This window comes from Macaca nemestrina, chromosome 4 (genome assembly GCF_043159975.1).
Source record: "Macaca nemestrina isolate mMacNem1 chromosome 4, mMacNem.hap1, whole genome shotgun sequence".
Lineage (NCBI taxonomy): Eukaryota > Metazoa > Chordata > Mammalia > Primates > Cercopithecidae > Macaca > Macaca nemestrina.
Genome location: NC_092128.1, coordinates 60,154,892 through 60,443,249, shown reverse-complemented (window position 1 = coordinate 60,443,249; position 288,358 = coordinate 60,154,892). Strand labels below are relative to the sequence as shown.

Genomic DNA, 288,358 nt, shown 5'->3' with positions numbered 1-288,358 from the left:
AACATTCAAAGGAAGAAAGCAATCTGATCATTATAAACCACAAAAATCAACATAAAAATTTTGACAAAAATTATGAAAGGATATGTTGAAATAACACACTTATCTGTTTGAAACCGCATCCTTAGCAGATGTTCTGCTACATTTCAGGAGTTAAATAAACATTTGGGAAATGAAAGAGTAAGTAGGCTGGGTGCGGTGGCTCACACCTGTAATCCTAACACTTTGGGAGGCCGAGGCGAGCGAATCACAAGGTCAGGAGTTTGAGACCAATCTAGCCAACATGGTAAAACCTTGTCTCTATTAAAAATACATGCACACAGCCAGGTGCAGTTGCTCATGTCTGTAACCCCAGCACTTTGGGAGGCCAAGGCAGGTGGATCACGAGATCAGGAGATCGAGCCCATCCTGGCTAACATGGTGAAACCCTGTCTCTACTAAAAATACAAAAAATAAGTCAGGCATGGTGGTGGGTGCCTGTAGTCCCAGCTACTTGGGAGGCTGAGGCAGGAGAATGGCGTGAACCTGGGAGGCGGAGCTTGCAGTGAGCCGAGATCCTGTCCTTGCACTCCAGCCTGGGCGACAGAGCAAGACTCTGTCTCAAACACACACACACACACACACACACACACACACACACTAGCTGGGCGTGGTGGCAGGTGCCTGTAATCCCAGCTACTTGAGAGGCTGAGACAGGGAATTGCTTGAACCCTAGAGGCAGAGGTTGCAGTGAGCCGGTATCATGCCACTGCACTCCCAGACTGGGCAACAGAGTGTGACTCTGTCTCAAAAAAAAAAAAAGTTAGTGAACAAAATTTAAAATAACTTGATCTGCTGTTTTTTTTTTTTTTTTTTTTTGTGATTATCTTTCTAAAAGATCCTTTCCAAAAAAAATAGCCACACCATGAAGTGTTAAAAATCCTAATCACAGAAATAACTCCATTTCTATTTCTGGATTTACTATAATTCTGAATACCAAAAAGTGTGAATTTTTCACATGAGCTCAGAGGAATAATGATCTATTACTTTCAATAATTTAATACTTTAATGAATTAGTTTTTAAAAAACATTTGCTTCTAATTTGCTTTATTTTTATTAAAAAAAAAAACTTTCAAATTGCGGGCCGGGCGTGGTGGCTCACGCCTGTGGTCCCAGCACTTTGGGAGGCCAAGGGGGTGGATCACAAGGTCTGCAGTTCTAGACCAGCCTGACCAATGTGGTGAAACCCCGTCTCTACTAAAAATATATATTAAAAAAATTAGCCGGGCGTGGTGGCAGGCGCTTGTAATCCCAGCAATTTAGGAGGCTGAGGCAGGAGAATCACTTGAAACCGGAAGGCAGAGGTTGCAGTGAGCCGAGATTGGGCCACTGCACTCTGCCCTGGGCAATAAGAGCAAAACTCCATCTCAAAACAAAACAAAACAAAACAACTTCCAAATTGCTTTTCAAAAAGATTGTATTTGTTTATATTCCCACAAGAAATGTACAAGAGTTCCAGTTGAGCCAAGGCCTCATCAATACATTGTTTTGTCAACGTATTTAGTTTCAGCCATTCTAGTGGGTGTGTAGAAGTATTTCACCATGTTTTTGATTTGCATTTCCTTAGTGATTAATGAAGTTGAGCATCTTTTCCTTTGCTTACTGACAAGTCACATTTTCTTTGGCTAAATGTCCATTCAAATCTTTTGCCTATATTTTAATTGAGTTGTCTGCTTTCTTGATACTATATTGGGTTGGAAGAGGTGTTTTTGATTTTGGTATTTTGTGTGTGTGTGTGTGTGTGTGTGTGTGTGTGTGCATTTGCATCCTGCCCCACCCCCAAAAATTCTATATATAAGTCCTTTATCATAACTACTTTAAAAATATTTTTTGGCTGTGTGCAGTGGCTTACACCTGTAATCCCAATACTTTGGGAGGCTGAAGTGGGAGGATCACTTAAGTCCAGGAATTTGAGACCAGCCGGGGCAACACAGTGAGAGCCCTGCTTCTCGATGAAAAATAAAAATATAGCTGGACATGGTGGTGCATGCCTGTAGTCCCAGCTCAGGGTCTAAGGTAGGAGAATCACTTGAGCCCAAGAGGTTGAGGCTACAGTGAGCTGTGATGGCATCACTGCACTCCAGCCTGAGGGACAAAGGGAGACCCTGTCTCAGAAAAAATTAGGGGATAAATTATTTTCTCTCATTCTGTGCATGTCATTTCATTTTTGTAAGGATGTCTTTTAAACATCATATGCTTTTAATTTTGACCAATGTTCAATTTATCAAATTTTATTTTACTTGGGACCTGTTACCCCTTTCTTCTTTTCTATTTGTTCCTTTTGAAATGGGAATATCTATCCTATGCCTGTCCTATCGTTGTATTTTGGAAGCACATAACTTGTTAGGTTCCACAGGCTCACAGCTAGAGGGAAATTTGTCACAAAACGAATCATACCTTAAGTTTCACCCATATCTAATTTAGATGATATTCAGATAAGACTGCTCTTCAGACTTTTGAGTTGATGACGGAACAAGTGGCAATAGAGAGCTTCCTGGCCCTTCCATCTTCATGGGAGGACACAGTGTTCAAGGTGCCATCTTGGAAGCAGAGATTAGGCTCTCACTAGACACTGAACTTACCAACATCTTGATCTTGGGCTTCTCAGCCTCCATAACTATGAGAAATAAATTTCTATTACTTATAAATTGCCCAGTTTCTGGTATTTTGTAATAGCAGTAGAAGAGTAACATAGTTATTCTGTGTTTCATATTACATCACATGAGGAACCATACAGTGTTTTTCCACCATCTTAGTCATGCTAACCAACATGGACCATATTCCCTTCATTGTAAACATCTCCATCAATTTTCTACATATTTGTTTTCCATTGAGAGTTAGTTCCTAAATCACTTATTTTACCTGGAGCTGTAAAATGACTTCTTTTTGTTTGTTTGTTTGAGACGGAGTTTAACTCTTGTTGCCCAGGCTGGAGTGCAATGGTGCAATCTCAGCTCACCACAACCTCCTTCTCCCGGGCTCAAGCGATTCTTCTACCTCAGCCTCCCGAGTAGCTGGGATTACAGGCATGCGCGACCATGCCCAGCTCATTTTGCATTTTTTAGTAGAGACGGGCTTTCTCTATGTTCGTCAGGCTGGTTTCAAACTCCCAACCTCAGGCAATCTGCCTGCCTCAGCCTCCCAAAGTGCTGGGATTACAGGCAGGAGTCCCCAAGCCTGGTCTAAAATGACAATTTTAAAAAATGTAATTATACTTTGTTATCATTAGATCAAATATTATAATAAATAATAACTTTCCCTCCCTCATCATCCAAAGCTATTTGGACAGTATGAATTATCAATCATAAGGAAAATTCAGAATAAATTATTGAATATCTCATTTTAGTTGCTGATTTAAGGAACAGGAGTTGGTGCTAAATTTCTTTCAGTGGTGTTCAATGAATTTCTTGATCCCTTCACAATTCCCCCACCACCAGCCCCACATTGTTCTCTCTCTCATCTCTACCTCTTTCAATCTCTTGTCACATAATAAACTCAGAACCCTATTTCAATATTTTATATAATTCCCTTAATCATTCTTTCTTATGTTTAAATTATTCTCCTATATCTGAAAAATGTGAGCTATTTATGTTGGTTTCTGTGTCCTTTTACATAAAATAACAGAGTTTGACAGATGCTTGATTATTGACTCACTGAAATTCTCCAGGTTCATTATATATTTTTTGTTACATGGCTAAAGTCCAGTATTCTTTGCAAAAGCTGTAATTCCCTTTAATGAGGAATGGTATTTTAAGGCCATAATATAGATGAGTAGTGTCTATTCCTATTGGATTGCCATTGCTTCCAGGCATTTGCAATGAACAGAACTGAAAAATAATAATTGTTGTATAATTATATGTTGCAATGTAAATATCTTTGTGCTCATTTTTAGAATTTATTTTAATTGAGATTTTAATTGAGATAATCACATAATTAAATAACATTTAATAAATATATATGTAGAATCTCTGTTTCTGGTGAGAGAAAATGACTTGCCCAACCTAACCCATGCTCCAGTGGGACAGCAAAGATTTGATTTGGGGTTTTCTAATTCTCACGTAGATTATTTCCGCCCCAACTCTATATCCATAAGGAGTGAAATCATAACATATTAGTGATAAATGACTGTTTGGCATATTAGAATGTTCAGAATAAATGATAGAATGAATAAATATATAGAAGTTGACATAAAACATTTACTTTTAATTTAATGGAGGACTTAGAGAATTCATAACCTCTGTAAAATAAGTATTTGATTACATAATACCAAGTTATAAACACAGTTGAATAAGAAATGGAATTACTGAGTCAAAATTTTACTCTGTCTTGAGTGTGTAAGTCACTAATGAGTCAACAGTCTCCACAGCCATCAATATGCAAGCCATAATGGTGAATAAGTTGTTACATCTGAAACTATAATCTTCTCTCCCTGACTCTCCCGATTGTTGCTCTTTGTAGATTAGTGCTTTTGAGATTTAGAATGTCTACAATGATAACAAAACTTTTAATGTTTCTAAAATATGTAAAAAATTGTGACTAATTCCTCTTTTAGAGCATGAATACATGTATCCTTCATAATAAAATATAGTGATATGAAATTTTATATGCTAGACATATTTTAGTTTTAAAGCTTTTACTTCACAATTTCAAAGTAAAATATTCCTAATTGTAAATACTTAATGTTTTTGACACCATTAAAATATTTGGATAAATATTTTTAGGAAAATGCAGCCCTAATGCATGAGATATGAGCATAGATAAGTTCCCCCCTTATCATCTAAAGTATCTGAATATTAATCTCTAAATTTGATTTAGTTATTTAGTTTATATTTAGTTTTATACTAGACCAATCCTGAAAAATTAATACATAAAATAAAGATCAAACATAGGTTTCATATGTTTTAATTCACATCTAAAACATAATCTCATCTGAAAATGATTTACAGGGTTTTAAAATCATTTCAATAGGTTCTTATTCACTATCCTAATTCTTTTTTGGCAAAATCCAGCTGCCTATTAATGCCCTTCGGCAGAATAGAAATGAAACAGTCTGTCCATTGGTAACAGTTCCTGAGCCCCATGGATCTGCAACTTCTCAACTTCTGGTACTCTCTTGGTTGCCATTGAAGCTTTCACTACTCATCTGACCGGAGCACAACCCTATTTCTTACCTCTCCCCTAACTGGAAAACTAGTGAGCAATAATATTTCAGATCTCCAATGGATTGCAAAGGAAATTCCTGTAGTCTATGATCAGTATATTCTTTCTACTCTGAATACTAAGTGACTATGTATTTGTATGTTTTTACCATTTTATATTCTAATATAATCTGTTCTCAGATTCAGAAAAACTAGGATTCCTTTCCATTCCAATTCTTTCAGAAATAAGAAATCTCCCACTGGCACAGTGCCTTTGGGTTGCCTATTTAAAGGATTTCACACATATTGTAGCAAACATATTTTTCATGTTTTTATGGCTTTTATTAAAGCTTATGCAATACTTGTTAAATCACTCAGATTCTGACACTCAAAACAACATGAAACTCTTGAGTCATCAAAACGAATTTACAGGGAATTTCTGAGATGGCTGCAATAGAGTAGCTGACTAACCCTCCCACTGAGAACAACCATAAAAACAGATATAATTACAAAGAGGGAGAGGCTTCGTTTGAAGTCACTGGAGAGTCGCTGAGGTTATCAGGACTTGAGGGGCCAAGATCCCTCAAAGAGGTCAATCACTTACCTGACATTCTGTAAGCAGCTTTCATACTTAGAGCATTTGCTGGAGAGAGAGATTGAGAAACAAGGCAGAAGTCAAAGAAAAAAACCAAAAAGCTGAGAAACAAAATAGCTTTGGTAAACACATGAGGTATGTAGGGAAAATATGGTAGGATCAAGAGACAGAAATTACAGTGAGGTATCTAGAACTTAAAAGGCAAAATCCAAGAGAGACAGAAGACAAAAATGGGCTTACGGTTAGGAATACTTCTCTTAAATTTTCTAAATCTATACGCAGAGAAAGAGTCTAAAAAAAAACTAAGAAGAAAGTAGAGGCCAGGCGCAGTGGCTCACGCCTGTAATCCTAGCACTTTGGGAGGCAGAGGCAGGCAGATCACGAGGTCAACAGATCGAGACCATCCTGGCTAACATAGTGAAACCCTGTCTCTACTGAAAATACAAAAAATTAGCTGGACGTGGTGGCGGGCGCCTATAATCCCAGCTACTCAAGGGACTGAGGCAGGAGAATGGTGTGAACCCGGGAGGCAGAGCTTGCAGTGAGCCAAGATGGTGCCACTGCACTCCAGTCTGGGCAACAGAGCAAGACTCCATTTCAAAACAAACAAACAAACAGTAAGGGACAGAAAAGAACATAAGAAAAATATGGGATGTTATAAAAAGAAAAAAAGTATATAGTATATGTTTAGAGTCCCAGAAGCAGGAGAGAGAGCATAAGGCTAAAACAGTATTAAAAACTTAATGTCTAAAAATTTTCCAAACTTGGTAAAAGCAATTAAGCTAAAGAGCCGAAGATTCAATCCATGGCCTTAATCCAACTATATGAACATGCAGAAATTAAAATTATATGTATCAAGCCAGATAATTTCACCACATTAATAAAGAGGGAGAAAATGATAGGATAATGGAAAAAGATGAAAATTTTATTTTGTTAAAATTCAACACTATCAATAATAATAATAAAACTAAGGAAACAATGACTAGAACAGAACATTTTTTACCTTCTGAAATATCTACAAAGACCAACAGCAAACATTATACACATTAGTGATGTGTTGAAAACTCTAAAGGTTAGAAATAAAATACCCAATATCATGTCTATTCAACATTGTACGAGAAGTCCTAGCCAGTGTAATAAGGCAAGAAAAAGAAATAAAATATATAAATGGTGATAAAAGACTAAAACTGCCTTTATTCACAGATAGTAGAATATAGAAAACCTAAATAATCCAGATTTTTAAAACAGAACAAATTTTATAGACTACAGATTCACATGATCTGTACACAAAAATCATTTTGTATACATTTATAATTGGTTAGAGAATGAAATTTAAGAAAGCTACCATTCACGAAAGAATCAAATATCAAATAACTTAGAATACATTTAATGCTAAATACACCAGCATCTAAACAGAAACTACAAAATATCACTGACAAATTAAAGAAGGCCTAAACAAGCCAAAGTATATACCATACATGTCAAATACTTCATATTGTAAAAATATTTATTCTCCAAAAGTTGATCATTGGAAAAAAATTTAATCTTCAACAAAATCCTGGAAGATTATTTTTTCATGTTTGTGTGTTTAGAAGTTGGAAAAATGTTTTTAAAACTTATATCATTATTCAAGAATAGCCAAGCTATTCTCAAAGCAGAGCAATATTCACTGGTACATATCATTGAATATCTAGACTTATTTTAAACATTCTATTATTGGTGCAAGCAAGACAAATAGGCCAGAATAGAGTTCAGCAACAGACTTTCACTTACAGAGTCAGCGTCTTACAAAAAGTGCCACTGCAATACAATGGAGAAAAGTAGTCTTTTCAATGCATAGCATTGATTCAATTGGATATTCACATCGAAAAATGAAATAAACTTTTATCTCCAGCATACACCATGCACAAAAGTCAATTTCAAATGTTTGCAGACCTTAATGTAAAAGGTAAACAATATGTTTTTAAAATTTTATTAAGATGGGAGAACAGCTTTATTTCTGATTTGAAGTAAGCAAATATTTCTTAAGCAGGACATAAAATCACTACAAATTAACAAAAAATTAATAAATTCAGCCTCACTAAAATTAAATATTTCAGTTTGTCAAAAGATACCACCAAAACTAAAAACGCTTCAGAGTTGAGATGTGGCAATATATCAATCTGCCAAAGGCTTGTATTCATAATGCATATTAAAAAAACTCCCACAAACCAATGAGAAAAAACAACAACAACAACAAAAAAAACAGAATCTCTAGTTTAGAGGAAAAAAGAATAAACGATTGATTAGGTACATGACAAAAGATGATATCCAAATGTTCATTTAAAATATATAAAAAGTGATTTTTAACATCATTACTCATCAAATAATTCAGACTTAAACAACCATGTGTCATCATTAAGCACCTAAAAGAATGGTTAAATTTGAAACAGGCCATGACAAGTTGGTGCAGATTTAAACTACAATACTTTTTATACACTGCCAATAGGGATGTAAAAAGATGGAAATTAGGCTGAAAAACTGGCAATATTTGCTAATACTACAAATACACACACCCAACAATTCCACTCCTAGACATATACCCAACGGAACTGCACACATATATGCATCACACAGTTTGTTCAAGAGTGTTCATAGAAGCCTTATTTACAAGAGCCCCAAACCAGGAAAAATATCTAAATGTATGTCAAAGGTAGCATTGACAAGTAAATTGGAATAAATTCTTTTTTTTTTGAGACGGAGTCTCGCTCTGTCGCCCAGGCTGGAGTGCAGTGGTGGGATCTCAGCTCACTGCAAGCTCCGCCTCCCGGGTTCCCGCCATTCTCCTGCCTCAGCCTCCCAAGTAGCTGGGACTACAGGTGCCCGCCACCATGCCTGGCTAATTTTTTTGTATTTTTAGTAGAGATGGGGTTTCACTGTGTTAACCAGGATGGTCTCGATCTCCTGACCTCACGACCCGCCTGCCTCGGCCTCCCAAAGTGCTGGGATTACAGGCATAAGCCGCCATGCCTGACCAATTGTGATGAATTCTTAAAATGGAATCCTATAGAGCAGTAAAAAAGACAAAACTCATGTTACACCTAACAGCAGAATAGAATCTACCATATTGTTGAGTGATGTAAGCCAGAATATACAAAAGTGTACATATTATCTGATTTACTGTATACTGATATTGTATATTGTACATATTTACTATGTATAAAGTTCTGTACTATAAAGTACTGTGTGTGTATATATATATATATAAAAAATAGGCAAAATCATTTTACAGTGATGGAAATCAGAGTAGTAGTCATCATCTTTGGTAGGGGCAATATTACTGAGAAGTGCTGGTAGTTTCATAATTGTGTTCACTTTGTAATAATTCATTGGGCTGCATAACTATGATTTATGCAAATTTCTGTGTCTGTGTTACATTTCAATGAAAGTTCACTGGGTCCAGGCCAGGCTTGTTGCCTCACACCTGTAATCCCAGCACTTTGGGAGGCCAAGGCAGGCGGATTGCCTGAGCTCGGGAGTTTGCAACCAGCTTGGGCAACACAGTGAAACCCCGTCTCTACTAAAATACAAAAAAATTAGCCAGGCATGGCGGCATGCACCTGTAGTCCCAGCTACTCAGGAGGCTGAGGCAGGAGAATGGCATGAACCCGGGAGGCGGAGCTTGCAGAAAGCCGAGACCACACCACTGCACTCCAGCCTGGGTGACAGAGCAAGATTCCATTTCCAAAAAACAAAAAAGAAAGGAAATTTACTAGGTCCTACATAATACATCTATTTTTATATCAATATCTGTTGAAAATTTGAGCAACTTAAGAAGAGCTTTATATGACTATTCTTATCTCTTGCTGAATGAAATACTGGGCCTCTACAATGTGCCAGTAATTTAATACATTCATATATTAAAAATAGCATGTATAAGAAGTATTTGAGAAAGTTTAATAATTGCTGCATTTAAATAAATACATATTTGAGTTTTAGCTAAATATTTATTTATTTATTTATTTATTTATTTTTATTTATTTTTTTTTTTGAGACAGAGTCTCGCTCTGTAGCCCGGGCTGGAGTGCAGTGGCCAGATCTCAGCTCACTGCAAGCTCCGCCTCCCAGGTTTATGCCATTCTCCTGCCTCAGCCTCCCGAGTAGCTGGGACTACAGGCGCCCGCCACCTCACCCGGCTAGTTTTTTGTATTTTTTAGTAGAGACGGGGTTTCACGGTGTTCGCCAGGATGGTCTCGATCTCCTGACCTCGTGATCCACCCGTCTCGGCCTCCCAAAGTGCTGGGATTACAGGCTTGAGCCACCGCGCCCGGCCTTATTTATTTATTTTTTGAGACGGAGTCTCGCTCCATTGCCCCGGCTAGAGTGCAATGGCGTGATCTCGGCTCACTGGCAGCTCTGCCTCCTGGGTTCACACCATTCTCCTGCCTCAGCCTCCCGAGTAGCTGGGATTACAGGTGCCCACCACCACGCCTGGCTAATTTTTTGTATTTTTAGTAGAGACAGGGTTTCACCGTGTTACTGAGGATGGTCTCAATCTCCTGACCTTGTGATCTGCCACCTCAGCCTCCCAAAGTGCTGGGATTACAGGCATGAGCCACTGTACCCGGCCAAGTTTTAGCTAAATATTTAAACTTAATTTGTTTTCTGTCCTTGTAATAACTTCTATTGAGTATGGAAAGAAATATTACGATTAAACCATAAAGAAAATGTAAAACAATTTTTTAAACAAATGCAAGTGTATGGGAAGCTGAGGCAGGAGAATCACTTGAACCTGGGAGGTGGAGTTTACAGTGAGCCAAGATCACGCCACTGCACTCCAGCCTGGGCAACAGAGTGAGACTCTGTCTCAGTAAATAAATAAATAAACAAAATTAAAAAGCAAGTATAATTCAACCTCTAATTCAGAAAACAAAGATTATATTAAGCATCTGACGTTCAGTAACTGTAAAGGAAAAACAAGTCTGATATTCATATGGTAATTCTAAAGAAGAATATTGTAACTTTACTATATAAATTTCTGCAACCAGTATATTGTTATATGAGGCCACTCTTAATTTACCAGAAATATTGGTTATGACCTTCATGCCTTACAAAATGTTCAGAATCTCTGTCATTTTACTTACTTAACTGTAATCTTTCACTTATTCCTTCATTCTAAAATATTTATTGAGGACCTTATCTGAGTCATGTTCATTACTAGACATTGGGTACATGGACAGTTGTGAAGAAGACAGACATGATCCCTACTTTTGTGGTGCTTAAGGTCTGGAGGAAAAGATATAGAATGTCATAATCACCCAAATAAACATGTAATTGCAAACTGAGATTTAAAGATCTATAATTGAAATGAATATACTTTTTAAAAGACTATGAGGGAGACTCAATTGAAACTGGAAAGTCAAGGAAATTCCTTTTGAGGAAGCGAATTTAGACTGATATGGAAAGGACAAAAAGGCAAAGAATCTCGGAGAGTAGACTATTCCGGCAGAGGACTCACATTTAAGGAGTCTTTGTAGTAGGAAATGGATGGAGGAGCAGTGTGGCTGGCTGGCACATAATGACCATGGGTCAAGTAGAGACATGAATTTGGAAAGGTCATGTTAGTCAGGAAATGTCTGGGTTTTACTTTAAATGCAATGGGAAGCTATTGAAAGCTTTAAAGATGAAAGATCTATTAAAATTTCAAAATTAAGTAATAGACTGGCAACTGAACAATGTTGAAAGGTTGACTGGAGAAAGAAATCGTGAATTTGAGGCTTCTAGGCTTAAGTAGTGAGACAAGCAATGAGGGTGGCTTGGATGAGGGTGTTGACAAAAGATGCATGGAAGCGGGCATGCATTCAGGTGCACCTGGGGAAGTTAGATTATTTGAGCTTCACTTTTATCCACATTAAATGAGAGTAACAGTAGATATTTAATTGAGATATTATTGATAAAGAAGATAATTGTAATCTTAGTTTGTTGTTGTTGTTTTTTTTTTACTTCTTGAGATGGAGTCTTGCTCTATCGCCCAGGCTAGAGTGCAGTGGCAAGATCTCGGCTCACTGCAACCTCCACCTCCCAGGTTCAAGCAAATTCTCCTGCCTCAGCCTCCCAAATAGCTGGGATTACAGGTGCACGCCACCATGCCCAGCTAATTTTTGTATTTTCAGTAGAGATGGGGTTTCATTATGTTGGTCGGGTAGGTCTCAAACTCCTGACCTCAGGTGATCCAGCCGCCTTGGCCTCCCAAAGTACTGGAATTACAGGCGAGAGCCACCGTTGCTCGGCCTAACATTAGTTGTAATAAAAAATCTGTTGGTTGGGCGTGGTGGCTCATGCCTGTAATCCCAGCAGTTTGGGAGGTTGAGGCGGGTGGATCACAAGGTCAGGAGATCAAGACCATCCTGGCTAACATGGTGAAACCCCGTCTCTACCGAAAATACAAAACATTAGCTGGGCGTGGTAGCAGGTGCCTGTATTCCCAGCTACTAGGGAGGCTGAGGCAGGAGAATGGTGTAAACCTAGGAGGTGGAGCTTGTAGTGAGCCGAGATCACACCACTGCACTCTAACCTGGGTGACAGAGCGAGACTCCATCAAAAAAAAAAAAAAAAAAAAAAAAAAAAAATCTGTATCTGTTTAACTGGGAAAATAAGGACATTCATGTTCTGTCCCAAACTTTCCAAGAAGATAACTGCTCTCTGTCTTAGCAGTCAATAGGTCTTGGTCTTGGTTCCTCAGAACTCAAGGTCATCTTGGTACACCACACCACAATCTATCTGTCCTAGAGAATACTTTCCTTTGACCTTGATTCTCCATGGAACAGTATCACACCTTGTACATCTATTCAGTATGGATTTATGAGAATACATATTAATATTTACTGAGCCTCTACAATGTGACAGGTACTAACCTAGATATTTCAAATATATTTAATGTAATTGTTCCCACTTTTGAAATAAACTGAGGCTTAAACACATGAATTAATGTGCTAAAAGCCACAGACAAGATTAAATTCCAGGTCTGTTTAATTCCAGTGCTCATGCTCTTTTCACAATATCAACCTAATTTAGAGATTCCTACAGCGACTGGGCTTCATGTCCTTGTAATCTTCTCTAAATGGCTGAATTACCCACTTTTGCATCCCAGTATCCTAATCTCCTGGTACCATTTGCCTATCTGCTTTTGAATCCTTCCTCCAGTTCCACCAATATTAAAATAGTCTTCATTTTTTTATCTTTTAGACATGGCTAAGCAAAATTTTGGTGCTATCTATGCTTTTTTTTTTTAAGTTTCATCTGGTCCCAGTTTTATACTTATTCAAGTATCCATGGATCCATCACCAGAGTAACAAATCAATGGCTGTTTCTCCATATTTAGCATGTGCCTTATCCTATCTGACAGGTGGAAGGGTATTCTGAAATCATCTCACTTTTTCGCTGCCACTGAACTTCTTTAACACTTACTTTAAAGTCAGGACTATTGATATCTATATAAATTTTTAGCCTATGAAATCTGTAGTCTAGTTTTTAAGAACATTTTAAAGGCATAAGTAAAAATATGCTTTAGTTCAATTCAGTAGTAGTTTACTGAACTTCCATTATATGTAAAACATTCTAGTGTAAAGAAATAGAAAGATAGCACAATTCTTTCTCTCTACTACCTGGATTTCTACATATTCCTCAAAACAGAGTCTCTAGTTGTTCAACAAACTGAATTGAATTTCTACTATGGGAAAGGAATTTTATCTATCCAACTACTAATTTAAAAAGAAATATGGATAAAATAAAATAAAAACTAAGGTTAATTTAAAAATAGCATTTGATTAAATCAGTTGAAACTGTTAAAACAATCTGAACTTTGAGAAAATAGCCTCGATTATTAATGTATTCTGGAAACTTTAGAGAGTGACACTTGAAGCAACTTATCAGTACTGTAATGTGTTATGGTGATGCCTTTAAGCTATATCCTGAATCTTTGGATTTGATTAGAAACATCAGGCTACTGTAAGTTAGAAGAATAAATATGTTCTCTGCTGGAAAATGAAGGGAGTGGCTCCAGTCCCAGTTAGGTCAGCCAAGAGCTAAAGGGAGGAGAAAGAATGGAGCAGGAATCCAAATTTATTAAACCATATTGTACACATTTAAAAAGCATATTTTTTTGTGCTTTCAGGTAGAAAGAAGAACAATCTGGTAACAATTTACACTGATGTTTAGACTCATCCACAAGAGTGTTTGTTAATTTGGAATAATAATAAAGATATCAGTTTTTACTTATTTTATCATTTTATTAATACAATTTTTAATTTAGAGCTGTGACAGGAGCCTGTTTATCTCTATGCAACATGGACTGAAGCCTTATTATTCCAGCCACTGCTGATGCTGTGTGTTGCCATTAACACCAAAATCTCCATGTTCCAAGACCCCCTTGTTTTCCTGCAAGAATATTGATGCCCATGAATCACTTTGACTTGTAATTTGCTCCTGGGAGCGGTGGAGCTGGGATTGATTGGTCCAAGCCTCCTGCAGATCCACAGATACTGTGTTTCTCTGAGGTCATTACCAGGACAGCATTGGTTATTGGTAAATCTCGGATATCAACTTCTACCTTCTTTCTCCTTTTACAAAATAAGAAAGAACAGAGTTTTCCATGTTATGTCTATTTAGGATATCCAATAAAAAACGGATTAGGATGAAGAATATTACATAAATTTTTGAAACTGTTCTTTCAATGCTTACTTGGTGGCCGAGTTGGACCTGTGTAGCCAGTCCAGTTTTCCAAATTGCAATGCTCATGGTTCCCAGTGCATTTTTGTGAGGCCATTTTTGTCACCTAGGATCTGGTGGGGCTGGAAATGTACCACTCCTGAGTAGAAGTATAAAACTACTTTCAGACCTTAAAGTAGATGAGCAATATCCTTTCTAATGAAGTGAGAAAACAACAGTCTCCTGTAACACTCAAGTTGGTAAATAGATCCTAAACCAAAGTTACTTCCATTTTAAAAGGTTATAGTCCTGAGCAGATCTTTCAAATTGTAGACAGACCTCTAATTTCTAGCATTCAAATATGATGACAAGGAAGTTGGGTTGGAATCAGCATATCTCAGCTGGGCTTGGTGGCTCATGCCTGTAATCCCAGCACTTTGGGAGGCCGAGGCGGGCGGATCACGAGGTCAGAAGATCGAGATCATCCTGGTTAACGTGGTGAAACCCCTTCTCTACTAAAAATACAAAAGAATTAGCCGAGCATAGTGGCGGGCACCTGTGGTCCCAGCTACTTGGGAGGCTGAAGCAGGAGAATGGCGTGAACCCAGGAGGCGGAGCTTGTAGCGAGCTGAGATCGCGCTACTGCACTCCAGCCTGGGCGACAGAGCGAGACTCCGTTTCAAATATATATATATTTTACATACACACACACATATATATATATAAAATATATCTTAGCATATCTCATGAATCTGCACTGGGTCTTCCTTAGCTCTTCCAGCTGTCCTTCTCTCTACGTCGGGCTCACCATTCTGATCCTCTTCTTCGGTTAAGTTTTGTCTTGGAAGCACGTTTCTTTCTCCAGGCAATCTGGACTCCACAGAAATAAAACCAGTCTGTGAAAACAGAATATGTTTGTGCTGCAGTTTACCTCAAGCCGTTCGGCCAGGAGAATCATCACCACTAACATATATTAGTGTTGTAGGACTTCCTCCTTCGTTCAGCAGAAGACGGGGTCTTTGTCACACAGCCATGAAATGTTAGGTTCGCAGACACTTTGAAGGGTGAGAAAAATGGAATTAATTTGGTGAAAAGGATAAAAGGGGAAAAAGGGACTCTCGGCAAAGCCCGAGTCCTGCTGGCTGGCTTCCCGCCTCACAGATTGAATCCCAGGTTCCACCCCAGAATAAGAAAGGCCAGGCTCCTCCCTCTTGCAATCTGTGTGAACTTCCTGAGGCTCTACCCTGTTTTCCCAGTGCGCAGGCTGGTCAGAGTTTCTCCCGGGACCCCTCCACTCTTGGCTTTCTCATTAGCGGATGTAAGTAGCTAGAAGCGGGAATGGTGTATCACCTCCTTCCATTCACTTTAGGACATTGGTGTCAGTGTGGTAGTCAGGATTGAAGAGGTATTGCTGCAATACCAGGGATAGATAATGAAAATCACAGGAGCTGAACAATAAAGGTGACACATTAAGATGGGTGGCAGCTAAGAAAAAGATATTTTGGTAAAGAAACACATAGCGATAACAAAAGAAAATTTCATATATCAGGTGAAAAATTAATGTCAGTGGCTATTATAGAATGTGTAAAGAGAAGAACTATTTTGATGTACCTTGCCAAGATGTCTCATTTAATAGAAATTTTTGGCTTCTTTGACCCATGATTTAATAGATATTGATTTTCAGAATGTGCCTATTTAGTTATTTTTTGTTATATTTACATTCATCTTCTTTTCAGCAAAAGGTCAGTCTGTTACTTGATGGAAATAAGAGCTTCCAGGAAGTAAACAAGTTGAGCTTAGAGCGAGAAGTTAAGATCCTTCTATAGAATATTGAAAAGGAAGAAAATATATCTTTAGAGTATTTGGATCCCCTAGGACTGAACACAGGCAGTCTGACTTCAAGTCTACACTCAAAAATACCATACTCCCTTTTTTAAGTCAAATGAAAAAATGTGGGTAAAATGCTGATATATTGTACACAGTAAATGCTCAATCAACATTAGTTAATGTTAAATTGGTAGATTAAGTTATTCATCTGGAGTTTTGACCTACTGAAAGCTGAATATTATAACAGCTTTTGGCCTTGTTTTCCAGTAAAAGCAGTAAGCTCAGAGCTCAGCTCACTTCTATATGTTAAACTGACCACAGTTAATAAGTATGATAGATTGCAAATATAGCTACAGATCATTCCTCTCCCTGGTATCCACAATGTCTTTGCCCTATAATCCTGAGTACTCACCCACTTTAATGCTGGGGTTGGCCATGTGACTTGTTTTAGTGAATGGGACAACAGCAAATGAGCAGAAACTTGGAAATGTTTATGCTTTGGGGTTTGTTTTTTCTTGCTGCTCATGGAACTCTGCAACCACTATGTGAATAAGCCTGGACCAGCCTGCTGGATGAAGAGAGACCCATGACCCAGTCACCACTGTTGTACCAGCCAGCTGCCAGCTATTCACTGGGACTATGAATGAGATCATTCTAGATCAGCCAGCCCCAATCAGTTTCTAGGTAATAGCTGATGAATGCATGAGATTAGCTCAGCTCTTTGGAAGAGCCACTCATGAAATCCAGCCCATATTGCAGCCTGATGAATTGTGAGCCAAAAAATAGTTGTTGTTTTAAGCCACTAGCATTCAGGGTGGCATATCTCTCCCTCAAACTAACAGATAAAATAAGAAAGTGGAATCCAATTAAACTCTATTGATACTATAGTTTGGAGTGGAAGGGAAATTATGTGGAAATTTGGCAATTATTGGATTAATAAGATAGCATGGATACACGTATTGAGGCAGTCATATCCATATTCTGATCTACATTATCAGCTTTGGTACTACATGGGATCATGTCATAGGCAAATTATTAAATTATTTTATTTCTAAAATGTTTAACTGGCTCTGGAGTTTAGTATGCAAATTAGTAATGCACAGGTGACTTTTCATTCTTGGAGTTATTTAAGGTCATCTGGCTTTGTACTCAGTCATACTTTCGAAGCTGGCAGAGCTACTGCTTAATGTAAATTAGGAACTGAAAACTATTAGCTTCAAAGCCTCAGCGAGATTTTTATCTGGAAAAACGTCTCAGTCCTATTCTCAGAGTGAATGAAGGAAAAAAAAAAATGGCATAGGAAATCCTGCCAGTCTTGAGAGAGTAGATGCCTTTCAACATGACAGTCTCAACCCTCTGTACAGGGTGGGTCAATTTCCTTTGGATACACCCTATTTTTAGAGGGATTGTTAAAGACTCTAAAATGTTGACTGCCATGTAATAGTATAATTGAAATGGAGAAAGACTGTTGTATTGGACTAGCCAACACTGTCAGCATTTCAATGTGTTACATATCTGAACATCAGCCAATGATCTTATTTTTCTAGGTGAGCAGGTGATGCTCTTTACTAATGTTAGAATAAAGAATTCTATCTCTGTAACACAGCAGTAGTAAAAGAAAGCAGACTGATGCCTATTTTAAATAATCTAATTCATACCAGTCTAGAGAAACTCACTAAGTTTTTTTTTGTAATTTTTGTAATGCATACAGCAAAAGCTGGATACAATAATTGCCTCTTAGACATTTTAATCATTGATCTAATTTTAATTCCCATAAAAACATGTAATTTTGCAAGATAGTACCAAATGATTTTGTTTTAGTTTCCATTGTGGAAAAATACTTTTTCTGAAGACTAAAGGCATTAGCTGAGGTTTCTATAATACTCAAAACATTCAAGAATAATATGACACAATATGTATGATCAAATAGATTTTTCAGTGTCTTAAAATTTTTAATAATTGTTTATATTTTCATTATGCCTGCCAAGATACCCTCTAGTAGCTCAAAACAATTTTTATTAAATATAATTATATATATTTGTTATGCATAGAAGTAGAACGAAGTCTATTTGACCTGGAAACTGCATGACTTAGGGACTCGTTGGCCAAGGAAATTGCAATTGTCAGTTGGTGAGAATATATTTACCATCTGTCATCTTCTGTGTTTCTGCTTGGCACTGCCCACTGGAACATTCAGAGTGGCTTTTAGCATTAAAATTCTTTTCTGGTTGTGATCTTCCCAAGTCAGTGTTTTTCCAACTATTACCATGCATACCTGTTAAATTGATCATTTCTACTAACATGGCTTTGGTTGGGGTAAAGCACTTGGACAGAATTATTTGCACATAGCAAAAAACATGCCAAGAACAGATGGATAGGTGGTGCCATTGTTACCAGTAAATTTAAATAAACAAAAGTGGAAGCAAACTTTTAAAAAATGTTTAAGGAAAAATAGCAGTTTGTGGACAAGCAGCAGTTTGGGAACCAGCTTTTCATTCACTGAGCTGTGAAGTATGAGTGTGTACAAATAGCCAAACTTTTAGTAAATGAAATTAATGTAACTGTTCCATGAATTAAGTTGACTCTATTTGTTCACTGCTTTGGATGCTTTCATTAATAACAATGTTGATATCTCAATGTTAACATTGCCCAAGGGAAGAATTCCAAGAAGTATCCAGAAAAACTATCAAAAATTACTCTTTGTAATACATTATTATCTTGTGGTGGAGGTGCCGTACAAGATGCGGATTCTATGTTTAATATTCTGTTTTAGGGTTTCATCTACTACTAAACTTGTTAATACTTTAAAAATATGGCTGGGCGCGGTGGTTCACGCCTGTAATCCCAGCACTTTGGGACGCCTAGGTAGGTGTATCACGAGGGTCAGGAGATCGAGACCATCCTGGCTAACACAGTGAAACCCCGCCTTTATGAAAAACACAAAAACTTAGCCGGGTGTGGTGGAAGGCACCTGTAATCCCAGCTACTTGGGAGGCTGAGGCAGGAGAATGGCGAACCCGGGAGGCAGAGCTTGCAGTAGGCCAAGATCGTGCTACTGCACTCCAGTTGGGGTGAGAGAGCAAGACTCTGTCTCAAAATAAAAAAAAATAAAAATAAAAATATTTATCTGAATCATATTTAAACCCAGCATAATATAAATAGATGTTCAAAACCTTAAAGTGTTATTTCGTATTGTTTCTTTTCTCAGAGAGCATTACAAGTATATTTGACTAATACTAAAGTTATATATAGCTGATAAAAATTCATAAATTATTATTTACTCAAAGTAAAGTTGACCCAATTATTTGGGTGCCATAGTTGACATCAACTACCATAGCTAATTTTGTGATGCCAAATGATGTCAACAACTGTGAGAACAGTAGAAACTGCATTGATTACACTCTTTTATACCTATTTCTTACACAAGCACTTCAATTACACAGCACACAATAAGGAAAATAATACAACTAATTATATTATTAATGTTTTTCAATGAGGAAAACCAAATAATTAACAATAATTATTTAAATAATTTAAATTTTAAAACACATAGTTCTCCATATGTCTAAATATCTTCATATAACATTAACATTGGAAACGTCAGAGACCATATGTATATTTACCTGATTAAATCATGGATTCTATTACTAGACTTCCTGGATTCAAATCCAAGCACATTTATCGGTTGCATGATCTTGGGAAAGCCTCTTTTTTTTTTTTTTTTTTTTTTGGAGATGGAGTCTTGCTTTGTCGCCCAGGCTGCAGTGCAGTGGCGTGATCTCCGCTCACTGCAAGCTCCGCCTCCCGGGTTTACGCCATTCTCCTGCCTCAGCCTCCCAAGTAGCTGGGACTACAGGTACCCGCCACCACGCCTGGTTAATTTTTTTTTATTTTTAGTAGAGACGGGGTTTCACCGTGTGAGCCAGGATGATCTTGCTTTCCTGACCTTGTGATCCACCCTCCTCGGCCTCCCAAAGTACTGGGATTACAGGCGTGAGCCACCGTGTCCGGCCGGGAAAGCCTCTTAATTTTTTTGTCCTGAATATCCTCATGTGTAAGGGGGGAGTAATAATATTCCTTATTTCATATAATTGTTGAGATGGTTAAATGTAAAATGCTTAGCAGAGTACATAAAGCTTCAGTTTTCTACTGTCTGTAAAGTGCCAATATTCGTAAGATGAATGTGTATTAGTGAATTCAACACAGCCCTAAGTCTTATTTTTATATTATAGATTTATCACCCATTTTCTTTGTTTCATCCAATAAACTCAAGAATAACTATTGTTACCTGATTTCCCTTAGGATGGTGTTTCCTTTCCTGTAATTGTTTTTTTCAATGTCTTTATGTACTCACTCTTCATTATTCAGAGGTCAATCCCTGATCAAATTGTATTGGATCAACGCATGTCTCTATCATGTTGTGTCCTGTGGCTCTCCTGCATTTTTTATAATACTTATTATTTAAATATGGACCTTCTTTGTTATTTATCAACTAAGTCACTGTTTACTTTGTTTCATACAACCCTGTGTTCCCTGCAACTAGAACAACACCTATAGAGTTTGTGCTCAGTGAGTATTTATGGAATCAACTGAATGACATGTCCACGTCCCCTTGTTGCTTCCTCAGCCCAAACTTTTCTGTCTTCTTTACTGTTCACATGTTTATCATGTCTCTATCCTGTATGGATATTTGAACTGGGTTGATGGAAATTTTATCCTGTTCTGAGTAGCACTTGCTTCATCATCAGTTTTCCCCAAAGTGAAAGAGATTATGTTATATTGTATTATATTATGTCCTTGGAATTGAATAGAACACAGAGGTTCTATTCGAGGATTTTAAGTAAAGATGTAGGAAAGACAGAGAAATGCATAACATGATTTACTCATTCAAAATTACTTAAGCACTTACCAAGTTTTACTGATGTTGGGAAATGGGGATTTTGCTGCTCAATGTCAGAGAATTGCATGCCAGTAGTGTCCACTGGATGTATGCAATATGGTAGCCCTTCCAGGGAATACTGTGATATACAAGACATACAATGCTCTGCCATTAAAAATAAAGAATTTAGAGGAGGGAAGGTAGAGAGATGTGTAATGTAAGTAAAATCCCAAAGTGCAATGTTAGAAGTATAGAGAATTATGAGAACCTGAAGATGGCAATCCTAAGATGCTCCAGAAATGAGGCAATGCTATCCTGGGGCAGCAATGTTTATCCTCATTCCTGAAGGGTAAGGAGGAGAAGTCAGAATTCCTCATCTGTGCCCAGGGCTGGGTCTGACACACTAAAACTAGTGGTAGCTGTATTTCTGAGGGGCCCAGGTGCTAATTGTGCAGTTTTGGGGCACATTGGCTGTGCACATAGAGGGAGAGAGACATCACTCACATATGGTAACTCTGGTGCCTAGCGATGTCCTTGTAAAAAAAATCCTGGGAAACTGCCAGTGACCAGTTGCCTCCCCTGAGGACATTGCCTAGCCGTACCCATTAACAAAAAGAATGGTGTAAAAGAAGCTGAGAACTTATGAGATAGCTCATGAGGACTTCCAGAAATAACTGGCCAACATTTTCAGTCATTGCACATGAGGGAGAGTGATGTCTTGCCATTACAAGTGAGCCTGTGGAATTTGGGCATTAATATTAATGAATCCTCATCTGAACTCACAAGCTGGTGAGGCTGGCAGACATTATGGGTACCTTGATATAACTGAGAAAATGTATTCCTATGACTCTTTAACTTAGGTCTCCCTTGATACAAAATATAATTAACACACCTTAATTTAGGGATGTTTTTGAACATGGAGATTTCTTTATGGCTCCTCAACCCTCATCCCTCCAGGAAATGGCTAATTTCCAGATTACCCTCATTTTATCTAGGCTGCAGCACTATAACCTTCTCTTTCCTGAAGAGAGGCACACAGGTCCCTCTGAATGGTTTTCATTTCGGGGGCTCAGGTAACACTTTCACAACTTCTAGATTACATGGATTGTGAACCTCAGAAATGTAAGAGCCATTCAGGAACAAATTTTGGGCTGCTTCTTTTCCTCCTTGTCTGCCATATCCCCACACCAAGCAATAGAAAAATCTGAAACTCTCCTAGTCTCTATAACACAGAGATTGATTTTGCTAAAGAATTATAGCTTTGACTGGGTGCAGTGGCTTACACCTGTAATTCCAGCACTTTGGGAGGCCACGGCAGGTGGATCACAAGGTCAGGAGTTCGAGACCACCCTGGCCAATATAGTGAAACCCTATCTCTATTAAAAATACAAAACAATTAGCTGGGCATAGTGGCACCTGTAATCTCAGTTACTCGAGAGGCTGAGGCAGGAGAATTGCTTGAACCTCGGAGGCAGAGGTTGCAGTGAGCCGAGATTGCGCCACTGCACTCCAGCCTGGGTGACAGAGCAAGACTCTGTCTCAAAATAAATAAATAAATAAATAAATAAAAGAATTATAGCTTTATTTCCAGATTAATTGTGAATCAAGATATCACTAGGATATGATTTTAACAGTATGTTTATAAAGAAAGATCTATGCAACAGCTATGCCTTTGAGTTTCATCTCTGTTAGGTTATCTGTGTATCTCACTCAGTCTTTATAAAGACAGATCAGAGTTACCCTGTCATGCTGACATGAGGACAGTACATAAAACAAAGACTGGTTGTCATGATTGGCAACATGGACAATGCTCTTCAATGAATTCAATTCGTTTAATTAATATTTATCAAGAGCCCAGACGGAGCCTGGCAGTCTGTGAGGTGCCAGCCACTCCCACCCTCACTGTCTTTATGCCATCTGCTGCACATGTGAATGGCAGGCAACCCGCCACCTCAGGATGAGAAAATGTGTTCCTAGGTCGCCTTTCTGCTGCTTCCAGTTCCCTCTCTGTATCTGGTTCCTCACATGACTTGAGCTTGTATATAAACTATACTCCAAGGTATAGGACTCCAAGTTCTAAAATATGCTTTGTCTATAGCATAGTTGAACATTAAGGTTTTAATTTTTTTCTTTCCTTTGTAGTCTCATGAATCCTAGATTTAATATAAATGGGTTTGCATGTTCCTGATGATTTATGAAAATAACTATGAATGGTTTTTCTTTTTTTGTTGTTTTTTGAGACAGAGTCTCACTCTGTCACCCAGGCTGGAGTGCAGTGGCACGATCTCAGCTCACTGCAAGCTCTGCCTCCCGGGTTCACGCCATTCTCCTGCCTCAGCCTCCTGAGTAGCTGGGACTACAGGCGCTCACCACCATGCCCGGCTAATTTTTTATATTTTTAGTAGACACGGGGTTTCACCGTGTTAGCCAGGATGGTCTCAATCTCCCGACCTCGTGATCCACCCGCCTTGGCCTCCCAAAGTGCTGGGATTACAGGCATGAGCCACCATACTCAGCCTGAAATGATTTTTCCACAGAATCACAGTAATCAGGGAATTTATTATACAAAATGTACTGGGTATAAGAGCATGATTCTTAACCAGGCATCTCACTGAGACATCAAAATCCAAACCTTTATGTCTTTTCAAGTTGTATGAACAGTCACAAAGTTCCGTTCTAAATCAACTGTCAGGTCTGGTCCACCTCCCATCTTTCACTTGCTACTCTATAGGTTCCCCTGATACAGTAACAGGATCCATGCAATCTACAGGTGAAAAGACCATCTCCTCAAATGAGCATTATTGTGTTGCATATCATCAGGCATTTTCTTTTCTTTTTTTTTTTTTTAATTATACTTTAAGTTCTGGGTTACATGTGCAGAACGTGCAGTTTTGTTACATAGGTATATATATGTGCCACGGTGGTTTGCTGCACCCATCAACCTGTCACCTACATTAGGTATTTCTCTTAATGTTATCCCTCCCCTAGCTCCCCAACCCCCACAGGCCCCGTTGTGAATGTTGCCCTCCCTGTATCTGTGTGTTCTCCTTGTTCAGCTCTCACTTATGAGTGAGAACCTGTGGTGTTTGGTTTTCTGATCTTGTGATAGTTTGCTGAGAATGATGGTTTCCAGCTTCATCCATGTCCCTGCAAAGGACATGAACTTATCCTTTTTTTATGGCTGCACAGTATTTCATGGTGTATATACGCCATATTTTCTTAATCCAGTCTATCATTGATGGATATTTGGGTTGGTTCCAAGTTTTTGCTATTGTGAAGAGTGCCACAATAAACATATGTGTGCATGTGTGTTTATTATAGAATGATTTATAATCCTTTGGGTATATACCCAGTAATGGGATTGCTGGGTCAAATGGTATTCCTAGTCCTAGATCCTTGAGGAATCTCCACACTGTCTTCCACAATGGTTGAACTAATTTACACTCCCACCAACAGTGTAAAAGCATTCCTATTTTTCCACAACCTCCCTAGTGTCTATTGTTATCCATCAGGCATTTTCATCGCCCAAACAATGGCCCTCTAACCCCTTGAATTTTTTTCTCACTTTTCATACTCTAACTGTTGAATAAATGGTGCTTTTCACCCAGTGTGTTTCAACTCTGGAATCCTGAGTTAGCACCATCATCTGCTGTCTCCACACCAGCGATGGCCTTTCTGCATCAGATCTGTTGATGTTGTTTATCCATAGTTCTGACTCAGCCCTGAGACTGCCTCCTACTAGGGAACCCTGGTTCTGCCTCTGCCAGAGTTACCTCCCTCCCCATGGGCAGCACCCTTTGCTCCATTGCTTCCTGATCTTCAACACTGGCCCACCCGGGCCATGCTCCTCTTTGTTGTCATTGCCTTCCAAGGTTTGTTCCTCTTTTATTCTGATGAATCATGCTTGATGGGAAATCTGCTTGCAAGATTTATTGTTTCTTTCCCATTTTTCTCACAGAAGAGGATCCAAATGAATTGGATACTCATTAAAGCCATCCCACTGTATATATCTGACTTTCTTTGCTTCATAGAGGGAGGGGCTTTAAGGTCAGGTGGAGGAAAGATTGAAGGTAACACAGTGTCCATTTCCCACTCTCAGCATTTCACCCTCAACCTCTCTCAGGAGTGCGATTAACATAATCATGGCACTGATGAGGAGAAAAACAGTGATTGGACTTATTTTCATGAGAAAGAGAAACAGCAAATTCTCTCCAGATTTTTTTATATTACTACTGGCAGATCCTATTTTCACCTGTCCTACCCTCTGAATCACCCAATATTCTGTAGAAAGAATGTTTTCTTAGCCAAAGTCAATCTTGCCCAGGTTTCTAGGAACCCATGTAAATACCTTTGATATAATCCTTTTCCTTCCATAGCCTCTTTGTCAGGAATCAGACTTTCTAGGAATGAGCAATGCAAGTTTTCACTAAAACTCCATGTTTGTATTTTCATTCATTGGTTGATTGGTCATATTTATTTTACTACTGTGGCCAGTGCAATGTTAATCCCTGTGAATAATTCCTCATAATGTGTTAATGTGGAAAGAAGGAGGGGGATTAATTGCTTATTTGTAGGCACTTAAAGCAGAAAAACATATTTAAAATAAAACCTGAAGATTTTAGTCGAACTTTTGTAAATATTTTGAGAGAAATAACTATTTAAGAGAATTATTTTGGCAATAGTCACATAATCATGTTGATGACTAATTTAATGTATAAATTACTACAGGATTGCTTATATAGATCTTTTCAATCCCAATATCCAAACATCAGCTAATGTATTTTGAAATTAGAATATCTGTATCTGTATACATTTTCTCAAAACTAATGCAAATATTCACCACATGTACTATTAAGAGATCTAAAAATGGTCAATTAAATAAAATTTTACTCATCAGTTTTTCTAATTTGAGTGTCTCATGAAATATTTTTACACACAGAATAAGTGACTGCATAATGATTCTGAATCATCAGTATGAATAAATAGAGTTTTAAGGATCCTTTGGCTAATTGGAATATATCAGTGTTTCTCAACAAGGACTGTTTTGTCTGCAAGTGACCATTTGGGAACTTCTGGAGACACTTTTGGCTGTCACACTAGAGAGCTGCTTTTGGCTTTAGTGGCTAGTGGTCAGGAATACTGCTAAACATACTCTACTGCATAGCGCCAAAGCTGTAAACCCATGGAATAGATAAACTTTAAGATCATGTCTAAAACTGTGATATAAACAAATCTTTACAATAAAGAAACACTCGGCCGGGCGCGGGGGCTCACGTCTGTAATCCCAGCACTTTCGGAGGCTGAGGAGGGTGGATCATGAGGTCAGAAGATGGAGACCTTCCTGGCTAACATGGTGAAACCCCCATCTCTACTAAAAATACAAAAAAATTAGCCAGGCCTGGTGGCAGGCACCTGTAGTCCCAGGTACTCGGGCGTCTGAGGCAGGAAAATGGGGTGAACCCGGGAGGCAGAGCTGCAGTGAGCCGAGATCGCGCCACTGCGCTCCAGCCTGGGCGACAGAAAGCGAGACTCCACCTCAAAAAACAACAACAACAACAAAACACTCAAGGCATCTCATAAAATATTTCAACTCAAGCAAGTACTACATAAGCATTATCTGTGTGGTACAAGTTCATTGGAATTGATTATAAAACTCATGAATTAAATTAAATGCTAATAAATATGTTTGTTTCCTAAAGCAGAACTGATATGCACAAAGTGAAGGACATATCAGGCAGGTGACTATTTAGATGTCATTGATTACAACGTATCAATAATAATTGCTTTTCATTACCAAAATTGGTATTTTTATGCAGATACATTTTTCAACATCATGCTTTAAACAAGGAAAGCAATTATATAGAGAGGATATATAAGGTTATTTAAAGTTCAGATGTCAAGTGGTTTTAAAAATGAGTTTCAATTTGTTATTGTGCCAATAGCTAGAGTTATTTAGACTTTGAGCAAGGTTTTTATTCCACACTCAAGGTAAGAAAATTGTGAACTTCCAGTCAATTTATTTATTATTATTATTTTTATTTATTTATTTATTTATTTGAGACAGAGTTTTGCTCTTGTTTCCCAGGCTGGAGTGCAATGGCACAATCTCAGCTCACTGCAACCTCCACCTCCCAGGTTCAAGCGATTCTCCTGCCTCAGCCTCCTGAGTAGCCGGGATTACAGGCATGCACCACCATGCCCAGCTAATTTTGTATTTTTAGTAGAGACGGGGTTTCTCCATTTGGTCAGGCTGTTCTCAAACTTCTGACCTCAGGTGATCCGCCTGCTTCGGCCTCCCAAAGTGCTGGGATTACAGGCATGAGTCACCGCACCTGGCCACAGTCAATTTAATAACTCTGGTTTTGCCTCTTTACAAACACAACATTTAACACAGAACTGAATTTTTTTTTTTTACCAAATGAAAACATTAAAAAAAATTCAGCAACCATCTTTCTTGAATATATATCCTTTCACCAAACTTTTGAATTGTCTTGAATAAACGGTAAGAAAGACACACAAGACCAATAAATGACAGAAACACAGACTAAAGATAAAAGAAGAAAGAAATGAATTTGGATGTTTGATCTCAGAGGGAAAACCTGATCAAGAACATACTATTTGTAAATAAATGTATTTTATAGGGGAATTAAAGCAAATATGTTTTTAAAAGAGAAAACTGTTCTTATCTGTAATGAAGCGGATGACACAACTTTTAAGAGGAACTTTCCACTGATACTTTAAAACTTCCAAAAAATTAACATTAATGTTATCTTGAAAATAGTGTTAAGATTATGAGTTAATAAAGTTTTCTCTTCATTCCAAAGAAAACCCCACATATTATCTAGTTATATTAAGTTTTTAAAATAATTTACTTTTTTGAACCACTTTCTTTCTTAAAAATGTTAAAAAATAAAATAACACTAAAAGAGTTTGAAAAAAAATTGGTCCCGAGGGACACAACAACAATATCCCACCTAAAAAGGAAAAAATATTACAAATTAATCTAACAGTTCCATGAAATTTGAAAGATATATATTCACACACACACACACACACACACACACACATACACACACACACTCCACAAGAATATCTGACCAACACACATTTGTTTTTCTGAATTGTTCCTCCTTCTTTTGAACTGAATTTATTATAGACTTCAGAAGTTAAAGTGTAAAATTAAATATATTTATTAACACGATTATTTGGTTGGCTTAGTGCAAATTTAAATATGAGTTTTAAAAATCTAAACAGCTAAACAAAAACAAAGAAATAAAAATGTATACAACAGAAATAAGTTGTACCAAAGTATATGGGAGCAAGAAATAGAGAAAGATTGTCCAATGTTCTTCCATTTCTTAGTTTTGCACAGAGTTAAACCCCTAAGTCGAATGTATATGTATGTTTACTACTTTCAGGAAGGGTCCCAAATGTCCTTGTTCCAGACTCTTGGTTGGCCTCAAATTCCCATTCTCAGATGGACCTTTTCTTTATGACCTGCTCAATAGAGCTACTTAAAGAAGAGTCCAAGGCTCCAAATCTGAAAGTGTAAAAGCATTTCAGTTGCCTTAAATATGCTAAAATACAAGTTAAACCAAAATATCTAGTTGCCTTAGATATATGATACTGAGAATGATCTCTACCTTTGCATTAAGAATGTGCATCTACTTAAAATTATAAAAATTATGACATATGAATTATTGAAATGTAACAAAGATGGAGCAGTTAATAATAAAATGTTTGCTTTATAAATCTTATTCTGAATGCAATTTATTTGCATGTGCAAATTGCACATAATCAGAGTATAGAGTTTTAGTTTTTATTTTTAAGATGGTATTTAATCATAACAACAGATACTAAGTGATAAGAGCAGAGAGCCATTGATGAGATCAGTATACTTTTTAGCAGTTAACATCTCTGTGGAGGCAATATATTCTCATAATTTATAAAATTTGAAATCTTATACAATTCAAAAATCTTATTTTCTCAAAGGATCATCAGTATAACAGTACACATTGGTACAGAATATTCAAGTACATTTATCCAAGAAAATATTTTTCACTCATTTCCTAAGCTAATTAAGAAGCTAAGAAATTAAGTTATTGAGGCAAAGAATAAACACAGGATGCTTCTTTTACTGTTTATTTACTAGTGTTAATATAACCATTATTAGTAGTTCAAAACAGATATTTTGCCACATTTTATTAGTTATTTGGCAATTTTTAACTTTTCCTTTCACTGCATAATTGAACTTCTTGAGTTTTAAATTTGTATTGGCTCCTAAACTCCTGAAGAATCCGTCTGTAAAGCAAAGCAGAGCCACAAACTCTGCCCCACCCAGCGAAGGAATTTTTAATATGGCTTTAGAGTGCTTAATGCTTGACTTTGTCATCACTTCATCTCATTGATATATAATATTTGAAATGTTACTCTTTTGAAGAGCTGTAAAGACTCATCCAGACTAATGGATAAACATCAGTATCCCAGCATCCTCTAGAAAATGTGACTGTTGCCTCAATTGCATTTTTTCCCTCGTGCTCAAAGCACACTAGGACAAGATTTAGCAATTCTTATGGCATCCAGTATGAGAACTTGCAATGAGGTAGCAATGTTGGTAATTAAAATATAGTGGAAAGAAAAGTGCACTTAAATAACTGTATGTATGCAATAAAACCCCCATTACTTTGGCCTCCTTATTCATTGGCAATTAGAAAAAATGGACCCTTAATGGGCCAAGAGAAAAAGGATGCCTCAGGAAATATTGCAAAGAGTCCATATCTTAAATTATGTCAGCTGTCAAACAAATAGATTAATTGTTCTCTGCTACTTGATTGGGATAAGAGTAAAATCTGTAATAGATAATAACCACTTGCAAAGTTAACTGGTGAAAACGGAATTATGCCCTTTTTTTTGTTTATTTGTTTTAGTTTTCTGTTTCTTTTTCGTTTTTTCCTCTAACTAGCCTGGTTGCTTAAAGTCCAAAAGTTAATGACCCTTAAAAAGAGGGAAGAGGGCTGGGCGTGGGAGCTCACGCCAGTAATCCCAACACTTTGGGAGGCCGAAACGGGAGGATCACGAGGTCAGGAGATCGAGACAAGCCTGGCCAACGTGGTGAAACCCTGTCTCTACTAATAATACAAAAATTAGCCTAGTGTGGTGGCACGCACCTGTAATCCCAGCTACTCGGGAGGCTGAGGCAGGAGAATCGCTTTAACCTGAGAAGCGGAGGTTGCAGTGAGCCAAGATCATGCCGTTGCACCCCTAGCCTGGCAACAGAGTGAGACTTTGTCTCAAAAATCAATCAATCAATAAATTAATTAAATTTAAAAATTAAAAAAAAAAAAGAGGGAAAGGGAGCCTATGAAGAATGAGCACTCGATTTCTGAGAAACTTCATTCTCATTGCCTTTATAGAGCCTAATGGCACGATCCAAAACCATCATTTGGAAGAGAAATTTCAGATTTTAAAAAATGTAGTCAACATGAATCCACGAAAAGCTATTTAATCTCATAGTTAGGGACCACAGCATGGAGATGGCAAGAATGTGAGATCTGTTGCCACATGACTAGACAGCAAATAAGTCCTATTCAGAAACAAAGAAATCTTCAGTAGGGAGTAGAAAAGAAACTCCTGCTTGTCTGCCTTAAATTGGGATTCACTAATGGGCAAATCAAATCCACAAGTAGTAGTATTACTTTTAAGTCTCTCCTTTTGTTAACAGCAAGACCTTCCGTTATATTTTAGCTAAGAGAATTTAATGACTTTAAGGCAAATATTATACACCTATAACTATATGACTTTAAAGCCCCTTAAAAAAAAAAAAAACCTCACAGAGCATTTAACAAATGGCAATGGGTTTGTAACAGTGCATTTCATATGTCTTTGTGCATCTAGGTGCATTTTATAAGTCATTCTTTCTATATTTTTATGCATTTTTAATTATATGCCTACTTGTTATAATTTCTTAAAATTCTAACAAAGTATTTTGATATTCTTTTTTTTTTTTCTTTTGAGACTGAGTCTCACACTGTCACCCAGACTGGAGTGCAGTGGGGCAATCTTGGCTCACTGCAACCTCCGCCTCCCAGGTTTGAGTGATTTTCCTGCATCAGCTTCCCAAGTAGCTAGGATTACAGGTGACTGCCACCATGCCCAGTTAAATTTTTTGTATTTTTACGTAAAGATGGGGGTTTCACCATGTGGGCCAGGCTGGTCTCGAACCCCTGACCTTGTGATTTGCCCACCTCCGCCTCCCAAAGTGCTGGAATTACAGGTGTGAGCAACCATGCTCAGCCACTATTTTGATATTCTTACATAGCCATAAGAATTTTTTTTTTTTTTTTTTTTGAAAACGGAGTCTCACACCGTTGCCCAGACTGGAGTGCAGTGGCATGACCTCAGCTCACTGCAAGCTCTGCCTTCCAGGTTCATGCCATTCTCCTGCCTCAGCCTACCGAGTAGCTTGGACTACAGGCGCCCATCACCACGCCCGGCTAATCTTTTGTATTTTTAGTAGAGTCGGGGTTTCACCATGTTAGCCAGGATGGTCTCGATCTCCTGACCTCGTGATCTGCCTGCCTTGGCCTTCCAAAGTGCTGGATTACAGGCATGAGCCACGGTGCCCTGCCAGGAAAGTACTTTTGAATGGCTGTGAAATATTTCATTTTGCAAATGATCAATATTAAAACATTAATATATTACTGGACATTTTCATTATCACTTATATTTGCTATTGAAAGCATTACTGCAATAAACATTTTATATAACACATATTTCCTTCCCTGTATTTTAAATTGTTTTGACCTTAGATTGGTTTCTGAGAATAAGCATATTGGTATCAAAGGGCATGTATGTATTATTGCTGTTGACATAACACCAAATATCTTTTCATAAAGTTGTACCAATTTCATCACCCACTAGTGACACATGAAATGCTTATTTCAGTGCATTCTCATAAGGTAAAGTGTTATGGACAGGAACAAAACTGGTTTGGATTCACTAAATACAAAATTCATAATGTACTATTTACATGATATTCTTTTGAAAACATACAGAGTTTTCCAGGTAATCAGGTTTTTTTTTTAATAATAATCATATTATTGAAATGTAAGATCCCCCAATTTTTTTTGGTGGCAAATATCAAAGTCTTGACAGATATGTAGTACTTGGACCTGAATTCGAAAACATCAGCACTTAGATTCCTGAAGGACTTAGAAGCTGATTCGTGATGGGCATTTTAGTAGTGCTCCTAGATGTGAAATTACTCGTGGTTAGGGTTTAACATTGAAATTATAGAAGCATTCCTGTTCCACCAGGGCCAACCCATCCACTTCTATCCCAAGCTAGCTCTCATCTCACTCTCTAGAACATTGTCCTGAAATAATTTCCATGTGTCTTGCTTCATAAATTTCCCCAACAAGTAGCACAATATGTAGTTCCTGATAATAAAAATTAGCAATAAATATGTATGATTTTGATTATGAAAATTAACTATATATATTATTTTGAGTGACTTTAAGCAAAACAGCCAACCACAGGAGCTAAATACATGTTTTACAGTAAACTAGTTTAATTATTTATAATTCCTGTTCATCTGAAATTAGTTTTTAACATTTGTGTTTAAAATGTGACAAAATAGCAACATCTATGAGAAAATATCTTCCTGCACCACTCCCAAAGCGCTCTGATTGAGGTATCTTCCATGATAAACTATGAGTCTATATAGTTAGCTGTGGTCACTATGGTATTAAGCAGTAAAATGTCCATAATAAAGGAATTAAAAAAAACTAAAAAACACTATAACACTTACCCAGAAAGTGATGTGAACTAAAATAACTTGGTATAATTGATATTTTACTAAATGTTGAAATACATGTTTCTCTTATCAAAGGATAAAGTAGTACAAGATTCCCCCACTGACAAACCTAAAAATTCATTTCATTATTATCAGGTTTGGGGAAAGAGTGTACACAAAATCCCCAAACCTAACTTATTAAGACAAAATAAGTCAGAAGGTAGGGGTAGCAAGACGAAGCACATTAGTGACTATTTAAGGTTAACTAAATAGTATTTCATATGCTAAGAATCTGCATCATCTTCATTGGTATATAGCTTTTAAACCTATGTGTTTTTAATGAATTCAGTATTAACTTTAACATGACATCTGAATTCAGAACAATGGTATTCTCACAGAAATTTTGATATTTAAATTAAACATTAATTAAATTAAACATGACTTAATATAACATTTTCAGCTTCCCTAAAGTCCTCCAGTCTTTGGAGGTCCTTGTGTCCCATTATTCATTTTTAAAAGGGAAAACTCAAAACTTCCTTCTACCAATAGTGGGATATACTATCCTCAGTCTCACCAGATGGTTCCTGCATATCTTCTAGTTATGCGTTTCATTCCTTGCTTTGCCTGGAATCGTCTTAGCCTTTCCTTTTATCTGTGCCATGTGGGCCCAATCATATAATATTCTTTTTTCTTGTGTTTCTCAAATCACATTTACACAAGGATACTTTTTGTGGTAGGAACACAACATAAAATCTCTCCTTTAAACAGATTTTTATGTGTGCAACACAGTATTGTTGACCATAGGTACGATATTGTAGCTCTTTAGTTGTGTAGGAGAATTTTACTAAAAACAAAATCAGGAATAGATGCAGAAGCCTACGGTGTAGTGTCCAAAGCATAGAATATCATGACCATTATATATTCTATCATATAATATCCATTATATCATAGAATATAATGTAAGTAAGAATACTGTACTTTCATTAAAAGTTGGACATCTGGGCCGGGCACAGTGGCTCACGCCTGTAATTCCAAGCACTTCGGGGTGCCAAGATGCGTGGATCACCTGAGGTTTGGAGTTCAAGACCAGCCTGACAAACATGGAGAAACCCCATCTCTACTTAAAAAAATATAAAATTAGCTGGGCATGGTGGTGCATGCCTGTAAATCCCAGCTACTCAGGAGGCTGAGGCAGGAGAATCACTTGAACCTGGGAGGCGGAGGTTGTGGTGAGCCAAGATCGCGCCATTGCGCTCCAGCCTGGGCAACAAGAGTGAAACTCTGTCTCAAAAAATAAAATTGGATATCTGTGTTCAATTCCTTTTGGCTATTCACACACCTTTTCCTTACCTGTGTTCCTCATTGATTCCAGCCATTTTCAGGTCCCCAAGCTATATCATTCTCTTTATGAGCAACCTTAAGATACTCCCCAATGTATTCTGATGTTACTATTAAAGTTAGAGAAGAGAAATTTAGTTTTTATGTATAAGTCCTAAGACAGCTCCATAAAATACCTAAGATCTATCTTTTTCCAACTAAACACAGCTCATAGTACGCGTGCTCAGGAAAAGACAGCTCCCTCCCTAAAGAATTCTGTCACCCACTCTCAAACTAACAATCTCTCTGTCACTGCTATACTTACAAACGTCTCTTTTGTTATTGATGTTTATGAGATAAAAATTGGTTCAAATTAAAGATGAACCAAGAATGCCCCTGTAAAATAAGCACTATGTTCTAAAAGAAAAGATTTGCTTACAGAATTTAAAATCAAACTTTTGTTTTTTTTGATCACATCACCACCAAAGTTAAACTATCCAAAAATGCTCATGTTTGCAACTAATCCAAAGATTCATTTATTCTATCCTCTCCCTCTGCCTTCTTTCCCTTAAATGGTGGTTAGGCATACAAGAGCCTTTCAGGGCTATTTGGTTTGACAGTGTGTTGGCAGTTTTTGTTCCTTGCCTTGGTCGAAAATTCAGCTCACTTGTTTATTTTTTGCTATTTATCATACCCGTATGTATAACAAGTTCCAGACCTGAGATCTGGCAGAAGTTTCTAAAGCAACATTCAAGATTGTTATTATTATGAGACTATCTTAGAGTCTATGAAATGTGTGGTTGGTCTTTTAATCTAGGTGTATACTCTGAGAAATTCTGCACTATTATGAATCCCTTAAGGAAAATGGTTACATAATTAAAGATAGAGAAATATATGTGTGTAGGTATATATTTATGTAAGCATAAATGGATATGTATCCATTGGTCTTGTTGATGTATTACTACATAAGCATAATTCTTGTTTTAAAAATGCAGAATAAGTAATTACCAAAAAAAAAAAAAAAAATGAAAGGGGAAAGGATTATCTCTTTGAAAACAAGATAATTCAAAGGGAAACTGGAAGATGCTCATACGTATATTCAACATTTTTGCTATTTATTTATTTATTTAGTTAGTTAGTTAGTTAGTTATTTTTGAGATAAGGTCTTGCTCTGTACCCCAAGTTGGAGTGCAGTGGCATGATCTCGGCTCACTGCAACCTTCACCTCCCGGATTCAAGTGATTATCCTATCTCAGCCTCCCAAGTAGCTGGGAATACAGGTGCGCGATACCATGCCCAGCTAATTTTTGTACTTTTAGTAGAGATGGGGTTTCACCATGTTGACCAGGATGGTCTCCATCTCTTGATCCACCTGCCTTGACCTCTCAAAGTGTTGGGATTACAGGCATGAGCCACTGTGCCCAGCCCATTTTTACTTTTTTTAAAAAATACTTTTATTTATTTGTTTATTTTTAATTATTTAGCAAGTTTCTGTTAGTGTGTTTCAAACTATTTAATATTCTTGGTTATTACATTGACCTCATTACATCAATAAGGTTGAGATTTTTTGTTCAGCTTCATGAGGACAATTGCAATGTATTCTCCATAACAACAAATTGGCAGTTAATATTTGAGTAAATTCGCCAGGCACGGTGGCTTACGCCTGTAGTCCCAGCAGTTTGGGAGGCCGACGCAGATGGATCACCTGAGGTTAGGAGTTCGAGACCAGCCTGACCAACATGGTGAAACCCTGCCTAAAAAAATGCAAAAATTAGCTGGGAAGGGTGGCAGGCACCTGTAATCCCAGCTACTTGGGAGGCTGAGACAGGAGAATCGCTTGAACCCAAGAAGCTGAGGTTGCAATGAGCCAAGATCACGCCATTGCACTCGAGCCTGGGTAACACAGCAAGACTCCTTCTCAAAAAAAAAAAAAAAAGGTAAGACAAACTTGTGTCTAATAATGGCTAATCATGTCCACTTCATATTTTTTTTTCTTTTGGTAAAATGTAACATTGAACAAATAAACACAATCCATTCTACCCCACCAAGTGTTATAAAATTAACATTCAAACTGAAAATATAACACGCTATTTTTTATGGTTACTGAAAAATTTAAATACCATTTATTTAGAAATAAAATTGATAAAAATTCTGTCTTGATAAAAGTTATTGGAATGGTGCATTTCAAAAGCAAATAAGAACATTATGCTGGATGATAAAATTTTCAGACAGAAACAATAGTTAAGTAATTAGCCATGTGCAAGACCAAACAATAGATTTTTTACTTCCAATGCTGTAATTTTTAGTTCTTGAACTTCCATTATGATTCTTTTCAAAACAGTTTTCATGTATTCTTTGACATTCCTCTCTGGTTCACCGACTTTAATGATCATTTCCTTTAAGCCAGTCACTGAACATATTTATCATTAGCTGTTTGAAAGTTCAAGTCTGCTAATTTCAATATCTAAATGATCTCATGATCTGGGTCTATTAAATGTCTTTTCTTTTTAACATTTATCAATTTTTTTCTGTTTCTTTACACATATGTTCTTGGTGCATACTGAACAATTCAGATGATACTGATACTGAACTATTCAGATGACAGTACAGACAATGGATTCTGTTATGTTCCTCTGAAAAGTCATAATTTATCTTCCAGTGTGGAGTTAAATTACTGATTGGCACGCTGAGCTTTTGGAAGCTTGGTTTTGCACCTTGCTAAAGAAGGTGTATTTAGGTTTTCCCTTTATTCATAAGAAAAATCCTTAGTTCTAAGACACAAAAATACGTGAGAGTGTGGACTCTCTTTGGTTACCATGGAAACTCCTCTAACCTACTAGATTTTACATTCAAAATACTAACTTTCCTTCAATGATCATCAATCAGTGTCCCACTCACCCTCTTCTGACATCCATCTTTTACTTTCTGCTGAGTTTCTTATAGATTTTCCCGCTCATGCACAAAGAGTCAGCCAAGGGAATGAGGGGACTTTATATACAATATTGCCAGCTTTCATTTTGTGGCTTCCTTCATTTTCTGAATGTATCTTCTCAATTTCCAGCCACCTGCCAAGTTCAAACTCTGATATCACACCTCAAACCTGTAACACTGCAACTTTCTGCTTCATCTCTGGAATTTGCCCTAGACCCTGTGGAATAGGCAATGCTCAGGAGAAAAGCCATAAAAACATAGATCTTGCCCAGTGAATAATCCTTTTTCAAGGGTCAACTTACCTCAAATTTCTGATTAATTTGTGTCAGTCTCCAGTGTTTTTAATTGCTCAATTTCTATTTTTGTATTATAACACATTTTGTCCATGCTTCTTTTTTTGTTTCTTGAGATGGAGTCTCACTCTGTCACCCAGGCTGGAGTGCAGTGGCACGATCTCAGCTCACTGCAAACTCCGCCTCCTGGGTTCATGCCATTCTCCTGCCTCAGTCTCCTGAGTAGCTGGGACTGCAGGTGCCCACCACGACGCCTGGCTAATTTTTTGTATTTTCAGTAGAGATGGGGTTTCACAGTGTTAGCCAGGATGGTCTTGATCTCCTGACCTTGTGATCTGCCAGCCTCAGCCTCCCAAAGTGCTGGGATTACAGCCGTGAGCCACCGCACCCAGCGCATGTTTCTTAATTGTTATTTGCGGTAGGGTTAGTTTGAAACAAGCCACTATGACATTACTGAAACACAAGTTTAGAACTGGATTCCTTGGAGACCTAGTGGACCCCAGATAGGATCCAAAGTAGTTGAGATGTTAGATTGGTGGGGTCTCATTGTTGTAGGACTTTTCCTTAGTTCAGCTAAAAACGAGCTTCTTTGTCCCACAGCCATGAAAATTCAGGCTCACAATTTAAATGGTGAGTAACACAGGGTTTTATTGGGTAAAAAGGAAGAAAAGGGGGAAACAGGGACTCTTGCAAGGCCAGAGTACATCTGCTAGAGTGCTTCCTGCCGGCAGCTTAAATCCCAGGTTCCACAGAGGAAGAGGAGGGGCGAGGCTCCTCCCCGCTGCAAACCTAGTGAACTTCCCAAGGCTCTACCCTAGTGGATAGGCTGGTTGGAGTTTCTCCAGGGACCCCCCCTCCCACCTGGCTGTCTCATCATCTTCCTCCCTACTTAGAAAGAGATGATCTCCTTGTAATGTTTTATTGTATTCATCATTGTTGTTACTTATAAGATTTTATTTGGAAAATAAAATCTGTTAAGAGTAATTTGGAAAATCACTGCAGCAGACCATTTATTAAGCAGATTTTGAATAAAATCATGACATGTGCTATAGCAGACTTTTAGATTTTGATTTCAGTTAATGACTAATGTTAGGGATTATGGTAAAATTTTTAATAACCCAAAGCTATTTTTATATGTTCAGGCTTCTTTATTCATACTTCTATGATATTGAAACAAACAGCATTTCCAGGCAGAAAAAAAACACTTTTATTTCAACAGTTTACGGAGTGTGTAACTTATATTTAGGCTGTTGGCCAACATAGGAACAAAAATTTTGATTGAAATTGTCAAATAGAGTCCTCTCGTTCCAGATTCCTGGTAATAGGAATAATTGAAGTATTTTGACACTCCTGAAGTTGAGAATACAACAAAAGGAAAAATTATAATGAAGTCACTATAGAATAAGGCCAATACATATTTTATTATATAGTCAACAGTTATATAAGATAGCAGTAAAAATATTATATAGGGCTGGACACGGTGGCTCATGCCTGTAATCCCAGCACTTTGGGAGGCTGAGGTGGGCAGATCACGAGGTCAGGAGATCGAGACCATCCTGGCTAACACGGTGAAACCCTGTCTCTACTAAAAATACAAAAAAATTAGCCAGGCATGGTGGCGGGCACCTATAATTCCAGCTACTCAGGAGGCTGAGCTAGGAGAATGGTGTGAACCCAGGAGGTGGAGCTTGCAGTGAGCCGAGATTGCACCACTGCACTCCAGCCTGGGCACAAAGCGAGACTCTGTCTCAAAAAAAAAAAAAAAAGTGAGCTGAGATCGCACCACTGCACTCCAGCTTGGGCAACAGAGCAAGACTCTGTCTCAAACAAAAAAAAAATGAAGGCAAGAAAAAAAAATGAAAGCAAGAGTGACATCAGGGGATATGGCCATGTAGGAATGTACAAAACTCTGTTCCTTTAAATAAGCTAGCAAAAATTGTAAGAATCAAGTTTTGTGGAATTCCGAAATCTAATTAAAAAAATCTACAACAACCAGGAAAGCACTTAATGAAAAAAGAGCTTCTGAGTTTTGTTAAGAGGGGTCTCTGGCATTTTAACCTACCCTAGTGCCATCCCCAACTCTCCAGCTCTCTCATTCCTTGCACAGGTTACTGGTACCAGAGGAAGCAATAGAAATCTTATTTTTTTGTTTTTGATTGTGGCCATGTGATTTAATCTGTCTGGTGGTTTCCTAGAGGACTGACTCAAGGGTTTGTGCTTGTTTCACCTGCACTGGAGCTTCTCTATGGCAGATATTACTTCCAAGGTGGCAGTTTTTGAAAGCATTTAAAGCAAATGTATTAGCCACTGCCATTTGGGGTGAGCCATAATAGTCAGGGAAAGCAATAGACCAAAAAACCTGGGAAGAAAGAGCCAGAAGAAGAAAATACTTGAGAAAATAAAGGCTTAGAGAAACTTGTACATATTTCAGGGAAACTAGAAACCAACATGCATGCCCAGGCTAACAACATGCTCAGAGAAGACCTGAGAAGATTATAAGCTCTCATCTCTGATTGATCTTCCAGCTTACACAAGCAGGAAGTGAAGACTAAAGTAGAGTTATAAACTGCCTGGCTATGCATTCCAGGAATGTTCCAACACAGAACCAACCTACAAAGGCACGGGAAGTTATTTGTTTTTGTTTTTGTTGTTGTGGTGGTGGTGGCTGTTGTTTTTAATACCAGATATTAAAGGAAATATCTGCAAATCACCAGCTGACCGCAAGACTAATAGAACACAGACTTCAGTGGTCACATATAACAAAAACAATAAAGACTTAATTTTTCAAAATACATTTTGAGATTTAAAAAACTGAGTGAATTTGTTGTCTGTAGAACTGCACTATGAGGCATGCTGAAATAAGTTCTTGGATCTGAAAAAAATGACATATATAGAAACTTTCTGCAGGAGTGAATAAAGAATATAGAAACTGTATTTATGTAGGTAAATAAAACATAAAACACAACGTTTCTATGTTTGTTTTTTAAAAGATAAATGACTGCATAATGAAAAATTTAAAACGTTGTTTACTAGGGGTTATAATATATATAGATGTAAAATATATGTCAACAATAATACCAAAGACACAAAAGAGAGGTTTTGGCAAACAGATTTATACTTGTGTTGGGGTCTTGATCACTCTGAGGTGTGATAGTTTGCTACGAGGTCTCACAGGACTCAGTGCATAGTTATACTCGTGGCTATGATTTACTATAATGAAAGAATACAAAGCAAAATCAGCAAAGGAAAACATCAAGTGGGACAAAATCTGGGGGGAAATCAGGCACAAGCTTCCAAGAGTCCTCTCTTAATAGAATCATACATAACATTGAATTTCTCCATCAGTGAATTGTGACAACATGGGTAAAATGCTGCCAACAAGGGAAGCTCATTAGAGCCCAGTGCCAGAGCTTTTATGGGAGGCTAATGATGTAGGCACCCCCTGGATGGCATGTACCCAAATTCCAGATTCCTAGAGGAAAAGTGGGTGCCCACCCTAAATCATGTTGCTTCTACAAATGATTTAGGCACAGTAAACCACTTTCTTTTTTTTTTTTTTTTTTTGAGACACAGTCTTGCTCTGTTGCTCAGACTGGAGTGTACTGGCACAGTCTTGGCTCACTGCAAGCTCTGCCTCCTGGGTTCACACCATTCTCCTGCCTCAGCCTCCCAAGTAGCTGGGATTACAGGCATGCACCACCACGTCCGGCTTATTTTATTTTTGTATTTTTAGTAGAGACGGGGTTTCACTGTGTTAGCCAGGATGGTCTTGATCTCCTGACCTCATGAACCGCCCACCTCGGCCTAGTAAACCACTGTCAATCAGTTAATTGTGAGAACTCTTCCAAGAGTTAAATTTCCATATACCAGTCAAGGGTGGGACATGTAAACAGACCTTTCAAGGGATAGTAGTGAGGCCTGCTGTGTTAACTCTCTTCTTTCCAGTACTGTTGCAAATTTCTTACAGTTCATATGATGTGGTATAGTAGTGGTTCTAAGGAGACTGTGATAAAATGTATATATAGTATTCTTTAGTGGAACCACGTTTTATAAACAATTACAGTAAAAAAAAAAAAAAGGCAATTTGAAGTATTAAGATGGAATACAAAGAACACTTGATTAACCTAAAAAAACGAGTGGGACAAGGAGAAAAATAATAAAATGGGGTAGATCTAAACTGAATATCATCAAGAAGTACACTAAATGAAAATGGACTAAATATATCAATGAATAGGCAGAGATGGTTAGACTGGATAGAAAAAGTAAAACCTCAAGTTAAAAAAAAAGTATATTCTGTCTACAAGAGATACACTTTAAATATAAAGACTTGGAGAGACTGAATGTAAAATGATATAAAAAAATGTACCATACAAATTTTAAACATATCTGGTGTGGCTATATTAACGCTAGGAAAACTTAATAACACAAGAAGTTATTACCAAGATACAGTCATTTCACAATAATTAAGAGGAGTCGGCCAAGCATGTTGGTTCAGGCCTGTAATCCCAGCACTTTGGGAGTCCCCGGCGGGTGGATTGGGAGGTCAGGAGATCGAGACCATCCTGGCTAACACAGTGAAACCCCATTTCTACTAAAAATACAAAAACAAAATTAGCTGGGCATGGTGGTGGTGGGCACATGTAGTCCCAACTACTCGGAGGCTGCGGCAGGAGAATGGCGTAAATCTGGGAGGCGGAGCTTGCAGTGAGCTGAGATTGGGCCACTGCACGCCAACCTGGGTGACAGAGTAAGACTCCATCTCCAAAAAAAAAAAAAAAAGAGTCCACTCTACAAAGAAAAAGTAACACTGGATACAACTAAGGATAAAAATCAACAGATCCAAAATTGTAGAGATTTTAATACGTCTTTCTGGGTAAATGATTGCAAACTAGAATAAATGAATGAATGAATGAAAAAAGAAAAAGAAGGAATAATGGAAGGAAGGAAGGAGGGAAATATATAAGTTTATAACAATATTGTCAACCCACTTGACTTAATTGACATTTTGTAAAACACTATACCCCTAAATTTGCAGAATAAGCATGCTTTCAAGTACACATGAACTGTTCCCTAAAATAAAACATATTCAATCATTAAATGTTTCAAGAAATTTGAAAAAATTTAAATCTCACGAAGTATTTTCTTCCAAGACAAAAAAATTAAATTAGTCACAATAGCATAAATACAACATCACTCAAGTTATTTCTATACTAATGAGAGATGACAATGTGCTAGCAGCCCTCGCTGGCTCTGGGCACCTCCTTGGCCTAGGAACCCTTCAGCCCAACGCTGCGCTGTGGGGGCCCCTCTCTGGGGCTGGCTGAGGCCAGAGATGGCTCCCTCTGCTCGCCAGGAGGTGTGGAAGGAGAGGCGTGGGCAGAAGCCGGGGCTAGGTGTGGCGCTTGCCAGCACAGGTTCAGGGTGGGCACAGGCTCGGCTGGCCCCGCACTGGGCGCAGCAGGCTGGAACCTGCTGGGCTTGATCGCAGGCTGAGTCCAGTGCGTGGACCGCCATTCCCTGAACCGCCATTCCCTCTTGGCAGGGTTGTTGGCCACAATGGCGGGTCTCCGTCTCTTTCTCCTTTCCCCTCTTTTCCTCTTGCTTGTCTGGGACAGCTTCCTCTAGGCTGCTGGAGTGCCGAGACTAGGTGACGCAAAGTACCATGGTGAGTGCCAGTGAGCAGTGAAGCCACTTGTGCTTCTGGGACAGGTGGGGGACTTGGAGAACTTTTGTGTCTAGCTAAAGGGTGGTAAATGCACCAATCAGCACTCTGTGTCTAGCTAAAGGTTTGTAAATGCACCAATCAGCTCTCTGTCAAAACGGACCAATCAGCTCTCTGTAAAATGGACCAATCAGCAGGATGTGAGTGGGGCCAGATAAAGGAATAAAAGCTGGTCACCCAAAATGAGCAGGGGCAACCTGTTTGGGTCCCCTTCAAGTTTGTGGAGGCATTATTCTTTTGCTCTTTGCAATGAATCTTGCTGCTGCTCACTCTTTGGGTCTGCACTGGCCTTTGTTAGGTGTAACACTCACCACAAAGGTCTGCAGCTTCACTCCTTAAGTCAGTGAGACCACAAACCCACCAAAACTGTGGGCACATTTGAAGGAACAAACTCTGGACACACCATCTTTAAGAACTGTAACGCTCACCGCGAGGGTCCGCAGATTCATTCTTATTGTCAGTGAGACCAAGAACCCATCAATTCCAGACACACTAATAAGTCTTAATTTATTTGGGGAATGAGATTAACACTTCTAAAGTTAGATTAATATTATATGAGAAAATTCAAAATACAGGATTTTTTCACAGATTCTTTGTCACTCTGCTTTATAGCAATTTCAGTATTTTTTTTTTTTTGACAAAGGAATTAGTTATTTGAAATTTCAAAATATAGTAATGAGTTTTGAGTTCCCCTTCCTAATTGTACGGATTGGGCTGCTGAAAAAAGTTATACATTTACTTTTGATAATTAAAATTGTGTTCAAGGGCAGGAACAATCTCCTTTTGATTCCTAGCAGTAAGTTTTGCATCTTGAAGGTGTTCAATGAATATTTGTTGAATGAATGCCTTCATCCTTAATTTGGAAAGTAGTATTTGTCAAAAGAAAATGAAATAACAATACACATGAAAAATTTAGAACTAATACAGTATAAGATTTAAAGTTTATTAGTCAAAATAGATATATGTTATTGAAATAAAGCTTTCATTAAGCAAAATAGGCTTTGGTCAGTTTTTCATCCCACTTGAAGACGAAGACCCCAGTGATTTGGATGGTATTAGAAAAAAATGTATGATAAAAATAAAAGTAAATATCTATATTTTAGAATTCCAATTTACATTATGAAGTCCAGTTTTGGACAATATTAAATTATATTTTCAGCATTCACATCTTGTCTTTCTTTGTACTGTAAGACTCAGAGAACAATTCTTCGTCTTTCTTGATTTGATGACAATCTAAGACCTTAGAACAATGGGCTATGCAAAAAAGTAATTCTATTCATAAATAGAAAAAATCATACCTTAAGCCTTTAGGAAACAGAAATTTGCCAACACACTCTCTGTTCTCCTTTTACCTTTTCTTTTTTACCACGTATTTTGCTCAAACATACTCAGTCACTATCTAGCTCAATACCATTACTCTTAAATTATATACCAGGAAAATTCTTTTTTTTTTATTTTTTTATTTTTTTATTTTTTTTATTATTATTATACTTTAAGTTCTAGGGTACATGTGCATAATGTGCAGGTTTGTTACATATGTATACTTGTGCCATGTTGGTGTGCTGCACCCATCATCTCGTCAGCACCCATCAACTCGTCATTTACATCAGGTATAACTCCCAATGCAATCCCTCCCCCCTCCCCCCCTCCTCCCTCCCCATGATAGGCCCTGGTGTGTGATGTTCCCCTTCCCAAGTCCAAGTGATCTCATTGTTCGGTTCCCACATGAGTGAGAACATGCGGTGTTTGGTTTTCTGTTCTTGTGATAGTTTGCTAAGAATGATGGTTTCCAGCTGCATCCATGTCCCTACAAAGGACACAAACTCATCCTTTTTGATGGCTGCATAGTATTCCATGGTGTATATGTGCCACATTTTCTTAATCCAGTCTGTCACTGATGGACATTTGGATTGATTCCAAGTCTTTGCTATTGTGAATAGTGCCTCAGTAAACATATGTGTGCATGTGTCTTTATAGCAGCATGATTTATAATCCTTTGGGTATATACCCAGTAATGGGATGGCTGGGTCATATGGTACTTCTAGTTCTAGATCCTTGAGGAATCGCCATACTGTTTTCCATAATGGTTGAACTAGTTTACAGTCCCACCAACAGTGTAAAAGTGTTCCTGTTTCTCCACATCCTCTCCAGCACCTGTTGTTTCCTGACTTTTTAATGATGGCCATTCTAACTGGTGTGAGATGGTATCTCATTGTGGTTTTGATTTGCATTTCTCTGATGGCCAGTGATGATGAGCATTTTTTCATGTGTCTGTTGGCTGTATGAATGTCTTCTTTTGAGAAGTGTCTGTTCATATCCTTTGCCCACTTTTTTATGGGGTTGTTTGTTTGTTTCTTGTAAATTTGTTTGAGTTCTTTGTAGGTTCTGGATATTAGCCCTTTGTCAGATGAGTAGATTGCAAAAATGTTCTCCCATTCTGTAGGTTGCCTGTTCACTCTGATGATCGTTTCTTTTGCTGTGCAGAAGCTTAGTTTAATTAGATCCCATTTGTCAATTTTGGCTTTTGTTGCTATTGCTTTTGGTGTTTTAGACATGAAGTCCTTGCCCATGCCTATGTCCTGAATGTATATACCAGGAAAATTCTATTTCAAACCTTTATCTTTACCACTTTGTCATCCCAGCAACAACTCTCTTTTTCCTTTATCCATCTGCACCCAACTCTGATGAGGTGGAGAAAAAAGACAGAGTGTTAGTGTGGAAACAAACACAAGGGACAGAGTGATTTATCAAGAGCATGGATGTTATCAATGATGATGAAAATCAAGAATAGATAAGCTCTTTCTCAATCCCTGAACTCTCGTGGCCTTTTGTGGAAAGTTGAAAATTACATTAGAAACAAAAGGAGTGTTTTAGAGATGTCAAATAAATTGTTTAATAAGACATACAGTAAATATTTAATGTAAATGTCTTTTTTCCCCTGTGTAAAACAACTCCCTAACTGTACAAATTAGTAAATATATTTAGGCCCAAATAAATAAAATGTGTTGAAAATAGACTAGATAGCATGATAAATTCACATGTTATTCTGACTATCCTTAATATTATTATTTTGTTATTTAATGGAAATAGCATTAAATGGGAGTGAAGAAATCTAGGCTGCAGCCAATCAACAGTTTGACTTTAGGGAAGTAATTTCAGTTTCCTGAGTCTCAATTTCTTTATCTGTAAAATAAACTCTAAGGCCACTTTTAGGAATAAAATTCAGGACACTTAATTCTCCAGTTGACAACTAAATTATTTGGATTGAGGATACATGCCTGCATTTTCAGTCTGGACCTAAAGAGAGAAAGCAAAAAAATAATATTGCATATTTTGTCTGGAAATTGATAAGCAGAACCCAAGTTTATCTTTGTTATTGTTGTTTTGTTTCGTTATTTTGACAAACTTGTACCTAGAACAAAATAAACTTTTATTTTCCTAGATCCTTCTAAATAACAAATTCAAATCATTATAAACAAGGAACAATAATGAAGCTATGAGACTGTTAACGATTACTGTTAATAAAAGGGAATCTTTTCATCATTTTTAGTAGGAAATTTTAGTTACATTCCTATAATAGTTACTAAATAGTGATCTTTCTCTAGTTCAGAACATTTTTGTCCTCTATTAATCTAGATTTCAGTGCAGAGCAAAATGATTTGTAAAGAAAATTATATGGCTATGTAAATGTAGAACAATGATAGCTCTTACTCCACAGACCAAGGACCCTTTGTGGGAATTGTGCCAACCACCACTTATTTCTATTTCATTCCAATTATACATTCAGAGGCTGGTGAAATAACCATCATGTGGATCCCATCATCCACAATGCCATCATTGGGCCGAGTTCTGTAATGGCTTCGCTTTCTGGCTTCCAAAGACTTTGCTGAACCCATTCTTTTGTAAAAGTGTACCTTGGGCCCCTCCCACACTAGATTTTCTCTACTCTAACGTTACCACTTCTTTGAGTCTAGCAGATTTCTCAACCTTAGCACTGTTGACATTTTGGGCCATATAATTATATTTTTGTAGAGGCTATTGTGTGCATTGTAAGATATTTAGCCACATCCGGCCAGGCTTGGTGGCTCACACCTGTAATCCCAGAACTTTGGGGGGCCGAGGCAGGCGGATCACGAGGTCAGGAGATCGAGACCATCCTGGTTAATATGGTGAAACCCTGTCTCTACTAAGAATACAAAAACAAAATTAGCCAGGCGTGGTGGCGGGCATCTGTAGTCCCAGCTACTCGGGAGGCTGAGGCAGGGGAATGGCATGAATCCCGGAACCGGAGCTTGCAGTGAGCTGAGATCGTGCCGCTGTACTCCAGCCTGGGCGACAGAGCAAGGCTCTGTCTCAAAAAAAATAAAAAAATAAATAAAAGATATTTAGCCACATCCCTAATCTCTACCCAGTAAAAGCTGCCAGCACCTCTCTAGTTGTGACAATCAAAAGTGCCTCCACACATTGCCAATGTCCTGGGGAGGGAGTGGAAACACAGTCATTTCTGCTTAAGAACTACTATGCTATGGCAATTCTGGGATTGCAGTGTGACTTAGTGTGGGCCATAGTTTTACATGAACACTTGTACAAGTATCCTAGTAGCAAGTTTGCAATATATCCTCCCAATGCTGGGGGAATGTTTATAGATATTAATTCTGAGTGAGCTAGAATGAATACAGATCTTAATTTTAGATTACACTATATTGATAACAGGGATATGATTTGGTATGCTAACATATGAGATTGGGAGTGATAGAAATTGTTTGTCTAGTTGGTGGACTGAACCCAGAACCCAATGGGGGCCCATGTCCAACAAAGCTGAGATGCCAAATTCATGAGCCTCACAGGAAGAGAGAGCTTTCCAGGTGCTCCAGTCAGAAGTTTAATTAGCTTTATTCTTGAGTGCTTATGAACCAATATATTCAAGTAGGTTTAAAGTGTCGAAGGCAGGTAGCTTCTTCAGCAGCAGGCTCCAACAGTGCAGGCAGCTTCTTTAGCACTAGGCTTTTGCAGACAATTAACCCACAGCACTCAGGAGCCAGAATACCTGATGAGCAGTTTCATCGTGGAGGGCCTCTGGTGAGACATCTCGCCGTCAACAGATTTCCCCAGCTACCAAGAGGGTGATTTCTGCCAGTTCTGAAAGGTAGATTTTCTCTTAGCTCCATTGGCAGGGCACTACAACAAATTCTCTGCCTTTCAGTGAGCCAAGGTTATTTTCTTCCCAATAAAACCTGGATCTCAGGCCTGGGCTTATGTGAACTATTCCATGGACAATTATCTCAGTCCTAGGATACTGACTCTTGCTTATATATTCCATTTCTATACTTTAGAGTTCTTTTACTTCTAACCAACCAACGCCTTGTCACTCCAATCTCTTATTATATTTAATAATTCTTTATATTACCCCTTTCCTTTTCAAATTGCTGTGTTTTTAATCTCCTGATTGGACTAAGACTTATACAATATTTAAAGATACATGATTACAAAGAAATAAATGAGTTTCCTCTGTTAGTACATCCAGTAGGTATTAAACTTGTGAGCATTGACCCTGGTATTAAGTGTTCAGCAAATGCTTAGAAAACACAGCTCCACCCCAATACTTAACATACTTATTTGCCTTATGGTATAATTATTTAGCCACTTGTGACAAGAGTAATAAAAATAAATCCTCATTCAGTATTTATATAATTGTTGCTATTTACTTTTTTTTTTTTTTTTTTTTGAGATGGAGTTTTGCTCGTCACCCAGGCTGGAGTGCAATGGCGCAATCTCAGCTCACTGCAACCTCCACCTCCCAGGTTCAAGCAATTCTCCTGCCTTAGCCTCCTGAGTAGCTGGGATTACAGGTGTCCACCACCATTCCCAGCTAATTTTGTATTTTCAGTAGAGACGGCCTTTCACCATGTTGGCCAGGCTGGTCTCGAACTGCTGACCTCAGGTGATCCACCCACCTTGACCTCCCGAAGTGTTGGGATTGCAGGCATGAGCCACCACACCTGTCCTTAACTTTATTAAAAATTATTCTGCACCAAATTTCAGAATCTATGTGTGCATATAGAAAATCAAACTTGTGGGGAGGGGAGCAGAAATCATGTGAAATCCTCATGGGCTGCATAACAGTGTTGGGTATCTGAATGAAAGTCATAATACTCCCAGTAAAGAAAGACGAGATCATAGATACAAGATAGATAAGAAAAATATTTCAGTGAAGACCCATATCACAAAGAAAAAGCTAACCCTGCATGTTAACTTTGGTATGCTTTTTAGTTACCTTTATACCTTAACGAGCTGCTATTCCATTGCGTAACTAAAAACTTGGCCTCAAAAACAGATAATGAGGTCACGTAATACGCAAAGCACCCTGTAGAGGACAATGTTTGTTACAGCCACGTTTATAAATCCTAAATCCAAATAGGAATATTATGGACTTGCTATATTATGGCACAGTTATAAAGTCATTTGACTTTTTCTATTAATGTTCTTCCAATAGGCCAACACTGGGGAGGCCCAGCATCTGGGAACAATTTCTGTAAGAAAAGTACCAGTTCTTTCCTAAAAAAAATTGTTTCAGCATTTTTGAGATATAATTGACAAATAAAAATTGCATATATTCAAGATCTACAACATGATGGAGATATATATATATATCTGTGAAATGATTACCACTATCTAGCTGATTATCATATCCATTATCTCACGTGGTTGCTTTTTTTGTAGTGCGAATATGTAAGATACAGTCTTTTGGCATATTTCAAATATATAATACATTATTACTAACTATAGTCACCGTGTTGGATATTATGTTTCTAGAGATTATTCATTTTATAACTAAAAGTTTGTAATCTAGTCATTCCTCCTTCCCCCAGCCCAAACCCCCACTCATTGACTCCTGGAAAATACCTTTCTACTCTCTGCTTCTATGAGTTCAACTTTCCAATTAAAAGTAAATAAATAAAAATTAAAAAAATAAAAAAAAACTACCATATGATCCAGCATTCCTACTTCTGGATACATGTTCAAAAGGAAGGTATCAATTCTTTAACAGCCTCGTTCTCCTTTTTCTGGGGAAATTGCAATTAGTATCTGTTTAGAATTAGTGTTAAAATTCTATAAAGAAGTTTGAAGATAAAGATGAGTGATGAAACCTTATGAGTTTTATAAACTTCCCACATTATTTCTGCTATTGACAGTCTGTTTCCCCATAGCTATTACCAGTAAAATCCTTTACATAAAAAGGAAAATAAACGAGTTTACACATAAGCCAGATATATCAGAATCTGGAAAAACAGGTGTTAGCTGACCTCAGGATTGTTTCTCCATGTGTGAAACACGAAGCTGTTAAAACTCTTTGTTCGTCAGCCCAAGCTTTCCCTTTCACCTTACCACTCTCCCCATAACTATAAGATTTCTTTGTCATCACTCAGAACATTCCATTTTGGCCCTCATGTATGATAAAAACCTCCTATAAAGGGAAAAACTTAACAGATGGTAATGGTGAAATAAGTAGGCCTTGGAAAAATAAGATCCCTAAATTCTAATTCTAGATTTGTTTCTCACTTACTAAACTACTGAATTTCAATTTCCTATATTGTAAAACAAGAAATATTATAGGGTCATATTATAAGAACATAAAAAGACAACCTTTAAAAGATATTTTCTCATAATGTGAAAAGAACATCTAATAGAAATGCTTTTTTCCAAACATTTGTGATAACCACTTTGAACATTACCCACCAATGATCACTTTTTAGAATAGGGTTGTTGAATAAAACACCTACTTGTTACAGTCATACATTCTACTCAGCCTTAAAAATATAACAAATGGAATATTCCAGAGCATAGATTCTCATTTTTCCTATCCAGTCTTCAATGCATTTTTTTGTTTAGCCTTTCTGGTGACTTTCTTTCTTGGCCAATATTTGATCACAATATCCAATACACTTGAGGTCTATGTTATTGCATTGTGGATAGCTTATAGTTACCACAGTCCCACCCTTATGATTAATTTTATCTCTGTGTACGAGGACCACACACTGAAATGATTAGGCAATTCAGTTTTCCATCTCATTCCTCCTCCACAACCTAACTAAACATCTCATCTTGCTTTCTGAATCCTGGGAATACAGAGCAAGGGCAGGGATTCCTTAAGATGCTTACTAAGGAAGCAAAAAGGAGAATAATTGGGGGATGAGGGAAGCAAAGTGTTTAGAGGTTTTGGAGAGAATCGCAGAGGGAAGCAGAGATTTCATACCATTTGATTTGTTTTAGATGGGACTGGGCAAAACACTTGAAGAGAAAAGAAGCAGATATGCTGTGGTCTCAAGGGAAAAGGAAAGGCGAACTAAGGGTTCTTTTCCATTTCTTACTGATGTCATTAAACAACTTGATCTGTGGTCTCTTACTGACTTTGCAGAAGAAAACAGTTGGTGGCAATTAGGATGTTGGCTTTACCGTGTGAACACATGCTCTAGAAGCTAAGCTCAGAACTGCTTAACTTCAAATATGTCAGTAGCTGTCAGGTGATAACAATTCCAAGCAATTTCCAACCTAAACTGGAAGCAAACCAGGGGCATAGGGGTAAAATTGCTTAAGAATGCATGAAGCCATCACATTACTATTATGTAAGCATTTTGGTCCTATCTTCAGTTCCAGTGTTTTAATTTTAAAACACTTGGCCATCTGTAGTGATATGATTTTGCTGTGTCCCCACCCAAAATCTCATCTTGAATTATAATCCTTGTAATCCCCATGTGACAAGATAAAGACCAGATAAAGGTAACTGAATCATGGAGGTCGTTTCCCCTATGCTCTTCTTATGGTAGTGAGTGAGTTCTCATGAGATTTGATGGTTTTATAAATGTTTGGTAGTTCCTCCTGTGTTCATTCTCCCTGCCGCCTTGTGAAGACGATGCCTTGCTTCCTCTTTGCCTTCTGTCATGATTGTAAGTTTCCTGAGACTTCCCCAGCCATGCAGAGCTGTGAGTTAACTAAACCTCTTTCCTTTATAAATTACCCAGTCTTGGGAGGTCCTTATAGCAGTATGCAAATGGACTAATACACCTAGACTTTAATTTATGGATTATTTATGAAACGACCTTGAGTTGCCACTTTCAGGCATATCATACAGTCTCCAAATGTCAACACAATGTACTTTTGAATTGTAAAGCACTTCATAAAAACACAAGTACATGGCATTTAATGTGCCTTTGAAGAGTTCCCAAGTGTTAATTTTATTGTGAGTGCTTAATACCTAGAAATCTTACATTTTTAGTTGCCAATTGATATTGGGTCTTTTTCCACTTACATCACTCCCCATGTTTAGAGTCCTTCTTTGGCTTCCCTGTGCTCTTAGGGTGATGAGAAACCACACTATGTAAGATGATTAGCAGCAGGCTTGCTATGGTTGCCATCTTTTTCTCCAGCTTCATTTTCCATTCCATTTCTCCTCACTTTCTCCTTTTCAACCACTCTGCTCTTCTTTCAGACCCCGAACCAGCCACGCTTTCTTTTTAACATAAGATTTTTAGCTGTGGTGGAACACTCCTCCTTTCCTTTAGCGAGTTAGTGTCTGCTTATGCTTCAGGGTTCAGTACAAAATCACTCCTTCAGGGAGAATTTGCTGTGATCCCTCTCTAGGCCAATGCCCTGTTTAGGCTCTTACAGTTCCTCTTGATCTCTTCTCCTGTTCATTTGAATGATTATGAATTACTCCCTTTTGCCCCACTAGAATCTAAGATCTGGAAGAGTAGGAGGCCAGATCTTTTTTGTTTACCATTATGTATTTAGCACCCAGAACACTGTGCAATACATAGTTCTTGAAAAAATGAATAAATTAATTACAGGGATGTCAGTGATAGAACATTGTTACAGAAATCATACAGCATGTCTGAGTAAATTGCATTTGGGTCTGACATTTATGAGGTCATCACTTTAGATAAATTTGAACCAATTTGACCAACTTTAATTTTTCTCACAATCATTCAGCAAATGGCTTGTCTCATGTATACTGGCAACTGTATTTTCTATAATATGAAATAAAAGTTCAGTTCATTTGCAAAAAAATGCTTCACAGGGAAGCAAAATCATTAAAACAAAAGTTACTTCTCAGGTGAAATTACCACAGCCTCAAAAGAACAATAAAATTAGAGATAAAAAATAGAAAATAAGATGATATTATCACAATGAAACACAATTCCCTCATTACTATTAAGAATAATAACATTTTATTGAAATGGGGAAGGCTAGATTTTCTAAATCTTTTTATATTTTTGAGAGGGAGTCTAGCACTGTCGCCCAGGCTGGAGTGCAGTGGTGTGATCTCAGCTCATTGCAAGCTCCGCTTCTGGGGTTCATGCCATTCTCCTGCCTCAGCCTCCCAAGTAGCTGGGACTACAGGCGCCTACCACCAGGCCCAGCTAATTTTTGGTACTTTTAGTAGAGACAGGGTTTCACCGTGTTAGCCAGGAATGTCTCGATCTCCTGACCTCATGATCTGCCTGCCTCGGCCTCCCAAAGTGCTGGGATTACAGGCATAAACCATCACGCCTCGTCTTTTTTGTTGTTGTTGTTGTTGTTGTTGTTGTTTTGAGATAGAGACTCGCTCCTTTGTCCAGGCTGGAATGCAGTGGTGCGATCTCGGCTCACTGCAAGCTCCGCCTCCCGGGTTCATGCCATTCTCCTGCCTCAGTCTCCCGAGTAGCTGAGACTACAAGCGCCCACCATCACACTCCGGCTAATTTTTTGTATGTTTAGTAGAGACACGGTTTCACCATGTTAACCAGGATGGATCTCCTGACCTCGTGATACGCCCACCTCGGCCTCCCAAAGTGCTGGGATTACAGGCGTGAGCCACCGCGCTCAGCCTAGATTTTCTAAATCTTAAGCAACTTTCAAGAATATTTAAAAAGAGGAGAGGACAGGTGAAACAGATAGTAAGGAGACTGGCATAGAGGCAGTGGTGAGTTCACACTAAGGAATATTAATAGATTAGATGGGAAAGGCATGTGTGGAATTATTGGAGGAACAGACTATATTTTGCAATAATGAAGAATACAGCCGGGACTACGTTGCTTACAATGGTAATGAACATAAAGAGGCAGATACACAAGATATTTTGAAGGAATAATTGTCAGAAGTTGATAACATATATAGTTAAAGGAGAGGAAAGCAATCAAAACAATACATGTTCAAAATACGTCAAATTTTACTAGATAAAATTTCAGCTATAGGCCAGGCGCAGTGGCTCATGCCTGTAATCCCAGCGCTTTGGGAGGTCGAGGCAGGCGGGTCACGAGATCAGGAGCCAGCCTGGCCAACATGGTGAAACCCTGTCTCTACTAAAAATACAAAAAATTAGCCAGGCGTGGTGGTGCACGCCGGTAGTCCCAGCTACTCAGAGGCTGAGACAGAAGAATCGCTTGAACCTGGGAGGTGGAGGTTGCAGTGAGTCGAGATCGTGCCACTGGACTCCAGCCTGAGTGGCAGAGTGAGGCTCTATCTCAAAACAAAAAACAAAAAAACAAAATTTAAACAATGTACCATGACAAGGAAGTAAGCTTAAATGTTGTCTTTGGCCGGGCGCGGTGCCTCATGCCTGTAATCCCAGCACTTGGGGAGGACAAGGCCGGCGGATCACAAGGTCAGGAGATCGAGACCATCTCGGCTAACACGATGAAACCCGGTCTCTACTAAAAACACAAAAAATTGGCTGGGCCTGGTGGCAGGCGCCTATAGTCCCAGCTACTCGGGAGGCTGAGGCAGGAGAATGGCGTGAACCCAGGAGGCGGAGCTTGCAGTGAGCCGAGATCGCGCCACTGCGCTCCAGCCTGGGCGACAGAGCGAGACTCCGTCTCAAAATAATAATAATAATAATAATAATAAATAAAAATAAAAAAAGTTGTCTTTATTTTTCTGTATGTTCCTCTTATAAAGAAAATTCTTATAAAAGATAAGCAAAGCACATGTGGCAAAATATCTATGAATAATAAACCAATCCCACAATGAATTTAGTGCTCAGTAATCATTTCTGCATTTTAAAAAATTACATGTCAACTATGAAACTGACATACATGTTGTTTAGTTGAATGGTTTTCAAAATTTAAACAAGTTTTATTATGATATTTTGGGGACTCTATAGCTAATTAGAACTTAATATTTTAAAATATATTTTATTTTATTTTACTTATTTTATTTTTTCTTTGAGACAGAGTCTTGCTCTGTCGCTCAGGCTGGAGTGCAGTGCAGTGCCGTGCTCTTTGCTCACTGCAAGCTCCACCTCCCGGGTTCACACTTCTTGTAAAGATGTTGTAATTTAATCAAATGCAGATCAGTACTTTTTCTCGATGTTTTTAAAACTAAATTAAGACCTGAGCATATCTGTTAATGCACATCTGTAGAAAGGAGTGCCTGTATCAAGCTCAATTAGCAAGGCCCCAGTACATCTACTTACTAGTTGTACACATCAGAATATGTGCAAATGTAAAAATAGTAAATGAGATATAATATATTATTACTACTAGTCAACGTGGGGGATTCTCTTTCTGATTTTATATTTCTGATAAGAAATATAAGCAGTACTTCAACATTTTCTACCACAATTCATCCCCCAATCCTTAATAGAAGATTATCCTAAGATTGTGACGTAAACTGGGAAAAAATTATCTTTGCACCTATTTGTCTGTATTGATAAAAATGTGCCATGTATGGTACAACCAAACCAAGTACAGTCACGATGGTTGTTATCTGCAATGGTGTCTTTTAGCCCTTGCTTTCAGTTTATAAAACCTTCATCAATATGGCTCAGAAGCATTTCCAAAAAACAAAACAAAACAAAACAAATCATCAAGACAACTAAACTTTTCTCATTGACATACATTAAAATAAATAAAAGTTTCACAATGAATTGAGTGAAATCATAAGTTAAATAAATTACCTTTGGTTTTATTTATTTATTCATTTGCTCATTTGAATCAAGATCTCATTCTATTGCCCAGGTTGGAGTGCAGTGGCATGATCATGGCTCACGGCAGCCTCAAACTCCTGACATCAAGCTATCCTCCTGACTCAGTCGCCCTAGTTTCTGAGATTATAGGCGTGATCCCCCATGCCCTACTCAGATTGACTTTCAAAGGAGAGCTTTGCCTAAAAATAAAAAAGATAAACTGAAAACCATTAATACATGGTTAACACTGGCTTTTAGAGTTTTACATTAGAGGATGGATATGTTCAAGGCTAGATATTTCTAATAAAGGATATACAATTCTATATTTACACAGTTGAAGAAGATGCACAGTGAAGACACAAGGAGCTTTATGCATATTCTACATTTGAATTTATTGTATAATGCACTAGAGTGTGAGGAGTGTAGCCTTTAGAGCCAAACTGCCTGGTTTCAAATGCCAATTCTAGCACCTAATGGTTATGTGGTTTGGAGCAACTAACTTAACCTCTCTTTGCCTTTGTTTTCTCATCTGTAACGCATTCCTCATCTATAATGAGGTTAACCTATGTTGTTATCTGTAGAGTGCTTAGAAGAGCACTGGTTACTTAGTAATTGGTAAATAAAAGTTATTTATAATAGGGTTTAAAAAGTAAAAACAAAATGAAGGCAGAAATAAAGATGTTCTTTGAAACCAATGAGAACAAAGACACAACATACAAGAATCTCTGGGACACATTTAAAGCAGTGATAGAGGAAAATTTATAGCACTAAATGCTCACAAGAGAAAGCAGGAAAGATCTAAAATTGACACCCTAACATCACAATGAAAAGAACTAGAGAAGCAAGAGCAAACACATTCAAAAGCTAGCAGAAGGCAAGAAATAACTAAGATCAGAGTAGAACTGAAGGAGATAGAGACACAAAAAACCCTTCAAAGAATCAATGAATCCAGGAGCTGGTTTTTTGAAAAGCTCAACAAAATTGATAGACTGCTAGCAAGACTAATAAAGAAGAAAAGAGAGAGGAATCAAATAGATGCAATAAAAAATGATAAAGGGGATATCACCACCAATCCCACAGAGATACAAACTACCATCAGATAATGCTATAAACACTTCTATGCACATAAACTAGAAACTCTAGAAGAAATGGATAAATTCCTGGACACATACACCCTTCCAAGACTAACTGAGGAAGAAGTTGAATCCTGGAATAGACCAATAACAGGCTCTGAAATTGAGGCAATAATTAAGAGCATACCAACCAAAAAAAAGTCCAGGACCAAATGAATTCACAGCTGATTCTACCAGAAGTACAAAGAGGAGCTGGTACCATTCCTTCTGAAACTATTCCAATCAATAGAAAAAGAGGGAATCCTCCCTAACTCATTTTATGAGGCCAGCATCATCCTGATACCAAAGCCTGGCAGAGACACAACAAAAAAAGAGAATTTTAGACCAATATCCCTGATGAACATCAATGCAAAAATCCTCAATAAAATACTGGCAAACTGAATCCAGCAGCATATCAAAAAGCTTATCCACCATGATCAAGTGGACTTCATCACTGGTATGCAAGACTGGTTCAACATACACAAATCAATAAATGTAATCCATCATAAAAAAAGAACCAAAGACAAACTGCATGATTATCTCAATAGATGCAGAAAAGGCCTTTGACAAAATTCAACAGCCTTCATGCTAAAAACTCGCAATAAATTAGGTATTGATGGAACGTATCTCAAAATAATAAAGAGCTATTTATGACAAACCCACAGCCAATATCATACTGAATGGGCAAAAACTAGAAGAATCTCCTTTGAAAACTGGCACAAGACAGGGATGCCCTCTCTCACCACTCCTTTTCAACATAGTGTTGGAAGTTCTGGCCAGGGCAATAAGGCAGGAGAAAGAAGTAAAGGGTATTCAATTAGGAAAACAGGGAGTGAAATTGTCCCTGTTTGCAAATGACATAATTGTATATTTAGAAAACTCCATCGTCTCAGCCCAAAATCTCCTTAAGCTGATAAGCAACTTCAGCAAAGTCTCAGGATACAAAATGAATGTGCAAAAATCGCAGGCATTCCTATACACCAATAACGGACAAACAGAGAACCAAATCATGAGTGAACTCCCATTCACAATTGCTTCAAAGAGAATAAAAGACCTAGGAATCCAACTTAAAAGGGATGTGAAGGACCTCTTCAAGGAGAACTACAAACCACTGCTCAATGAAATAAAAGAGGACACAAACAAATGGAAGAACATTCCATGCTCATGGATAGGAAGAATCAATATCATGAGAATGGCCATACTGCCCAAAGTAATTTATAGATTCAATGCCATCACCATCAAGATACCAATGACTTTCTTCACAGAGTTGGAAAAAAACTACTTTAAAGTTCATGTGGAACCAAAAAAGAGCCCACATTGCCAAGACAATGCTAAGCCAAAAGAACAAAGCTGGAGGCATCACACTACGTGACTTCAAAGTATACTACAATGCTACAGTAATCAAAACAGCATGGTACTGGTACCAAAACAGAGATATAGACCAATGGAACAGAACAGAGCCCTCAGAAATAATACCACACATCTACAACCATCTGATCTCTGACAAACCTGACAAAAATAAGAAATGGTGAAGGATTCCCTATTTAATAAATGGTGCTGGGAAAACTGGCTAGTCATATGTAGAAAGCTGAAACTGGATCCCTTCCTTATACCTTATACAAAAATTGATTCAAGATGGATTAAAGACTTAAATGTCAGAGCTAAAACCATAAAAACCCTACAAGAAAACCTAGGCAATACCATTCAGGACATAGGCATGGGCAAGGACTTCATGACTAAAACACCAAAAGCAACAGCAACAGAAGCCAAAATTGAGAAGTGGGATCTAATTAAACTAAAGAGCTTCTGCACATCAAAAGAAACTACCATCAGTATGAACAGGCAACCTACAGAATGGGAGAAAATTTTTGCAATCTATCCATCTGACAAAGGACTAATACCCAGAATCTACAAGGAACTGAAACAAATTTGCAAGAAAAAAATCAAACAACCCCATCAAAAAGTTGGCAAAGGATATGAACAGACACTTCTCAAAAGAAGACATTTATGCAGCCAACAGACATATGAAAAAATGCTCATCATCACTGGCCATCAGAGAAATGCAAATCAAAACCACAATGAGATACCATCTCACACCAGTTAGACTGGCCATCATTAAAAAGTCAGGGAACAACAGGTGCTGGAGAGGATGTGGAGAAATAGGAACACTTTTACACTGTTGGTGGGACTGTAAACTAGTTCAACCATTGTGGAACACACTGTTGTGGTGATTCCTCAAGGATCTAGAACTAGAAATATCATTTGACTCAGCCATCCCATTACTGGGTGTATACCCAAAGGATTACAAATCATGCTGGTTTAAAGACACATGCACATGTATGTTTATTGCGGCACTATTCACAATAGCAAAGACTTGGGACCAACGCAAATGTCCATCAACGATAGACTGGATTGAAAAAATGTGGCACATACACACCATGGAATACTATGCAGCCATAAAAAAGGATAAGTTCATGTCCTTTGTAGGGACATGGATGAAGCTGGAAACCATCATTCTGAGCAAAATATTGCAAGGACAGAAAACCAAACTCCAGATGTTCTCACTTATAGGTGGGAAGTGAACAGTGAGAACACTTGGACACAGGGTGGGGAACACCACACACCGGGTCCTATTGTGGGGTGTGGGGAGGGGGGAGGGATAGCATTAGGAGATTTACCTAATGTAAATGACGAGTTAATGGGTGCAGCACACCAACATGGCACATGTATACATATGTAACAAACCTGCACGTTGTGCACATGTACCCTAGAACTTAAAGTATAATAAAAAAATAAAAATAAAAACAAAAATATGTTTAACCCACAAAAAAAAGAGGAAAAAAAATGTCATAACACTTCAAATTCTGAGTTCTGGTTTGTAGAGCTACTGAAATGCCTTGTTAGACATTATGTCTCCTTTTTTTGAAACCAATAGTTCAAATCTGCTTTTCTCAAAAAAAAAAAAAAAAAAAAGTTAGACAAATTCTTAGATAACCTTACAAGATTCTCTAAGCACAAAAATTATTGTATAGCCCCCACCCCACCCCCTATCCACATTGCTATCTAAACACCAGGGATTTGGTTTAGGTTCTGCTCTTTGCTGCAAAGAAAGCCAATCACTAAGACAATGATTATTGCCAAGGAAGAAAGGCTGCAGCCAGGGACATGCAAGCTCAGTCTCAAATCCATCTCCCTTACCTAGTGAAACTAGGGGTTTGTATAGCAGGAAAGAGATGAAACAATGTATACAAAAACAGGAACTAGGGAGGGGCAAGGAAGCAATCATGAGGAAGGAGGCCTCTGGCATCTCACTGTTTGGATGTGGTGATCCGGTGAGTTTCAGTTCTTTGATACTTTTTGAGAGAACTGAAGGTCTCTTCCTGAGCAATGAACTCAGATAAAACCAATTTAAGTTTCAAGTTTTATGACCAGAAGGGTCAATTTCTTCCTTTATCCAGAAAACTATCTACGGGACTATTGGGTTGGTTTCAACATGAGCTCCAGGTTCTACTGCCTGATTGGTTTATAACAGAAACGTAAGTTGATGAACATGGTGACATATTTTTAAAGTCTAATGTTTCTATGACTTTGTATGAAATGAGCCTTTCACAGCATTAAAAAAAAAAAAAAGGTGGAAAACTACCATTCTAGTCTAACTTTGCCATTTTGCAGAAGAGGCCAAGAGATTCAGAAAACTTCAATGGTTTGCCCAAGATCAAAAGGATTGTGAGAGAAAACACACACACAAATCTCCTGATCCCAAGATTGTCCTTTTTTTAATTTTTAATTTTCATTTTTATTTATTTATTTTTTTGAGACGAAGTCTTGCTCTGTCGCTCAGGCTGGAGTGCAGTGGTATGATCTTGGCTCACTGCAACCTCCACCTCCCGGGTTCAAGAGATTCTCCTGCCTCAGCCTCCCAATTAGCTGGGATTACAGGCACCCGCCAACGTGCCCAACTATTTTTTGTATTTTTAGTAGAGACGGGGTTTCACCATGTTGGTCAGGCTGACCTCGAGCTCTGGGCCTTGTGATCTGCCTGCCTCAGCCTCCCAAAGTGCTAGGATTACAAGTGTGAGCCACCGTGCCCAGTCACCTCTTAAGGTGATTATAAAGTTGTAGAATTCTAGAGTGCTATTTGTGAAACTAACATGATTTGGGAAGTCTTAATAAATCCACCACGATTTTCTTGTGGGGGGGACACTTTTTAGTTGTATTTGTATTCTGATTTTCAGTCTTTGACCTATATAAGGAACCATTTGTGGGAGGAAAGGAACAATTGATTGTTTTGATTGTCTTTTTCTGTATACCAGGATATCAGGGTGACAGTGGATTTTGCAGCCACTAGCTCCCAGGAGTACTGTGTCAGACAAGTTCACAAATGCTCTGATAGTTTCATCCAAAGGTTGATTCCAAAGCTTCATGTGTATTTTCTAAGCACCTGTAAAATTTCTTCTGTTATCTGAAATGTTATGTCAACAGTCATATCTATTGAGTGTATAAGGCTGGCAGCCACATGATTATGAAGGTATCAGTTCAAATTGGTCAATCAACTTTCTAATCTATTGATTCCACTTATACATTACATTATTTTTCACACAGGCAGTTAACACTCCAAGATTTCATTAAACAATTCAGACACATATTGGCTTATTACATTTTAAAGCCAATATGATTATTATTTGGTTTCATACTGGAAACTCCTGAGTAATTTCCAAAAAGTGTCAGGATTGTGATTTCAAGCCATATGTTGCATTTTACTACCATTCCACTTTGAAAAAGAAATGTCTTAATTCTTTATACTTGGATTTTCTACTTTGTAGTAAACAACTTTTCTCCCCAGTAGACTTGCATAGCATTTTAATTTGTTTTTATTACTGTCTTCTTTGGAATTTTAAGTAATGACTCAAATCACATTCTGACCAATTGTTTCCTGGAAGGTCATTTGCACATGGTTTCAGGCGAAATAATAGGTTTTACAGAAATTCCTGTTATACCCAACTCGTCATCCCATCTGTAACCATTAAAACATAAACTCTGTTTATTTATTAAGGCAGCTTGTGATACATAGATGAATTACGTGAATAGAATTTTTCATTGCAGGTTTAAATTTTAATGTATTTTTAAAATGCCGTTTATTTTTCAACTTACAACTTTAATAGACATAATTATATACATATTTACATACATATAACACATAATGAAACAGATATATAATTCAATATTTGAAATAACTGGCTGGGCGTGATGGCTCACGCCTGTAATCCCAGAACTTTGGGAGGCCAAGGCAGGTGGATCATCTGAGGTCAGGAGTTTGAGACCAGCCTGATCAACATGGCAAAACCCCATCTCTACTAAAAACACAAAAATTAGCTTGATGTGGTGGCACAAGCCTGTAACCCCAGCTACTCGGGAGGCTGAGGTAGAATCTCTTGAATCTGGGAGGTGGAGGTTGCATTGAGCTGAGATTGCGTCATTGCACTCAAGCCTGGAGAAGAGTGAATCTATGTCAAAAAACAAAACAAAACAAAACAAAAAAATGCTGGGTTCATTGGCTCATGCCAGTAATCCCAGCACTTTGGGAGGCTGAGGCGGGTGGATCGTGAGGTCAGGAGATCGAGACCATCCTGGCTAACACAGTGAAACCCCGTCTCTACTAAAAATACAAAAAATTAGCTGGGCGTGGTGGCGGGCGCCTGTAGTCTGAGCTACTCCAGAGGCTGAGGCAGGAGAATGGCGTGAACCTGGGAGGTGAAGCTTGCAGTGAGCCAAGATTGCGCCACTGCACTCCAGCCTGATTGACAGAGTGAGACTCCGTCTCAAAAAAAAAAAAAAAAAAAAGGAATAAATAGATAACAAAAATGAAATGTTTTAATGAATGTTTTAATGAAAACTTAGACCACTAAATCATAAGCAGAAACTAAGAATGTGGTCACATTGTAATGGTTTGGAGATTCAAAGAAAATACCCCATAGATGGCTTGTCAGAGAGCAATTGAGAAGAAAGGAACAAAGAAACCATGTTTTTAGAGTAGAAGATGAATATGATCAGTGAAGAATTGGAAACAATATATACAAGACCGTTTAGGGGGTGGTTCAGGATGACCAAGAATGCAGAATTCTAGCTGTTGTCCGGGAGTACTACACCCTGTTCTCCTGTATTGCTTTTTTGAATGTTCTATTCATTCAAAATTTCCCATTTCCCTATTTGTTTTTTTCCCCAAGATTTTTCTGACAAATTTTTCGACTTTCAAATATCAAGTGAAGAATGACTCCTATTCTGTAAAACCCTCCCTAACCCATCTGGAAGAGTTGAGGATTTTTTTCCAGTAAATTCTAATTGGTTCTAATTATTATCACTGTTCTAAAACACTGATTCTCAATAATTGCTACACACTGGAATCACTTGGGGAATTTAAAAAATATTGATGTCTACAACCCCACCCTCAAAGACTCATATTTAGTACGGGTGTACCCTGTGCTTTGGAATTTAGAAGAAGAAGAAAGTAAAAACAACAAAACAAAACAAAATTCTAATACCAATTCATTGTAAAGTACAGCAGAGTTTTGAGCACCATTGCTATTTTTTTTTAGTTGCAATATATGAGTTATAGTTCATATGAAGCTTCCCCTGTGCTCTATGTGAATCTCTAAATTTGTATAAAAGAGACCCATTTTCCTCATGGTACTGGTTGGAAACCTGAATTGTACATTATTAAAATTAGAGGCGGCCGGGCGTGGTGGCTCACACTTGTAGACCCAGCACTTTGGGAGGCTAAGGCGGGCAGATCACGAGGTCAGGAGATTGAGACCATCCTGGCTAACACGGTGAAACCCCGTCTCTACTAAAAATACAAAAAATTAGCCGGGCGTGGTGGTGGGCACCTGTAGTCCCAGCTACTCGGGAGGCTGAGGCAGGAGAATGGTGTGAACCCGGGAGGTGGAGCTTGCAGTGAGCCAATATAGTGCCACTGCACTCTAGCCTGGGTGACACAGTGAGACTCCATCTCAAAAAAAAAAAAAAAAATCTACCCTATTTAATTGTATGTGTTAAGCATCACATGAATGTTGAAAACATATTTTAGAAATTTAGGTGGGAAGAAATATTTATGTACAGGAACTCAAGACAGACTTCATGGAGGAAGCAAAATTTGAACAGTATTCCCGGGCTGCTACCAATAATGTGCATGGTAATTAGTACACACACACCCCCCACACACACACACCCCTCTCCACCTTATTTAACTATGTATAACAGTTATTCATGCATTGAAGTGTTTTAGGTGAGATACATCATTTTCTGCGAAGATATAAAAAGCAACCATTGAACAAGAATAAATGCAGCTGTGTTTGTGGTCATCAAGTACACTGGATAACTATTATTAAAGAGCACAGGATGCGATTCTATGCTGGAATGAATATTTTAATCCTAGATAAACATACAAAAGGTTTTATGATCCTAAGAAGAGCATTCTCTGTCATCTGGAATACAGTTTTTCTTAAATCACAAGTAAGGATCCGTTCACCATTATTGAAACACTTATAGATTAGTTCTCTTTGAAATTAGGACAGAAGGCTGGGCACGATGGCTCACGCCTGTAATCCCAGCACTTTGGGAGGCTGAGGCGGGTGGATCATGAGGTCAGGAGATCTAGACCATCCTGGCTAACATGATGAAACCCTGTCTCTACTAAAAATACAAAAAATTAGCCGTGCGTGTGGCAAACACCTGTAGTTCCAGCTGCTCGGGAGGCTGAGGCAGGAGAATGGCGTGAACCCGTGAGGCGGAGCTTGCAGTGAGCTTGAAATCAAACCACTGCACTCCAGCCTGGGCAACAGAGTGAGACCCCATCTCCGAAACTAACTAACTAACTAACTAACTAACTAACTAACTAACTAAATAAATAAAATAAAATAAAATTAGGACAAAGGCAAGGATGTCCACTGTTACCAGGACTATTAATATTTTACTGGAATTCTATAAAAAGTGATGGAATACAGAGTAAAGAAAAGCAAGAGTTTATATTTTTCAGTATTTGTAGATTATCTAGAAAATGCAAAAGAATCAAGTTTAAATCTTTTAGAATGGATAAGAGAGTTTGACAAATTGGACAGAATAAAAAAATTAAGTCATCAGCATGAACCTATTAGAATGCTAATCAGGAATAGACTTCATTTGCAATAACATGTAAATATGTACAGTCTTTGGGAATAACTTTAACAAGAAATGTACACAATGTATAGGCTGTACATACAAAATATATATATTATATATATATAAAAATATATGTATGTGAGAGATATACTAGATCACTGAATGGAAAGATGGATTTAGCAAAGCAGTTTAGTCTTCTCTATGAATGCATAGCTTGAATATTCTCCAAATCACAACTTCAATGAACTGTTTTTGGTAACTTGACAAAGTCATTAAAATGTAAAATAGTTTACATTTTTTAAACATGATAGATTTTATTCAGCTATGCAGGTTCATTATGAAATTACAACAATTAAAACACCAGGAGGTTGTTATAAAAAGTGGCACATCGATTAAGAGATTATTGTGAATAGTCCTAAAGTAAATCTTATATTACACATGAACATGATACATTACAAAAGGTACCTTGTGAAGTAATTACAGAGGCATTTATTTTTCAACATATGGTATAAGAAAAGTTGATTCTTTACCTTATCTATAAAAGTATATGTATTTGAATAATTGAAATTAAAATGAAACCATAAAAGAATAATAAGTTCCTAGCATAAAGAAAAGATAAATATTTAAGGTGGTGGTTATTTCAATTATTCTGATTTGATCTTTATACATCATAAGAAGATATCAAAATATCACATGTACCCCCCAAATATGTACATCTATTATGTATCAACAAAGCATTTTTTTAAAGAATAATAAGAATATATAAGTAAATATTTAACTGATATTGGTCAGTTAGATCATTTTTTAACAATTTTTATTTTTGGCTCAGATCCATTTAATAATTAAATGAATGGCTATATAGCCTCTCTTTGGGGAGAGGAAAGGAACGTGTGCACACATAGAATGTGCTGCGTGTCATTACAGATGATGCATAAATAAAGCAAAAGCGATAAATGCGTAGAGGATAAAGAAAAGTGGTTAGTTGCATATCACTGTTCTCCCTCTGTCCTCCAGAAGTTAATTTTCTTTTAGATAGTTTAGACTGGCTTTCTGAATTAATTGAATCCTGCTCAAATTTTGGGATCATAGAAAAAGTAAAGATTGTGGGGAGGTGGGAGGAATCAGGAAGGATGTCAGGGCAGGACTGTTCTCCTCCATTTCCCCTATTAAACTACTCTTCTCTACAATCATATTCTCCAAAATAATTCAAGAGGTGGTAAGAGGACAACTAAACTGAATGGAACACAGATGAGAAAGAGAGATGCCTCTAGGCTTGTAATGCTGCCCACCTTCTTTGGTTAATTAACTCCTTTTATTCCTTCTGACTTGAGTGGAAACATCACTTCTTCTGGAATGTGTCCTCTGACTTCCCCAAACAATATTACATCCTGTGTTACTGGTTCCCACTTTACCTGTCCCCTTGGAACACTTAATTGCACTTATAGTTATACCCTAATGTTTATCTTTTCCACAATACTTCATAGGTCCATGAGAAAAAGAAATGTCTTTTTCTTTAATCATTGTTATCAAGAGTCTGTTCAATACCCACCACATTTCAGGTACAAGAAAAGTAGATATTGAATAAATAGGAAGACAAAAATAAATTAGAATTTTTACAATTTGGCATAGTTTTGCTTTGTCACTCAAAATGGTCTCAACTCCAGCTTGGTACTGATTCCTGGTCATTAAAATAAAAATCAATGTCATAAATGGAGAAAATTCTAAAATCACGTGAAATATCTAGCATGTAGAAATTACAACCATTTTGTCATTGAAGTTCAATAAATCCTCATATGTGACTATATATAGCTTTACTCTCTTTTATGATCCTTTATGCTATGTCATATGAACTGAGTGCCAAACTGTGAGGCCCCTTGGTTCTATCCTGGGAACATCATCTGGGCAGGCATTGGATTAACAGATAGACAAAGTCAAAGAGGGTTTCGTGACAGACCCTCTGGAATTTGAGGATAAAGTTTCAAAAGCCTCAGGCATGCACTGGTGATTCTTGGCAATGATGCACCATACTGAAAATAGGAAAGGCAGAGCCACTTATACTGGAGACTTTAAAAGATAACAGTACTGAAGTTCTGATGATCCTCTGTATTATCAAACTATCTCTCTTCTATTACAGCTTTTCCAAGAGAGATTCTGCACAAAGTTCTCTAAAAATATCCCTGTACGAATACATTTTTGGTAAATGATAGCTTTTATTAATTAGTTTGTTATCAGGCAGGTTAAAACTAATTGGGTTAACAGTATTTCTGTGATAAGTTATTATAGCATGCTGAGTGTGATAAATGAGTAATAATTAAAGGCGGATAACTTAGTTTTCATATCTAGTCTGGTCATGAATGAATGGAATTTAGAATCCCCCAAATTAATGTAATCATCCATTAATTACCCAAACCAAACACATAAAAGGCAGCAAAAATTTCCAGTTATCAATTTATGAGCACTTATTATTTTCTAGACTTTGATATTTATGTGTATATATATTAGAAAGTAAACAGTTCTGTTTTAAATGCCATAAGATGCAGATTTAGTGTTAGTGTGTAGAAATTGAGTAAAAACATTTTATTGTGCCTTTTGACTCTTTTACTAAAGAAATATATTCACTGAGTAAAACTACTACCAAAACGAAAGTGATTCCAGTGTGTTTTCAGGTACATGATAAGAGACAGAATTCATATCAAATAAATGCTAGAAGAATTTAGAGAATAACATTTTAGAAACAGAAAAACTATATAAAATTGCTTTGTGCACAGTACGTGTACTGTGCCAATCCTTTTTTTTTTTTTTTTTTGAGACAGAGTCTTGCTCTGTTGCCCAGGCTGGAGTGTAGTGGCACGATCTCAGCTCATTGCAACCTCTGCCTCCCAGGTTCAAGCGATTCTTCTGCCTCAGCCTCCCGAGTAGCTGGGACTACAGGCTTGCACCACGACGCCCAGCTAATTTTTGTATTTTCAGTACAGATGGAGTTTCACCACATTGGCCAGGCTAGTCTAGAACTCCTGACCTTGTGATCCGCCCGCCTCGGCCTCCCAAAGTACTGGGATTACAGGAGTGAGCCACCGCACCCGGCCTGTGTTTAGTTTTATTGCATTTTCTGAAAGTTTAGCAGAGAGTTTATCCCTGTATCACTCAGAGAATGAGACTAAATATTATATGAGTTCAATAAGTCTGTTTTTTTTTTTTGGGACGGAGTCACAGTCTGTCACCAAGGCTGGAGTGCAGTGGTGTGATCTTTGCTCACTGCAACCTGCATCTCCCGAGTTCAAGCAATTCTCTACCTCAGCCTCCTGACACCACCACGCCCGGCTAACTTTTTATATTTTTAGTAGAGACGGGGTTTCACCATCTTGGCCAGGCTGGTCTTGAACTCCTGACCTCGTGATCCACCCGCCTCGGCCTCCCAAAGTGCTGGGATTACAGGTGTGAGCCACTGCGCCCAGACATGATTAAGTCTTTAATCTATCTTGAATTAATTTTTGTATAAGGTATAAGGAAGGGATCCAGTTTCAACTTTCTACATATGGCTAGCCAGTTTTCCGAGCACCATTTATTAAATAGGTAATCCTTTCCCCATTTCTTGTTTTTGTCAGGTTTGTCAAAGATCAGATGGTTGTAGATGTGTGATGTTATTTCTGAGGCCTCTGTTCTGTTCCATTGGTCTATAAAACCATAAAAACCCTAGAAGAAAACCTACACAATACCATTCAGGACATAGGCGGGGCAAGGACTTCATGACTAAAACACCAAAAGCAATGGCAACAAAAGCCAAAATTGACAAATGGGATCTAATTAAACTAAAGAGCTTCTGCACAGCAAAAGAAACTACCATCAGTATGAACAGGCAACCTACAGAATGGGAGAAAATTTTTGCAATCTACCCATCTGACAAAGGGCTAATATCCAGAATCTACAAAGAACTTAAACAAATTTGCAAGAAAAAAATCAAACAACCCCATCAAAAAGTGGGCGCAGGATATGAACAGACACTTTTCAAAAGAAGACACGTATGCAGGCCGGGCGCGGTGGCTCAAGCCTGTAATCCCAGCACTTTGGGAGGCCGAGACGGGCGGATCACGAGGTCAGGAGATCGAGACCATCCCAACATGGGCTAACACAGTGAAACCCCGTCTCCACTAAAAAATACAAAAAACTAGCCGCGCCCGTAGTCCCAGCTACTTGGGAGGCTGAGGCAGGAGATTGGCATAAACCTGGGAGGCGGAGCTTGCAGTGAGCTGAGATCCGGCCACTGCACTCCAGCCTGGGCGACAGAGCGAGACTCCGTCTCAAAAAAAAAAAAAAAAAAAGAAGACATGTATGCAGCCAACAGACACATGAAAAAATGCTCATCTTCACTGGTCATCAGAGAAATGCAAATCAAAACTACAATGAGATACCATCTCATACCAGTCAGAATGGCGATCATTAAAAAGTCAGGAAATAACAGGTGCTGGAGAGGATGCAGAGAAATAGGAATGCTTTTACACTGTTGGTGGGAGTGTAAACTAGTTCAACCATTGTGGAAGACAGTGTGGCGATTCCTCAAGGATCTAGAACTAGAAATACCATTTGACTCAGTGATCCCATTACTGGGTATATACCCAAAGGATTATAAATTATGCTACTATAAAGACACATGCACACATATGTTTATTGTGGCACTATTCACAATAGCAAAGACTTGGAACCAACCCAAATACCCATCAATGATAGACTGGATTAAGAAAATGTGGCATATATACATCATGGAATATTATGCAGCCATAAAAAAGGATGAGTTCATGTCCTTTGTAGTCACATGGATGTCACTGGAAACCATCATTCTAAGCAAAATATTGCAAGGACAGAAAACCAAACACCGCATGTTCTCACTCACAGGTGGGAACTGAACAATGAGAACACTTGGACACAAGGCAGGGAACATCACAAACCGGGTCCTGTCATGGGATGGGGGAATGAGGGAGGGATAGCATTAGGAGAAATACCTAATGTAAATGACGAGTTAATGGGTGCAGCAAACCAACACGGCACATGTATACATATGTGACAAACATGCACATTGTGCACATGTACCCTAGAACTTAAAGTAGAATTTAAAAAGATAGTTGAATAAGAACAACCCCAAAATGACTAAATACAATGATAAATCAGATAATATTTTGTTGGAGCTTTGGGCAAAGATAAGGATTTTAGGCAGAATATTGATAAACCAATTCTTAAAAACAAACAAAATTCCCTTTAATTTGTATTACAAATATTCTCACATCATAGACAATTTCAACTGTTGGCAAGTCAACAGTTTAATAAATGACTATCAAAATACTGAATATTTAACAATCATGTCCTACTGAACATGACCTGTCTTCACCCTAAACTCACTAGTTTGCCTTGTAAAAACAGAAAGACACACTCCCGTACACATACTCACAAACACACAGTTCTAAACCTATCATTACTTTGACATCAAATGCTTTCAGGGAAATCTAGTAAATAACTGCTTAAAAACCATTTCCACTATAGTCCAATGTACCCAACTCTATTCTAATTCAAGTGGTTTTCTGGTACATATTTAAGAACCAGCTCAGGGCCCAGGCGCAGTGGCTCATGTCTGTAATCCTAGCACTTTGGGAGGCTGAGGTGGGCGGATCACAAGGTCAGGAGATCAAGACCATCCTGGCTAATACGGTGAAACCCCATCTCTGCTAAAAACACACAAAAAATTAGCCGGGTGTGGTGGCAGGCACCTGTAGTCCCAGCTACTCGGGAAGCTGAGGCAGGAGAATGGTGTGAACCCAGAAGGCAGAGCTTGCAGTGAGCTGAGATCATGCCACTGCACGCCAGCCTGGGCGACAGAGCAAGACTCTGTCTCAAAAAAAAAAAAAAAAAAAAAAAAAAAAAAAGGAAAAGGAACAAGTTCAGGGAGATAGATTCCTATTTTGTAGTATATACTCCCACTATTGCTGATTTAAAGCTATTGACGTACTATTAGAGGGCATTTTCACTATATGGAGACAATAGATTTAAATAGTCACAAAAGCATAGGCTATAGTAATACATAGTAAAATAACTAGGAAGTGAGGAGTTTGGGATTTACATTACCGTTGCTTTTAATATAATTCATTGTAAATTTATATAATTTAATTTTAATAATGATTGTGTTTAATAACTGGCTTGCAAAACTGAAAATTTAGCAATCATTTCTACAAGGTCAGTACAAGCCTGCTCTGCATGCTAGTAACTTCCCCCACAATTCCCCCTACACCACCTGCCAATTATGTGACAGTAATAGAAACACTTGGAATCACACACCAAACTGAGACCTTTACACACAGGGACACCGAAGGGTCACTGTATGACTTTGCTAAAACTTGTGCCCAAGGTCACCATCAGGATGTCCCATAACAGTTTTTATCCCTTTCTCTAAACCACAGCAGCAACAAAGTTGTGATCATCTATCATTTTAGGTCCAGAGATGTCATCAAGTTTAAAACCACAAGTAGTGACACTGGATTTAGGAAGAGGGCTGCAAGCCAGGACCAGACACATCCAGATACATTCAGCTCGTTCTTGTTTCTTCGTTCCTGAAAATACCGGCTGGCAAAAGCCAGTCCTGTGAGCATAGCCTAGGATTCAGAAAGCTAAATGCTCTAATAGTTGGCTACAGCTAATTGGAAGCAATTGATAGTTCCTCAACTAAGATTTTGCTCTGATTCAAGTACTATGCTAAGCTTGTAAAAATAGCTATTCTCATTCAGTCTCACTACTTTTTCAAATGTAAGTCTTACATCTTCATTTTTAAGAAGAGAAAACCAAGGCTTAGAGAAATCACATAACATGCCAGGACCCCCAAGGTAATAAATAGCAGAGTGAAATTTGAACTCAGGTCTGTCTAGCTTCAGAAACTATGCTCCTGACAAATGTACTATTCTGCCTAAGGTAATAATGGTGACGTTTATGAGATTACTTGAGTGACTCTTATGTGCTAAGTAGTATTCTAAATTCTTTACGTAGACTAACTCATTTAATCCTTATAACAGCTAGACATTAATTAGCACATTTCCTCAATTCTAAGATATTCTCCATTGTAGAGACACCCTTGACTTGAGAACAGTATTCAAGGAAAAAATATGTGCTATGTAAATGTCATATTGATTATACTATGTATCCCAAATTAATAAATATTTAAAAATATAAAGCTTATGTCTCAGGACTAAGAAAACATTGTATATTGATCCTTGTATTAACAAGGAAACCAAAGGAAGAAAATCTGAGCAAGGAAGTACAAGATGTGAAGGAGAATGGGAAACTAAAATTCTAAATTACTGGAAGACCATATAGTTTCTCAAGGTTCCTGAGTTCAATGGTCTAAGGTTTTGATACTTCCATTACATGAGCTGTATGCACGGTTTGGGTAGAAGAATGTTTTCAGAAAGTAGAGATACAGGGAAACTGAACCCTTTATTATTAGAGGAGAAGGCTAAATTGTAGGTTATTCTTGAGGAATCTTGCCTATATAGATCTGAGAGCCTAGAGCCAATCAAAAAATGAGTAGCACTCATTGAGTTGCTCCTTCGTTGTGTTGTTCAAATGATTTCTTTCAGATTGAGAGGCAATTTTTCTTCTTAAGTAATGTATTCTCTGAATTACCATTTGCTGTGCCTGTTGCACATCAAGAGATGGGAAGGCTAGGACCATATAAGTGAGGACATTCCCAGAAATCATTGTGGAAGTCATTAGATTATTTCAGATTCTGCAGGTATATATGCAGGTTTGGGGTTCCTACCCAAGTGGATAATGTAAGCATCGGTCATGTTGCTCTAAAATTAAGAATATGAAACAACTGCTTTCGTATGAAAGAAAGATATTCTCCATTTAATCTCTCTCTGTCCTTCTCCGTCTCTGTCTTTGTGTCTCTTAACACACACACACACACACACACACACACACACACGGCTGTGAGTGAAAATAAGTCAGCCAAAGTACAGGAAAAGATATTATAGTAATACCAAGTCTACCCATAAAGCAGAAGAGCGCTAATAAATCCTCCAAATTTCTCAAATGTGTAAGGCCCTAGAAGCTGGACAGGTTGAAAGCAATTTTCTCAAAGATGATAATTTGAAGACATTTTATGATTGGATTAATTTATCTACAAAAGAAAGTCAGATAATATCACCGTTAATAGAAGCTTGAAAAGCAAAGAGAGCAGCAGGAGAGTTGTAGTACAAGATCAAATTCATGCCTCTTTAAAAAATAAGAAATCGACTTACAGAATAGTATATATATTTTATTAGACTTCTGCAGACATGTAAAAGTTAAGAGAGTGAATTAATCTATTTGGAAAATGTTTGCAGTTAGATTGGTAGATAAAAAAAATTAAAATAGCCTGAATATAGCACATATTTATAACAGTACTAGAAAGTAACAAATAATCATCATTGTTGAATGTTAATTAAGAATTAATAATTTAAAAACAACTTAATTGTAAAATTGGATTGTATTGGAAAGAATAATCAAAGTGACTGTCTTTGGTCCTAACTAGAAATCTACCAGAGAAACTTTCTTCTCTCCTCCCTCCCTCTCTTCCTTTCTTCCTCCCTTCTTCCATTCTTCTCTCTCTTTCTTCCATTGTTTCTTCCTTCTTCTTCTCTCTGTCCATGCATGTGTGTGTGTGTGTGTGTGCTTGTGTGGCTTTCTTTTTGATGGAATTAATTTATACTGTGTAATTGTGCACAAGTGTCTGACAGGCCCTTTGTGTTGGGTCTTAAAGCTGGTGGTTCTCTAGAAAAATGGCACAACCTCTAGAGTACAAATAGCCATTTGGTAATACAGGAATAAGGTGACAACTTTTCTTTTCTTTTCTTTCTTTCTTTCCTTTCTTTTTTTTTTTTTTTTTTTTTTGAGACGGAGTCTCACTCTGTAGCCAAGGCTGGAGTGCAATGGCACGATCTCAGTTCACTGCAACCTCCACCTCCCAGGTTCCAGCAATTCTCTGCCTCGGCCTCCCGAGTAGCTGAGATTACAGATGCCCACCACCATTCCCAGCTAATTTTTGCATTTTTAGTAGAGACAGGGTTTCACCATCTTGACCAGGCTGGTCTTGAATTCCTGACCTCGTGATCTACCTGCCTCAGCCTCCCCAAGTGCTGGGATTACAGGTGTGAGCCACCGTGCCTGGCCTACTTTTCATTTTTATAAGGTTCAATAAATTTTAAATAATTGTGTTACTTCAACAATCAATAGGATTGGAATTCTTGCCTCTCCAATCCAGAATCCATAATAGTTGCCCTAAATACAAATTACATCGTATCCCTGTTTTTACCAAAAGCCTTATGTATTATGGCCCTAATTATTTGCACATGACCTGGCTCCAAATCAAGACTCTTGTTTCAAAGGATCAGAAAGTCAGTGAGATTAAATGAAAAGTTTTTTTGTTTTTTTGTTAATATAATGGCATGAGTTTTCTATTGCTTCTGTAACAAATACCACACACCTAGTGGCTTAAAGCAACACAAATGTATTAGCTTACAGTTCTCTAGGTCTGAAGCCCAAAATATGTTTTACTGCATGCTATGGACTGAATTGTGTGTCCACCAAATTTGTATGCTGAAGCCCTAACTCTAATTTAATTGTATTTCAAGATAGGCCTTATAAAGAGATATTAAAGGTTAAATTTGGGCATAGCGTAGAGTCTTAATCTGATATAACTGTTGTCTTAACAATATGACAAAAGGACACTAGAGGTCTCTTCTTCTTCCTCCATGTGAACAGAAGAAAGGCATTTGAGGTTATGTGAGAAGGTAGTCATTTGCAAAGCAGGAAGAGAGGCCTCAAGAGACATCAACTCTAATGGTACCTTGATCTTGAACTTCCTGCATCCAGAACTATAAGAAAAATAAATTCCTATTGTTGAAGCCACCTAGCTTGTGGTATTTTCTTGTGACAGCCTAAGAAGACTAATACACTGGGTTAAAATCAAAGTATAAACAGGGCTACGCTCCTTCTGGAGGCCCTCATCTCTTGACTCATGACCCTCTTCCTCCATCTCCAAGGTCAGCAAAAGTGGGTTGAATTATTCTAACATCTCCTTACTCTGACCTCCTCTTCTGTCTCCCTCTTCCACTTTTAAAGGCCCTGTAAATAAATAATCCAGGATAATCTCCCTGTTTTAACGTGAGCAGAGAAGCAAACTTAATCTCATCTACTACCTTATTTTTCCCTTGCCATGTAACCTAACATATTCACAGACCTCATGGATTAAGATAGGGATGTCTTTGTGTTGCAGGGAAGAGGAGACAATTCTATTACAATGACCAAACTGCAGAAAAGACAAAGAAGTGGCTGCCCTTTGTTTCAATTTAAGAACAAAAGTCCTAGAGAAGAATTCCTATTAGCCGAGCAAGGGCCACCTGCCCACTCTCATGGTAAGGATGGATGGGATTGAGAGCTAGGCAACATATGATATTTGGCAGCCCCAAATAAAACCATGTATTTGGAGTGAAATGGGAAGCAGTCCATTGAAAGAAGAGATGGCTTTTCTTAGAAGGAGGGAAAATGTTAGACATTGTAAATGTTAGACGAGCCAAACAACAGATGTCTCCTGTGCTGCTATTTCACTCTACCTACTTGATATTTCCTTTCAGGTACCAAGTGCTCTAGGCAGACCGTAATACTAACTGCTTCCTCCAACCTACATTCATTTTTATATGACCCTGTGTGTCTTTTCTCAGACAGTACAGTCTTACTGTCATTCTCTGGCTGTAGGAATCCCCATTCTTCTAAGTATACCTCACGTGCTAATTCTTCTAGAAGAGACATCAATTTCTGGAACACCCTGACTCACCAGTATTCAAACCAAGTACTATAATATGAAAGATTTTTTTTTTTCTCACTCTGTCACCAGGCTGGAGTGCAATGGCATGATCTCCACTCACCGCAACCTCTGCCTCCGGTTCAAGCAATTCTCCTGCCTCAGCCTTCTGAGTAGCTGGGATTACAGGTGTGTGCCACTACGCTCGGCTCATTCTTTGTATTTTTAGTGGAGATGGGGTTTCACCATGTTGGCCAGGCTGGTCTCGAACTTCTGACCTCGTGATCTGCCCACCTCGACCTCCCAAAGTTCTAGGATTACAGGTGTGAGCCACTGTGCCTGACCGTCCTCCCAAAGTTCTAGGATTACAGGTGTGAGCCACTGTGCCTAACAATAGTATAATCATGATTCTGAGAGCAAATGTTGTCTTTTCCCATTGCTTGAATATTTCAGAAGCCATCTTAACTCCTGACTTGGGGAAAATTCATTTGTCCTGTCTGCCCTGATCTTGTATTGTGCTCTGTTTCAAGAATTACTGCAAATGTTTTCCAGAAGTCCAAGATATTTGGTTTTGATGAGAGTGATTTATGAATGCCAAGTTTACTTTCCAGTCTAAATCTCTTTTCCTATGGCACTAATAGACAGTAATGACAATGCCACACCTCCTGGCCATTTGACTTGTTTCCACAAAGGAAAATTTAATTCTCAAAGAGTATTTTTTTTATTGTAAAGTAATTCACTGGGTTGAAAATTAGATTTTAGTAAGCTACTTTCTAAAATACATAATTAAATTCTGATATAAAAATATTTTTAAAAATTCTGGCCTGTGCTTTGTCATATGTTAATTTTGTATAAAATAAAATTTGTCTTACACATGCATATCAACATCAGTTCACTGCCCTTGCAGGGAGTTCCAAGACCACACATCACGATGCTCTCAGAAGAAGATTATAGGAAGGCAAATTTAAATGTCAACTCATTTTTAGGTTAATGAGATGATTTTAGATATTTGCTATAACAAAATTAAAGACAATGGAGAGTGTCAAAATGTTGATGTTTCGCATAGATATTTGATTTTTAACCGAGAGATTTTATCCTGAGGATAAATTGCTGCATTTTGATTCCAAGGCTCACTTTCTAACTTTTTAAATTTATCAGATGATCTTAGGCACTTATTTTTACATTACTTTTCCAATAATACAATGTTATTCATATGAACAATTCACTAGGCAAATGTTTTTGCTTCTAGTCAGAAAAAAAAATCATACAATATCCATCCATCTTAGATTTTGTGGCATTTGAACCAATCTCATTTTTACAACTATTAGATATCTACTAGTAATTTTTTCTAAACTTTACTTACATTACTTGAATGTGAAAAAAGACTGTTGGACCTTCGAAAACTTTCATTGCCAAGAAATTATGCAATCCTTTTGCTTGGATAATTTTCTCTTTGCAAAAGTATTTTGTCTTTTAAAATCTCTAGCTTGCTAACCGTTCCAGCTGACAAATGACTTCACACTCACTTTCAGTCTGACTAGCTGACACTTCATACTTTATTAAACTTTTAAATGCTGGAGTTCCTCAGGGCTCTCTCCTAGGCCTTCTTCCCTTACCACTCCACATATTTTACCTGGGCTTTCTTATCTTCTCCAATGATTTCACTTACCCTGTATATATGGAAGACTCTAAAATGGAAGCCTCAGTCCTACAACTGTCATCTGAGCTCTGCAAGGATAACCACCTGCCCATTTGACAGCTCTACCCAGACATCCCATAGCTACCTCACATTTAGTGTCTCTAGAACTGAAAGTATGATATTCTCACTGCCCTCTCATGTGTTCCATTGGCAGAGAGGGGCTTCACATCTCCCTAGTTGTTGAAGCCAGAAAGCAGGAAGTCATCCTTGACACTTCCTTCTCATTTAAACTTGATATCCAATCTAGCATCAAGTCCTGTTAATTTTATGCCAATGTATTTCAAATATTTTCACTTCTCACATGCTAACCGGACTCCTCACATCAGCATTATTCATATCCAAGCTATAATTCTGTAGCCAGAAAAATCTAATGAAATCAACGTTTTCAAAATTCTTCCTTGAATGTATTCTACACCATGCAACCATGGGGCATTTGCACAGATTATACCCTAAGTCCCGGGAATTCTTCACCATCCCTTCCTCACCTTAGTAACAACTTCCACCCTCATATCATACCTTAAATATCAATTCCCCATAGCAATTTGCCTGACCCCAAAGTTTAAATTATAGTCCTCCATTCTATACTTTTTTCACCCAAGTCTCAGATTATAATTAAATAATCAACCTATTATTTGTAATTTATGTTATTGCATGTTTGTTATTTATTGTTTTGCTTTGTTTGCAGAATGTAAGCTCCATAAGAGATTATATCTATCTGTTGTCACCTCTACCTAGTACAATATTTTACACAGAGAAGGTCATCAATAAACATTTGTTAAAGAAATAATAAATAGGCTGGGCACAGTGGCTCATGCCTGTAATCCCAGCACTTTGGGAGGCCGAGGCGGGCGGATCACAAGGTCAGGAGATCAAGACCATCCTGGCTAACATGGTGAAACCCCATCTCTACTAAAAATACAAAAAATTAGCTGGGCGTGGTGGTGGGTGCCTGTAGTCCCAGCTACTCGGGAGGCTGAGGCAGGAGAATGGCATGAACCCAGTAGGCGGAGCTTGCAGTGAGCTGAGATCCTGCCACTGCACTCCAGCCTGGGCGACACAGTGAGACTCTGTCTCAAATAATAATGTTAATAATAATAATAATTAATAAATACATATCATCATGCTGCTTAATGTGTTACCTCTTCTAACAGAATTTGCTTTATTAGGGGAATGACTCTAGTGGCTCTGTTTTCTTCTAAAATTATATCAATAATCCACATCCTTTAATCACCTGATGGTTTGGAGTCCTTTTTGAACTCTGCATTCAGTATAATTAATAGCCAGGCCATCCCCAGGTGGGTCTGTGACTGTCACCGCATCTCAGCAGATTGAAAAAGTGATGCCCATTTGGAAAGCTGGGGTAGCAGGACATGTTTCCCTTTAATACTCTGGCCAATACTTAACTAGCAGTTGTAAGGTCCTGTAATGCTCTTTCTTAAGTGTCCATTCTGTTTCCTCCTTGATGCCAATTTGCTTAGGGTCCTCAATGACTTTTGCTTAGACTTTACATTCAATGTTAACAAAATAAATAAATTATGATTTTTGTATTCAAAGAGTTCAGAGTTCAGTGGACCATACAAAACAAGTAAAATATAAAGTAAAATAAAAATATCTTCATAGTCCCCATTCAAACAAATCCTGCAATTGAGAAAAAGTGCAGTGCGTGAGAGAAAGTTATACTAGCTAAAGGGAAGAGCAAATGCAAAGACATAGACGCTTGAGAGGGAGCCAGGTGTTGAGAACAATGAGTGATTTAGAGCCTACCGAGACTGGATCCCATGAGACAGGCAAAGGAAGGTACTGATTAAGGTCCCATTGGAAAGCCATGTTACTATGCTGAGGAGTTTACCTTTTATCCTCTATAAAACAGGGAACCATGCAAGATTTAACTAGGGAAGTGGAATATTCAGATTTTTTTTTTTTTTTGAAAAGAAACATTGTCAGTATTTTAAAGCATGAAGTAAATTAAGGATTAATTAATTTTTCTTGAATCTGCAAGAAAATTTGTCCATTACTGTTCTTTTGTTTTGGTTCAGCAGGGACTATTAATAAAATAGGGACTAAAAGGAGAGCTGCTTCTGCATTCTCTACATTTGACTGCCTCTATCATCTCTTTATTATATTTATTAACTTGTTATTTTTTTAAGATGGCAGTTATTTCAAATTGCCAGCAGCAATTTTCTTTTGGAGGCTATCCTGGGACTAAAAGAGAATATTTGTTGAAAGGAAATGATACAGTATTTGTAGAACCTAATACATTTCATATATGAATCATTATGTTATTTATTACATCAACAATTGACCACAGTTAGTAGAGCAAATAGATTTTAACTTTTTCACCAATTCTTGCAACCCATGGCCACCTAGATACATGCCTCGAAAGGAAATATCTGCAGAAAGTGTTTATCCAACAGTGATGTGTGCCATATGTGAAGATAAGATCTGGTCATGAGTCCAGGAGCATCAACCCAGTGGGTAGCAGGTAAAAGGTTGGAAGGGAGCAGTTTCTATAGCACTGGGTCATTGACAGTGGGGAGCACATGGAGTGCTTGGATTGAAGAGACATTTTAGAACAGTAGTGTGACAACTTGATGAAGATAATTAGGAAATAGTGATATGAAGCAGTTTTCTTGAATCTGCAAGAAAATTTGTCTATTACTGTTCTTTGTTTTGGTGCAGAAAGGGCTATTAATGAAATAAGGACTAAAAGAAGAGGTGCTTCTGCATTCTCTGTTTGCCTGCCTCTACCATCTGTTTATTATATTTTATTAACTTGTTCCTTTTTTTTTTTTTTTTTTTGAGACAGAGTCTCGCTTTGTGCCCAGGCTGGAGTGCAGTGGTGCAATCTCGGCTCACTGCAAGCTCCACCTCCTGGGTTCACACCATTCTCCTGCCTCAGCCTCCTGAGTAGCTGGAACTGCCGGCGCCCACCACCATGCCTGGCTACGTTTTTGTATTTTTAGTAAAGACGGGATTTCACCATGTTAGCCAGGATGGTCTTGATCTCCTGACCTCGTAATCTGCCTCCCTTGGCCTCCCAAAGTGCTGGGATCACAGGCATGAGCCACCGCGCCCAACCAATTTGTTACTTTTTTTTAGATGGCTGTCTTTTTAAATTGCCAGCACCAATTTTCTTTTGGAGGCTATTCTGGGACAAATAGAGAATATTGGTTGAAAGGAAATGATATAGTATATGCAGAACCTAACTAACACGTTTCATATATGAATCATTATGTTATTTAATCAGCAAATGTTTGCTCAGTAACTACTTGAATCATTTTGTTTAACTATTAGCATCAGCAAAGATTTGTTCACTGACGCTATATTACCTAGGATATACCCAGTAATCCCAAAGGGAAAAAAGTAGCATAGCCTCTCCTCTTGAAAAATGTATTTTCCATATTTTATTCAAGCAAAATTGACTACTTAGACACTATCCCTTTGAAGTAGCCCTCCCCAAGCTAACCTATGAACCACTATTTGCTCATAGGAAGGAAGTGGTTCTAAGGCTAAGAGCCAAGAATTTTGCATTCCATTCCATTCATTGCTTCCGTTACTGATTTATTAAGTAATATTAAGTAGCAATTCTGCAGACTTTTCTCTTTGTCCTACTGAGCATGGCAATGCACTGGAAATTCCACTAATGTGGGCACAGCTTGGGGCCTGACAAAGAAATAGGTGGAGACCAGAAATACATCTCTGGCACGTCTTAGGAATGTCCCTACGGATATTTCATTACTGAGTAGCTGAGCAGAGACATGACTCAGCCAGAGTTTCTGTAACTGGCTGTCTGGGGCAGCTATGAGAATGCTGGCAGGAGCTGCTGACTAGCCAGTGTTTGGTGAAGATGAAAAACAGCCTTTGATTTAGAATTGAAATTTCTAAATAGCAATCTGATTGTACAAACTGACTTCAGTTGTTTGTTAGTACTAACAAAGTAAGAGGGGAATAAATTTGCTATCTGTCTGCAATAACTTTCTCAAATATGTCAATGCATCTGAAGCACCTTGTGAAGAATTGTTATTTAATCAGTGGACATTAGAACTTCTATCTTGATGGATTCTTTAGAAAAATACCTTGATTTTTGCAGCTGAAGAGTCAGAAAGGTTCTGTTGATAAACAGAGAACTAAGAAATATGTAAATGTGTTTCTTAAGAAATAAACACTAAATTGAAGATGGAGAAAAGGGGAAAGAAAAGAGATGGAAGGAAGGTGACCGAGTAATAGAGCAAAAGAATCAAGGAGTAGATGAAAATCTATTGAAAAGCAATGCCTAATAAATAGCATGTATATTAATGGTGCAAATTTTCCCTCCATGTGATAATATGTACAGATAGATATATAGTTTGCATTGGGATTTTGATTATTTAATATTTATTTTTAGATTGTGTTCACTATCTCTGATATAAAGAAATCCAAAAACTTCTTTCTTGGTTATGTATCATTGTGTTGCTCATTGGATTTTTTCAAAAATAGAAACTGGACAATTAAGGCCAAGTGCAATCACTCTGTTTAAATTTCTTGGGCAATAGTTGCATGATCTTCAGTTGTGGAATTTTTGTGTCAGGGCTCATATGACAATTCCTCTATGGCACTGAAATAAGACTGTAATCGTTTCTGCTTTGTCCTTTCTGCCTGCCCTTGGTGAACTCCTTATTGCAATGAATTCATATTTCTGAATCTAAAGATGACTAGCTTCTAGCTGCTAAGTTAAATTTAAACCTGCATGAGGACACCAGCTGTCCCTAAGTGAGATAATTGCTATTTTCCTCTGGCCAAAAATTCCAGTTTGAGGTAAGACAGGGCCTTGAAATGCACATTCTCTAAGAGGTTACTTTTGATCCAGAGATCTCTTAAAGTGTTAATGAATTTCCACACACATAAGCAGCCTCCATTTTCTTCCTTTTGGGATAAAAACCGAAGAGGTCTATAAGGAGACTATCTCAGAACTTTGGTTCCCAGAGCCATTATTTATATTCCGCTTCAGTGCTCCTAATTTATTAGCTGGGACCTAGCAGAGCAGTTACAGCAACAGAAAACAGCAGATGGCAAATTTCATGGTGGCGATAACACAATACCTGAGAAGTATGTGGTGAACAATATGGGAGCTCTTCACAAATCCCTTGTTATCCTTTTTTGCTATTTGTATGTGTGGAAGGAGGGATGTTAAGTGTTTTGTGTATATTCTCTCTCCTATAACAATGACACAAGAGTGTCTGATGCTATGAAAACCAGCTCTCTTGCCTCTAGTTGGGGCAACTCTAAGGTGTAACACATACTCCAGAGCTCCCTGCAAAATCAGGCTAAAGTTCTCCTCTCCAGGATGCATGCCTCTGCACTTGCACTATTGCTTGGCTTCCTTCCCTTCCTCCTTCTGCTTTCTCCAACTCCCTAACCTGCATGCCCTAGAGGAATTTCCTTAATAAATCGGTTACACATACATCCTTGGCTCAGGGTCAGCTTGTACTAAACCTCTGACAAAGGGAGGGGTGAATAAAAAGGGGAGACAGGGAAAAGATGAATCTCCAAGAGTGAGATAAAAATAAGAGATTACTGGAAGGCAGGATGGAGAAAAAAAAATCCTGCAAGAAAGGAGGGCAAATAGGGTGAAGGGGGAATCAAGAATTGAGATACTATTGTCTGGCACCATAGTATACGGGACCTTTATTTAGGGGTCCTGAAACATAGTGCTGAAACACAGGGCCCTGACTTCATACTGACTGAGGATAAAATTCCAACTTTTCTACCTCACAAGTGTATAACCTTAGGCAAAGCAATTTACTCTTTAAGCCTCTGATTTTCCATCTATAAAATGAGTCTGAGATTTTAACCCTTAAAAATACCTTTAAATATGGAAAGAACTTTACACTTAAAGGTATTTATTGCAGCATAATTTAGAGATGTGGTCCCCAACTGGGAGTGATTTTGGTCCCTAATGGACATTTGGCTGTATCTAGAGACATTTTTGTTTTCACAGCTCAGGGATGGGAAGTTACTAGCAGCTGGTGCTGTACAACCCAGAGTGCACAGAATAGTCTCACACCCCCTCCAACAACGAAAAAGTATTGGACCAACATGTCAATAGTGTACAGTTGAGAAACTTTAACATAGAGTAACAAAAAGTTGAAAGCAAATATTTTACAAATTTAGAAACAGAGCAAGATTAAATTATAATGCATCCCCTGAACTAAATAATATGCTATCACTGAAAATAAATTATTTTTTTAAAAAATTGTTGACACTTATGACGAGATGATAATGAAGTAGAAAATGCTGCTGGTCTGTAAATTGCATAAATTAATTAATTAGTTAATTAATTCAAGTCATACTTTTCAAGAGCTAATCCATGCCAGGTATTGGACTATTGGATATTATAGTGGTAAAGGAAACACATTTATTGCAGTCATGAAATTTGCATTCTAGTAGAGAGAAAGGACAGTAGAAGATAGATAGATAGATAATAGGTAATATAGATAGATGATGAATAAACAAATGAACAAGAAATAACTCTCTGAAGAACTGATATGTCAGTGGCGATCTCAATTTGTAGAATGTGTGAATCATGGCAGGATGGAAGGGAGAGCATTCCTAGAGAGAGAGACTCATTAGGTTGAAGACTCTAAAGTGAGAACAAGCATGGCAGTTTTGAAGAACAGAAGTGTGAAAAGCCAGAGAAAATTATGGTTAACAATACAAGCTATTGTGGAGAAAGACAAACTTGAATTTGAATCCTTGCTCTGTGAGGTATGAAGTGAAATGTTCACTCTTTCAGAGATTGTTTCTTTTTTTTTTTTTTTTTTTTTTTTTTTGAGATGGAGTCTTGCTCTGTAGCCCGGGCTGGAGTGCAGTGGCCAGATCTCAGCTCACTGCAAGCTCCGCCTCCCGGGTTTACGCCATTCTCCTGCCTCAGCCTCCGGAGTAGCTGGGACTACAGGCGCCCGCCACCTCGCCCGGCTAGTTTTTTGTATTTTTAGTAGAGACGGGGTTTCACCGTGTTAGCCAGGATGGTCTCGATCTCCTGACCTCGTGATCCGCCCGTCTCGGCCTCCCAAAGTGCTGGGATTACAGGCTTGAGCCACCGCGCCCGGCCTCAGAGATTGTTTCTTAACATTGTTTCACGGTGTATAATTGGGCATAAGAAAACTTCTCAGGATTATTGTGAAAATGAAATTAGGTAATGTATATAAAGTGCCAAGCATTGTGTCTTTTACATGATAAGGACTCAATAGTTTGAATTCAATGAAAAAAAAATCAGGATTTAAAAATACATATGGTATACAAACTGGAATAAAAAAGACATATAGAGATATATGTGTGTGTCTACATTACGCCTATGTAATATACATAATAGACACAGTATTAGGGTACAGATGGATTAGATTAGCTAGCCTCCTAGATGCTTCTCATCCTATAATGCCAGGACTTCACAAATTCCTGTACAACGGTAAATGACAATAGCTTCTGCTACATCTACTCATTCGTATCAGTTCTCTGAACCAATGAAGAATGCCAATCTGATTCTCTAAGATATAGAAGTGTGGTGGACATAAAGTAACAACTGAAAGAGCCCCGGTCTGGTGATCAACAGGTATTGGTTTTCTTTTTCTTTTTCTTTCTTTTTTTTTTTTTTTTGAGACGGAGTCTTGCTCTGTCGCCCAGGCTGGAGTGCAGTGGCCGGATCCCGGCTCACTGCAAGCTCCGCCTTCCGGGTTTACGCCATTCTCCTGCCTCAGCCTCCTGAGTAGCTGGGACTACAGGCGCCGCCACCTCGCCCGGCTAGTTTTTTGTATTTTTCAGTAGAGACGGGGTTTCACCGTGTTCGCCAGGATGGTCTCGATTTCCTGACCTCGTGATCCGCCCGTCTCGGCCTCCCAAAGTGCTGGGATTACAGGCTTGAGCCACCGCGCCCGGCCAGGTATTGGTTTTCTTTGAGATTCTGCTGCCTATTAATTTTGATATCCTAACAATCACCAACTATTTTGAGCCCCAGTTTCTATAGGTATAATGAATAAATTAGACAAAACCATCTTAAAGATCCTTTCTAATTCTAGAATTCTAAATATTGCAGATTATTTAGAGATAAAAGGTGGTTTGACTAGATTTGAGTTTAATCAAGTAGAAAACTGTTTTTTAGAAGATAATACTGGTTTCTCTCAGAAGAAAAATTAAAGAAATCTTTTGGTTTAAGGAAAGTATCTATTTATAATTTGTATAAAATTATATTAATTATAACCAAAATACAGTGTTTATAAATTCTTTAATGTATTTCCTTTTAATTTTTTATGTTACATGCAGAAATAAAGATGGCCAGGTTTTTACAATAAGTAGTTCCAAGATACCAGTTAGTCATATAAGGAAATTCTATAAATACCTCCAGTGGAGAAAGACAAGGTGTCCTAGACATCAATGAAATGACCATACATTAGACAGAGGCCATTCCTGACACTGGAAATGGCATCATTTTGAGTGTTAAGCTCAAAAGCACTGATCCAAAATTGGCTTACCCAATTTTTTAGTCTATGATTAAAAATAACTACCTAATCGTGTCATTAATACATGAGTTAAAGCGATTTACAAATATTGTTTTATCACATAACAAAAGGAATAAAAGGCAAGTGAGTCATGTACCAGGTTTGTTTCACACAACTTAAGTGAATAAAGAACACAGGCCTAATGGTTTATGGAAAGTCACATACAAATAAGATAAGGTCAGGGTCAGGATCCACTTAAGATCCATTAAAATGTCATTGAAGTCAACGATCCACTCCACATGAAAAAGTAATTATACTTTTCATTTCTGTTGATAGAAACAATCCTTACAAGAAGATGTAGTGACTTATTACAAGAGGATGAAGACTCATAATGTTCAAGACTCCTGAATGCATAAAAAATTACATGAAAATAATATGTATATTATTTATTAAATTTATTAAATGAAAAGATATAGTGTATAATAAAGCCCATAAGTGGCATTAAATGGGAAAAATTATGAGGGCAAATTCCAAAATATTCTTTTCATCCCTAGATGAAAACCATTTCTGCAAATATTTTATAGAATGCCTTGCAAATGCCTTCTATAAAATATCTAAAAATATAAAATATGTAATATTGTTATCTGATTATACTACTGAGATGTTATTTAAAAATTTGAAAGACAATGGCCGGATGCGGTGGCTCACACCTGTAATCCCAGCACTTCGGGAGGCCGAGGCAGGTGGATTACGAGTTCAGGAGTTCGAGACCAGCCTCATCAGCATGGTGAAACCCCGTCTCTACTAAAAATACAAAAAATTAGCCAGGCATGGTGGCTCATGTCTGTGGTCCCAGCTGCTTCAGAGGCTGCGGCAGGAGAATTGCCCAGCAGGCAGAGGTTGGAGTGAACCGAGATTGCGCCACTGCACTCCAGCCTGGGCCACAGAGTGAGACTCGGTCTCAAAAAAAAAAAAAAAAAAAAAATTTGAAAGACAAACTTTAACACGTGGTTTACGTATAATTTTTTTCTTTAATTCTACAGATGAGAAATTAAGGCCAGAAGTTAAAAATTAAGGAAGATAGCCAGTCTTTTCCATATCACACATAATGTATTTCATTTTTAGAATTGTCTAGTTTCTCACATGTAGTGAACTCTTAGCCCAGCCGGAGCCTAATAAGCATGGTCTTTGGGGAGCAATTATATGAGCATTATGTTTTTCCTGGTAAGCAAATATTCCCAAAGCAAAACAAAATGTTTACCAGTGTTGAGGTGGGATGGAGCAACAGTAATTCCAAACAGAATACAGTAGGGAGGAGGGCAGTGGGAATCAAGTGCTAATTGAAGGGGAGCAGGGAAGGCTTTGTTCAAAATAGTAGCTGGAACATTTGAATTTATATCTTTATCTACTTAACTGTATATTAAAGCAATATTGAAGAGTTTTGTAAAGAGTATAAATTTGCAGCAACAAAGTGAGCAGAATGAGGCTATTCCCAAGCTTTTAACGTGTTTCTAGAAGGCAGAAGGCAGATGGTAAAGTGGCAGTATTGCAACAGGATAGGAAAATCTGTGGCCTAGAGGACACCAAGAGAAGGCAGCAGCTGGTGAGAAGAGAGTCAATACATGCTGCAAAACCACAACAAGGTCCAGGCCTGGAAGCACCAGCCACTATAAAAGGTGGGAAATGCAATAAAAGCAGGTAGAGGGAAGAAGTGGCCTACTCTGTTTCTCAGGACTGATTATAGAACACTTGGAAGACAGCCTTTTTACTTGATAGTCAAAAATTAATCTTTCTTTTTTTATTTTAGTTTTTTGAGATGGAGTGTAGCTCTGTTACCCAGGCTGGAGTGCAGTGACCCATGATCTCAGCTCATTGCAAGCTCTGCCTCCCGGGTTCACACCATTCTCCAGCCTCAGCCTCCCAAGCAGCTGGGACTACAGGTGCCCACCACCATACCTGGCTAATTTTTTGTATTTGTAGTAGAGACCAGGTTTCACTGTGTTAGCCAGGATGGTCTCAATCTCCTGACCTTGTGATCCACCCGCCTCGGCCTCCCAAAGTGCCAGGATTACAGGTGTGAGCCACCGCGCCTGGCCAAAAATTAATCTTTTAAGGGTAGTTCAATGTGTAGAAATAGCCACCCCCAAATAAGACCGTCAATATACTGATATTTAGGGACCCAAATGTTTAGCAACCTGGCCCTCTGACCACATCCTAAGTCTGGCAATCCAGTGCCTCACACTTCAGAAACCTCAAGTCATGAAGCCACATAAATGCATAACTGAAGTTCACAGGACAGTTGAGAGAAGTCTGAAACATGAAAAAGTCAGACGAAACAAAGAAATGACCCCAGGGAAACATTCACAAATATAGTAGGGGTCATTAGAGTTTTTAAAAAGAATATAAAGTATACACAAGAATATGATTTTATGACAAAGAAATCATTAGAGAACAAAAAGTATATCTTAAAAATTAATGATTTAGGCCGGGCGCAGTGGCTTACCCCTGTAATCCCAGCACTTTGGGAGGCCAAGGCGGGTGGATCACGAGGTCAGAAGATCAAGACCATCCTGGCTAACACAGTGAAACCCCGTCTGTACTAAAAAAAACCAAAACCAAAAACAAAAACAAAAACAAAAAAACAAAAAATTAGCTGGGCGTGGTGGTGGGCGCCTGTAATCCCAGCTGCTGAGGCTGAGGCAGGAGAATGGCGTGAACCCTGGGAGGCAGAGCTTGCAGTGAGCCGAGATCGTGCCACTGAACTCTGTCGTCCAACCTGGACGACAGAGAGAGACTCCATCAAAAAAAAAATAATAATAATTTATTGTTCCTCAAATAATTCATTAAAAAATTCAGAAGACAAAGATAAAAGAATTTTTTTGACAAAGTCTTGCTCTTGTCCCACAGGCTGGAACGCAATGGCATGATCTCAGCTCACTGCAACCTCCGCCTCCCGGGTTAAAGTAATTCTCCTGCCTCAACCTCCCCAGTTGTTGGGATTACAGGTGCCCGCCACCATGCCTGGCTAATTTTTGTATTTTTAGTAGAGACAGGGTTTCACCATGTTGCCCAGACTGGTCTCGAACTTCTGACCTCAGGTGATCTGCCTGCCTCGGCCTCCAAAAGTGCTGGGATTACAGGTGTGAACCACCGTGCCTGGCTGATAATTTTTTTTAAACAAATGAAATACACAGAAGATGAATTCTGGGGACTTAGCATTGAATGAATTCAAAAGTTCTGAAAAGCTGGAAGAGAGAAAATACAAGGAAAATAATTCAAAAGGAATTAATAGAGAATCACTTCTGAGAGATACAGGCACAAGTTTACAGATAAAAAGGTCTAATTCAGTTCTCAACACAGTGTTTGCAGAGATACACATTTACTATTCATCTTCTCCTCCTCCCATAACCTTTTTTGCCACCATAACCTGTTTTGCATGCTCGCAGCTCCTATTCTTACTGTAACCTCAATAGGGCATAAAAGCATCAACCATCTGGCCATTACTTTGAGTTTTTATATTTTGTATTACTCCTCTGCACATGTGTGCTCATAATAAAATTTGCTTTCCTTGTTTTTTTTTTAAGATATGCATTTAGCAAAGTATTATGAAACTTTAATATCACAATGAGAAAGAGGAATTCCTAAAGGAGAGGGTGAACTGGTCAACTAGAAAGGAATAGTTATCAACCTGGAGTCAGACTACGTAACAACAAAATCAGATTCTAGAAAAAAATGCTACACAATGTCTTCAGGGTTAACCAATCTTCATCTTGGACTGTGTGGAGAGAATGGTGGACTAAGTATTCACTGGCACAAAATTAAGGTATTTTAATATTACTTTCCACACAGCCTTTCTTAGGAAACTCTTGACATATGCATTCCAGAAGAAAACAAGGAGTATACAAATACACAAGAAGAGGAAGATAGACATATTGAATATGGAAAATGGAGAATCTAACTCTCAATAGTCATGTAGAATTGTACCACATGGTTTACAGAATAATCAGCCCAGATCAAAGCAGAAGAATAGAATGTTAGAGAAAAGAATCATTTCAGGAGGGAAACAAAAGAGGGATATCACAGGTTTGTTATTTTTGAGAATTCTGAAGAACATGAAACATGATATCAGCTACAAGGAAAAAAAAAAGTCACCTTAATATTGCAGAAAAAAAGGAAAAACGTAAATTGATGAAATGAACAGCACTAGATAGGAAAGAAAATGGTATCGCAGTATACCTCTTGGTTCCACATAGACATTATTTAGATGGACATAAGAATACTACTTCCTGTTTTTCAATTTTATAAACTAAGCTATAGAAAAGACCAGAAGGGTTAATTTTGGCTACAAAATGGAATAAAATGTAACTAATTTTGACAACACATGATAAAATGTTCTAGCTACTAATAAGAGGAAGTTTGAGAAGAGCTGAAGAAGTTGTGGGTAGTAATAATATACACATCCTATAAAATGTGTATTCAAGAAATTTTGTTTATTGTTGATGAAATAAAAGTATAAGAATATTATTTATAACATAAAAAACTAAACGAATAAATAATAATCTCTCACAGGGAGAGACGATCAACAGCAAATGTGATATGAGGTCTCTACTTCCACCTATAATTCCATGAACATCAAAGATAATCTCTAAAATTAAGAAATATTAATATAGACCATTATAAATGTTTAAAAGTGGAGAACAGGACTACAGGAAAAGATCCAATGGCCAGAGAAATATTATTTTTCATTGTAAGCCCCTCTCTACTATTTACATTTTTTTAGATTGATGCTACCTTCCAAAAAAACCTATTTTGTAATGATTTTAGATTTATAGAAAAGTGACAGATATTACTGACAGTTCTCAAAACCTTCATGCAATTACCCTCATTGTTAACATTTGACATGGCCGTGATAAATTTATCAGAACTAAGGAACTGACACCATACATTATAATTAATTGAACTCCAGGCTTTATGGCTTTCACCAGGTGTTTTATTAATGTTCTCTTTATGTGCCAGATCCAACCCAGGGTACCACACTGCATTTGGTCTTCATGTCTTCCCCGTCTCTTCTGGTCTGTAGGAGTTTCTCTTTCTTTTCTTTCTTTGCATGACCTTGATAATCTTGAGGAGTGCTGGCCAGGTATTCTGCACAATGTCTTCTAATCTGAGTTTGTCTGTATTTTTCATGAATAGACTGTGGTTACAGGTTTTGGAAAGATTACAACAGAGTTGAAGTCCCCTTTTCTTCATATCACAATGGAAGTATATGGTATCCAGATTATACTACTCATGTGGTTATCCTTGATTATCAGGTTAAAGTAGTGTTTTCCAGGTTTCTCCATTGTGCAGTTACTGTTATTCTTTCTCCTGCTCTATTCTTTGTAAGTGAGTCATTGGAGATGGGGATAGGAATTAAGCTCCACCTCCTGCACTGGGGATTATCTACACATATTATTTGGAATTCTTCTGAAAGAAACATTTATTCAGTCATTTGTTTTATATCAGCATGTATCCATGTATACTTACATTATACTTTAGGTTAGAACCCAGTACTATGTTATATTACGTATTTGTGGTTCAAATTGTAGCTTTGGCCATTGAGAGTTCTTTTAGGTTATTTATGTCCTTTTTAAGTGGTCATTCTTTTGTTTTTGAGTACTTTACTTTTTGAAACTACAAGATGCTGTAGACCCATCTTCTATTTTTCTGCTCATGATACTAAAGTTAGCCACTTTCTCAATGAACCCTCATTACTTTTCACTGGAGAATAGTATTTAGACACCAAGTTCTGGGTGTTGAGTGTGCTTGTTACTACTATGGTTAATCAGAAAATGTTGTTAAAATTATTGAAGGAGTTAAAGAATCATTGACTCATATGTCAGATATTTCATGTTTCTTATTTGGCTTAAACTACACAATTATGAGAGGAAAACATGATTGAAAACATTTGACAAGTCGGGAGTCTGAAGCTCAGAAGAAAGAGAATTTTTCCACTCTGTGAGAACGGAGTGTTAATTTATAATAAGTACTATGATCGAGGGGAAAGATGATATTATAATACAGGGAATAGGGACAGAAAATTAACATTTATTAAATTCTTAGGGCTATCCTAACAAAGTACCACAAACTGAGTGACTTAAAACAACAGAAATGGATTCTCTCAAAGGTCTGAGCTTAGAGGTCCCAAAACAAGGTATTAGTAGGGCCATGCCCCCTGCAAACCCTCTAGAGCAGTGATCCCCAATCTTTTTGGCACCAGGGATGGTTTCGAGGACAACAGTTTTTCCATGAAGGGGGGCAGGGGGGAGGATGGTGGGGGATGGTTTCGAGATGAAACTGTTCTATCTCAGATCATCAGGCACTGGTTAGATTCTCACAAGGAGAGCACGACTTAGATCCCCCGCATGCGCAGTTCACAGTATGGTTCCCACTCCTGTGAAAATCTAATGCTGCCCCTGATCTGACAGGAGGCAAGCTCAGCTGGTTGAGCTCAGGACCTCAATCGGTCCACAGTCGAGGGGCTGGGGACCCCTGCTCTGGAGGAAGATCCTTTGTTGTCTCTTTGAGCTTCTGGTAACCACAGGTATTCCTTGGTTTATGGCAGCGTGAGTTCAATGTCTGCCTCTGTTTTCACATTGCCTTCTTCTTTTAAAGGTACCAGTCGTATTGGATTAACAACCAACCTAATGACCCCATTTTAAATGGATTACATCTGCAAAGACCCTATTTCCAAATAAGGTCACATTCATAGGTACAAGGGGGTTAGGACTTCAACATACCTTTTGAGGGGACACAACTTATCCTATAATCCCTCCTGAGTAATGCTGACATCATTCAGAGCCACTGAAACTATTGTTGAGACAATATGGCCATGGTCTGCCTGCAGGGAGAACATCCCAGAGGATGTGGCAGGGCTAGATGATGTTGACCTGTGTCCGGTTCCCCAAGCCAGATTCCTAATACGTAGCTGTGTGGAAGGAGTGGAGAGGGGTGGAGATGCTCAGTACAGCTTTCTGTCTTCCCTATGTTTCATTCAGATGTGTTTCCTTAGTGTCATGGTTAATACTGAGTGTCAACTTAATTGGGTTGAAGCATACAAAGTATTGATCCTGGGTGTGTCTGTGAGGGTGTTGTCAAAGGAGATTAATATTTGAGTCAGTGGGCTGGGTGGGCACCATCTAACTAGCTACCAGCACGGCTAGAATATAAGCAGGCAGAAACATGTAAAAAGAGACTGACCTAGCCTCCCAGCCTACATCTTTCTGCCTTGCTGGATGCTTCCTGCCCTTGAACATCAGACTCCAAGTTCTTCAGTTTTAGAACTCAGACTGGCTCTCCTTGCTCCTCAGCCTGCAGATGGCCTATTGTGAGACCTTGTGATAGTGTGAGTTAATACTTAATAAACTCCCCTTTATATATATATCTCTATATATATCTCTTTTATATAAATATATCCCCTTTATATATATTCCCTATATATATCCCTTTATATATATCTCCTTTTTATGTATATCCCTTTTATATATGCTCCCTATATATATACACACTTTATATATGTATTTTTATCATTTTTTGTGTATGTATACAATTATTTTAAAATGAAACTGAGTGGTGAAGAAATTTCTTGTGAAGTCTAAATATGGGGGAAATGTTAAGCTTTAAAAGAAGAAGACATATTGTCCATCAAAATACACAGCAATCTTAGAAGATTTTAAAAAATGCAATATCTAGATCTTCAAATTGTTAACCAGTGCAGTATTTAGCCAGTAATTGTTTAAAGTGTTGCCAAAGGCTACTTTCTTCATTAAAAGAAATGAATTTGCAGATACTCTTATAGTATTTTTGTTTTATCAAATAATTATCCACAATTAGAAAAAAAAAGACTGACAAGGAAGGAAGTGCTAAAAGAATAAAAGCAACAGATGGCTATGGGGTTAAAGAGCCTTAAATGAAATTGGGAGACTAAAAGACTTAAATACATATATTTTGTATAAATGTGTCATATGCCTAAACCATCTATACCCAGGTGTATGTGTGAGGGTGTGTGTGTGTGTGTGTGTGTGTACACACATCATATAATGCTAAATTACATAAAAGATAAAGTATATAAAGTATAAAGTGTCATTATATGATGATACTTATTTAATGTGCTTATTTAATGTAATGCATATTTCATGTAAGCATCCAGCAAGGGATGAAAGCATCCAGCAAGGCAGAAAGATGTAGGCTGGGAGGCTAGGTCAGTCTCTTTTTACATGTGTCTGCCTGCTTATATTCTAGCCGTGCTGGTAGCTAGTTAGATGGTGCCCACCCAGTCCACTGACTCAAATATTAATCTCCTTTGACAACACCCTCACAGACACACCCAGGATCAATACTTTGTATGCTTCAACCCAATTAAGTTGACACTCAGTATTAACCATGACACTAAGGAAACACATCTGAATGAAACATAGGGAAGACAGAAAGCTGTACTGAGCATCTCCACCCCTCTCCACTCCTTCCACACAGCTACATGTAAGGAATCTGGCTTGGGGAACTGGACACAGGCCATCTCCATTTAGCCCTGCCACATCCTCTGGGATGTTCTCCCTGCAGGCAGACCATGGCCATATTGTCTCAACAATAGTTTCAGTGGCTCTGAATATAAAGTACCCTTTAATGTTATATGATAAATGTACTTAGGTATATGATAAAGTCTATAAAGTATCCTTTAACATTACATAATAAATGTGCTTACTTCGTGTAATGTTAAAGGACATTTGTTTGTCCATCAAAATATACAGCAATCTTAGAAGACTAAATGATATAATAATAAAGTACTTAAGTACATTTATCATATAATGTTAAAGGACATAAATCCTATGGAGAGGCAATATATTGTGACCAAAGAGCTTATGCATATTTAAGAGACAAATTAAATGGAAGTCAAATAATGAAATATTTCTCAATAAAATATTGAAGAAAGTCTGTTGTACTTTGCAGAGCTTTCCAATGTGGTCCATGATACACAGAGAGACCGATGACAACATCAATAAATGGATACACAAATCTGATGTATACTATCAAAATCAAGATCATGACTTCAGTGTGCCTATGTTGTAATACTATCGAAATTTATTTTAATGTTTTTAATTAAACTTTATAGCATCAGAGTAAGAATCTGTTTTAAAAAAATTAAGAAGACACTTCTTCAAAAATAGAGGTGTGTGTATGGGCATGTGAGAGGCGGGATTTAAAAAGCCAGGAAGAGTAATAGTTTATTTTGAAAGAGGAAGTTCTCTAAATAAAATATTATCCTTGTAGTAACCATAAAGAAGATTTTCCTGGAGTTACAGGTACACATTTGTACTTTCTAAGGGACCAGTGATAAACATAGCCAACAATAGCACTCGACTATATGGCGACAGCGCAATACCTCCCAACAAGGTTTACTTTTGCAAAACTTACATTTTCTATGGTCGTGAAGGACAAATGCTTCTTCCTTCCTAGCTGATATGTGTTATCTGTAGATAAATATGTACAATAAACAACATATTCCTAAACCAATATGCTAATAATTATAAACATGTTAAATTAGTCTATTCATCATATCATTTTAAAACTGTTTAACTGGTATTACTTTTTTAGTTCCTTTCTCATTTAAACCATAGACATTTTCTGAAAATCTAGATATAATTTTTAAAATCTGAATGTATTACGGGAAGTTGCTAATTAAAGGAATCTTTCAGACGAAGAATCCTTTTGTAAAGCAAGTTTTAAAAGTCATGCTGTTATAAAGGCATTAGCTAACTCCAGATTCTTACATATGGATTATCTTAAATGATATCTACCTTTAAAATAAAGAAAAAACTTGAGATGGAAACTTACAGAATAGATGAAAATATAAAAATACAATTAGTAGATAATTTAGGTTTTAAAGAATTATGTTTTTGCTGCCTTAAATTAAGACTTTAGTAGAAGAAATCCAGAATGAAACAAACCTACAGTGAAACGAGAAAAAACAAATTTATATTGAATTTCTGTACTAGAAAACTTTTTTCCTTCCTATGCCAGGAATTGCTACTAGTTTCTTTGTAATCATATTTTCTTTTTATTTTTACTGTGATATGATTTTCAGGGAATCTTATTCTAATCTATTAACAGAAAATTAAAAACGTAATTTCTGATTCTTAATTTTTAAAACTTAAAAGAGAATTTAAGGCTGGGCACGGTGGCTGGTGCCTGTAATCTCAGAACTTTGGGAGGCATAGGCAAGAGGATTGCTCGAGCCCAGCAGGAGTTGGACAACAGCCTGAGCTACATGAGGAAACGCTGTCTCTACAAAAAATAGCCGGGCATGGTTGTGCATGCCTATAGTCCTAGCTACTCGGGAGGCTAAGGTGGGAGAATTGCTCGAGCCCTGAAGGTTGAGGCTGCAGTTAAGTTAGCGATGATCATACCAGTGTCCTCCAGCCTGGGCGAGACCGTCTCAAAAAAAAAAAAAAAAAAGAATTTATCCAAACCACCTGTTACTGTGGCACCTGATTATCAAGAATCAAACCAATTCAAATGTTCCCAAAGTATTTACAGATTCAAAATCAAATTTTACTATGGTCTAAAGGGGATAATACAAACATAATTACCTTTGGAGTAAAATTATGAACCTTGGAAAGTGATTACTTAAGAATCCTGTAAGAAATCACATGTGTTGAAATACCACAGTCTCAGTGACAATAAGATATTTTATTTAGGTCTTCAAGGTCTTCAAATCATCATTAAAAGAAAAGATCAGTTTAATTAATTGATCAGCCATTTATTCAGCTGTCACCATGTGCCAAGACTTGGCTTTAGCTGGCTACAAAATGTCTACAATTCCTGTGTCCTACTCTGGAGCTGTTGAGAGTCAATGGAGAAAATTTTCACATAATTGTAACATTAAATGATATAGCCAAAAAACTTAAGAGAATACAAAAGTGAGGGAGGTGTTCACACACATTGTAGTATTTAACTAACACGTTATAGCTTTTAACCAATAAACCTAAAGGTAGTTGCTTTAATTTTCATTTTACAAATAACAACACTAGAAGTGGAAATTGAACAATACCCAAAATATAGTTAGTAAGTTAGGAATTGGTGATTTACATGTAAATTTATTTGACATCAAAATTGATATAGTTACAACTCTATATATGCCATCTAGGACTTGATTAATTTTGTTTAGGATTAAAGAAAAGGATTATACTATAGAGGGGATGTATTAAAGACAGAGGAGCATTTGCAAAGCCACGGAAGTGTGAGGAGGAATAGTGTAGTCAAACAACGGTCAGGTAAAGACATCAGATACATACAGAATTTAAGGTGCCAGGAGAAGGAATGAGCGAGAAGGGGTGAAGAATTAACCTTGACCCAAGCAGTGGAAAGATACTGTATAAGCCATGGAAATAAGCTGCAACTTTATCCTTCAGTACATGAACAAAAGACTTCAGTAACCCTGGTGACAATTTGCAAACAGGTAACCTGTGACTTTTAATTTTAAAATTACACTTGATATTGATGAACTTCCTGTTAGGCTTGAATCCACTGTGCAAATTTGTTTCTGGGTTTTCATTTACTGTGTTTACGTGAGTAACAAACTAGATATTTAAAGAGAATAGATTTAATTTATATAACTATACATGTACTTGGATGGGTAATAAAATAATTCATATGATTTTCTGTTTTAGAATGTGTAATCATTTATGTGGTCAATTTGCTGTTGATTCCCTCTTTGTTTCTACCCATATTCCTTGAACTCCTTCTCCATTTATCTGCCAGGGCTGTTCATTAATCATCTTGGTTCTTGGTATTCTAAACGATACTAAGGAGAATTAGACATTGTTTCTGCTCTCAAGCTGTCTGCAATTTTAGTGAAGGTACAATGTCTGCATTTATCATTCAAATCTGAACTGTAATGTGATAAACATCCAACTAAAACAGAAAACCTTCTTCAGGACCGAAAGAGCCTAGGAGGAAAGTGAAAGTCTCCACTCCCATTTCTTATTTATCGAGCTTTTTATTAGAAGTGTTTGCCAAGAGGTGGTAGAAAGCAGGAAACACATGGACTGTGGGACAGGCAGACCTGAATTTATTGCCTAGGGACGAAAGTAGGGGAAGGCACCTCAGATTTCTGACTGGCTTTCTTGTTTGCATGATGGAGGTACTTACATCTTCTTTTTTTAGGGCTGTTATGGAGATTGAAAGAAATAGACTTCCTCAAATGTCTATTAATAATGCATGCCCTCTAAATCATGTTGCTCCTTCTGGTACTCCGCTGGTCTAAAGTTCAATGAGTCCATTGCAGTGGACAAAACTGATCAAGGAAAAATATTTAATTGAAATATATTCCAAGAGCTTTATATCTTAAAGTATGTCATATTTGTTGAATAATGAAAATTGTATCTCCTTCTTTAAAGTTGTTAAATGCCACAAATGATGAGAACACATGGACACATAGAGGGGAACAACAGATGCTGGGGCCTATCAGAGAGTGGAAGATGGTAGGAGGGAGAGGATCAGGAAAAACAACTAACGGATACTAACCTTAATACTTAGCTGATGAAATAACCTGTACAACAAAAATCCCCTAACATAAATTTACCTATATAACAAACCTGCACATGTACCCCTGAACTTAAAAGCAAAAAAAAAATTTCAAAGCCTCATGACGAAAAATAAATCAAATAAACTGAATAAGTGGTTGATTCTTTGCAAATTTCCTACACAGCCCCCTCTACCTCTTGGAACTCACTGGTAGACAGCAGGGTTTCTCATGGGACTTTCATTATGAGAATGCATCTGCTAGGATATGAAAGTTCTTTGCACAATTTAATATTCCACTTTCTAGTCAACCATTTAAAGTCCAAGAAGAGGATAACAATAGTAAAATTTGAAGATTACATGGAAAGGCCCTTGCCCATTTCGAAGGGCTGTAGATGGGAGTCAATTAGCCATAACTGACAGTCCTGCATTCATTGCTCCAGCTGGTTATTTTTTTTGAGCCTCATTACATGCATCTGACAATAAGAGGCACTTATACAGGCCTCTCATGGCTCTCCTGTGAGAACAGATATGGGAAGTGGTTTTGTACTTCCAGGTGTAGAGACAGAGAGCTTGGGATCCAATATGATTCATAAAAGCTGTTGGCTTTCCTCAAGACATGACTGTGGATGTATGTGCATATATTCAACTAGCCAACATTATTTATTAAGTAATTGTGGGATTCTCTGCAACCGCAGTTGTATATAGTTAATCTCAAATACATATACTCTGTCTTCACTGAGGCTTCACATGAAATACTCCAAGAAGGACAAAACAAATAGAAAATTTACATTTTGTCCTAGTGATGAAAATGTGAACTATCATAACTCTTTTACAACCTTTGTCATGCACACATGACATTTTTGTACTAAAGAAGTAAATTCACTAAGGGATTCTTACTACTGAAATTCTTTACTATTCTACCTTATACGTGCAATATTATAATATATAAACATTAGAGACAATATGCTCTTATTTTGGTTGAGTTGGGAAATATTGCGCTTTATATATTTGATATGTTTAAAGAAATATTGAGGACTTAAACTTTGAACTTTGAAATAGCTTATACACTCACCTCATTTAAAATTATAAATGTAAAACAGAGTGAACCGTGAAACCTTTCTAGCCAATTTTCCTCTCTAGAGAAAACCACTGTTGCCAGTTTATTTTGTTTAATGTCAAGAACCCTACAATTTGAGAAGCATAGAGTAGTACATATCAACAGAGAAAAAACAGTCAGCAATATAGATTAGCAATGGATTAAGAATGAAAATAGAGATACACTCATCCTATTGAAAAATTAGAAATGATTTGATAGAGGAAATATTAAAGCCTAGTTGCTGTGCAGGTAGCAGCTTCACACACACAGATTTCTAGACCAGACCTGTTTGACCGGCTTGGTCTCAGAGCTGCTAATGTAACCCAAGGAGACATAAGGCTAATGTAAATAAAGTAAGTTACCATTGGAAGTTCAGACTTTCCAAAGATATAGTTCAGGAAACTTAAAAAGATGGCATATGTAAGTTGAGTAAAGGAGAAAGACAGGGAAGTAGAAAAGAGGAGAAAAAAGTTCAGCAAAAAAGGTAAGAGAAAGCTATTGAAACTTATTGAAAAACATGAGACATTAAGGCAATCATGCTTGAGTTTCTCTTCCTATTCTAATATTTACTATCCATTTGACTTTGGGCAAACTTTCAGCGTTCTCTCATGGAAAATTGTAACTTCATTAAAGAATGCTATGCAGATAATAAGCAAAGTACCTGGCAAATACACGATCTATTTTCTATTATAAATATCAGTTATGACTAAATAATAAGACAATTTTTAACCTCTGAAGGATTCATATTCTCTGGTTAGGGTAGAGTTTATTTACATGACTCATCTGTATCATAGGCAAAAATCTGTTTTCTTTAAATTTGAAATAAGATAATGTATAGCTGCAGAAACTCCTGAAGAAAAGTATGTAACTCAAAATCGGTGCTAGAGTTTTAAGTTAAATAGTATTCCTCAGGACCATCAAAAACATAAAATATTAAAAATATGCCCACTACAGCTTGGCAGGCAGAGACACTTCAGTGTGTAAGATACTGCACCATTTCTAAAACATCTTAATAAAAGTGATCCTAAGTATTTTAGTTTGGCTGTTTGTCTAAAACATTTTGCTGGGTGCAAACATTGTAATTAGTGCTCTCTAAATTTAGTTGCGCCATTACTCCTGTAGATCCATTTAGTGTTCCCCTTACCAAAAACACCGTTCTCAATTAGCTGTTGTTTTCCACTTGTAAGGACAGTCAAAGCTGACGTCTTAAAAAAGTGGCAGTGCCCAGCAATGTTTCTTAGGCACGTCTTTTTTTGTCAAGGTGTTTTAAGCAGTGTGGGGAAATGTGGGCAGAGATTAATCTTAGGGGCTTCTAGTACCACTGTTAAAATTCCATTCTGTGGCCTAAGTCTCTGGCCAGCATGAGCACTGTGTCCTTGTGCTTGAATCTATCTTGGCTAAAGCCTATCAGTATTTTTATGATTCATTTTGAGGTGTGGCCAACTGTAAACGTCTCAGAGCTAAGCAAATACCATTAAATCCCAGGAGCACATTGAAAAGAGGTTTATTTGGGCAACATTGAGGGAATTTCGGCACAAATTTCATGGACTGTGATTTAAATCTAAGCTATTTGTCAAGGCCTCCAAACCCCTGAATGTGTAACAGATTGAGCTAATTCATTAGTGTTTGTAAATTGAGTTTGGAATTAACCTCCTTTGTAAACACACCGTATGTGATGTATTTCATCTTGCAACTCTTTATCGTGGTCTTCTCAAACTTAAAATGTATAAACAAATTCCATCTTACGTGAATGTGTTGATCAGTTTCTAGCAGCTCATTTCTAAATTAATAATTACACAATGTAATCCCCATGTTCGTCTAATGATTTATTCTTCTCCCTGCTTAATATGTAAATGCCAAATGAGATATCAGTAGGAGGATAATAGTGCAGAGCATATAACCTGGATCTTACTGAGTTTCAGAAGTATTTCAGAGAAGCACTCATAGTGCTTATTCACATTGACATCTGGATTTTAATACTGGAAGTTTTTGGGGGGGTTAAATTCCTTATTACAAATTTATGTCAAGGATCTTCTCACACATCATCACAAAAAAATAATTTTAACTGTTACTATACTAAGTTTTTGAAGTTTGGAGATAATATTGGCCCCGGAATAGTATTTTTGAACTGTTAAATTTGCATTATTTGACTTGATCCCTTCGTTTCTTGACTATGCAGCATGAGTCTGAGACACGTTTATGTTTACTGAACACAAGAGGTGGGCCCTAGACACGTAAAGACGCGTCTCGCTCACGTCTTCCTCCTACCTGAGATTTCATTCGACTTTCCCACCAAGTAATGATTTTGCACCCTCAGAGGTGTTTTCTATGATACAGTTTATAAGAATTTCATGATTCTGTTTCATTATGTGAAGAAAATTGTCAGGTATAAGGTGGAGAAATTACACTCTACGTTCCTTCTGTAGAGTGACATCTGCTGGGCTGTGGGTCACAGTGATTTTAAGCAAGTGCCTGCTTGTTTTATGGGGATCAAAGCTCATTTCTTCCGATGTTTAAACATCTAGTTTATTGTGGTCCGAAGAAGTAATTTTCACTTAAACATCAAAGTCTGTTCCAGAGTTTAACGAGTGTACCTGAAACTAATGCTGGAAATATACCTCTGATATATTTCTGTTAGATGTGTGGTTATGGCAATCTGTTGACATAACTCAGAACAGCCTCTCAACATAGAATTGTGAAATAATTTCATCGTGTAATTAGGTTTGGGAGTATGGTGGGGGGAAACGTACTGGGTATGAGTCAATGTGGAGGGGTCAGCAGAATTACTGCCTTCAGGGCACTAAGGAAACTCAATAGGAAACAATACACATTAAAAGGATACACTTGCGCAACAAGATGGTCGTTTATCTTGACCTGTTTCAGAAAATACTCGGCAGAGGCCAGGCACGGTGGCTCACGCCTGTAATCCTAGCACTCTGGGAGGCCCAGGAGGGCGGATCACTAGGTCAAGAGATCCAGACCATCCTGGTCAACATGGTGAAACCCCGTCTCTACTAAAAACACAAAAATTAGCTGGGCGTGGTGGTGGGAGCCTGTAGTCCCAGCTATTCGGGAGGCTGAGGCAGGAGAATCGCTTGAACCCGGGGAGGCGGAGGTTACAGTGTGCCGTGATCACGCCACTGCACTCCAGCCTGGTGACAGAGCGAGACTCCGTCTCTACAAAAACAACAACAACAAAACAACAACAAAAAAAACACGCAGCAGAATAAGGACAAAACTCACGTCCTTTTAAAAACGCATCTCTTTGCCTTAAAAGGCTGCAGTGATCCTTCCTTGGCAAAAAAATAAAAAAAATAAAAAAACCACAACTGCTTTGCACTTTGATATTTACGGCCAGGCAAAGCCTGTGTGAGTCTTCCAAGAGCCGCCGGCAACAAAAAGCGTAGAGCGCAGCCTGTAAGTTGCTCACTCCGCCGCGGACTGCGAAAGGAGCAGAGTTTCGGGGCTAGGGCACAGCCTGCGGCCGCGCATTCTTGCGTCTGGCTAGCCGCGGGCTCTAAGGGTCTGCTCCGCCCGGCCCGCCCCCGCGGCTCCTTGCCACGCTCTCGCGGGCGCGCTAGGGGTGGGGCCTCGCGGCCGGCGAAGATGCGGCCGGGGCTGCGCGGCGGTGATGCGAGCCTGCTGGGCGGCGCGCCGGGGCAGCTGGAGCCGCGCGCCGCGGCGCTGTAATCGGACACCAAGAGCGCTCGCCCCCGGCGTCCGGCCACTTTCCATTCACTCCGAGGTGCTTGATTGAGCGACGCGGAGAAGAGCTCCGGGTGCCGCGGCACTGCAGCGCTGAGATTCCTTTACAAAGAAACTCAGAGGACCGGGAAGAAAGAATTTCACCTTTGGGACGTGCTAGAAAATAAGGTCGTTTGGGAAAAGGACTGGAGACACAAGCGGATCCAACCCCGGTAGCAAATTGATGACTTTTCCGTGCTGATTTCTTCCAACCTCGGTAAGCTAAATTGGTCGTTTTCCGCATTACAAATTTAGCAAAGTATAACTTTTTTGGCCTGCATATTGACTTTTCATACATTAGTGTGCTCAAGCCTGGACATTTTCTTAAGAGCACACGCGGTTTGTCAGGGAAGCTTTCCCCTTACTGAGAGTCCAGCTCGAGTTGTTTCTTTAGGCGGTGACACCTGCGGAGAGTTTCAAGTTGAGTATTACAGTGCCTTCCAAGGCAAAATTGCTCCAGAGGCTTATAAGAGAATTCTTTTCTTATGTGTTACTAGTTTGCGGTCAGCAGAAGCGAAAACACCAAGAGGAACGTCTGTGTCTGAGTTAAATGGAAGAACTTGTAAGATACTGTTGGGGAGGCGGGGGCATATTTAAGACACTTGGCTTTTGGTCTCTCACTCCTCATCACTAGGTAGGATGTAAATCAAATTGCCCTGTAGACTATGTTTCACCTGCCATTGTGTCTCCAGTATTCTTTGCAAATGGTTGTATATGTACCTTTGGGAGAAACATGTAAGATACCAATATGCAAAAAAAAAAAAAAATGTTTAATATCAGCTTGCTCAGTAAACATAACAAAGGTTAGGCGTATTAATAGCTTTTTTCTTTTGGCTTTAACTATAAAGTCAACAGACCCAAGGGGGCAAATTACTAAGGGAAAGTCACCCATAAAATCAGTTTTCTTCTAAGTTAATTTAGGGATGACAGGGTGAAGAGGTTGTAGAAGCAGGAAGAAACTGTTTCTTTTGAAAATTACCAACACAAACATCTCTAGAGTTTCCTCCATCTGTGTGGTAAAAGAAGCGTACAATTTCATTTCTAACTCTTATATGCACCACCTAGGAAATCTACTTACAATTTTTCTTTAAAATTGCGTATTCCGTTTAATTCTTCCTTGTATTCTGTATTAATGAAGCGGTCTTTTTCAGTTGTTAGTGGCTTTTACAAAGAAATTAATAATTTTGACTATGAAATTTTAATTTGAAAGCCAAATAATGAAGATCAGCATTGTTGTAACCTGTAAAAATAAATTTCTTTATTGGACTGTTGGGTCATTTTATTGTATAATTATGGTAGAAGCAAAATGATTGTGTTTCTTTGATGCTCCTGAGTTTATTTTACATGATGTAGCCACTAGAGCTCCTGTAGGTTTATGGTAACACATTATCTGGTGGCCTTGGGATTTGGATATTAGTTAATAGCATGTACCAATTTTATATCTATAGTTTCAAGCAGTGACACCTGTCTCTTTGATTTATCTTTGAGAAGTTTGAAAGCCCACTTTCTGGTGGATTTATTTAAAATATGCATTGGTGGATATATGGCTCACTGGATTGCTCACCGCTAGGTTTGAATTTGGCACAAGTCGGTGGTTACCTCATCTGCATCATTTAACAGCTGCCTGTTGGTCATCTGGATAAAATGGCAGATAACTGATTCCAGTGACTTTGGTGATCAAGGATTGAGCACACATAGATTTATGTAAGGAAACACCATTTCAGAGACAATTACTCCAAAAGAGCTAATGACTATAGAAGAGTGAGTAGGTACACATGAATGCTCATATGAGATTTTGCTACTGCTATTACATTAGTTGGGGAAAGAGTTCTCATCCAGTCATAGTCTATTAGCACAATGCTATTCAAGTCTTTTTAATGTGATGGATTTCTAGAGAGAAGACCCGTTAAAATATTGGGCTTTCCTTTGGGTATCAGTGTTTTTCCTCGCTGCTTTGTTCTGTTTTGATGGTAGCATCAGTTTACTCGAAGACTAAGGTTTCTCTTGTTGGAAAGACTTCCCCACACAAATGAATGAAATCCACATTTTCACGTCTGAGAAGCAAAGACAGAGCACCTCCTACTGTTGGCATTACTGTAAAAGTTCAGATGGTTCTTTTGTGAATAGGGTGTTTTGTCTAGATTGCTGTTTTTTTCCTACTCCTAAAATGTGAAATGAGATATAACAAACCTGTTATCTCTCTCTTAAAGGTATTTTCCCTTGGAGATTAACTTGCATATCTGAAGAAATGGCATTCCGGAAAATTTGCGTGTTGGTTGGAGTATTTATTTGTTCTGTCTTTGTAAAAGGATCTTCCCAGCCCCAAGCAAGAGTTTATTTAACATTTGATGGTAAGAGAGTTGATAAACACTCTGGGAAAAAATGTTATTTTAAGTTTTGTTTTCTTCCTTATCCAGATTCAAAAATTAAGAGTATAAAATATTACTGGATATTAATTTTAAAAATATTTTGAGCTGCTTTTTGGAGGACAGTAGCTATTTTAAATGATTGGTTAATAGACAAAAACCCTCTGTTGGATCTGAGGCAATATTTATGAAAATGCTTATAGTATATGTTGCTTTTTATAAAATAATTCTTCTGTGCTTGCCTGTGTACTCATGGGGGAGATGGGCACGAGCTCAAAGCCTAGCATCTTTGATCTTACTGTTCACCTGGTAATGTTAAGAAATTGCCCCTTTGTGCTAATCCTGAGCAGCAGAAAGAGCTATGCGGGTTCAATTACTAAAAAATTCTCCCAATTAATTTTTTGGGCATTAGTCTCAAAACTGGTTACTCCGTGTGTTGTTCTAATGGTGTTTCTTCTTTTTCCACAAGGATTTCCTGAGATTGGCATAGTTGGCCCCTAATTAATTTAAAAGGACCTAAAAGAATAATTGGAAATATGCTTTTGATTGTTGTTGTATACAAATGTCCTCAGAAGCTTAGGGAAATGGGTGTGATTTCAGATTTTCACATACATAAAAGGTGCAAGGTCTTTTGCGGGAATGGTTTGCATGAGCTTTAATGTATATAGTTCAAAGGACTTACAGATGAATGAATTTGGTTAGTCAAGTAACCCATACTAATTGGACAGATGGAGCAAGACATGGATGAGGAACACCATCCTGCCAATCAAGGTCATTTATAATTTTATTACCTCTTTCAACTCTGCATAAACTTTAGTGTCATTTCAAATATTTTTCTTTCATTTGATAAACAATATACTCTCAGACCTTCCTATAGCAGGGTGTCTCTGATACTCTTTGTGGTTTCAAATTCCTTTTTTTTTTTTTTTTTTTTGAGACAGAGTCTCACTCTGTCACCAGGCCAGAGTGTAGTGGCATGATCTTGGCTCACTGCAATCTCCACCTCCCAGGTTCAAGCCATTCTCCTTCCTCAGCCTCCCCAGTAGCTGGGATTACAGGCGTGTGCCACCACACCGAGCTAATTTTTGTATTTTTAGTAGAGACGGCGTTTCGCCATGTTGGCCAGGATGGTCTCGACCTCCTGACCTTGTGATCCGCCTGCCTCGACCTCCCAAAGTGCTGAGATTACAGGTGTGAACCACCACGCCCGGCCTCAAATTTCAAATAGCAGAATGACTGACACTTACCAGTCAAATGGCTGTCTTTTTCTTTCTTTTTAAGTCACCAGTGCTTTCCCCACAGTTGTCATAAGCACCAAAGGAGCCATATTTGGAACTTAGAATGTGTGAGCTTCTAATTGCTTCCTTAGCCTCCATGCCAGGCATTTCCCCTTAAAACCCATAGCTATGCAGTTAAGTTGTGAAGAATGGAAAGACAGACCCTTTGAAGTATCCTTTTTAGCCCCTTAATTGCTTAAGCATCTTATGTACTACCCACACTTTCTCTCCCAAATTGAGAACTATGAAATACCTTTTCAAATAAAAGAGAAAGGGCATTAAGAAGTAGTGCAATTTCCCCTCTATTTTCTATATTTTTCCTAGTGTATATAGAGATGGAGTGATCTAATAGAGGTCTCTACCTGCTCTCTTTTCCATTACATGAAAATTAATCCAAACTAATGTAAATATTAACAAAAAGGATGTCACTAGAGATAATGAACCAATTCTGCATTTGAAAAGGAAATTAGAATTCTTATTTTACAGAAGGAAATTACATAGTATAATCTTTTAGAACCAAACTTCAGAACTGTGTAAGACAGTGACAGCTCTGCTATACGGTGACTAGAAGTAATGATGAGATTTAAAAAAAATATGCGTAATATTTTAAATGCTCTCAAACCCAAAACAGATTCTTGCAGAATAAGACTTGCCTTAACTTGAAACTTATGTAGAATATGACATGTGAGTTGTTGATCTCAAAGTTCTATAATTCCTGATATTTTGTTCTTCTCAAGTGTATTACTGGTACTCTTAGGAAGTGAGAGAAAAACAGAGCAAATAATGAGAGAGAGAAAATCACTTATTTTGAATACTGTTTAAAAGAGATGTATCAACAGTAAAAATACATCTAATAAAATTCCACAATTTCTAGCTCAATAATTTTAAACATTCCTACAATGAACTACATAGGCAAGGTATATGAAAAGTATCAGGCAAAAATAGTTGTCAAAATGTACAAATTTTAAACCTTGGTACAATATAGTTTTCTTAGGAGATTTCACAGTGTACCTGCTTGACATGCCTGCTCCAAATTTATTATTATTTCAAGTTTCTTGTTAGTGAAATGATGACTCATCTTATTGTACCAGGTAGGTTTTTAAGTTTCCTCCAAAGTAGTTTATTCTCAACATCAAAATATAGAGCTTTGTATGAGGTTAACGTATTTAAGAATGTATATTTAAATACTTATGACATATACTTTTACTTCATATTTCTAAATTTCTATTACTGTTTTCCAATAAAAAAATCAGCAACTGAAAGGTGTTTTGCGGAAATTCAGATAGTTTCAAGTTGTATCAGACACAGGTCATGTTTTATATCTCTAAGTACCTTTAGATTCTCTCGTAATTACTTTACCTACTGGCTCTTTTGTCTTGAATTCTTCTCCATCACTATAACTTGGTCCTCTGCCTGTCTCTCTCTGGGTGGAACCTGAGAAGAAACCACTCAGTCTTGTGTTACTTCAGGTGCCATAAGCATCATAGTCAATTTTAAGGTGTGTAGAACCATGAGTCTCTTCTCCCATTCATGTTCCATCCCTTTTTCTTGTGGTGAAATAATGGAGTGATAACATTTGTAAAACAGTGATTTACAGATTCGCCTTCCCTGTTGATCTAGGGCAAGGTCAACCAGATGGTCAGCAGTCCTGTGGGAGAGTGTACTTCAGATGTTATTAATTAGTTACATTTGTGCTACTAAAATCTTCTGTGTTGAGACCTGTGACTTCTAATAGATATTTTCTTTTGTAATTTGTCTAACTCTTATTTTATGCCAAATAGCTTTGCAAATGAATATGAGGTTCACACAAATGCTTTTAGTATAAGTTTTTCCTTAGTTAAGATTGGCCAATCTTCCAGCCCATCGCTGATTTTCACATTTGCGTATGCATGACAATGGTTTAAAAACAGAAAACTGACTGTGAGTTTTGAATTGGAAATAGGTATTTTATGAGTAAGTACTAGACTTGCATAGGATTACCTTTCTTTTCTTTCTTTCTCTTTCTTTCTTTCTTTCTTTCTTTCTTTCTTTCTTTCTTTCTTTCTTTCTTTCTTTCTTTCTCTCTTTCTCTCTCTTTCTCTCTCTTTCTCTCTCTCTCTCTCTCTCTCTTTCTCTCTCTCTTTCTCTCTTTCTTTCTTATTTTTTTTTTGAGACAGAGTCTCACTCTGTCTCCCAGGCTGGAGTCCAATGGGGAGATCTTGGCTGACTGCTACCTCCACCTCCCGGGTTCAAGCAATTCTCCTGCCTCAGCCTCCCGAGTCGCTGGGATTACAGGTGTGCAACACCATGGCTGGCTAATTTTTGTACTTTTAGTACAGACTGGATTTCACCATGTTGGCCCCGGCTGGTCTTGAACTCCTGACCTGAGGTGATCCGCTTGTCTCAGCCTCCCCAAGTGTTGGGATTACGGGTGTGAGCCACTGCGCCTGGCCCTGTTTTTTTTTTTTTTTTTTTTTTTTTTTTAATTTATTTACTTAGTGATTCATTTTCCCTTTTGTCTATGCTGAATTTTTACTAATAAAGCTGCCAAGTCTCCAGGTCTTTGATAGTATATAAATGAAAGACTATGGAGTTGTATAAAACATCTTTTAAAATCCCCTTCAACAAATAACCCCTGTGAACTAATGAACTAAGCCCCAAAGCTGATGAATTGTTATTGGACCATAAACTCAAAATATTAAATTGCCTCTTTATGAGCTCTAGTAGCATTGGCATTACAAGGCACATTTGTTGTAGTAGTTTGTGTTGTGGTTGCCCAAGAAATGCAAAGAAAAACAATTGTTCCTGATTTCTCCGTTAATCTTGGAAGATGCTTACTCTGGCTGTATTGAATCTTCTCGGTTTGTGTTACTAAGAAATATTTAGTTCTCAGCTGTGTGTTACAGCATTTTCCTTCTTTTGTTTTTTTTTTGGAGACGGAGTCTCGCACTGTTGCCCAGGCTGGAGTGCAGTGGCGTGATCTCGGCTCACTGCAAGCTCTGCCTCCTGTTCACGCCATTCTCCTGCCTCAGCCTCCCAAGTAGCTGGGACTACAGGCGCCCGCCACCACGTCTGGCTAATTTTTTGTATTTTGAATAGAGATGGGGTTTCACCATATTAGCCAGGATGGTCTCGATCTCCTGACCTCGTGATCCGCCCGCCTCAGCCTCCCTAAGTACTGGGATTACAGGCATAAGCCACTGCGCCCGGCCGTGGCATTTTCTTTTAAGTCGTCTTATGATGGTTTCAATTAAATGTCACTGAAATATCTTGAAGCACGCATGAGTGTTTTAGTAAACCCAAACTCAAGGGGTGCCCTGTGAATAAAAAGTTCCCTCTACTCTTCCCCTTGTGAGAGTTTAGTTGCACTCAGCAAAGGATTGATGAATTCATGTGTGAGTTGGACATTACCTAAATCATAAGAGTCTAGAATAGAGTAACACTAAATTTGTCAAGCAGCAAAATAAAAACTGTTATAAAATACAGTTGCAGTGGAAGATGAGAAAAATTGCTGAGAAATATAGCCTCATATGTCTATTTTCCCCTGTAATATGTATTGATATAGGGCTCTGGTAATCAAAATAAAACAAAAACTCTAGTAGAGTTGAATTGGAAGGAGGAAATTTTATTTCAGGTATTGCAAAGAATGTCTCTTGAAAATATTAGGATAAAATGTGTTACATTGATATGCTGTGGATTTCTCCTAGAAAAAATTTTTAGAAAAATGTGTAAGCCTATATTTTCCTGTTTTAAAAAGGTAATTACTGTTCCAGGTGAGTTTCATCAGATTCTGTTACCAATAAATGATGTTATGTGTTAAGCCATTCAGAGGAACAAAGTTCCTACAATTGGGAGCAAAGAAGGAATGCTTTAGTGTTCTGAAATTAGAAGAGTGAGCTTGAGTGTTATGTTAATCAGTCAACAGCCAAAGTGGTTGCATTAAAAAAAAAAAATGTGGCCCAGCGCGGGGTTCACGCCTGTAATCCCAGCATTTTGGGAGGCCGAGGCAGGCGGATCACAAGGTCAGGAGATCGAGACCATCCTGGCTAATACAGTGAAACCCCATCTCTACTCAGAATACAAAAAATTAGCTGGGCGTGGTGGCCGGCGCCTATAGTCCCAGCTACTTGGGAAGCTGAGGCAGGAGAATGGTGTGAACCCGGGAGGTGGAGCTTGCAGTGAGTGGAGATCGCGCCACTGCGCTCCAGCCTGAGTGAGAGGGCGAGACTCCGTCTCAAAAAAAAAAAAAAAGTGTTCTACTCTGTGGATTAACCATAGACATGCCTACTACATTGAACTCTTTATCAAATGAAGATGGTGCAGGTGATCCTAGATAGCTTATTTTAAATTTGTTCACATGTTGATCATATATGTTGATATGTTCACATATATTCATAAAACAATGTTACATAGCCTTTATTTGCAATTTTGATTCGGAAAGTATATCTAGAACCAAAGTTATACATTTTCACATTCTTCCTAGGTGTATACTACTTTTTGTCTTCTTTGTTTCTAAAATAGTTTTGGTAATTAAACACTAACATTAATACTGACTTTGTGACAGCCATTTCTGTAGCTGCCGTGAGAATTAGTTTTAAGATCCACAAAGATCACAATGAAAGGAAAAAGGAAAAGAATGTTTTCTCAGTAAGGTATGCTGTAAACATATCATGTTAAGTGTATCATGCTAGAATTTTACATTTCTCTTAGAACATCAGACCTGCCTGAAAATGAAAGAAAATTCATTCTCTATACCATCCCAAATTCCTCATTTAATTTATGATTCATCAAGGCGAAGATGAGGGGAATTACCTCACTGGAACATGTTTATTTTGTTGCTGTAACTGAGATCTCCCTTTGTGTCTATGCGAGCAAATCAGTGCTTAGATGGATAACTGTAGAAAAAAATTATTATTCACTCTCCTCATTTCACTGTGAAATTTATCAGGGTGTATCTCCATAAATTCACTATACCTTGCACTGTCTTTTAAAACAAAATATTCAGATGTTCTTTTTCAGGGATATCATTCATTGCATTAAAAAATAGCACTGAGACACTCAATTTTTTCATTTCATAAACGTCTTTTATATAACAAGATACAAAAAAACTATCACTTTGGTTTTAGTTCCATTACTGTTTTAAAAAAAAGAACAAACATTGGGAAATAGAGCTCTGAGCTTTGGGCAAATTCAGCACTCTTTTGCCTTTTCCATTTTCATTTATATATTACTGAAGACTTCTGTTGTTAAGGAAAACACATTCAAAAGCAAGGAACAGAAAGGTAAGATGTTTTCTAGCTCAGAGTATGAGTTGGCAAGAAGGGCACGTGGAAGGCAGAACTAAGTGCTGAGCCATGTGCTATTTTAGGGTAGCACTAGCCATGAAACAATTTGCTGAGCTGTAAATGATGGCAAGTATGTTCTACATTTTAACTTGCAGTCTTTTCAGAAACAGTCATTTCAACCCATCCTCCTTATCCAGTGAGAATGAGCTGTCTTTAAGCTCTCAGTAGAGAGATGTTATTTCTGCAGAGTGCTTTTTACTTTTCAAAGAATTCCCATATTATTTAATTTATTGTAGAAAGTCTGAAGTAGATTGGCATGGAGGCTAAAGCTCTTGGTTAAGGTTCTACAGCTTGATGGTGGCATTGACAAGACTAGAAGACAAAATGGTATAAGAAGAGAAAAATTAATTATGAGCAGTGCTTGTATAGAATCAGAGACACCCTGCAAATGTATATTACAGAATCTGCAGAAATGCAAGGCTATTAACATGAATATTAACAAACTTGCTTCATGCTATTTCTGCCCCGAGTATGTACAGCACTGTAGCTTTAACATACCTTACATTTTTAATTAAGGGCTGATTTTCAGCAATAATCTGAGGATCATTATATAGCAGACTTTAAATCTGCTCAACACCATATTTTAAGTGCCTCTTAATTCTCTTTGCAAAGATTGAGGCAATAATAGGTAAGAATAATTTATATTTTCATTTATCTCTAATTCATGCAAATTAATGAACATACTAGTCTTGTCTTGCTTTCCCCAAGTTACTGCTCTTGTAGTCAAGAGCTCGTTTGATGTGCTATGTACATCAAGATTCCATAGTCCCATTAGTCAATCCCTAGAATATTCCACTCTACTTATTTATGTATTGCCTTAGAGTGAAAAACCCATTAAAATAATCTTATGGTCTGGTTTGAACTGATGCCACTGAAAATGCTAAATATTCTTGCCTTACTCTAACGCTTGCTAGCATTTAAGATTCTTGATAATGAAAGTATAAAATATTCTACCTAATTAATTTCTAAATTACTACCTTAGTAAAACTATTTTCTGATAAAAATGATCAGGTACCAGACTTTGAATTTTGAATGCCAGATTGCTGTTATATTCAATCTTATTTGTAATATAATGGCTAATGTTAAGTCTCTAGTCTATATGGAATAGATAAACCCAGGGAGTTACAGCAATGTAATTTTACAGAAGATTTCTGTTCCTCAGAGAAGGGAGACAGACTGTTGATCCAGCAAAAAGAAAACCTTAACTCTATGTAGCATTAATAGCTCTAAAGAAGCAACTTCTAAATTATTTTAGGAAAAAACTTATTTCCTTATAGATTTTGACTTTCTACAGATAGAATTAATTATAGAGAGAGAATATATATCTGAGTAAAAATAAATGCCTAACTCCCTCTCTCACACACACACTCACATTGTCTATGAGTAAAATTACATAATATTTGAATACCGTTTTAGTCTTTCCTAAGTGTGTATTCTCTTGTATATTCATATAACAAAAACTATTAAGTCAGAAAAAAGCTGTTGTATTCCTGGTATCATTTTAAATGCATTATTTATATGTTTTCTTATTTTACGTTTATGAATAACCACAGATTTATAATTATATAATTGGATTGTTAGTTTGGTGAACACTCAATTACTTAAAACATTATTGTAACAGTTACGTAGTGACAGCTTTCAGTGCAAGCAAGCTGAGGACCAGGACAAGCAACTCTGGTGACTTACGAATTTGAACCCTGTCTCCCTCCCATTTGTCTGACAGCTAGTGATAGTGAGAACAAAATGAGTTATTGAATGGCAACCCGCAAAAAGGAAATAATCCATCCCTAGCACAGATAACAGGGTTGTAAAGGGAGTGAATGGGGCACATAATATGTAAAGGCATCAATAAGATAAATACCTAAATTTGCTCTCTACGCCTGCTTTTCTTTTTTCCAGCCAGCGAAGTCTTGCAACCCAAGTTGCTAGTGTTACTATAGTTAGCATCAGTTGCGGAAGAGTGAGCAGAATCTCAATTATAGCATATGAAATATAATCTTTAATTATGTGCTTCAGTTTCCCAAAATCCTCATTTCATAAAAGTTAAATTAGAAAAGACCTTTTCTCTTTTGTAAATAGACATAACTTTGTACAAACTGTGTTAAGTACACCAAGCTGGCACTTCATTCATCACTGAAATTTAATAATGAACACAACGGGTCTGAAGGTTTTAAGACAGCAGTAACAAAATTAGAAACTGAGAATAAGGGGAGTTGAACACCCTAGTGTTCTTGCTTGACCTTCCTTGTAATTGAGTCAAGTAGAAGTAATGTATATGATCACAGTTTATTTTAAATGATAGACTATTACATGTAAAAAGACAATTCCAATACAGCTATAATTCTTAACACAGGGATCTCTTGTTTAATGGAATTAGTGAGTAGTAGCAAAGTGGTTATAAAATTGGCTTGTATAAATATTATACAAATGATATTTTTCTGTTGAATTTAGTTACATAATTAGAGTCCATGTGTGTACAAACCATTCAGTAGCCTGAATTGAACAAATTTTAATAAAGGAACTTAACAGGATGATAAGGCATGTAGAAGTTTAGATACGGTATGGTGGATACTTTAGAGCCTTTTAAATAACATGTCTGCCCTTGTAGATAGATGTACACTAGCTATCATAACTCAAGCAAAAGAAAAACTTTATGACTTAAATTACCCCTTGATTTGAAAAGAATTATCAGATAATCTAATTTGTGTCAGTTGCCAGTCAGAGCCCTAAGTATTCTCTAAGCAACCTGGTTCTGTATTCACAACTAAACATTACATACTAATGATGCAGTTAATAGGAAGAGATTGGAGTCTCATTGCCATGATATAGGAATCTGACATTAAATAGAGCCACCGTTTATAGAAGCAATCTTTCTGGCATCAAAAGCCTCCAACTTTGTTGGTCCATCCAGCCAGATTGTGGCTCCATAAATCCAGGCTCAAGGGCTTTTTCCTTTCTCCTGAAGAGTAATGCCCAAAACATTCCAAGAGACCAGAACATTAAGCAGGAATAAAACAATGAGTGTATTATCATCACCAAAAGAGCATTTTGAATTTTATTAGAAGAAACCAATTAAGATGTTATTTTCGAGTAAAGGGCTTGGCATGGCTTCAGAAAGTTACTTTCCGGAGTCGGGCAGGGGTTTAGCTGGCACAGAGAGCGGATCTTTAGCTTAGAGTTTTGACAGCTTTAATGCACATGCAACTGGAATTTTTTTCTTTAAGCTGATTCTTTTAAAAGCCACACTTCCTGCCACTGTTTAACATAATTGCATCAATTCCATTTTCCATTAGTAGTCAAAACCTGCTGATATGACTGGAGTTTTAAAACCTTTGTGTAAAAATCTAATTATGTAAAATGTTTTCAGAGGGAACTGATAATGAATATGATCTATGCAGCTGTATTTTCTATTTTGATATCTAAAGTACAGTAAGGAAAGGATTCTTTATGCTAGTATTATAACCTTTGGTTATTCATTTAATTATATTGACAGCAGTGGTATAATCAAGTTTCTATTATAGAAGAAAAAATATTCAGTCAGCTTTACTTGGTGGAATAAAAAACAGCACATACCACTTGTCTACAGAATAATGAAATATTCTGGTTTTAGGTGAAAAGGAAATGCTTGCCTCTCCCCTTATTATATCTATAGTATTCCTGTCTGTTATAATGTTTTTATTTTCAACAGCTTGTCTGCATAGAATATTTTATAATGATCTACATTGGTATATTTCATCTTACATCTACCTTCTATTCTTCTGATATGTATTCAACACTTTTAATATGCATAATTATATGTAGACATTTCAGATACTACACTAGAGACTTAAAATATAAAATATGCTATCTAGCAATTGATCTCTTGCATTCGTTTTCCTTTCTTCCCTCTTTTTTTTTCTTTTCTTTTTCACTGACACGAGAAAAAGATGATCAAGTTTAGCCTGGAATTATTCATGAAATGGTAAAAGCTTCAGAGCCCAGGTGCTGATGGAATGTGTAGCAGGAATGTAGTTAAAGGTGGCCGAGAGTTAAGATGTGTCATTTATTTGTGCTATAGAGATGAAATTCAGTGCCATGAGCACTTAGATGAAATTACCTCTGCAATAACCATCTTCAGTTTCCAAATTTTACAATATTTGATAGTAAGACATAGTTTTAACCTTTTCTAATAATTGCTTCTGGGTAAAAAGAATATTAGATTTTTAATAACTAAAGATACATTTGCTGAGGTCCACTAATAGCACAGACGTTTTTCAAGATATGTACGTATCTGTATGAAGTTCCAGCAGTAGAAATTTTGTTCATCTTCCAGGGGAAGCGGGAAAATCTAGTTAGAATTGATTGTTGGTGAATTATGGATCGTTAAGAGAAAAAAAGCTTTTAGGCCCTTTTATAAAGATTGTTATGTCCATCTGTCTCTCCTTCCTTTGCTCTACTCACCCACCTTCCTTACAAAGAGGTTTTATTATTCAATTAAAAAAAAAACCCCAAATTACATTCAGTTCCATGACTCTTTTCCAGAGCCTACCTTGTACAATGCTGTGTGCTACATCTGTGGGTACAAAAAGAAGTGTGGCCTGAATTTGGTCCTCAGCAGCCATCTACTCTAGCAAGCAGGATACGCCAACCATGTAAATATTACACCAGGCAAACCCTGTTGCATACTATAAAAGAAGCATGGACACCTCACAGAAGGTGACATTTTAAAAACAAAAACTATCTTAAACTAGTTTAGAGCATCAGCTTTAAACTCATTGTAGCCGTTAATCATTTTGCTAGCAGGGATTAGCTTTATCATAGTTACAAACTGGATGGAGATGGGAATTGAGTTGGAATGCCCAGGATGAGCTTATTGCACTTAACTTATTGCAGGGGTCTCTGGGGCAAAATGCTTTTGCTGATTTTGTTTTCTTTACCTCCAAATTCCCAACAGTGCCTGTAACGGTGCAGAGTCATTATGACTGCCTGACTGATAACTGACAAACAGGCTGACTTCTAATTGTCAAATTAAATCCAAATGCCCAGAGCATTTAAGATCCTAAACTGTCTGTGGTGGTGGTAGGGGTCTCTCTTCTCTCTGTTCTCTCTCTCTCCGCCTCCCCCTCTGTTCCCTTCTCTCCCCCCTCTCTCCCTTGCTCTCCCTACCTCCTTTTCCCACCTCCCCCCCAAAAAATTGGCCATAATTGAGGGTTGCAGCAAAGGCATGAAGGAGGCTATTTTAAATATCAGAAGTTCAAGACAACGTTACCTCAAAAAATGTCTTTCTTGACAGATTTCATACCCAGAATTCAAAAGTTTTTTTTTTTTTTTCTCTGTGCTTTCATTTTTTATCAGCAGTTTGCCACCCTATTATGGGACCACAAGGCTTGAAGTTAGAAAATTAGCACTAAGATTCAGAAAATTCAGGAAAAAGAAACTGTAATTCTGAATTTTTGGAATGACTGGTAAGGTTAAACCTGAGATCGTAGAGCACTGATTCTCAACCTTGGCTATACATTATCTAGAAACTTTAAAAACTGCTGATGCCAAGGCCACACCCCAGACCAATTCAGTCAGTATCTCTAGGGATGACACTAGTGTTGTAAAACTGTCCCAGGTGACTCTTAACCTACTGCCATATTTAGAAACCACTTCTCCCAAGTCCCTAAAATGCAGTTTCTGTTACACAACATGAAAGTGTCAGGGAACTCCTTTTAACAATAAAAGAGAACACTATTCAATCTAGTGTTCTAGCAGTTTTCAGGCTACAGTCCTTACTAAAAGTTAAAGTTTAGCCCCTTTTCAACAATTGAGATTCTCAAAGCCAGATAAATCATCAGTGTAGTGGTAATGCAGTTTGAGTGTCTACAACCCATTAAGAGTGAACAAATACCCTTCACTTTTGTGTGGAATGTGAAGATCCATTTCAAAGCCATGATTTAGAAAACTGTTCTATTTGCTATATCCTTTATATTTTGAAGCATAGTGACATCTCTGTACGAATCTCAACAACCTGAAAAGGTATTAAGGCCAGGTGTGATGGCTCATGCCTATAATCCTAGCACTTTAGGGGGCTGAGGCGGGTGGATCACTTGAGGCCAGGAGTTCGAGACCAGCCTGGCCAGTTTGGTGAAACCTAGTCTCTACTAAAATTACAAAAATTAGCCAGGCATGGTGGTGCATGGCTGTAGTCCCGGCTACTGGAGAGGCCGAGGCGTGAGAATCACTCGAACATAGGTGATGGAGGTTGTAGTGAGCTGAGATCTTGGTACTGCACTCTAGCCTGGGCAACAGAGCATGACTCTGTCTCAAATAAAATAAAATTAAATACGCCTTTAGGTTACATCATCAGGCCTAACATATAGGGGGTTAAATACAGGTTTGTACAATAGATGCCCTCTGTGTCTAATGGTGGGATAGCAGACTTTCTAAAAGATGAAGAAGCTGTAGTGGTGGTAGGGGTGGGGGAATGGAAGTAGAAGATAGGGAGGGCTTCCTCTCACTCACAAAAATATGCCACTTATGGAAATGGGAACAGGTTCTGGCTCTTTATGTCTGTTTCTTTGTATATTATTTTTTCTAGCCTTTTAAATGATGTGTGATACATAGTGGATACTTAACACACTAATGTACTGCATAATGATGTTTCCATTGAGAAGGACCACATATATTATGGTAGTCCCACAAGATTTATTTTTAATTTTTTTTTGAGACAGAGTCTTGCTCTGTCGCCCAGGCTGGAGTACAGTGGCACGATCTCAGCTCACTGCAACCTCCACCTCCTGGGTTCAAGTGATTCTCCTGTCTCAGCCTCCTGAGTAGCTAGAAATGCAGGCATGTGCCACCATGCCTGGCTAGCGTTTGTATTTTTAGTAGAGACGGAGGTTTCACCATGTTGGCCAGGCTGGTCTTGAACTCCTGACCCCAGGTGATCTGCCTGCCTCGGCCTCCCAAAGTGCTGGGATTACAGGCATGAGTCACTACGCCTGGCCCCATAAGATTATTATACTATATTTTTATTGTACCTTTTGTATGTTTAGATATGTTTGGACACACAAATACCATTGTGTTAGGGTTACCTACAGTATTTTGTACGCTAACATGCTGTACAGGTTTGTAGCTAGGAGCAGTCCGCTATAGCATACAGCCTAGGTGTGTAGTAAGAGACAACACCTGGGTTGGTGTAACTTCAATATATGATGTTCAGACAATGACATAATTGCCTAATGAGGCACTTCTCGGAACATACCTTCGTTGTTAAGGGATGTGTGACTGTAAATACTTGCAAGTGAAAGAATGAATGAATTTTATCTGCCTTAGGAGTGGGGGCATAGGTAGAGCAGAAAGAACCAAAATAGTGGATCAAACCCTGTCAGGGCTCTCAGTTCCAGGATCATAAGGTGCCAGTAATTCAGAGGGCTTATGCTCTTACCGTTCTTCTTAGCACATAATCTTGGCTTAGGTCTCTGCCCTTTGTACTATAATCCTGCTGTTATCACGTAGGCAGAAAGCCATGGGCTAATGGCTGACACTTCTGTTTTGGTATACTTAAAAATACACAAAGAAAAGTATAAATACCCATGGGCCTCTAGAAATAAACGTGGGGTTTCATTGAGGAATATTGGAAACTTCACTGGAGCCTGGAAATGGGAACAAGACTGCCCCTGCTGTTATGAGTTACAAATCATATATTATTTTACTGTCATGTTGTATTATGATTACATGTGTTTTGGTTTTAGATGATTCAGTGATGTTAGCCTTGAGTAATTGGATAGTTAAAAAATTCGTTTGGACCATAGAAATTTATAGTTGTTTATGTGATCAATTTAATATTTGTGCTTTTTCAGGAATATAATTTTTCTTTAGTTATATGAGAGATTAACTTTGTTTTAATATGCACAGTTAGATGCTTTCATTAGCTTATAAACATAGCTACATATTTACAATTGAAAAAATTTGTAAGGAAAAAACTGTGTGATACGAGGTAGAAATAAGTCTTCTGGACAGGTCAATAATAAACAGAATACAAATTGAGTACTTAGGTCCTTTGAAAATTGTCAGTGTTGGCTAGAAAGGATATGTTATCTTTATTTGTTCTTGCTAAAACAACGTGAAGGCCAGGTGCAGTGGCTCACGCCTGTTATCCCAACATTTTGAGAGGCCAAGGTGGACAGATAGCTTGAGCCCAGGAGTTCAAGACCAGCCTAGAACATAGTGAAACCCTTTCTCTACAAAACATGCAGAAACTACCTGAGTGCAGTGGTGCACACCTGTAGTCCCAACTACTCAGGAAGCTGAGGTAGGAGAATCACTTGAACCTGTGAGGTCAAGAGGGCAGTGAGCTGTGATAGCATCACTGCACTCCAGCCTGGGTGACAGTGAGACAGTCTCAAAAACAACAACAAAAAACCCCAAACAACATGAATTGAAAAACTTTACATGGCGTTTATCAACAGCTTATAACATTCTTTGTTTTAGTGCATCAATATAATGTCTTTCATTATAGAAGAAAAGAGGAAAAATAACTTTTTTTGTGGGAGGTATAAATGTAATACCTTATAATGTACAATATACCTAATATGGGCAAAGTCAGAGACACACCTGTTGCCGATTGGATGCACTTTAGGCAAGATAAGAAAAGTAGACAACTATTTTATGAAATGAAAGAGCAGATGATATTCTGGGACATTGTGTATTTTTAAAATTGTAGTCACAGAGAACGAAGATATTGATTCCAGGTTTCCACCTATAACTTCACTGATTGATCTTTAATAGAAGGAGATATATTTTCCCTTCGAAAGAAGTGATTAAACATAGTGTGCTCCTATTACTTAGCACTTGGTGGTAAGTTTTGCAAAGTATATAGACACAGTGAAGTACCTGACAATTAAGAAACGCTTAGGATACAGTTCTAGGTGTTGTAAAATATCAATATCTGATTTAGGAAACTGTAAGACTACAGCTCTCTGTGTGTCAAAATGTGAATTTCACAGCTGTGGTGCCTCCCTGGATGGAACAAAGAAAAATTGTTTTGCCTAATGGAAATTACTTCTGGACAACACTAAAATAGCCACATCAGTAAATCTTTGAATCACGTAGTCAAGGATAGTTTTTATTTTTCACATATTTCACTTAATTATTTGTTTTAGAATATTGTTGATAAAACCAAAATTATTAATTCTAACTAACTTGACAACTGGAAACATTGTTTGACTTTGTTATAATTTTATGTTCCCAATTCATTTCTGGAGTTCATCCACCAAAATTAGGTGCAGTAATTCGTTGTACCACCCTGTACCACAGGCAAAAACTATGACTCATTTCCTCCATCTAGTTATGCCAGGACTGTTTAGCACAATGTACAAAATGAGGTGTTATGGCACAATATTTCCCAGTTTATTTTTGAGTCATTCAGGCAATATATCCAACATCATCTATTCTAGGGAAAACACAAATTACATGTTTTCCATACTTCATTCTTTGCTCTTTGTTATCTGAGCAGTACGCAGAAGAAGAGGTGATGGAGTATTTATAGTGTTGTACAATGAACTAGTCACGAAAGTGATTCATTTGTTCTATAGAGTTACTCTTTAGTATGCGGACGACTTATAGGGCAGTAGTGAATGGGCCCTCCCAACCTTTATCTTTGCCTTGTTCAAACCAAGATGGAAACAATTGATTCTGTTTAGCACAACCTCTACTAGCTGAGGCAAATGTAGAAAGCCTAGGTCAGGCTCAGGAGCTGACTGCATGAGTGTGAAATATTGCTTCACCACTTACTAGCCATGTAACTCACATCAGTTGCCTCAACTTCCTCAACTGTTTACTAGGCTCTACAATTAGGATAATATTAGTTGCTACCTGATAATATCATTGTGAATATTAAATTAGGTAATATGTGTAAAACTTATCAAGATGTGACACACAGTAAAAACATACTAAATATAAGATTATATAAAGTGAGGAAATTAAAAGATGACTAGGAAATAATGGGTATAATGTACACCATATGAGTGATAGTTACGTGAAAAATCCCAGACTTCACCACTGTGCAAGGTCTCTCCATGTGACAAAACTGCACTTATATCCCTTAAATCTATGCAGATTTTAAAATATAACTAGAATAGACTCCCTGCCTGAAGAAATGTATTATCTCGATATATTAAGAAATAATAATATAGAAGTGGAAAACTTGTCACTGGCCTAGAAAAGGATGGTCTTGGTTCATATAATATTTAAAAATGAATCAGCTGCTAACGTTTAAGAATTAGTCTTCAGTTGACAGTCTTTATTTCTCATTTTTTCTTGAAAAGTCAGAGGATCTGGCAAGGACTGATGGGGGCTGAGAACAGCTCTTCTAGCCTAGTTTCTTTTACTAATTTATGTTACTTGCGTGACCTCAATAACATGGAGTTTTCTACTCTTGGTCTAGAGTAGAGCATAGTGACAGATAAAAAAATAATTTCTATGTAAAGTAAACATTCTTGTAAGAATGCTGTCTCAAAGGAGGTATTGATCAAGGCACAGAAGAAAAAAAGTAGAACTATTTATTTCAATGAAAATACAGTTAGGAAAAAGTTAAAGTCATAAAACAAGGTATATATCATGCCTTTCTAAAAATATGTCATGTTTGTTGTTTCAAAATTGAATAAAATAGTGCATTTACTTTTGTCTTCGTCTGTGAACATATTTGTTACGAAAAAACAAGTTGAGACCGGGCACAGTGGCTCACGCCTCTAATCCCAGCATTTTGGGAGGCCAAGATGGGTGGATTACCTGAGGTCAGGAGTTCGAGACCAGCCTGGCCAACATGGTAAAGCCCTGTCTCTACTAAAAATACAAAAATTAGCCGGGCGTGGTGGTACACGCCTGTAATCCCAGCTACTCAGGAGGCTGTCAGGACAATTGCTTGAGCCAGGGAGGCGGAGGTTACAGTGAGCCGAGATCGTGCCACTGCACTCCAGCCCGGGCAGCAAGAGCAAGACTGTGTCTCAAAAAAAAAAAAAAAAAAAAAAAGGTTGATAAAAGTAAGGCATATAAGAATGTTTATTTAGTGAAGGGACTCAACAATGGCATTACTTCATTTTTATCCATTTATGTACATAGGTGTGTATGCTCAGGTTTGTATGAAGCTACAAATCATCTATAAACCAATTTAGGCTATGCTGGAAGACTTTGGGATAGAATTCATCAAGCCACTGCTGTGACCAACAGTTCTCTTTTTTTTTTTTTTTTTTTTTTTGTTCTCACAAAAATTATGGACAGGCTGTGGCTACTGCCAAGACAATATGGGCTAATATTTTGCATAATTATTGTGAAAAAATTATCCTGTAATTTCAGTGAAAACCTATCCTGCCTTTATGGAGGTACATTTGAGGAAAGAGATTCCCTACCTATGTGTCCTGATACTCAATACAGAGTGATGATGGAAGCCTGATTCCCATGTCCTGTGAGCTGCAGGACTAGTGTGATTTGGTTCTGCCTATACTTTGCTAAATATTAACACACAAAACATTGCTTGGCACATACATATTTTTATACATACAATAATTCTCATTTTATTAATACAATTACTTTGCTACATATCCATCTTTGTTTCTGTTATATATATGGAATTCGGTGTTACTCATCTTCAATAAGAATTATTTCACATTTTAGTACTTGGATTTTTATTTTTCTGTTTTTTGTTTGTTTGTTTGTTTTGAGACAAAGTCTCGCTCTGTCACCCTGGCTGGAGTGCAGTGGCGCCATTTCAGCTCACTGCAACCTCTGTCTCCTGGGTTCAGGTGATTCTCCTGCCCCAGCTTTCCGAGTAGCTGGGAATACAGGCATGTGCCACCATGCCTGGCTAATTTTTGTATTTTTGGTTGACACAGGGGGTTCAGCATGTTGACCAGGCTGGTCTCAAACTCCTGACCTCAGGTGATCTGCCCACCTCAGCCTCCCAAAGTGCTAGGATTACAGGGGTGAGTCACTGTGCCCAGCCTATTTTTCTGTTTTTTAATCTATGATGTATTTTAGAAAAAAGAATCTGTAATTGATCAATATAAACAGCATAATAAATAATAATAAATATTGTTATCCTTCAGGACAATTGACAAGACTTTTAGTAAGGCATGTCAGTCTCTAACTACAAAGAAAACAACCCTATATTTTTAAGTTTATAAATAATTTGGGAAAATAGCTTTATTATGTATTTATTCCAATGTATTTAGGATCCATTGTTCTATATTGTCTGACTGTAGTATCAATAAAGACACTTCACAACAAAGTAAAAAATAAAATTTATGGCTATCAAAGCAGAACAGTAGCTTTAATCTTCTAAATGGTAAATGAAGCCTTCTGAATTTCTATTCACTTGTTTGCTTACGCCAGTATCAAACGTTGCAGTCAATTAAACAGCCTCCAACTTTTTTTAAGCATGTTTTCCTCATCTGGGTTATCTTTTTTCTCTTCAGTTTTTCTCATTCTTAATTCTACTATCCCTCTTCTTTCTGGGCACTATTTTCTATGTTTCCTATCCTGAACATCTCCTCTTGTTTTTACTTATCCTTTGCTTTTCTTCTCTGGTGTTGAAGAAGGGAGGTCAGAATTGGCCAGGGCACATGCGCAAATGTGGTCTGTTGACTAAAACTTACTTAAAGCAGCTGTTTTACTACTGAATCTCTCCTGTAGTTCCCAGCCCGCAAAAGAAGGCATTACTTCCCTCTGGAGATCCACTTGTTATTCAAGGAACAAGGAAAGGATGTTGATATTTTAATGTTTTTATGGCTTTTTTCTTAGTTGTTTTATGGTTTTATGTTTTTATGTTTTTGCTGGGAATTTCCAAATATAATGTTTCCACATGCTGCCTCATAACTCGGACAGCAAAAATGAATAGTTTTGTCTAGCTCTGGTTCATTTTAGGTCTTTATTTTTCTAATAATTACTAAAAGGGAAATTAGAGGGAGAAGAATTGAGTAGAATTGCTAACATTCCAAAAGTGTGTGCCAGTGGTTGAGTCAGGTTGTGCAAGCTACTGGCCCATCCCACAGCCCCATGCCCTCGGGGGCCTGCCTGCCCCCCCCCACCCCTGCCACACAAGCTCTGCTACCCTGCCACACACACCCTGCTACCCTGCCACACACTCTCACCAGGTTTCCTTTCTTTTGAGATCGTAACACAAGATGGAGCATCATGAGAGGGTGAAGAAATTGAGATACACAGGGAGAAAGTAGACATTGGAAGCTGGGTAAGGGCAGAAGCCATAAGGAAAGGAGAAGCAGGGGGCTTCTAGAAAAGTTGTCTCAGAAACAAGAGAAGTTAACACATAGACTAGCTGGTTCATCGCATGGCAAGGACCAGAATAGGGCCCAACAGACAATTCTGAGACCGCCAGTTGTAAAGAACAACAACCAGGACTGACAGAGGGTCACAAGAGATCCTGTTCAACAGTAGAGCTAAACAGCCCATTCCAGCAGAGGTCCCAGTTAGATATTAGGCTGATTTAGGAGGCTAAGACAACTTTTCTATTTCCCTTTCTACCTTATCTCATATATTTAATGATCTCAAATAATTGTATGTTGTATGCACCTTATCCTGTATATATTTAATGCATTCTCTTTAAAGGTAATCTGAGATATAACTTTTCTTGATAGCAGGTTTATGACTAAGGCTTAGCTAAATAACAGCATACAGTAATAGAGAAATGAGAAAGGACTCGTAGAGTTGGAGCAACTAGAGGGCAGACAACACAAGCTTTTACAGAACTGTGATTTAACACAAATGGTTCTTTCCACTTTATTTTCCTGATTTTACTGAGGTTTGAAGCATTTTCAGTTTCTCTACAATTGAATCAGTTATTGTATGTTAATGAATGAATTCCATGTTAACAGTTGTAGGGCTGTTTTAAAAGACAATCATTGATGTTTTTGGGAAATTGAAAAAGCAATTTTAAAAATTCATGTTGTAATATGAATTATAATAGATATTAATATGCTTTGACTACTATGGGGATATTACTAAGTACAGTTGATATGATAAACTAAACACAAATCTTACATTCACATTACTGTATCATCTGTATTTTTATTTCACAATATTTCAGAAAATATTGTGAAACAAATTAAGGAGCAACTAGAGGCCTAAATATCTGTCAGGTGTTAAAGGATTATGGAAGAAGACTTTTAAAATGGATGCAATAAAGGTAATTAATTTCTATAGAATAAATTTGGCTTTAGACAGCCCTCAATTGAATCATCACCTTAATTTTTCCAGATAACAGAGATATTTTGCAAAATAAGTAGCTGTTTGGATCTTTAACAAGCTTGTTTAAGGCATTCTCCTCATTATAAAGCTCGTAGTTGTTTCCACCTAGATAGTTAATAGATTACATGTATTCCTGAGACCCTTTTATGTTTAGATTTAATAATCTCTGCAATTTTCTAATCATTCTGTGCTAATGTGTAGTTTGATATGTATATAAGGACTGAATTTGTTTTATTTTTCAAGAATTAAATTTGCGGATTTTTAACACGTTTATAGTCATTTTGTTAAGTCTAGAGTCAAGAAATAATTTTTAAAAATTAAAAGATTGCTGTATCTGAACATCAGATGCAGTGAACGTTGCCTTGCACTGTCAGTTTACATAGGGGAAAATAATGAGGCTGTAAAGAAATACTATCTGTTTTACTAGAATTTTTGACCAGTGAAACAAACAGCTGGAAAAACAGTGGTAGTCGGCTGGCTTCCATTTTCCATTGCTTTCTGCCCTTTACTTTCAAATTTCCTTTTATTCATGACCACACGCTAACCACACACATACTCCTTGGTTTGTTACTTTAAGCCACATGGAGATTAAGTGCCATTAGTAAAGACTACTTTAGGAACAGTTTTAGGTAAAATAAATGGCACTTTCAAAGAGAAGGTGGATTTATGGAGTGTGTGTGCACATGCGCGTGCATGCTCACGTGTGTGTGGGGATAAATCAATAAGGAAGAAATCAGGTGGTGATAGTTGGATGCCATTAGTGACTGGGACATGTTTTATGTTACAGTGTTATTTCTCACAGTCTAAAAGAAAAATTAGAATCATCTAATCTGGCCCTTTATGTTACAGCTGAGGGAGGCCCAAAGAGATGACGAATCTTGGCTACTAGGCAGCGTAACTAGAACTTGAATATACTTACTACTTGTGCATCCATGGTGTTCCCCCATCATCACTCTCTTCTCTACCTAACCACTTAAGAAGTAAATGGAGGAATTGAGATAATGCAGTGTGAAGGATGATAAAAATAGGTTAAGAGTGGGTCCGGTCAGGCATTAAAAAAATATGGTTTTGAAAGGTAAATTGGGATCTATCAATTGCAAGAGTTTGGGGACCTAAAACAAGCAAAAAATAGTTGATTTATTAAAATATCCACTGTTTGCTGTTAGCATCTAAAGAAAAGAAGAAAAAGTAATAATGTATAGTCAGTCATCTGCCTTCAAATCCCCAGTGCTAATACATCAGACTGGGTTCAAATCCCTCTACCTTGGAAACAGCTCCTTTGGAGTAATGTGTGATTAAAAAATTTTTTTTGTAGAAACATATGTCTGTGAGTGCTACATTAAAAAAATTCTCATAATCATTGAAAAACTAAATCATGTAAATTTTAATTCCCATGAACATTCTATTGACATGACAATGTGAAACCATTGTGTAACACATCAAGAACTATTTGTAATTCAGTTATTAGGGAGGTACAAAGATTTTAGTTTCCAATTACAAATATACAGATCTAATTTACTGTGTTTTCTTTATATTCTTTAAGAATCGAGGTCTCTACATTTAAATAAGAAAAATGGTATACTTTACTTTCTTATGCAGCTGCTGTAATTAAAATTGTAATTACAGTATTCAGGAACGAATTGACAGTAGTAGGTAGATGGTATTGTCTACAAAAGAAAGCATTTGGTCGTTGTATGATAAATTGGATATTTATTTTTTAACGATGGCAAAGTAGATTGTTTGTCCTTGGGAGATAGAACTAGTTTTCACAGCATTCATGTGTGTCAAGGGTTAAAATTCAAGTGAGTTGTAGAAATGGTCATTAAAGTAGAGGAATGTCTTCAGTTACCTTTCATTCATGATACAGCATGAAAACTCCCGTAACATGGTAACATTGTTTACATTTTAAAAATGCTTGTCTGTTTCAAAATGGTGGAAGTGCAGTTTAACTGAAGTTTTTATAGGTTGGTTTTTCTTTTCTTTTCCAGGAATTATTTATATACCTTGGAAATATCCTTAATGTATTCTCTGAATTATTTATGTAACTTCAGAGTCTACATAAATCTAGGATGACATCTAACACCAAATACACATTAGCACATATCAATATGATCCCCCCCACCCAAACCTTGCAGTGTATTTCCCTTAAATAAAATAATTTAAAATTCTTTTTGAGCACCTACTGTATTTGAGGCATTGTCTTTTGTAACAGATATCAGTAATTTGGTAAATTTCTTGCTTGCTATGAATTTACAATCCCGTAAGGAGACAATGAGAGTAATAACTATATAACAGATGATATTATTAGCAATTAGTGTTGAAGACTAGAGAGATAAAGGAAAAGGGGTGTAAAATCTTAGTTGCACCTGGAAAGAGTACAGTTTAAGAATATATGGTCAGGAAAGAAGGCAGAGAGTGTATCTGATAGAACAATGGTGTAGATACTAATTTCCCAATTTGTTCTGCCTTAAGTCTAAGACATCATGTAATGGAGGTGGAGACTCGGACAAATGGGGCTGGAGAAACCTAACTTGGCTCATGAATTGTCCAAACGATGAGACAAGTTGGCCTGATAGGGCAGTTGTTCGGAATTCAAGGTACATTAGGAGAAAAAGAGGGCTAGATAAGGAAAGCAATATAAATAAGCTACTGAAAAGGGATACGTATGACTTTAAAAATAAATAAAAACTCTGGGCTTCACATTTTCCACCTTTTGTCTTTTAGTCCTCTGCTAACGAAGGTGCTTTAAGGACAAGAGGTTTTATGAAGTTGAAGCACAACTTTAGGTTGCACAATGTAACACAATCCCTAGCATCTATCTTTATCAGTGAAGAATAGGAAAATACTCTAAGAATAATCAATACCCTCTATTCCCTTAGAATAAAATCAGAAGAAACACAGTCTTTTGTTTTCCAGAAAAAATTATTTCTTGTTAGAGCCATGAAAAATAAAGGAAAAAACATCATAGTACAACCACATGTTCCAACCTTTAAAAGAGGAATTTGTTGTTCAGAGTGGGGTTTTGGTTAGAAACTTGAGTAGACAAAGAGCAAAATACTTACGCCTGAATTTCAAGAAATGTCTTTTAAATACCTGTTAGACAACATGTCTTATTTAAGGAATCTATTTTTGTGAAAAAATAATCTAATGTCTTCAACTAAAAAAATATCAGCGTGTCTATAGTGTCTGTTAGGTATGAGATACTCCACCTTGTTTTTTTTTTTTTTTTAATTTTCTTTTGGTTTCAAAGCTTTTTAGTGTACCATATTCTTAAGGATGTTTAGGACCTACTTTTGTTTCATTTTACAGACAATACACACACAACTTAATCACAAGTCTTGAATAAGAGGTAGAGAATCATACAAAAGGAAGAAAATATCACAGATGACCTTGCTTTTAGAAAAAAACAAAGACATTCATACTGACTGTTAAAAGTAAATAATGATCTCTCTGTAAATACATTTTAATAATCTATGATAGGTCTCCCATGAAAATATTAATGTGCATTTAACTTTCAATTATGAAACATTATAGAGAACTGCAAGACAAATGTCAAAATTATTTTAGTCAATTTGGCACATAGTAGTTTATTGCCTCCTATAAAGAGACTACAGAAGCCAATGATTTTGTCTGTGATCCTACAATTCTACCATTATGCAAAGAGTTATTGCAAAGCTGTATCTCTGAATGAACTAACCTATAACTAATATAAGAATGAATGAAAAGATTTTATGGTTTGTAAGTTACTTACTATTTCTACTATTTCAGACTTTTTGGGAAGATAGTATCCTAAGCATGTGGGTAGGTATCTTATAAAAGAATTGAAAAGAAAATAAATATTTCTGGTTGATTATTCTTGTTTGAATTATAAAACTATTGCTAATGCTTTTTACTTTAAAAAGTAAATTTTATAATAATATGACTTTTCTGCTTAGCATGGAAAAACAATCTTCATTTAGGGAAATTAAGATACTTGTATATAATCTGGAGAATGAATTTTACTTAAGAGAATGAAATCACTAGTCCTCATAGTTTTGTAACTTTTAGTTTGATTTTAACTATTTTTTTTTTAATTATACTTTAAGTTCTAGGGTACATGTGCAGGTTTGTTCCATATGTATATGTGTGCCATGTTGGTGTGCTGCACCCATTAACTCATCATTTACATTAGGTATATCTCCTAATGCTGCTGTCCCTCCCCGCTCCCCCCTCGCCACAATAGGCCCTGGTGTGTGATGTTCCCCTTCCTGTGTCCAAGTGATTTCATTGTTCAATTCCCACCTATGAGTGAGAACATGTGATGTTTGGTTTTCTGTTCTTGTGATAGTTTGCTGAGAGTGATGGTTTCCAGCTGCATCCATCCCTACAAAGGACACGAACTCATCCTTTTTTATGGCTGCATAGTATTCCATGGTGTATATGTGCCACATTTTCTTAATCCAGTCTGTCACTGATGGACATTTGGGTTAATTCCAAGTCTTTGCTATTGTGAATAGTGCCACAGTAAACATACGTGTACATGTGTCTTTATAGCAGCATGATTTATAATCCTTTGGGTATATCCCCAGTAATGGGATGGCTGGGTCAAATGGTATTTCTAGTTCTAGATCCTTGAAGAATCACCACACTGTTTTCCACAATGGTTGAACTGGTGTACAGTCCCAGCAACAGTGTAAAAGTGTTCCTATTTCTCCACATCCTCTCCAGCACGTGTTGTTTCCTGACTTTTTAATGATCGCCATTCTAACTGGTGTAAGATGGTATCTGGTATCTCATTGTGGTTTTGATTTGCATTTCTCTGATAGTGAGTGATGATGAGCATTTTTTCATGTGTCTGTTGGCTGTATGAATGTCTTCTTTTGAGAAGTGTCTGTTCATATCCTTTGCCCACTTTTTGATGGGGTTGTTTGTTTTTTTCTTGTAAATTTGTTTAGTTCTTTGTAGGTTCTGGATATTAGCTCTTTGTCAGATGAGTAGATTGCAAACATTTTCTCCCATTCTGTAGGTTGCCTGTTCACTCTGATGGTAGTTTCTTTTGCTGTGCAGAAGCTCGTTAGTTTAATTAGATCCCATTTGTCAATTTTGGCATTTGTTGCTGTTGCTTTTGGTGTTTTAGACATGAAGTCCTCGCCCATGCCTATGTCCTGAATGGTATTACCTAGGTTTTCGTCAAGGGTTTTTATGGTTTTAGGTCTAACATTTAAGTCTCTAATCCATCTTGAATTAACTTTCGTATAAGGAGTAAGGAAAGGATCCAGTTTCAGCTTTCTACTTATGGCTAGCCAATTTTCCCAGTACCATTTATTAAATGGGGAATCCTTTCCCCATTTCTTGTTTTATCAGATTTGTCAAAGATCAGATGCCTGTAGATGTGTGGTATTATTTCTGATTTTTAACTATTAAATTCAGCAGAAAAGGTTAGAATATTTTCCCCCAGGAAGGACTCAATAAGATAATTTGCATTTTTCTTTTTAAAAAACATTTGAAAATCTTTTTTAATTAATTGATCTTTCCCATGTTTTTAATCTTTTTAATCATTTAAAACAAAGATAGGTATGCAAAGAAAGGGCATGTATGTCTTCTTGCTTTTCCTTACTTTTTTTCTCATTCTGATTCCTATCCTTCCATGTGTATTTCAAATTGTTTGAAGAATTTAATGATGGATAAAGTTCATATCTCAGAATTTAAGGGGGCTGGAGAAGTTAAGCTGTTCCTCTAGGCTGTTACTACTAGGGAAGCAGTAGAGGTATTATGGGGGAGGGAGTGATAAGGAGTGAGTGGAACTGAACTCACTCAGTAACAGATTTTGCAAAGTGAGGATGGACACATGTCAGGAGTTGGGACACAGGACGGGGTACAGACAGAAAATGGCAGGAGGGCTTCAATGTCTGATGAGTTTCCTTCTGTTTCACTTGTGGACCATCGGTAAATTAACCAAATATCACAAAATGCTGAGTGTGTTTGAAATTTGTATGGAAACCAGTAAAAGGGTGGACCTGGGGCAGAAGCAAGCAGACTGCTATAAATCAAGAAGTGAAACAGAGAAAAGCACAGGGGAATTAGACATGGAATTCCTGGGAGGCTTTTAATTGTGCTAGATCCTGGAATTGAGATCTGAACCAATATTCATTAAATCTTATTAGTACAGGGAGGTCAAGTGACATGCAGATAACATGTGCATGTGCTTCTCAAAGAAACAAGCTAAAATACAACACTACAAAGATCATAAATTACTGGCTTTGTAGCCAGATGATGCATCAGTTTAATGCACAGCACGTTTGACTATTGGAGATTTTGCAGAAAGTGACAATATGCAAATAATATCACATTACCTAGGACATTGTTTTGAAAACTTTGCCAGAATCTAAACTTCCTTTGTAGCCCTATTTCTCTGCCATGAGCTCTTGGTTCTTCTTGGGTATTTTTGGAGCTCCATGAACTTTGTAGTTTATCATGTGTCGAGCCAGTTGGGGAAAATTCAGTCACCACTGAACCTGTGTATTTCAGTTTCCAGACCAATAGATTTAAAAAGTGGAAAGTATACATAATAAAATAACTCTGCCAAACCTCAAGTAAAAAGCAACTTTCATTTTTGAGCCTTTAGATTTGGTCGTTTAGGAGTGGTTTCTAAAGTTTATTTTACTGAGTACCCCTTCAAGATTGTAAGCTTTTTGAATTTATTTTTATTTTTCTTTATACACTTTTAACTTAGACATTAGTCTTTTCATTGAGTTTTAAGGCCTATGTTGAAAAGGGGGCTACAACCAAAGGGAGAAATCATTGGGAATGCTTGCAGCATTGGAAGACCCTCAGGTTCCTTCAGAAAATATTTGCCTGTAAGTCATTGAGAAGATCACAAAAACAAGCTTTCTTTTTTTGGTCCTTGATTGACCAATAGTAATATTTTATCAAAAGATGATAGCAACAGATGTCAAAGATTTATGTACTGAAAATGTGATAGATTAAATTGAACAAGTGACCAGATTATCAAAATCAATAGACCTTTTAGCCACAACGTCAGTCCCTTCAATATGTTGGACTTCTGAAAACAAATGGTTTCTCTTAATGCACATCTAATCTGATTTACTTCTATACATTTTAATTAGTTTTCCAATTATAAGAATAATAGACTACATATCAAACAAGCAAACACCCAAAAACAAATATTTGACTAAGTTGCTTAAAGATACCAAAGGTATAATCTGAATGATTGATTGCCCACATCTGACTCCATCTGGCTGACTTGACTTAGTTCTTTGTGATTCTGTTACAGAAAATTATCATAGATGAAACAAATTTATATCATTAGGCATTATTTGGGAGGATGCTATAAAGAAAGAATCTTTTTTTTTTTCTTTTTACAATATATGATATGTCATCATTTATTTTGTCATATTTATGTTTGTAATAACCACATCTCTGCCTTGAAAACATTGCAGTGTAGAAAAGTATATAATTACTTTGATTTGTATTTATGTTACCTAAAATAATCTATACTTTTACCAATAATGCATAATACATTTGTAACCGTACCTCTTTGAGGACAATATATTTTGAAGATTAAATTATAATTTAGAACCTATATTACAGGTATCTTAAGTCTCTCACAGGAACGTGTTGTAATATAATGAAGAGGATAATGACATCTTCTATATTGATAGTAAATTACGTTTCATAAGTGATTATTTGAAGATTTATTCATAACACAAAAAGATGATTGTATGTAACAAAGTTTATATATAAGATTAGGAATACAGAGACCTCTATTCTAGTTTTAATTTTACTACATCTTATTCTTGTAAACTTCACAATCTTTACATTTATTATACCTAAAAGAATATAATAACAACTGCCTTTTCTCAAATAAAGTTATTGTGAAGTCAAATGAAACAAAAAAGACATTCATATTTGTATATAAAAGTCAAAACAAATCTGATTGCGGTGGCTCACGCCTGTAGTCCCGGCACTTTGGGAGGCTGAAGCGGGTGGATCACCTGAGGCGGGGAGTTGGAGACTAGCCTGGCCAACATGGTGAAACCCCATCTCTACTAAAACACAAAAATTAGCTGGGCGTGGTGGCACATGTCTCTAATCCCAGCTACTCTGGAGGCTGAGGCAGGAAAATCACTTGAACCCGAGAGGCAGAGTTTGCAGTGAGCAGAGATCGTGCCCTTGCACCTAGCCAGGGTTCCTGAGTGAGACTCCATCTCAAAAAAAATTCAAAACACATTTCAAATATAAGATAAAATCAAGGTACATTTTAACATTAAATTATGGGATAAAATATACCGTCTCCTTAGTTGGACTCAATACATTTTTTCGTTATTGTGGTTATAATATTTTAAATGTCTGTAATGTCTATAAGCAAAACTGTATAAAATCTTGATATAAAAATCTTCATACTTTTGACACAGAAGTAATGACATAGATGAAAATTCAGACACTTGAGAATGATAGTAGAAATGTCTTCCTTGTCCTTTGTTAATTACAATGTAGATAGATATTTTATGTATGTCTCCTAGATGTTTCCTTGCTACATTATTATAGGAAACTTAATGTTCACTTCAACAACCTTGTAAGAGCCATGTAATTATTATTTATTAATTTATTTATTTTGAGACAGGGTCTTATTCCCGTCTCCCAGACTCAGGTGCAGTGATGCCATCTCAGCTCACTGCAGCCTCTACCTCCCTGGGCTCGGTTGATCCTCCTGCCTCAGCCTCCCAAGTAAGCTGGGACTACAGGCACACTCTGCCATGCCCAGCTAGTTTTTTGTATTTTTTGTAGAGATGGGGTTTTGCGGTGTTGCCCAGGATAGTCTCCAACTCCTGAGCTCAAGGGATCCTCCTGCCTCGGCCTCTCAAAATGCTGGGATTTATAGGCATGAACCACCACAGCTGGCCAATTGTTTCTTTTTAAGTTGCCTAGAGGCTCATGAATCATTTCTGACTTTTCATAGTTTAAGGGGAAAAATGGCCAAAGACTTCTTTCTAAAACATTTTATTGTTTAATATAAAAATCACTAAATCTTTAAAACATGTAATAAGAGACCTTTTCAGACAAGTAGCATTAATCTATATTTCTATCCTTCCAGCTATACTCTTTATGGATACTATTTAATGTTGGTAAATTGAAATCAAAATTACAATCAGAGATGCCTAAGATAATATAAAAATCAATATTTAAAAAGCCTCTATATTAGACTATGTCTAACACAGGAATATTGCTTTAAAGAGTTGAATGTATTTGGAGTCTTTTAAGATTTTTTTCCATGACAGGTAATTGTCAGTATGTATCCAATGTTAGTTATGCTTTTTACTCAGGATAAGCAGCTCTTTCAATTCATTTAAAAAATCTGTGATGTAATTAACTCTAAGAAATGTAAAGCCTGTAACCAGCATCTCAATAACTGGTTTGACAGATTGATGGTAGTAGTCTTTAACCTTTGCCTGAAGACTACTGTATTGTTTAATACTGTAATTTGTTAGACATACTACCAATGCTTTGATTTGAAGATTCGATTCATCCATTTAATCTTGGGTCACGGATTTGAATCATTGATTTAATCTTTCTGCTTTACTCTAAATTCAATATATTTCCTGAAGATAGCACCATAGTGAGAGGCATTCAGAAACTCGTAAAGGTTCCATAAATTGTGCTTGTCTATTTAGTGACTTGTTTCCTCATACTATTTCTATTATACCAAATTGAAGTAATTGTTTTGAATACTGTCTAAAATTGGTGAGCATAATCTGTTTAGATACTTAATAACTGTTAAAACTTTGCAGACATTTAAAATATTTCATGTGAGAAAATTTAAATTTGCTTGATGTATTATGCCTTAAATTTTGGATCTGTTTTGTAAAATTACATTCATACATTAAAATAGAAATTTTTTAAAGGAATATTTTAATTTCACTCCCTGGTAACTATATGTGTATGTCCAGAACTGATAAACTGAAATTTTAGTTAATTTAGTTTATATAACATATTAATGATTTTATACAAACATGCACACATTTCAAGACTTTAGTGGTTAGTGTTGAAATGAGAGAAAAATTAATCAATATTTGTTACCTAGCAATACCCTAATTCTTTTCTTACTGGTCTTGCTATTTTTAAAAAAATGGACTTGGTGAGATTATTAACTACGTATATACATTCAGTCATATTATTCATAATTTAAGGTTAGAATAAATGCTGGTGACATTCTAGTACAAGGTTGGTTTAATAATTTTATGATGCAACATTTAACTCCTTAGATATCTGAATTTTTGCTAACCAAGCAACTTCTAAGATGATACGTCATGGGAGAGCTTGAGAATGCAAGTCACTTTTAAGACGTTTAATTGGCTGGGCAAGGTGGCTAACACCTGTAATCCCAGCACTTCGGGAGGCTGAGGCAGGCAGGTAATGAGGTCAGTAGTTCGAGACCAGCCTGACCAACATGGTGAAACCCCACCTCTACTAAAAATAGAAAAATTAGCTGGGTGGGGGTGCGTGCCTGTAATCCCAGCTACTCAGGAGACTGAGGCAGGAGAATCGCTTGAACCCAGGAGGCGGAGGTTGCAGTGAACTGAGATCGCGCCACAGCACTCCAACCTGGGCAACAGAATGAGACTCCGTCTCCACAAAACAAAACAAAAAAGGTTAATTTCCAGTTGTATAACATCCAGCTGAGCCTATTTCATAAATGCACAGATATATGAATACATACTACATATGTGGTATACATTTATTATACCAATATCATGTCATAACCACAATAACAGATCTTAGAAATTAAAAATAAAAAAAAAGGTAGACTTGATATGTGCAACAATATAATTAATTAATTTGCTGATTGGTCTTTCCTATTAGAATCTTCAACAGTAGGTGCATTCACTAGTAATTAACAATCCTTCTATTTGAGTTAGTTTGAATGGATAATGTAAGTATACTTTAGACTCAGTGGAATCTTACAAAAAAACACAGCTGTCCTATGGTCTCAAAGGGGACAACTGAAACTAAAAAATCAATATGTCACCAGCAGGTTTGTTGTAATAGATGCTTAGCACAGCGGGTTTGTATAAACTAATGACACACTGTGCAATGACAAGACAGATTAAAGGACTGCACAGGCACAGTCACTGGTCTGGGGCAGCAGAGGATGCAAATATATATATGCAGTATTTTTGGAATGGTGGAATGTACACAGTTTGCAGGTGCCTATGCTCTGGGATATTGTTTTGAAAACCGATTTTAAATATCAATTTACATGGATGTAGCAATCATTTTGACTAGTGTTTAAGACTTACGAAAGAGCTGTTAAAGCTTTTACCTTAAACAATTGTATTTTCTTGTGAACTCACCAACAACCAACATACAGGATATTTGTTTCTTTGTTTTTTGAGATAGGGTCTCGATGTGTTGCTTAGGCTGGAGTGTAGTGGCGCGATCTCAGCTCACTGCAGTCTCTACTTCCTGGGCTCAAAGGATCCTCACACCTCAGCCTCCCACGTAACTGGGACTATGGGCATGCACCACTATGGCTGGGTAATTTTTTCATTTTTTTATAGAGGTAGGGTGTGTCATGTTGGTTAGGCAAGTCTCGAACTCCTGAGCTCAAACAGTCCACCCACCTCAACCTCCCAAAGTGATAGGATTACAGGTGTAAGCCACTGAGTCCAGTCATCCAGGTTTTTTAAGAAGGCAAAAACTATTCCTTACACAGTTTACATAGGGATAAAAGAGGGGAAAAGTGGGAGAAGAGCTATTTTCCAAATGTCTGAAAACAAAAAAAGATGTTAGATTTCAGACATCAGGTGATACTCTGCTTCAGAAACAATATATTGGGAAAAATCCTGAGTTGTGAAACTATTAAACCAGTTAACACATTTAATTATAAGAATTGTCTTTCTTGTCTCATTCTAAAGAGAAATGTCATCACAAAACTATAATATTATGAAAGGTTTCAAGTAAAATGATTTCATAAAAACGAATGAATTCTACTCAACAGTAAAATATTTTGCTTGTACTTTGTGGGAACCAAATATTTTGTAGAAGATTTTTTAAGAGCATCTAATCTGTATTTTTAAAATGCCTGTGCTGGCCTTAATGTTTATTATTCTCCAGTTCTTTACACAGTGTTCCTATACAGTCAACATATTATCACAACTTGGTTTTTGATTTGTCATCACAATCTTGTGACCTTTACGCAGAAATTTATGGTGTACATCAAAGCAGTAATAAACACATAAAGAAATTCTTCTACAAAGAAACAGTCACTTTACTGTTTCTGCTGAACACGTGTTTAGAGTTTACATCTTGGTTACCTTGCACTAGCTTAGATGGCAGACAAAGCTGCTGTTTGTATGAGAGTGAACTGCTTATGTTCTCGCATCAGCACTTTTCCCTCAAAAGCTGACATTCCTCTCTGCTTGCCTCCTCTGTTTAGACTGATGGAAAATATTCGCTACTTATCTTCACTACAGAATTGTTAATACGGAAGTCTGTAAAAAGTTTCATTCATCATTTTGAATCATAATAGTCTTTTAAAAAACCAGATATACTTACAGAGTATCTAATGTTTGATAAGTTAGTTATTAGGGTCTCACATTTTTGTAGCAGTTAGGAAGAGACACTAGTTAAAAGTCTGCTATGGTAGAGTCAAGAAACTTCTTCTTGATTCTTTCACTGAGGGACTTGCAATTTTGGACTAGTCTCAGTTTTGTTACCTATAAAACGTAGATATTCAAATGGATAGTTATGTCTTAAATATTTCGTATCTTTTAGGAGAAACAAGTTGATTGTGTGAAATTTCACTTTCATCTGTCTGTATATAAAATCGGGTAAATTTCTTGAGCTTTCACCTTTTTGTAACAATAAAATGAAAATGAGCTTATTAATAGATTAGAATTAAAATTCAAAGCTAATGCAATTCAAAGAAAATGTACCACGTTAATAAGGATTTTTGCCAAAATGAAATGTCTGCTCATAAAATGGCCATGACAGTGACTTACACCCTATATGTTAGGAAATGACCCCTTGGATTTATCACGATGCCTTACACTTAGTTCAGACTCGAAAAACATTTCTTATGGGAAGTAATGACTGCTAAGTAAAAATGAAAGTTGAGCCATGATTCTTGTGAATTATGAGTTAATTAATGGTATGACTGAATTTTGTTGAAGTCTCGGGTCTTTTCCTCATGATTTAAAGATGTGCTTTGATACTATGAAGGACCAAAGGGCAGTGAATCACTGTAAAGCTGCTTTTCAAACATGCCTTAGGGCAAATTGTGAGCCTTCATTTGTGTCCAGAATGGAAGGAACAGCAAGAAGCATGGGTGAGTCATAGGACAAAAACACAAAATGTCATTCCAAAGACAGGGTGGTGACCTTATGTCTGAGTATGCAAAAATCCAACTGAGGAAGTAAGAGTCCTGATCTTAAAAGTTCATGTATTAAGGGAAAACACATATTTTTATCTTAGGAGATTATGATTATGTAATTACTTTTGTTTGCTAATTCAGGTGAATTACGTCTGATTCAGTTTGAAAGTATCCCAGACCAAGCAGAATTCAAACACACACTCCTGGGACTGGTTCTGCTTTTTGTGATTGAAATAAGGTGTGTGCTTCTGCCCTTTGATTTGGAAGAGAATCTAAATTCCATGTGTGATGTCACATGCATAGTCACAAGCAACATTTTCAGACCCCTTTCCTTTAATTTTACAAGGAGGCTGTTGATTTGATGTAATTAATATTTGGTAATGAATGCATTTTGTGTTCATTGCTAAGTATAAAAAGAAGCACATATAGGAAAACTTGTGGCATATTAACAAATGCTTGAGAGATAAAGTATAAAGGTATATAACAGTAAAACATAGAAGAAGTCATTCAAAGCAGTTTACCTAATGGAAGAGAGAGAATGTATTTCCTCGGAGATTTAGATGTATCTCATGGCATCCTCATTCATGTCCTTCAAGTGTATTTACCTTTACTTTTTTGTTGTTGTTATTGTTATATAATTGGGTTTAGGTGAATGTCACTTTCTGATAGGAGCCTCCTCATCAGGACCTTTTCTTTTTAAATTTTCGTATGTCTATTTTTATGTGAAAATTGTCCAAATTAAATATTTATATATAAAAGTTTTCCGCATAACTCTAAAAGAGTTCTATTTGATGTCTTTACTGTGTTTTAGGACTTACAAAAAGAAAAGAATATATCCAATTAAAACAAGAAAGAACTCTTGAACCCAGCTATGCATACAAGAAAAATAAATTGTTTGAAGTGAGACATGAGGTAATCGAGACTCTTCAATGGAGAAAGCCAGTGCTCATCTGGCCCCTAGTGTGCCTGTTGAGCCGAAATATTTGATTGATGTGAGAGCTTAACAAATCTCCAAATGCTCAGTGAATACCTACTGTGTGTCATGAGCTCTATGAGGTAGCTTTTTTTCATACAATCATATTTTAGCAAATAAATAATATGAGGCATAGTTGACAGTGAAAATACAAAAAAAAAAAAAAAAAAAAAAAAAAAAAAGCATCCCTTACAAATTCCAGAATGTATTTTGAGGTTTCACTTAGCACTGTATAGTGATCACAAAATTCTTGCTATGGTTCAGTCTCCAAGAAAATAAAAATGCCAGATGATGTGTTGCATTTCAGGCCAATAAAATAGACATTATTAACATCTCATTTTATTAATTGAGGTTATTTGAGATTTTGTGTGGAGGCATTTTAGTGGTCTGATCCACACAGTATTGAGTCAATAGCATTTTGAGAATGAAGTGTAGTGATTTGTACTACATTTATAATGACTAATAGGTTGTGATTGTAGTTCTTTTATATAGTCACGGTAAAATTTGTACTTCGTGGATGGGCAGTGAAGTAACATGGCCACTTCTTGTGTGCCTAAATGCTTCTATATGTAACATCTTTCCTTCACTTGAGATATGTATGTTTTATTTAAATATAATACATTCAAAATATTTATTATTATTATTATTATTACTATTATTTTGAGACGGAGTCTCCCTCTGTCGCCCACGCTGGAGTGCAGTGGCATGATCTCGGCTCACTGCAAGCTCTGCCTCCCGGGTTCACGCCATTCTCCTGCCTCAGCCTCCTGAGTAGCTGGGACTACAGGCGCCCACCACCACACCCTGCTAATTTTTTTGTATTTTTAGTAGAGACAGGGTTTCACCCTGTTAGCCAGGATGGTCTTGATCTCTTGACCTCATGATCCGCCTGTCTTGGCCTCCCAAAGTGCTGGGATTACAGGCGTGAGTCACCGCACCCAGCCCAAAATATTTATTATTATATTAAATCAACCAATTTGCATGCGTGGTTTATTTCATGTTTTTGTCCCCCAATAGATGATACCTGTATCCATATGTGGATAAACCTCCTCAGCCTTTTATGATGCTCAGCAAGCTTTCTCTGTCACAGCAAATTTTATGTGGCTTGATGTTTTCCCCCTCACACTCTCTTCATATTAATGCACTGCCTGTTTAGAGGTTTTCAGCCCTACTAATGGGTTATCTCCTTAAGGAACAGTATGAATCTAATTCTCTAACCTTATTTCAACTCATTGCAGCGCTGCTATGAAGCCAATTGTAAGCACAGTTAATTGTTCCCATGATTACTAAGACAAACATCACATGTAGGAGAGGTTTGATTTTCCGTATTACAAAAGATAAGCTCTGGGAGAATTCGGCATTCAGTTTCCTAATCACTTACACATGTAAAACCCCTCCAGTGACGCCAGAAATTGTTCATTATTTCTTGTAAGTATAGTGTAAAACTCAGAGTGCACTCAGAGGAAGTATCAGTTCTGTTTTCTTGGATACTTACTAGTGCTGCTGTGTTAGTTGTAAAACAAAAAATGACTTTGACATAAAACACATTTGAAATTTCCTTATAACTTACAGGTTATTTTTAGGTATATTAAAATGACAAAAGACCAGCTAAGAGACTATAAGTAGAACAATATTTGAGGTTCGTTTGGAAGAATAATCTTATTTGTCTTATTGACTTCTTGGGTAAAATGATTGAAGAACTTTACATGAGTGTGTGTGTGTTTGTGTATGTGTTTCTTTCTCCAGGCAACAAAAATAACACTCAGGCATGAATTTTTTTGGTAGAAGATCATTCTTTATCAGAAACAACATTGTACATCCTTGCAGTTTAATTAACTTCAGTAGATTATCATCCAAATTGTAATTTTATAAGAATAATTGTGATGGAATATTTACAATGTAAGGGACTCCTGTAAAGGATATGATGAAGTATTTCTTGCTGCAATCTGATTTACTTTTGTTTTTGTTTTTTTGAGACAGAGTCTCCCTCTGTCGCCGAGGCTGGAATGCAGTGATGTGATCTCAACTCACTGCAGCCTCCACCTCCAGGGTTTAAGCGATTCTCCTGTCTCAGCCTCCTGAGTAGCTGGGACTACAGGCCCTGCCACCACGCCTGCCTCGGGCTCCCAAAGTGCTGGGATTACAAGTGTGAGCCACCCCTCCCAGCCTGTGATTTGCTTCTGGATAAGATTATGGCCTATAAATAGAGGGAAGTAAAAGTAACACATTTCAGTTGCATTTCCCCCCGGGCATAGATATTTTGAAAAATTTCTGTAAATTATCCAACATGTATTTCTGAGATAAGAAACCACTATGGTTTTTAAACATAGTGAGAATCACCACAGCATCAAATTCATTCATTCATTTAACAAATACTTATTTAGCACTATGTGCCAGATACTGAGTTAGAGACTCAGAATACATCTCTGAACAGAACAAGTACTTGTACTGTGGTGAATCTTATATTCTTATGGAAGGAGACAGATAAAAAACACTAAGCATGATGAATAAATTATTCAGTATCTTAAACAATGATAGGTACTGTGGACAAGAAAACACAGAGTAGGTTAATGGTGTTCTGCAAGGATGGGGAAAGGGCAGACTGTGGTATTAAATGGTAGTCAGGGTTTGCCTCCTGGAGACATTGAGATTTGAGCAAAGATTTGAATGGAATAAGGGACTTAACCAAGGGAATATCTGTGGGAAGAGCATTCCAGACAGAGGAAAAAGCCAGAGCAAAGGCCCAAAGGTGTGATGGAGAATTTCTAGCATATTCTGGGAAGAAGGCCAGCAGAGTGAGTGAGAGAATGAGTAGTAGGAGCTAAAGTAAAAAAGAAATTGGGTTGAAAGGCACATCTCATTTCGTTGGTACCATGATGGACCTCCTATAAAGAAAAGAACTGGAAATTCTGTAAACTTCACAGAGAAACCCTGTAAGATTGTTGGCTCCATGTCACCCTGAAGAGGTTTGGCTATGTGTTCAAACTAATTTTAAATACCACCTAACCTCTGCGGTTTGCCTCCTGTTAGGTTTATTCTGTATTGGTGTTTTACACTGTAACTTTAGTTATATATTACCTCAACAGAGGCTAATGTATTGCTAAATATAAGATATTGAATACAGTATAAAAGCTATTAAGCTAAAGCTTAATAAGCTAAATATAAGATACTGAATATAATACATAGCTGAAGGCTATAACGTAGACTCTATAGCATAACTCAGGGAAATGAGTAGCTGAATTCCATGAATAACTGAATGCATGGACTGAAGGGAGGGTTTCACAGAGTGTTGTTTGTTAGTATCTGTGTTCCTTCTCCTCCCAATTATTGTGCAGCATCTTGAGAGGACAAGCAGGTGCCTGCAACCTTACTGTACCTACATCTCTCTTGCCCCTTACCCTGCTGACTGAAAAGAATGATATACCCCTTTTGCAAAGGTTATTTCATTCCTCATGTTCTGGAATTCTTCATCCTTTGTCTCTAAAAGAACTTTGTTCCATCACTTATTTGTCCCTCTTGTCTACCTCCAGGAAATCCTGCTCAGATGCCCATTTCCATTAATGTATACTCAGATATCTCCCATTTTTTAAAAAAACTCCTTCCTAGGTTCAATTTTCTAGCAGTTCCTGCCTTCTCCTGTTCGGTAGCAAGCATTTTGGCTGCATTTCTGTATCTGGTATTTGCACATCCTCTCCTCTTCGTTAGCTTCTAGGCCTCTCCAATTGGGGGTCTTTACGACTACCGCATTGAAGGGACCCCTGCACCTTCATTGCCACATTACAATACTTTCACCCCTTATCTGATTTGATTACTTTGTAACATTTGACATGGGCCACTGTTCTTGAAAATACTCTTTTCTTTAGCTTTACTTACAGTATTCTTTCACATCATTTCCTACCTCTATAACAACTTTTTTTCTAATGTTTTTGAATTCATCTTTCTGAATCTTCTTAATAAATATCAGTGTCTCTAGGATCACACTCCACATTCTGGGCAATCTCATCACTGCCAAGGCTTCCATCACTATCTTTATGCTGTGGTCTTTTCCAGGTGTATTTCTAGTCCCTAATTCCCTCCTGAACCCAATATTTTTATATGCAATAAAAATATTGCATTAGGTGTACTGGACACCTAATTGAACATCCACAAGCCATAGGCACCCTCAGACTTAAGATATCTAACTTGGATCCCCACTCACTCCTTTCACCAAACTGCTTTCTCTTCCTTGTTTTGTATCCAGTAAATGACAGTCCTGTATCCCCAATGCCCAAGCTAGCTTCCTCTCTCGCCCGCCCCATACTTTCAATTGCTTTGTCATTTATAGCTTATAATATAAAACTTTCCAGATTACCTCAGTGTCCCAATGTCAATTTTTGTGAAATTGTATTCATTTTTTAATTTTATAGGACTTGAAACAAGTAAGAAATTGATGTAAATGGAAGAGGTTCAACTTATAAAATGTAATTAAATTTAAATGAAGGAAATAAATTTTAAGTTGCCAGTATAAAACTTTAACTGAAGGTGTGAGTTGAGGTGAAGTAATAAATAAGCTCAGCTTGAGTGGGAATTCATGATGTGGAATCTCCTGGGAGGAATTTTGCCTTCTTCAGTCATACCGCTTCCAACTCTAGTGCATCCATTCTCACACATCAGAAATTATTTCTTCCATTTCAAAAGTTATACTCTGAAAACAATTAAAAATATAAAATCCTTGTTACAATCAATTTTCCTTTTTTTTTTTCTGAGATGGAGTCTTGCTCAGTTGCCCAGGCTGAGTGCAGTGGTACAATCTCGGTTCACTGCAAGCTCCGCCTCCCAGGTTCATGCCATTCTCCTGCCTCAGCCTCCCGAGTAGCTGGGACTACAGGCACCCGCCACCATGCCCGGCTAATTATTTTTCTTTTTTTAGTAGAGACGGGGTTTCACCGTGTTAGCCAGGATGGTCTTGATCTCCTGACCTCGTGATCCACCTGCCTTGGCCTCCCAAAGTGATGGGATTACAGGCGTGAGCCACCGCGCCCGGCCTACAATCAGTTTTCTTACCACTGCATAACCAAAGACTGGATGAGAAAAATACTGAATTATATAGTCACTGCAACTGTGTCCACATAGACAAGAAAGGGGGAAAACACCAGGCGAATGTATTTTCTTTTTTTCCATCTTTCAACTGATAAGTATATTTAAGAGAAATGTAGATAAAATACTGTTTGAAGTATAGTGACCATTATTGCCAAAAGGCATGAAAACATTAAGATGAGACTACATGAGGGAGTATGGTAATTTACATCACACTTGAGATTAATCTTTACAGAAATTAATTTATTTTTTTCAGTATAAAGGAAAGTGTTTCTGCTGAAGTTAGAGATCATCAGGTTACAAAGAATTTGGCAGTTAAAGGAGAATGAGGCAAAACATTCCAAATTTGAAGGATTCAGTAGGCCTGACTAACAAATGTTGTATCTCAGAATACATAATAAATTAGGACACTTGTTAAAAGTACGTGGTTGCTACCATAGAAAGAAGTGTGTAGTGTAATTTGGAGTGATGTATGCATGTTTCCTGTGATACTGTGCTTTACATTTTATAATTCTGTATTATCAATATGCACTCATAGTCTTGCTATGATCTTTTCCCGAGATAACTCTTAATTGCTCCAGACTTCACAAGGTTGACTCAGAAGCAAACTGTAGAATGTCAGAAAAGAAATCTCCACCACTTATCGTTAACTAGTGACCATCTAACATGACAGATGGCGCCCTGCCTGTCTTCAGCAGCTTGTGGGACAAAGCTGAATGTCAACACCATTGGGATGTAATTATTGTAATCTCTTGGGTCCAGTTTGGCGTGACCCTGAAAGCAATTCCCCGAGAAATGCTGGGAGCAATGCAGTGATGGAAAGAGCAGAGAAAGGAGAGGTTTGGGAGACCAGCAGCATTTTCAATTTACTGACAAGTGTTTTCACGCTGCTTAAGAATACGTATTTTGCATGTGACAAATCAAATTGACAAATTGAAGAATTCATGGGACTTTCATTGTGGCCTAATTTAAATATTATCAAAGGGCTTTAGTTTGTAATGCAGAAGCAGCTATTTAATGATTTAAGTAATTTTGAAAAATATTTTAATGATTAGAAAGCAGTGTAATTTATATTTTAAATGTTTCTTAAATAATTTGGTAACATTCTCATTATTTTGGAACACACTTTGCAAATTTTTTACGATAACTTGTTTAATCTCTAGAACAACTCAGTAAATTAGATATTGTTATTAGTTCCAATCGATAGATGGGGCAAATGAGGTACAAAGTTAGCTGTGACACAAAACAAATGGTAGATCCAGAGCTCGAACTGAGCCATCTGGTGCCAGAGTCTCTGTTCTTTATCATTGCACTTTTCCCGGTGCCGTCTTTAAAACATTCAACCTGCCTGTATAGAATAGTGGCACCATACTTAAATACTTAAGTTAAATACTTAAGTATGCAAATACTTAATATACTTAATATACACTTAAATATACTTATTATGGAGCTTGATACTAAACCAGATAATGTAAGAATATCTAAAATTCTAAAGTTACTAAAAATAGATTAGAGGAATTATTATTACAGTAGTCCCTTTTTATCTGCAGGGGATATGTTCCAAAGACCCGCAGCAAATGCCTGAAACCATGCATGGTAGCAAACTCGATTTCCATCAATAGGAACATTTTTCTGTTCACATCTTCCACCCACAAAGTTAATACCTTCTCTGTGCTAAGCAGTTATCATGCGCTGTGGCCATAAGTTTTGCAGTTTGAGGTGCGACAGGAAAACTAGCACAATTATTTTTTAAACTTCCTTCCCAGTTTCACTGATAGAAGACGTGTTCTTACTGTAGGTCTTAGCAATATCAGCATATAATTTTTTTTTCTTTTCTTATTGTGAAGTTTCACCTTTTCACTTATAAGAAGCACTTACAGCTTCTTTTTGGCATATCCAAATTGCCAACATCACTAGTCTTGCACTTTGGGGCTGTTATCAAGTAAAATATGGATTACGAGATCACAGACACTGAGATACTTCCGCAGTCAGTCTGATCACTCAGAAGGCTGCTAAGTGAAGTAATAGGCGGGTAGTGGATATGTTCAACAAAGGCGTGTTTAAAACCCTAGTGGGATGGAGGGGGATTTTATCACCTTACTCAGGGCAGCACATAATTTAAAACTTGTAAGTTGTTTATTTTTGGAATTTTCCATTTAATGTTTTCAGATTGTGCTTGACTAAGGGCAACTGAAACCGTGGAAAGCCAAACTACCAATAAGGAGGGACTACTCCCATTAGTTGGTTAATCATACATTTCTCCCAGAAAGGTGTCTTTAAGTAATATGTATATATGAGTCCACTGAAAATAGTTTTGGTACTAAAAAATTAATATAGCAATGGAAGTCTGCTTCTAGGTGCCCGTTAGTAGGGAGAACTTTGAAAATGTCACAGATTTTTTCTCTGATTTTCAATAATGCAGACATAGTTATTATTTCTTTTGTATGCAGGGACAAGCATCTAAGAACCATGTTGCTGATGATAGCTGGTATTTATCACACAACCATCCAGTTAAAAAGATTTGAACACTTAGTATGTGCAATCTAATTTATTCCTTACAACAGCCTATGAGGAAGGTGTTTTGTTTGTTTGTTTTGCTTTTTTCGTTTTTTGTTTTGTTTTGTTTCATTTCATTTCATTTCCTGAGACAGAGTCTAGCTTTGTTGCCCAGGCTGGAGTGCAGTGATGGGATCTTTGCCCACTGCAGCCTCTGCCTTCCAGGTTCAAGCATTTCTCCTGTCTCAACCTCCCGAGTAGCTGGGACTACAGGCGTCTGTCACCACACCCGACGGCTAATTTTGGTATTTTTAGTAGAGATGGGGTTTCATCTTGTTGGTCAGGCTGGTCTTGAACTCCTGACCTCAGGTGATCCACCTGCCTCGGCCTCCAAAGTGCTATTTTTTTATAACACCATTTTACAGATGAAGAAACTAAGAGAGAAGAGTAAATAATTTACTATGGCCCGGACGCGCTGGCTCACGCCTGTAATCCCTGCACTTTGGGAGGCCGAGGTGGGTGGATTAACTGAGGTCAGGAGTTCAAGACCAGCCTGGCCAACCTGGTGAAACCCTGTCTCTACTAAAAACGCAAAAAATTAATGAGGCGTGGTGGTGGACGCCTGTAATCCCAGCTACTTGGGAGGCTGAGGCAGGAGAATTGCTTGAACCTGGGAGGCAGAGGTTGCAGTGAGCCAAGATTGCACCATTGCACTCCAGCCTGGGCAACAAGAGTGAAACTCCGTCTCAAAAAACAAATAATAAATAAATAAATAAATAAATAACTTGCTGTGGTCTTTTAAATAATGCATATAACAAGGTAGTACCCTTGCTGTAAAAACAATTACTTATCACATGGATATAATTCTGATACTTTCTCAAAACCCTGCCTGTCAATCAACCAATATGCAAAGGGCTTTGAAAGCCTAGACCGTGTGAGAAAAGCACCTAAGGAATTGGAATGCTGTAAACACCAGTGCTAATTGTTATGATTTATCTTTTTGGGGTTGTTAGGAGCAGTCAATTCTAGGAGATAAGAGCAGCTGAGTTCAGGCCCTTAAGCAATTTACAGTCTAATTGATGAGATAACTCTTACTGTGAAAAGCTCCAAAACCATACATTATACATTGTTAATGTAAACAAGGAGTACAGTAAATGCCCCAGGCCGGGAACACTTGTGATTTTGGGACACCTTACACCTTTGTCTCCACTCCAAAAGAAGGGCTTTGAGGTGATCTTGAAAGAGGAGAAGGTAAGTTAAGTTGCAAGTGGGAGGAAGAACTTTCAGCATGGGAAAAACAGGAACAACAACAAAGCTCCTGATGGTGCAAATAAGTCCAGGAGAGGCTAGAGCACAGTGAACATCCTAACTAGAGCTTCTGCCCTTGCCCCCATGCACAAACTGTTTTCCAGGCAACAACTGGAAGTCTTTTAAAAATGGAAATGAGAGTATCATTCCCTTGCATACCACAATTCAAAGATTTTCTCATTTCACTTAAAATCAAAAACCAAACACCACAAAAGTACCTCCTAGTGTCTGACACCTATGACAAGTTTGTGCAGTGAGGATGGTGACTTTAATAAGTGACTTAGGCCAAGAGGAATGGCAATGAAGAGAGCTTCAACTCTGAAGATGCAATAGGGGTAGTGGAGACTATGGCTTCCTCTAATGCACTGGATGTTACTCAGTTCTCCTTGTCCCACATAGAAATGGGCCTAGTATTGCCTGATGTTCTGATTCGTTTAAGAGAATCCACAAATCCAGATTTGTAAGCAAAATCTCCACTTAAAAGTTGACTCAGGTATCTCATCATCATCATTGTCATAAAGACAGTAATAAAGCACTGTGCACACTCAAAACATCTGCAAGACAGATGTCCAGATTAGAACCACAGGCCTCTAGTTTATGACCTTTGCCCCGCACAGTCTGGCTGTGCCTGCTCTGCAGCCACAGTTTATACCACACTTTTCCCTGCTGACCACAGTCTCACCACAGTGGCTCTCTTCAGGTTCTCCATTTCTCAAGCTGGTGCCTACTTTGGGCCCTGTATGCTTTTTGCTTTTTATGCCTAGAGTTGTTTTTGGTCCTTCTAACTTTTCTGACTTCGCATTAGCTTTTACTTGGCTTTGACCCTTCACCTGCCCTTTGTTCCCTTCTACCAGTAGTTCTCAAAGTGTGGTCTGGGGATCTCTGAAGCCCTCAGGATCTTTCAGGGGTTCCACAAGGTCAAAACTAGTTTCATAACAAAAGTAAGATGTGGCTTTCTTTTTTTTCACTCTCATTCTCTCATGAATGTATATGAGTTTTCCAAAAGTTATATGACAGGTGAAATTGCAACATACTGAACCCAGAAGCAGTATGAGAAATCAGCAATCTTTTTTTTTTTTTGAGATGAATTCTCACTCTGTCGCCAGGCTGGAGTACAGTGGTGCGATCTTGGCTCACTGCAACCTCCACCTCCCAGGTTCAAGCAATTCTCCTGTCTCAGCCTCCCGAGTAGCTGGGACTACAGGCTTGCGCCACCATGCTGAGCTAATCTTTCTATTTTTAGTAGAGATGAGGTTTCACCATGTTAGCCAGGATGGTCTGCATCTTTTGACCTCATGATCCGCCCGCCTCGGTCTCCCAAAGTGCTGGGATTACAGGTGTAAGCCACCACGCCTGGCTGAGAATTCAGCAATCTTCTATTAAACTAGACATTAAAGAGATGTAATCTTTCTAAATGTAACTCCTACTCACTCCTCTCTTGTGATTATGCCTGTAACCCCAGCACTTTGGGAGACTGAGCTGGGTGGTGCACCTGAGGTCAGGAGTTTGAGACCAGCCTGGCACAACATGTTGAAACCCCGTCTCTACTAAAAATACAAAAAACTGGCTGGACATGGTGGTGCGTGCCGTAGTCCCAGCTACTTGGGAGGCTGAGGCTGGAGAATCACTTGAACCTGGGAGGCGGAGGTTGCAGTGAGCCGAGATTGCACCACTGTACTCCAGCCTGGCGACAGAGTGAGACTCCATCTCAAAAGAGACTGTCTGAAAACACCACCACCAACAAAAAGAGATTCTGAGAAAAACGTAAAATACCGCCACTCTTCTCACTGATTTTCACTGATTTTGTAAAAATACCCATATTTTTATAACATTGCATACAAGGCTGTGAATATGAAACTGATCATGCAGTCAAATTATGCAGAAAAACTAAAGGTCTCTAGAAAGGGAAGTAACAGGATTAAAATGGTATATTAAATTATTTTGTAGTGAAAGAGGAAATTTTTATATTTATACTATGTAATGAGTTTTATGGTTATTTTTAATAAATTAATACATATGTAAGGTTTCCCTCAATTTTAATTTCTACTATGATAAATATCAATAAACATAGACCAAAAAAATTTCTTTGAGGTACTCAGTTTTTAAGAATGCAAATAGGTCTTGAGACCAAAATTTTTGAAAACTGTTGCTTTATAGATACATATCAAACACTAAAATTATGTCACCCATTTACTTGTTTACTAAAATATAAGCACCATATCAATAAACATAGACCAAAAAAATTTCTTTGAGGTACTCAGTTTTTAAGAATGCAAATAGGTCTTGAGACCAAAATTTTTGAAAACTGTTGCTTTATAGATACATATCAAACACTAAAATTATGTCACCCATTTACTTGTTTACTAAAATATAAGCACCATGAGGGCAGGGACTTCCACCTTAAGGATTTATGTCCAGTGTTCCATTATTGGAATGGTAAGCGTGTGGGAGTTATTTATATCCTAGTGCTCAGGGTGATCGCCAAAGTCTGATGGGAAAAAATTCAAAAATTTGCAACCTCTGGCATAAATGGGTTAATACCCTTCAGCACCTCGAGCGGTGTCTGAAGCACAGTAGGTACTCAGTAAACGTTTTAGAATAAGCAAATCAATAAATGAGCATAATGTTTGAATGGGAGTTACATTTAGAAGGATAGGGTTGAGCTAGCTTTATAGGAAGCTTTATATACAAAGCTATGAATATGAAACGGATCATGCAGCCAAATTAAAGATTAAAATTAAAGATCTCTAGACAAGGAAGTAACAGGATTAAATGGTGTATTAGAAAGATTATTTTGTAGTGAAGGTTAGAGGAAAGAAAGTTAGTTTTTCTTTCTTTTCCTGAATAGCTTTACCAATTCTCCTACTGGCTCCCCTCTTGACTTTTTTATTGGGCAGAAGGTTTTGAAACCTTCGTGCATTTCTTACAACTATAAATACATATGTGCTAATGAATGAGGTCACATCAATTTAAATGGAACACTGACAGAAAACACAATTTAGCTCATTAGTAAGGCATGACGAATTTACAGCCAGAAACTCTGTTGACTTTTATAGAGGAACATAAATTAAAGGTGGCCAAATCGTGTTCAGAGGGCCAGTGTTACGATCTAAACTTAGGCAAAAATACACATATTCCTTTAAGGCAGTCCTTTCATATAAAGCAGGGGGAGTGTGGCATCTCTGGAGCGATTTGAAGGGTTCAGCGGAGTTCTTTCTCCCTCCTAGCCAGAAGGCACAAATGTCTAAACTCTACCACTAGAGAGACTTTCTTTAAAGTGTCTCTTTCTGCTGTGCTCATTTAAAATACAAATCTCAGAGCAAAACATTAAGAATGTGGGCTCTGGTGCTAAACCCCCGTGCTTCATTTTGCTTCTGTGTTATATGAGCTGCATGACCTTGGGCAACCAATTGAGTGTCTCTATGCATCCGTTTAAGCATTTGTAAAATAGATGTTCCTACAGATTTGATGTGAGAACTGAGTAACACACGTAAAAATACTTAGAACATCTGATACGTGGCACGCCCTGTCCTTTTTAGTGTTTGTCATTATGGTAGCATTGAAGGCTAGTTTCAAGGAGGATTCGCTTTGCAGCTGAATGGCAGTGAAACCCCGATTAAGTCATTTAACATGCCCAAGCTTTGATTTATTTGTTTAAAAAGAGAAGCAAAATCTTGCTTTAGATAAATTAAAAGGGAGGAAATCTGTTTAATAAATGGATGTGGTGAATATAAATGATGACTTTTTTAAAAAGTCAATATGGTTAATATGATATTCATTGGTGGCATCAAACAAGACATGGAAGAGAAAGGAACTTTTCAGATGGATTTTGGACACATGAGAAGGGTATTGTCCTGCCACTCAGTTGGGGCAAGGTAGTTGCAGGTAGGGGAAACAAGGCACTGGGTAATCTGTTTGCATAATGACTAGGAGTGCTCATCTAGCACACAGTAAGAAGCTGTGCAGTGGAAACAAAATGAGAGACTTTCAGACAGAGCATGGAGAACAGTGGACCCTACCAATTATAGGCAGGACTTTTACTCTGAGAAAGAGACAGAGAAAGAGACTGAATATTTTTGAGCATGAAGTTTTTGATCATCTGTTCTGTAAGAAGATAAACTTTGGTAATAAGCCAAAGGAAGAATTGGTGAGCAGAGAAAGTAATGTCTGGAAAAGTAGCCAGGAAGGAGAAGTACCTGAAGTTGGAGTTAAACTCAGGAAGATTCCAGAATGAGTTAAGAGATTTCCATAAGACACCCAACCCTTTTTGGTTTGAGGAATGAGGGAGTAAGGGTTGAGAGTGATACTTAGGTGTGAACCCCAGAAACTAGAAAAATGCTGTTAAACGAATAGTGCTCTCAGGAAAAGGAGAAAAAATCTAGCAATACAATTTTATAATTCTGAACACTGACAGGAGGAAAACATGTTAATCGGAAACCTATTTTAGGTGCTCATGGCTCTTCTGATTCACTTCACTACTGCCACAGTGCCTGGCATGGAGAATATCAATAAATATGAATTCCTTTCCCATTAACCCTGAATGGCTCTGTTGTGAGTTCTGGAAAAGCAAAGAAGAATGTAAGAAACGGAAATGGGGTTGGGTAGACAAACATCACCTACTACACATTATTACTTCTTCTGTGAGAGTTGTTATGGGCTGTAAATATTAAAGGGCACACAGCAAATTTGTATTTTTAATGTTTAAGAACCAATCTACGAGCAAATAGATTTATATACCAAGCAATCCCTGCTTGTCTTGTAAAGAGATGCTGATTTTCTTTGCTGCTAACAAACACGTTTTCATTAACATCTTGCTAGCTAATTACTGCTAATTATGAACATTAAATTCCTAAGTGATCACTTACAGGCATTGCCAAATCTGTGTGTGTGGAAGAGGAGGGAGGTATTCTAGTTCATTCATTCCAGTGACTAAAAATTGTGCTGATTTGTAACACCAGGATTTTAAATAAGAAATCTCCACAATCCTCATTGTAGTTAAAATTATAGTTACCCATAATTTATTCCATTATAGTATGTAAGGAATATTATGCTCTTAAATATATACGTAATTTAGGTTTTAGGACTAGTAAATCTTCGCTGATATGTCTAATTTTAAGTATGCATTTTGGTGGTGTAATGCAGCATTTCCTTTGACAAGAAAACCTTGTTATGCATTTAATGTGGGCAAGTCCTAATTTACAGATAAATTGTTTTCTAAAATGTTGTTGGTTGGTTGCCCCAGTTGCTTTTATGACACCTGGTATATCCTCAGTAATGGGCTGCACAACCGCACAGTAATCAGCTGTGGTTTCCTGCAATCTGCTACTTGTGGAATTTCTCCAGACTGTAATCCCCCTCCTCCCACTACCCTAAACAACAAATTTTGGTATGAATTTCATGAATATTTTTGCTTATAGAGAAAGGAAAGTAAATGGTCATCAGCTGGTTACAAACATGATTAAATAATATATTAAAAATCAGCATTGTATTTTGAAATACAAGGGAGGGGCCGGGTGCAGTGGTTCACACTTGTAATTCTAAGACTTTGGGAGGCCAAGGCAGGTGGATCACTTGAGATCAGGTGTTTGAGACCAGCCTGGCCAACATGGCGAAACTCCGTCTCTACCAAAAAATACAAAAATTAGTCAGGTGTGGTGGCTCATGCCTGCAGTCCCAGCCACTCGGGAGCCTGAGGCACAAGAATCACTTGAACCTGAGAGGTGGAGGTTGCAGTGAGCTGAGACTGCACCACTGCACTCCAGCCTGGGCGACAGAGTAAGATCTTGTCTCAGAAAAAAAAAAAAAAAAATGAATAAAAATAAAGTGAAATAAAATATAAGGGAGGGATCTATGAAGGAAAGGAATATATTCTTCGTGCTTCCTCAAGTCTGCCATCGTTTTTGTCTTCCTGGGAGAGAGACATGCACCATCCTCTATTCCAGAAGTCAGCAGTCGCTTCTTACAGACATATTGGAGCCACTGACATGTGTAGCTTGACCTACATTGTTAAAAACAAGGAATTTGTTGTGAATACTTTTAAATAGCAAGATTTCATAATACAATTAAATGGTCTGGTTCTCTTTTTAAAAATTAGAAAATCTAGCAGCACAAGATACTACAATAGCTAAAAATGGCCATTCTCTTTAGACGGAGCATATGCTTTCTGGTTTCGACTGCCTTTGTCGTACCCTATCATTTCCCTGATGTTGAGACGAAGACTCAGTTCCAGTTGATCATCAATTTGTAGTATCTCCTGGCTTGCCTGACTCATTTGCATTACATATTTTGTCTCTAAAGATTTTGAGTGTTTCCTTCTCATGACATTTTCCACACAGAGAGGTTAACTTGTGTGTGTACGTGTGTGTGTATGTGTATATGATTTATACATAAGGATATAGAAAGAAATGATAAACTTTCACCCAGCATTATATGGTACCACTCTGTACCCTGTTGTTTCTCCCTGACTTCAGTACTATGGCATGCGCCCCACCTGTACTAACAGTTCCCAAAATTTCACAGGGCACCCAGGACAAGACAGGAAAACATGAAGAGGTCAAAGGACTCAACACTGTAGAAAAAAGTGAGGACAGAGTTAACTTTACAACATCACTACTTATTAGGGATTTCCACACTATAATCTTTTGAAATATTAGCACTTTGCTCAGTATGTGGGGCCCAACATAAAGAAATTTGTTAGGCCAAGAGTGGTGGCTCATGCCTGTAATCCCAGTACTTTAGGAGGCTGAGACAGGAGGATAGCTTTAGGTCAGGAGTTGTGGACCAGTCTGGGCAAGATAGCAAGATCCTGTCTCAAAAAAAAAATTAAAAAGAAAAAATAAAATAGAAGAAAACAAAGAAATTAGTTTTATGTATACTTCAACATCGATGTTTTCTGTTTGTTTTAAAAAGGTATGTTTTGATTATTATAAAGTCTTTTCCTACAACCATTCATCAGAAAATATTATGAACACCCATAATTGCGTGTTAAATTGGTAATTTTGTTGTATATTTTGTATATTTTCAATAAATGCTCTCCAAATAGGGATTATCCCAATAGGCAGTACAACTGGAACTCTTTCCTAGAATTCTCTCTCACTTTTCTCTACCTAAAACCTGGTCAACTTTCTTGACTCACAAGCTCCATTGTTTCCACAATTTCAGCCTCATATTGCTCTCTGTATTTTCTCTACACGCATGTAGTTGGAAAATATGTCCGTTTTTAAGCTATATAGGCTCAACAACTTATCTCTTATGAGACACTTATATTATTTTTTTCATCAGGAAAATCTTATGGGAAAATGGCAGTGCCTGTAAATGCAAATGAAATGTTCTATATATTTTAAATGCCCCTTATGTTGAATGATTTTTTAAAAATTACGATTAAGTTGTAAGAAGTCTAGGAATGAGCTACCTCAACACCAAGTTACTATTTGCTTCTCTGGAATGCATAGACAGCTTTCAGTCAAAACACCTTCTCCAGCTATTGTGGCACCGTTCGGGAGTGCAGATTGTAATTATGCATAGCCATCATCATAGATTTCATTGAGAAATCATGCTTTATGTCAACCAAGTGACACATTACTTCCTTTTTTAAATATTTTTTATTATTATTATTATTATTATTATTATTTTGAGATGGAGTCTCGCTCTGTGGCCCAGGCTGGAGTGCAGTGGCACGATCTTGGCTCACTGCAAGCTCTGCCTCCTGGGTTCACGCCATTCTCCTGCCTCAGCCTCCCGAGTAGCTGGGGCTACAGGCGTCCGCCACCACGCCCGGCTAATTTTTTGAATTTTTTTTAGTGGAGATGGGATTTCACTGTGTTAGCCAGAATGGTCTCTATCTCCTGACCTCATGATCCGCCTGCCTCGGCCTCCCAAAGTGTTGAGATTATAGGCGTGAGCCACCACGCCTGGCCTTTGTTGTTGTTGTTGTTGTTATTTTTCATTTTTTTTTATTTTTTGCCCTGTGTTACAGTGCTGAGCTACTTCTTAAGAAAATTTAAATGTGATAATTAAAAGTAAAAATTATTGTGTTCAAAGATTTGATTCTAGCTCTTTCATTAAACTAGGAAACTTCTTAAAGTATGGCTTTTATTATGCAAATATTTTTTTAATTTGAATTTTTACCATAATATCATAGAAGACACTGGATTCCTCAGAAGATAGTTTGTCTTTTAGTTCCAGGCCTAAGTGGTAACATCTCGGGATATAATCTTGACAAATTACTTAACTTCCTGAGAATCAGTGTCCTTATATGCAAATTAAATCTACTTACAGAGTTTTATGCAAATTAATTGAAGAGCCATATCTGAAAACACTTTTGGATCTTTATCCTGCTCTAATAAGACAAGTCATAGGAGTCCAATATTTACATAAATGTTATTTAAACGATGCTTATTCAATACTTTATGCAAAACATTGAATTAGGCACTACAGGTGATAGACCAAAGAAGAAAACTATAGTACAGCCTCTTAATACATTTATTGTTGTTAACTATAATGTAAGGAATTATCTTCTCAAAGATCAAATGCCACAAAATAAATATAAACAAAGTATTCTGGTAATTGAAGAAAGAGACCAGAAATGCTTTCATTAGAATGCTGGTATTTGATAAGCATTCTTTTTGTTTGTTTGTTTGTTTTTTGTTTTTTGAGACGGAGTCTCGCTCTGTCGCCCAGGCTGGAGTGCAGTGGCGCGATCTTGGCTCACTGCAAGCTCCGCCTCCTGGGTTCACGCCATTCTCCTGCCTCAGCCTCCTGAGTAGCTGGGACTACAGGCGCCCGCCACCGCGCCCGGCTAATTTTTTGTATTTTTAGTAGAAACGGGGTTTCACCGTGGTCTCGATCTCCTGACCTTGTGATCCGCCCGCCTTGGCCTCCCAAAGTGCTGGGATTACAGGCGTGAGCCACCGCGCCCGGCCGATATGCATTCTTTTTTATTTTATTTTTTTCTGAGATGGAGTCTCGCTCTTTCATCTAGGCTGGAGTGCAATGGCGCGATCTCTGCTCACTGCCACCTCCCCCTCCCGGGTTCAAGCGATTCTCCTGTCTCAGCCTCCCGAATAGCTGGTATTACAGGTGGCCACCACCATGCCTGGCTAATTTTTTTTCCTTGCATTTTTAGTAGAGACAGAGTTTCGCCATGTTGGCCTGGCCACTTTTGAACTCCTGACCTCAAGTGATCCGCCTGCCTTGGCCTCCCAAAGTGCTGGGATTACAGGCGTGAGCCACCGCACTGGTACTTGATATGCATTCTTAAAGATGGAAATATGATTGAGAAAGGATATTCCAGATAAATGAGACAGTAAAAACAGAGACATAAGGATAGAATGATTGGAATATATTAGTAGAATAGTAAGTAGTTTAATAGGCCAGTACCATTTAGGGGTGTCATGGAGGACATGGCTACAGATGTTAGCTAAGTGTTATTAAGTCTAAATGTATATTTAATATACATAGGAGTGAAGCTTTAAAAAATGTTTCTGTATCTCTGACAGATACAGAATCATTGAGTTTTAAAGAACAAGATTTTAGATACCATTTTACTTCCATACATTTATTTCTCAGAGTTTTAAGTGACCTTTTTAAACCACAAAGCTAACTGTAAAGGAGGATTTAAAGAAACTCATTTTAGAAAAATTAATACTGCACCAGAGTGTATGTAAATGCTGCAAATGATTAAGATTGGTTAGTAATTGGTTAGTTTAAGAGATCATTTCAAGTGATAAAACGAATCATTTAATATGTGATGTAGAGTAATAAGAAATGCAGCAGAAAAGATGTGAGGAGAGCTGGAGAAACAATGAGAGGAAGTGAAAGATGTTGACCAAGGTGTCTGGGGAAATTAAGGTACCTTCTGCAGGAGAAGGCAGACAAGGCAAAGAGTTGATCTGAAGTTAGGTTAGTAAGTTCTGGTCAACATATGCAAAGTTGGAGTTAAACTTTGAAAAATCAAGAAAAGGTATTTAGTAGGCATTTGGGAAAATGAGAATTTCATAGCTCAGGAGAGATGTAGAATCTAGAGTGGTATATTAGTAACCATCTGCATCTATGTGAATCTATGGGAATAGGTTGAGTTTTATCTAATCATAATATTTTGGAAGCTCTTGTAAGAGCCTCCTTACAACACCTCTCTTGTAAGGTGTTGGTGAGGGGCTTTTGTTTTTCTTTATTTTTTTCTTCTACATTGTGTCCTATTTTTCTTAGTATATTTTCCCTATTACTACCTAATTTAAGATTACTTTAGTAACAACATAATAACCCTTGTGTTACTAAGGTAAACATTGAATAAAAACTCTAAGGAAAGGGATACATTTTTTTTCTTATTTCTGTATTTAAATTTTTTTATACTTTTTATTTTTTCATAAGTTATTGAAGTACAGGTGGTATTTGGTTATATGAGTAAGTTCTTTGGTGGTGATTTGCAAGATTCTGGTGCACCCATCACCTGAGCATTATACACTGCACCATACTTGTTGTCTTTTATCCCTCGCCCCTTCTCACTCTTCCCCCCAAGTCCCCAAAGTCCACTGTCTCATTCTTAACACCTTTGCGTCCTCATAGCTTAGCTCCCACATATCAGTGAGAACATACGAAGTTTGGTTTTTCATTCCTAAGTTACTTCACTTAGAATAATGGTCTCCAGTCTCATCCAGGTTGCTGCAAATGCTGTTAATTCATTGGTTTTTATGGCTGAGTAGTATTCCATCATGTATGTGTATATATATTCACACACACACACAATATATATATACTATATATATGAAATAACAAATGCTGCAATTTAAATGTACACACACACACACCCCACAGTTTCTTTACTCATTGATTGATGGTCATTTGGGTTGGTTCCCCAATTTTGCAATTGTGAATTGTGCATCCTTGTACAGGCTATAAGCGTGCCTGTGCAAGTACCTTTTTCGTATAATGACTTCTTTTCTTCTGGGTAGATACCCAGTAGTGGAATTGCTGGATCAGATGGTAGTCCTACTTTCAGTTCTTTAAGGAATCTCCACACTGTTTTCCATAGCAGCTGTACTAGTTTGCATTCCTACCAGCAGTGTAGAAGTGTTCCCTGTTCACCACATCCATGCCAACATCCATTGTTTTGTTGTTGTTGTTGTTGTTTTAATATTTTGATTATAGCCATTCTTGCAGGAGTAAGGTGGTATCACATTGTGGTTTTGATTTGAATTTCCCTGATCATTAGTGATGTTGAGCTTTTTTTTTTCTTTTTTTTAAATAGAGTCTCGCTCTATCGCCAGGCTGGAGTGCAGTGGCACGATCTTGGCTCACTGTAACCTCTGCCTTCCAGGTTCAAGCGCTTCTCTCGCCTCAGCTGTTCCTTTTGCTGTGCAAAACCCTTTGGCTTAATTAAGTCCCAACTATTTATCTTTGTTTTTATTGAATTTGCTTTTTGGGTTCTGGGTCATGAAATTCTTGCCTTAGCCAATGTCTGGAAGGGTTTTCCAGTGTTCTCTTTTAGATTTATAGTTTCAGGTCTTAGGTTTAAGTCATTAAACCATCTTGAGTAGATTTTTGTATAAGAAGAGAGATGAGGATCCAGTTTCATTCTCCTTCATGTGGCTAGCCAATTATCCCGGCACCATTTGTTGAAAAGGATGTTCTTTGCCCACTTTATGTTTTAGTTTGCTTTGTTGAAGATCAGTTGGCTGTAAGTATTTGGGTTTATTTCTGGGTTCTCTATTCTGTTCCATTGGTCTGTGTGCCTATTTTTATACCAGTACCACACTATTTTGGTGACTATGGCCTTATAGTATAGTTTGAAATCAGGTAGTGTGATGCCTCAAGATTTGTTCTTTTTGCTTAGTCTTGCTTTGGCTATGCGGGCTCTTTTGGTTCCATGTGAATTTTAGAATTGTATTTTTTCTGATTATGTGAAGAATGATGGTGGTATTTTGATGGGGATTGCATTGAATTTATCGATTGCTTTTGGCAGTATGATCATTTTCACAATATTGATTCTACCCATCAATATTGAACATCCCATGGACATGGGATGTGTTTCCATTTGTTGGTGTCGTCTATGATTTCTTGCAGCAGTGATTTGTAGTTTTCCTTGTGGAAGTTTTTTGACTCGTTGGTTAGGTATATTCCTAAGTATTTTATTTCATTTTTTGCAGCTATTGTAAAAGTGGCTGAGTTCTTGATTTGATTATCTGCATGGTCGCTGTTGGTACACAAGTCAGTATCTGGAAACTTTGCTGAATTCTTTTATCAGTTCTAGGAGCTTTCTGGAGGCTTTCAAGGTAAACGGTCCTATCGTCAGCAAACAGTGACAGTTTGACTTCCTGTTTACAAATTTGGATGCCCTTTATTTCTTTCTCTTGTCTGATCGCTCTGGCTAGGACTTCCAGTACTATGTTGAAGAGGAGTGGTGAGAGTGTGCATTCTTGTCTCTTTACATTTCTCAGAGGGAATGCTTTCAACTTTTCCCCATTCAGTGTTATGTTGGCTGTGGGTTTGACATAAATGACTTTTATTATACTGAGGTATGTACCTTGTATGCCGATTTTCCTGAGAGTTTTAATCATAAAGGGATGCTGGATTTTGTCAAGCGCTTTTTCTGCATCGATTGAGATGATCATGTGATTTTGGTTTTAAAATCTGTTTATGTGGTGTATCACATTTATTGACTTGCCTATGTTAAACCAGACTTGCGTGTGTTAAATCATCTGAGATACACTGTTAATTTCAACATTGTATTCTTAGAGCCTAATACAATGGTTGGTGAAGAATACATACACAAAAATATTCTTTGAAATAACAAATGTTGCAATTTAAATAATAGTTGCATTTTATAAACTTTGAGATCAGTCTTCTAAAGGCTTTAACTGTTTAAATTCATAGCTATTTAATTTGTGTGAACCATGCTCAGTTTTGTTTTAAATCTACCTTGTTATATGTTTGACTTGATATATTGCCACAAATAACCTCTTATTAAATGTGATATAGATATACAATGAAGTAACTTCTAAAATTTGGACATTTTATAGACTATTTAAAGGAAGATCTAGAATATTGAAAATCCTTGCAAGCAAATATGTGATATCATGTTATTAAATGGCAAATTTAACTGAAACATATTATGTATTATAAATAACTGAATCATTTTCTGATATATATAGTCTAATTGATCTAGAAGCTGTTGCCCTGTGAAAATAATTTATATATATACATAAATATATATTTCTTTTCAATAATAGATAAACTGATGCTTTAGGAGTAATTGATGGATTAATAATCAAAGTTTTTCTGAACAGAGGAGAAAAGAACATTTTTTGTCATGTGTTTTATACTCAAAATCTGCCCTGTAGTGCTGTTGTGAGGGAACAGAATGGCAAAGGAATGTTCATATTGGTATGTTCTCATTTTCTCATGTTTGGTCAACTGGATAGAAGCCTTTGTTAATTAAGTGAAAATCCATATTATTTCTTTCAGTATGCCTTTGATTTAAAGTCACACATAAACTATGTCAACATTACTGACACTCAATAAACAAACATGACTTAAAGAAGAATTGTTGAAAGTATGCTTCGAAGGTACCTACGGAAGAAAAGCACTCACCAAGCAGCAGGTCTCCCCAAACAGAATTTTTCAAACCCCACACCTGTCTTTACGGTATCCTATGAAAAGGACCTCGTAAGCAAACAGATGTTTGTGTGGGTGGCCTCGTCTTCGCTGTTCATGCCTTTTGATTGAGTGCACTTATCCGTTCTGTTTCTGTCACTGCTGGAAGAGTAATGACCATGGGCCCTTGACCTCGGCAGTTTGGGATCTCAGACCTCCACTTTGCGTTTTTGCCCATCAAGCTTAGATCTTGCTCTCTGATTGAGATAACTTTAACTCTATCAAATGGAAACAGGATAATGCCTCTGTAATACTCAGCTTGGTGGGCAGAGCTCAGGCTATAGTTTTTACTTAGTTAAGTCAGTTTTCTCTGCCACATTGCAGCTGTGTTTTAAGGGGTGCAGTTGGATCTGTTGTATGTCCAGAGCCACATGTTAACAGAAATATGATGGTGCTGCATTCTGAAAGGAGACATAATAGACTTGGTAATGTGTCTTGAGGAAGAAATAAAAGTGTTCATCAAAATTTTAAGGCAGAAATTCAAGAGTAGTTGGCCATTAGGAGAAAGTTTATAATTTTTCTTAAAAATATTTTTATGATTATAAATTTATACCACTAAACTATTATCATAGTTTAGTCATAGTTTACTTTAATCATAAAAACTAACCAATAGTTCATTTATTCTTGAACATAGTATTATTGCTGAATGATAAGTTGGATAAAAATACTAGTCTGTATGTATTTGCTAAGCATACATATTACCAAAAGGATTATTTTAGAAGAATTAAGATATTTGAATAAAAGCAAAGTGGTTGTTCTATAAATAGTCTTTTATATTTTATACCTACTATTAATTAGAATATTGTTTCCCAAGTTTAAATGAGTTTGTAGCCCACAGATGAGACATTTTTGAAACCCGATTACTTAAAAAAAACAAATAATGTCTAGCAGACTTACAAAGGGACTCCTAAACCAAAACACATGTGAAAGGTGTTAGAGATTGCTAAATTTCAGTTCAGTTCAGAAACATTTTCTGTGCCAGCCAGCCAGCCAGCCACTGAACTGTCATCACCAAATAAGGCTTTGAGGCTTGCCTCAGAGAGGAGCTTGCCGTGCAGTGGACTCAAAAGACAGCTAAGCGGAGGCTGTCAGCAGACTGTGGCAACAGAAGGGTGCTAAGTTTGAAAATGTATGCCCCCAAACTATTGGTAATATGGAATACACATACAGAAATCAGCTAAGCTTTGCGTTTGACTTAAATCTTTTCTTTTTGTTTTCAACATACGGAATTCAGTTCCTGCAGTTGTCTCAAAGTGATTAAGAGAACTAGTTGCTGTCCTGACTTAGAGAGGCTCTTCCGAGCATTTGTGAGCTGATTGGATCACCTGACACTTGGTAGACATCTTTAGGATGAACTTGAAAATGATAGAGCAGAACAGTATCCTCTCTGGGAGTTTATTGGGTTCTTTTTCAATATAGCCCAAAACTGTAAGACAGGCATAACAAAACTTGATAATATACTTGTTCTAAACAGAAGGAAGTGATTTCTAGATCTAAAGGCATTAAGGAAAACAAAAAGTTACATAAATATGTATGTATGCATAAACATATAACTAGGATAAACCATTACAATGGCTCATCTCTATAGGAAAAATAAATATACTTCTTTGCAGCTACACACACACACACACACAGACACACACACACACACACACACACACTTGTTCTTTTTCTTGAGTTTTCACCACTATTTATTTTTCTTGGATTTATGGTCTAAGAACTAAAGTATGATGAATGCCTGTTTCAGGAGGGAGTTTCAAAGGTTTCAAACGATAGGAAAGGATCAAGGAAAGAAGAAAAGCCTGAAAAGTTGAAAACCCTTGTAAAGTCTGAGTGTTACAATAAAGAGGACAAATAATGCACCTCTAACTAAGGGGTCCAAACTTTATCCTCTTTAAGATACCATTCTGTCCTACACATCTTGGGTTCAGTTATTGGTATGGAGAATTACCTCGAATTCATGCTTGCTCTATTTAAAGTGGGAATTAGTCTGGGCTGAAGTGCATTTGCTCTAATTAAACACTCCAAGGTCACAAAGGAGGATGTGAAAAGTATGGCCTCTAATATGTATGAATTTGAATGACTCAACCTGATGTAACTCAAGCTTTTTGTTTCTGTTTATTTTAGGTATTTTAAAAATAGCCGTTTCATTTTGTGCGCTCTCATTTGAGCATGTGTGATTTGTAAACACACAAAGCTGATGCCTATTGTTTACTTTATTTAATAATTTCCTCATCTTTAAAAATAGAAACTAGAATTCCTCCTCAAAATGTCTGTGGTTTTACAAATTTACAACCTAAAACTTTAATCTCAAACTATCTCAAGAGCAGTACTCTAGCTTGTTGTAAATTATTCACAGTTATTTTCAGTTTGGAATATATCTGGACATCTGTATAACTAAACATTTTCCTCTGGGATCTGGTATCTGGTCATCAGTGAAACCAGCTGGAAGCCGTACAGGCAAACATATTTGGTCCGTCATGATGTATATCAGTGCTTCTCAAACCTGCTTGAACCTCAGTATCATTTGGAAGATTTTTTCAAGTATGCATTTTTGAGCCGCACCCAAAGAAACTGTGATCTAGTAGCTTATGGAGTACCTGGTTTTGTAAGACTCACCTGAAAGCCTTCCTCCTTATACAAATAACTGGGACTATAAGCCATCTTGGATAGCAAATACCTAATATTTATTTTCAATATGCCAATGCTAGAAGTGTGATTGAGTCTTTTAGACACATAAAAATATTAAGGTAAATTTTAAGCCATGTCATAGCATAACAGGATTCCCCATATTATAATCTGATATCTGAATATTATAGAAGTTTTGGTATGGAAAAAAATAGGTCTATTTGAATGAGTTTTGCACTTTATGAACATAGAGTATATTTGCCTATATTTAGAAACATCACATACAATAACAAGGCGTTAATAAACATGACATGCAACTAAGTCACTGTCTTTTTAGCAAAATTTTGAGCCAGTAAAAATTCTGGTTTGTTTAGTTAGCAAAGAATATTTAGCTCTTTTACAAGTTCTTCGTACCAATTCTAACTTGTAACTAATATGATCAAACTATTTTCCTCAATATTATTGTCCATTTATCAAGGGTTGAGAGAAATGAAAAAGCTGACTATGCTACCTAGAAAATAAGTTTTGATCGATTAAGATGCTTATAAAAATATTCTATTAAGTTTTTACAAAGTATTTTTAATGGGAAGAGAACACTTTGTAGCAGTTTATTGCTACTAATTAAAACAAAATCCTGATAAGCAATTTTCAAAAATTAACGTATCTGAAGCAAATATTTTGTCTAATAAGCAATTCTGAGATGTCCTGGCTGAATTAGCAATGAATCATATAATTTAGACATTGGATTTTGCTTTTTTTCACCTTTTTTTGTAATTTCTTGCCTTTTAAAAACTTTCTTTTACCTGCTAAATACTTAGGAAATACTAACTTGGGGAGATTTAAGAGTATGTGGCACATGAGCACATCCTGAAAATTCAAATTGCCTTCATTAAAGGGCCCACGTCACTGAGGCCAAAACCTGCATCAGAGTGTTTATGTGCTCTTCTTGGGAAAATTGTGCAAATCAATAATTTGACTCTGTTAAGGAACACATACACACATATAACAAGGCAAATAAAACACATTTAATTCGGGAATTAATTTAATGAAAGGCAAAGGTGGAGGTGATGAGACACTTTTTAAAAGTAAATATCGATGATGAAATTGGTGAGGTTAGCACCGTAGTGACTGGTCCTCCCATTATGCAATGGCATGTGGTTGTTAGAATGAAATAAGAGGGAGGAAGAAGGGAGGAAGGGGAGGATGGGGATAATGTTGATTTTCACTTCAAGGTTAATCCTGAGAACTGTAATTTTCATTCCAAATCATGGGGGAGGCAAATGGAATGTCCATTTAGGATGATAGCACCTTGAATTTCAGCCATACTTGGTGGCACAGGGGGCAGAATTTCTCATTGTTCTTCCAAGTCAGGACCTTTAGGCCCAGATACAGGATTAGATCCACTTTCTTTTCAGTCTAACCCATCAGCAGCAGAGACGTTTGCAGTGGATGAGTTTTATCTAGGAACAGAAGTGTTGGTAAGATAATGAAATAATGTTTATAACATTTTTTTCCAGAAAAGATTTTATATTCACAATGCTCATTTGTTTATTAATCCTTTAACCTCCAAGCCTACGGTGTAAGGATTTTTTTTCAGCATAAATTCCTATTCTGACCTAGTTTTTCTTTTTTTTTTTTTCTTAACCAATGCAGAATTGTATACACTTTGAAAATCTCTGGCTGGGCTGTCACCATGATACTGAATGCTCTGCAACATGGCAGTGCCAGCCTCTCTCTGCTTGTGCTAATCTTCATTCCTTCCAGGTTATCATTTTGTTAGTTCACAGTTATTTCATATTCATGTTGCTTTTTTTGTTCAGATGTGGATGTATTATTATATATAAGAAGTGGACATGGTTTGCCTGCTATATGTAGAAAAGAATGAACAGAAAACATCAAATGTTCTAAAATGTATCCTCAAAGGAGTCATTTAAAAAATTCAGATAATCTGTCAAATCCATTGTTATCCTGATACCTTCACAGAATTGGAAGAACAGTGAATTTTTGCCTGCATATTAATAGTGAGCCCTTCAAAAAAATAATAAAAATTTAAAAAGACTCCAAAAAATTTCATAACTATATTTAATAAAAAATTCCTTTGCTAATGTGTGAAATACTATTAAAAGTGATGTTATCTGCTTATAGTTAATACATGTGACTTTTTTTAGGAAGCAAGAAATAAATTCACAAAACCTTATCTTTTTCATAAATTCATGATTCCGAGCCTGCTAACTCCCTGCCGAGTCTAGTTAAAACGTAACATGAATGATTGAGGGAGGTTATTTTTTTTAAAAAGCTTCATGTTGAAGTGAAATCTAAAGTGAAAAAGTTAACTTTCCAGCTCAAACTAGTGTTAGGAGTGAATATTTCAAAGAAGGTAAATTATTACAATTGTCATCTCCTTTTATTGTGACTACCAGTTGCCTTGCGTTTTGCATCATGTTGACTCTACTCGAGTCATCCAGCCTTGAGATTCAGAGGAGAGATTCTGAACTCAGACTGCCAGGGAGCCGGCCCTGATTCTGCTGTGAATGTGCGCACATTATTGAAACATTTGTGCCCCAGTTTCCTCAGATTAGGATAAAATAATTTTCATGGGGCCAGGCGTAGTGGTTTACCTTGTAATCCCAGTGCTGTAGGAGGCCAAGGCAGGAGGATTGCTTGAATTCAAGAGTTCTAGACCAACCTGGGCAACATAGAGAGACCCCATCTCTATGAAAAATTTAAAAATTACTCAGGAATGGTAGTGCTCACCTGTAGTCCTAGCTACTCCAGAGGCTGAATTGGGAGTTCAAGACTGCAGTGAGCTATGATCATGTCACTGCATTCCAGCATGGGAAGCAGAGTGAGACACTGTCTCAATAATGATCAAATGACAATAATAATAATTTTTGTATGTGGAATGACCATCCATTATAGTTTCCCAGGGACAATCCCTGTTTATGCCAATTGTCCTGAAGTAATTACTGCTAGCTTTCTCCTTTCACATTAAAAAATGTTCCATTTTGGATAATAACTTACAGTCTTTTCATTTATATAGCTATTGTGAATGTTAAACGAGATGATCCATAATCATGGAAAGGGCTTAGAGAAATATTGCTTATGAATATAAGATTATTATGTTTCTTGTGTATTATTCTAATATCAATAAAAGAATTGACAAGGGAAATTCAAAGAGCTATGCATGCTTTAAATAGCGTGGCTTTCCAAGATAGCCTCAAAATGTCTGTTGGCAAAAAATCTGGTTACATCTTATCTTATATCTAAATATAGAAACAATGTTGTTCCATTAGTAGATCCGCATTCCATAAGTTTCAAACCACTACCTTAATGAAATGCAAACATAGATAACAATGTTATTGGTAGAAATAGGTATAAAAATTATTCTTGGTCTTTCAGGCAAATATTTTAGGTGAATAGTAAGTTAGATATTGGTCATAAGCTAACTGGATTTCATTGTTGGATAAATACCCTCTCCATAAAGATGTAAAAGAGCACAGGTGGCCACTCATTAATATAATGGATGCAGGTCTTATACCCAACTGACAGGCACTGGTATACATGTACTAATATTAAAATATTGGAGGCCGGGTGCGGTGGCTCAAGCCTGTAATCCCAGCACTTTGGGAGGCCGAGATGGGCAGATCATGAGGTCAGGAGATCGAGACCATCCTGGCTAACATGGTGAAACCCCGTCTTTACTAAAAAAAAAAAAAATACAAAAAACTAGCCGGGCGAGGTGGCGGGCACCTGTAGTCCCAGCTACTCTGGAGGCTGAGGCAGGAGAATGGCATAAACCCGGGAGGCAGAGCTTGCAGTGAGCTGAGATCTGGCCACTGCACTCCAGCCTGGGCGACAGAACAAGACTCCGTATCAAAAAAAAAAAAATATATATATATATACACACACACACACACACACACACACACACACACACCCCCCAGGTGACTCTCACAATAATTACCTCAGCCCTACACAAGAACCTTGGTCCCACCCAGGATCTAACAACTAAGAAGTTCATTTCTGGCCCAGTAGCGAGGCCCCAGAACTGAGTTCTAGTTTAAGACTGTCATCTTTCTAATGGGAGGTATACCTGTGCTGTTTACCTATGCTGTTAAGCACCTCTACATAGCGGACAAGGGGGAATTGTTGCTTTCTAGAGCATGCTCAGTTAAAGGAACACTGAGCCTCCCCTTTCCCTGTACCTTCATGAGCTGCCATTTAGTGCAAGCTCATATGGAGTCTGATCTGAATGTCTTCTTGGGCTAAGGACAAATGGAGATCCTTGAAAAGACTTTTTATCATTTTCTTTGAGAGCATCTTGTTGGGGTACATACAGTCTTCCAGATTTATGAGAATATTTTTATCAGTAACCTTACCTAAAACACATAATATATTTTTTCAGGGTCATTGTAATGTCTCACTTATAAACATACTATATTAATTAGAGCAAAGTAATTTTTACATTTCTCAATGACCTGAATTTTATTTATGGAGCTTATAGCGATAACTGTATTTCATTTTTTTTCTGTAAAATGATATCCAAAATGAATCTCCTGTTTAAATTTTTTTTTATTTTTAATATTTGTGGGTACATAGCAAATGTGTGTATATATATATATATGGGGTACATAAGATTTTGATACAGACATACAACATGTAGTAATCACATCAGGGTAAATGGGGGTATCCATTATCTCAAGGGTTTATCTTTTTGTTACAGACAATCCAATTAGTCTCTTTTAGTTATTTTTAAATGTACAATAAATTGTTGTTGACTGTAGTTAGCCTGTTGTGCTATCAAATACTCCATCCTATTTATTCTGTCTAATTGTATTTTTCTGCCCATCGACCATCTCCACTTCCTCTCCTACCCCTCCTGCCACTACCTTCCCAGCTTCTGGTAACCATCATTCTATTGTCTGTCACCCTGAGTTCAATTGCTTTTATTTTTAGCTCCCATAAATGAGTAAGACGCATAAGTTTGTGTTTCTGTACCTGGTTTATTTAAGTTGACAAAATATCCTCCAGTTTCAACCATGTTGTGCAAATGACAGGATCTCATTCTTTTTAATGGCTGAATAGTATACCGTTGTGTATATGTATCACATTATCTATTTGTGGATGGACACTTGGGTTCCTTTCAAATCTTGGCTGATGTGAATAATGCTACCATACACATGGGAGTGCAGACGTCTCTTTAATATACTGATTTCCTTTCTTTTGCATATACACCCAGCAATGGGATTGCTGGATCTTATGGTAGTTCTATTGTCAGTTTTTTGAGGAGCCTCCAAACTGTTCTCCATAGTGGCTGTACTAATTTGTATTCCCATCAATAGTACGGAAAGGTTCCTTCTCCACATCCTCGCCAGCATTCATTAGTGTCTGTTTTTTGGATAAAAGTCATTTTAACTGGGGTGAGATAATACCTTATTGTAGTTTTGATGATCAGTGATGTTGAACACCTTTTTGTATATCTGTTTACTATTTGTCTTCTTTTGAAAAATGTCTATTCAGGCCGGGCGCGGTGGCTCACGCCTGTAATCCTAGCACTTTGGGAGGCCGAGGCAGGCAGATCACAAGGTCAGGAGATCGAGACCATCCTGGCTAACATGGTGAAACCCCGTCTCTACTGAAAATATAAAACATTAGCCGGGTGTGGTGGCGGGCGCCTGTCCCAGCTACTCCGGAGGCTGAAACAGGAGAATGGTGCAAACCCAGGAGGCGGAGCTTGCAGTGAGCCGAGATCATGCCACTGCACTCCAGCCTGGGCAACAGTGTAAGACTCCGTCTCAAAGAAAACCAAAAAAAGTCTATTCAGCTTTGCTCATTTTAAAATTGAATGTTGTTTGAACTCCTTATGTATTCTGGTAATTAATCCTTTATCATGTGTACAGTCTGCAAATATTTTCTCCCATTCTGTGGGTATTCTTTTCACTTTGTTGATTGTTTCCTTTGCTGTGCAGAAACTTTTCAACTTGAGATGATCCTGTTTTTGCTTGGGCTGCAAGTGCTTGTGGGATATTGCTCAAAAATCTTTGCCCAGACCAGTGTCCTGGAGATTTTCCCTAATGTTTTATTTTAGTAGTTTCATAGTTTGAATCTTTTCTTTTGAAGAGACAAGTGAATAACAAGTGACACCGGCTACTGTATCAAGGGGATAAACATACATTTCAAACTAGTAACATGAATAAGGTCACCGTTGAAGCTGCCAAAAGTAACAGTTATGTGAAAAGCAGTGTATGAGAGTGTCCTGACTCTCCATAGGGATTTCTCTCAGATACCTGCTGAGGGGATATAATAAAGGGGTTCCTCTGCTTCCAGCCAAATGTGTTCAAGAGTTCTAGTTCCAGAGGGGTGATGAAATGCCTCATCTATGGCAACATTCTGTCATTGTGTTTGCATTAGCAGCCTGAGTAATTCTGTGTAAGAGTAACAAGCTCAGGCATTTAGAGAAGATCAAGGATTTCAGAAGTGTGGAAAAACAAACCAAAACAAACATTGTTCATGATATTCTCCTTCCATCATATTTTTATCATATTAAAATTAATATATTTACTGTTACAGTTTCTGATGTAAATATAACTAAAATTAACATATTGTCTTATTTCATGAAAATGTACCACATTTTAGGCAGATATATTTCAATTTGTTTTTACTAATAGTGGATATATATTCAACTTTTTTTTTTTTCTTTATCACTTGACATCATTTGTGGTCATTCTGTGCTGCGACTACCTGTCTCCCTCTGCGTTTTCTGATACCATTGTCCATAAACGGCAGTTTTTCCCCTCCTGCTTCATGAGCCCCTCTCAGCTGATTGTGGCACTCAGTTAGGTCTGGCTCCTCTGAAACCATAGTTAGTATTGTCAGTCATATTCTGTGGTAGGCTAAATAATGGCCCCATGAGTGATGCGCTCATCCTAATCTTTAGAACCTGTGAACGTCTTTTTTTTTTTTTTTTGACAAGAGTCTCGTTCTGTCACCCAGGCTAGAGTGCAGTGGCACAACCTTGGCTCACTGCAACCTCTGCTTCCCGGGTTCAAGCAATTCTCCTTTCTCGGCCTCCCAAGTTGCTGGACCAGGCATCTGCCACCAGGCCTGGCTAATTTTTGTATTTTTAGTAGAGATGGGGTTTCACCATGTTGGTCAGGCTGGTCTCGATCTCCCGACCTTGTGATCCACCCACCTCGGCCTCCCAAAGTGCTGAGTTTACAGGCATGAGACACTGCGCCGGGCAGAATGTCATCTTACATGGCAAAATCGACTTTGCAGATGTGAATAAACTTAAGCTCTTGAGATGGGAGAATTATCCTAGATTATCTGGGTGAGCCCTAAATGGAATCACAAATGTACTTATCAAGAAAGAGGCTGAGAAACTGACACAGAAGAGGAGGAAAAGACAACATGACCACAGAGGGAGAGATTGGAGGGAGGTGGTCTCAAGCCAAGAAATCAATAGAAGCTGGAAGAGGCAAGAAACAGATCCTCAAAGCCTCCGGAGGGACTGCAGCCCACCTCAACGTCAGTGTTAACCGATTTTATACTCCTGGTCTCTAGAAGTGTGAGAGTAAAAAATTTGTGTTTTAAGTCACCACACTTGTAGTAATTAGTTACAACAACCACAGAGAACTAATATACACTGATTCAGAGATTATGCATGCATCGATTTAATACTCTTTTAGAAACTATAATTATCAGCAAATTGAGCATAGAGAAAAAGTACAAAATCTTCAGTATATATGAAATACCACACTAGTTAGCAAAAGATACCATACTTGTCTAACTACCATGCAGGTTGAAAAATATATCTAGACCCCTTTTGTCACTCCAGTGACTATCTCCTCCCTTCTCCCTGAATATAACCACCAGGATTCCTTCTATGACCATAGATTACTTTTGCCTTTTTTTGAACTTTATGTAAATGGAATTGCATAGTATGTTTTATTTTGTGTATGACTGATTTTGCTTCATGTCTTGAGAGATTCACTGGCATTTTTACATGTAATTCTTTTTTATTGCTGAGTAGTACCCATTGTAAGAAAAATGCAACAATTCATTTACCTAGTACCCTGTTGATGGACATTCATACCAATTCCGTTTTAGAACTATCATGAATAAGACTGCTGTGAACATTTTACACACATCTTTTGGTATGTAACTAGAAATTGAATTGTGGGGTCATAGGTATATATACATTCTAATTGAGCAGATGAAGCCAAACCATTTTCCAAAATGGTTATAGACATTTATATTCCTTCCAAAAATATATGATAATTCTAGTTGTTCTTTGTCTTTGATAAATCCTGGAAATAAACACCTTTCTTTTTTACTGTTATTTAAAAACAAAGTTTGAGCCAGTCAGGTAACTATATAGTAGTATCTCATTATAGTTTACGTTTATATTCTCTGGATTACATTTGAACACTATTCAGTTTGTTGGTCATTTAAATATCTTGTAAGACATTTATTTGAAGTCGTTGCCCATTTTATTTTAGTTTGTATTTTTTTATTGGTTTCTAGGAGTTTGTTATGCATTCTTGGTATGAGCCCTTTATAGATTATATGTGCTTAGAAATCTTTTCCCATTATTTGTATTGCTTTTTCACCACATAATGGTAGTGTTATATAAATGAAAATTCTGAATTGTAATGTATTCTAACTCATCATTCGTTTCTTTATGATTTATACTTCTTTGCCCTATTTAAGAAACATTTGGCTATCCCAAGACCACAAAGATTGTCTCCTATTTTATTCTCCAAGAGTTTTGCTGTAGAAATTTATACTTAAACTTCTAATAGACTTCCCTTCCAGAAACAATATGCCAATTTATGTTTGCACCAACTGAGAATATCTGTTACTCTATACCCTCACTTAAAGTGTTGATTTTCTTTCTCTTTGATCGTTCAGTTATGAAAAGGTACACTATTATCTAATATATTCATTAATGCCCATCTTTAAGAACATGTATTTTTATGCATATACATTTGTATGCATGAAATAGAGATAATGATGAAAGAAACTTATAGTTGATCAGTTTAAAAAGAAAATATTAAGGATTTAAAATTAAGGAAAAGTATTTTGTCAGCAATGATGATTTTCTTTATGTAGCTGTCTACTCAGCAAAAGCATGAAAGTTTATTAATGGCCACTGTTGCTAAAACTTAGTGTTGCTACTTGTTGTTTTGAAATTGTAGATGGAAAGCTGCATGTAAATTTTATAAAATGAAGGCAAAGTATGTATATATATTCTTGTATTCTTTTTATTCAGAACAGTAAAGAAGATTACTGTAGAAGATTAAGCAATTATCCACTCATGGTAGAATTAGGTAGACATACTTAAGGCTAAATTTAGAAACTTAGCTGCAAAATGATGTTTTGTATGACATTCAAAAGCTGGATTAAAAGGCAGTAAAATCTCTTGCGTTAAGAAACATGTGTTGCTGTGAAACATGATGAGGGAAAGAGTGTTGAAGTGGGTTTATAAGAGATCTTATCATCTCTCCATGTTAGAGACTGCGTTCAATTTAAAAGAGGGCATCCAAAGTGAGAAAAAGAATTTTTCTATCTAAATTTTATAACAAAATCACCATGAATAAAACCACTGTAAATTGAAAAATAAAATAAAAACATAGGCTGAGAAGACTAGCTTCTATAAAATACATAGTTTGCATAAATAATATGTAGGAAAGAAACACTAAATTAAAATGAGATGAAAGAATGGAGAGGAAGAATGCTCTGAAGAAAATTTTGGAATGGACTATTTTGCTTATGTTTTCTAAAAATACTTGCTGGAAAAACAGAGAGAGATAAATCCTTTGAAGAATAAAAACATCAAAAACTAAGAGGGATGGGACAAAGAGTTGTTTTATCCTTTTATAAAGAAGGCTAACTTTATTTTTTCAAATGTTGCTAGGAGAAGAAATATTTAGCAGGGTGGAACATGGTGCCCCATGACCTGACCTTCAGTGTTATTCAGTGTCCAGCGTATATAGGCATGACGGTAGTCAAGTTATCATCTAGTAAGTAGCAATTTTTCCATTGCCAGATTTTATTCACTGTTGTGTACTAGATAGAGGAGGCAATTATTTACTATTGCACTATTTTTGTAGGTAGAGGACTATAATCAAGAGATTGTGACTTTCCAAAGTCAAAAGTTAGAGCTTGCAGTTCAATTATGAGACTAGAAGGAGGGAGCATAGTCACAGTCAAAATCTCAAGGGAGACATTACTGGGAATAGTTTTCTCTTTAATGTCCTGAACTTTAGTTATTGGGTGCTGATTTTTATTCTGAATATCTAATTAGAGCAAACTAGACATACTCAAATTCAGATGTAGTTAAGTTTACATGCTTAACCATTATTCAGAAATTGTATAACTACCTCTGAGACACTAGAATTAGTTGCATGTATAGCAAAGGACATCTCAGGAAAGAAGGAACAGCATATTATACATAAAATCTGAAAGCATTCAAAGTTTATGTTGGGGTAGGAGTTAAAGGTAGTTTTAGAAAATCTTGAAATCAGAAAAGACCAATGCTAGAAACGATCTTACTGATTATTTAGTTCAACCCCTTCATTTACAGATGCTAAATTTGAGGCTGAGTGAGATGATCTGCCTCAGAATAAAAAGCTGATTGTATGAACAAGGTGGTGGTTGTGCCCCCTCCAGCTCCTCTGTGTCTAGTGTATGCTTTCTACAGTGACACCTTGCTTGTTTGTAGCCCCAGTAGCTCTTAACACCTGTTGCCACAGTCAGCCCTATATAGATTTCTCAGTACTGGAAGATTTGCTGACAAATTACATTGTGGATTCATTGTCCTAAATGCTTCAAAAGCAAAATGAGGATGCCAAGTGAGTTTGTTCTTTTTCCTTTTGGAAAGGGAAAAAAAACAATCCTACTCAATGCCAGTGTTGTTTAAGTATGTTCCTCTGTAGCTGGCAGAGAGTGCCCACAGTTATTACCAGTCCATAAAACAATAAATGCAGAACATGTTAGTGTACCTTTAGGACATGTATAGCGATTTGACAAAGTAATATCTACCAAATCTATTGTTAAGAAATTTGGGCTTATATTTGTATGGCTGAATTAATGTTTATTTACCTAGAAATTTACTCTTATTGTATATTACAGAAACAAAACAAAGACACAGAAACACTTCTTCACCACTGAGCATTAGAGAGTGATCTATACCGTTCTTTCATCAAATTTGCTCTGGGGTGAATGACAAATACCCAAAATATGGCAGCACTAAATGCTGAGATGAGTAATCACTTCTCTCCTTGTTTCTCTCTCCTCATCCAAACTGGGTAGAAAATTGAAGGTCTCAGCCAGGTCAGCTTAAACAGTTTTCTTTGAACAGGCACAGTCTTCCAGTCTCTCTAAACTGTTCTGAAGTTTCCTGAAATAAATAGTAAAATTTGTCCGGCACACTCAGACTTGTGGGATAAATTAGTCCAAGGTTGTATCTAAAGTGTGTAAGAATGGACATGTACTCAGTATACAAAAGGAGTACTGGAGGGAGGTGTTACAATGGAAAGAACTTTAGAGTTCAGCGTTCCGGAGTTCCAGTCCTGACTCTGCTGCTCCTCAGCTGTAGTTGATCCACACATACTTAACTCCTCTTAAGTGTAGTTTCCTTATGTATAAGATACGATATGCAGTGTATGCACCTCGTAGTGCTGTTGCAAAGTTTAAATGTATGTAATTACAATTAGTTATCTTGGCACCAGTAAAATAGTGTATTATTAAATAAAAGTGAGCCATTTTCATCATTTCTCACAGGAGAATCAGGAAAGTCTTTATATAGATAGTAGTATCAATTAAGCCTTAAAAACATGGAAAAGGGGCTGGGTGCGATGGCTCACACCTGTAATCTCAGCACTTTGGGAGGCTGAAGTGGAAGGATTACTTGAGGCCAAGAGTTCTAGACCAGCTGAGCAAATAAACAAAAATTAGCTGGGTGTGGTGTTGTGTGGCTATAGTCCTAGATACTCAGGAGGCTGAGGTGGGATGATCCCCTGAGCCCAGGAGTTAGAGGTTGCAGTGAACTATGATCGTGCCACTGCATTCCAGCCTGGGTGAGAGTGAGACTTTGTCTCAAAAACAAACACACAAACAACGAAAAGTTAGCAAAGCAAAAAAGGCACAGGAGACTAGTATGAATATGGCTGAGAAGCATGAGATAGCATGATGTTTTCCAGATAATACAGATAGCTCTATTGTAGGTGCATAAAGATCAAGGAGGAAATACCAGGCATCGGGCTGAGGAGGTAGCAAGGGTCAGGTCATGAAGGGCCTTGTTTAACATATTTGTAGGCTTGAAATTTTCCCTTTAGATTTATCTCCTAGGCACATAGACTACACTTATGGGATACTTGAATGAATTTCATAGTATCAGCGACACCCTGAATTTGCATGAAATATTTTATGACTATGACCTATATGAAATTTTTCAGAAGAAGAAAGGCCATCGCATTTGCTACATTCTTAAAGTAGGCACGACTTCTCAGAACTATTGGTTAAAAAATAGGAAGTCATTAGTAGATTTCAAATGGGACAGAGTGAAAATGTGTGAAAGCATGGTCGTGTTTAGTGTTGGGTAGTAGATTAGTTCAGATAGAAGCACGAAGCTGATGTGAGAATTCCACATGCCTTGTAAGGTAGGTCCTAGTCGTCGTATTCCCAGCACACAGACTGTAATGCCCATGGTTTTCCACCATTCAATAAATATTTGAACAAAGAAGGAAACTAAAGACAGGAAGAGCAAGTAGAAGGCTCATGCCATTATCCATCAGAAATGACTAGGATTGATATGTGTCTAGAATGGAGTGATAATAGAAGTGGAGAAAAAATGACAGACATGAGAGACATTTTAGAGGTAAAATCAGCAAGGCTCAGCGGTTGATTGATAGGTTGGGAGGGAGGAATGGAGCATGATTTTATTGTTTGTAGGTTGAATATGGATGGCGGTGCCGTTCGCTGCCTGTCTTTACAGGCATTTATCATATACTGCCTTGTATTCTAGTACTGTGAGCATGCTGTCTCTCTCCTTGAAGACGGTTTTAGTTTGTAAAAGTGTTAATACCCTCAACAACAGTTGGCTTACTGATGTCCACCTAAGAAGTACACAGGAAATGCAGGTTTCAAAAAAGTGAAAGATGACACAGAGGGTGTGGTCAACTTCCCAGTAGCTACAGAAATGATTACCTTTTGTCTCCCATTTCCAAATTTCCTGTCAGTTTTAGCTTCACAATAGTTTCAACAAGAGCAGTTTCTCACTGATTAGTTCACACTCTGGATTCTGCTTTCATTTGGAAAATTCAACTCAAGCAGTGAGATAGTGAACCCTCTAACAAAAAAAGAAAGACATTTCACAAAGATACAAAGATTTAGAAGGACATTTTCATGGTGCTCTTGTTATACATCTTGAAAACTACTGCAGCAATGTGCTAACTCCTTGGCACATTTCATGCATTTACTCAAAAAGGCATGGTTCACTGACAGTCGAGTTTGCCCTGACAGTGTAGAAAGGTGATGTGTTGTGTTGGAAAGGGCAGTAGTTCTAGAGCCAGAAAGATAATCACTTTAATTTTCTCCCATCGGCCATTTTTAATTGTGTGACCTTGAGAAAGATATCTGACCTCTCGGAGAACTATTATTATTATTCCTTAAAAATGAGAATAATGATCATAGTCAATATTTTCTGAGCAATATAATAGACCTGGAACTGCTCTGCTTTAATTTATTAATTTGCTTTATCTTAATTAGAAACCCATGAGATAGATAATATCATTACTCCCATTTTATAGGTAAGTAAACTGAGGTTCCAAGGAAATTAAGTAACTTTGCTAGATGATAAAACAAGTAAGTGTCAAGCTCAGGACCCACACTCTGAACCATTGTATACCAGATAGGACTGTAATGAGGATAAATGTTAATTTATGTAAAATCTTAGAAAATATTATTGGACAAATGTTTGATTAAATATAATCATTAATAATACTAATATGACAATTGGTCAGATAGGTTTTGCTGGGAGAACTGTTGGATCTCAGTTTATAGCATAAAACTGGCACCGACCAGCACGTTTATTTTTAATAAGCAACTTACATATTTCGTATGTGCATTAAAACTTGAAGACTACAGCTATACTCATGAAAAGTGATGGAGACCAAGTGCCTCAGCTGAGCATATTCTCATTCTCCATGGGGACAGGAGAGTGTGGGCACTGGCACTTAACATTCAAAATTTGGGAAAGGTGCCCACGACTCATCTGCAGTATTCTTATATATTTAATGCAGAATATAATAAAATTTAGTTAATAACATTTTTGTAGAGAGTAAATGAGGTAGTGCTTGTAAACTCCTCTTAGAGACTTTATGGGTACTTTGTATGTTCTCAGTAGGACTTAGGTAGTGTGTGTGGTAACTTAAATTAGGCAGACTGGATAAAGAGTAAGAAAAATTTCCTCTCATTTACTTTTGTGTTGTAATGAAAATTGTTTTTCCTAGACTGTTGAGATATCGTAATGATTTTTATTGGTGCATTCATTACATTTCAATACAAATTAATGTTAATTCAATAGATTTTATTTAGCAGGATTAATTTAGAAAACAACTCTGGAGTAATGCCCTAAAGCTAGGGTACAAATACCCTATTTAAAATTGAAACTCTTATCTTTGCATGACTAGCCTACCAGTTGTGAGTGATGGCTACTATGCTTCAGGTGTTTCACACTTACTTTCTCATTCAGTTAGCACAGTGGTCCCATGAGATAGGTATTTTTTCATCATACAGGTGGGAACACTTAGGCACTAATAATTTAAGTTGCCTAAAGCCGCATAGCTAGTCAGATGCAGTGCCAAGATTTGAGAATAGATTTGTCTTCAAAAGCCAGACTTTGTTCCAGGAAAATGCATTAAGCTAAACACACACACACACACACACACACACACACACACACACACACAGAAAAAGAGTCTCATTTTAAGTTTTAATTTGTGTTTTAACTGATAGATAATATAGAGAGTACACGTGATATTTTGTTACATGCATAGAATGTGTAATGATAGTGTCAGGTTATTTGGGATATCCATCATCTTGAGTACTTATCATTTCTATGTGTTGGAAACAATTCAGGTCCTCTCTTGTAGCTACTCTGAAATATATAATACATTGTTGTTAACTGTAGTCATCCTACTCTTCTATAGAGCATTAGAACTTGTTACTTCTATCTAACTCTATGTTTGTATCCATTAACCAACTTCTCTTTATCCGCACCCCCACCCACACACCAACTCCCAGCCTCTAATTTTATGTTTTAGGTTAAACTGATTTTTGGACTGCAAATGTACTAACTTGAATTAATTTTACACCTGGATGTGCAAAGATAATTTTGTTCTTTTCATATTCACTGTCGATGAAGTAACAAAGCTTGCAGAGTTTTAAAATTAGGGAATACAATTTATATGTCTCTGATGAAAAGAAGCAAAAGATAGATGCTGAACTAGAGCCCTGTTTATTTGCTCTTCTGATTATATGGCATAATGTGGCTTGTTTGACTTAATCTTGTAAAGTTACTTAAAGTGTTTAATGTTAAGTCCCTCAAATAACACCTCAGCTATCTATAACTGTCATTTTGCCTAGTAAAATGTGTTGCTTTTTGAGATTCAGGTATAAAAATGTCTGTAAGTCAGTGAAGTGAAACTTCCCTCTGCATTAAAAAGGTGACCATAAGCTGTTAATACTTAGGTCAAACTGGGTTTCTTATGGTTTGTCCTTTCCTCTTTTAAATGCGCCTTATTTCCACCAAAAGATTTTACTGAAAATTAAAAAGAAAGTCATGGCTAATGTTTGTCTCAATGGGGTGGCAGCATTTTGTAAAATAAATAAACTTTTGAGTCTCATATTCTGCTATTCTTCTTGAAGTACATGCAAGAATGGTAAATATTATGTTTCCAGAACAAAAACAGCAAAGTGCAACACTGATCTCTTTTGAAAGCTTGAGTGATGCCATCTCAAAATACCATCACGTGAATTTTGGAAACAAATGGTTTCCCACTCTAGCACGAAGGTAAAAGAAATGTCTTGGATATACATTGAAAAGCCACTGTATATATGATGAGTCTTGGGCTTTCAAAGCTGCAGGAAACATGGTTGCATCCTTTGTGCTTCCCTTGAAAAGAATTAAAGGGTGGCTGGCTCTATTACTATGTAGAAGCCCACTCCCAAGGACTGTTTAAATCTCTGCTCCAGCAGCTGAACACTGCAGAGTCACCGACCTTGTATTTTAGACAGTGTCGGGGGGGAGAGACAAGAAAAAAGGAAGAAAAGGAGCTTCTGCGTAGAATGACTGACAAATGTGTTTAAAGTTAAATGAACATGTCTCCACTGTCCTCTGCAGTTCTGCAGACTTGTGTCTTGTTTTGAAGCCAAATGTAGTAACTTGGCTAAACAATGAGTCACATTGAAATAAATAATATTTAGACAAAGTAGCTGTCTTTTTAGGAAAACATCTCTCCATCTCTTTGTTCATAAAGTCTGGACCTTTACATTTGAGGTTTTATGGTATATAGTTTATAATATTTTTCCTGTGTTCAAAAGAAAATGAGTTTAAGAATGAATCAAGTGAAAGCATAGTTCAAGAATTTTTGTGGGTGGGGAGAGCTGAGTTTTTAAATTTCAAATGGTTTGTCTTACTGAAAGCTGTGGGTGGTCCTCCATCATTCTGAAGGAATCTAAAGATGGGGATTTTTTTGCCAACATATAACTGTTTTCCAGTTAGATATTGATATTTCTGTCATTGCCTAGTTCCGCATTTTATGAAGTGCCGTGCAGCTAGACTCCTGTATAAGAATATATGTAAATTACAGTGGTCTGTAAGGAAAGTTTGAATAGCCTGATTCTTGATCAAAGAGTAATTACAGTCCTTTTAACTGACAGGGCATTGAAATGAGCCTCCAGGATTATGAGAATATTTATCAGTTGCATTTTTGTCAAGACTTTTTTCAACATTTATTTATTTATGTGCAGCCATACAATAGTTTAAGAATACAAAATATTTTTATTCTACTTTACTCACTTAATATTGTATCATGAAGCAGTCTTGCTCTCAATAATTCTTCATTAAGCAGAATTGTCTTTCTAGCAAACTTGTATGTGATCACGGTAGGTACTTGCTCAGATTTGTTTCATTGGCATCTGAAGTGACTTGGGAAAAATTAACCCCTATGGTTTAACAGTCAAGAAGTTTGTCTCTTTCCGTGTTGATTGGCTCCTTGTTTCTGCTGAGAAAACCCCACTCTAATCCTTTTCTTGATCAACCCCCCAGACTTCTAATCATCCTTTGCATCTCCCACCTGAGGGTTTCTACATAAACTTTTTGTACTCCCTGGAAAATGCTTATTTCTTTATTAGCTCAACTTTATCCTTCAGGTCAAAGATTACTTGACTGTTTCCACAGCCATGATGTTAAGCCCTTGTCTTAAACACTTACCCTCTCTTTTACTATACTTTGTACATTTATTTCTGTGATTTTTAGTATAATATTGAGTGGCTTAGTTAATATTTATTGAATGAAGAAACAAGAACAAGTACTTCCTTCTGTCTAAAATTTCTCTGTTATTTCCAGGAAGACTTAATCTTCATTCTTTAATCCTCCTCAATTTCTGAGGTCATCTTTTTATACTGCAGTTGCTTGTGTACCTCCACTTTAGATTATATCCTGTTTGAGAGAGAGATCACATTTTTTTCATAGTTTTACCTAGCTCCTGGCGTTTACCATCGCGCTCTGTCTCTTTTTTGTTTTTCCTGGAGACAAGTGCTCTGTCACCTAGGCTGGAGTGCAGTGGTGTGATCACAGCTCGCTGCAGCCTCTACCTCCCATGCTCAAGTGATCCTCCTACCTCAGTCTCCTGAATAACTGGGACTACAGTTGCATGCCACCAGGCCTGCAAAATTTTCCATTTTTTGTAGAGACGTGGTCTTGCCATGTTGTCCAGGCTAGTCTCAAATTCCTGGAGTCAAGCGATTCACCTGCCATTGCCTCCCAAAATGTTGGGATTACAGGCATGAGCCACCACACCTGGACTTTTTACTATCTGTTGAATGAATGAATAAATATATGTCTCAAAGAATATTTCTATTTTGTGTACAGCCTGCTGTGTTACGTATAAACACAAGCAGTACATCGTAGAGAGCTGTGGGCTGTGTTATGTATAAACACAAGCATTATGTCAGAGAGAGCTGTGGGCTGTGTTCAGAACTTTATGAGGATGAGAGGGACAAGGGACTTCACTTAGCACATAGGATCTCCTATCCTTGCTATAATTGAGTGTGCTGACTAAAAGTACCCACTGGGAGCCCACAATATAGTCAAGGGAGTTTTATTGAAAGCATACAAATCCAGCAAATAGTATAAATTTTGCGAAAGACAAGTGTTAAATGTTGCTGTAAGACTCTTTCCATATGTGGTTCCAGTGTGGTCACTTAAAGGGACGTGCTTGAGGAATGGAGTCTATTAGATTCTCGGTGTTCTGGGGTTTTACTGACATGATACACCATGTCAGCTCATCATCCTTCCCCAATGCACACACATTGGTCTGAAATATTGGCTGTCTTTATATTTCTGTCCCACCATCCAAGGGCTTTGCTATAAATGTTTTAAAATATATCCCTACAAGTCTTATTTTTTGTGAATGATCTTTAACACTTGTTTTCATATTGAATATAGCCTGCTTTTATAACTTTAGCACATGAGAAAATGTTTTCTATATCTTAACATTTTTACCAAAAAAATTGTAATGACAGTGTAATACTTTATTTAGAAGAGGTACAATTATTTACACCGAGCTCCAACTGATACCACATTTCTCTTCTGTACCCACTTTTTTCTCTGTCTGTTGTTAGGTATCTGCTTTTGTTTTGTTAACCATCTTGGAACCACTGTTCTTGAACACCTTGCCTCAAAGTAAAGCTTTTTCAGACGTGCCAGCAGGTCTAGAAAGCAGGTGTCAGATGAAGTGTTTCCTCCTCTATGAGTTTATCTGCCTTGTTGATATCTCAAGTGGAAACTCTGAAACTGAGGCCTTCCTAGCTGTATGAATATCACTGATACTGATAGCTCATCTGTGTTGTCCTTGTATAGATTAGTGATAGATTCAGATTTTATTCTACTTTTTAGAAGTTACTTACTGCCAGTTCAGAGTCTCTCAAGACATATGAAATATTCCCTAATTGTGTATTCTTCATACCCTGAGTTAGAATCCAGACAGTAGTTACCACACAAGAAACAAAAGATTGGCCATGTCTTCCAAGTGAGCTTAGAGAAAGGGAAATCAGAGTTTAGAATTCTCAATTTAATTGAATTACACAACACAAACGGAATATGTTTTTGGTAGGTGATAAGGTTTGGCTCTGTGTCCCCACTGAAATCTCATCTCAATTGTAATCATCATGTGTCAAGGAAGAGACCTGGTGGGAGGTAATTGGATCATGGGGGTGGTTTTGCTTATGCTATTCTCAGTGAGGGAGTTCTCAGGAAAGCTGAGCGTTTTAAGTGTTGCACTTTCTTGCTCTTTCTCTTTCTCCTGCCACCAAGTAAGATGAGCTTTGCTTTTCCTTCGCCATCCACCGTGATAGTAAGTTTCCTGAGGCCTCCACAGCCATGTGAAACAGATAATTAAAACCTCTTTTGTACATGAATTGCCCAGTCTCAAGCAGTATCTTTGTAGCAGTGTGAAAATGGACTAATATAGTAGGGGAACAAGATAGCCTTGTTTTTGGTTTAGCTTCATCTTTGTAGAAAATACACAGTTGTATTACTGTGGCTATACTTCTGAGATTCGTTTTTACATAGGACCTTTTTTCCTATAAGATGTATGGTAATATGAAGGATTACATTAGCTTTACAGATATCCCACAACAATAGATAATATGTGCAAACAGTGAAAAAGGAATTATTTTTATAGACATTTTGTTGCTATACAGAACATGAGAGATTATTCTGGTTCCAAAATATTCTCATTCTCTTTTTATATTGTAGATGCGGGACCTAAGGGGAATGCTCTGGAGGGTGGTGTTGGGGGAAACCCTGTACCAGCAAAAGGTGAAACTAGAACTTTAGCCTTGGTCAACTATTTCCAAAGTCAAGCCTTTCGCCTACCCCAGCCATACACACCCTACTTTTTAATAGTGATAAATTATTAATATTTCATGTAAACCATGATTTTCTGAAATTTGATGACATTTTTTCCATTTGATTGGTTTATGCTCGTATTTTTAATTCATCATGATTTAAAAATAATAAAAATCAATATAGCAAACAAAAAAAATGGTAGAATGTGAATGCACAAAGACCTGTGTTTCATGTTTAGAGCCAATTTCTACTTAAAAACTGTACAGAAACAAGGTAGGTTTCAGCAAGTCATAGTGTAGTCCCCCACCCCCCAATCCAGGACAGTTTAGACTATTTCAGGTGACCTTCCAGGTGGCCTTCAAGAGAAAAGAAAACCAAGGAGGGAAAGGAGCAAATATATCAGCGGACCTGAGACCTGACTTTGTCTAAAGGATTGAGAGAGCTTTTATGAGACAGCCCTGTTTAAATTACATCAAATCTATTGGTCAAATTATAAGTATGAATTAGAAAAAGGCAGGAAGAATTTTATAAGCAAGAGGAATAACATGTACAAAGGTCCTGAGGCCAAAAAGGAGCAAGATGTAAAAAGAAGGCCAGCAGAGCAAGAACAAAGAATAGGCCAACAGTGATGATTAAGATTTCTGGTGAGGTAATCTGGAACTAGATCATAGGAGGCCTGGAGGGCCATGTTAACCCTTTCCTGTTTGTTCCGAAAATACTTGGAGCTACAGCATTTACCCCAAGGTAACTTTGCCACAAAATATCTCACTTTTATTATTATTTTCGCATCACTCTAGTGTATCGACTTAGGAAACAAAATACTTATTCTGTTTATAGTATTCTGTTTTTAGTAGTGGTATTTCAATTCACGAAATATAGTAATTCTCAATTCCTGAAAATGTCAAATCCCAGAAAACGTAGCATTCCTATGTGTGATGTTAACATCTTGAACAGTTGTTGGCCGAAGATTGATTTGATTAATCCGACGTTTGCGAAATAGATGATTCTGAAGATTCAGATGATTCTGATGTTAGTTCTGTTTAGAAATAACTGCAAGAACAGTTTTGTATTTTATTTCACAGCGAAAATCAGTCAGATTTGCTTCAGCCTCAAACAGCATGTTTATGTAAAATTAAATGAGCACTGGCAGCATGCTCCACTTTCTGTTCTAAATGGGAAAGGGTTAAAATTTTGAAATTTTTACTAAAACTAATAGAAAACCATTCAAGATAATTAAGAGGTTGCTTAAAAGTAGAGCGGCCATACACTTTAACATCCAAAACATGAGTCTTTTGAGAATGAAAGAGGGCACTAGTGATAATGATGCTGGGGAAATGGGCACAAGCTGGGGCTGTTTGGGACAAACCAGGGCGAGAGTCATTGTTTCTAGGCTCCTGTGTGTTTGCTAATCTTCCCTCTGATGAAGTGCCTGGGAGAGACATTCTGTGTTCACTGCTGTCTGTCTGTCTGTTTTTTTTTTTTTCTGAGACAGTCTCCCTCTGTTGCTCAGGTTGGAGTGCAGTGGCATGATCTCGGCTCACTGCAAGCTCTGCCTCCGGGGTTCACGCCATTCTCCTGCCTCAACCTCCTAAGTAGCTGGGACTACAGGCGCCCGCCACCACACCTGGCTAATTTTTTGTATTTTTAATAGAGATGGAGTTACACTGTGTTAGCCAGGATGGTCTCGATCTCCTGACCTCGTGATCCACCCACCTTGGCCTCCCAAAGTGCTGGGATTACAGGCGTGAGCCACCGTGCCCGACCAGGGCTATTATTTTTGAGCAAATGTGGTTTTAACAACATGCCCTCTGGTCTCTGTTGTCTTTGTTCACATTAGGAATTAGTAGCTGTAGTTTCAGTCTGCTGAAGTTTCACTGCTTGTCTTTATTTATTTATTTATTTTTATAAACAGACAGGTGAAGTTCACTTTCTAACCCAGTTTCAAAACAATAAGCCTCGGAGAGAGGATGGGTCACTTGAGCCCACTCTACTTGAAATTCTTCTGAGATAAGACATTCAAAAGAGGCAATTATCCTGTCAGTAGCAATATCTCTGAAGTAAAAGATATCCTAAGGATTTACTTTGAAATCTGTAGATGTACATTCTGCCTGAGGCAGATCTGAGGTTTATGATGGGAAGAATGTTTTGATGGACTAGCCAAACAGAATAACAGAATGTTAGGTAAGCAATGAAATAGTCATTAGGACATGGTATCTTCATTATTTCTGTCCTCTTATTTCAGCAAAATGTCTAGCCTGCTGGGATAAGGACTCAATAAATATATACTGAATAAATTAATAACATCATAAATTTTAAATTAATGAGTAATTACTGCATATGTCTCGAATCCAGGGACTCCTGGGAATTGATTTTCAATCAAGTAATCTTTTACCTATTTTTGAATTTTATAAAAGGCTGAAGACAATGTAGTATTCTGAGTGAATGAGTTACCCTACTGTGTAGTTTGACAGGTATACAACTGGCACTCTGAATTGTAGGTTTCACATCCATGGTTTCAGCCAACCACTGATCAGAAATATTCAGAAAAAAATAAAAAATAACAATACTACAATAAATATAACACACATTTTAAAAGCAATACAGTATAACAACTATTTACATAGTATTAACGTTGCATTGGGTATTTTAAGTAATCTAGAGATGATTGAAAGTATAGGGAGGATGTGGGTAGGTTATATACAAGTACTCTGCCCTTTTGAAGCAGAGATTTGAGCATCCTGGATTTTGCTATCTGTAGGGTATCCCGGAACCAATCTTCCGCAGATGGCCAAGGGACAACTATAAAAAATATTTCTAAAATAAAACCCTAAACTTTCTACCTTCCTTTATCAAGATCACATTTTTGAGTGCATGAATGAGATTCTTCGTGACTTAGTTAATTCAAAAATATTAAGATCACTGACTGGCTTAACAGAGAACAAAGGTTTGTTCTTTCATGAATAGTAATAGAGTGTTATTGACAGACATAATATATTACTGTATTTTGAATTATGCTATAATTGCTGTAACAATATATTGACTATACTCAGGTAGCTCCGGAAGCTTCTGTTGCCAGGGCTTAGATTTTGGGGAAACCTATTGTTCTTCCACCTTTGGTTAAATTCTCAAGCTTCACAGTGGTTTCTATTACAAAGAAAAGTTCATGTAGATACATGAATTTTAGGTAAGCATATTATGCGGCAAATTTTACCCCAGGGAACATTGGTGTAGAAGACATTACAGTAATTTTCCATCATGGAGCTGTACAATAATGTGGATTATGGGAAACAAACATGCAGAAATTTTTTTTTTAATGCTGTTTCCTGGGAGATTTTCCCAGGGGCCAGGAGACCTATGCTGCTCTTTGTGGAGCCACTGCATTTTCTAATACTACATACTCTCAGCCAGAGTCCCTTATTCATTAACTGAGCATGTCCTGAGAAACAACACAAATAGCTGTAGCTCATATGCTTCAAAAAGGATGACAGCATTATGAGGTTAAAGGAATGACAATGCCATTCTTTGCCTTGTTTAGATGATGGACTAGTCATTGTAATGTTTTTCTCTCACTGTAGCCAAATCATTACATCAGTCACTTTCTATAACCGTGGCCAAATCACTGGATCATTCATTTACTTAAATTGGATCTATGTGAAACGAAATGATAGATTCTTGGGTCATTGTTTTTATAAATAAAATTCTCATTGCTTTGAGCTCATCTCTGTGTTCTAACAAAAAGTTGTTTCTCTCCCCAAGTCATATGGTTCAATTATGACTACTAACAGCAATTTAAATAGCATTTTAACAAAATAGCCTAGGCTTTTATTACAACAAGGGCACTTCTGAAGTAAATCTCCCTGATTAACAGCTGTCAACTATCAGTGAGCTATAGGTAATTAAATTTGAAGATGCTTTATGGCTTGGAAAACTAGATAAAAATCCCTGGACCAGAAAGGTCTTAAGTTGATGTAGCTATTGCTCCCTGCGGTATTTGAATTAATGCGATAGATTGACGATTTTCTGTTCTTTCTTTTTTTTTGAGATGGAGTCTCACTCTGTCACCCCAGGCTGGAGTGCAGTGGTGCAATCTCGGCTCGCTGTAACCTCCACCTCCCAGGTTCAAGCGATTCTCCTGCTTCAGAAGGAGAATTGAGGCTGTCCTGCCTCAGCTCCTGAGTAGCTGGGATTACAGGCGCCTGCCACCACACCCAGCTAATTTTTGTATTTTCAATAGAGACGGAGTTTCACCATGTTGGTCAGGCTGATCTCGATCTCCTGACCTCGTGATCGGCCCGCCTCTGCCTCCCAAAGTGCTGGGATTACAGGCGTGAGCCACCATGCCTGGCCTGGATTGCCGATTTTCTAATGAAACAGGTAAAGAGGAGAACTGCAATTGTTTGCTTGTTACTTGCAAATAAAATTTAGTTGAGCCTATTTTTCCAGCTGAGATCATACTCTTGGTTTTATTTCAGTACAGATTAGAAAAAGAAGGGAAAAAGAAAAAATAATGTGTTGGAAAAAACATCAAAACTAAACTTTCCTCATGAGAGAAAGTGTGAGAAAGTGGTAGTAGGCATTGTGGACCCTCAAAAGATATATCAGTTAGTATTTATCTCTAAAACAGAAAAAGAAAACTTCAATTCAAGGTGCCTAAAAACTGCAAGGATTTATTTTTATTTCATATAACAGAATATTCCATTAATAATGGAATTCCTGTTAATTCAGTGACTCAATTTCTTAAAAGATCCAGATTTTTTTTCTACATTTCTGCTTGCCATTCTCAGCAAGCAACTTTCTTGGTAGATGCAATTGCTGCAAGCATCATATAGTCACATACCAATGTCCAGAGGCAGAAAAAGAAATCACCTCTTCTTTTCTGTGTGCCAGTTTTTAAGACTCAATAAGCCTTTTTTCAGTAGCCATGCAGAAGCCCTCCCTCCAGAGTTCACTGGCTAAAGTTGTTCACATGGCTGTATTTAAAACACTCGCTGGCTAGAAGAATGGGGCCGGTATGGTTGTCATTGAACAGCCCTGTCAAGGTGGGAGAAAAGAATAGTATCTATTAGATAGATAATCAACAGTGTCTCTTGATGAAAGGAGCATGTATTGATCCTCTACTATGGGCTGGTGGAACATACTTTGAACTTGGTGTTATTATTGCCAATGTATCGATGAGAAAATTAAAACAGAAATGAGCTAGTTTTCCCAAAATAATAGACTTAGTGAGTGATGAAACTGAAATTCAACTCGGAACTGTGACACCAATTGAGTACTCTCTTCCCAAAGTCAAACTGATTCCTGTACATCATGAATCACCTTCCAGCTCCCTTTTTGTATCTAACAACCGACTCATCTCTATGCTTTGGTTTGCTTTTTAGATACGCTGTTCCCCAGAGAGTGTATCTACTCTCAGAATTCCATATAATCATCCATGAAAGTAACTGAACATCTCTACCTGAAGATTTGCTCTTTGGAATGGCAAAATTAAATTCCTTATCTAATTCTACATTCTTGTGGAAAATTTCTGCTTTGATTTGAATGTAATTTAACCTATCCATACCTAAGTACTTTCTCTATCAAATATATCTCCTTTTCAGATCTCCCAAAAGTTGTAAGGGCATATTCATTTCTCCTATACTTAGCTTTCAATGTTAAGGGGAATTTACCCCAATCTTCCCTCTACCCCTAGCCAAAACCTATATAAAATCATTCCAAGTTCTTTGTTTTAGGTGTTTCTCACATCAGTTTTTCTTTTCCATTTTAGCATATCAGGTGTTCATCAATATAATATCTCAACTACTAGAATAGTGTCTTTTAGTCTTTTCAGCTTATATACTTAAAAAATTACTCTGCATACTCAAATTATTTTCCTTAAAAAATGCCTTATTTTATTATTGTGTTCTCCTGATTAATTTGAGTAGATTCTACTTGTAAAAAAATAAATATTGAATATATTAATATTAACTCTAAAGCAGGCATTCTAGTCATTTTTTTTCTTCCCTGCATAAGAAATTGCTCTGACTTTGCTTGCTGAAGATTGATGTCTTGCCCCAAATTATAATAATAGGTAACCCATGTAACCAGCATCACTATAGCTCAGGGACTCTTTTTAAAACTTTATGTATATTAAACTTGACAACAGTTTAAACTTCGCAACAACCCCATAATGTAGATAATATTATCATCCTGATTTTACAGATGAGGACACTGGAGTTCAGAGAGATAAAGGCACTTGCCAAGTACATCTAGAAATGAAATGGTAGAGCCAGAATCCAGACTCCAGTGGTTGAGCCCCAGAGGCCATGAACTCAGTTATATTTTACTATGTTAGTCTGTGTATGTCACTCCACAATTATTTATTAAGAGTTACTTGTTGAATGTGTATTCCAGCAGCCCAAGCAATATCTTACCCCTGGTGTTTTACAGAAGACTTACACAACCATGAATCATAGCCCTGAGATGAAAGCAAGCTTTACAAAACACCTGGATTTTAGACAGAATCAAGGCAGTCTGTGTCCTCTCCAACCTTAGAGTGATACTTGCTTTGATTGTGTAGTCTCTCCCATGTTCTCAGCTCGTGGATTTTTTTCTATTAGCCCTAACCTCTAGTCTGGTATGGGCTGATTTTTTCCTGAAGGATTTCCTTCTCCCCTTACCTGCTCTCCTCATGAAGGAAGCTGTTTCAGTTTCTGGGCTGTGGCACCACCTGCCAACCGTGTCACCTCTCTGTGATTCCTAGGGAGGCTCAGTAACTGGAAAGTCAGCAGGCTACACCATGCTCAGCACCCAAGCCCCCTGTTTCCACATATCTTTCATCCAGGCCCTTGATGTTAATGACCTGCCTTTTGTCCTTGTATACTGTCATGATCTTACATTTTAAGATTCTTCTCAAATATTTTTCTAACCTCTTGATTGTTTTTTCCAACATAAAAAAATCCTGTATTTTACTATTGTTGTATGAACAGTAAATTTGAGGCTATAAGATTATGTCTTAATAATTTTACGGATTTAGCTCCCAAAATTTTAAAAAAGTAGGAAAACATATTTTATCTAAATTCATATTTTTCTTAAAAATCATGATCCAAACTTAATAACAATAATTATAATTTATTGAATACTATCTCTTGTCACTCATTTCACACATTTATATGTGTCAATTAAATTGATTTCCATGGAAACTCTTGGCAGAAGGTACTATGATTGCTTTTATAAATGAGGAAATTAAAGCACAGAGAGGTTAAGTAACTTGTTCAGTATCACAGGAAGTTTGGCAACAAAACCTGGTTTCATTATCACTCTTATTCTTCCAGGAATTTTCAGATTATTGGCTAAAACTACTTGCAGGATATTATGGCAGACATTCTGAACAAATGTGCCCAGAAAATAGGTTAAATTTGTGACTTCTGTATCTTCTCATATGGGCTATGGCCCAAGTACTCATGGAATATAGTCCATGACTTTCTATAAGAATTTGTGTCATTTTAATTTCGGTTTAAGTCAAACTGCAGCTCTATCAAAATTTTTTGAAATGTGTTTGTAATTCAACGCCTAAAAATCTAGGAACAGTTCATCATGGAAGCAATAGTCTCAAAAAGCAGTCTCTTTCTTAGAGTTTGTCATTCTTCAGATTATAATCAAAAGAACAAAGAAATCCTGAACCATTTGAATAGAAAGGTCTAAAGTTCCACTCCTTCAGAGGAGCATTTTGACTGAAGAATGTATCATGAATGTCACGATACATTCATTACCTTCAAAGGCACATAGGCAATGTGAAAGAAGCTAAATGAGTGAGTGAGTCACTAACCATTGAGGATACTGAAAATATGAACTTTAGATACCTGAAAATTCATATATTTTCGTTAGATATATGCATAGTTATTCTGCTAAAAATAACATTGCCTCTTGAAAGTACATCTACTTTCAAGTAATTTATAGAAAAAAAAAGTTGGACTAATTAGAATTATGTTGGGATGTAAGGCAAATATTTGTAGTAGGAAATAGCAATCCTAAAATGATGAATAAATAGAGTCCAAGAATAAAACATTAATAGAGCATAAGAAGACAATCACACTGCTATTGGTTTTGTTTTCTGTTCAATCTGCTCACTGTATTTTTTTTTTTGGTTGTTTAACTTAACTTGTTTTAAGTTGATGATGTCCAGTAATAAAACAGAATTGAGATTATTGCAAACATGACTGATTTTGTAATCACATATTATTACCATAAACTTTAACATTGCACTTACTGACTTATGTTTTACTTCAGCATAAATATAATGAATTAAAATGTCCATTAGCATAACTTTTTTTTGGGAGGGGGGCAGGGTCTCTCGCTCTCTTGCCAGAGCTGATGTGCAGCAGCACGATCATAGCTCACTGCAGCCTCGAATTCCTGCGCTCAAGAGATCCTCCCACCTCAGTCTCCAAAGTATCTGGGACTACAGGCACACACCACCATGCCCAGTTAATTTTTCAAAAAAAATTTTGTAGAGACAAGGTCTCACTATGTTGCTTAGGCTGGCCTTGAACCCCTGGCTTCAGGTGACCATTGTACCTTTGCCTCCCAAAGTGCTGAGATTACAGGAAACTAGCCCGTAACTCTATTTTAAAATTAATTTCTTACTGTAGAAGGAAATGTACCTTGACTTTTTCTGGTAAATATTTGCATAATGGTTTTTATTAAAATAATAGAATTATAGAACCAGGATGCTCCATCTGTACTTGTGCTGTTCACTCTTTCAGAACTTCGAGAAACCAAGACCTCTGAATACTTCAGCCTTTCCCACTACCCTTTAGACTACAGGATTTTATTAATGGATGAAGATCAGGACCGGATATATGTGGGAAGCAAAGATCATATTCTTTCCCTGAATATTAACAATATAAGTCAAGAACCTTTGAGTGTAAGTTTATCCTTTTCACGAGGCCAGTGTCCACCTTTTGAGTGTCTCTTTTTAAAAAAGCATTAAGTAAAAAATAATATGCATTTTATTAGAGCAATAGAAAATACTGGTCCCATGTTACTATGAAAGTTAGTATTTTTTTCATGGACTGAAAAGATACTAAGTTCAGTTCTCCTCGTCTAGTTCCATAGTTTTTAACAATTCAAAACCCGGAGCTAACTGAGAAAATACCACCTGTGTGTAAATATATAAAGAAAGAAAAAAGGGAGTGTAGAGTAGTGCATGAAAGAAATGGTCAGAGAAAAGGAAGATCTACTTTGTCATCTCCATGTAACCCATGAAGGGCCTGAAAGGAAAACAGCTATTAAATACGCTGTTACTTGATCCAGTGTGGCCTATATTTATCATTCTATTTCACAAGGAAATAAAATTGAGCTTCACTGGAGTAAAGAAATACAAGTAGATTAATTATAAATTTATTACAACAAGGAGACTTCCGCATTTGCGGAAGTGTTAACATAGGCAATGGACTGACAACTAAATTAATGATTATTGCCAGACTGGACCCAAGGCTGCAACTACTTAGAATACTAGCACAGTATTTCAGAGAGAGAGAGAGAATCTCTTGGATTTCATCCAAGTTATTTTAGCTATTGAAGTACCTAGGGGCCCATCTTATGTAAATCTAGCCTGGCTGTGTGATTTACCAAAAATAATATTAACTGAGAAAGAGATGTAAATGTAAATTTACTGTCATATAAGCAGTTAGGAAAAGTGTAGTACGTCAGAAGGAGTGAAAAATTATATCGTTCACATTTATGTTAATAATTGTTTTAATATACAATCAGTAAATGAACATACGTTATTGAAAAGCATTTGTGAAAGGAAACACTGATGGAAGAAATAAAAAGTAATTGTAATTGTTAAACTAATAGAATATTAATGAATTCATAAAAAGAGAGAATTTTGAAGTTTTAGTATAGGATCACCTTAAATAAATCTGTTAACAAAAAGTAAATGACGAGTACTGGGCTGTCATACGTCCAAGTGAGATTATGCAACCTTTATTTTTCTTTCTGAGCAGGTTTTCTGGCCAGCATCTACAATCAAAGTTGAAGAATGCAAAATGGCTGGCAAAGATCCCACAGTAAGTGTTTTTTTTTTTAAAAAAAAAAAACCCACTAACTTAAATATTTGGTTTTCGAATCCATGTACTTTGAGGGAAGCCAAAAATGAGACAAAGGATGGTGGTGTTTTAAATTTTTGGCTGGACACAGGCTAAACACCTAAACATTGAGGAGACTGGAACTCTCGGGCTCTCTGTCACTTCAGAATTCCTAACTGGGCAAAAATTGCTTGCCTTGCTTTCATTATTTCATTCAGATACATTTCATGATGGATTTCAGTAATAACCTCTGTTCCTAGTGGATCCAACCTGCAGAATTCTCAGCAGGCTCCTGAAACGATGATAATGCAAGTGTCTGGAGCAGCTCCCAGATACCCTGTGGGCTTTTCCAAACAAAGATTCTCGGCAAAAGGGTAGTGGTTAGCCAGCAAATTCCGTAAATATAAATCACCGGTGATATATGGTACCTCTGTTAATTAAAAATAGCCACAGAAACAGCAATAGAGACAGATACAAGTATCAATAAATATTCAGTATGCAACGCTTGTGCAAATTGTATTCCTCTAGGTGAGATTCAAAATAAAGAATCAAGGAAGAAATCTATATTAATTTCTACAAATGACTGCTGAAAGTAGTACATTGTTATTCTTGAATATTCTAAAACAATACGTGGAGCAGATCTTTAATGTGTACACGCCATTTAATGTTTATAAGGGAGCGTATATGTCATCTCACCATTTTGCCTCAAATAATGAAAATGTAATAGAACCAAGCATCAAAATCACCCTCTCTTTCAAAAATAGTTTGGTCAAGAGGTTTCTTTCTTCATTCATTCCTTCCATTATTTGCTCAATAAATACTGATTCAGCACCTGTTATATATCTAGCACGGAGCTAGTTGCTAAAGACATAGTTGGTGCAAAGACAGAAATAGTTCTAACTCCAGTCAACTTTATTATCTTGTTAGAAAAGTCAGCCATAATCAAATGAGCATGGAAATACAAACTAATTTAGAAATAAGCTAGAAATATGGTAATCGGGTGGACAGACTAGTCAGTATATACACATACATTCAGGTCTCAGGTCATAACAAGTAATAGACCACCTTAGGGTTAAAAAAATGTTGACTAATCATTTATTTTGTGGTAGGGTCAAGAGATACTGATTTCAGGAGTGAAGACTGTGCCCTGAGTCTTGGAAGTAGAGATGGATCAGACAAGACCAAACATGGGAAAAATACTAATCCTGTGGAAAGTGGAAATATGGGATTGAGGAAATGAAACGTTTATTTTCATTGACTCCTAACAGCCCCAGGTGTAAAGTTGCAAAAATTTTTGGCTGAAGGCAGGGCCATGGAAGACTCTGGAGGGTAGGATATCTGGCCTTAACTAAAGGGTTCTTGGAGTGATTTATCCAATAAGAAAAATTTAAAAGTGAGCAGGAGAAATTTGCAGGGGCATATCTGCTATCCAAGGGACCTGTTAGACCACAGTCTTGGGGGGAAAATCCAGAAAAATGTAGAAAAAACACTTACATATATTACAACGATGTTCCAGGAAACTAATGGTAGAATGAAGCATAATGTTGCAGAGAATGATGTTTTGTCCCCTGAGGCTATTATTTTAATAATTGTGAATGAATTAAACTATTTTCTTTTCTCTCTAATGGGATTTTTTCCCATTGATGTGTGTCTGATCATGCCTTGCCTTTTGCCACAATAATATCCCGTGGCTGTAGTTCCTGAATTTCATTGTCCTTTGTTCAAAATGATTTGCAATTCCCATTCATAAGAACTGCCACAGGCAGAATGTGCAGAATTTAGGTACCTTTGTACCTTCTATTTCCAAAAATTGCTGTTGAGTTTCTGAAGATTCTTAGACAAGTCATTTGGTTTCTGCTTCCTTTGTCAAAATAGAAACCCTGAGGTTTTTGTTTTGCTTTTTGACAATTAAAAGTTATTAGATAAAAATCTTCAATACATACTGACATTTTCCCATAGTTTTGTCATGCTGTAATTTGTTGATATTTTTAATTTCTACTATAAGGCCAGTTGTTTTACACAAGGGAAATATCTAATGGAGTGCTCTTTCCTAGGTATTTTTAGGGCTCGGCCGGACAGGTTTTGTTTGTCCATACAATATTGTTGAGTCCTGGGAAACACTAATCAAAAAAATACATGGTTGGTCTATGCAAGAAAATAATGTCTGACAAATCCGTCTCATTTCATACATGTGAAGTACTTACAGAAGTGTCCTTTACTTAGACTCTGGGGAAAAAAAGGCCTGTGGTAGAAAAATAATGTGAAATAGATCTTTGGAAGTTCTGTAGAACAACCTATCCTCCTTTCATTTCTCAATGAAACCACATACTTAAGAACTTTTTAAAACTTGGAATAAATATTATCTAATAACCTAATACTTTTAAAACACAGGAATCGATTATTTTAATTTGCACAAATTATTTAGTTGTTGTGAAGAAGCTGGAGGTGAGTTAGATGGAGTCCTTACATTTAAGTCTTCATAACGTACTGGAGATGATGAGATGTATATACAATAATATTCAGAAAAAATACCCCACATTTAATGGAACAGGCCAGGTCTTGTAAGTGCTTTATTTTAATCCTCATAACAATGCTACAAGGTGGGCATTATTGTCACCACCTGTATTTTTAAGATAAAATACCTGCATTACTAAGAAAGCGAGACACTGAAGCTGTGCTGCTGTGAAGTGGGACGGTCTTTGTCTAAGTCACACGCAACTCTGGATTCTGTACTCTTAGCCACTAATACATGCTACCCTACCAGAGAGAAAATGATAAATGCTAAGGGATACACACAAAGCACATCTGGGATATTTAGGAAAGGTTTGATAGATTTTGTGGTAATCATATTAGAACTTGTTAACCTTTTATTTCAATGGTATTGAAATTCGAACGAGTTGTACCCTCTCTCTCTTCCAGTGTTTGATATGTGCTACATGATGTTGATTCTCTTGTCCTTCAATAATCTTCCCGTGTTTTCAGCCTGGGAAACATCTACTCACCCCTTCAGGTCACAGTGCATACAAGCATGGGAAATCGTTGCAACTGATTGTCAGGGCTTGAGGGTAGGACACAGTAGATGCTGAGTTTATTAATGCTTTTAGATTAATTATGTTTGTAGCACATTTATTATGCATATATTTTAGAGGTATATTTTCATTAAGCTAAAACTTTCTGCTTTTAGCTCTGTTAATCATCTAAGCAGAACATAAAGTGGTAGCAATTAATATCCATACTGCTATAACAACTGAAAGCAAAAATAAAACAAGAATTAAGCATCCCTTAATCCTTCAGATTTTTTGGTTGTATCAAATTTTAATTGACATTATAACAAGATAACAATTATAAGAAGAAAATTTAATGTGATTTAACATTTGATCTTAGGTAATAATATAGCATAATTCTGTAATAAACTAACGTTTTTAAAGAAAATAAATTTTCATGGTGGGAATATAGCTAATTTTCTGCCTCAGCTAAAAAGAATATAACCTACTTCCCATTTCTCTTCCTGCCACTGCATACTCACATTCCTACATGCTCCATTTATTTCTAAATGCTAATATTTTATTCATACTCTAAATAAATTGAGGTTAAACAATAGCACATGCTGTCAAACATATCCATGAGATAGGGCTTAATGAATGTACTATGTAAATACTATAGGAGACAGTTGAAAAATTAAGTAGGATTATATATATTTAGATATATATACATTACATGCACATGGTGTCAAACTTGATTTATTAGTTGTAGAATATCAGTTTCCCTATTTCTGTGACCATACAATCCTAAGCTCCTAAAAAATACATTTTCTTTATCAAAATACCTTGATTAATTACCCTAGACCAAGAAGGTACAGACCAAGAAGAAGAAAGTATGAAGTATATTTATGTCATTGCAGAGTATAGGCCATGATGAGTCAATATTTTTAAAGGCCTATTCACCTGTGCTCCAGGATATATTTTTAAAACATATATTTTTATATTATAAAAGTAATATATTTTCAATATAACAATCTTTGAAGACCTAGAAAAGTACATAGAAAGCAACAGAAAATAAACCATCTCTTATTAGCTCTTCGACCTTGGAAACTTAAACTTTCTGTGCATCTTGGTTTTCTTATCTGTGAAATGTGCTAATCTGTAGCACTTAACCTTATTGGGTTGTTAAGAGGATTGATGAGTTAATATTTGCAGAGAGCTTAGAGCAGTGCATAGTACGTAGTTAATGCTGTATCACTGTTAAAGAAAGTAAATTGCACTACTGAAATATAATCACTCTTAACAATTCAGGGTATATTCTTCCAGGATTTTGTTATATAGACATAAATGTTTATAAAAAATAGAATTTTATTATATGCTGTATAATGTTAGCAGCCTTATATTTCATTAACATTGTGCCAGGAAATCATTTCAAAAGAGAATTAAACAATGAAAAGAGAGCATCCATGGTATTTATTTCCACTGAAGTCTCTAAGGCTTCATTCATACTCCAAACTTTTTGTGGATTTTTACTGTGGTCAGGACCTGCACTAAGCTTTATGCAGGACAGATGCCCTGACCATTTCACTGGGTTTATAGACAATATCAATTTTAAAATGCAAATAAAACAAATCTAATATTGGACAGTTGGATGTGTTTATTATGTTCCAGATACTATTTCTACTGCTTTATTAATATATTGTCCACAACAAGTATTACCATTGCCATTTTAGAAATGCAAAGATTGAAGCATCCAGAGGCCAAGTAACTGTCTTCAGTTCTGAAAGCTAGTAAAAGATGAAGCCAAAGTTTAAACCGAGGTCATCTGGCTCTGAGACCTGCATACTTAAATCTACTCGGTCTTCTCTGCAATACTCTCTAGTGCCTATCTGAAGACTATGGCAGGATGGCAGACCAACTGTAATTACACCTTTCTTGATTTCATCACACAGTTATCCTGTAACCCTTCTAGGCACTAGTCTGCAAGTAAATCTTGCACTCTCATGTCTCTGTTTTCTGTTCATGCTATTTTTTTTGTTGAAATGTTCTTTCCTTATTATGCTTTTGCCTGTGAAAATCTCTAAATTATTCTGCAAGACTCAGCTCAAATGTCACCTCTACTCAAATCTTTACCCCAGATCAGCATTATTTAATGTCTTTCTTTCCTTCTACAATACATTTTTAAAAATACAGTCCTATTGCAGTATCTACCACAGTCTGATACATTATGCTCTCCTTTCTCTAAAAGCATGTGTTGGTTGAGTCTATTCATTCCAGTGTTGCTAGTACCATATACAGTGCCTTGCGTAGAATGACTTCAGCACATATTTGCAGGATGGAATTGACACTATTGCAGCAGTTTAGGTCAGAAACGAAGGCAGCACAATGGAAATGGAAAGGACCGAGATAATAATTTTCAATAATTAACTCATCTGAATTGTTTTTCCTTTTGTAGTCTTGTGTGTGGGGAGGGGTAGGGAGCACACTGAGCAACAGATAGTGTGGGAATCTGTTCATTGCTAATCAGATTCCTATAGAAAAGCTGCACAGTGGAGAGTGGCTGTGGTTCAAGTCCCAGTTTAGTTACTTATTAAAACTAGAACTCTTTATTTAACCTCTCTGGGACTCAATTTCCTCATCACTAAAATGGAGTAGTAATAAATTGGTGCATTGTTATGAGAATTAAACAATCTACATGAAAGGATTAAGAGCTCTGTGAATATTAATAAATGTTATAAAAACTAAAAAGTTATATCAGTATTAACTTATAAAAACAACTGTGCATCCTGGCTAACGTGATGAAACCCCGTCTCTACTAAAAACACAAAAAATTAGCCGGGTGTGGTGGCACATGCCTGTAGTCCCAGCTCCTCAGGATGTACAGGAGAATCGCTTGAACTCAGGAAGCGGAGGTTGCAGTGAGCCGAGATTGTGCCACTGCACTCCAGCCTGGGCAGCAGAGACATTCAGTCCCCTACCCCCACCCCCGCAGGAAACAACTGTGGACTTCTCATCCAATGACAAATTATAAAGCAGCTAAAAGTACAGGATTCAGTGTTAGAGATGTATGTGTTTGTAAATCTGCTTTAGTTACTACCTATATGATCTCAGACAGGTTATTTTTTTAAAAAGCTCTACAGTTTATTTTTCCAAAAGGAACTGAGTTACGGTAAAAACCTGAATGAATATGGTAAAAACCTTACAGTGCCTAAGTAGCATACAGTAAGTTTTAAATAAATGTCTGCTCTAAAGGTAAAAATCAAACTTTCTGAAGGTAAAAATAAAAGGTAAAACATACAATATGATTATTTCATAGTCTAGGATATAATAAACTCTAAATAAATATTAGTCATAATAAGCAGATAGATACATGAAATGAGTATAGTGCATTTGAAATATAAAAGAGATGTTATTGACTTCTTTCATTTTACCAATACCAGTAATTCGTGAAAGTACATTGACATCCATAAGACCCAAGATGAGAGAGACATAACCTGTTATTAAAGGAATTGGATTGAATTATTTATATCTTATGGGGAAATATTGAAATAATGTATACAGAATCCCAGAATGACTAAACTTGAATGTGAAAAAATATGCATGCGTCTCATTCCTCATAGATTCCCTTTACATAGACACATTATAAACACACCATATTTCATCTGTGCTTTTTCTTCGGAAACATGTTATCTGTAGTTACGTAATCAATTTCCAGATACCTCTATAAACAGGTGTCAAGAAATGACACTGTGTATTTAACAAAAGTCCTTAATGTTTTAAAAATATATGGTCTAGTCTGTAAGGATTAATTTCTTTGACTACAGAATTAATGATTGATTATTTAATAATAATAATGTATCATAGAAACACCTGTATAAAATTACTGCATAAGAAAAGAAGTATATATTTGCTGGCAAGTAATAATGAACATAAAAGGAAAAATGATGGAAAATGTAAAATAATATTGATTTTAATTTTAACTTCTATTTTGGCAACGTTTATTTTGTTTTAGTTTTTCAATAATTTAAATAATAGATACGCTTTATTAAAAAATAGGAGAGGCTGGGCGTGGTGGCTCACACCTGTAATCCCAGCACTTTGGGAGGCAAGGCAAGTGGATCATGAGGTCAGGAGATCAAGACCATCCTGGCTAACAGGGTGAAACCCCATCTCTACTAAAAACACACACACACAAAAATTAGCCAGGCATGGTGGCACATGCCCATAATCCTAGCTACTCAGGAGGCTGAGGCAGGAGAATCACTTGAACCCGGGAGGCGGAGGTTGCAGTGAGCTGAGATCACGCCACTGCCCTCCAGCCTGAGCAACAGAACAAGACTCTGTCTCAAAAAAAAAAAAAAAAAAAAAAAAAAAAAGGAGCATACATGGTACCTAGCAGGGGGAAAAGCGAAATATATTTTCTGACCACCAAGGCCACCCAGGGAAAAATTACTGTTAACTTTTGATACGTTTCTTTATAGTTTTTAATAAAAATACTGTCTCTAATATACAATCATTTTATTATGTTCTTTGAGAGAAAAATGACTTCGTGAAGTCATTCAGTCTCAGGCTTGATTGAATTATAGTCAGCAAAGGATAGTGAAGCTAGTAACTGGAACATTCAGTGGTTAATTTAGTCACAGAGATGTGTATCTAGTGCTGACTATGTTTCTGTGCTCCTGCAAGGTCACAGTCAATTGAGAATTGCAATAATTATTTTATTTCATTGGGTGAATAAATGACAGCCTTGCTTTTACTTGAACTGGGAGCAAGTAAGAAAGGAGTTTCTATGAGAGAAGAAGGGAATATTTTAGGGGATCCAGGGCAAAGAGAATGATTATGTCATTCCTCATAGAAGGCAGTCATTATGCTGGCATTTTGTTGGAGATTAGTTTTATTTAGTTTTATTTGCCAGTTCTTAAGGTGAATAGTGTTTGCCATTGTGTACTAATGGTAATATGGAACTTGTATAGGCACAGGTGCATTCAGAACACGTTTATATAATGTGTGTGTGTTTATTGTTTTAAGGAAAACTTGAGAAAAAATAACTTCTATGTGTTAATTTGTAAACTTTCTCAGGTAAATAATATGTTTATAAAGTTTCAGGACGTAAAAATTTAGACAGTGTTGTAATATGAGAATAATGAAATAGAGCATTTTACTTACTATCTGCCGTGCACTATATTTCTCTTGAAATAAATCAGTGGAATAAACCATGTTGTTATTTTAATATTTCTGGAAATACATCTTTTAACAATAAAAAAATGGAGCAGAAAGGAAAATGTATAGCAAAGTATTGGCAAACAATATTTGCGTTGACATGTATAAATTTGAGATCATTTTCAAATGAAGTATTAGAATTAGTCCAGATTAAAACAGAAATAGAAAAAGCAGGGCACGTATGACAACTTTGTTCAGTTGCATTCTACAAGCGTAGAGATTTTTGTGTTTTTCTCAGTAAGGATGCCCAGAGAATTTGACTATACCCTGTCAAATAGTAGGTAATCAGTAAATATTTGTTGAGCGACTGTACCTGTAATAATGTTTTGACTATTCCTGAACCACTGTTTTCCTTCAGTTGCACCAAATCTTAGTATTTGATTTGGTACTTCTACAAGTTAGATAAGTATTCTCAAATTACCTTGAAGAGGTGCAAATATATTAATAGTTCCCCAAAGATATGGCCTAATATAAACCTGTCCAACCTGTGACCTACGGGCCTCATGTAACCCAGGACAGCTTTGAATGTGGCCCAACACAAATTCGTAAACTTTCTTAAAACATGAGATTTTTTTTTTTTGCGATTTTTTTTTTTTTTTTTTTAGCTCGTCAGCTATTGCTAGGGTTAGTGTATTTTATGCGTCGCCCAAGACAATTCTTCTTCCAGTATGGCCTAGGGAAGCCAAAAGATTGGACACCCCTGGACTAATAACATCAAAAGTTTATGTCACCTCATTGTTACCTATCATACACGATCTCAGGTTAACATAGCTAACTGAAATAACAGTGAAAATCATTGAGTTACTAACTGCTTATTTACTGATTCTTTTAGCACGGCTGTGGGAACTTTGTCCGTGTAATTCAGACTTTCAATCGTACACATTTATATGTCTGTGGGAGTGGTGCTTTCAGTCCCGTCTGTACTTACTTGAACAGAGGGAGGAGATCAGAGGTAAGCGTAACTATTTAACATTCTTAGTTTTGATATTAGTGTCAAGGATTTTTGAAACTGTGTTTTAGAGTAAAGACTTGGAAATATCAATATTCATAAATATTTTCATGCCCTTTAAACATAAAGTATATTACATATTTTCCTGTCCGCCAAGTTACTTGAAGTATCACCTTTTGCCTTCAGCTAAAAATGTGTATATATTTTTGTGTGTATTATAAATATGTAAATATATATATATACTTTTAGTTGGACACAACTATATATATATAGTTTTAGTGTATATGTATATATTTTTAGTATATCTATATTTGTAAAGCTGTAAAAGATAAAAGAAAAATGTTATAGTTTCAAGATAACTTGAATGTAATACAGTGATATTTGCTCCAAATTATAGAAATATTGTAGCATAAACTTAACCTTCTCAAATCTAGTATAATTTCTTGTCTTTCAAATTCAATAAAACTTTGTAAATGTATATCTGTAAAAGATGTATAAAGCAGGATGCCAAGTATCTGCTGAAAAGAACTTGATGTAATTAACAAATCATACTTTTGTCTTAGACCAACATCATCCTACATTAGGCTATTCCAGCCTTATTCTTACATTAGTTAGAGTGATATGGGGTATTATGATATGATGTTTGCTGAACATTAGTCAAATATATACCTAATGTATAGTCGAATATGAGGCTGGTTGAACTTCACCTGTGCTACTTAAGCCTTTGTTATCCCAGTCCACAGCTGTTGACTAAGGAAAGTACATTACACCAAGAGAGTTTCTACTCATTCTTTTAGTCAAACATCTTGTTTTACTTAATATAATTATTTTAAAAACTGAATTTTTTTTTTTTTTTTTTTTGAGATGGAGTTTTGCTCAGTCGCCCAGGCTGGAGTGCAATGGTGCGATCTCGGCTCACTGCAAGCTCCGCCTCCTGGGTTCACGCCATTCTCCTGCCTCAGCCTCCCAAGTAGCTGGGACTATAGGCATCTGCCACCACGCCCAGCTAATTTTTTGTATTTTTAGTAGAGACGGGGTTTCACTGTGTTAACCAGGATGGTCTTGATCTCCTGACCTTATGATCCACCCGCCTCGGCTTCCCAAAGTGCTGGGATTACAGGCATGAGCCACCACGCCTGGCCAAAAACTGAATTTTCAAACTTGGTTTGGCTTTATTATGCAAATTAAATATAGAAAGTCCAGTTTTTAAATAATATTTTAATTTGATTTTTTAGATTAGAATTTTGCAAAAAATAAATATGGCTACTGATCTAAAGCTTATTTTCCTTTAACAACAGTTAATCTATTTTAGTACTAATGACTGAACAATGATGCTTTTTTAAGTTGTTTTTCAGACATGTAATTTATACATAAGTATGTTTTAATGAATAAGAAGTCACTTAAAAATAATTATAATTTGACCCCAAAATGAGACATTTTTAATGTGGTTCAAGATGTTATGAAATATTAAAATTCTTACAAGGAAAGTAAAGTTATGCTTTTTGGAAGAATACAGTTGGCTGCATTGAACTTGTCATTAAAACCACATGCCTGTGATCAATTGATTAAATAAACTACTGCCTCAGACGTCTGCAATCTGTCAGACACTTCCCTGAAGTCTGTGCAGTCACTGTACAGGCCAACAATAGCATAGCCATTTTCAGAGCACACATTTCAAATAAAATTATTTTCCCATGTACGAATTGCCCACTATGCACTTCAAGGCGTAATTGGAAATTCTGTCCAAAAAAATAATCTCCTTTGGAAAACCAGCATGGAATACATTTTAATCACTTTGCTAAATATGAACTACTTTAGTCTCACTTCAAAAGATATGTTTCAAAAGAGAAGCAGTTTCATTAATGAATCTCTGAAATAATATGTGAACATCTTAAGAGCCAATTTAGGTATGAACAGGGTTATGATTTTTAAGCTTTATAAAATGTAGTCCTTGATAGTTCACTCTAGTTGGAGAATCTCACCATAACGTCACTTTTGTATATTTATAGTATGAAAACCATAGTGTAAATATAGAACTACACAGTTTAATCAAACAGATAATGGATTTGCTTTCTTTTAGTTTAGGATAAAAGATCTCCTAGCATAAAATGACCATGATGCAGAAAGTTTTATTTTGAGAGAATTCTTCTCTATCACTAACATTGTATTTTGTAATCACCAAAGGTAATAGTTACTGCTGATACTCTTTTATTATTATTGAGAGATGACATTTTTCATCTATTCAACCATAATTTGAAGGTGAACCAAGTTAGGTTGGCAGAGTTATTTTAATTATTCAATTTTTTATCTGGGACATTACCTGCCATCTTTCATTGGAGTGTCTTCATAGATATTCACTGGTGTTAGGGGGATATTTGATGAGCCTACTTCGTGTTTAGCACATCACATGCTTTTGTTATATCCCATTTCTCTTCTATTATTTGCAAGACTGATTCAGAGCTTTCTGAGATTTCAACAGTACCCACCTAAAGAGCCTAGAATCCTTGCTACATGAAGACCTAACCCCAGTTCTTCTCCTGTGTCTACTGTCTTTACTCCTTGTCTTCTGTTCCTGGAAAAAGATAAAGCAATACAAGTGAATTATGACTTTAAATGAATGAATAAAACATAAAGCAAAAATGGTGATTGGTTAATTTTGCAATAAATTCTTGGAATATTACCACATCTTATCTTTGATTTCATCAGATGTTTTCATAACATCTGTTTCAACAACTGAATACCAATTAAGCTCCCCCTAAGCTCCCCTGACCCTGACCCTCATCAGGCAGGTAACTTTACCTTAGACTGACCAAGAATATCACGGGTGACCAAGAATGTCATAGGTATGCAAATTATCCTCTATGCTTTTTGAATGAAATTTGCCACCAATCTAGTCTGTTTCAGTATCTTTTGCTAGTATGTTTTCTGTTTTAGAAGAAAAATTATACATTTTCTGTATTAAATTCTTTGATAAATAACCTTCATATTTTACTTTTTTTTTTTTTTTTTTTTTTTTTTTTTTTTTTGCCCGTTTAAAGAAAGGATTGGGTTTCTTTCCCTTAAAATCCTTTTTTTGGTTCTGTGACTTCTTTTTTCTAATTTCCTCCTTTCTCTTTTTACTTCATTACTAAGCTTCTCAGAGTAGGAGGCTGAATTTCTAGGTTTTATGCTCCAGTTCTGTATATCTTTATTCATCCTTTCTAATATTTCACTCCTACACATTAACTAAAACTGTTTGATTAATGGCAGATTCCTCAGTGACCAAGTTGACTCCCTCAATCTGTATCCCCTCTCCTAGAACAATCTATGACATTAAATTCCACCATTCATGGTCTGTATTTTTCATTGCTTTTATTGACGTCTATGACCCTAGGACACTTTGCTATGCCTACTTTTTAATTTTTCACCACCTACTCTCTGTTATTTTCTCTTATTGTTCAATCCAGAAATATTCATTTAATGAGAATAAAAGCAGAATCAAAATCATGTTGAAGCTTAGGCTACTTTAAAGATCATGGTCTTTCTTATATCTCAACAGAGAAGTAAATTGGAACAATCTTTAGCAGAAAATGGCATGAACAGAATTGTGTTGTCACTCGTGTGTTAGGTAACAGATGATTTGTGGCATGGGGAGAAGGGGAGTGGAAAAGTTGTAGGAGATTAGTTTGAGAGTTGACGTAGAAGACCACAAAAGAGATTGTTTTACTCAGGTGATAGCAATGGTGACAGAGAGTATAAAATGGTATAAAGTGTAAAATAGTATAGATGATGTTGATGGATTTGGATATAGAAAAGAAAATGATATAAATGTTGACACTTTCCTTGTTTGTTTGTTATTTTCAGCCTCTTTAATTGTATAGTTGCTATGAACTGAGATGAGAATGAAGAGACCATGTATAGGGTAAAGATTATAAGCCTGAGTTTGGTCTGTTGAATGAGAGATGCCATGGAAAGGTCTAACTAGTGATATCAAGTAGGTGGTTAAATATAAGGCTGAGTATATACATGTGTGAGTCATTGTTTATAAGAGTAACTGGAGCCCAAGAAAAGTATGGATTTAATTATGCAGAGAGGGAGATAAAGTATAGAGTAAAAGAAAAGAATGACTATGATTGAGACTTGAGGGTCTCCTAACTAATGGCCAATTGGAGGAAAATCACCTTACAAACAAGCCTTAAAAGGAGCAGACAGGGCGGAGTGGGGTGGCTCATGTCTGTAATCCCAGCGCTTTAGGAGGCCAAGGCGGGTGGATCACGGGTCAGGAGATAGAGACCATCCTGGCTAACATGGTGAAACCCCGTCTCTACTAAAAATACAAAAAATTAGCCAGGCGTAGTGGTGGGTGCCTGTAGTCCCAGCTACTTGGGAGGCTGAGGCAGGAGAATGGCAAGAACCCAGGAGGCGGAGCTTGCAGTGAGCCAAGATCGCAGCCACTGCACTCCAGCCTGGGTGACAGAGCAAGACTCCATCTTAAAAAAATAAAGAGAAACAGACAGAGGAAGGGGGGTAGGGAAAAAAAAGACTATGTTGGTTCTGAGAAATAAAAATAAGTCATTGTAAAAACATAGAAGTTTTCAACAATTCCAAGTGCCATTGAGAATTCAAGTAAGATGAGGTCTAAAAAATAAGCACTGAGTTGTGTATCATGATTGTCATTAAAGATCTTATCAATAAGTGTTTCAATGCAAAATTGACATTAGATGCTGAATTAAAGTGGATTGAAAATAAAATGGCAGGTCAGAAAATGGTTATGAGGATGTATGTAATTCCCTGAGAAGTGTGGTTTATAAGGAGAGTAGTATATGGGAGCTGAAGGAGTTGTTTAAATAATGGCATAAAGGCTCCAATTAATAAGATGAAAGTATGTATCAAATAAACGCAAGGAATAATGGAAATCTAAGGTGCCCAAAAAGACAAGACAAGATGAAATCCAAAGCAATGAAATCCGAAGTACTGGCCTCAAAGTAAGAGAACTAGTCTCATGTATTAGTGAATATATCAATATAATACTACATTACTAAATATAATATGGTATTTGTGTGTTTAGTAGTGAGGAATTGAAGATATGCCATTTAAGGGCTTTGCTTTCTCTGCACAGTAGCAATAATATGAGTTGAGAATAAGTTAGGGGGTCAGAAAAATCAGGATTTGACTGTAGTGGCAAAGGCTTGAAATTTTTGATGACAGAACCAGTTGTGATAAGAGAATCTTTGAAAGGCCACTGTACATTGTAGGGGATCCACTTGTGGTTGGTGATCACAAATCTGTAGTGTATTTAATTTACTTTTTTAGGTTACCTTTTACAAAATCTTTAGTAGTTTGGAGGCAAGTATGGAGAATGTAGATAGATGTATTCCTTTGGGGTGTGGATGCAATGAAAAAAGTCATACATTCAAGGAATCGAATGTTGTGTCAAAATTTATTGAAATTAAAAATGGAATCTGGCCAGACACAGTGGCTCATGTCTGTAATCCTAGCACTTTGGGAGGCCAAGGTGGGCAGATCACTTGAGCCCAAGAGTTTTAGACCTGCCCGGGGAACATGGTGAAAGCCCCGTCTCTATAAAAAAAAAAAAGAAAAAAAATACAAAAAAATAACCAGGCATGGTTGTGCATCCCTGTAGTCCTAGCTACTCCAGAGGCTGAGGCATGAGAATCGCTTGAACCTGGGATGTGGAGGTTGCCGTAAGCCGAGATTGCACCACTGCACTCCAGCCCAGGAGATAGAGCTAGACCCTGTCTTTAAAAAACAAACAAACAAACAAAAAACATGGAATCTAACCTGTTAACAAAGTGAAAAAGAGAAAAGCCTAATGAACTGGGGAGAAGTAGAGAAGAGTTCTTAGGAGACAAGTCTGAAGAATTATTTCAGGGTACTTGAGATAGTTATTATTAGGATAGACCACGTCTGCTCCTGGTGGTGACAAGATCTACATCTAGAGTGCTGTGTGATGTAGGAGTAGGTCAGTTGAGAGCAAATGGTACCTAAACAACCTCATCCATTCCTGCAAGACGAACTCTCACTTATTTGGTCAAATCGGTCTCCAGCTCTAGAATCACAATAAGGCTTTTTTGTTTGTTTTTCTTCTGGTTTATGATTTTTTTTTAGTTTAGTCGTTAACCTGAATGAAGACCTTTTGGAAATCTGATTCACTAGGAGTCAGGAGACTGAATTCAAATTGTGCTATTATCACCCTTTAGCTACATGGTCTTCTGGACAAGTCATATTTTTTCATCACCTGTAGAGTGACTTCATTGATGAAGATCTTAGGATACTCAGAAAGAACCTTTTTAGGCTAGAGGTCTGTGATTCTTTTTAAGCTCTATTATTCTCTGTTATGTTCAGAGAGGTCCTGCGGTAGTATAGACACTCAGTATAACAACTGTGTACTAGCTTTATTTTTTCAAGGAGTCAAAACTTTAGAATCATCTTTGTTTTCCTGAATATGATCAATTAGAAATTGATTGTGATTGATGATCACATATCTATAGTTGTTTGGATTTACCTTTTTAGGTTCCTTTTACAAAAGTAGTTTGGAGGCACGTATAGAGAATGTAATAGATGTATCCTTTCAGGTGTGGAGGCAATGTGAAAAGGACAACAAGTACAATGAAATTAGAACCACCAAATTACAACTGATTGCCAAGCTCTGTTGATTGCCACTATATAAATTTTCTTACATCTCTGCTGCTCTTACCTTGACCACTGAAAACATGCCATGTCAGATTATTACCTTCTAATTCCTGGACTCTTGTAATAGGAAACTAACCAGTTTTCCTGAATGCAGTGTCTGTTTTTATACATTTCATTCCCAGTCTTCCTAGATAAAGGCCAACTTTCTAGAGCAAGGTTTTGATCTTTCCATTTCCACACTCAAAAATATTACTGAGTTCACATTTCTTTCAGGATAACTTTCAAAAGCCTTAGCTTGATAATTAAGATTCCTTATCATCTTATTTGACCTATTAAAATGGTCATTTGTTTTTACTTTGAATTTTAGTAGGGGGCTTGTACTAACTTTATATAAAGAAAAAGGTACATATTTATACTGACAAGATATTTGTTCTTGCTGAGGCTAAAACCATTGAATTTATTGCCCCCAATCTATAGTCTTCTCTCTTCCCTTTTCCTCCTTAACTTTCCTTCTCAGTAGCAAGCACTATCTAACATATTCCATAGTTTAATTATTTATTAGGTTTCTCACTAGGTTATAAATTACTTGAGGACAAAAATTTTGGTGCATTTTATTTACAGTATCCCCAGTGTTTAGTCAGTTTCTGGTACATGGCAGATGCTCAGTAAATTTTTGTTAAATAAATTCATGAGTAAATGGCACATTGTAAATCTGAATTATGAATTGTTTTGTTGAATCTTGTACAATGCTTTATATGATAAAATTAAACAGTAAGATAAAATTCTATGTTTTAAAAATCTTAATTATTTTGAAAATATTATAGTCCTTACATAGATTGTTCCTCTATGGACAATTGTCTTCTTTCGGCTGATGTTCAACACATCTAGTTGAGATTTATAATAATACTTGGTTTTCAAGTGATTTTTGCTAATGTCGATTTGAGGAGAACGACTTCTTGGATTAGCCCTCTGGGGAGTGTAATAGAATGAGAGCTAGCCCTGCTGTGGTTAGCTTGTAATTACAGATCAATTCTCCTCATAGTTTTAGCAAATCTTAATATAGTAAATTGGAAGGCATAATAAGCAACTAGAAAGCATATTAATTTTAACGATGCTTTGTTTTACTGATGAACAGTTGTCTTCACTAAATAAGTTATTGTTGCCACATTTTAAATTTTATCTACAATAAAGGACCAAGTTTTCATGATTGACTCCAAGTGTGAATCTGGAAAAGGACGCTGCTCTTTCAACCCCAACGTGAACACGGTGTCTGTTATGATCAGTAAGTAGACAATGAAAGAGGGAGGATTAAACATAAAATAACATGGAAAATTAGCTTGACATGGTAGGCCTGTTCTTGATGGTTGTATGGATGATAGTATATGAGTAAAATAATACGAAGAAAGTTGTGAGCTGAGAAATAGAGAGTTCAGTTTCTCATTTGTAAGAATAAGATTAATTAATAAGCATGTAACTTTTCATCTATAAATGACAGTTTCGTCATACCTAGAGCAAGCCAAGCATTTTTAAAAGTGTGTATATGTATACTTATATGTTATCATATGTATACTTATATGTATACTTATATATTATCATAAAGTAGTTTTCAGTGTTTTCTGTAATTGTGTTTGTAGTATTAAGTACACCCACTTTTCCTCATGTTTTAGTATTTTTTCTTTACCTTTCATTATTTTTTATTTGTTTTTAGTTGACAAATAATTGTGTATATTTATAGAATACAATGTGGTGTTTTGATCTATGTATACGTAAAGGAAAAATTCATTCAAGCCAATTGACATATCCATTACCTCACCAACTGATTTTTTTGTGGTGAGAATGTTAAAAATCTATTTTTAAGCAATTTGGAAATATACAATAAATTTTATTTATTGTCACTGTGCAGTATAGTAGATCACTAAAATCACATAAAATTTATTCCTTGGATAAACATCTTTTTTTTTGCCCCTCCCTCTATCCTCCAGCCCCTAATAATTACCATTCTACCTCTGTTTCTATGAGATCAACTTTTGTAGATTCTACATATAAGTGAGATCATATGTTATTTGTCTTTCTGTGCCTGGCTTATTTCACTTAGTGTAATGTCCTCCAGTTCCATCCATGTTGTTATAAATGACAACATTTCATTCTTTTTTAAGGCTGTATAGTATTCCATTGTGTATATATGTACCACATTTTTAAAAATCCATTCATATGTTGATGAACACTTAGGTTGCTTCCATGTCTTAGCTTTTGTGAATAATGCTGAAATTAACATGGAAGTATAGACAATGAAATATCACCTCACACCTGTTTGAATGGCTGTTATCAAAAAAGACAAATAACAAGTGTTGGGAAGTATATGGAGAAGAAGAAATTGTGTAAATTGTTGGTGGGATTGTAAATTAGTACAGTCATTTTGGGAAATGGTATGAACATTCCCCCAAAAACAAAAAATAGAATCACCATATGATCCAGCATTTCCTCTTCTGGGTATATATCCAAAGGAATTGAAACCAGTATGTCAAAGAGGTATCTGCACTACTGTGTTTTATTAATCTTTTAGAAATAGTTAAAGGGGTGTTTTTTCAAAGGAAAGATGAACAAAGTGCACGTGTTAGCCAAGTACATTCTCTGGGGATTGTCTAAAAATTGCTATGGCAAAAAGGAGATGGTAATAAAGCTATTTTTTTCATTTTTTCACTTTACACAAAATATCAGTTAAGCCACGTGCCTAATTGCTTAATGATCCACACATTGACAAGTCAATTTTTAAACCTCAGTCATTGAATGGCTTTCCATGACTCACTTAAAAGACATTCTCTTTTGATTAAGACACTTTAAAAATATGCCTGAGTTGGCCTGGAGCAGTGGTTCATGCCTGTAATCCCAGAATTTTGGGAGGCCAGGGTGGGTGGATCACCTAAGGTTGGAAGTTTGAGACCAGCCTGACCAACATGGAGAAACTCTGTCTCTACTAAAAATACAAAAAAATTAGCCAGGCATGGTGGCATGCACCTGTAATCCCAGCTACTTGGGAGGCTGAGGAAGGAGAATCACTTGAACTTGAGAGGCAGAGGTTGCAGTGAGCTGAGATTGTGACATTACATTCCAGTCTGGGCAACAAGAGTGAAACTCCGTATCAAAAAAAAAAAAAAAAAAATATATATATATATATATATATATATATATATATATATATATGTCTGAGTATAAATATATATCTGAGTATAAATATATATTTATATATCTGAGTATAAATATATATATTTATATGTCTGAGTATAAATATATATGTATATTTATATATATGAGTACAAATATATATGTATATACTTACATATCTGAGAATATATATATATATCTGAGTTACCATGTGTTGACCAAGTAACAAATGCTGGATTTTAGTATGTCATACATACAGTAGATACCTTTTCCTCTTTGCTTTTTTTTAATGTATTTCCAGCATTAAAATTTCATCCTTCAACCATAGAATAGGTGAAAAATAATTATTGTGTTCAAAATGCTTGCTTTGATTCATCTACATAGATAACTCATCTTTCTTTCTCATATCTGGAAATTACATTAAGACAGGTAAACCTTGGAAGTTATTCAGTGAATTGCTTGAATATTGGCATTCAAATCAGACAGGGAGGAGCCAAAAGTATATCATTTAGGACATAAAGTTAGCTTTGAAACTACAAAGTTATCCAATTATGTCCTATGCAAGGCATGTTTTCAAATATTATTTAATAGAAGCAGTGGTTTGGAAATTCTTTTCTCCATTATAAAGGAAATTTTATTCACCTTCAGAAACCATGTGGTGTGTTTGATAGTAATTAAATATATATAGTTTTCATTTGTTTCCATTTAAATGCTACAAAATAAACCTCTAGGGTCTGTTCACATAGCTGCTACTGGAGTTTTATCTCATTGAATATTGTTTAGAATAATAAGGATTAGAACAAGGCATTATAAATTTTCTTGCTAAATTGTCTTAAGTCATTTAATAGTCTTGCCCTTAGAGAACGGGATTTGTTTCCAGAATAGGAGTTAGACATTGGCCTTCTTTGTTTCTCAAGGACCTGAGAGTTGAATTCCTATGCTCGTGTTCCTATACTTTTAATATTTGAGTAACTTTACATTTTTTAATCAAATGAAAGTCACTAAACAATTTGCTTACCTTAAAAACTGACAGTAAAAAGAACAAAAACCTTTATGAGATTGTAGTTATAATTTTATTCATCCAGTTGATTATCCCTCTAAAATTACCTCCTGTGATTTGTGTGGTCATCTCCCTTAACCTTGTAATAGTGCTTTATCATTTCCATTCAAGCACAGTGCGCTAAAAAAAAAGCACAGATTGGTTAAGATATTTATATCTATTAAATGACCAGAGACCTGAAGAATTAGAATTCCAAATTTCATAATGTAGTTGTGCAAGTTCACTGTGCTTTTGCTATTTTCAGTCACTGCTGTAGGGCAACAACGAAGTCGGATGTTGTCTTTTAAAGAGCCTACATAAACTTTATAAAGTTTTTCTAGTTGGTAGAAATGCAATTGGAAAGCAAAATGTTTTTGAAATAAAGTTAAAAGGCACAAGTTTATCTCTGCATGAAGTCCTGCAAAAAATCTTCTTCTCAAAATGGTTACCAAAGTGACATTAATCAAAAATTTCTTATTGATATAAAATGAAGCAGAAAGTTCCTAACTTGCTATTAAAATTACTGAGAATTTAATATAGGAAATGAAGCCAATTAGATGTGCAGGCCTATGTAATGTTTGAGACATAACTAATAAGATGGTATGAAGTAGGATTAGAATTAGTCCTCTCTGCCATTCATAAACTTCTTAGTATCTTTTTTCTCTTTCTGCTTGAAAACAGGTACGACAATTGATAGCTGTGTCAATCTGTTGAATAGCAGGAATGTATAATCCACAGTTTTATTGTAACAAAAATGTGAAATAATTATTTACAAAGTTGCCACAATTTAATAGCTAGATCTGTGTGTATATAAGCCTCACAAATGTTCTCAGAATTTTAAAGAAGCTAAAATGGTAAAGAAAAAAAAAGCCTTCATGCACATTTTTGTTATCTCCCTGTAATCTGTTTCCATGGGCCTAGAACCCCTACTAGGAAGGAGAGCTGAGCAACCAAATACCCGCCACACCAGCTTGCTAACTGGTAGGGGTCCAGTTCATAACCTGGTGAGCACATATTAGACACATTCCATTCTCCATTCAATGCTGGGCCGACTGGTACTGCTTATTACTAAACAGTGAGCTTAGAGTACTTTGAAATGTTCCAGTCCTGCCAAAATGACCACAGTCTGAAGGTAGCCCAGGGAGTAATCCTAGAACAACAGTCAAGGAACACAGCTGCATGGCAGTTCAGTGGGCCAGGCTGATAAATTTCATGCTTTTTAAAATAGATATTTAGCTACTGTTTTATACTCAGGAGTCACATTTGTTACCAATTCAATGCTTACTGCTTCTTACTAGATGAAAAGTAATATGGATCTTCGGACAATAAGCTAAATGTTGAATGTTATGTATATATGTATGTATAGATTAATACATCTGATTCTGTTAATAGTAAAAATTTAGTTAATTTTAAATACCTTTTCTTTCTTATCATTGTATTCTATTTTTATGGCTGAGTTGCAGTTGAAAAAGTAGCACTTTGTTTACCTTACCAGGAACCTTCTAGCACTAAAGATCAAAATATATACTTTTAGTGATTACATTTTTCAATCACTGATAATATTTTGACAGTTATAATGTGGCTTCCTCGTCATGTCATAATAATAGTTTTTAAAACTATTATGTTCAATCCATTTAGGAAAGTCATAGAAATTTTAATATGCGTTAAGAACTTTTAAGATCATAATCTAATTCCCATACATTATAGATTAGAAGGTTGAAACTCCAGATGTTCAATAGCTTAGCACTAATTCCCAGCCTGTTAGGGATTACCAAAGTTAGAAACCATGTTTTCTGACTCTTACAGTGTTTTTCTTTTAAATGTGTTATAGGTAAACAATTAAGCTATTTTGTTATCTATATACACCTGCCATTTCTGATAGACTCTATATAAAAATTAATATATAGTATAATTAAGTACAGGTAGAGGAACTTTCACTTTTACATAGAATAAAGTTGCTTTGAGGTTTGATTTTTTTAAAAACATAGTAATTATCATTCAGGCAATAATGAGAAAAGATTAAAATTTATAAAATTTATTGATTCACTGAACAGTGCAAACCAATTAACATTTGGTTATAACCAATTATCATAACACTGTAATACCTGTGGTGATCTCCTAATAAACTCATATAGAACTTCAAACTAGCTTTAAAAATTTACATTTCATTAATATTTTCTTTTTCATAGATGAGGAGCTTTTCTCTGGAATGTATATAGATTTCATGGGGACAGATGCTGCTATTTTTCGAAGTTTAACCAAGAGGAATGCGGTCAGAACTGATCAACATAATTCCAAATGGCTAAGTGGTAAGAAAGCATTTGATGTTTTTTTTTTTTTTTTTTAGTATCATGTTAAACTAACTTATTTAATTCCATCCTAACAACTAGGGATAATGGTTAAAAACTAAAATATCAGGCTATGACATGAATAATAGTAATTCTGTACTCTATGATTTAAAATATTTGGGGAAAATAAATAATTGAATAGCTCATAGTCCATATTTTGATTCTTTATTTCTATTAATCATCCTACAATTATAAGAATATGAATAAATAAAAGTGACAGTGATAATTTATATTCAGTACCCAAGCATCTTCTCCAGTTGTTTAATTGTAACATATTGCAATTAAATATGCTTTTTACTTCATTTAATCTGCTTGTATATTTTAACAATACCAAATCTAAAAATTATCCCAAATGTATGACATTTAGATGCAATGAATAGGGTATAGCCGGGTCCTCCTTTTTTGTTTTAAACTTAGATTCTAAAATTATGAAACTGGTATGTATTTTCTCATAAATGGACTAATATTCAGTAGAAATCATAGGAATGATAACTTTATGATTATCCATATTCAGTTGCCTCCAGCTCTTGGCATCATATGGAATTCACATCAAAAAAGGTGCTCATTTGGTTTTACCGTATTATTCCAATCAATTGCTGTTGTTTAGAGCAATTAAAAAAAAAAAAACAAAACTAAGATTCTTGTCATTTCACCCTGGAGAAAATTTTTAGCTGACCCTTAATGTGGCAATTCATTTAACATTGCAGAGTTAAGCATGAATCACCACAGTGAAGCATCCTATTTCGCTGATAGGCCAGCACAAGAAAGCATTGATTGTTCATTTACTTCTTCAGATTATTCCGCCAGTACATCTGGAAATAGAATATTCTAAAAGTTGCTCTGTTCTTGAAATAAGGAAACCCTGTATGTCTCCAAATGACTAACGATGCTGTTTTTCCTTGAAAAGTTTCCCCTTCATTTCATATGTTGCGTTTTAAGAAAGATCATGTTTTTCAGAGTTTGGACTTCCAACTCCTTATTCTGCTTCAACGAATTTGAGTTTATATGCGCTAGATTGAAAAACACACTTTGAAAAATAAATATTTTTTTCAATAAAACAGCCATCAGGTTCCTTAGGAAATAACTGGTAGAAAAGTTTTTCAATTTTTTGAAACTCACCAGTGCACAAAGAATTTTTGTATTTCCTGCACTTCCAGAATATATTGCAGACAAAAAATAAAGTGATTTATCATACTATAGCTATACTTTGTGGTACCTGACATCAAATATGGTACGGTGAGTGAATGCAATTACTGCTTTTAGAAATGGTATCTGTAAATATTGAATTGTTTTTTCTACCAAAGATGGGGAAGGCATGTGCCTGTGGTCTACTTAGATGACAGAAGATGGATTTTCATCATGAATATATACCTAGTCTTTTGTATTTTTTTCTAGAACCTATGTTTGTAGATGCACATGTCATCCCAGATGGTACTGATCCAAATGATGCTAAGGTATACTTCTTCTTCAAAGAAAAACTGACTGACAATAACAGGAGCACAAAACAGATTCATTCCATGATTGCTCGAATATGTCCTGTAAGTATTAATGCTTGTATATTTTAACAGTACCAAATCTAATTTGAAGAAAGACCAAGAAATTCAAATTGTACTTTATCTCCGTGCTTTTATTATCAACTATTACAAATAAATGAAATATTGAGGGGAACATTTAAGGTAGCATTCATCATTATTGTATTTAATATTCATCATTTTATATTGAATATAGTGTTTATAACCCTAACTCAAATTCTAACCTTCATTAAGTTATATGAGATAAGCATACCCTATTTTAGTAAATATCTTAATTTAAGAAAATATTTTGTTTGTGTTCTTGAACAAATAAACACTTGTGGCAAATTTCTACGTATCCATTTAATGCATTGCTATTCAAAAAAATAGCTAAATTTTATATTACCAAAAGAAACTGATTTTTGTGAATAAAATACAGTAACTATCTCAGTAAAAGATGATTATTAAGGAACCATTTATAAATAGTGAAAAGAACAGCTTTAATAAAATGAAATTCTAATTAAAAACAGTAACCAAAATGTTCTTGTGTAGAAACAATAAGTATACATAGCAACACAAGGAAATTTGTGACGCCCTATTTATCATAGAGTTTTACAGACTTGTCCTGACATATTTATGATTAGCGTCGTTTGTGAAAAAATGTTTCTTAAAGTGCTTAGTGTTTAAAATAGTTTATATATTATAATATTCCACTGATCATGGAGCTCAGCTGTTTCTCAGTCATTTGCAACAAGACAGCAAAGTCAGCAGAAGGGCTAAAAGGCTTTTGGACACAGGAAAAAAATGTCTTCAATAGAGACTATTTGTGAATGATCCAAATGCCATCTCCCCTTACAATGTATAATAAGGCATCAGATTAGAAATACTGAAAATTATGTGATAATTTGGATAAATGAAGGAGTGAATACAAAACTGTTGGGGACCATTTGGTGTAAATATATAAGCACTCTCCTGACCACAATCTGCAGGACTCACCGTATATAATAATTTATGTTCAAATTGAAGACAATTAGTTTTATCAAGGAAAGGTAGATTAAATGATCTGTTTTCCATGACATTTTATAAATACTTCCATTATACATTGTTAAAATTAGAAATAATTATGTCATACATTTATCAAATACATGTATTTTCAGCTGATATCATGCTGTAAGAGAATAATAGTATAACTATTGTATAAAATGCTATAAGTGATAAATATTCCTCTTTGACTATTGATGTGCAGAAGTGGTTAACATATCCATTCTTCAGATTTTCATCCTCCAAGCAACTAGAGTTCAAGTTGAATTTTTAATGTGCTTCAGTATTTACTTAAGCAATCTGAATTATGTTTACAAAATGGTTTTAGAATGACACTGGTGGACTGCGTAGCCTTGTCAACAAGTGGACCACTTTCTTAAAGGCGAGGCTGGTGTGCTCAGTAACAGATGAAGACGGCCCAGAAACGCACTTTGATGAATTAGGTACATACATATGAGATTGAAAAATGTTTCTGAAAGAAGGCTTTATATATTTAAATAAGGTCTCAGAAGAGGATGTATTTTCCGTATTTTCAGCATAAATAGTATGCTAATTTAAAATAATTAAATAATTAAATTTCATAAATTTTCATAAATTTTCTTAAGTATTTTTTAATCTATTATGCCCATGAGTCACTGCTGAAACATTTAGCTCATTGAATTCACCATAATATACGAACGAATGTGTGTGTTTGGAGTGTAACTTGTATAATTTGTATATAGGTAATGATATGTTTGTGTTTTTATATTTATTTCATGTATATTAGAATATCTAATATTCTCATTTTGTGTGAAAATACAGCTATATATTTTTACTATCGTAGCTAATGGACAGAATAGAGTTTGGATGGAAAAAAGTGTCAGAGTAGAAATTTGGAGACTCGTGTTCCCTTCTTAGTTCTGCTTGGTGACTCTGAGATTAAGTATTCTCAGTGTGACATGAGGCTTATACTTTCCAGGTCAAATAAGGACTGACAGTCTGATTACATCTGCCAAGGAACAGTTTTTTTATTTTTTTAATCTGAATATCCCAGGGCATATCATATTTACTAAATGCCATTTATAAATGACCTTTCTTTCACTGTAATTCATTAAAATGTAAAATAATGGTCATTCTCAGATTTTGAGACAGGTGATAATATAAGCTATAAATCTGTGTTACCATATGGAAAAAATTTACTGATTCTAATAGTTTTATAAACATGAACTATATCGTTCTTCTGCTCAAAAACCATTATGTTGATTATGGAACAAAAGTTTCTGGATAAGCTTTTCTAGAGAAAAGTTCTAAGTATTATTTTGTGAAAAGGCCTACTTGCTCATTCTATCCCTCCAAATGTTTGGGAATATTTTTATGTTTCAGTCTTTCTTTTTTTTTAGGGAGAGCTAGACATTGTCAGCCCTTATTCACATATGGAAGGACTAGTGGTTGTTAATTTCTTGTTTGAGTGGTTATAAATTTATTGCTTATGAGGTCATTTAAATTCATTGTTAATTTAAAATAAATACATATTTCTTTGTGTTTCTCAGCAATAATTATGTTAGCAAGATTGTCACTACATCTAGGCCTTTCATATAATCATGGCAATTGATTATTAATTGGAGTTTTCTATCGGAAATCTACTTTCATATTCTGTTATTTATCACTTCACTATGCATACTTTTGTCTTTTGTCTTTGCCTTAGTATACTTTAAACATCTTTTTGTTAGAGGAGCTATCATTAAATAAAAGTATCACTAGCAATTTTGACCATTGCCACAGAAAGTTCTATTTGATGGTATGATAAGTTACTGTGAAAAAGTTTTATTCCATCTTCCAACTCCTAAGATTAGATCAAAAAGAAATTGAGATTTGTAATTTTTTAAAATTAAAACAGTAATATATTAACATTAAAGGATATTTAGAAAGAAGCACCAGAAAATTCCTATAGCTTTGCCTCCTGGAACACTCACTGTTAATCTTTTTCTTATATTCTGATGGATGTTTTTGAGGTTAATATGGTTCTAGTCCATATAATATGCCATTGTACTTTTTCCCCATAATATTATTTTACTAGCATGGTTTTCACAAGGATACAAAATTTTTATAAATTCTATTAGTATCTGTATTAATTTAACTTAATTTAGTGTTTCTATCATTACTTGTTTCCAGATTACCATGATGGTACAGGAATATCTTTTTACAGAATACTTTTCATAGTTGAAATTATTTTCTTAGGGTAAATTTTTCAAAACAAAAGTTACTCTTTAGAAACTTAAAGAATATTTTTCTTTTTATAGAGGACGTGTTTCTGCTGGAAACTGATAACCCGAGGACAACACTAGTGTATGGCATTTTTACAACATCAAGGTAATTATTCAACAGTTACATTTTACGAGTTAAACAATAAACTTCATGGAGTAACAGTAATTATTATAAAAGCATTCTTCTCTTCAACTTTTAATTTTACATGTCATTTGGGATGTAACCCTTCCATTTTATTTACTTTTGCCTGATTATCAGAATATATTGGAGCTAAACTAATGCTTTCCAAATGCTTTTGTAGAGAGTATTTGTAGCGATTGCATGATATTTTTATCAAACAAATGAAGATATGAATTATCATGTAGGAAAAAATAAATGATTTTTTTCAATAAAATAATTTGAGGACTCATGAGCAAATAAAACTTTTGGCATTTTTTTGGTTGCTGTTATCACAGGTAATAAATGTTTATCACCTGGATTGTAGTGATAGTAACACAAGTGTATACATATGTTCAAACTTACCACATTGTATACATTAATTATGTACTGTATTGTTTTTGTATACCAGTTATACCTTAGGAAAGCTGGAAACAATTGGGCATTTCTATAAAAATACTTTCTACTTCTGAAGTAAAGTGATGACTATTTAGAACCTGACAAAACATTGAACCAATTTTCTTTTTCTTGTTTCTTTTTTTTTTTTTTTTTTTGGTTTAAGACAGAGTCTCACTCTGTTGCCCAGGCTGGGGTGCAGTGGCGCGATCTCGGCTCACTGCAAGCTCCGCCTCCCGGGCTCACGCCATTCTCCTGCCTCAGCCTCCCGAGAGTAGCTGGGACTACAGGCGCCCCCCACCACGCCCAGCTAATTTTTTATATTTTTAGTAGAGTCAGGGATTCACTGTGTTAGCCAGGATGGCCGTGATCTCCTGACCTCGTGATCCACCCGCCCCGGCCTCCCAAAGTGTTGGGATTACAGACGTGAGCCACCGCCCCTGGCCTTTTTTTTTTTTTTTTTTTAAGATGGAGTCTTGCTCTGCTGCCCATGCTGGAGTGCAAGGGTGTGATCTCAGCTCACTGCGACCTCCACCTCCCAGGTTCAAACAATTCTTCTGCCTCATCCTCCTGAGTAGCTGGGATTACAGGCATGTGCCACCACACCCAGCTAATTTTTGTATTTTTTTTTTTTTTTTTTTTTTAGTAGAAACAGGGTTTCACCATGTTGGTCAGGCTGGTCTCAAACTCCTGACCTTGTGAGCCGCCCAACTTGTGCCTCCCAAAGTGCTGAGATTACAGGCGTGAGCCACCGTGCCCGGCCAATTTTCTTATTCCATATGCGATTATTTTATGTATTTGAAAATTAGTTTAATGTTTTCTCACTTCTCTGGGATGCCCAAACTAAAGTATATATTTCAAGATAAAAAATAATATTTTCATATTTTCCTGCTCATATTTTTCTTTATTAATTTTATACTAGGCATATTCCTTAGAGTTGAGCTGTAACTCAGCCAGTGTGGAAGATAATGGGTCTCTTTGATTAGACAATCAACTACAAAACAAAACTCTAAAGATTTTCGCTGTTTTTTTCTTTAATGGGAAAAACACAGTATAATTGTAAACTGCAATGAGCTATTAAAAGTAAAAGAAATGTACAAGGAAATTGTTTTTAAATATTTGCGGTTGCCCCACAAGATGTCTAAAAAGATGTCTTTAAGGATGTGTTTAACTCCTGTTCTAAGTAGTCTTGATTTAACTCACGAAAGAATTGAACAAAGAGACCGGGCGCGGTGGCTCACGCCTGTAATCCCAGCACTTTGGGAGACCAAGGCGGGCGGATCATAAGGTCAGGAGATTGAGACCATCCTGGCGAACACGGTGAAACCCCGTTTCTACTAAAAATACAAAAAATTAGCCGGGCGTGATGGCGGACTACAGGGTCCCAGCTATGCGAGAGGCTGAGGCAGGAGAATGGTGTGAACCCGGGAGGCGGAGGTTGCAGTGAGCCGAGATTGCGCCACTGCACTCCAGCCTGGGCTTTGTCTCAAAAAAAAAAAAAAAAAAAAGAATTGAACAAAGAAAAAAAATCAAATTCTTAAGAAAATGTTGTTTTCAATAAAATTGTTTTTCTAGTTTTTTTTCAAATACCCGTAACTTTAATATCAAAAAAATTCAAAATCATCATTCTGCCTGTTAATGTTAACGATTAACAATGTATCTTACTTGTTTTTATGGGAATGCACCTTTTTTCATTAGACATCTAATTTGAAATAAATATGTGAGTCAGAGAAATATTGGTTTCAGCCAACCTGCCATAGGACAATGGAAATATTTCTTACTAAAGAGTCAAACAAATTTTATGAGGTGTCATTGACTAAAGATGGTTTGGTGAATATTTTGGGGCTCCTATTTTTTGTTCTGTGACCAACAGGGGAAGTACATAAACCGTGACGACATAGACTTCTCCAACTAGTATTCAAGATACCATGTGAGAACACTCTCATTAAAATAATCATAATACAGAAAGATATGGTGTTAAATTATTAATGAGATTCATTTCTTTGAGTTAAATGCTGATAGGTTATATGATAGTGATTTGGAATTCAAATTCATATTTTTAAATAAAATCATCAGTATACTTTCTTGCTGCTAAGATAAACTAGTTAGAAACTTTTTTGAGTTGTCCTATATTTTGGAAACATTGAAAAGGATTTTACTGTAACTTATTGTCTATCTCCGTGGATGAATTGAATATTGTAATGCTTTATGTATCAATACCTTTTTTCAAAGTTTTTCAACTTTTCACATGTGTTCGATAACATTTAACTTTTCTATGGTGAATTATATTAACTTTTTATCATAAATTTTACCATATATTTTTTAATTGTACTTTAATCTTAAAAATTTGAAAATGCCTTTTTCTGTTTTCTTTTTTAGCTCAGTTTTCAAAGGATCAGCAGTGTGTGTGTATCATTTATCTGATATACAGACTGTGTTTAATGGGCCTTTTGCCCACAAAGAAGGGCCCAATCACCAGCTGATTTCCTATCAGGGCAGAATTCCATATCCTCGCCCTGGAACTGTGAGTATCCAGGAAAAATTCTTTGTTATGATGCTTTATAAAAATTCATTTAACAGCTGGGTGCGGTGGCTCAAGCCTGTAATCCCAGCACTTTGGAAGGCGGAGGTGGGCGGATCACGAGGTCAGGAGATCAAGACCATCCTGGCTAACACGGTGAAACCCCGTCTCTACTAAAAATACAAAAAAATTAGCCAGGCGTGGTGGTGGGTGCCTGTAGTCCCGCTACTCGGGAGGCTGAGGCAGGAGAATGGCGTGAACCCGGCAGGCGGAGCTTGCAGTGAGCCAAGATCGTGCCACTGCCCTCCAGCCTGGGCAACAAACAGAGCAAGACTCTGTCTCAAAATAATAATAATAATAATAATAATAAATTCATTTAACAAGTAATGAATATCTGTGGGGTTTTGGGGGTTTTTTTTGAGACGGAGTCTCGCTGTGTTGCCCAGGGTGGAATGTAGTGGCACAATCTCAGCTCACCTCACCCTCCGCCTCGAGGATTCAAGCAATTCTCCTGCTTCAGCCTCCTAAGTAGCTGGGATTACAAGCAGGCACCACCACGCCCGGCTAATTTTTGTATTTTTAGTAGAGATGGGGTTTCACCATGTTGGTCAGGCTGATCTCGAACTCCTGACCTCATGATCCGCCCGCCTTGGCCTCCCAAAGTGCTGGGATTACAGGCATGAGCCACCGCAGCCTGAATATCTGTTTTAATTAAGGAATAACCATGTGAGAAATAATTTAGAGATACTTCATATAGAGATAGTGCCATTTCTAGGCATCTATTTAGATAGAAATTATGTTACATACATCTCAAAGGAAGAAAATTTATGTGTTAGCAAATAATTACCACAGATGAGATGTAATTATTCAAAAAAAATATTTATAAAGTAACACAAATTAGAACGATTTAACTATAGGCAGCTTTCTAATTAGGAATGGTCTGAAATAGAAGTACTGTTATTAAAGCAGGTAGATATATCCGTATCATGCAATATTAGTAGTATTAGGGATACATTGAAAATTCAGTTTTCCAGCTGAAGATACAGAGAGTGCACTTGAATGTTAGAACCAGAATTTTTCTAAGGGTCCATTGATAAGTCCTACTCTTTCTTTTTCATTTGGCCTATAATAATGCTGCCTTCTAGAATGTTGATTAGTTTTTGTTTCTAAAATGTCAGACAGTACACCGAGAGATGTTATACAATTGAACATTAATAGAAATGTAATCTTATATCTCTGTATTTCATAAAATAGGGTTATAATTATAGAATGGATAAATATGAACAATGAATTTATTTTAAAAATCAAAAGATAGATACTAACAGGTTAACAAGGTGCTCCTTTTTTCTTGAATTTGAAATTATCTTTGCTAATATTCTTCCAAATAATTATCCCATATAATTTTTACTAATTGTTGATTCATTTTATCTTTGTTATTAGAGTTTATTTGCAATATTGTTTACTCCTTTATTTTCTTAAATTATACTATTGTTCATTTTTTGAAAATTGAAAATATAGTTTGCTAAGCCTTTAAAGAGCACATTTTATTCCAAAATTTTTAAAGCTTAAGTTTCATTCCTAGCTAGGAAGCTCAAAGTTTAATCATTTATGTTTATTTTGTGTGGAACAATTGATCTTTAATTAACTTTGGAAAAATTATGGGAATTGCTACTTATTCATAAAAAGATTAAACTTTTAGGTCATGATTATAAGTGACAACAAAGTCCTGTCACAGAATTTATATTATCCTTTAAGATGATCTCTCTTTGATGTTCACAGCTTGAAAGAAGATGGACAAAACATTAATTTTGTATAAAACAGGGAAAAGTATCAGCGGATACAGCCATTTAAAGATTGGGGAGTGCTGGATAAGAAGCAGAAATTATTTAAGAGGAAAGGAAGGGGAGGCTGAACAACTTTGAAATTCCATTATATATCAAAGGCTGTTACTATTTTACTCAACATATTTTGTGCATTTTCAGAGAAAAATACACTTTTGAGAGTGACCTGCTATTTGAAATTGACCTAGTCATAGACTCATCTTAATATGGAAAACTAAGAGGTGGTTGTGTTTACATGTGCTTTCATCAGTGATTCTTTTGAACAACATATAAATGGGGTTACTACAGGAGCATTTGATTTGCAAACTCAACAAAATTCTGTTCCCCCCAAAAAAAAACTTAAGGGAAACCCTTCAAATATAAAGATATTACCAAGATAAAAGAGAGCCATGCTGCTCGAATCAGGGTTTGAGGCCTCAGAGCCTCATGCAGTCTGTGCTGGAGCCAGCATGTACCTAGCTTACATGAGCAGATAATGTGCACCTCTTCTCAATTAAGAACATTAGAGTGGTAACTTGAAATCAGCCATCGTGAAACTATTTACACCATGGAAACTGACAAATGCTACAAATTAGGGATTTTTTTTTTCCTCAAGAAAAGTGACCTCTGACATTACCTCTCATCATGCTCTTCACCCAGGTGACAACTTGAAAGGCACCTTAACAGGTGTGTAGAACTCAGAGAATCACTGTGAGAAAACCACTCATGTCAGGCAGCAATTGTTCTACATAAAATGTAGGAATACTAAACCCTTTTTAGTAATACAGAATAAACCAATGCTAAATTAGAAAATTCTGCTAACAGTCCCCCTTTTCACTGTTTTTTAGCTCTGAAGAATGACCATTTGTTTCCTGTTCCAAAGCAGTGTAGAGTAAGCCAGGGTTAGCACCACACATCTGCAGCAGACTCCGTGAAAAAAGGGAGTAGTCAGGGTTTGAGAAATATTTCTATAATGTGGTTTCTTACATCTGGTGTTGAGACCAGAGCAGCTCCTTTAAATCAAAAAATTGTCAGATGAGTGATCCTTAGAGAATAAAAGAGGCAGGGTAGAGGAGTGACCTCTGGAACTCCTCGTGGAAAAGCGTACCTCCTTGAAGATTCTATCCCTCCACCCTTCAACCAGCAAAACATCATGAAGTCAGCTCTCTGACTCAGAGTGGCAGTGTCTGTCTCTTCCTGCACTTCCAGGGTTTAATATCGTCTCATGTAGCCAAACCATCTGCAGCCAAGTAATCCAAAGTATTCTCTCTTCTCTAAGGTTAAGAATGTTGCTTCTGAAGTCCTCCCAATGAAGGATCAACTGTGATTGTCCTACTTTATTTCCCCATACAGTAGTATGGTTGCCCAGTCAACCCCATAAATATATGGCTGTGTTCTTAAAGAAATGAGACTGGCAGAAATCTCATACCCTCGTTCTAATGTTCCCTGTAGGTACTTCTTTTAAAGCACGGTTGATAGCTCAGTTAGCAAACGACCCCATCAGCAAGCCCAAGTCAGTAGGAAGAAGTCTGCCAATTGTGTCATAATATTTTTCCATAAGTAATTCAAGTTTGTGGAAGAAACAAGACACTTTTGGTATGTTGCAAAGGGCAGCCAAAGAATGAAAATTCTGTGGCCAAGCAAGCATATTACATTATTCTGCTGCAACGTGTATAAAGCTTTTGCAGGAGATTGTTTGTATATGTTGTATATCCTGTTAAGGCAGAACTTAATGAAAGTGTTCAACTTGAACATCTCCTTATAAGTATAACAGAGTCATGTGCTTCCATCATCATGCTTTGGACAGGTCGGGTACATGCAAAGGATCACAGAAAATTGATGATCCACATAGTCAGTAGTGGCAAGGATACGAGAAGTTCATTGCTGGCAGTTTTGTTGATTACATACGTCTTCTGGTTGTGCTTACATTAGAGTATTTCTGTTTCTCTTAGATGTTTGAAAACAGGAACGTTTCTAGGAAAATTGAATGCATAAGACATACAGACATGAAAAATTAATTACATGTCATCTCACATCGTAAAAAAAATAAATATCAAAGTTTAGAGGAGAGAGAGATTGTAGTAAAACAGCCTGATTTGAAAAGGGATAAAAAAAAAATGTAAGATTGAACTTGCCCTAAAGAGTGATTGGATGTGAATAAATTGGGTAAGAAAGGAAGGGGTTTTCAGATGCAGGGTACAGCATACACTACAAGACACAGATGGAAATGAATAAGTGAGTTTTCAAAGCTCTGTGTGGGTTAGTAGGACTGGAACGGTGGGCTTTTATATGTAGGGGAGGGCAAATATAAGGAAGATGAGGGTCAGCTAATACACAAGTACAAGTCTTCAACTATGTAATTTTTTGAGCTTCAAACAAAGGGCTTGGATTACCAAGGTTGAAACATAAAATATGAGTTTTTCTCAGTATACAAATTTCATAGACCAGTACTAGAAATAAACCTAGATTCTAGAGTGCCACTAAGACCCTTTATATATCTATATACCACTCATCCCCCACGTGTTAAGATCCCCTTGACCATGGTAGTCACTCTTTCTCTGCCTGGTTTTGCATTATTTTCTGCAATCTGTCTTCAGCCTCACCTCCTACCTCTTTCCTTCACTTTGGGCTCCATGATCCAGCAATGCCCTAGGAATTACAGTTCTCTAAATACTCTAAATTTTGTTTTCTCATCTCTAAACATCTTCACTGACCTTGGCAGCTGTAAGTTCTCCACTATTACAAACTCAGTTTAAAAATATTGGCTCTTGACTATGTAGGGAAATTGATCCTAAACCAAAATTGATTATTTATCTTACGTTTGTCTCAAGTTATTACTTTTTGTCATAATATTGTTATTTTGCTTTGAATATGTCTTTCTTACTTGAATACTTGTGTCTAGAAGATAACAGTAATTTTATATTATTATATCCCCTACTGGACACATCAGAGTGCTTTTTGGATAAAGTATGTCCAAATAATGGATACATATATTAATATATAAGTATATTCTGAAAACTGGCCTAATGGATGTGAAGATTAAGAGAACATTTAGAAATTCCAGAGGGCAACAGATATTTATGAATACCTGAGTATAGGAAAGAAGTTTGGTAAGGACAATTGCTGTTACTTTCCTAACATGGCATTCTTATTGTTCGTAGCATTTTATCTCACACTTTAGTAATCAGAGCCCTTGAACTGTCTTTACTCAAAAAAGGAGGGGTTATCACTGCTTGATAAACAAATAGCTAGGAGAACTGAGGAAAAACACTTAAAGGAGAAGTTTACTTACTTAAAATTACTTAATGACTATTTGCAGAGTAAAATTAATGTTCTAAAGAATGAAACACCAGCCAAATTAGTGGACAGATACTTTACGATAGCACATAGATGTTATGTTATCTTTGAAGTTTCAATAAACATGCTTTATTATATTGCAAGGTGAGAGAAAAGTTAATCACTTCTGATTTATTCTTGGCAGTATGACACTGAGCAAACTCAGTACTGCAGATAGAGTCTACAAAGGGCAATCAATTTTTGTTTGTGTTACATTATTAGCACTCATTGTCTTATCAGCAGAGTTGATTCCATGAATCAATAGAAGAATTAATTATTATGAAAAAGAATTATTTGGTAAGTTTGAACATGTACTAGGAGACACTTATTTCTAGATGATAAATTCATGCGAGGATTAAAAAAAGTCTTGTGGGGAATATTTTAATGAATGCAAAGTAACGTCTTTGATTCGATTTGCTTAGATTACCTCTTTAATAACTATGGTTTTGAACAACCTTGACATAATTGTTAACCTGGATTTCAGTTACCTTTAAGGAAAAGCCAGAGACTAGGCACTGATAACTTAATAAGCTTATCTCACATCAAACTGTACTAACTAGAAATTATGTAAATTGTTTAGTAATGTATGCTAACTTTGATTTTTCCAGAACTTAGAAACGGGAATGCTTGCAAATACTTAAGGAGACATATCAGTTTAGCAAGCCATAATTAGTGGTGTTTTATGAAGATCTGGAACTATTTAAATTACCCATGCATTGCTCTTTCCATGTTTTCATGCAGTGAGCAATGTAGTTCCCTTTTTCCACTTTGTGTGAAGATTGAGGCTAGAAAACACCCATAATTCTGTATTTTGCAGAAGTATGGAACACATTCATCAGCTTAGAACAGCCTCAAATTAAAACTTTTGTCCTCATTTTGGTCTTCATTGTGAGCAGTTTATAAACGTGTATTTAAATATAATACGTTTTAAAAAATAAAAGCGTGAACTCCAGATGAAAGTCTAGTTAATGGAATAAAGAATGAGAGGTTTCGTTTTATTACTTGCCTCATTACTGCTACTCTTTTAAGTCATTTAATTGCTCCTTGTGCCTTTCTATAAAAAGAGAACTATATTTATCAGATCTGTAAAAAGTTCTAGTCTAGTAATGTTAACTGGTCAAAGTTAGTCTAAATATTGCACTCATGATGATGCAATCTAAATGAGTGAGATGATATTAGTAATCGGCTGAGATCTAGCTGCACATGGAGGTCTGCTTGGCAGCATTGGCCCGAAGGCACTAATACTGTTGGACAGCTGTTGCAAGGATTTAACCTGGAGATTGTCATATTTTGTTTGGCTCCCCACGTTGCTGTTCTTTTTTTACTGAATCAACATTAAACACTTGGCAGATTTTACATAAAACTCCACATTCTGTCTTCTGCTGAGGTCTGGAAGCACGAGGATTTTATTCTTGCTTAGAAGCAGTCAGCTGGATAAGTGTTCATTACCATCTTTGGATAACACATAACTCCCCAGTTTGTCACAGTCCCCATTGCATCCTGCTATTTATGTCTGATGCTGTGCCTGTTGCTATTGAACAGGCAGCTTGCTTTGTTACTTTCCTTTTACCACATACCTCTCTAAAGAAGATAAATGAAAAATAACACAATAGTGCTGTGTGTTTCAAGAAAACTATAACATAGTGTTTTTGTTTCTGGAAGTAGAGATATCAACAGGAATTTAATATTGACAGGTATTTAATAACATTAGTAATAATGTTGTATGTGTTAAAATATTATACCCAATGGTTTTTCTCATATAGCTTAACACTCAGATCCAATTAGTGAGTTTGAGTTCTGGCCTCAGCAGTTCCCAGCCTACCCTTAAGTTTGGCCTTAGGTACCCTACGAATGGAATCTTCTCCTCAGAGGCCCTTGTCAGGTTCTCTTTCCAGAACTGCTGACGCTGTTCATCAGTCCTTTCTCCAGATCTCATTCTTGTTTTCTGCCTGCCCCTTTGGACTTAATGCTCTGAAACTTTTCCCTCCTGGCCAGAATTGAGGCCCCTGTTTCATACAGACCCTGCACCAAAATTGCAGGCCAGATACAATGAATGATATAATGCATTCATTCAGCTACTCTGGTGATTATCTACTAACCAGCTCTGTTATAAGTCTGATGGCAAAACAATAACAAAATAGACCCAGTTACAGTCAGCACAAGCTTGCAATAAAGACGCAAGCAACTGATATATAGTATACTGTTAGTTAAAATAGGGCTGTGAAGAAAAATGGCAGGCCAAGGAGACAAAGTAGAGATGGAGAAGGGGAAATACTTTTATATGTTATCACTTTCAAGAAGCAACTTTTGAACTGAGAACTGAATGAGGTAACAGAAAACGACATGGGGTGTTCTGAAGAGGAGTATGCTGGGCAGGGAACAGCAGGTGCCGAGATCCTGGAGGGAAGGTATGCTTGAGGCTCAGGAGCAGCAAGACCTATAGTAGGAGGGGCAGGCTCAGGCCAGATCATGCAGAAGCTTGTAGGCTGTTCTAAGCTGCTGGTATTTTATTCTAAGGATAATGAATGGGATCTTTGATAGAGGGGAGTTACCAGATTTAATTTAACACATCCAGTCTAAGCTATCTTCTTTCTTCTTCTTTTCTTCTTCTCTCCTCCCCTTCTCCCTCCTCCTCCTCCTTTCCTCCTCCTCCTCCTTTTTTTCTTCTTCTTCTTTTTTTATGGAGATGGGGTCTCACTTTGTTGCCCAGACTAGAGTACAGTGTTGCCATCACAGTTCACAGCAGCCTCAAATTCCTGGGCTCAAGTGATCCTCCTGCCTCAGTTTCCCAAGGAGTTGGGATCACAGGCATGCACAACCACACCTAGCTAATTTTTAACTTTTTCCCCAGAGATGGAATTTTGCTGTGTTGTCCAGTCTGGTCTTGAACTCCTGGCTTCAACATCCTCTCATTTCAGCCTCCCAAAGTGCTAAGATTGCAGGCCTGAGCCACCTAAGCCCCTAAGTCCCAATTTCTAAGCTCTCTCTTTTGGGAGGGCAGATTAGATGAAATAAAACTTACATGTCAGAGTTTGACTGAATTTAATGATAATATGACTTACTTTAAGAAGTAGCAGCATTAGATTGTGTCCACTAGTTTTTGTTTTCCTAACAATATGGTGTCTGGCACAAAATAAGAAATAGAAAAATGGTGAGTGAGAAGGGTGAAGAGTTATCTCATATACAAGATGGCATCAGCTCTTCTCTGAAAACAGAATAACACACAAGGACTTAGCCTAATTCAAAGTTAATACACACAGTATTAATCATCTACAGATAGTAAAACATAGTCATGCTATTTCTTTTCACCTCCATAGGTAGCAGATATGCTTAAAACAACTGGAGCTACTAAGTGATTTCAAAAGTAGAGAGTTTTTGTTATTACTAGAACAAGGCAACTATTTTATTAACTTGGTTCTTTAAAACTTTCTTTCTAGTGTCCAGGAGGAGCATTTACACCCAATATGCGAACCACCAAGGAGTTCCCAGATGATGTTGTCACTTTTATTCGGAACCATCCTCTCATGTACAATTCCATCTACCCAATCCACAAAAGGCCTTTGATTGTTCGTATTGGCACTGACTATAAGTATACAAAGATAGCTGTGGATCGAGTGAATGCTGCTGATGGGAGATACCACGTCCTGTTTCTCGGAACAGGTAAATATTTGAGCCCAACGTGCTTTAATATGTAGTAAAAGTATGTATTAAATATAGGTAGTAGGTAAGGGCCATGATACTGAAACTAGAAAAACTCCAATAATTACTTCTGTCTAGCCCTTAGTGAGATATTTAATCTCTTTTTGCCTCAGTTTCCACGTCTGTAAAATGAAGCTAATAAATAAACTATAGAGTTCTTGTGAGGAATATATATATATATATATTTAATATATAATACATATAATATATGTAGGTAGGGCTATATGATTTTCTTGGCAATTTGTCATTACAAGATATTTGTATGATTTCTCTGCTGCACTTTCCACCTGAACTGGAAATGAACCAGCCTTGTGAAAAACTTCTACTTGTCCCGATGGGAAAAAAAAAAAAAAAAAAGCAATGATTAAGTACTAGAATTGCATCCAGACATAACCGAAGCTGGTTTATCCCTTATTTAATAAGCCATGTAGTTAAGTGTTCCTTTCAACAGAAACAGACTCTGTGACTTCTTAATCAGTACCTGAAGCCATTTTCTAAGGATAATGATAATGACAGATAGCATGTTCAATACAACATTTGAAAGTGAATGTGACTCAAATATAGACAGGTTTTTTGAAAATATTGATGGCAGTCTTAACACATCTACAAATTCCATCAATTTACTTTGATAGAAGTTGAATGAAAATGTGCTTGTTCATAGACCCACACGATAAGGAATAACTAGCATTGTATGTTACAGAGCAGTGGTTCTCAAAGTGTGGTCCCTGGACCAGCAATATCAGTGTCACTGAGAACTTGTTGGAAATACAAATTCTGAGGTGCTTCCTCCAAAATTCTAGGGATGAAACCCACTCATCTGTGCTTTCCCAAGCCCTCTAAGTAATTCTGATGCACACAAAAGTTAGGAACCACTCCTCACGTCTTTCACACCCTGGCTGTTGGTCAGGCAGTAATTTAAAATCTATTTCAAACATCCCTAACTACCTTACAGGAACTGATGAAATCTCTTCACTTACAATAACACTCCTTACAATAACATCTTATTGTAATCTTAGAACTACTTTATGAAATTAGGTAGTTTATTAGGAAATAGACCACACGTCTGTAAAAGTCATTATAAAATATGGCAGTGGTGGAATATGTGTTCTGGATGAAGGGATAAATTGCACTCATACTTCGATCAGTTTAAGATGTGGATACTTTTTCTTGGCTAAATAAAATTTCCAAAGTGTGCTAAGATAAGGATTTTATTTTATCCTTTTTTTATTCTTAAAAATCCCATATCTGAATGTTTCATTTTCATGTAATTTCAGCTTTACTGGACTGAGACTGAGAATCTTCTAAAATGTACTACTACATTGGTTATCCTTTTTGGCATCCTAGGTTGGCATCCTTTCCCACAGTTGGACATATCTGAGTTTTCACTAGTCCTCTCTTTGCTTGCCTGACAGCTGAGGAATAATCCTTCCTTCCCAGAATAACTGTTCCTCACTCTGCTCTCAATTTGTATCTCATCCTACCATCTCCAGGATTTTTGTTATCAATTATATTCTTACTCACTTGATTCTTCCATTTCATCCTCCACTGAATCCTCAACTTAGAAGCCTTGCCAGGTTATGAAACTAGATATCTGTCTTCACCCACTGCCACCTCTGCTGTTTTGCAGATTTTGCCAAGGTCTTGCATGGTCTCATGATAAGAAAAATACAGGCTTTTAACCACTGAAATACCTCTGTCTCCTATTTGCATCAGTTGGCGTTGGAGAATCTCACTTTACCTATTGCTCCACTCATGTGTCAGAGGATTCTCCTCTCTTCCTAGTGGTTCCGTCTTAGCTGGCTTCCTCCTGCCCATGAATGTGGGTATTCCTTGAGGTTCTGTCTGTGGTCCCCCCCATTTTTTTTTTTTTTTTTTGAGATGAAGTCTTGCTCTGTCGCCCAGGCTGGAGTGCAGTGGCACGATCTCTGCTCACTGCAACCTCTGCGTCCCAGGATCAAGATATTATCCTGCCTCAACCTCCCAAGTTGCTGGGATTACAAGTGCGTGCCACCATGCCCAGCTAATTTTTGTATTTTTAGTAGAGACGGGGTTTCACCATGTTGGCCAGGATGGTCTTGACCTCTTGACCTCGTGATCCGCCCACCTTAGCCTCCCAAAGTGCTGGGATTACAGGCATGAACCACCGCACCTGGCCTTATAGTCCCCTTTTTTAAGATACTCCATGCCCATCTCATTCATTCACTTGGCTTCAGTTATCCATTCTGTGCAAACAAATCCCAAATGTATATCGTTATTCCTTACCATTTCCTATGCTCAGTGTTTTCATGTACAGTTGACTGTTAGATAACACACATTGTATAACCCATTAACATTTCAAACATCATGCTTCAAACTCAATTTATCCTGTTTGAAAATTCTCCACCCAGCAGTTAATCCAATCTCCCATATTTGTATTCATTACTGAACATTTCTCTCAAAGTTCTCTCTCTCTTTGCTATATAATTTCTTTTCTAGGCACGTCACAGTACCTGATAAGCTCAATAAATATTTGTCAAGATAAATTGAAAATCATAACTATGTCCATTGTTACTCATGTAATATGAATTCATAAATGTGACTGTAAAAGCTAATCTTCATTCGCATATAAGCTTTGTTCTCTACAGATACAGCCTTCATGTCAGTGACTACAAAGATTTGCTTTTAGCCTTAGCTCAATCATTCAACGCAGAGTTCGTGTTAGAAAAACAGTTTTCTTTTTCCTGAGGCTGTGTGGTAATTTGGAATATTACCTCTCCATAATGTCTCATATTACCCAGAAAAGATGACTGGCTTTTTTTCTTGTGAGGCCTGCCTTAAAGGTGGACTTAGATGCCACAACTAAGTTGTTGTTGTTGTTTTTTCATGAAAATCTACATGAAATAATTATATTTTCTACATAAAAGATGTAGATTTCATGGGTAGAATTTTAAGCCATTATGAACTGTTCAGCAGTGTTTATTCATAGAAGACAGTAAGAAGCATACTTTTGCACAAATTCTTTGGCTTTTCTTACCACATAAGCTTCTGGCACCATTTCATAGAATTTTTATTTTGGTATTTAAACACTTGTGTCATTTTCAAAAACAATATTTAGGCATATGTTTTTAATTGTAGTGGAAGCTGCACTGATGATTGCTTACAAAGCCACAGGAGTCTCTTGAGGATCCCATCCTAATAGGAAAGTGTGTGCTGTGGCAATGCCCCAGCATCTTACTGAAGACATGGTAGCGCCCTTAGCCACTGGACTTTACTGTCATTACAGGCTGCATTATAATTTTTAAACAATGATTTCAATTTATCTGAGTCTCTAACAACCAGTATATTGGTATAAAATATTTACTGCGGTCGGGCGCAGTGGCTCACGCCTGTAATCCCAGCACTTTGGGAGGCCGAGGCCGGCGGATCACCTGAGGTCGGGAGTTTGAGAGCAGCCTGACCAACGTGGAGAAACCCCGCCTCTACTAAAAATACAAAATTAGCCGGGTGTGGTGGCGCATGCCTGGAATCCCAGCTACTAGGGAGGCTGAGGCCAGAGAATCGCTTGAACCTGAGAGGTGGAGGTTGTGGTGAGCGAAGATCGTGCCATTGCACTCCAGCCTCGGCAACAAGAGCAAAACTCCATCTAAAAAAACAACAACAACAACAACAAAAAAAAAAAAACTACTGCTCAAGTAGTTCTTGGTTTGCTGGTGAAATTTCTCCCAAAGAGAGTTCTCTCTTCTTGTTTGTAACTAAAAGAGACAAAATAGCGTTTTTGGGGGAGAATCACAGGTCATTGTCCCAGGATTTCCCAGCATTATATATCTAACTGTCTTGGGAAGGATATAACATTTCTAGGGTGTTTCCAGGTCCCCTAGTGTCAGACAACCCTTCAGCTGTTATAAACGAATAATGATGCTCCAGTTATTGGCACAGTGAAGCAAGTTTCTCTTTTGTCTTTTTTTCTGTATCATCAAGGAAAATTCAGGGGAATTCAATGAAGACATTATTTGTCAAAGAAGATGCCATAGGGGAAACTTATGTGACAGTTCATTGGAATGCAAATAGGATTCCATGTAATGATACTCACTTTGAATATTATGAATGATTTTGTAGCTTACAGAATCTCCATGGTAGATGTGTGAGCTCTGTGCCTGGTAACTGTTACAGTTAGCCCGGTACCATTATCATGTACAACTCTGACTGAATTTGAGATACTGACCTTCTACTTCATCAAACTGCATCGGATTATTTTTTGTGTTGCCAGATATCAAGCAAAATTAATTAATTAATTAATTAATTTAGAAAGAAAAGAAAAAATGGAGGGAGGAAGGGAAAGAGGAAGGAAGGAAGGAAGGAAAAGTGAGCTTTGTCCTCTGACCTTTTATTTCTTACGGTTTTCATTATTGCTATCTAGTCTATGGGTTGGCAAACTGTTAATATAACCTGTGGCCCAAATCTAGCCCACTGTATGTTCTGTATGGTACATACACTAATAATGTTGTTTTGCATTTTTAAGTGGTTGAAAAAATAAAAAGCAGAATATCTCATGAGCAGTGAAGATTGTATGATTTTTAGATTTCAATGTCCACAGAGAAAGTTTTATTAAAATATAGGCATACCCATTCATTTACATTTCATCTGTGGCTGCTTTTGTACTACAGCAGCAGAGCTGATTAGTTGCTACAGAGACCCTGTAGCCAGCCAAGCCGGAAATATATATATATATTGGCCTTTTATAGAAAAAGTTTGCTTGTTACTGTTTGGTTGATCATTGTAAATTTTTTAAAAATTAATACTTCTTCAAGAAGCTGTTTTCTAATATGTAGATACAATAAAGTAATTCATAATGTTACCCAAAATTAATGTTTCTTCTTTTATCCTGGGTAAAGAAAAAAGGCTGCTACTTTGTTAAAATTTAAACTGGAAACTATATTTATTTATTTTCCCACCCATTCCTGATACTACTGTCTATAAAAAAAAAAATCACAGGTTGAAAACATGTATTTTAAAATCAGCACTTCCTTTTATTCTGTAGTATTAGGGCTATAGGTGTTTTTATGTTCTTTACCTCTCTCTCTCTCTCTTTTTTTTTTTTTAATCTTGAGGAAGGGCTATGAAACAGCAGGCAAGGGTTCTCATAGGATTAACATTTCTATTTTAACTTTGCCACCTACTGCTTGCATCCAGGCCGTTTGTTCAAAGCAGACTGTGTTACACAGTCAAGAGATTTTTGCTGGTTTTCCTTTTGCTTCTGGAGTTATGAAAATATTTAAGTGTCTGGGTCAGGTTCAGAGACATTCTGTAAAATTTATATTTTTAGCACTATACATGAATCAGAATGATGTGTGGTTTTTGATGAAAGAGTGAGAGTATTCTTATGAATGGGTGTTAGAGGTTTAGGATAATTTAATGCTATTATGATTTTTTAATGTAGGGTCAATACATGTGGTGTTCTGCTAACATTCTTACATAGTGTATACTGTCTCATGCTTCTTATTAGCTTCCGTTTAACTGGAGGAGTACTAAGTTGGAATATTAGTTCCAGGAAGTCCTCTGAAAGTGTGGAGTTTTGAAGTGTGTGTCACATATTTGAATAAAGCTTTAAAATGCTTGCCTTGTAGCATTAGAGGATAACTGCCTTCATAGTAACTAACCAGTTCTGGCAGTTGCATCTCTTGGAATGGCACACTTAATGAACTGCAGAGCCAGGAATTTTGATTTTTAAAGAACTCCTTAAAATACCCCATGTAAAATTTGATAGCTGGAGCAGTGCATGTGAGTTCAGAAGCGATGACTGTCAGCTGGAAGTTGTGCGTGAATGTCACTCTGAGGATGATGTCTAGATGTCTCTTTTGCTTTGGCGTAAGGAAAAATCCCTTTGTAAGTTACTGATTTTTAATAACATTGTGGGTCACTGCTTTCCAAAGCAGAATGTGGAAACCTCTGAGAGTTTACCATAGATTCTACAGGGATTTTCACAGCAGGAAATACTAATGGAGCAGAGTAGAACGATGGCTGAATTGATGGGAGATAGGTGATAAGTCACGGTGTCATGACTACTTGATCATGTAGAAGAGTAGCAAAGAGGGGTATGTGAAGAGAGAGGGGAAGAAAGGAACATAGCCCTGAGTGAATGCTAATCTAGAGGCAAATGTCATTTACATTTTACTTTAAAAAGAGAACTTATTAGAAATAAAAATAGGGCTCATTGCTGAAAAAATTCGTTTCAAAAAGCAGGATTATTTTTCTTTAAGCTCCTCTTCGGACACCTGTTATTTTAAGGACAGTTTAAAATCTCATATAATGATTGTATAAAGAATATATACATATAATGTGTTATATATATGTTATTATATATAATAATTGGTTCTAGTCTGCTCAAATTACCCATTTATTTAGTATTCTGACCTAGGCAAATATATATTTACAGATTCCTAAAATATTTTATTACTATTATAATGATGCTAATTAAATTTATTTGCAGTGCTTATCTTTTTCCAGGAATGCTAAATAAATTATCTCATCCAACCCTTATAAATATCATATGAAGAATTGTAAGAATGTAGGTGCCATGGAGGGCAGGGATATGGGTTTCATTGATTGATTGATGTATCCTTAGTACCTAGACTAGTGCCTCACTCACAGTAGCCACTCAATAGATATTATTTGAATGAATGAGTTGCATTTATTATTTGTCATTGTTTTCGGGAAGAATCACAGATAAGTTAAGATCAAAAAGATAGTAGTTAATATGTAATACAACCAAAATATAAACCCATGCCATCTGATTTCATATATTGAACATTTATTCTCTTCACATTTTTACCTCATTTACCATAACTACTTTACATTTTTTCCTTAAATGAAGTTCATTTCATTTATATTTTTTCATTTTACTATGAATTAAATGTTTCATCCACATATATCATGATGATATCCCTGATGTGCTGACATGCAACATTAGCATTGACATTGCTTTGTTTGAATGATACCACTCATTTTAACCCATCCATATGTTGTTGCCAAGTCTTACATGTGAACAAGATTCATCTTGCAAGATGACAGAGAAGACTTGGATGAACTGCACCTTGGAACAGACTGAATTTTTGTGTGAATTAACCTATGTGCTCGAATTTAACCTATGAATTTGATATGTTTATGTCAATTACATTATGGCTAGGAAGAAAGGAGATAAAACTTTGGGGCAAGAGGGGAAGATGTGAAAAGGGAGTAGAACTTTACCTTCATTTTTGATGTATCACTAAATTTTTGCCCATTTACAATTTGTGTTAAAATGGGACTCATATCTATATTCAAAATGTCTTACACGCTCACCAAAACACCCATCAAACTCTTTGGCATGTTTTTGTTTCCTTAATTAAAATGGATTCTGCATATATTTGGAGAGTTTAGAATATCATGCAAGGACCTAGTGGCTCTCAGCAGGAGGACAGAGGGCAGTGACTCGCTCTGCACCGCTGGCTCATTTACTACTGAATCCCTGATGTTTCTCTAGATGACTTGAAAACAATTACAGTCACACCTCATCCCTGGGTGTTGCCCCTATTTAACCCTCTAGTGATATGAATGTAAGAAAAATGTTCTAGCCTGAAGACATTAAATGATGCAGTCTATTGTCTGTGTGTCAGGAATAAATGGCCACACTAAGTTTTTGTTCTTGATGTGCTGCCAAGTTTCCCTGAGGCAGACTTGGCAGGCTTTGTCCCGAGGAGAAGAATTCACAGCCTGCTGCTCAGTCAGGCCAGGCCTTCCCTATGTGAGTATCCATAGGAAGGCTATAGCTGCCAGTTGTGGTGGTTTTTGCAGAAAGCTGATTTTAAATTTTTTTATTTAACTTGGAAAAGTTCAAATTCTAGAAAATAGAAGGAAATGTTTCATTTTAGAATGTGAAATGTAGTATAAGTTGGAATGAAAAGATCTGAAAACAGAGTTTCTGAGGAAGTCTGTGGTATTTAAGAGTCGTATGTGTTACAATGAGTTGCATTCTTATTCTTCTCTTCCACTAATGGGGCGGGCAGAATAATGCCTCTGTCCCAAAAGATCTCTATGTCCTAATCTCTGGAACTGGGGACATGTTATCTTACTTGTGAAAAGGAACTTGCAGATATGTTTAATGTTACAGACTTTGAGATGGGGAGATTTTCCTGAATTGCTTGGGTGTGCCTATTCTAATCACATGAGTCCTTAAAAAGCAGAGCTTACCTGGCCATTGTTAGAGATGTCATAGTGGAAGAAGTGTCAGAGAAACGTGACTTAGCTGGCTTTTGAGATGGAGGAATGAGACCATATGCCAAGGAATGCAGGTGGTCTCTAGAAGCTGGAAAAAGCAAGGAAGTATATTCATTGTCCCTAAAGCATCCAGAAAGGAACCCTCTCAAAATCTTTTGTTAGTGCAGTGAGACCTGTGATGGCGTTCTAGTTTACAGAACTCTAAGATAATAAATTTGTGTTGTTTTTGAGACAGGGTCTCACTCTGCAGCCCAGGCCGGAGTGCAGTTATGTGATCTCAGCTCACTGCAATCTCCGTACCCCGGGCTCAGGTGATCCTCCCAACTCAGCCTCCCGAGTATCTGGTACTATAGACGCACACCACCGCACCTGGCTAATTTTTCTCTTATTAGTAGAGATGGGGTTTCTCCACGTTGCCCAGGCTGATCTTGAATTCCTGGGCTCCCAAAGCCATTTGCCTGCCTCGGCCTCCCAAAGTGCTGGGATTACAGGCATGAGCCACTGCACCCGGCCTTCAACGTGTGTTTTTAAGACACTAAATTGGTAGTAATTTGCTCATGACAGCAATAGAAGCTTAAGACAACTAACTTTTGAGTTATAATTTAATCTATGCTTCTTTTAATAATTTTTAAAATAAAGATTAATCAATTCTGATGTTTTAAAACTCTGGAAATGTCCTTAATGATTTATGCAAAAAGATAACATGTTATGTTCTTGAGCTTTTCTCTACCAGTATAGAATAACATAGTAATATATCACAAAGATGTCATTTATTCAGTCATTAGAATTTATTGAGATTATTGCATTCCAGGACTTAGAAAAATGACAACATCATTTTCCTTTAAGAATCTCTTGACTCAGTGGAGGAGACAATTTAATCCAATTCAATAAATATTTATTTTGCATGGGAGTATTTGAGATAGTGTTCTACTGCCTGATACGTATTTGAGATAGTGTTCTATTGCTGTATAACAAATTACCACAAAATTTGTGGCTTAAGGCTACATACATTTATTATCTTACAGCTCCCAAGGATGATTGCTTAGCTAGCCTCTCTGATCACGGTCTCACAACAAAATTTAGCCAGGCCACAATTGTTTTTTAAAGTTCAAGGTCCTCTTCCAAACTCACCTGGTTTTTGGCAAAATTCACTTCCTTACTTTTGCAGAAGTAAGGTCCTTAGCTCCTTGAGGCCACCCACAGGTTTTTGCACATAGATCTCCTCATTGGCTTTTTAAAATGTGGTTGTTTGCTTCTTCAAGGGTAGTAGAGTCTCTCACTTCAGTCTGCTGAGATGGGGTCTCATATAATCATAATCTTGATATTGACATACCATCACTTTTATATTTTTCTGTTGCTTAAAAGCAAGTCACATGTTCCACCTGCACTCAAGAGGAGGAGTTATACAGGAGCATGACTCATTGAGGGTCACCTTAGAGTGTGTCAGCCGTGACCCATACACGTTTTTAGGTAGATCATTTTTACAGTGTTGTAGAGGATACATTAAAGACAGATGAAAGAAAATAAGACTCTTTATAGGTTATAGGTAAGAAATGATGAGAGCCTAAATTAAGACAGGCGTTAGAAATGACATTATCTGGTCTAAAAAGTATTTGGGAGAAAGAAAGGACCTGATGATAAAAAATTGATTTGTGACTTGATTCATAGATTTATGACTTGGCAAATGGTGGAAAGAAATACCATTGACTGATCAAGGTAAGAGAGAATCAGCAATCAGATTTGGAGAGTGATGAACTCATTTTTGTTAATAAATGGCACACTTACCTCCTTCTTTGACCTACTGTGCATAAGAGTCTAAATTGATCACTTCAATTACATTATTTCATTAAAACCCCACAGCAACCCAATAAAAATCATTATCCCCATTTTACAGTTGTGTAAATTGAGGCTTTGAGACATTAAATGCTTGCTTAGGATGGCAAAGCTAGTAGGAACAGTAATTAAATTCAAGCTCTGCTCTGTCTCACAACAAGTTGAAGATTTGGTGGACTAATTCAGACAGATGAGTCAAAGAGGGTGTTATAGAGAGCACTGTGCTAGAGCTGGAGATCTGGGAGTCATTAGCAATGTGGGTGTTAGCTGAATCCATGAAAATGCTTGAAGTCAGTCTAGGAGACTATGCAGATAAGGATTTAACTCTTGGAGCTCATTTAAGGGGTGGGAAAATAAAGAATATTTACCAAGAAAATGGAGAGTGATCATACAAGTAACAGGAGAATAAAAGAATGTGATATTGTGGTGGTCTTAAGAACAAACACTGAAAGGAAGGAAGATGCGGTGGTCAAGATCATCAGACATGGCACAGTTATAGCTGAGTGCCCTGGTAGTAGGTTGTTTTCCTCATCCTATCTTCTTACACACTAGTAACATTTGCCAGGAGAATAACCATTTCAGATGGAAAGACCTGAGACATGAACAGAAAGAAGTAGGAAGAGGTTAACAATGCAAGTAAATGGGTTGTTTGATGACCACATTCTGAGAGGAAAGATGTTTTCCTTACCCAGGCACCTAGAACTGTAGATAGATATTCAAGGCCAGTTTATGTATGTGGTTTAAACTTTGAAAACTAACACAGAAGAACCTATCTTATGATAAAAAATGGTGCAAGAAAACACGTTGAGTGACTATACAATTCATGAATCCCGGATGAGTAATTCTCCCCAAACAATAAAGGATTAAATAGAGAAGGTTAGCCCTGAATTTACATCTTTGGAAATGTAGTTGTTGCATCTTTTGTGTAGGATCAGTAAAAACTTACATAATAAGACTTCTTTATTGAAGATGTGTCAGTTTATCTGAAATTAAAATAGAAACAATTCTTAATGTAATGCAACAGGAATACTAAAACGTGATATATAATTTTTAGTAATTTACAAAGTCCTACAACATTAATTTCAGTGATTCCTGAGGCCCTATGTGAATATTCTTTAGCTATATCACAGGAAATAATAGTAGTAATTCCTTTTTTGGTGGATTATCACTTGAGCCAATACTGTATTATGGTGTTTTTTTTAACCCTCACAGAGAAAATTTGCTTCTAGAACCAGAATATACAAACTTACTAAACACTTTTTGACACATTAGATATAGCAGATATTTTTGTGAGGACAGACACCTTCGTTGAATAAATAAAGTATTAGGTCAAATCTTAAAAGGGAACATTTTATTGTTTTCTGCTTTTTTGGTATTTTTCAATTAAAACATAACTTAGTCATTCGTTACATACTTTCTAGTTTAGTAAAACCACTGGCCTTAAGATTTCTCTTTCAACTTCGTCCCAGAAGTCTATTTTTCAATTAACCTGCCTAAAGGTTTAACTCTGAAACTTTCTACAACCATGATGGATGCAAGCATGTGTGTGCACCTATAAAAATCTAGATCAACATATGGGAACATCAAGAGATTTCTAATTTTGGTTGTGACTTCTCCAAAACCTTGTATAAAACCAAATACAAGGCTGGATGCAGTGGCTTATGCCTGTACTCCCAGCACTTTGGGAGGCCGAGGCGGGTGGATCACCTGAGGTCAGGAGTTTGAGACCAGCCTGGCCAACATGGCAAAACCCGTCTCTACTAAAAATACAAAAATTAGCTGGGTGTGGTGGCATGCACCTGTAATCCCAGCTACTCAAGAGGCTTACGCAGGAGAATCTCTTGAATCCGAGAAGCAGAGGTTGCAGTGAGCCGAGACTGCCACTGCATTCCAGCCTGGGTGACAGAGCCAGACTCTGTCTCAAAAAACAAACAAACAAAAAACACCCCCAGAAAATAATTTATTAGAATGTTTTTTAATGTCATTCCTGGATGAAAAATTAGGGAATATAGTTTGGCATTCAAGTTTAAATCCTGCCCTCTATCACTTATCAGTTGTATTACTTCGAGGAAATTACATAACATCTCTAAGCCCAGTTTCCTTATAGGAGAACTTTAAAGTAGACTTTATAGGTTTACTTTAAAGACCAAATGAGATAAAATATGTATAAGCCTGAGTGTACAACCTAGCAATTAGTAAGCATTCAGTAGAGACATACACACACTTACCTATATAATATCTATTATTGAAATCAATCACACATATCTATGATGTATGTCATATATATTAGTATATATGCATTTAATACGTATTTTGAATGTTTGTCACATGTCCAATACTGTTCTATTCACTAGACATAAGCAGTGAACAAAACAAAAAAATGCATCTCCTTTGACAGAGCTCAGATACTTGTAAGCAATACAAATGGTAATGAACAATATGCATGCAATTATTTTCCAGTATCAACTACATTTGAGTACCCACTATATCAGGAAAAGCTGAAAGCAAAAAGTATATATATTTTTAAAACTTCAGTGACATCATAGATGAATCCGTTGGTAGTACGTTGGTGGCATTTCTTTCATTTGGAATTTGTAGATAAAAGTAAAAACCACTGGTGTATAGCAAAAGAACATAAATAATTTATGTAACAGGTGAAGAGACAAATAGGAAAGGCAGTTTCAGACTATGGGGAGTAAAATTAGTTACAATCTGTAGAATTTACAAGAAAGGTTCACATAGACTCTTTGATCTTGAACAGCCTTGTCAGGTGTGTAGGGCAAATACTGTATTCACATTTTATAAAGAAACAAAGGATTACAGTTGGCAGGTTTTACTCTATACTGTTTGCAAGTGCAAAACGAAAATGAATAAAATGGAAATAGAGGACATTTGTTGCAGATTCAGGAGAAGGAGGTGTATTTTCTTTTTCTTTGTAATTTACTTGGCAGTGTTGTCGGGGCTGCCATTAACTGGTGTGTTAATGAGAAATCATTATCTACTCCTGAGGGCCATTGATAACTGCAAAAAGAGAACCTTCATAGAGCACGGTCTTGTGCATACATGGTGTTCAGCGTGTGAGGGAACAGTACAAATTAGTTGTATTCCTTCTAACATAACTGTTGGGCAGACATAGTGGTATCCTGATTTAGTAAAGTCGTCTTTGTAGATCTGCTTTTGAGGATGTACACTCATCATCTTAGTAAAAACAGGAACATACATTTCAGTCTATAGCTTCACTTAACTATGTCTCTTACATTGTTATTGCCAAAGTTACATATGCTCATTGTAAAAAGGATCTAGAAAATATTTTTTTAAAAAAGAAAAGCAATTACAGTTTATATTACCTTATTTGAAACCAAGTGTGCCTCAGAATTCAGAAGTAGTTGAATAGGAAAAGGTAATGTATTCATATATATGAGGTAACATGACTTGCAGAACCCGGGACCACACCCTGTAATAATGCACAGTACTGTTTCTGCAGCGAAACAGAAACCTTCAAACCCTGTGTAAAAAAAACAACCGCCATAAATAGCCTGAAGTCAGTGCAGGTCAGGTTTTATGACCAAATTAGTTCAAGTAAGGACAGATTTTGCCACCAAAGAAATTTAAGAAAAAAGAAAACAAACTTGTGAATTTTACAATTGTAGATAAAAGATAATGGGCCTGCATTAAAAATAGAATATAATTCCCTACTTAATACAGGGATTAGACTAAAAATACTGATTTTTTAATACTCTGTAAGATATCACATACAGGTCTGTTTGACTTTTTAATTTATTTTTTAGAGTAGATAGTTTTATTTTTCTGTCACTAAGATTTTCGGAAATGGGTCAGCTTTGTTCTTATTTCAGCTTTTACCATGTTCTCAAATATCTGTAGCAGTTCCAAAATTTCTACCTGCACACCAGTTAGCACTAACAAAAAGAGAACCATACCAGATTCTCATTCCTTTTGGAGTTTCCATTTTGTACCAATTCCCTTCATGCTAAAAGGCATCCTTTAGAAATTTCTCCAAATGCAGGAGGTCTGCAGGCAACAAACTTTCCATGCTTTTACTGATTGTTTTCACTTTTTTAAAAAGAGTATTTTTGTGAATATAGAATTATGGGTTCACTTAGTCTTTTCTTTCAGCATTAAAAAAAAAAAAAAAAGTCATTCCATTATCTTCTTGGCCTCCCTTGTTTCTCATAAAAACTTACCAATAATTATGTTCCTTGTTCTCATGACAATGTATTTTTTCTCTTGTTCCTTTCAAGGATTTTTCTCTATGGTTTGTTTTCAGCAGTTTACATAAAATATGCCAGGGTTTGACTCCTTTAACATTTCTTCAGCTTGGTTATTAATGAATCCTTACATCTGTAATGTAATGTTTTTCATCAAATTTGGGAAGTGTATGGCCATTATTTTTTCAAGTATTTTTCTTCTCCAATCTCTCTATTCTTTTTGTGAAACTCTAGTCACATATATGTTGGACCATTTGATAATACATAGACCAAGAGGGTCTGTTCACCTCCTTCAGTCTTTTTTCCCTCTGTTCTTCCAATTGCATAAATTCTATAATCTGCCTTCAAGTTAATTGTTTTCTCTTTCAACTCTTAATACTTTAATCTGCTGTTAAACCCATGGAGTTAATATTTTATTTCTGTTATTATACTTTTAGTTCTAAAATTTCCATCTTGTTGGGTGGATAGTATTTCTTTCTTTTCTGAATTTTCCTGTTAATTTGTTGAAACCATGCCTTCCTTTAGTTTTTGAATATATTTGTTTTATTATTTGAACATATTTATACTAATTACAGTAACTGCTTTAAAGCTGTTATTTGCTAAGCCCAGCATCTGGTTTATCTCAACTTTGTTCTTCTTGACTCTTAGTCCTGTTTTCTCTCTTTTTGATATATAATGAATTATGTTGTTGAATCCTGGAAATCATGGATAATGCCCTGGGCTTGAGTTCTGTTTTCTTCCTCTGATGGTGTTCATTCTTATTATAGCAAGCACTTTATTATTAGCTGATCGCTTTGCGCTTGTTTGGACTTGTACTACTCTTTGTTCGAATGCAAATGCTTAAAGCATGTCACTCCAATTTTACAGGACTCAAACTCCAAAATCTCTCCCTTCCACATCTTATCAGATTAGGTTACAGGTTTTGTTAGGGCAGGCCTAAATTAGGTCTTACTCTAGAATGTGACACTTTAAAAACCTCAGCCTTTCTTGTGTCAGCTGGATGTCACGGTTTTTAACAAGGTGTTAATGAGATCTGACTGAAGCAAGAACAACTTCATCCAGCTTTGCTCTTCCAGAATTGCCAAACCTGTAATTTATCTGAACAGTTTTCTCAAGTAGCACCTGCAATCTGGTAAGCCTCCGGTGCTCTCATCCTGCATATGTAGCCCAGGACTCAAGCACAGACTCACAGAGTGTTTCCACGTGGATTTCTGAAACCTGCTTTCTGGACGCCTCCCTCTCTCTGACACTCTGGACCACAGAATTGATTTCTTTCTGCTGCCCCACATTTTCGTATCTGCCTCCTCATCTTAGTGGGACCACCATGTTCTGCTTGAACACAAGCTCTCTGAACCTCTGTTGGGATTGTTCCCAGACAGAAAGTGGGGGATGATCATGAAGATTAGCTTGTGAGTATCCTTTCTTCTAGTCTTGCACTGCCTGTTAGCTGTTACCTAAAAAGAATGGCCTCATACATTTTGTCCAGTTTTTTTATTTCCTTACTGCAGGAAAGTACTCTAGTATCAGTTACCCCATCATGGTTAATGGCCATATTGCCCTGCAGAAAGATTTTCCTGATTACATTTCTACCAAAAGCATTTGAAAATGTCTATTTCCTTATTTTTATGCCAACTCTAGGCTTTATCATTCATTTTACTGAAGATCATTATTTTTACAATTTCTTAAATTATATATGTACTCTAATTTTCAAACCATGTGAAAATTATTTGTTAAAATTCTGCCTGAAGACTTCCCCCAAATATTTTAATATATTGCAAATAGGTCAATAATTTAATATAGTTGTAGAAAATATGTTATTTTAGCTAAAAATAGAAAAAAAGTAACATATTTATATTTTAAAAACTAATTTGGTAGCTTTCTCTTTGATTAAATACAGACAACTACCAAGAAATGAAATAGGTTTAAAAAATGATACTGTTTGTCTCTCATGATTCTTTAATGTTTGAGCAAACACATGCTTCTTCTCTAAAGCTTATTTAATATGCAGCACCTCCAGAAATTATGTCTGTGGTGTGATGTGGGAACCAGCATCTGTATTTTTAGTAAACTCCGAAGGTGACTTTGAGTGAGGTAATCTGAAAGCCAGACTAAGGTGCTAAGGAGCAAACACATGCTTCTTCTCTAAAGCTTATTTAATATGCAGCACCTCCAGAAATTATGTCTGTGGTGTGATGTGGGAACCAGCATCTGTATTTTTAGTAAACTCCGAAGGTGACTTTGAGTGAGGTAATCTGAAAGCCAGACTAAGGAGCCAAGTGAAATTAATGGTATCAGCAAATAAACTTGAAAGTCACTGAGTACACTATTTTCCTCGTAATGCAACAAAGAATGTTAACTTTTCTGAAAGGCTCTGCAGGGGAAAAAAAAATTAACCTAGTTTAACCCAGTCCTTCCAAATTTATATGACCCTATAAAATCTTTAGCATCAACACACTTGGGAAGATGATTAGATGGCTTTTGTTGAGACAGCCTTTCTTAGGGCCTCCCCTCAAATACAGACACTTGAGATGCCCGACTGGGGCTCTAATGCCCCCAGGGCTGAGGCTGAAGGTGTCAACGTTACAGCTTTCCAATGACCAATTCAAAGCTCACCATGTGAGAAACCCTGCTAAACGTGAGAAATTGTGCTAAATAACTCAGTTTAGAAATACTTTATATTTTTTTGTAACAAGGCATACACATGCATAGAATGCTACATTTTAAAAGTAGATTCAGTGAACTAACAAAGATTTTATAACTCATGATTCAGTTTTATTCTGAAATGTTAAAACTCACTATTAAAAGATTGTAGCAGCAGTTTGATTACCTAACAGGAAAATAAATGTATTAGGAATGGGTATTTTAACGTAAAATAAGGCAGCCAATTATCAATACATAATTATAGAAATTAATAATTGACATGTCTAGTCATACCTCCCTCATCTCTATTAAGCATTCATTTGCCAAGTAAAGATTTTGCAGTTCTTTTTTGGGCTTTCAAAGTATGTTTCTTTATTTTAATAAGCAAGTTGTCTCAGAAAATTATTAAAAGGGAAGAGATGCCTTTTAGTAAATGTAGTGATTTTATCTTTTATAATACTACTATAAATTAATACTAGAACTAATTATTTTGCAGTAATTTACCCCTAATATCATGTACGGGGCTGCCTAGACTGACACCTAGGAGCACGAAGAGCACAGGAACTTGTGTGACTGTGGGTGACACACCCATTAGGCTGGCCCTGACTGGAATACGTTTATAGGTTAGCAACCAGGAGGAAGGGACTGGCCAGATCTCATTAAGGAGGCAGTGTTGCCCCAAATCCCTAGGCAACCAGAACCACAGGGGAAAGCAGACAGTTTGGCACATCAGTTTCCAGGGAAACTCCCTAAGGACTGTTTACATAAGACTCAGGAGATAGATATACAAATGACTATTCCAATGACCTGCTTGGTAATGAGCTGTGTTTGATCACTTGCCTGCCACAGCCAACACTTACTGTACTTATAAATGCAAGCTGATCTCTTGGCCAGAGACAGTGGAAAGGTTTAAGGATAACTGCTGTGCTCCTTATATTAGAAAAAAAATTAGATAGTATAAAATAAGGTAGGAAGGAAGCCTGTCTAGGAAATTTTCTTTGATGATTTAATAAAACAAAAGAAAATGAAAATATCTCATATGGATTGATGAGTCTGCTGTGTTATCTTTGTGCATAGAGTTGCATTATGTAAATCACTTTGCAGATTTGTCTTGCTTATTCACACAATGCTTTAATGTATTTAGAGTATCTCTTAAATTATCTATACTTCACAGATGAGAAAATTGAGATCCAGTCAAAGAAAGTGACTACAATCGTGTCAAAAGTGTACTCAATGATGGAGCTAAAGCTAAAACATAACTTCCACTTACTGAGAATGTTATTGATGTGCCAGACACCATGCTAAGCAATTTCCATGTCTTATTTGTTTAATTTTTATTAGTCAGAACTCTTTCAACTGAAAGTGACCACACACCTTACTCAGACTACTTACAAAATACCGTTTTCTTCATTTAACTGAGAAATCCAGAACACAGCCTCAGACATAGCTGAATTTGTGCTAATATCATGTTGTCAGGAACTTATTTCACCACCTTTCAGTTTTATTTTCCTGTGCATTGCTTGTTCTTAAACGAAGTCTCTGCATGTGGTAGCAAGAATGGCTCCAGCACCTCCAGATTTACAAGCTTTAATGCTCCTGATTTCAGAAAGAAGAAGAGTCTCACTTCACTCATTCCCGGGAAGGGCAGGGCCCTCACTTGTTTCTAGCCTGTTCCTATGTGAATCACAGGGGGAAGGGTATGCTCTTGTTGGCCAGGCCTACATCATGTGGGCCTCCCTGGAGCTGGGAGAGAGGTAAGCCATTCCTTAAGCAGGTAGACTCGAAATGAGGTAGTTGGTGTTTCCGAAAGATGTGTCAGGGTGTTAGTGCCAAAAGAAGGGAAGTGATTCTGGCTAGGCTTTAGCCTTAGCTTAATGGATTTTTAGATAGCCATTATGAAAAGCATGGTTATTATTTACGTTTTATACAATAGCAAAGTGAGGTTTAAAGAAAAAAGAAGTGACAGCTTCACTGTAACTATATCACAGGCATGGTGCTTTCCCCAAGGATGTAAAAATAACCCAATTCTACAGAACACTAAAAAGGATTTATAGTTGTGAATACATTCAGAGAATACCATTCTCACCACCCCCAGAAGGAAGACATTTGATAAGTATATTATTATCTTCAAACGAAAGGGCATGGAGATGGCTTTTTGTGGACATAAGTAATTGGGAGTTTTACGGCCATTCTGGAATGCCTATCTCTCAATGACGAACATTTTAATGGGAACACACTTACTTCTCAGAAAACCATAAATTCTAGATTCTAAACTCTTGAGTCCTATGCCTGTGTGTTTGCATGCATACTGCTCAACTCACTGAACTCACTCAATACTTTCTTGTTGAATCAGTGAGTGAAAATGGATAGAAGACAACTTAAGACTACTTAATTATTAGTAAACGATACAGCCCAAGGATACCTCAGAAGTAGTCCTCATATAGGGAACCCATTACTGTCAAAACCAAAAATAACAAAGGAAAAGAGAAATTACTAAAAGTAGTATTGTAACTTTTATTGCAAATGGATAAAAAACAGGGTTTGCATTATCTTTTTTTTGCGGGGGGAAGGGGGGACAGACTCTTGCTCTATCCCCCAGGCTGGTGTGCAGTGACACTATCTCAGCCTACTGCAACCTCCGCCTCCCAGGTTTAAGTGATTCTCATGCCTCAGCCTCCTCAGCAGCTGGATTTACAGGTGCCTGCCACCACACCTGGCTAATTTTTTGTATTTTTAGTAGAGACAGGGTTTCGCCATGTTGGGCGGGCTGGTCTCTAACTCCTGACTTCAGGTGATGCGCCCACCTTGGCCTCCCAAAGTGCTGGGATTGCAGGCGTGAGCCACTGTGCTCGGCCTGCATTATCTTTTTATTAGCTCATCTTTATAGCCCTTCTTTGTGTAATATTTTAAAGATGGTGTGCATAAAGTACGTTTGTTGTGGGCCCTGTCAGAAGAAAATGGGGATTTCTGTAAAATTTTGCTGTCATAGTAAGTGAAAACATTAGGGGAATATGGAGTCAGTTGTATCATTTGAAGTACTTAATTCTTTTCAGAGCTGATAGTTTTATCTATTGGAACCTTTCTAATCAAAACCTGTTTTTACATGGTTTTATTTGGAGCTGTGTTATACACAGCCTCTACTCCGTCTCTTTTCATAGGGCAACTATAGTTAACAGAAATTTATTGTATATTTTAAAATAACTAAAAGATTGGAATTGGAATGTTCCTAACACAAAGAAATGGTAAATGCTTAAGATAATGAGTACCTCAGTTACCCTGATTTGATCATTAAACATTGTATATATATATATATATCAAAATATCACATGTACCTCATAAATATGTACAACTATTATATATCCATAATGATTAAAGATAAAAAAATTTAAAGAGTTGCAAACAAAGAAGAAAGAATGTGGATTTTGCTGTCACATAGAATGGTAGTGATTCTTACAAACTGCAGCAGGGAACTGTAAAACTGATATGATTTGTTAACAAAAAAAAAGAACATGCTTTTTATGATAACATGCCCGTATAACAAAGATTTTACATCTGTATCCCCCTGAGTTTTCTTTCATCCTTCATGGCCTACAGATTAATTCAACAAATATTCAACAGGAACATATATGCATACACATGTGTGTGGTCGTTTACACACGCACACACACTCACATGCACACACAAATCTTGCCCTAGCTATCACAGTTTCCTGGCTTTCAGATCGTTTTTTGGTATGTTGTATTTACCTAGAAGTTTCCACTGCTAATTCCAATAGGTTGTTAGTAGAAATTAAGGAACACCTCCAGCCACATGTATCCCTTTTCAATTGTGACATGTCTCTGCACAGCATCCCCAAATGTTTTTTCACTTCTAATTTTTACTTGTATTATTTATTTTTCAAGAAAATCATCTAAGTTGTTATTGGGGTAATTCTAAGGAAGCAGCTACAAAACACATATTTCAGAGCTTTTTGATTAAAACTAAAGCCTGCAAATCTTTTGGATTATTATTATTTTCCCTTTTTTTGAGTATGGTTTAAGAAGTGAATTTTAAATTACAGAGTGCTTTGCAACTTCTAAGATTATGTGCTTATACTTTGTATCCTTACAAATTTCAGGCATTATCCTGGCAAACTCTGTCTTGCTCTTTTGTATAAACACTGTTTTTAATTTAGTGGATTTTTATTTTTTAGTTTGCAGTGTTTTAAAGTTGAGTTTATTCTTTATTAAGAATTACTTTGACTCCATTGGATTCATAAAACACAAACTATAAACATGAGATAAAATCTTTGATGACAGAGTAACTCGTGCCTGTGGAATAGAAGCCAACTTGAGATACGAGATTTGAAATTTATCGTATTACTCACTAAATGATTTCTGGTTGTAAATCCCTGTACAATTCAGTTCAAGTTAATTCTTCTTAGAACATTTTCAACATAATTTAAAAATGTGCATTATGTTGATTATAATACATATTTACAAATTAAAAATTTATAGTTATAATTTAAAAGAGCAATATCTTGATATTTATGATCCAACTCACTAATTAATAGAAACATTTTAAGTAAATACATTTTTACTTTGCCAGATTACTCACAAATTTGCTTTAACCCCCACATTGCTAAATCTAAACTAGTGTCTTTTCAACCTAAAATGTATGTGATTGGTTGAGTGGCATGATTATATGCATAATGTTTATGTGACTTGTGAAACCATTTTAATTACAAATATTGACATAAATGTTATTTCTTATATTCTTATATTTATTTGGACATCTCAGTTTTTGGCTATCTGTAATTGGGAAATACGAGTACGTTTCTTATTTGATTTAACTTATTTGGATCCTCTAATTTCAGTATTTCCTCTACATTTTGAGAATATCCAAAGAAACATATTGCCAGCTTGTTACTGGCAGCATATTTGTATGAGTCTGCAGCAACCTAAGTTCTTGCTTCCTCAGAAGAAAGAACTTGACCAAGGGGCCTAAGACAGAGTGAAAGACCAAAGCAAGTTCTAGAACAGGAGTTAAAAGTTTATTGAAAAGCTTTAGAGCAGGAATTAAAGGAAGGAAAATACAATTGTGTGACTTGAGAAATCAAGTTTGCAGTTTTGGCCTTTGACTTAAGGTGTTACAGGTTCACATACTTCTGGGGTCTTGGGTCCCTTCTCCCTTGATTCCCGCCTTGGGGTAGGCTGTCCACAGGCATGGTGGCCTGCCAGCACGTGGGAGGGGAGCATGCACAGTGTGTTTACTGGAGTTGTGCCCGTGCTCACTTGAGGCGTTCTTCCCTTCACAGTCTAGCATTCCTAAAAGAAGGTCAGAGACCAGTAAAACTGCCCCGTTTTTGCCTGTTAATGCACATGCTTGAGCTCACTCACCCAGCTCCTGAGATCTTATTGGGAAGCTGCCGATCACCAGTTTCAGGTGTTTCCATCTACTGGGAGACTGTGTTTCCCTGGCACTGTTAACGGTGGAGGGTGTCCAGGTTCTTGGCATCTTGAGCAAAGAGTTGGACAAAACACACAAAGCAAGGAAGGAATGAAGGGTTTTATTGAAAAGGAAAGTACATTCCACAGTGTGGGAGTGGGCCTGAGCACAGGAGCTCAAAGGCCCCGTTACAGAATTTTTTGGAGTTTAAATACCCTCTATTTGGGGTATGACCTGTGTAAAGGAAGGGGATGAGGTAAAGTTACAAAGTCATTTACCCGGTGTATGCCCTGTGGAGAGGATATTTCCTGTCATAGCTGAAGTGTGAATTGGCTTGACACTCCCTGCCTCCAGACCCTATTTTCCTGCCTCAGCACCAGCTGCAACCAGTTATTATTTTAGAGAGACATGACATGTGATAACTGCCTGACCGTCACCCGTTGGTTGCCTGACATTACTGGTTGGGGGTGGGGACTCTCTCCTCACCTATTCATGTCTGACTATCTACCTACTGTAACAAACTGACAAAGTTGTGTAAATAGTAGAACTTTTCTATGAATAGGAATCCACACCTGAAATAAAATCAGTTATGTTTCTTTTTTGAAGATGATTTTGAATGGTGAGGGAAACATTTTACCATGTCTAAAGTTCATCATAGTTACAGACCAAATGTGAATTTTCCAATCCTAGTGACTTATACAGTTATTATAAAAATTCATTTGTAGTCATCTTTCTTTGAATAATGAAATCATTGTTTTAATGTTAACAAAATGAGATTGTCACTTTAGAATGTTGGTGTGGAGGAGAAAGTAATATTAATGATCAAACTTAAACTTGTGTATTGGCTGGTTACATTGGCTCACCACGCCTGTAATCCCAGGACTTTGGGAGGCCAGGGTGGGTGGATCATGAGATCAGGAGATCGAGACCATCCTAACTAATATGGTGAAACCCTGTCTCTACTAAAAATACAAAAACTTAGCCAGGCATGGTGGTGGGCGCCCGTAATCCCAGATACTCGGGAGGCTGGAGCAGGAGAATCGCTTGAACCCGGGAGGCGGAGGTTGCAGTGAGCCGAGATTGCACCACTGCACTCCAGCCTGGGCAACAGAGCAAGACTCTGTCTCAAAAAAACAAAACAAAACAAAAAACTTATGTATTGTATTACAAGAATACACATTCGGTTCCGAACTTTTGACTTAACATTTAGAGATTCTTTCCTTCTCTCATAGTTGTAGCTATACCCAATATGTGCAAAATATAAGATATTCTTGGTTCCCTTGGCCGGGCGCGGTGGCTCACGCCTGTAATCCCTGCACTTTGGGAGGCCGAGGCGGGCAGATCACGAGGTCAGTAGATCGAGACCATCCTGGCTAACACGGTGAAACCCCGTCTCTACTAAAATACAAAAAAAAATTAGCCAGGCGCGGTGGCGGGCGCCTGTAGTCCCAGCTACTCCGGAGGCTGAGGCAGGAGAATGGCGCGAACCCGGGAGGCGGAGCTTGCAGTGAGCCGAGATGGTGCCACTGCACTCCAGCCTGGGCGACAGAGTGAAGACTCCGCCTCAAAAAAAAAAAAAAAAAAAGATATTCTTGGTTCCCCTTGAATTGTATGTGTTTCAATTTTTATGAGATTTGGAATACATTCAGCACATGTCAATGGCTTAATACATACAATGTTTTTTGATTACTAAATACTTATATAAATAATATTCTAAGTCAGTAGTCCTGTGTCTAAATAGCTTTCTTTTAAAAAGTATTGTAACATCTCATTGCTTCTTTTTTTAAATTTAGATCGGGGTACTGTGCAAAAAGTGGTTGTTCTTCCTACTAACAACTCTGTCAGTGGCGAGCTCATTCTGGAGGAGCTGGAAGTCTTTAAGGTTTGCACATCTCTTCTATTAATCTCAGAACATGCATGATGAGTGAATTCTTTAATCTTACAGCCAGTTGGGAGGAAACTATATTTGATAAAAGATCAAATAAATGAATGTTATGAATTTTTGAGGGTAGGAAAACACCAGATAAAATAAGAAATACAGAACAAATATTTTTGCAAAGTGTTTTCCTACATTTCAAGTTATCTTAACATAAAAGGATTCTTTCTGTTTTTAAGCTATCATCACAACTTGAAGAATTGTGGTCATCATTATTTTTAAAAAATGAGTTCTAGTTGTCAAGGTCTGGAAGATTTTGCCATGAAAGGGCTTTTATCATTTGCTTCACAAGCCACTGAAACCCAAATACTTGCACATTATTGATTGTTAGATAAGCTTTCTCATATTTTTTTAGCCAGTAATTTCATGAAAAACGACTTTGTTTTCTCTTGTTTTATTGCCTTTAACTCAAATGTCACTTCAGTTAAATAAAACAAATGTTGTCTCTTTACCACTCAGAACTTCATGTTCTATCAGAACTTGAGATTTCATTGTATTATTCTCCTTGTCCTTGAATTTGGGATAAAAAAGAAAAAAGAAAAAGGACAGAAAAAAAAAAACGTACCCAAGGGAAGTTCAGTACTGTAAGATCTCACCTGGTCAGGGCAGAGTGCCTGTTCTTTATCTGTGAGCCAGGAGAGGGGATTTGTGGTGTCCTGCCGTGCCCTTCTCTGCTCACAGTATCAGTCACTGTAGTTCACATGGTGCTTTTTATCTGCATTTGGAAAGATGGGTAAAGCGCAGCGGAGGAGCTATTAGAATTGCAAAGAAAGTTTGGCATGGAATCAATCCTGCTGCAGACCACTATTTCCAACTAAACCAATTAAGAAACAATGGCCCAGACACAACAAAAGACCAGAGTCAGCCTATGACTGAGTAAAAGTAGCACTTTAGAACTCCCAGTAGCAGACTATTGCTAGTCCAGCAAATTGCTTTGCTTAGTTGAGTAGACTTAGAATGTATTGACTCACTAATAGACATTCCCACTGTCACCAAAAATATTGACTTTATAAGCACGTAAGAGGGTAGGGTGCAGCGCTGTTAGATTTAGGTAATAAATTTTAAATGTAAAGAAATATGTGATAGAATCAAATAAAAAATTTGCGGAACTCTGGCAAGTTTCCTACTACATTATTAAATTTACAAGTTTTAATGCCAGACTAACTGGCACAGGTTCTTTGTGATTGGCATGTTAAAATTGGGCTCATAAAATGATGTTAATGATATTCAAACAAGTGCTTTTTTCATGCTTTGTTTTATAAAGAAATTGATTTTTTCACTAGATTAACCAAAATTACATTATATAGAACATTTTTTTTTTCTCATTCAACTCTGTAGGGACAACTTGGCTTGCCAAAATAATATGAAGTGCCTTATTCTGGAGTATTCTTGAAGATAGCAAAAATGTCATATAGCAGCACTTCATTTTTTATACTGAAATATCACCTTTTGATTATCAGGAAATGTTAAATTAAGTGAGCATGACATAAGCCTAAACATACATGTTACAGAAAGAAACATGAGTTATTCTGATCACGTGCTAACTACTTATGGTCTGTCATATGAGTTATGCTGGTGTTATCATCTTGAATAATAAACTCTCAGTGGAAAAACAGAGTCAGTCAGAATGCATGTGGGGACATCAGCTCAAGAGACACCAAAAAAAGTCTGAATTTTCTTACTAATGTGTGTGCCAGTGATTGATACGGCCAAGTCGGGAGACACAGTTACCGAATACAGTTACTGTCTTCAGCATGGTGTTTGTGTCACATTTCTGAGGTGGGGTAAAAATAATTGGGTGTGTATGATATACTGTGATGAGCATGTGAGGAAATAATGCATTTAAATTGAAAAGTTTTCTTAGCTAAGTGTCACACTGATGTACTGCAGAAAATTCAGTGTGACTTCGAAAAACCAGGAGCTTAGTTTTTATACAGTGCAGGACCATAATCTCTTCTTTTAGTCCTCTGTTCCACATTTTCTGGCAATAAGTCTGGTTTCCCTGAGCTTAACTAGAATTGGAAGTATAACTACTAGTAACTGTCTAGCTGATTATAAGTTGCAACATTTGTATATGTGTATATGCGTGTGTGTGCGCACATGTGCATGCACGTATTTATATGGGATGATCAAAAATTGTTGCAATGGAGAATTAAAGATACCACTGTTTTCCCTTTTAAAATGTTGGCAAATACATGCAGCTCCAGAAAGCAAAATAAATGGGGTACACTTGATTTTGAGAGCTTGTTCCCACCTGAGTTATTCAAGTAAAGCTCATGGATCTTAATCACTTTACCAGAAGTCTAATTTGTTTTCTTTTTTTTTTTTTTTGAAATGGGTTTCACTCTTACTACCTAGGCTGGAGTGCCATGGCGCAATCTTGGCTCACTGCAACCTCCACCTGCTGGGTTCAAGCGATTCTCCTGCCTTAGCCTCCTGAGTAAATGGGATTACAGGATTACAGGCATGTGCCACCACACTCAGTTAATTTTGTAGTAGAGATAGGGTTTCACCATTTTGGCCAGGCTGGTCTTGAACTCCTGACCTCAGGTGATCCGCCCACCTCAGCCTCCCAAAGTGCTGGGATTACAGGCATGAGCCACTGCACCCCACCAGAAGTCTAATTTTTAATCATTAAAAGTAACGGATAATTTTTAAGAAGTAAAGTTATGAATACTTTGCAAGCACATTACTATTTCAGAAAATTCTTAGGTTCTTTCATTCACATTTTATCAAAAGAGAACCTTTTCTAACAATATCTTTTGTTTGCAACAATGAGTATTAACTAGTATAGTTCAGCCTAATATATTATCGTTCCAAAACAGCACTGGCAGGTGAACAACAGTGTCTTATGCAGAGTGCTTGTGTTGCGGAGGAATTAGGTGGTGTACCATTCCACGTCTTCCTCCACCTGAGTCCATGGATCTGATTCTGAATTATTCATTGTATTGAATATTCCAAAAATTTCCTTTTCGGATTTTCATTTTTTGTTCTAGTGCCTATATCGATACATGTGTTTTAATTACTACATTTTTTTTTTTTTTTTTTTTTTTTTTGAGATAGAGTTTTGCTCTTGTTGCCCAGGCTGGAGTGCAATGGTGCAATCTCGGCTCACTGCAACCTCCGACTCCCAGGTTCAAGCAATTCTCCTGCCTCAGCTTCCCGAGTAGCTGGGATTACAGGTGCCCACCACCATGCCTGGCTAATTTTTGTATTTTTAGTAGAGATGGGGTTTTACCATGTCGGCCAGGCTGGTCTCAAACTTTAGGTATAACAACTCTATCCTTAGTTTCCGAAGAGAAAGTGTACTTTATAGACAAGTATATGCAAATGTGCTATATATGACAAGTACTTTTAAAGTAGATGTGTATATAAAGAAAAATGATTTCTTCTTGAGATTTAATAGAAAAAAATCAGAATGTAAAATCCTTTTAAGGAATATTTGAGCAACTAACATGTTGTTTTCTAATATTTTAGAATCATGCTCCTATAACGACAATGAAAATTTCATCTAAAAAGGTAAAAACTAAGCTATTTTATGCTCTTTGCTTATTAAAATATTTTATTATGAGACATTATATTTTATAACTTCTGAATAATTAATTCTCATATTAACAAAATAAATAATACCACTGAAAGTATACCACAAAGTCACCTTTAATTTTGATGTAGAACTTACTAGTTATTAGTGAAAGACCGAATAGGTTTATTTTTGTATAAAAGTTTGTCAGAGCAGAACATATATACAGCAAGATGTTCCAACATTTTGTATATCCGATTTTCTCAAATATTACGGTGTGTGAAGCCAACTAAAATAAAAATAATCTTTCTGAGAAGAATTTAGCATAAAGTTTGGGCTACTCTGTAATGTCACAACATTGTTAGAGGCTTGGAATGGGTCATCAATCCTCTCTTAAGTTTCTACTGTTGTCACATATTTGAAATACGCAGTGCATTCTTTTATGCTTATTTTAAAGGAAATATTATTTCCTAGAAAAAAAAAAAGAAAAGAAAGAAAGCCTCAAATCTAAGAGTTCAGGAATTGAAAAAGAAATATTTGACTGTAATTGAAATCCTCAAATTAATTGTCAAATCTGTCCCTACACATGCAAATATACAATGATCGTGGAAATAAAAAGTACAATTCCATTATATACGTGAGCAAACCATGTACCTCTCCATTCCCAAAATGTATTATTTAAAAAAAAATTTTTAAGGTACAGAGTAATATAGTCAGAATGGAGTAGGCTTCCAAATAGGCTTGGCATGCATTTGCATCCCTGTCTGACCATAATGTACGAACAAATCAAGTAACTTCACTGACCTAAGTTTCTACATTTGTAAGGTAATGCTTTTCTCACAAACAAGTTAATTTATATAAATTACCTGGAATAAAGTGGATCCTCAGTAAATGCTGTCTGTGTAAAAGCCTGAGACCTATTTTTTTTGGAATACACAATAAAGGTTTTATGTGTTAGTACAACTGATTACATAATTCTGGAGCTCTTCACCATATTTGGTTTGTTAGAGATGAAGTAGTATTTTGTGGTCAGTCTTACAGTCTTTTCACATCACTGAATTTTATTAGGGAAAATAAATAAGGTACAATGGAGCTAACGATCTCATCTGTAAAAATGTTTGTATGGTGCATAACAAACATTTTCCCAAGTAACGAGAAGCCATTCGTCATTTTGTCTAATGTCCTAGGGAGCGACTCTCAAGTCGGAATTGTCTTTGAAGTCAGCAGGGAAGCCCTTTGTTTACAGTAGTTAATGGAAAGAGAAAGTATCAGGGCAAGATTCAAAATGAACACAAAGTCATTTGTGTGGCATAGTAATCCTGTATGCAAGTTTTAACTGTAGTTACGTATTACATCTGTCTTCAACATCTTAAATTGTAGATAATTTAAAATGTCTCATTAAAACAGTGAGATTCAAGGCAAGGATAATTATTTGACTTTTTGGAAATCATTTGTACAACTGCATACTGCATCATTTTTTCAGTGCGAGAGGACTACAAATTGTTAATGACATCTTGTGTGTATTTAAATAACTTTCTCAGTGTTTCTCATTTTATTATCCATTTTATGCTCTCTTTTTAATTTGTTCTTTTACTCCATATAACAGAAAATAGTAGGACTAATAAAAATTATATTATCTAGAATGAAACTACCTGTGTCCTACACTCAAATATACTAGTATCCTTAAAGTATTTTAATGAAGCTGATAAATTTACTGTATTACTTACTAATTTATTCAATAAACATTTATTTCAAATGTTCCTGGACAAATGGTTATTGTCAAAACATGCAGTTGTTTTCTTGTAGTTTGAACGTTTCAACTGGAGACCAGTCAATTTCAGCAAAATTTCTGAAAAGTCAATTGATATGAATAAAATTATTAGATGTAATAGAGTGAGATGTGATTCAAATAACTGATTAGAATTAAAAACATATATTGATAGTTTAATTGATATTTTACCATACTTTTTACCATTAATTAACATTCATTGAGCAAGCTATGAGCCAGAAACTATTCCAAGCATTTTATGTGGAGGAAACCCTTACAACATTTATTTCTTACAAAAACTCCATATGGTAAGTGTTATGTTATCCTCATTTTACTAATGAGGAAGCTGTGATTCAGAAAAGTTGCACAGCAAATTTGTAGCTGAGCTGAGATTTGAATCTTGGAACTCTGGTTCCAGAGCTTCAGGGCCTGGTGGACACATGGTATCTCCAGAGATTTAATCTTTAAATGTATATATATGTGCATGTATGTGTATGTGTACATGGAGGAGTACACACACACCCATACATCCACGTCTATTCAAGTTTCAGCTTACAGATTCTGTGCTAACTTGAGTTATATCAGTCCTTTGGAAAGTAAGGAGTGTCAATTAAGAGACTCATTCCTTCAACTCCTTAGAACCATATTATGCCCAGCTAAAGGAATCAAACCATTAGAAGCAGTAGACATCCTACAATTGAAAGAGGATGAAATTTTCATTCATGAGATTTTTAGGATGATGATGATCACTGGATCAAGCAGAATTTTAACACATGTATAAATATAAATACTGATATTATTCTAAATAATTATTTTTAAGTAGTTTTAATGAATAACATGCTACTTTCAAAGGCATGTGACCAAAATGTACTTTTTTATTTCATCCAATGCTTACTATTGACCATTTTTTCCTTGTAAACTTAAAATGCCCTTTATTTTAAACCAGACTTTCTCAAATTTACAAAGTAATGTGTGGCCATACTTAAAAAATAAGAATGCTTCCTTGTGCTTTGCTAAGACACTGCATTCAAAGAAAAAAAATTCATAACTTAAATCTGTAATATATTAGCTCAAATCTGAGAGAACAATGAATCCCAATGTCTAAAACACATTACCATTCTATATGGTGCTTTGAGCTTTTCTTTTTTAACAGGAAAGTGGTAATGTTATAGGCATATTAACGTAGGAAAATTCTATTTGTTTTGGCTTTATACCCTTCTGTGCTTTGCTTCACGTTTTTAGTCGGTTCCAAAATGAATCCAAGGGTTTGTGAGCAGATATTATAATGTGTTCCTGCTGAAAGTCTTCTTTTAACTTCCACATCTGAAATAAATCATCATTTTCCTTTAATAGCAACAGTTGTATGTGAGTTCCAATGAAGGGGTTTCCCAAGTGTCTCTGCATCGCTGCCACATCTATGGTACAGCCTGTGCTGACTGCTGCCTGGCACGGGACCCTTATTGCGCCTGGGATGGCCATTCCTGCTCCAGATTCTACCCAACTGGGAAACGGTGAGCACTAAACAGTTCAACATCCAAATGTATGACACCAGACAATACAGAAGTGTTTCACATCTTTAGAATTAGCTCTATTGCTGTTTCTTTAAATGACATTAAAAGTAGAAGCTGTGTTTAGCACCACACATAGTATTTGAATGAAGAAAATGGTAATGCGTTATAACTTGAGATTCTCACAGATATGGCAAGTCCAGAGTACAGTACTTTGGAAAGAGTCCTTTCTCCCTTTAGAGCTCCTCTGTAACACCTACTCCTCTAGGACCCATCAAATATTTCAAGTAGCATTTAGCTTTTTTCATTTTTTGCATCATCTAATTTATGTCTTTTTTATTTTATTTATTATTTGTTTATTTATTTTTGAGACAGAGTCTCACTTCTGTCGCCAAGGCTGGAGTGCAGTGGTGCGATCTTGTCTCACTGCAACCTCCGCCTCCCGGGTTCAAGCAATTCTCTGCCTCAGCCTCCCGAGTAGCTGGGATTACAGGCACCCGCCACCATGCCCAGCTCATTTTTGTATTTTTAGTAGAGACAGGGTTTCACCATCTTGGCCAGGCTGGCCTTGAACTCCTGACCTTGTGATCCACCTGCCTCGGCCTCCCAAAGTGTTGGGATTACAGGCATGAGCCACCGCTCCAGGCCGTCTTTTTTATTTTATATGCTTTAGTGTATCCTTAAAACCCACCTTCCTAGGATTTCTCTACATTGCTTAATTATCTTGTAAACAAGGATATAAATAATTATCTTATAATGCTGGTTCCAGTTCAAGCTACAAGAGTATTATTTCAGCATGGATACCTTGAGATTTGCTTTCAGAACCTTGATGACCATGCTTTATCCTTGGAGTGGTGACTGCGTGATTACTGGTTGGGTTAAGAAAGAAAGGCAGTCTGAGGCAGGGTACTTTTTATCCAAGTGTAAACCTAGGCGGGAAACTGCATCAACTTGTACCAAATTGGAAGGAACCATGAGTAGAGAAATTGAAAAGTAATATGCAGAATTCAGAGTCAGCTAAGGTCATAGCTATTTTCAGTTATACAGTGAGTGACATGGGTCATGATGGTGATGGGGCTAAAACCTTTGAAAATTAGGATTAGCAGAGGGAGCAAATAGTAGCAGCCACGAGCATGAGTGATCTTTCAAGTAAAGCACTGGGGTGATGGTGCTTTATGGCTTTTATTCTCTACCTTTCTTTGAGGACCTTAACAGATTATAACAACCTTAGTGCTTTTGTGTATTAAAAGTATTCTGATCCTCTTATTCATTAGTTCAACAAATATTTTCACTGGAAATATATTTTCTAGGCATTGTTTTAGAAGCTAGGCGTATAACAGGAAAAAAGACAAAAACCTCTGTCTTCAGGAATAATGCATTCTAAAGAGAAAAGATCGATAACAAACAAATAAGGAAAACCCCTGGTATATCAAATAATAACACAATCTGTGAATTTAAAAAGGGCAGAGAAAGTAGGTATGATGTGTGGTAAGCAGGAGGTTGTGAAGTTAAATGGGTGTCAAAAAGGGCCTTACTGCAGATATACTGTGTGAGCAAGGACTTGATGTGGAATGCACCAAGACATTATCGAGCAGAGTAACATTCCAGGAAGAGGGATCAAAAATCTCTAATCCTGGAGGATGCCAGGATTCTTCAAGAAACAGCTCTAAAGCTAATGAGGCTGCGCTGTAATGAGAAAAAGGAATGATAGGAAGAAATGAGGTCAGAATGCCACACAATGTCAGACTTTGTAAGTAATTGAAAAGTTTTTATTTAAAGTGAAATGGAAAACAGCTGAGGAGTTTTGAACATGTGAATGATAGTGTTTGGCTTTGGTTTCAAAAGATCACTGGTTGGATTTGGCTTACTTTGAAGACCTGGTGTAGGAAGAAGTTGGAGTTAGAGGGGAAGGGGTGGCAGAAGCTGCATGACAGGAGGCTACTGCCATCATCTAGGTGATTTATAATGGTGGCTTGTAGAGGGATAATAAAGGTAGAGGTGGCAAAAAAAATGATCTGATGCTTGACAGAGCTCACAGAATCTGTTGATGTATTTGGATGTGGGAGGTTAGAGAAATAGAGGAGTCAAAAATGATCCAAGTTCTCAGAACTGAACATTAGGATTTATATAGATGTCACTTCCTGAGAAAGAAGAGACTGTGAAAGGAGCAGGTTTGTGGGGAGAAAGAGGATGTTACGTTAATGGTATCAATAAGATGTTCACACAGGGATATTGAGTAGGCAGTTAGAAATATGAATCTGGAGTAGAAAGGAGTGGCCTGGGCTGGATCATTTGAGATTCTTAATGGCATGAGATAGGAAGAGAACTCCCACTCTTCAAAACAGGAGTCTCATAGATGCGTTCCAAGACTCTGTGTTCCTCCATGTTAATTTAGGTGCTAGTGAGGAGGTCCCTGACTTCTTTTGATGTCTATCTAGAATTTCTAGACATCATTACTCTGATCTTTCATCTTAATATGGGGCTGGAGGCCTCAACCTGGACAGACAGTGTGAGGGAGGCAAATTTCAAATGTAATCTCACATAAGAAGTGATTTTTGTGGCCACTGTTGGTATTTTTCAACCATATTTGTTTTTCACTGCCAAATATGATAGTAGTGATATGTTAAATTACCATAATTCTTTGTAAGGCGATACTGTTTACTTGGTAAGATGCTCTGAAAATTTTCCTCTCTAGCACCTGCAATATAATCTTCAATTTATTAAGCAGATTTAGTGCTGAAGGAAGCTGAAGCACTATACTTTCCAAGGAAGAAAGGGATATGGGGACTGTAAGTGGACTTTTACCATAGTTGTATAGGTATATCAGTTATTATATAATGTAAGGGAAGTAGACATCAGTACTCCTTCTCTGCAAAGACTGGTTTTGACCAATAAGCATTTTTATTTAACAAATAATATTTCTCAAGTAAAATTCCATACTGTATATAGACTGTCATTGCATACTAGAGATACTTTTTTACATTTTAGAAGTTGCTGCCCAATATGCACTAGCTCATTTGTTTGCATATTTTCCCACCTATTACAACCCCAAGTATCCTTTGTAAGATGTGTGCTTAAATATAGATTCTACATTGTCATTCTACCGCCACAAATTACAATTTTAATCATACTTTTTTAATAAAGAAATGAGTCTATCATACAGTTCTTTGCATTTACAATATCATGTCTGATATTAAACCATGAATAATGGGTTGAAAAGGAAAGTAGTAGCTATTTAGAGAGTTGTCTTGGCTGGGTGCAGTCGCTCACGCCTATAATCCCAGCACTTTGGGAAGCCAAGGCAGGCAGATCACTTGAGGTCAGGAGTTTGAGACCAGCCTAGCCAACATGGCAAACCCCATCTCTACTGAAAATGGAAAAAAAAAATTAGCCCAGGCATGGTGGCAGGCATCTATAATACCAGATACTTGGGAGGCTGAAGCAGGAGAATCATTTGAACCTGGGGGCTGGAGATTGCAGTGAGCTGAGATCACGCCACTGCACTCCTGCCTGGGAGATAGAATGAGACTCTGTCTTTTAAAAAAAAAAAAAAAAAAAAAAAAGATGGGGGGAGGCTATCTTGATTATCTCCAGCAGTGCTTTAATTCTATCTTGAAAAGCCAGAAAATGCTACATATGTATAAAATATGCCTGAGGCTACCCATATTTATCTTTGACTAGCATATTGGAAGTTTCACTAAAAATATCTACAGTATTTACATTCTCCAAATTATGTCCTAACTTAGTTAAGCCTATACTTATAGTAAATGCAAAACATATTGGTGAATGAATTAACTATTTTGTAAATTCCCATATGAATTTTTGATTTTCCTTTGAAGGTAATGGATTTGAAGTATTTTTCCACATTTATTTTCTTTAATAGTGTTAATTTACCTAGTTTTGTGCTGATGCCACTCTAAGCAAAACACAAAGATCACTTTGAGGATTTCATAGAAATAAAAAGCAAAAAACTGTTTTATTTGTATACAAATGGAGAAATACAGTTATACTTGGAAATTGGTGGAATCCATACTTTGACATAATATAATGAAGTTGTTAAATATCATTGGCTCAATAGTCTCCCTTTTTAAAAAAACTATAGTAAACATGCTGGGCATGGTGGCTCACACCTGTAATCCCAGCACTTTGGGAGGCCAAGGCAGGCAGATTGCCTGAGGTCAGGAGTTGGAGACTGGCCTGGCCAACATGGTGAAACCCCGTCTTTACTAAAAATACAAAATTAGCCGGGCATGGTGGCTCATGCCTGTAATCCCAACTACTCAGGAGGCTGAGACAGGAGAGTCACTTGAACCCAAGAGGCAGAGGTTACAGTGAGCCGAGATTGCACCACTGCACTCCTGCCCGGGCAATAAGAGTGAAACTCTGTCTCAAAAACAAACAAACAAACAAACAAAAACTATAGTAAACAATAAAAGCATTTTTTTTTCCATTTTCATTCTCAAATATCTTAAATATTTGTGGTTTTGTATCAAATATTGCTGTATAGTCCCTAACATTATTTGTTCTGGATTCAGACAAGTAGTTAGAAACTTTATTTTAAGACAAGATAATCAGATCAATTTTCAAATAAATACCTTTTCTATAAAAGATTTCATTGTTTATCGAAAAGAATTTACTATTGTGTATGAAACATGGGAAACTTGAACCAAATTCCAAATCCTACATGCAATACAATACTACTCTGCCTACGAGCATGTTTTTGTGATGCTATGTGAGTACGGTGGAAGGAATCTATACATAAAAAAGACTCAGATGGCTGCCTTGCTGATCTCATGATTTAAGCCAAGCCATAACAGTGTTTTTTCTATATTTGAATGTCTAGAAGCTATGTGATATTGTAAATTGAGATTGCCCAGCTTGAGAGTTTGTATACATGAGTAAACCATTATATAGTGTTGATCACAGGACAATAAATTTAGCCATTGTGAATGATATTGCTTGCCTAGATGGCTGAAAACGCTCTCATGATGCTCATATAATATATATTTAGAAGTTGACTATAGTAAAATAATGCTGGACTTCAAAATATAGCAAATATTATGCAGTAAAAACTCGATCTGGGAGCTATTCTAGAGTACAGTGCCATATTAATCATATTTCCTGAGAGAAAAGTGACTAACACTTTCACTGTTGTGTGTTTGTGTGTGTACAGAAATATACAACTGGTAAGGGTCACGGGACTTTGGAAAAGGAATACCTAAGTGGTACAAAATTTTATACCTATTCTGCCATAAGTAGATTTATAAAGTCTGTTGTGTACATGAAGTAATGTTTTCTTTAGCTAGAAAATGAGCTTTTTTCACTATCAATGACTTTGAGATTAATTTTTCTTTGTAAGTTTAATAACCACTGTGTACTTTCAATATTTCTGTTCTTGCTGAATATTTTTATTTATCTTTAAAAGTATTAAGAAAGACTTAGCATTTAACCCAATTAAGTGATATGCTCAGTCACGTATTGATAGTAAGCAATCAATTTAGGCTGGTATTCACAATATTTAAAGAGTCACCTTCTTCTGACTTTTAACAATGTTTGATGCCTTGCTCAGATGATTTCAGTTGCTCCACTTCGATTTCTTAGACGATGTAATACCACTGAAAGTAAGGTACTTAGTGCATCTGAAACTCACGAAATTAAATAATTTAATACAACTTAAAACTTTTATTTAAATAATGACCAGTTTGCAAACAATGTAACTTTTTTTTTTTTTTTTTTGAGATGGAGTCTCACCCTGTGGCCCAGGTTGGAGTGCAGTGGCATGATCTCGGCTCACCACAACCTCTGCCTCCTGGGTTCAAGCAATTCTCCTGCCTCAGCATCCCAAGTAGCTGGGACTACAGGCATGCACCACCATGCCCGGCTAATTTTTGTATTTTTTGTAGAGACGGGGTTTTACTATGTTGGCCAGGCTGGTCTTGAACTTCTGACCTCGTGATCTGCCCGCCTTGGCCTCCTAAAGTGCTGGGATTACAGACGTGAGCCACCGCATCTGGCTTAATGTAACTAAAATGTCAAAATGCTTTAAGCTAACAATACATAACAACTGAATGCAAAGGATGAACCTTGATTGGAAGATGGTTAACTTAAAAGAAATCCATAAAAGAGATTTTGGGAACTAGAGAAATTTTAATATAGAATATGCATTAGATTATGTTGTTAAATATCAATATATTTAGGATGATAATTATATTGTTATGTTGAAAGATTACTTGTTGAAAAATACATACTAAAGCACTTACAGGTGAAGCATTATTGTGTCTGTAACTTATTTTCTAAAGGCTTTCATAGGTGTGGATCCATAATATATACATGATATGTACTTACATGTGAGAAAGAAATTAATGTGGCAAAATATAACAATTTGTGAATCTAGGTATACCAGTATTCATTTTACTCATATCTCAACTTTTCTGTAGACTTGAAATTTTCAAAATAAAAAGTTGGGGACAACATGCTTATTCTAGTAAATGAAATTAACTTTTTATTAAATGTCCCTATTTTTATCTTTATTGCTTATTTCAGAAAAGTTTTAATATATCTAGAAACAGAAAACATTGACTTTTGTAAGAAACAAGTATGTTTATTTAAGACAAACTATTATAAAAAAAATGCTAGTGAGTTTATACTTTGGAGGTTATAGATTTAGAAAATTTAGGCTGAATTTCTCTAAACTAAACATTTACACTATTAATTAGAGAAGGTAGCATTTACTCAGGATATGCATGCAACAGGAGATTCAGAGCCATTCCATCCTGAATGTAGATGGAAAAACTTATTCACATTGAAAAGCAAAGATAAGTAACCCCCCCCCATTATTGATGAATTGTATAAGAAATGTGAGATAGCTACATCAATCAGAACTCTTTTTAAAAATTTTTATGAAAGCTTAGCAATAAAAAGGATGCAACGTTTAAAATTACAGTGTTTTAAGAGTGGTGTAATTGGCAGTGATAATTCTCAGTCACTTTTATGTATTTCTGCACTTACAGGAGGAGCCGAAGACAAGACGTGAGACATGGAAACCCACTGACTCAATGCAGAGGATTTAATCTAAAAGGTATTAAAAGTGAGCAATGGCCAACCTCAGTGCACAGTGGCAATGCTCCTTGTCACATTTCAGTAAGGGAAAACATTGTCATAGATTCAAACGTTTCACTTTCAAAAATATTTATTATAACATTCTGTGTATTTATATATGGTAATTAAAACTTAAAGGCTTTTTGTGTGTATACTGAGAATCATGAAAAACAAATGTCTCGGAACACATATACTTCAAGTATGTTAGCTGGAAGATCTTTCACACAGATTGTAATTACAGATTTTCTTAGCTACTATTTTCGTTCTAAAGAAAACCTATTTTCCATTTTGAGATTTACCACCGAAGAACCTTTAGAACAGCATTTTTCTTTACTGCAGTAAATATACATAACATAACATTTACTATTTTAACCATTTTAAGGTTTACAGTTCTGTGGCATTAAGCATATTTACATTGTTGTGCAACATACTGCCAGCCACGTCTGGATATTTTTCATCTTTCCCAACTGAAACTAGACCTATTAAATACCACCTAACCATTACCTCTTCCCTCCAGCCCTTAGAAACCGCCATTCTACAGGCCGGGCGCGGTGGCTCACGCCTGTAATCCCAGCACTTTGGGAGGCCGAGGCGGGCGGATCACAAGGTCAGGAGATCGAGACCACGGTGAAACCCCGTCTCTACTAAAAATACAAAAAATTAGCCGGGCGCGGTTGTGGGCGCCTGTAGTCCCAGCTACTCGGGAGGCTGAGGCAGGAGAATGGCGTGAACCTGGGAGGCGGAGCTTGCAGTGAGCCGAGATCGCGCCACTGCACTCCAGCCTGGGCGACAGAGCGAGACTCCGTCTCAAAAAAAAAAAAAAAAAAAGAAACCGCCATTCTACTTCTTTACGAATTTCTTATGAATTCAACTACTCTAGATACCTCCTATAGGTGGAATTATACAATATTTGTCCTTTTGTGACTGACTTATTTCACTTAAACCGAAAGTCTTCAAGGTCCATTCATATTGTAGCATATATCACAATTTTCTTCATGTTTAAGGCTGAATTATATTTTGTCATGTGTGTATTTATTGTGTGTGTGTGTATATATATACATATATATGTACATATGTATGTAGGTAAGCCACATTTTGTTTATCGATTCATCCATCACTTGGTTTACTTCCATCTTTTGGCTATAGTGAGAATCCTGCTGTGAACATGGGTGTACTACAATGCCTGTTGACAATCCTGCCTTGTGTCCTTCAATTAAACTAATTCCATCCTTCCCATTCTGACATGGAGTTACCATGTTACAATACTTTCCCTTCCTCAGTCCCACCAAATAAAAATATTTCCAAGCAGACCTTCCTTGTGGCTCACCAAGGTGCTACAGATATGCTGTTTCAAAAATTAACAGTGAGACTCCTATTTCTAATCCCTTTGAGTCTGTGCTTTCCTGTAGTAAAAAATGACATTCTTTTTACTATTCTAACTGCAAAGAGCAAATTAAGACAGATTTTGCTTACTTGTTCCATACATCTAGTTGAGGGAATAAATTCAAGTTACCATTTCTCCATTTGCAATTTTATAAAAGTGTATCAGTTCCCATCAGTAGTAGTTGTCATAGTGATAAGAATAATGGCAGTGGAGGTAACATCAAACAAATATTAATGCTGACTTTGTGTCAGAACCTGAGCTCAGTGTTTTTTAATGATTATTTCACTCAATGCTTAAAAAAAACCATACTAGAGTCCTATTATTCCTGCTTTATTAGTGAGGATTCTGTTCACGTCTAAGCTACCATATGGTAATACTAAATGTTTTGCCTAATTTAATACTTTTACTGAGAACCCTATGTAAAAATGCTATAATCCATGTTTTAGAGATGAGTAAAACTAAAGCACAGAGACATCAAGTAACTTGTCTAAGTTGACACAGCCGGTAGTGGTAAGGTCAGGATTTTACCCTACGTTCCACTGATTCTGAAGACAGTGTTCTCAATCACTGCATTCCACCAAGGCCACAGCTTTCTTTCTGCCCTTTCCCAGTGCTTACCTGTTTCCTCTATATGACACTGAGGATGGACTTTAGGAATGGGATAGACCTGGCTTCGGTATTGCCTGACACATTCACTAAAGTATTTCCTCATAACTCACAGCCTCAGTTTGCTCAGCTGTGAAAAGTTGAGAAAATGTGGCAGGAGTATTGTAATAATTAAGTTAACAAAGTAATATTAACAACAATCCTTGGTGTAGAGTAATTCTTGAATAAACATGATTTTATCAACATTACCTTAATTCACAGTCTCTCCTTCCCTTTACATAAACAAAACAAGTAAACAACGTATCCTACTTTGCTTGTTAAATGATTATCACTGCTTTTTACTGGCTGCCATAGTTGTTCACAATTTTGTATAAAAATAATCATGTATATAGCATTTTTACAGGAGAATGTGCTCTAAATTCAGTTGTGTTCTTTCTTTCTCGCCTTTTATTTTTGCCTGCTAGCATACAGAAATGCAGCTGAAATTGTCCAGTATGGAGTAAAAAATAACACCACTTTTCTGGAGTGTGCCCCCAAGTCTCCGCAGGCATCTATCAAGTGGCTGTTACAGAAAGACAAAGACAGGAGGAAAGAGGTGAGTAAAGCAGCACAGCAGCAATCCATCAGGGCTTCGGAGAGAACATTAAATCAACGTCCCTCGGTGAGGCTCAGATCTAAGGAAAAAGGAAAGGCATATGATCATCTTTTATGTCTTTGGGATGACAAGTGCCACTTTCCTTAAAATCCTTTGTCCTAAGAATTGATGGGTTAATTAGAAATTCTCTCTGCCTGCTCAACTCTGTAACATGGTGATTGAAACAAGAGCCTGGGCACTAAGACAGTGGTATTGATGTGAGGAAACCTAAAAGAAACAAGATGTGTGCAAATCCAGAAGCCAAGTTTTCACACAACAGCACCTTTGTGTGATTCACAAGATAAAAGGGGGCTTTTTAAAAAAAGTTTAATTTTCCTCAGCAAGAAAGTACACTGAACTATAACCTTCATGACAAAGAGCGTTTTTTCTGCTCTGTGGTAATCTGTTTCCATTGCTTTATTATTCATAACTCTTGTGCTTTGGTTAGGTAATATATGGAATCATTGTTTATGAGACCATTGCCTTTATTTAGTGATAGGGAAAAAGTCCTTAGATTTTCAAATAAAAACACGCTTACTGAAACTTTTCATGGATTGGAAAGAGCTGGGTTTTTTGAAATAAGGGAGACATTGTAAAATGGCATAGGGTGATATATTGTAAATAATGAATTTCGTAATATCGATGTCATGTTGTCCTGACAAATGAGATGATAAAAATATATATGTATATTTAAAGCCTTAGGGAGGTCTAAAACATACCATCATTTGTGCATCATAAAGTCTGATGGAGCCAAGGGGGAAGTGGAGCCTTCTGCATTTATGTGTATTCTTCTGTTGTGGGCAATTTGGTTACTACATTTAAGTTAATTAAGGGTATGTAGACTGAGTACCGCCTTAAGCTGTAGAACACAGATACTGCATCAACATTACTGATATAAATGTTGGTTTCATATGCAAAATACTTTCCGACTCTCAGACTTGTCTACCCAAATATCTTATGAACTGTTTCGGAAATTATGTGTCCCTCATTACTGGAATATTACACCATAAGCAGATGACTACTTGCAGGAGGAAATTGAATTATCTGGAGGAAAGATGAGCTAGTTGGACATCAGAGTCCCATCACTCTTCCAAAGCCTATCATGCTAACAATACTTTTAGAAAGATTTTAATAATGAAAATTATTGAGATCTCTTTTCTTTGCTGTAAAATCTGTTATCAAAGAAGTCTTGACATTTCTGCAGTCAAATTAATTTTCAACTATTTTGAATGGATATGGATTATAATAATTAGCTTGCAGAGTAACCTGGGTTAGAAGTCATAATGTGTGATGATGATTACTATACACAAGTGAGCTGTTAGGCCAGGGCAGGAACACAAGGATATGAACAGTCCTTCCAGAAAAAGCCTATAGGTATATATGTGAATTGGGTAATACTGAAACAAGGATCAACTAAAAAGTAATTTTCTTTTCTTCAGTAAAAAGTTCAATAGAATAATATATAAGTGAATATAACATCTATGATTTAAAATAAATATATATATTTGAATATCTGCCATATAAATTAATAGTAAAATGTAAATGGAATGTTAAGGATTTATTCCCTCTAATAATATTTCCAAAGTTCTATTTCAGAATGCTCAAGAATATGGAGACTCAAATATTACTATTTGACTTTCCCAATCTCAAAAACATAAGAATTTAATAATTTAATATTGCAATAACATTAGCTCTAACACAAGTATGAAAGTCTGTTTTGTTCAGAATTTAAGCAGAGCACAATTTTACTTATTCTTAAACTATTAATATTTTATTAAACTTATTGTGATCCTTTCTATTTTAAGAAAACATATGCTTCTCACTCATATTACTGTGTAAACATTAATCATTTTTTTAAGTAAGACAAATGATAAAAGCTCACAGAGCAAAGGCAAATAGTTCATACTAAGTAGCATAAAGTGAAAACTGAAAGCCCTCCTCCACTTCAATACTTATCACTTTTAATATCTATTGAATAATACTAATACTTATTGAATAATACTAATACTTACGGAATAATAATTACTCAGTTCTTATTCCCACTGCCCAGAGTAAGATTCCCAAGACTTATATATTTCTCCAAATATGTTCCATAGTTTTCTTCCCCTACACACACACAACACTCACACACACACACACACACACACACACACACAGACCCCGCTTGAATATCAGTACATGTGATTCAATGTCATATTTCCTGGCTGCATAATATTCCATCGTGTGAATATACTGTAAGTGTTTTTTTTTCAAAGCCATCTATTTGTTAGATAATTTCTTGTTTTCCTCTTATCAAAAACACCTGCACACATGTGAGAGTATATATTCTAGATAAATTCCTAAAATGTAATTGTGCCAAATATTATATACATGTTTAATGGATTTACCATATTGGACTCAAAATATTTTCCCAATTTTGCACAAATAGGATAACATTTCTTTTTTCTTTAATTTCTGAATGTATTTATACATGATTTGTTTTTGAGGGACATTTAAACTTAGTAAAATTAATTAATGTCAAAATTTTTTCTTCCTCCAAGTGACTCTCTCTTTTCTAGTTCTGTTCTATTATCTGTCTTTTAATACTATACTTGCCTTTTTGTGTTTTTTGTGTGTGTGTGTGTGTGCACAAACCAATTGATCTTTGATTCAGATATTATTAGTCATATCTTGTCCATTTGCACAGAACTTTATCATTTAGGAAAACATTTAACATGCATTATCTAATTTTGATTTTGATCAAATTTCTTTTTTCTTCAATGAAAGAGTATTCTTGAGTATACATGTCAAAGAACCTCTTACCACTTATGTTTTTATCTATTCATTGGCAATACTACAGGTGGAACTGTAAGGAAGGTTTCAAGCATTTACTGATACCCAGTAAATAATCATTTTTCCAGTAAAATCTATAAAGCAATTAAATATTAATTCATAGCTTTTTATTACCTTTCCTTGTAAAGTAAAACCACTTACAGGACTTAAAAGATGATGACATCCCAGCTAATTTTTAGACATTGTTTATTTGGGGATAATTGAAAAAGGCCCTTGATAATGTTCAAAATTCTGCCTCTGCTTATGTATTTTTTATTTAGAAGAAGATTCCTTCATTGAAACAAAAAGATAAAATTCACCCTTTAATTGTGGCTTCATGTTTTTACTAGTGAGTACTTTTTATAAATATAAAAGACTAGAACACCAGGATGGAATAGATATTTTAAAGTATCTGTGAGTTTCATTTACATATATTGACTGTGATTCTAATTTCAAAGGCAACCACAATTTTGTGCTTATATATGGAGAAACTTCTTCTATCCAGGGGAAAGCACTTTAAGCTGTTTTTGCCAATATGGATAATATCTTCACCCTGTCTTTATTAGATTCAATACCCCTGTGACAGTGTGACAAGATCTCCTGTGTGGTTTTTTTTGTTTTTTTTTTTTTATTTAAAGGCAGTGGAACTGACCAAAATTTCGTGTCCACTGAGAAAGATGCTAAGTAGTACTCAATACTTTTTTCCCAAATCTGTGAAAGTTGACACTATTCTGTATATGTTGGTCATAATCTAAGGAAATGTAATGTTCAGTTTCAGTAACTTTAATGTGTCTCTCTTTTAGGTTAAGCTGAATGAACGAATCATAGCCACTTCACAGGGACTCCTGATCCGCTCTGTTCAGGGTTCTGACCAAGGACTTTATCACTGCATTGCTACAGAAAATAGTTTCAAGCAGACCATAGCCAAGATCAACTTCAAAGTTTTAGATTCAGAAATGGTGGCCGTTGTGACTGACAAATGGTCCCCATGGACCTGGGCCAGCTCTGTGAGGGCTTTACCCTTCCACCCGAAGGACATCATGGGAGCATTCAGCCACTCAGAAATGCAGATGATTAACCAATACTGCAAAGACACTCGGCAGCAACATCAGCAGGGAGACGAGTCACAGAAAATGAGAGGGGACTATGGCAAGTTAAAGGCCCTCATCAATAGCCGGAAAAGTAGAAACAGGAGGAATCAGTTGCCAGAGTCATAATATTTTCTTATGTGGGTCTTATGCTTCCATTAACAAATGCTCTGTCTTCAATGATCAAATTTTGAGCAAAGAAACTTGTGCTTTACCAATGAGAATTACTGAAAAAGGTAATTACTCCTAAAGTGAGTTTTACATGAACTGAAATGAGCATGCATTTTCTTGTATGATAGTGACTAGCACTAGACATGTCATGGTCCTCATGGTGCATATAAATATTTAACTTAACCCAGATTTTATTTATATCTTTATTCACCTTTTCTTCAAAATCAATATGGTAGCTACAAAACTAGAATTGTTGCATCCCTCAATTGAATGAGGGCCATATCCCTGTGGTATTCCTTTCCTGCTCTGGGGCTTTAGAATTCTAATTGTCAGTGATTTTATATATGAAAACAAGTTCCAAATCCACAGCTTTTACATAGTAAAAGTCATAAATGCATATGACAGAATGGCTATCAAAAGAAATATAAAAGGAAGAAGGCATTTAAAATTGTGTGAAAACATGAGTTATTCATAAAGAGAAAATGATGAGTTTATATGGTTCCAATGAAATATTTTATTTTTTTTTAAGATTGTAGAAATAATCAGTTACCAGTATCTGTCATTGACCTTTGTTTCCTTATTCAGGAAGATAAAAATCAGTAACCTGCTCCATGAAGATACTTGATGGGAGTTATATCAGTGAAGCAGTTCGGCTTATATTCTTGTTATCACCTTCCAAACAAAAGCACTTACTTTTTTTGGAAGTTATTTAATTTATTTTAGACTCAAAGAATATAATCTTGCACTGTTGAGTTATTACTGTTTGTTCTCTTATTTCCTAGTCTGTGTGGCAAATTAAAAAATATAAGAAGGAAAAATCTTTGAAGTATTAGACTTCTAAATAAGGGGTGAAATCATCAAAAAGAAAAATCAAAGTAGAAACTACTAATTTTTAAAGAGGAATTTATAACAAATGTGGCTAGTTTTCAACTTCAGTACTCAAATTCAATGATTGATTCTCCCTTTTATTAAAACCAGTCTCAGATATCACACTGATTTTTAAGTCAACACTATATATTTTATGATCTTTTTGGTGTGATGGCAAGGTGCTTGTTATGTCTAGAAAGTAAGAAAACAGTATGAAGAGACATTCTTTCTTTCAAAAGGTAATGGTACTATGTTCACTGGTCTCTAAGTGTAAATGTAGTAAGTTTTGTGATGAATAAAATAATTATCTCCCAATTGTATGTTTGAATAATTTTATTAGAAAAATTTCATACTGAAATTACTTTCTCCAAATAAAAATTAGATGGAAAAATGTGAAAAAAATTATTCATGTTCTCATATATATTTAAAAAACACTACTTTTGCTTTTTTATTTACCTTTTAAGACATTTTCATGCTTCCAGGTAAAGACAGATATTGTACCATGTACCTAATCCAAATCTTGTATAAAAATTTTATTTATAGTTAATAATCTATGATGAAGGTAATTAAAGTAGATTATGGCCTTTTTAAGTATTGCAGTATAAAACTTCAAAAACTAAAGTCATTGTCAAAATGAATATGATTATTAGTCAGAATATCAGAATATGATTCACTATTTAAGTTATCATAAATTATGATAATATATGAGGAGGCCTCGATATGGCAAAAATAGTTAAAATGTATAACATAACACCAAACTTCATTTTTAAAAAAATCTGTTGTTCCAAATGTGTATAATTTTAAAGTAATTTCTAAAGCAGTTTATTATAATGGTTTGCCTGCTTAAAAGGTATAATTAAACTTTTCTCCTCTACATTGACACATAGAAATGTGTCAGTGTAAAGCCAAAACCATCTTCTGTGTTTATGACCAATCTATTCTATGTCCAAAGTTAAAAGTAAAATTGTTTTAGAGTCACAGTTCCCTTTGTTTCACATAAGCCCAAATTGATAGACAGTAAGGGTGTTTAGTTTTATACTATATTTGTGCTATTTAATTCTTTATATTTTCACAATTATTAAATTGTGTATACTTTCATTACTTTTAAAAATGTAGAAATTCTTCATGAACATAACTCTGCTGAATGTAAAAGAAATTTTTTTTCAAAAATGTTGTTAATGTATACTACTGGTGGTTGATTGGTTTTGTTTTGTGTAGTTTGACAATTCAGGACTTAATATCTTTTCCATTTGTATTGTACATAAAATTTTCTAGAAATACACTTTTTTCCAAAGTGTAAGTTTGTGAATAGATTTTAGCATGATGAAACTGTCATAATGGTGAATGTTCAATCTGTGTAAGAAAACAAACTAAATGTAGTTGTCACACTAAAATTTAATTGGATATTGATGAAATCATTGGCCTGGCAAAATAAAACATGTTGAATTCCCCAACTATGTTTCTAGCCTTTATTTTTAATGTAGGATTAACTTACTTGTTAGCATGATACAATCTACTGAATTCATATGATTTTTAAATATTCCTTTATCCATTTTTGTGAAGGTAATACATCTATTTCAAGATTTAAATTGCAGAAAGATGCACATATAAAGCTCTCCCAGTACCAATAGCCCTCATTTATTCGAGTCCCAACCCAAAGGACATCCAATATCATCCATTTTCTGTGTATACTTCCAAACAAATACATATTTGTTTTCTCCCAATATTGTACATCCATACACATCTATAGATACTTATTCAGAGTATGTTGTGTCTACGTTGGAAAAAATACACAGTTTAGGAATGCACAGTCTTTGGAGCCAGATTGCTTGCATTTGAATCCAGACTAACTGTATTATTCTGGGAAAGTTTTAAAATTCTGCCTTCCTTTCCTATACAAGTTCATACCAGTAAAGCATTAGGACGGAACATTTTACATGGTAAGTATTCAATAAATGTCTTAATGTTGCCTTATTTAGAAGGCATCATTTTGCTAGAACAAGAAGGAATGTTTCAGTTGTATTCTATGGCAAGTTAAATACCAATGATCTAAGTGGGGAAACTGCAGTCATTGGGTTAGGTAACACCTTATCAGGTAAAATGAGCCTTTAATAAATTAGAGGAAAGAAACCACAGATTAACTCATAATCCAGTTAACACATTTGAATGGCAGACCTATTACAGCTTTCTTCTACCTCTGGGTTTTCAATCTTTTATAATGTCAGTGAAGAAAAAACCACAAAAATTAAAAGTTGTCTTAACAGGTCTTCCAACTTAACAATTCTGCACTACTCACTAATTGCTTCATTATTTCTCAGTATCTCCTTGCTTATGGTTCAACTTAACTTGAGTTTTAAAATATTTGATGTGTTTCTTATAATTTTAATGTGCTGCTGATTTATGTCTTTTACCTAAGTGAAAATTTTTAAGAAAATGGTAACAGTTTCCTACGTGTATTCTGCTAGCTAAAGTCAAGAGAAACATTCAGCTTGTTTTGCAGCCTGTTAAAAAGCTTTAGTCTAGACAAAAAAATAAGCAGACTAAGTAAGAAAAAATGTTTATTTAACCAGAGACATTGAGAATTTTATTGAATTCCATGCATGATGACAAAGCTGCAGATTACTGTGGAATTTTTTTTTTTTTAAGAGTTTATCCTAGTAACCTTTTAGCCAACCACCTTTTGCACAAGAATGCAGGCCCCTCCACAAAATTAAAACCACCACGAATTCTACTGGCATGCATGCCAATTGGTGAAATTCATTGTCAATAAGTTGTTTTTCTTAAGGGACCTCTGGTATACATTTTAATTTTTATGGTTTCCTTCATAGTACACAGGTTACCTTCATAGTACACAGGTATGAGAGTTGGAAGAACCAGCTCCAAGATTAAAAAAAAAAAAAAAAAATGCCATCTTCATTCTAGTGACTCTAATGTATTTGTCTATTCACCTCATAAAATACTACTTTCCACATAGTTTAAATTGTGTATTTCTCAGGGCTATTATGTTGCCATGCTTGAGTGTTACTTACATAAAGTGCTATTAAAGAATGACATTATAACAAACACATTAAAACTGTTTATGTGAGGTTACCTCTCAACCTCCAAGTACAAAAGCAGGGTGAAGTTCTATTCCTTTAGTGTTCTTTTTAATTCTCTGAATTATTCACAAAAAAAAGTTACCCAAGTACTTTATGAGATCATAAACAAAATTATTTCTGCAAGGCAGAATGAATATATGATAGAATTATGAAAAAGGTCATTCCTATTGTTCCTCTGGATATTTTTCAATATACAAATTATCCTTGGCTCATGAGATAAAAAGAATTTCTCACTTTCTTAGGACTTTTCAAAATAAGAAAAGTTATATGTTTTAACTTTTTCCTTTATTACTGATTCTGGGGATAAACTGTATTCATCTTTACTTCTCTGTCAAATCATGAATAGTCAAACAGAGAAATTATACCTGTAAATTACCTTCCTTTGAGTTGATGTGAACTGGAAGTGTTGTAAGCTGTGGTTCTGTATTGACAGCTTGTCTCATGTGTAGGAAAAGCAGACCACAGAAAACAATAAAATGAAGGAGATGCTACCCAAGCCCCACCAGCCTGGCACATTCAGCAGAATCCCAGTGATGTTTTCATGTACACATATGTATGTGTATATGTATATACAGATTACATACCCACAAATCCACACACCAGCTATATTCAGTGTATTCATTATTCCAAAATGAGCCCCAATTTCTGCTTCAAGTTCCCATTCCAGCTTTTCCACTTATAAGTGATATAAACTGGAACAGTTATTTAATCCCTCTTGATGAATTGTCACTTTCTCTAAAATTGGAATTATAATATCTATCCCATGTGGTAGTTGTGTTGTGAGAATAAAATACATGGAGTTCTTCCAGCGTATGCTATTATTTTTTAATCAGGAGAGCAAAACCATTTTTTTCATTTGAGCATTTTTCTCTTTTTCATCAGATTGCATCTACATAGTTCAGTTGATATTTCATGTCATTTATCCATATTGCATATTGACGTCTATGATAACATCAGTTTTTCCATTTAACTTTGTTACCGGTTCACGAAGGTCTTCTATGCTGTCTCTTATTTCTAATGCAAAGCCTGTTCAGGGCAAGTGAGCTTTCCACTATGTCCAAACATGCTTTAGAGGAATAGGAATTTTTCTGTTATTCCTGCACCATTCTGGGAGACAATTTGAGCCTCTCCGGCCCAAAACCACCAAGATACGTCTGTGTTGTTTGCCCCTCAGAGATCTTGTACCTTCCCAGGACACAAACGCAGAAGTGAGGTAGAAACAGAACCCAGAAATCCCTATATACTTACCATGCACCTCCACCAACTCACCCTTCATTGCCTTGGTTCTCTGGAGCAAGGATTATCCATTGAATATCACCCATGAGCTTGAAAAGTAGATTTCAACCTTTGTCACTCAAGTACTTAAAAGAGAATTTTGAAAAGTTATGTAGCCACTAAATCATTTTTAAGTTAAAAACTAACTTTCTTATTATACGTTTCCATAGTTGCAAAGCATATAACTTTCAGTATAATATCAATTTCAAACTTTTAAAATAACATAGTTACATCTCTTTATAAATGACAGCAATGAAATCAAAATATTATAGGAATTTGGTACTCAACATCATATTTTAAAATAATGAAAAACAATCCAACTTTAACCATTTTTAACAGCCAGAAATTTTATATTATTTCTATTTCTTCTTATTCATATTTCTATTCCACTTGCTTCAAACATTTTTATCCTGATACAGCAAGTCTTATATTTTAAGTTATTTTATTGATGACTATCACACAAATGTGAAACAAAAATACGTATATTTAATTCTTATTTAAGAATGTAGGCCAGGCGCAGTGGCTCACGCCTGTAATCCCAGCACTTTGGGAGGCCGAGGCAGGTGGATCACCTGAGGTCAGCTGTTCGAGACCAGCCTGGTCTACATGGTAAAACCCCGTCTCTACTAAAAATACAAAAATTAGCCAGGCGTGGTGGTGCATGCCTGTAATCCCAGCTGCTCAGGAGACTGAGGCAGGAGAATCACTTGAACTTGGGAAGCAGAGGTTGCAGTGAGCAGAGATTGTGTCACTGTACTCCAGCCTGGGCAACAGAGTGAGACTCATTCTCAAAAAAAAAAAAAAAAAAAAAATCCTCCAAGTATTAACTTTTTTTTGGAATTAAAATTACAAATCATCACAATTTGCCCAAAGGACATAAATATATTCCAAATTTTGAAAATCATTAAAAAGTAAAAATCTTAAATGAAAATACATTTAATAAGATAAATGGAGCTTCTTTCGTTGTCCATTAATTAAATTACTTGTGGATGAAGTCTACTTGAAACAATGAACCAAATTCAATGAAAATGCTATTTCTAATTTTTGTAGAAATTAAAAATTTCTACAAATAACAGTAAGCAACTGTACTTACATAATTAAATGGAGATTGGAGTTTCATTATAAAGCTGTCATCCAAATACTTAAATATCTTTTGAAGGCTATATCTCACAGCATTATCATCAAATGTTATTTTAATTAATGAGTTGACAATATGATTAGTTTCTCTTACAATTTTATTCAAGGAAAGATTTGAAAATCTTCATTCTTCTCATTACTGGGACCAATATTTTCATTTGTGTCTTTGTCGGGCTCTCTGGCTCAATGAGGCCATCTCCTTGGTTTTCCCAGAAGAATCCTCTGTTTCTTCTACTTATATAGACTCCCAGTAGCCATTTGCTAACCGAGTTTTGTTGGGAAAGTTATTTAACTTCTCTGTGCCTGTTGGGGTCCTCATCTGAAAAAAATGGGATAATAATATTATTCCTGACTGGGGGCAGTGGCTCATGCCCGTAATCCCAGCACTTTGGGAGGCTTGAGGCAGGTGGATCACCTGAGGTCAGTAGTTTGAGACCAGCCTGACCAACATGGAGAAACCCCGTCTCTACTAAAAATACAAAAAAAAATTAGCCAGTTGTGATGGTGCATACCTGTGGTCCCAGCTACTTAGGAGCCTGAGGCAGGAGAATTGCTTGAACCTGTGAGGCAGAGGTAGCAGTGAGCCAAGATTGCACCATTGCACTCCAGCCAGGGCAACAAGAGCGAAACTCCATCTCAATTAAAAAATAATAATAATTATTCCCTTCATATGGTTGTGAGGATAAAATCACATTCCTGCCACATGATTGAGATATTATTATTAGTTTAATTGGTGCTATTATTACATGCTTTACAAAGCCCCTCAGCTCATCCAGAAGTTCCAGTGACCGTTTGTTATTTTTATTATTGCTCCTATTTCCTTATCCCCCCTGGCACTGGCAGGCAGATGATCTGATAGTCATTATCAGGACATGAACCTTGTGTGTCTTACTTTTTTTTTTTTTTTTTTTTCCAAACCAAGATCAGGCCCATGACTCAATCCTTCCTGGAGCTGAATTCCTTCTCCATATCTGCCTAGGAACCTTGGAGTGACTACCCTGGAGCTTAGACTTATTCATCCACGATGTCAGCTGTCACCCCCCACATGAGAAACTTGGCTTTTCCTAAGAATCTTTGATACCCCATACCACAGTCTCCTGTCCCTTCTATCCTGGCCAGTCCGCAGGCATGGTCAAGCATGTTGAAGTCATACTGATAGAGATGCTAACCACTGTGCTATGCACCTGCCATCTGCAGCAGTCACAGCACCACCACAAATTCCAACATCATCCTCCTCATAAAGATAGCCATTTAGTGAGCATTTCTGTGTAAAAACACACTATACGTAGTATCTTCTTTCACAGGATCTTCTGAAGTATATGCT

General features: G+C 36.6%; 1 protein-coding gene across 1 annotated transcript; it reads left to right on the top strand.

Annotated features, from left to right (window-relative positions):
• The first annotated feature begins 103,745 nt into the window (after window positions 1-103,745).
• On the top strand, window positions 103,746-282,978 carry LOC105475389 (semaphorin 3C). Its single transcript, XM_011730598.2, has 18 exons — window positions 103,746-104,033; window positions 106,027-106,167; window positions 195,394-195,554; window positions 196,639-196,701; window positions 205,753-205,872; window positions 213,694-213,784; window positions 218,893-219,012; window positions 220,447-220,589; window positions 221,932-222,046; window positions 223,883-223,952; window positions 226,779-226,923; window positions 235,514-235,736; window positions 259,927-260,015; window positions 263,547-263,588; window positions 266,711-266,868; window positions 273,876-273,943; window positions 276,418-276,548; window positions 280,202-282,978. The coding sequence occupies exons 2-18, from the start codon at window positions 106,065-106,067 to the stop codon at window positions 280,613-280,615; spliced, it is 2,256 nt and encodes a 751-aa protein (XP_011728900.1). The 5' UTR covers window positions 103,746-104,033; window positions 106,027-106,064; the 3' UTR covers window positions 280,616-282,978.
• The last annotated feature ends 5,380 nt before the right edge of the window (window positions 282,979-288,358 follow it).

Bases quoted from the DNA above. Each gene is read 5' to 3' on its own strand.
- LOC105475389 (XM_011730598.2), top strand. From the start codon at position 106,065: ATGGCATTCCGGAAAATTTGCGTGTTGGTTGGAGTATTTATTTGTTCT. The intron at 219,013-220,446 runs GTAAGAAAGCAT...ATTTTTTTCTAG, and splicing joins TAATTCCAAATGGCTAAGTG to AACCTATGTTTGTAGATGCA. The intron at 266,869-273,875 runs GTGAGCACTAAA...CTGCACTTACAG, and splicing joins TTCTACCCAACTGGGAAACG to GAGGAGCCGAAGACAAGACG.